This window comes from Perognathus longimembris, chromosome 16 (genome assembly GCF_023159225.1).
Source record: "Perognathus longimembris pacificus isolate PPM17 chromosome 16, ASM2315922v1, whole genome shotgun sequence".
NCBI lineage: Eukaryota > Metazoa > Chordata > Mammalia > Rodentia > Heteromyidae > Perognathus > Perognathus longimembris.
This window is the reverse complement of record NC_063176.1, coordinates 28,401,014-28,689,371: the sequence shown is the minus strand read 5'-3', so window position 1 is coordinate 28,689,371 and position 288,358 is coordinate 28,401,014. Positions and strand designations below refer to the sequence as shown.

The following is a 288,358-nucleotide window of genomic DNA, read 5'->3' as shown; positions in this document are numbered from 1 at the left end:
GTGTGTGTGCATGAGTGCATGTGTGTGTGTGCGCATGCTTGTGCATGTGCATGCGCAGATTGCAGAGTGAAAGAACATGCCACATTCTGAGGAAGTGCAGGGGACAGGAAGCTGGAAGTAGGCAGGAGATGAATGTTGTAGGCAAGCATCTTGGATTTTATCTGTGATGGGCTCAGCGCACATGCACAGGCCTCTGTGAGGACGGTGGCAGCCTGGAGTCAGGGCTTGAGCTCTCAGTCAGGTTCCCTGGGGGAGAGGCAGGTGCCTGCTCTCCCGGGTAATGTAGGAAGGAAGCGGTTCCTTATCTCTGTGGGGGTCATTATTCTCACTTTCTTCCCATGATATTCTTAACACTTTATTAACATGGAGACTGAGTCATGTAATAGACAAACTACTTGGAGGCGTCTTTTCAGGCAGAATAACAAACATAGAGGAAATAATTTTAAGATATCCCCACCTTATGTTTATATTAAAGGGCTGCTATGGTGTGTTCTGGAGTGTCCATGTGAAAGGCTTGGTCCTCAGCTTGGTATGGTTGGGACATAGTGCAAACTTATGAGGTGGAGCCTAGTAGGAATTTGCTTACTCACTAAAGAGCATGCCCTTGAAGGGGTGGTGGGGCTCAGCCCCTTCCTTCCCCCTTTCTCTCTTGTTCACATCTAAACCATGAAATAGGGAACTTTATCCTTCCACACATTCCCTGCCATGATGTTCTGCCTTGCTATAGGCCTCAAAACAATGGCATCAGCCAATCTCTGGAAGTCAAAATAATCCTTTCTTTTTCATAAGTTGATTGCCTCCATTTTTTTGTTGTGGTCACAGAAAACTGAGTAACACAAACTGCACAGTTTGCTTTGTGATAGCTGTGAACTACAATACACAATCTAATTACGTGTCTGATCTATTTCCATAGTGCTCTCTGGCCTCCAAAAGTTTTTATGAGTAGCTGCTCCTCAGAAGGATGGAAACCACTTGACATAACAATCTAAAGAAAGTCATCATGACTCATCAGCAGCCTGATTTTTCTCAAGAGGGAATGGATTTTTAAAAAATCTTCTTTCCTTTCTTGAGATTTTATTTATTTGAAAGGTTTAAAAATTTTATTTCTTGCATTCTTAAAATCTGTGAGGCACTATGTTAAGGCTGCAACAAACAAGATAGATATGTGTCTTGGTGCAGTATAATGCGTTTAGGGTTGGGTTTTGATTTACAGAGCTACTTTACAATTCACATAATCATGCAGTGCTGATTTCATGTGATATTAAGTGGATCATGCGCTCTTACATTTCTTTTTTGTAACAGGATAGGGATAGGGGTACTTAAGGGGGTTAGCTGTCTGGCTGCTATGCTGACTCACTGGGTGGTAGATTTCCTATTGTTCATGTCTGAATTTAGATGTACAGTTCTAGAAGTTTCTGTGCCAGTGCCTCATGGGATGCATTCTGAGGCAGAAAGGACAGGCTCACATTAACTTGTAAGAGAATGTTGTATAAATCCCATTATTGATTTATTAATTCTGATGGGGGCACCTCTTTCCAGTCACTAGAATATTAATTTTTATAATTTAATGAATCCTTCCAGTATCCAGGTACCTGAGAGACTGACTTAACAGTCAGAGAGCTGCTAAGTGAAGACAAGATTGAAGTGGAGTTATCTAAGTGGTTCAAGGGATCTTTTATCTTGGCCAGGGGGATGGCTGGTATATACACATGCCCTGTAGCTGAGAGCACCAATCACACCCCCATATTCTGTATCTGCTGATACTCATACTTATTGCTAACTCTGAATTCCTGTTATGGTTTCTTGTTCCTCTTGTGAGTGATGCAGGTTCTCGTCAGGCTTGCCAGTATCACCAAGATTAAATTATGGTGAGCTCATACTCCTTCTTTAAACTTACTATTTCCTATATAATACATATGATTACTGGCCAAACTCTTAGTTTTAGAGATTTCTTAATATGCTTGTTTGATTAAATGGTTTGAAGGGTCTGTATCTATCACTGAATGGAAAAAAAAAATAGTGCTAGGGGCCTGTGGTGTTGCTTAGTGGTAGAGCACTTGCTTAGCATCTGTGAGGCCCTGGGTTCAATCCCCAGCAGTGGCAAAAACAAAGCACAATATTAGCTCAAGCTTGTAATTCTAGCCACTCAGGTGGCTCAGATCTGAAGATTGTGGTCTGAAGTCAGCCCAGACAGGAAAGTTGGTGAGACTCTTACCTCTAACTAATCACCAAAAAGAAGCTGGAAGTGGAGGTGTGGCTCAAGTGATAGAACACACCTTGAGTGAAAAAGCTAAGGGACAGTGCCCAGACCCCAAGTTCAAGTCTCAGTTCAAGTTACATACATACATACACACATGTGCCACACACATGCACACACACACAAAGACACACATAAAATAAGAACTATATTTCCTTAGAACATAAATATGATTTACAGGTAATCCCTAAATTTTTCTTTAGTTAGACTTTGTAATTCTTTCACCCACTTAATCCATTTCTGGTATATTTGCCCACAGACTAAATTTCAGGCCAGTGCTTTAAAGTGCATTCAGCTGGGAATTTAGCTACAGGTAATCAGAGAAAGAAAACCTGGTTCTTAGTCATAACCTAGACATTAAAGATTTATTTTAAAATAAAATAATAGCAATCATCCCCTATGTTTTACTCTATCATTTTCTCAGGAGCCTTACTCTCTTTCTCGGCCCCGCCCTCACCCCCACCCCCACCCCCCAGCTGGGTTTATTTCTTGCTTCTGCATGCGGGTTCCTTCCTTTTCCTGTTTCCATTCCAGAGAGTGAAAATCTTGACTAGGTTGACTTGAGTTCTAACCATCTAGACTTGTTGGGCCCTTTTTGTAAGAGTCTTTGGAATGTGCTAAGCTAAGCAGTCATGGTGTTAAATATACTAAATCTGAACCTTTTACCAGGTTACTAGCTTTCATATTTTTAAAACAATACCTGAATATTGTAGGGGATGGCTATGCCTTTAAGACCTGGGGTGGCCCTAGCCACTCCCATCTCCTTCCAGTTTCTAAGGTTTCTAAACTGGAAGAGAAGCCAAACCAGCCCCCGCCTCTCAGTGGCGAGCATGTGTGTCGTCATGGCGGCGCCGGTCGAGCCAGAGGCGGAGCCAAGAGGTCTCTGCCTCTGCGGGAAGTTCCGTGACATCACCACGATGGACACGCTAGTTAGCCTATCGTTGGCACCTGGCCAGTCCCTCTCCTTTGTGCGTCACTGCTGGTATAAGTGTATTTGCCCTTCCCCTTATGAAACCAGAACACCCCTTGAGGGTTCTCCGAGAAGTCCACGTGCCCGTGTCTTCCTTGGGAAGTATGGGGAGGGGGAAGGACATTCTTGCGACCACACACTGACCAAGGCTATCCGTGGACCTCGCCCCTGCAGTCAATCCCTACTGGCTAGGGGATGCGTTGAGGGCAATAGGGGACCACACGGAAGAGGCAGAGAGGCCCAGGACCTCCACGCAGACGGAGGTAGAGCTAAGCCTGGAAGCATATCATTTTTGTATTATATCCTTGATGCCTCTTTTGTTACCTGCATCATTGCATTCAAGTGAATGTGTACTTTTTAAAAATTGATATCAAAGCCTGAACGCCTGGCCACTGTCCCTTAGATTGTAAGTTCAAGGCTGGTACTTTACCACTGGCGCCATAGCTCTTCTACTGGTTTATTGGTGGTTAGTTGAAGATAAGAGTCTCATGGACTTACTGTCTGGGCTGGCTTCAAACCACAATCCTCAGATCTAAGCCTTCTGAGTAGTTAGGATTATAGATAGGTGTGAGCCACAGGTACCTGACTGCTCATGGACTTCTAACTATGTCTTCAGGCATGGTTGCCATCCTTTGTTGCTAAACATAAGACCACAGGTTTTGTTCTCTAGAAAATTTTTATATATATATATCACTCTTGTCATCATTGGTTGATACTGATTATTTCAGGGAAATGAATGCTAGCAGCATTTTCACTTCCCATTTTAGAACTTTTGGGTGTGATATGTTTTTAAAAACTCTATCCAGTAAGTTAGTAATGGACAAGAAATGGGTGGTATATAAGCACTTGGAGCCTTGAAGAAAATTATGGTCTTGAGATTCAGAAGAACAGATAGTTTTATGCCTTGGAAAGGGAACAGATATGATAATGAATTTTTAAGTTAGTAATTTGTTCAGTCTCCAGAGGCTCTGGCAGTGTGCTAAGGTTATAGGGGGTAAAAAGTACCTGCAGAGAGGAATTTCTCAGTCAGAATCAACATTTAAAGTAGTGGTGTGTTAATGCTTAAAAAGAAATCCTGCATGCATTTTTTATAAGTTCTAGCTTTTGCAGATGGATCTAATGAATGATGCTCTAAGAGGTTGAGCCAGCTTGCCGTTTTCCAAGCTCCAGCTTCTATTATTTATGTCCCTTCCAATGGAGTTGATGGTACATTCCTAAATTAAAGACTTAGTTGAGCTAAAAGTACTGCCCAATACCTAGAGACAGGTGTCAAATATCTTCCATCTCTATTTAAAAAACAAACAAACATTATTCTTATTTAGGAATATTTGTCCATTTAACTTAACAATCAAGTACATTTCCAGTGATTCTTTGTTCATAGCTTGCTTTTTTGAAGTTGAATCCTTCAGTGAACAGTGTTTGATTAAATGCCCAAAGATGACAGTGGGTTTTTTCCTCTCTCAATTTCAAGTGCAGATGTGTCATATAAAATTCAATCAAGCCAGGCACCAGTGGCTCACTCCTGTAATCCTTGCTGCTGAGGAGGCTGAGATCTGAGGATTGTGGTTTCAAGTTGACTTAGGCAGTTAACCACTAAAAAGCCAGACGTGACCAAAGTGAACTTGGGAGGCATCAGTTGGTGTAGGCCAACAGTTTGGCAAGCTATAAAGTAGTTTGGACACAGTCATAGCATTCTGCTGCAAATGCAGTTTTACTTGAAAAACAGGAAACATAAGTCAGTTAGAGAAGCATACAAATTGGTGCAATCGTCAAATTTCTGCAAGCTCAAAGGGCAGATAGGATTCATGCAAGGAACAATAAGACCTTCTGGTTATGTCTTGAGATTATCTGCTCACCATGATAAATAAGAACCTTATTTATCACCATTTCTCTGCACTATAGTTGAATACTCCAAATGTCTAATATTTCAACCCTCCAGAAGTAACCCTCAAAAACATTATCATCCACCCCCTCCTCGTTCTCTCTGTTCTCCTTCTTATGTGTGTTTACATGGTTTTACCTTGCATAGGTATAGATAGATACATAGATATTTATACACACATACATACATACATACATACATACATACATACGTACGTACGTACGTACGTACATACCCCTACACCTCATTTTTAAGCAGTTACATAGATATGATGGTGTCAACTTTATGGACATTTGGATTATGAAATAACACATTTATAAACTAAGCTATATGACAAGATTATTTTGTAAATGCCTGCTCAACAGTGCTACCTTGTCATTTTTAGCAGTATCAGCTCCCAATACTTTCCTTTCTGAGGACTTTTAGCAAAGGTCATGATAGGAAAGAACCCTTAAAAAGGATCTTGTTTATATCTCTTCTATCTCTGTAGACAATTTGTATGTTTCAATTCTGTATTCATTCAAGTTATTAGTATTCAAATGTAGTTGATAAGCCTAAATTTATTTGAAAAGCATGCTTGGAATTCAATTTTGAAGCACCAGACCAATTCAAATATTTGCTAATGACTAAAACCATCAATGATTGTCTTTTTGAGATAGTAAATGATTGTGTTTATAGAAAAAGAACTGGGGGGCTGGGGATATAGCCTAGTGGCAAGAGTGCCTGCCTCGGATACACGAGGCCCTAGGTTTGATTCCCCAGCACCACATATACAGAAAACGGCCAGAAGCGGCGCTGTGGCTCAAGTGGCAGAGTGCTAGCTTTGAGCGGGAAGAAGCCAGGGACAGTGCTCAGGCCCTGAGTCCAAGGCCCAGGACTGGCCAAAAAAAAAAAAAAAAGAAGAAAAAAAAAAGAAAAAGAACTGGAAGGAGTTCTTCCTTTGTGTCTGCATTTCCAGATCCTCCTGTCTAAGGACAGATTAAAGAGGGCTTCACATCCGAGTTCCATTAAAAACTCTTGACTATTACAAGACTTCTAGTGGATCTGCCTGTTAACCAGCCCTGCTCTGCTAATTTAAGGGACTGGCTCACTTGGAAGCAGGTTGGTTGGAACTGTCCAAGCCATATGGACTGAACAACTTTTCTTTGAGTGGCAGATTCGCTTGGGGACATGCTTTTCTATGTGTCTCTCTTGGGATTGGCCACCAACAGGTACTAGAAGAGCACCAAAAGATGTACCTAAGCATTTGAGCAGCATTCTTATAAGCTGCTAGCATCCTGTTGACCAAGGAAAATTGCATAGCCAATGCAAAGTCCAGGGGTGGGAAAATATATTCTATCTCTAGTTAGACATTCTGTAATGTTACTTGTCCAGGGACACAGCTGTGGATGAGAGTTAGAAACAGTGGCAGGGACTTGGGGTTATGACTCAGTTTACCATATCATCCTCTGAAATCGCACAGACGTTACCTTCCTGTTTACCATTCTATAAGGAGCAGGGTCCTCCTCTCTCGATGACAGCAAACTCATGACTCTTAGGCTATTTGTACTATACAATGTAACATTGTGCTATCAATTTACTGGTTAGTTTTAGTACTGATGCGCTACTTCTAAAGGACTCCAGTGATATGACAGATATTCCTTTTCCTTCTTTATTTTATCAGCCTTTTTATTTTATTTTTAACAATCTATACCCTTAGAGCATTTGTTGACTTGAGAATAGATCTGAAAGCCTTTCAGATTGACCATCAAATCAATAAAACATGTTTATTTTCCCCTAATACTGTGAAACCTGCCAAAAGATGAAAAACAAATTAATTTGCTCTGCATTTGCTCAATAGGAATAATGGTCAGTAGGTAGGAAATGATGAGAAAGACACAAATCTTAGCAATACTTTGGAATCTGAGACTTGGATTTTGTATCTGAGTCTAATAGATGCAATTTTCTAAGTGTTTTAAAACTACATTTTCTTTATTCACTTTGCAACATATCTGGTGATCAATGGTGGGATGTGTCTTTCTGCACAGCTAAAAAGCCCATATTCAGGGTCACCATGATGAATGAGTATCATAACAGCAGCCGGCATGATGAGCGCTTTCTGTAGGTCAGACATGATGACTTCTTTACCAACTAAACTCATTTAACCCTTACAATAACCCTGCACAATGACTACTATGATTACTTTTTAAATCTTTTTTGTCAGTCATGGCGTTTGAACTCTGGGCCTGGTAACTGTCCCCGAGCTCTTCAGCTCAAGGCTAGTGCTCTACCACTTGAGCCACAGCATCACTTTCAGTTTTCTGGTGGTTAATTGGAGATAAGAGTCTCACAGACTTTCCTACTTGGACTGGCTTTGAACCTTGATCCTTAGATCTCAACCTCCTGGGTAGCTAGGATTACAGGTGTGAGCCACTGGCAGCCTGGCTATTTTTTTTTAATCAGTTAAGGAAGGAATAAAGCATTGTTGATGCATACTTACCTAGCCAGAGGGATACTCACGTCTGAGCTCTGGTCTGTCTAATGGTGGCACCAGTGGGATTAACCACCATGGGACATTGCCTAGAAGAGAGGGGTGAAGAGCCCAGGTGAGAGGCCTTGGGGCCCATAATAGCACTGTGGACCCCTCTGGCTACACCCCCAGGGAGTACAGTACAGCACTTGGAATTCCAGGAGGGTGACAGCAACCCAGGAAAGAGCAGTGGGACTCAGTCTGCAAACCACTACTGTCTGCAGTTTGGACATTTTGGGATGGACAGCAGCTGTGACTATGGTGATCAGAGGTTCATCTGCACTTTGGCTGATGCAGAGGGCTGGGTTGACTGCTGCATCAGGAGCAATGAGCCACCATGAACCTCTGTTGCAGACCAAAGGGCCTAATATCACTGAAAGCCCTGGCTGAGTTTTATCAACCTGGAAGCTCAGGGACATAATTATCTGTTACATCATGTTATTTGTTAGCATGTATTCATAACTCACCTAGAGCTTTCTTATTACCTACTTCTTGCATGATTCAAGGGGAACAGAGTCACCATAACCTAGCTTCTAAGCCTCAGACTAACAAACTTCAGTGGAAAGGGAGGGTCTGTATCTGTCTCACTACTGCCATGATCTGTCAATCATTTTCCCATGGCCACCCCACTTCATTTCTGGGAATGTGAGAGGGTTTGGGGATTATGTACACATAAAAGGTGAAAGCTAGCGTGGGCAGAACAGGTGGACATGACAGCAATTTGGGAATAGCTATGGTTTTCTTTCTAAAGTTGGCTTAGCTCTGTTGGACCCTTTGCTGTCACACTGGTTGGCTGACATGAAAGACCAAAAATAGTAGCAGGAGGGCTGCTGAAGGGCTAGTTTTTCTGCTCTGCAGTGCTTAGCTGCTGCTGCCCATCTCTGCCTTTGTGCACAAGGCACTGTGCTGGTTGTTATCAGCATTGAGTGAGATGATGCAAATAGGCCTCGTTGGTCAACTGCAGCCCTGTATGAAATAACTGGAGTTCATGGCAGATTCTATTATTTACAAACATTCAGTACCTCATCCCACAAAAGGTCCCTTTGTTCTCAGTTTGTTGATGTTGGGTAGGGACATATGACGTGGGGGTGCAGATGATGTGGTCACTACTGGACAGAGCCAGTTTGTGGTTCACCATGCGCTCTGTTCTCTGCCTCTGAGTGTGGCATGATGGACCCTCTGTCAACCTAGATTCCTCTGTGATTATGGATGGAGTTCAAGATGGCCTTGAACTCACTGTGTAGCCCAGGCTGGTCTGAAACTCAAGATTCACCTGCTTCAGCCTCTCACATGTGGGATTACAGGCATGACCCACCATATGTGGCTCTAGTTTTATTTTTGTTTTTACCTTTAGTGCACAAATTTGTCTTTGTGTTGCTGTTAAGAGATATGCTGAAGTTGACTATTGTTCTTTGAACAAAATCATTTATCACACATGTAAATTTCACTGTTGTTTTATGTAGTACTAACTTGTTGAAAAATACTTTTATGAGATAGAATAGCTTTTTTGAAGGGAACACTAATAAAATCATAAGTTATGTAAAATATAGCTTATGAGTTATACCTATGAGTTCATACAATTTAAAAAATTTAAAACAAAACAACTTAAAAATGTTAAATGGTCTCTTTTATTAAAAATCGATATTTTAAAAATTAAGACTAGCTGAAACTATTATGCATTTTGTTTGCTCTTAAGTGAAAGCTGGAATACTTTAAAAATGTTACTGTCATTAAAGTTTATTTCAAGCAATGTAAATTGAACTATTTTTCTAGCAAATCTTTATTTCAGGGGCAATATGGACATTTTTAAAAAGTCATGTGGCTGGACCAGGGAAAAACAGAGTGACTAACTTTACAGGGTCGATTTTTGTGCACATGTGTGTAAAAAGATATAATAATTGTGTTTTACTTCATTATTTAGGATTTTGATTGTATTCTTGCACAGAGAGTCTAGGAAGAATTTCAAGAAATATGCAGCTTTCTAAGATTCACAATTCTTGCAGATATCTTACAATCTTATAGGAAAGTCATTAGTGACTCATCTGATGGTTTTTATTTGAAATTTGGGCTAGTATGAGTATTGACTATAGTGAACAGTCTTGGACATCCATATACCTTAATCTACTTCTAGCAGTTCTTATTACTAGTTGTGTGAAGTAGATACTTCACTTCTTAGTAGATACCTATTGGTATTTGGTGAAGTAGATTCACCTCTTCTCAGCTCAATTTTCCCATCTATGAAATGGACATAATAGTATATTCCTTATTGGGGTGCTGTCAAATAAATAAGACAAGGCAAATTTTGATCTTAATTTATGATACTTACACACATGTTTTTCATAGAGACTAATAATTCATATCCAATAAACATTTGTTGAAAGAATAAATGATTGGATGACTGGTGCAGATAAAAATGACAAAAATGACACAAATCTGTGAGTTAGTTTGAGATCTTCCACTTTATCCTGTCATTGAGTCTACTCCTGGAGTCTACTACCAGATCAGGCAACACAGTCACCTCCAGAAGCCAGTAGCACTGAGTGTGCACATATGAGCCTGCTCAAAGGCTTCATGACACAAATGCATTTGATGCAGTCAGTACATATTCATGCATTTAATTTACATATGAGAATGTATCTGCCACGCTTATGTCATTCTCACCATATAGTATATTATCCAAGAAGAAATAGACTAGGGGATGAGAAGTAGGGACAATTTTAAAAGCAAAAAGTCTCTGAGTGCCAGTGGCTCAGGCCTGTAATCCTAGCTACTCAAGAGACTGAGATCTGAGGATTGTGGTTCAAAGCCAGTTTGTGCTGGAAAGTTTGTAAGGCTTATCTCCAATTCATCACAGAAAAAGCCAAAAGTAGTTCTGTAGCTCAAGTATGAGAGTGAGCCTTGAGCCAAGGGAGCTCAGGGACAGTGGCCCAGAGTTCAAGTCTCAGGACCAGAAACAAACAGACAAACAAAGCAAGAGAAATCACCAAGCAGCCAAGAGCTATCCAACTTTGGAACAGTTCAATTTATTTATTTTTGACAAGCCTCTGCTTTTCTTAAATCAGGCACAAATAAGCACTTTTGTTTTTGTTTTGAGCACTGAGAAATACCAACTGAGGACATGGATAAAACAGAAATAAAGCAGGAGAAAGGAAGTAACTGGGAAGAAATGAAAATGGAAAGAATGGGGGGGGGGAGAAAGAATGAGAGCTAAACATGCAAGAGAAGAAAGACATCCAATACTCATTGTTTAGATTGTTATCGATGGGTAACCCACCAGGTGGTGCTCTGAATTACCAAATAACCTTCAGTCCATTATTTAAAAATAATATGCTGTCTGAGCCTTCCAATGTCCACTGTTATCAAAGGTAAACCATATAGCTGATCACTGTATATTTAAAGACAGTTACATTAGATAAATGCTTTAAATACTTTTATTAGAAATATACCTAGAAGGAAAATTGGGGATGACATTTAAATTATGTAAACTCAGTTTTCTTTTGAAGTATGAATTAAAAAACACACAAAACCATTTGCTGGGCACCACCAGTGGCTTATTTCTGTAATCCTAGCTACTCAGGAAGCTGAGATAAGGAAGATAAAGGTTCACAGCCAGCTCACGCAAAAAAGTCCACAAGACTACAAGTCAAGCTAGAGATGTGGCTCAAAATGGTAAAATGCCAGATGAACAAGTATAATGTCCTGAGTTCAAACCCCAGTGTTGCCACAAAACCACATACAACAAAAGCAACAATGGAAGCATGGCTTAAAAAAAAAATCAAGAGAATCACAGAGGATATCTGTGCCCAAAGCAAGGACATGTGTCACAACCTCTTGCCAGATATCGAGGGCTAAAGCTGGTCCTGTCAGAGCCAGCTGCCCTGCTTTCTTAAATAGCTGCCATGCTCTAAAGCATGCTGTCTGTGTGCCCACCACTCCTCTTGCCCATTCCCATTCCTGGGTCAGACACCTTCCACCCCCTCCCCAGAGAATTGTCCTATTCTGAAGGCTTCTTCCACATATCCCTGCCTGATGCTTTAGAGAAGAGCTGTGCATGTGCACACCATAGAATCCCCTCCTTGCCACCTTTGTGTGTGTGCACAAAAGCTCCAAGTTTTAAGTCAGATCTGGGAGATAGTCTGTCTGGCCTGAGTGAGACAATGTCATCATCAAATGCAAACCCACAAGCTATACTAGCTAGTATAGCTAGTATTTGATGATGACATTGCATCATCCTGAATCCCAGATCCTTTGGAGGCAGTGCTGCCAGTTGTAACAGGAAGTCCAAAAGGTAAAATGGGGTGATTCACAGGAAACTGAGTGTAGAGTTCAACATTTATGTGTTCTGAATAGAAGAGGTGGGTCTGGTGTATGCCAAATAACCTTGCAGAGGAGCCTTGGCACTGGAAAGCTGCCAGTGTAAATGTCACTAAGAATGCCCCCTGCTAGTTACAGATATTCTAAGTTTCTGGCTTTTACACACACACACACACACACACACACGTGAAGTCACTCAAACCTGGCACTCAGTGGCTTGAAATCCTAGCTACTCAGGAGGCTGTCTAAGGGTCTAAGGACCACGGTTCAAAGCCAGCCTGGGAAGGAAAGTCCATGAGACTCTCATCTCCAATTTACAACCAAAAAAGCTGGAAATGGAGTTGTGGCTCAAATGGTAGAGCACTAGCCTTGAGAAAAGCAGCTCAGATACAATGTCCAAGGCCTAAGTTCAAATTTCAGGACCTGCACCCAGAACAAACAAACAACAACAATCAATGGAAGTAATTAAATAATTCAACATATGCTGAGATTATTATTTTAAATGTTAAGACACTGATTATTTGAGTACCTGTATGAAGCAGTGACTCTAAATACTTAGCAAGAAGAAGTTCACTATAATCTATTACAATATTCCTATAACAATTTTCTCCATAGTATTCCCTTTTTAGTGTTAGTTTCTTCTCTTCCTCCTATTGGTCAAGTTCTGCACACTCTTCTATGTGTATTTATAATATGTGAAAGCGCTCTGCTTTCGTCTTTTCTTTATTCTATTCCTTACACATTCCCCTTACAATCTCTCATTTCTAAGTCATAACTCTGGTTGCTGTTCCATGAGCATTTGTGTTTTTCTGGAGCAAGGATGGAGTATTGAAAAAAAGCCAGTGAGCAATGATAGGTAAAGAGAAGTTTCTTTAGAACTTGCTGAGGACAAAAGTCTCAGCACTTAAAGGTCAGAATTATTCCTTTGCAAGACAAGAAAATGTCTAGGTTAAAAAAACACACAGCATAACTGCAAATGATCCAAGACAGGTGTGAATTGATCCAACATCTGGAGATGCCTCACATGTACAAGTATTCTTCAAGTGGTACCTAAGAAGGAGATACTGGAATAAACAAGAAATAAAATTGTTACTATGTCTCCTATAGCACTGTAATGCTGTCTAGGGCTTGGGTTTGTGTTCTCCATGGAATAAAGAATTAAAGTGTAGGAAGGTGTTTAAAGTAATCAGAGCAGGTTTCTTTGACAGTGAAAAAAAAAACAACTCCCTGTGCAAACAAAAGGCCCAGTGTTGGATATCTATAGTGTGGCTCCTAAGCCTGCTCTATATAGGGTCACTTGCCTCCGCCCCTGAGAGCATACTATTGATCTGATTGGTTGAGGGGTAGACTTGTGCAGCAGGGAGTCTCATGATTGGTTCCCTCATCTTCACAGTGTTTTGTTTTGCTGAGTCATCCCCCTCCATGTTGAAGCTGGCCCTGGCCACCATATTCTACCTAGTTGGGGAGGCCAAAACTTCCACTCAGTTTGCTATGGTAAAATTTTACTATTCATAATTGCTCATGTTCTCATTTCAGTGCAAGACCTTCCAGTTCCAGAGAGGTAAAAGCTGTTTGGTGGGTTAGTAATTACCTGTCTAACAACCAGTCTCTGGTTGTTTCTTTATTCTTTACATGAAAGAAAAAAAAATGTGTTTTCTGTTCACTCTTCCAGAATGAGTCTGCATTTCTTGGTGATTCAAATAAACTTTGCAGAGTCTTGAACCACTGTCATCTTCTCAAAAGCCTTTGGCTGTTTTGAGGTAAAAGGAAGATCAGAGGCAGAACAGAAAAGACAGTTCCATGGAGTGTCTGTGTTTGAGGGAGAGAATGACTTCTTTTGTTAAATATGACATATAAGAAGTGAGTGAGTGGGCCCTGGGAGTTACTGATATATAATATACATTGAGTGTTATAGAGTAAGTGGTAATAGCAGGTAAATTATGAAAGTAACACTTATGAGACATTAATAATAAATATCTTTCTGCATCTGCATGTCTTCTCTGTCTTGCATTGGTTTTGGGTGGGGGGTGGGGGAAGTCCTGGTTCTAGTGAGCTTTGGAAAATGAATGTCAAAAAACAAAATCTATAGATGAAGGTTTGTATTGATTTAGGACTCTAAATAGGTTTATTACTCTTTTTCCAGTGTTTCTTCAGATAAGATATAACATAAGTGATCCTAAGTATTTAAAGTAGCCTGCAAGATGATCTGGTAGTGCTTGCAGTGGTATGTAGCTGCCATATTGCCTGTGTCACTGCTATGTCCCAGGAATGAATAGTGCCTATCAACCATTCTCCATGGCCTTTTTTAAAAAAAAATATATATATATGTGTGTATATATATACATATATATTTATTATCAAACTGAATTACAGAGAGGTTACAGTTTCATACATTAGGCATTGGATACATTTCTTGTACTGTTTGTTACCTTGTCCCTCATTCTCCCTCCCCCTTTCCCTCCACCCCCCCATGAGTTGTTCAGTTTATTTATACCAGTTTGGCTCTTCATGGCCTTTTGTGGAGCTCTATGACCTTAAAAAATGTTGAGAGAAGGACTTTTGTGAGTCAGACTAACCATGGTTAGATTCCTGACTATGTCATTTGGGAACATGGGTTGGGTTACTTCCTCTCCTAGAGTTTAGTTTCCTCCTATGTAAGGTGCTATTAAACTAAGATAGTATGCACAAAGCAAGGAGCTTAGCATTTAAGGATACCATGCCTGCTAATACATGACTATTCCTTCATCAATTCACATTCAGTCTTTTGCTGTTGGAAATTTGGACTTTTTCAAAGGCAACTGACTCAAAAGGAAACACTTCCATGGAGTTTATGATCTATTTAAAAGGAGGGTTTTTTGTTGTTGTTGTTTTGTTTTTTGGATAGAACCATGGGAAGTGGAATGAACTCTTCCCGGCCTTTGTCAGTGTTGCAAATGCTTAAGCAGCCAATCACTTACACAGAAGCTCTCTGCCAACACAAACACAAAAGTTGTCCTTATTCAGGTTTTTATTAGCCTTCACATTCATTATTCTCAGGCAAGTGAGTGTAGTAGTGTTTTTGTTTATTCTGTTTCATTTTCTGTGTGCCAAGTAGATTAAAATATAATGACCTAGGATATTTAAGATGACTTGGGAGGATAAAAAATAGAGATTCTTCTTCTTTTAAAAAATATTTTGTAGCTGATTTACTAAATTTCTCACATATGATTTATAAACATTCTAGTCTTTGGGACAGATTATGAGTTCTATCACTCATAATCCCTCATTTATTTTAGCTAATGTTGTAGTCACTTATTGATCGCTCATTTTGAATCTGCGTGTTGGAAATTGGAGGTCTTATCAGTTAAGTTCACAACCATAGGTGTGGTATTGAACCACCTTCAGTCCTCTGGAGGCAAACAGAAGATTTAGGCTTGTGGTGGTTCTGTTTTGTTGACTTTAGAAGCCATGAGCTAAGGCTATGTCCTTGTGAGCCAGAAGTACTGTCAAAGAGACACCAGAATTCACTGACAAGCAGTCAGTGAAGAGACCCTTGTTACTTGTTTGAGTCCAGATTTAAAATGATCAGAGTGTCCTTGAGGCTTTACCGTGTGTGTCCAGCAACTTAAGGTGGGGGTGGGCATGGGCTGGGATTCTCCAAGAAGAAGGGAAGTCTCAGACATACCAATTCTGGGAAGCCCATGGGACTCTTCCCACAACAATATCTTAGTCCCCTGCAACCCTGAGGATGTCTGGAGGTGGTTATAGCTCTTTCAATTTTGGTTTTGATCATAGAGTGAACAACAAAGCTGTGCACTGGTGGCTCATGCCTGTAATCCTAGCTACTCAGGAGGCTAATATCTGAGGATTGCAGTTTAAAGCCAGATGGGACAGGAAAGTCCATGAGACACTTATATCCAATTTAGCAGGAAACTGGAAGTGGCACTGTGGCTCACGTGGTAGAGTGCTAGCCTTGAGTGAAAGAGCTCAAGAATAGCACCCAGGCCCTGAATTCAAGTCACACAACCAATTAAAAAAAGAATGAACAACAAAGACACTTTTAAAGAATTCAGATGATAGCCCAACTAATCCTGCAAAAAGATTTCTCATTTTCAACAGGAATTTCTCATTATACTCTTCCTGCCAAAATAAAAGGTAGACTTTTTGGCTCATTGTTCTATATACCAATACTACAGGTTACATTGGTTCACTGGTATGTTGGTACATTGGCATACTTTATGCTTCTCCTAAAATCAATTATTAGTCAGATATAATTGTTGGGGACTGTTTTGGCCTTGGTGGAAGAAGGGCGCCAAGAGCGAGACGCTGCCCTTCCCCCAGCCCTGGGACAATGGGGGAGGGAGCCCCTCCCACCTTTCAGCCTCAACCAGAAAAGAAGCCCCCCCACCCCTTGGGAGGCAAACACATGCATGCCACCAAGATAGAGTTGCCCAGCCCACAAAGGAAGTTCCAGGATCACTTGAGTGGCAGCACAGTCAGTCACCCCAAGTCCTTCCCTTTCCGCCTGTGTCATCCATCGTAATAAATTTCTCTGGCCCGCCCTCGGGGGCTGAGACGCATCCCACCATCGAAGCATGTCCCTGATGCCTTCTTTCCGCCCCCGCTCCTGGTAACATGTGAGGGGACTGGGGGAAGGGGAGAGCAACCTTTCCTCAACTTAGCGCAAGTCCACGAGAGTACGCCTTGGCCTTCTGCCCTCAGAAGGCAAGGCCGAGTGCTCTTTCATAGATTTTAGGGTTCAGGCATTTTCCCCGGGAGATCGAGGAGAAAGGGATCGATCAGATCCCGACATATAATGATGTTCAAAATTATGATTACAAAAATGCAAAGGAAGACTACCATGAGACACCATGTGTAAGGAAGAAATAATACATTTAGAAGGCTAGATTGCAATTGTCAATTTAAAAAACAGACAATCAAATAAAGCAGAAAATAAGTTTTGAGAAGCAGAAATGGAGAAATTAGAGCACTCTTGAATTGCTGGTGAGAATGTAAAAAAATGATACAGTTGCTGTGGAAACCTGTACAATAGTCCTTATAAAATTAAACCTACATCTATCCAAAAGACCACAAACAAAATCACAGTAAAGCCACCACCACAACAATGTTCATCGCAGCGCAATTTGTCATAGCTAGAATCTGGAACCAACCCAGATGCCCTTCAGTAGACGAATGGATCAGGAAAATGTGGTACAAAAACACAATGGAATTTTATGCCTCTATCAGAAAGAATGACATTGCCCCATTTGTAAGGAAATGGAAGGACTTGGAAAAAATTATACTAAGTGAAATGAGCCAGACCCAAAGAAACAGGAATTCTATGGTCTCCCTTATTGGGAATAATTAGTACAGGTTTAGGCAAGTCATAGCAGAGGATCACAAGAGCCCAATAGCTATACCCTTATGAATACATAAGATGATGCTTAGTGAAATGAACACTGTGTTATGGAAACGATTGTTATATCACAGTTGTAACTACTTTCAACATCCCATGTGTATCTGTAGCTTCTATTATTGATGATGTTCTTGTATCACCTTCCTGTGGTTGCCTACACTATCTCTGTAATCTTATCTGAGTATATTGGAAACCGTGTATACTGGTATTAGAACTAGGAAATTGAAAGGGAATACCAAAATCAAGAGACACAGGGTAAAAAAAGACAAACAACTACAAAAGCAATACTTGCAAAACTGTTTGGTGTAATTGAACTGAACACCCCATGGGGGGAAAGGGAAAGGGGAAGGGGTATGAGGGACAAGGTAACAAACAGTACAAGAAATGTATCCAATGCCTAACGTATAAAACTGTAACCTCTCTGTACATAAGTTTGATAATAAAATTTTGAGAAAAAATAAAATTAAACCTACAATTTCACATTTTTACATCTGTCTGTCTGTCTATCTATCTATCTATCTATCTATCTATCTATCTATCTATCTCTACCATCTCCAAAAGAACTGGAAGCAGGAACTTGAACAGATTATTTTTCCTCTGTGTTTATAGTAAGCAGTATTATATTCTGTAGTTAAAAGATGGGAGCAAATGTAAAATCTATTAACAAACAAGTGGATAAATACAAATAAACAAACAAAAAAGATCTATTAAAGGAATTAGCAGATCTTTCTTGGCCTTTCAGCATCTTCTTTGCCAATACCTATGGCTGTAACTATGTGATTTCCCCTCACCTTGAAACCTCTCTGGCTTCCCTATCTGTCTGATTTCTTCAGCCCTCCAGCCCCATGGCACTTGTCTCCTGCAGGCTCCTCCCTCACTGTGGGATCCTTCCTTTACTATCCAGTTTACCTCTGTGTAGGAGAAATCAGGCAACAGTGTAATCTTGATTGTGCTAGTAATTTTCACTAAGGAAAAATTTCTAACCCCATATGAATATCACCATAGCTCCTTTCTTGAGGCCTTTTTCAAATTTCTTGGGCTTTCTATATCCACACTGAAAAGCCATTCACATAATTATTCAGAGGAGAAAGGAAAGCTTTCAATTGTGTGTTTTTTTCAAGAGTATTTACATTCTAGCTTTTGTGTTGTGTGCTTAATCACTAATACCTAGTTAAATGAGTCTCTGGTAGATTGTTTGTCTAGCTCCTTCTGTAAAAGAAACCTCATTTCTCTGTTGTTTACTGTACACTGGGCCACAGAAAGATAAGAAAATGAGCATCACTTTCCAAATATTATGAAAGTAAGCGATAGCAGTACTGATAGTCATTTATGGCTCCAAGGTAAACAGTGTGGAATATTATGACTGGGCACATAGGTGGAACTGGAAGTTCTTACCATGGCAACATAAAAAGCTACAGAGCTCCTCCATCAATTTGACAAAGAAAATTCTGGAGGAATGTCCCCTCTAGGTCTTTTTAAAGCAAAGCATTTCTATTAGGAAAGTTGGGGGAAAAAAACTTAAGTACCTTTACTGTAGCTTCAATTTTTACCTTTATGTGTAAAGCAAGGAAAAGGAAAACTTTAAATTGCAATATAATTTTCATCCAAATTAACATTCGAAAAGTGTTCTTTTATTATAACTATCATCTCAGGTAATAGCTAAAAATTAGAATTTTCTTACAAGACTTATTCAAAAATGCTGTTTTTGTTGCTCTATTTTCACAATTCAGATAACTTGCTAATTTAAGATTCAAATAACTTTCTAATTAAGTTCCTCTATGAATTAGAGTTTTAGTCTGAGGAAGCTAAAATATTAATTTCCTAGGTCTTTTTTATTATGTAATAAAATTGGTATCAAGAACTAAAAACTACATGGAAAGAGGATTTGGGATCCTGCTTCCAAAAGGAGACAGGCATATGCATTTTGACATAGTCCAATTGTGTGACTTTTCTGACAGAAGATGCCTTGCCCTAAAATTAAGGCATGGCTCAGGTGGTAGGACACCAGCCAGTTTGCGAACATCACATACTGAGTTGTAGTCCTGCTCTCGGACAAAAAAAAGAGTAAGGCCTTGAGTCCCAGTCACTAGTAATACACACACACACACACACACACACACACACACACACACACACACACACGAACAAAAACCCACCCAAGGAAATAAAATGGGAATCTGGGAATGCTAGAGTAACCCAAATAAATTTACAAAAGGTAACTTTCTTGCTTCAGGCAGATGTTTGGTAAATATCTGGCCATATTTCTCAAGCTTTTCTGACCACAACTCAGTAAGACATATGTTTTGTGGAGTGGTGTATCACACACCCCTAACTGGGTTAGGGTTTCAGAAAGATGCTTACCCTTTCTATGGCTGCGCATTCTGATGACTTCAGTCCTTTTAGGTTCAGTTCTATTTCATTTAAAGATGTTGGCTGGAAATTTACTAAATTGATCTTAACAATCAACTGATAGAAATCCATAACTAAAATATACTGTTCTGGAGCTTGTGGAGACTGGATGAAGACGAGTACCAAAAACCAAAGCACATAACAAAGGAGGACAGGGTTTCTGACTTTTAACGAGATGGAAAGCTCCACAGGGAACTAGAATATAAAGTGAAACAGCAAAGTAACACACTTAACATTAAATGCATCAAAGTAAGGAAATGAACAAGCTCTCAATATCTATTCAAGCTAATTGTGGAGGTGTTGGCTCACTTAGGGTCATGATTGGGATTTCCTGGAGTTATGGTATAAATCTAGGCACCTGGAGGAGTGACACTGACTGATGGAGGGCCAGAGTATTAAATGACCCAATTAGTGTCAGAACTGGCTTTGGCAGAGAACCCTAAAGTGGTTGGAGTGGAGAATATGTAAAATAGAGGGAAGAAGAAACTAACTTCTTAAAGAGGAGGTAGGTGGAAGCTCTGAGTCTTATAGAAGAAAACTGCTCTTATCTCTACAGGTGACATAGTCCAATTGTGTGACTTTTCTGAGAGAAAATGCCTTGTCCTAAGATTTGTTAGAGACAAAGAATATTTTCATAGAAGTGAAAATACAAGAAGAGAAGAATCTGGGAGATTCGTGCACACATTTTGCTCCAATAGAGCAGTTCCTGTGACCTCTTGTCTTGACTTAAACCTCCAAATCTGAGTGGGACTTGAGATGTGATCCAGGAGACTGACCTCCCACTGTCTCCTCACCCTGACAGGATGTTCCATCCTGACTTGGAATTTCACATACTCATCATTGATGACTTCTTAAATCACAAAGTTACAACTCATTTGAAAGTCTTTGTACCTGGTAAAAGGAGGACAGTGATCTTTTTTTTTTTTTTTTGGCCAGTCCTGGGCCTTGGACTCAGGGCCCGAGCACCGTCCCTGGCTTCTTCCCGCTCAAGGCTAGCCACTTGAGCCACAGCGCCGCTTCTGGCCATTTTCTGTATATGTGGTGCTGGGGAATCGAACCTAGGGCCTCGTGTATCCGAGGCAGGCACTCTTGCCACAAGGCTATATCCCCAGCCCGACAGTGATCTTTTACAACCTCTTTCCACCTTCTGCAAAGTTGTGTAGGAATTTCAGGGATGTGACAAGTCTTGTAAAAATTGGACACCCAAACAAGGAAATATGTAGAAATAGAGGTGGAACAACAAAGTCAAGTCTTTTCTATTAGCAGTCTTACCTCAAGTTAGTTTGCTTATACAACTGCACATTTGCTCAAGTGATATCTTGTAGATGTGTTCCGAGTTTTTTTTATAGTGTTTCAATATTTCTATTTACAGCACAAATGGTGCTGAGGACTCAAACCCAGGGCTTCATGCATGCTAGGCAAGCAATCTACCACTAAGCCACATTCTCAGCTCAGCATTATCTTTTTTTTTGTGCCAGTCCTGGGCCTTGAACTCAGGGCCTGAGCACTGTCCCTGGCTTCTTTTTGCTCAAGGCTAGCACTCTGCCACTTGAGCCACAGCGCCACTTCTGGCCATTTTCTGTATATGTGGTGCTGGGGAATCGAACCCAGGGCCTCATGTATACAAAGCAAGCACTCTTGCCACTAGGCCATATCCCCAGCCCCTCAGCATTATCTTTTAAATTAAAATTCTTATAAATTGACATGTTGAATTGAAACTCCTCTGTACAACTATTTAAAGATAATAAAAAATAAAATAGGCAACTATTGAAATAATATTCTGGTAGGGAGCTACAACCAATGATTATAATTGTTCTTTAATATTTATGGGAGTAGATTTCAGGATGCCAAATCTGCAGTTGCACAAGGGCCTTAAATTAAAATAATATAATATTGCATATACTCTATATTTATCCTTCCCTTCCCTACACTCTAAATCATTTCCAGTTCCAGTCATTTTCCTGAAAATGACTTGATTTAACTTTTCTTTTTGTGCCAGTACCAGGGCTTGAAGTCAGCTCTCATGCAGCTTGCAGACTCATCACTGGTGCTCTACCACTTGAGCCATACCTCTACTCCTGCATTTTTCTGGTTATTTGTTGATGGAGTTTTCCGCCTGATCTAGCTTCAAACTGAGAGCCTCCAAGACTCAACCTCCTGAGTAGCAGCATAACAGGCATTAGCCATCAGTGCCTGGCTTTATTTCATTATTCTCTATGGCCACATGGGACACATGCATCTTTATCCTCTCATCTCCTATTGGATGGATTCCACTTTGCTGTGAACAGGGCTGCAGTAAGGAACCTCCATATTGATTTCCACTGTGGTGGTATTAGTTTATATTTCTACCAACACTATATGAGGGCTTCTGCTCCATTCTCCCATCATTATCAGAGAAATCTATTCTTCCTGTGGTATAGAGTAGCTTACAAACTAGACAAGTAGCAGATGATGTAGGCTTTTCATTGACTATATTTAATATCACTTTTGATTTTACTTAATTTATACCACAATCATTTGTTGAGCAGCTATTCTTTCTTGGGATCTGAAGTAAAATCGCAAGTAAGACCCAATGTTTTAAGGAAGAGTTTTTAATCTCCATTGGCAAAGTGAATGGATATCTGTAAATATGTCCATAAATTGTTTCCAAGTAGTCTTTGTGTGACTCATAATCTTGTGTATTTCTGGAATGGTCTTGAGCTGACTCTTACATAGTATTATACTTCTGTCCTGAATCCCCTTTCTTGGGCTGATTCTACATTAGTATGTCCTTAGTCACCAATTACTGAAGAAAATGCCAGACAGAGAAGGTGTATTTGATAACTACATTGGCAATTGCCAGCTTGCTTCTTTTTCTCAATGTCTCACATAAACATTGGGCCTTCAAACAAAGATGTCACCCCTGAATCACCATCCACAGGTGGTGTTATATCCGCTGTGCTGAAGGCTCCCTTTATAGAGAGGGTCTTCTCTTCTCCAGACGCTATCACCAATTTCCTTCCATTGAACTCATTGATTGCCACTTATTCACAGAGCGCCTTCTCTGGGGTGCTACTCTTCTCTCCTCATGATATCACATGCTTTGGACCCAAGACATCTCCCCGCCTTTTTCAATGTTAAGTTTAACAATCATTTTAATATGTACTAGAAATTTTCCCTGGCATTTGTACTAACACTAAATTAAGGTAACTTAGGTTTAATTAGATTGATTGAACTAATGAAAATCACAAGCATTTGAAAATGTGAATTGCTTTAATAAGGATAGTCATTTCCTAAAATAATTAATGTATCATTTACTGTCATTAAGCCCTTGTTAATTAAATAAGATGTTAAAATTAAATTTTAAAAGACAGAGGATTTCCTAAAGGAGATGTAATTGTGATTTTTTTTAATATTTTACTTAATTTGCTTAATGGACAAGTACAGCATTGTGCAATTCATGACTTAGAACAGTAGGACAATGGAAGACTTTACAGGTAGGATGTTTTAGAGGGAGGAAAATGTGAGGATTGTTTTCTTCTAGAGAGTGATTAGTTCAATGGCTATTAACCTTTTCTTGGTCTAAACATTGACACTCAGATATGCTGAGTGTCTCTTATAGGCTAGTCCTTGTGCTGGAAACTGTGCATTTATCTGGAAAAAAATAAATCCCTTTGAGAGTTAGATGAAAGCTAATGACTCCTCCAAACCAGAGAAACACAAGTGTGTAGATTCCTGGAGTTAGTCCATAAGGCCCATATGCCTATGGACCTAGTTTATCAACTCTCTATTCTTTGAAGCTGTTGAAGCAAAGGATGGTGTGTGTGTGTCAGACTGGTCATTTAACCTTCCTAGATTTCTATGTCTTTGTTAAATGATAGCATAGCTGAAAGCCTTTTGTTCCCAAGAATCCTCTTCTCACTTCCCTCTCCCTCTCTTTCTTTCACCCTGGCTCATGAGCAGTAACAGGAGTACTTTTAGGCACTAACAGAGAATACCAAAGAAAAAACAAGAGAGAAAATCATTGTTTTAGAGAAAATCCTTATTTACTTCCTAGCATGATTCCAAAAGCATAAAATAAAAATATTGTCAGAGCAATTACAGTAAGGTTTTAACTATATAAAAATATTATTATAGTACATTATTGAAGAATATGCTTAGTGGGGCTGGGAATATGGCCTAGGGGCAAGAGTGTTTGCCTCATATACATGAAGCCCTGGGTTCGATTCCCCAGCACCACATATATAGAAAATGGCCAGAAGTGGTGCTGTGGCTCAAGTGGTAGAGTGCTAGCCTTGAGCAAAAAGAAGCCAGGGACAGTGCTCAGGCCCTAAGTCCCAAGTCCTAGGACTGGAAAAAAAAAAAAAAAGAATATGCTTAGCAATGTTGAAAGTATACTGACTATTCTGTTTTCTCTATAACTGTACATGGGTAACGAGCACAAATTTAGGATTCTGAGGAATTATAATTTGGGAAGCTCAATTAAATTAACTGACATTTGTAAGTTGATAATGATAATATATCTTGTTTGTATATCCTAAGTGTATAATACTACTTACATAAAATTCACATCTTCTCAGATTTAATTAAATAAAATTACTTATGCAAAGCACTGAAAACATTGCCTGGCAACAAAAAAACAGGTTAGTGTATTAGAACACCCCCTACTTATCTCCTAATTAAATTTAACTAAGCTGTTAGTTACCTACTATTGTGCCTGAAGTTATAAATTAAGTTAATTAAGAAAATTTCTTTTAATTTATTTGAGATAAAAATGTACCTCATGATTTTTAAGACTTACAGAGTGACATTTAACCCAACAAATACACATATAAATTTCAAGCTATGATAGGCAAGTATAATCATAATTTTTAAAAGATTATGACTTTCAGCCAGATACTGTTGGCTTACTGCTATAATCATAGCTACTCAGGATGCTGAGATCTGAGGATCATGGTCTGAAGCCAACCTAAGCAGGAAAAGTCTGGGAGACTCTCATTTCCAATAAAGTCAGAAGTGGACTCTGGCTCAACAGATAGAGTGCTAACCTTGAGCCAAAGAATTCATGGATAGGGCTCAGCTGGTATTCAAGCCCCAGTAATGGTACAAAAAAAAATATATGACTTTGTCTACACCCATGAGGGCTTCACACCTTTGCTGCCTCCATCTGAGAATGTAAATAAGCTTGTGCAAATAAGAATATATATAAACATATGTGAATATGCTCCATTGCCCTATATAAATAATAGGATAGTCATGCAATGTGAAGTGCCCATATATGAAGTGATGTGTGTGTGTGTGTGTGTGTGTGTGCATGTGCACATGCACACCTGTACTGGGGCTTGAACTCAGGGCCTGGGCACTGTCCCTTAGCTTTATGGCTCAAGATACACTATTACTCAATCCACAGCCCACTTATAGCATTTTTTTTTTTTTTTTTTTTTTTAGTGGCTAGTTGGAGATTAGAGTTTCACAGACTTTCCTTCCTGGGCTGGCTTCAAGTCATTATCTTCACATTCCATACTCCTGAGTGGCTAGGAATATAGATGTAAGCCCTTGGTGCCTGGCTATGAGTTGAAATCTTAATAGAAAAGATTTAAAGGCAATGAAGAAAGAAGGGAATCCATGAGGGGAGGATGTAAATGTTTTCCCATTCATATGGAAAAATGACTACATGATTTTGAAATTTAAAAAATCCGAGAGTTGAAAAATGATATTAAGTAGTTGCACAAAGAGTTTACTGTAGGGCTCTCTCCCTCGAGCATTCTCTCCCGACCCGTGGGGGAAAAGCTGGCACATGCCCTACTGTGAAAAGCGAGGACGTGTGTAAGTTGCGAGGCTGTATGTAAGTTGCGAAAAACGCCCACCCAGCCAGCCCCCTTATGTTTAAATAAGGACTCAGGTCTCCAGGCGCTACGGGGAAAACATCATGCGAAATCTGAGGTTTTATTTTCAGGGTGGGGTTTATATAGCAGTAATGGCGGCAGGAAGGGGAGGGATTTGGAATGGCTAGCTAGACACGGCAATAGGCTGATTATGAGCTGTCCATCACAGTGACTTCAGGGGACTTCCTCTATGGGCGGTAGTCACGTTCCATAGGACCGCCCCCTGGATTCCTCCCACCATCACCTTGGCATGCACGAGGTCTGAGGCAGGAGGTGGGGCTAGCAGCCACTCAGCCCCAGGCCAGGAGAAGAGGCGGGCCTACAAGTCTATAAGTCAAGCTATGAGTATAATGCATCCTGATTAATGTCACCCCTTCCATCTTTCTCCACCAGTTATACTGAATTTTAATTTAATCTTTTTTGGAATGATCTCTCAGGATCAGGATGCAAAATGGGTTTCCAAGATCTAATGCCAAAGGACAAGTCAGACTTGGGTCAGTAAAAAAGCTGGGCTAGATATTTGAAGATCTATACCAGTCTACTGGGGTTGTTTACTGGGGCTGGATAAAGCCCATGTTTAGGAATCTCTACTTTGGAAATCTTTTCCCCTTCATAGTTGCAGGCTTCTATTTTTAATTTGTTATATAGCTCACATACTCTTTATGATTTTACCATTTGATGTTCCCACTAGCATTGTAAATCTATTTCAATCTCTGCAAATCCTCATCAGCTTTTTTTCATTAATCGTTTTATATATTCATTTTAGAGGTCTTCACAAGCTACATGTTTTGTTGAAATAAGCATTCTGGAACAAGGTGGAATTTTTATGAGTTTCCTAAGTTGTTTATTATAACTTATTTCCGATTGAAGAAAAATATTTTATTTCATAGGTTTGTTTAATGCAGAAAGTAAAATTGAATCTCTCCTTTCTACATTATACATGGAATATAATACATAAAATCCAAGCAGTTGTAGAAATTCACAGCCAGTTGTCTCTGGCTCATGCCTCTAATCCTAGCTACTTAGGAGGCTGAGATCTGAGGATCATGGTTTGAAGACAGCCTGGGCAGGAAAGTCTGAGAGACTCATCTCCAATAAACTACTCAGAAAAGCTCGAAGTGGTGCTGTGGCTCAAGTGGTAGAGTGCTAGCCTTGAGCACAAAGAGGCTCAGGAACAGCATCCAGGCCTAGAGTTCAAGCCCCACAACAACAACAACAACAAAAATTCACCCAACAAAAGAGCATTTCCTAATGATTTCTTCCATTGGACTCAGGGGCAGTGGCCTGCAGCATAGGAGCCCTTGGTGTAACTCAGTTACCTCATCTACAAAATGAGAGTGATTACATCATCATAGCATTGCTGTGCTTATGAAGTCAGATATTAGATCTACCATTGTGTGGTGCATATTAACTATGCAAACATATCAGTTCTTTCCTTCCTTTTATGAATTCAGATCATTAAGAAAAATCAGCCCTTATATTTTCCAGAATGCAATTAGATTCCTCCAAAGGGAAATTCTTGTCTTCCCAAGCAAATTGGGGTTTCCTAGAGGCAAATATCACATCTCATTCATCTTTCCCATAGTCCCACACATCCTAAAACAATGTTTCTTAACTGCTAGGCATCTGCATGAAGCCTGCTCAGTGTGTGTGTATGTGTGTGTGTGTGTGTGTGTGTGTCTGTGTTTGTGTCTCTGTGTCTGTGTCTCTATGTGTGCACGTGTGCATGTGTATAACAGTCCTGAAGATTGAATTTAAGGCCTAGTGCTGTCCCTGACCTTTTTGTGCTAAAGGCTGCACTCTACCACTGAGCCCACGTGTCTATATTTTAACCACTTTTGGTTACTTAGAGATAAGAGTCTCAAGAACTTTTCCTGCCTGAGCTGACATCAAATCATGACCCTCAAATCTCGGTCTCCAGAGTAACTAGGATTATAGGTGTGAACCAGCCTGAATTTCTATAAAATATTTTTCAGTGGTGTTTGTGGGTTATCACTCACTATAAAGTTCCAGTGAAGAAATGCCTTTCCTACAAATGCAGGTAGTCACTAAGGAAGAAGATGACCCGTCATGACTTTGCAAGTCAAAACTCAGACAGAGGATTTGAAGTCAGATACATTGTCTGGCTCTATTTCTAATGATGTGTGCAGGAATGAGACCAGATTAGATTTCAATCTCCTCAAGGCCTGCGATTAGAATTCTAATGTAATCTGCATTTACTTTTTCAGCTTACATATATGTGACTAACACAACCATTTTAAGTGGATATTTATATATGTTCTCAGGGACTACAATGCTATTAATTTTGATGTAGGCAATGCCATTACCAAAGGAGTCTCTCTGCTGGCTTCCAGTGGTTCATGGCTATAGTCCTCAGGAGGCTAAGATATGAGGACTGAAGTTAGAAGCCAGCCCTATGAGCTTCCAGTAAAAAGCCTGAAGCAGAACTATTGCTCTAACAGTAGAGTGCTACCCTTGAACAAAAAAAGCTAAGGGACAGTGCCTCCTTCCCAAATTCAAGCCTGAGTACCAGAACCAATCATCATCATCATCATCATCATCATCATCATCATCATCATCATCATCTCCTACATGATAGCTGATAAAGGGAAGAAGGTGCTTGGGATTTTACCTATGATTTTTATTTGATCCACCACAAAGCCCATTAGTTAATTAATGTTCCCATTTTATGTATTGAAAAGCAATAACAAAAGTGGGTTCTATAAAAGTTAAGTAATTGGTCCAGTGTTTCTTACATTTTTAGTTGCAGGACCAGAATCTGCTTCCAGATTTTCCATTTGCATTAACAAGATTAAGATTTTCAATTATAATAATAATAATAATAATGATAAGAATAGAGAAACAACTAAACAGGACTAACTGATGTGCATATTAACACATGGGAAGTATGAAGCCTCATAACTATGAAGTATGAAGCCTCATAACATATAAGTATGAAGCCTCATAACATATACATGCACGTACCACCAGAGTTTCAAACTGTTTGAGGTGGGAGAGAAATATGACATATGTACTTTGAACACTTTCTCTTTTCCTTCAACAAGCATTTGGTTTAGAGACATGGGCAGACAGGTAGCTTCTGAGATCTGATCTTTATCACATGGGCATGCAGGTTTAGGATTCATGTAGGTGTTTTTTTCCTTTCTTGTATGAAAGTGAAAGCTCAATGTTAAACAGAAAGTTACCAACATCTGCCCAGTTCTTAGTTTTATAATGTAATAAAGATGGCAAAGATCTGTCTGTTAGCCAGGAGGCAGGGGGTTACAACTATAATCTTAGCACTTTAGGGGGCTGAGAGGATCATGGCAGCCAGCCTGTACTTTATCCTTGACATTTCATCTCTAAGATAGCAAAAAGTTTGGTGAGAGGCATGGTAAAATGAAAGAGCACTAGTAAAGCAAGTACCTAAGCAAGCTTGAGACTCGAGTTCAAATTTCTGTACTCAAAATTTTTTTTTCGCATAAGTTAAGGAATGTATTGGAGGCAAGTAAGACTTATGCTTGCTGGTCATTAAATAAATGGGGATTAATTTTTGCCATCTGCCCTCCAGAGCAAGAGCTTTCTGTCCTGCAAGTTCTAGCTCAAGCCCAACAACCCCCCAAAGTAATAATTCTTCATTTTTGCCATTAGGACAAATTTCTTTTTTTTCTTTTTTTATTGTCAAAATGATGTACAGAGAGGTTACAGTTTCATACGTTAGGCATTGGATACATTTCTTGTACTGTTTGTTACCTCCTCCCTCTTTCCCCTCCCCCCTCCCCTTTCCCTTCCCCCCATGAGTTGTTCAGTAGATTTATACTAAACAGTTTTGCAAGTATTGCTTTTGTAACCATTTGTCTTTTTTACCCTGTGTCTCTCAATTTTGGTAATCCCTTTCACTTTACTAGTTGTAATACCTGTATACATGGTTTCCAATGTACTCAGATAAGATACAGAGATAGTGCAGGTACAACCACAGAAAGAGGATACAAGAGGATCATCAACAATAGAAGCTACGGTTTCACATGGCATGTTGAAAGTAATTACAACAGTGATATAACAGTCATTTCCATAACATGGAGTTCATTTCACTTAGCATCATCTTTTGTGTTCATAAGGGTATAGCTATTGGGCTCTTGTGATCCTCTGCTGTGACTAGCCTAAACCTGTGCTAATTATTCCCTATGGGAGAGACCATAGAGTCCATGTTTCTTTGGGTCTGGCTCACTTCACTTAGTTTAATTTTTTCCAAGTCCTTCCATTTCCTTCCAAATGGGGCAATGTCATTCTTTCTGATAGAGGCATAAAATTCCATTGTGTATATGTACCACATTTTCCTGATCCATTCATCTACTGAGGGGCATCTGGGTTGGTTCCAAATTCTAGCTATGACAAATTGTGCTGCGATGAACATTGTTGTGCTGGTGGCTTTAGTGTGTTCTTGTTTGTGGTCTTTTGGGTAGATGCCCAAAAGCGGGGCTGCTGGATCATAGGGGAGCTCTATGTTTAGCCTTCTGAGGAATCTTCATACCGCTTTCCAGAGTGGCTGAACCAGTTTACATTCCCACCAACAATGAAGTAGGGTTCCTTTTTGGCCACATCCTCTCCAACATTTGTCATTGTTAGTTTTCTTGATATAGGACATTCTTACTGGGGTGAGATGGAATCTCAATATTGATTTGATTTGCATTTCTTTTTTTTTTTTGGCCAGTCCTGGGCCTTGGACTCAGGGCCTGAGCACTGTCCCTGGCTTCTTCCCACTCAAGGCTAGCACTCTGCCACTTGAGCCACAGCGCCGCTTCTGGCCATTTTTCTGTATATGTGGTGCTGGGGAATCGAACCTAGGGCCTTGTGTATCCGAGGCAGGCACTCTTGCCACTAGGCTATATCCCCAGCCCCTGATTTGCATTTCTTTTATGGCCAGTGATGTAGAGCACTTTTTCTTATGTCTCTTGGCCATTCTCATTTCCTCATCAGAGAAGTCTCTTTTTAAGTCTTTAGCCCACTTGATGAGGGGGCTATTGGTTCTTTGCAGTTTTGTTTTGGAAGAATGTAATTTTTTTTTTAGTTCTGCGTATATTTTAGATATGAGGCCTTTGTCCATTGTATGGCTGGTAAAGATCTTTTCCCAATCTGTGGGCTTTCTGTTTATCTTGCGAGCTATGTCCTTTGCCCTGCAGAAGCTCTGCAGTTTGATGCAGTCCCATTTGTCCATCCTATCTTTGATTTGTCGCATTTCTGGGTCTTTGTTAAGGAAGTTCCGTCCTGTGCCAAGGAGCTCAAGTGTTTCTCCTACTCCTTCCTTTAGTGTTTTCAGGCTATCTGTTTTAATTTCGACGTCTTTAATCCATTTGGAATTGATTTTGGTGCAGGGTGATATATAGGATCTAGTTTTAGTTTGTTGCATGTGTTGAACTAGTTTTGCCAGCACCATTTGTTAAAGAGGCTATCTTTCTTCCATCCTATTTTTTTAGCTTCTTTATCAAAGATTAAGTAGGCATAGTTCTCTGGGTTCATTTCCTGGTCTTCAATTCTGTTCCATTGGTTTTCAGGTCTGTTCCGGTGCCAATTCCAAGCTGTTTTTATTACTATAGCTTTATAATACAGCTTGAAGTTGGGTATTGTAATTCCTCCAGCACTGTTATTTCTGCTTAAGATTGTTTTTGCTATTCTGGGTCTTTTATTGTTCCATATAAATTTCTGGATTGCTTCCTCTATTTCATTAAAAATTTGTGTTGGGGGCTGGGGATATGGCCTAGTGGCAAGAGTGCCTGAGTCATATACATGAGGCCCTGGGTTCGATTCCCCAGCACCACATATACAGAAAATGGCCAGAAGTGGCGCTGTGGCTCAAGTGGCAGAGTGCTAGCCTTGAGCAAAAAGAAGCCAGGGACAGTGCTCAGGCCCTGAGTCCAAGCCCCAGGACTGACCAAAAAAAAAAATTTGTGTTGGGATATTAATGGGTATTGCATTGAATTTGTAGATAGCCTTTGGCAATATTGCCATTTTGATTATATTAATCCTCCCAATCCAGGAGCATGGGAGGTTTCTCCATGTCCTTAGTTCTGCCTTAATTTTGTTTTTTATGTTTTTAAAGTTCTCATCATAGAGGTCTTTCACTTCTTTGGTTTGTTATGCCAGGTTGCGAGACGACCTCCAAGAAGGACACCGAGACGCAGACATTCCAAAATGCAAAAGCCAGGCAAGGCTTTATTTAAGTGAGCTGCAACTCGGGCCTCGTCCTACCCACCGACACAGCAGAGGTTAGGAGGGAGCCTCGAGCTGTGATTTCACAAGGCTTATAAAGGCAAAAAACAAAGTTACAACAATCAGGTGTTCAAGCAAGTAAGATTAAGACACAGGTACAAATCTGATTGGCTCAGGGTTTGAGGAATTCTAAGGGTGGTCAGAGTTAAGCATTCCCAGCGGTTAGAGTTCTAGACCGACTGGGCCCTAATGGGCTTGTCCTGGGTCTGCTCACAGGGCCTGCTTATCTCAGGTTCACATGGTAAAGTGGGGTTCACGTGGTAAAGTGGGGTTCACGTGGTAAAGTGGGACCTGACTTCAAAGTCTGGCACTTCAGGGGCTGGGGATATGGCCTAGTGGCAAGAGTGCCTGCCTCATATACATGAGGCCCTGGGTTCGATTCCCCAGCACCACATATACAGAAAACGGCCAGAAGTGGCGCTGTGGCTCAAGTGGCAGAGTGCTAGCCTTGAGCAAAAAAGAAGCCAGGGACAGTGCTCAGGCCCTGAGTCCAAGCCCCAGGGCTGGCCAAAAAACAAAAAACAAACAAAGTCTGGCACTTCAGGTTAAGGTTATTCCTAGGTATTTAACGTTTTTTTGAGGCTATTGCAAAAGGAGTTGCTTTCCTGATTTCAGCCTCGGCGTTCGGGTCATTACCATATAGAAATGCCATTGATTTTTGAGGGTTAGTTTATATCCTGCAACTTTGCCAAAGTTTTGGATCAGCTCTAGTAGCTTGGGAGTAGAGTCAATGGGGTTCTCTAGGTATAAGATCATGTCATCTGCGAAGAGAGAAAGTTTAACTTCCTCTTTTCCTATTTGGATCCCCTTTATATTTTCTTCTTGCCTAATTGCTCTGGCTAGGAATTCTAGTACTATGTTGAAGAGAAGGGAGAGAGCGGACATCCCTGTCTTGCTCCTGATTTTAAAGGGAATGGCTTTAGTTTTTCACCATTTAGAGTTATGCTTGCTGTTGGTTTGTCATAGACTGCCTTTATTATATTCAGGAGTGTTCCCTGGAATCCCAGTTTTTCCAGGGCTTTTAGCATAAATGGGTGCTGGATTTTATTGAATGTCTTTTCCGCATCCAGAGATATAACCATGTGGTTCTTTACCTTGCTCCGGTTGATATGATGGATTACATTAATTGACTTGCGTATATTGAACCAACTTTGCATCCGTAGGATGAATCCATTTGATCATGGTGTATGATTTTTTTTTTGATGACCTGTTGAAGTTGATTGGCCAGAATTTTGTTGAGATTTTTTTGCATCAATGTTCATCAGGGAAATTGGTCTATAGTTCTGGGACAAATTTCTTAAAACTTAACAGAATGGGGGCTGGGGATATGGCCTAGTGGCAAGAGTGCCTGCCTCATATACATGAGGCCCTGGGTTCGATTCCCCAGCACCACATATACAGAAAATGGCCAGAAGTGGCGCTGTGGCTCAAGTGGCCTTGAGCAAAAAGAAGCCAGGGACAGTGCTCAGGCCCTGAGTCCAAGCCCCAGGACTGTCCAAAAAAGAACTTAACAGAATGGAGGCCTGTGAGGTGTTTTAGCTGGTGCTGAGACATATTTGCATCTTTGATTCCATATGTATTTCAGAGACCTATAACATAGTTTTGATTCCCATTTTATTTGATTGATTTGATTGATTGGTTTTATTTGATTGACTGATTTGATTGCTCATGTGATTGGGTTGAGTTGTAGAATCATTGCTACAGTGAAATCAGAAACTCACGTTTCTGATTTAATAAAAAAAGAAATTTTGTTGTTTATTAATGTGGTTTCTCTTTCAGGTCTTGGTGGAAATAATGGGCAAATAATGTGATCCTTATCTGTGTGTGGTAATAGCATGTCTTTTTTCCCATGGGGTTTCTGGATTATACTTAGAAAGGCCAAATGCTGTGTTGACTTGCTCAGCCAATGGGAGCAGAGAGAGTACCCAACACTCCCACAGTATGGAAATCCAAAGAGATTCATAGGTATCAAAACCTCAGCTGGGCACAGAGGCTCAAGGCTGTAACCATAGCTACTTGGGGGATTGAGATTGAGGAGTAGATGTTCAAAGCCAGCCTGGGCATAAGAGTTTACAAGACTCGATTTTAACCGATGGTTCGGCATGTTGGTACACTCCTGTCATCCCCAGAGACATGGGAAGCACAGTTAAAAGGAGCAAGGCACAGTAAAAGGATTGAATCCAAGGCTAGCCAGTGCATACAGTAGACACTTGCTAAAAAATTACTAGCACAGAAAGATGTGCTCTTGATAGAGGAGTGGTAGGATACCAGATAGATGGACAAGACCAAAAGAAAATGAAAACAGCCTCAAAGGAAAAAAATTGTTTTCATTGCCTGGAGCTCATTTAGATAAATGAGGGACTGCGCCGTTGTGTTCCTCCCCTAAGAGTGTTCATTCTTCTTTGTTCTCACTGTGTGTAAATGTTCAGAGTCCCGATTAATTTATCATGTCTCAGTGTATTTTCAATCCAACTTCTGCATATGAGAGAAAACATGCACTGTTTATCTCCCTGAGCTTGGCTTACCTCATTTAACATGATTTGTTCTGGGTCCATCCATTTCCCTGCAAATGACATAATATTATTTTTTCTAATGGCTATGTAAAATTCCATTGTGTATAAGTACCACATTGTTTGGATCCTCTCATCTTTATGTGGTCTTTTTTAAAGCAGCAAATACTTCTACACATGTGCTATTTTTTATGTCATGTGTAGTCAGGATTTATTCCATTAAACAGAAGACTGATGGCCTTTTCCCCACTAACTGTGATTATGGAAGTTTCTAAAGAATATAAAGTAAAAGTATTCATGAAGTTTTGAGATCATCCTGGCCTGTGGCAAGGATACTGGTATCCAGACTCTGTAGCCTGAAGAGCAACTCACTATACCCCGAGGCCAGTCTCTGCTCTGCAGAGTATGCTGTTTTTCACACATTGGCACAGAAGGGGAACTAGAAGAAAAGTCACTGTAGAAAGGCTGTTCATTATTAATGTTTACAGACAGCCCCCAATGAAGACTATATTCTTTTTCCCTTTCAGAATCTATGAGGATTTCAACCCACTTCCACACTGCCACATAAAGTTCTCAAGATTAAGGATCCTGACATTGCATACACTGGACCTGGACAGCAGCAACTAAGGAAATACCACAGAGGCAAAGCCAAAGAAAATGCCCCTGAGGCAACAGACATCTTGAAAAACTGCAGAGAATGAGGAGTACTATGGAGAAGTGCTGAGTTCCAGTTGTACCCCCCCCCCCCCAGCATATCTGGACCCATCTACAACATGTAAGAATTCAGTAGTGAGCAGAACCAGGGAAGCTGAGCCAAGAGGAGAGAAATAACTGGAACACACACTGTGTCCTACCGAAGGAGAATAACAGAACACAGGAGACGCCCCCCCCCCCGCCCCCAGCGCCCCCAACACTCCATGCTACCTGCAGTTCCATACAGAGCCACTTATACAGAAACTGAGCATGTATTGTCAGCTAGGGGATGCATATTTCTAAAGGAATCCTTTGACCAACCTTACGCAGGACCTGAAGGCATTGGTGAGGCAGGATGTCAGGACTAGAGGGACCCAAATGTCTCACAGGTGCCATGCTGGTGCCTGGGTTGGGTGGACCAGTCAGCAGCTCCTCTCCTGAGGACACATCCTCATGGGCTGATGGGGCTCTTGCTGGGTGGGGGCAGGGACACCATGAGAGCTCCAGCATTGACCCTGCACTGCATTTCTCCTGTGCATGAAATAACTCAGCCTCCCTGCATTTATCCTCTTTTTTAGAGTAAGTAAAGGAGCAGACAGCATTTTTATCCCCAAGAACTTGTCTCTAGCCCAGGCTGGCGCTGAGCTGGGGAGAAGAGCTTTAGCTCTCCCACAGAGGAGGCTGTACGGTAGCACTTGGCCACACAGCTCCAACTGGCGAGTGAATGCCTCCATCCAGCAAGCCGCTCCACCGCACCACTCATTTTCATCTTTCATAGAAGATCTTCAAAGACATTGAAACAAGCAGGCCAAAAGTCATTCCATATGTGCTTGGAACCCTCTGGAGAGGTCAGGGAGGAGCTTTTAGCTAGAGTTGAATAAGAAAACATGTCACCCTCTAATTTACTCATGTCACCTTGTAAATTTCTCACCCTGGAGAATGCAATTGAAGCCTTTTAAGTTGTGTTATTGTTTTCCAATGAATGATGTGTTCAAAATTTAGGTGTCAAAGTGGTCTTACTTTACATTAGAATTTTTTTTCAGTGTATTTGTTAGTAATAAAAGTGAACTGTAAAACTATACCATAGCTTCAATAATTATGTAACATAATATACATTTTATATAGTATATATGGTATATAATGTATGTGTTGTAATAGATAATGTATATTATTTATATGTAATGCATATATTATACTATACTATATATACATTTTTTGCAGACTACAGAATAACAGCACTCATCTGTGAATGGTGTATTTTTTTGGTTATTGTATTTTTGTTTTCTTTGGGTATTTCCGTATTTTCAAAAAATATTTTTGTAACAGATTACTCTTTTAATCAGAAAAATAAAGTTCAAAATAAACCCTAGTTCATCTTGGGTTCATGTTTCTGTGACATAGACTTTGTAGATTTTGAAAGACTAACAGTTAAAGGGAGAGGAAAATGGCCTAAAGAGAGTATCCTTCCCATTATATAAAATCTATGTCTTGTCTAACCAGTGATAAAGCCAGTGCTACCACTAAAAACTCCAGTGGATGCTCACATATGTATGCTCTTCCCCCACACACTCTCAGCCTACCTCTATCTTGGTTGTCAAGTAGCAACTCCCCTCCCATGCCACCCAGAACTCTCCAGTAGAAACCTTAGCCAAAGGGACAATGGGATATTGAAGATAAATATCTCATTTCTCTAATCTTTATTTTTCTTTTCTTTTTTTTGGCCAGTCCTGGGCCTTGGACTCAGGGCCTGAGCACTGTCCCTGGCTTCTTCCCGCTCAAGGCTAGCACTCTGCCACTTGAGCCACAGCGCCGCTTCTGGCCATTTTCTGTATATGTGGTGCTGGGGAATCGAACCTAGGGCCTCGTGTATCCGAGGCAGGCACTCTTGCCACTAGGCTATATCCCCAGCCCCTTTTTTTCTTTTTTTAATGGTACTAGAGTTTGAGCTCAGGCCTTTCACTTACTTGGCAGGCACTCTACTACCAGACACGTCTTTATCTCCTTAAGCCATAGTCGTGTGTGTGTGTGTGCGCATACACGCGTGTGCACATGTGTGCTCACCAAGCCTAGGCTTCAACTTAGAGCCTGGATGCTGTCCTTGGGCTTTTTTAAAAAAATAAATTAAGACTACCACTCTACCACTTGATCCACAGCTCCATTTCTAGCTTTTTGGTAGTTAATTGGAGATGAGAGTCTCATGGACTTTGTTGACTGGGCTGGTTTCAAACCTCAATCCTCAGATCTCAGCCTCCTGAGTAGTTAGGATTATGGACATGAGTCACCAGCGCCTAGCTTTAGACATGGTTTGACAGTGCAAAAAATACAAGAGAAGGTAGACTGGTGTTCAACATTTTCTTTGTTCTTATTGTTAGTGCCGGGTTTTGAATTTATTGGCCTCAAGCTTGCTGGACCTGCATTTGTTACCTGAGTCATACTTCCACCCTAATTTTGGCCAATTACTTCAGAGATAGAGACTTAAAGACTTTTCTTCCCAGGTTAGCTTTGAACTATGGTCCTCCAGATCTCTGCCTTTTGAGTTGGTAGGATTACAGGCACAAGTCACAGGCATCCATTTTGGTATTTAATATTTGACTTCACAAATAAATCTTAGAGAAAGCCAACCACAATTTGAACTCATGTGAGAGGATATTGATTTACATTTACCATGCTGCCTTCTGGAATCTACCAGCTCATTGTCATAATTTGGGTCAGATGAGATCTGGACTTGCATTATATCAACAAAGTGATAATACCAGGAACTGAAGATTGGCTGGGACTGACTTGAATGTAATGGTGACTCACATGACCTGTTGAGACTGGTTATTAAATCCAGGAAAGACTCGAGAGCCTGTCCAAGCAGGTTTATTCTTAGAATTAATTGGGGCAGGAACCACTTAGGACATTCTTTAGGTAACTAAACACTGCTATTGCTGGCCACTCTTAGGAACAGATAAGGCCAACATTTTGTTGGGATATTTGGAGTCTAGAGAATGCACATTCCACATTTGGCAACATTGCTAGCTCCCAACTAAGACAACTGGAGAGAAAGCCTTATCAGGGTAAAGTGAACAAAACCAAGTCATGTCTGAATTACAGTAAGTGAGAGTTCTGTCAAAGTTTAAGGCCAAGTAATATTCAGAAATGTTTGGAAAGTATCTGCCACTTATACTCATGCAGGCTGCACCTGAACAACTCTAATAAGGACACGAGTGTCACAAGAAAACGGCAGAGCTAAGAGCATGCCACCACCAGAGGAATATACTGAAGAAGCCACTGCATTCAGGAGCAAGTACCCACTTTCCCTCTAGCACCATCTTGGGAAATCCTCACCCATTGCCACAAGGTCTGTGAGCAGGCCTCCCTCAGCCAGCAAATGGTTGCTAGACTTATAGACAGTAATCTCAAGGAAAACAAACAATTCTGCATCCTTTTGGGGAAGCTACTGCATTAAGATCAGCAGACGAGAAGACTCCGATTGACTAATCTTTAAGAGAAGGGGTTCCAGGAGGAGGTCTTCAAGACATAGGGAGCATGCCCTTAAAGGGGAGAATGAGACTTAATTCCTTCCTCTCTTCTATTTCTTGCCTATGAGCTGAATGCTTCATTTTGTCACAAACTCACTATGATATATCACCAAGGATCCAGAGCCAGAGGGCCACATAATGATTAGCTGAAATCTCCAAAAACTATGAGCCAGAACGAGCATTTTCCCTTTATAAGTTGATCCTCTCGGGTGTTGACTGCAGTACTAGAAAGCTGGTTAGCACACCTGGCCTCATGGTCAGGTCCATGGGCAATGAGAAAGTCTGTGTGGGCTGAAGTCCTCTAAAAATAAATGTGGGAGTTTAAGAGTGATGCCCACCACTAAGTTCAGAAAGTAAGTAGAAGGCGCATCTTTTGGTGAGTTCCCTGAGTCCATGAAATGAATGGGGCTAGGGGACTTCAACCATACAGAGATGGGCTGAATTTACACATATTCTCCTCATACTCTCTGAAGGGATGCAGTGTTAATAACAATTTTCCTATCTGCCAGCAAGAGAAGCAGAGATTTCAGAGAGCTATTGGGGGAGATTTCCTGAGGGGAAGGCCCTGTTGTAATTGGCTAGTGGAGTTCACGGGTCCCATGGTGTCAGCCCCAACTGACAGGAAGAAATGCTGTGACTAGACTTTTCATAAGCATTGGTAGGCAATGGCAAAATTAACTAATTAATTAACTAATTAATTAATTAATCAATGCTTAGTCTGTGTCCACAAGAAATTATAGAATGTCTTGGATATGGAGGAATCCTCTGTGCACACACATTTGGTAGGCAGAAATGATGTGCCGAGTGTTGAGTGATAGTGTAAGGAGTTGCAGTTAACAACTTGTACTGATGGTTGAAAGGATTAAGTGAGCAAGTGAATGTAAGGATGTCAGCACAGAGCCTGATGCTCAGCCAAACTGTCAATAAACGTCAATATTTTATTCATCCATTCTTTAAACAAATATTTATTAAGACTTTTTTTGCAGCTGCTCTAATTATCTCTTTGATGACAAATAAGTCAAATCCTAGGCACTAAGAAGTGGTGATCATCATTCAAATTGTTATACACAGATACAAATTAAATGAAGTGCTTTGCTTCAGAATAATTTGCAATGGGAACAAATACAAGTAGAGCTGAAGGTATATTGCCACAGCAGGATGATGGGCGCAAGATGTTGTGCATTATTCTGTTATTCCTATTTGTCATTTTCTAGATTTGAGGGTTTTTTAGGTACAAAAGCACACATGCCAAATTTGTGTGTGTGTGTGTGTGTGTGTGTGTGTGTGTGTGTGTGTGTTGGGCCAGGGGCTTGAACTCATGGCCTGCGTTCTGTCTTTTCTTTTTCTTTTTTGTTCTCAAGTCTAGAGCTCTACCACTTGAGCCACAGCTCAAATTCTGGCTTTTTGGTGGTTAATTGGAGATAAGTGTTTTGGGGACTTTCCCTCTTGGGCTGGCTTCGAACCATGATCCTTAGATCTCAGCCTCTGGAGTAGCTAGGATTACAGTTGTGAGCCTCAGATATCCAGCTTAAACTAACCATTCCTTTTTTCTGAGTGTTAGGTTACTTAGACAGTTTGAAAAAATAGTAGAATAAGACAGCAAATCTTCATATTCTACAGGTCACAGTTCACTTCTTCTGCCTATAAGATTGGTGCTTAAATACACCAATCAAATCAGGTCAAATGGGAACTCAAATATTTTTAATGCATAGCACTCACCCTAGTTAAAGTTTTTTTTTTTTTCTGAACAACCATGGTCTGAGAGTTTAACAGCATAATTTCCTGAAATTACTTTTTACTATCTCACTTCAGTTAGAAGCAGCATATATACACACAATGGAGGAGTTGCAAAGTTGAGTTGTTTTCAAGTGAGAGAACCCTGAGCATCCTCTAGCAGCCTTCTGGAACTCATTCTCAGATGACTTTTCAGACGAATGGGGGAACTTGGCCCACCCTGCCTCCTCTAAAGTCTAGTTCCATCAATCTCCCCACTCCCATCTCCATGTACTTACTTTCCCCTGAGTTGTGACACTAATTTGCCAGCAAACTGCTTCTCATTGGCCATTTCTAGGCAGTGAGTTCCAAAGTACATGATGACAGATGAGTCTCCCAAGCAACTTTGAACGGGTCAGCAATAAAATACGAAATTATACAGACAAGCTAAATATTAGCATAGGATTCACTTTGTTCTCTTCAAGCCCAGAGTTAATGGTGGTCTGTTCTTTCCTGATTCTTCTGTTCCTTTGTGATCTCGTTTGCTTGTTCTATGAACAGAAATGAAAGGTATGAAATGAAAAACAATGGATTATAAAAACCTTTGACTATTGCCAATATCGTGGAAGAAGGGAACTATAATTCTTTGAATTATACATATTTCAACCCTGGAAGGGACCTAGTAGAAGCAATCTCATAAGGTTTTATAAAGTTGTGCACTTACTAGTTGCTAAAAAGTTATAGTCTGGGTCACAGGAATGATTCATAAGGCTATGAATTCCCATTTTCACTTGCTTTTATTTTTGTCTTGTGCTGCTAAACGGATTTGTTTTATTTAATCACCAATTCTTAGACTGAAAGGTACTTTGTATATCACTGCAAACTATAGCTCAGTTCTATAGCCACCTAGAATGCAAGGCATGCTGAATAGCTTTCTGCAGTTAGGTTTTCTAAGTAGCATAGGAATATTCCCACCATTTTACTCTAAGATAGTCCCTCTATCTTCTGCTTAAAGCCCTTTAGTTCCAGGATTTCACCTACTTTCCCCTTTCCTTCCTCTCCCCTTCCTTTTTTTCTGTCTTTGAGCAGCTCTATTTTGAATTTTTACTATGCTGGGCTCTGGAATATTGAGGTAAGAAGACATTGCTTCATTCTTGAAGCTACTTGTATACTAGTAGGAGAGAGAAACATTAATCAAGGAATCAAACAAAAAAAAAGGACCTAAAGCTGGGTGCTGGTGGCTCATGCCTGTAATACAAGCTACTCAGGAGGCTGAGATCTGAGTATCACAGTTTAAAGCCAGCCTGGGCAGGAAAGTCTGTGAGACTTAGCTTCAGTTACCCCACCAGAAAACTGGAAGCAGTGCTGTGGCTCAAGTGGTAGAGCACTAGCCTTGAGCTGAAGAGCTCAGGGACAGAGTTCAAGACTCATGACAGACCCTCCCCCCCCCCAACAAAAGGACCTGCAAATTGTCAAATTCACAGAAATAGTGTAAGTGGAGTAGTTGCCAGTGAGGCAGGGATGTGGCGGGAGGAGTTATGGTAAACGAGTGTGGAGGGTGACCACTCCATTCTGGAGATGGACAGTGGTGATGGTCATACAAGGCAGGAGGGACTGGTGCTCTGAGATGAGGTAGGAAGATAGTTACTCATTTTAAACAGGGACCACCATGATGAAATTTAGATATTCATGTGCCTTGACACTTGACACTTCACAGGACTTTCTGCCTTGCTCTCAGATCTCTGTGGGAACGAGTGTCCTCCCACTTCACTGAGGGCTTTCCAAACTCCTCTGCACTTACCCTATTACCTGTCATCCTAACAAATGTGGCTCCTGGAGTTGAATACATCATTTAGAAAGTTTTAGGGACCTGGGAAATGCTCTTTCTGTCATCTGTACACTAGACCCATGCCCATTATACCCATCACTGGTGTTTCATATTGTTGGTTGATTCCATCCCCATACTCGACTTTTTTCAGGTGCAACCCTAATAAATCAGGAGGCCTCTTTCATTTCTGTTCTTGATACACTGATTTTTTTACATAAATAAGTAAAAAGAATGGATGAATAAATAAATTGCACCAGATTCAACTCTATCACTGTCATTAACTTCCTAAACACTTGTCCCCTTTAGTAACATGTCAGCCTATGAATTCTCTTGCCTGTGCACTCTCTTTCTCTCTCTCTCTCTCTCTCTCTCGCTCTCTCTCTCTTTCTCTCTCTGACTATCCTCTCCCTCCCTCCCTCCTCTCTGTGCTTTATGTTTTGCTGGGAGGCCCAAAGGAGTCCAGTGGGGTTCTGTCTTCATCATCAGTTTTATCAGTAATAAAGTGATAGTTGTGTTCCTGTTTAGCTTACCTCATTCTTTCTTTTCTGGTTTTGGCAGTGCTTTCCAAGTAGATGCTTTACCACTTGAACTATGCCCTCAGCACTTTTTTACTTTATTTATTTTTGAGATAGGGTCTTACCTTTATGCCTGAGTGGGACTGGACCACGGTCTTATTTATCCTTCCCATACAGCTAGGATGAAGGGCATGAGCTACCACACCCAGTATTTATTGATTGAGGTGGAAGGTCAAGCAATTTTTGCCTGAGCTGGCTTCAAACTGTGATCTTCCCAATTTTCACCTCAAAAGTAGCTAGGATTGCAGGTATGAGCTACCAAACCAAACTTTATTTCATTACTTCTGAATAGGTCTAGTATACATGTGATACTCACTGACCCCTCTAAAATAATGAAAAGATGGTTAATATTCATATTCTAAAGTACATTGTTCCCAGGACAATGGCTTTACATTTGTCCCATCTAGTGGGATAAACCTAATAGGTTGGCTTCAGCTCATTTTCATCATAGCTCAGATCAGCATTAATGTGTTTGCAGGAACTAATTTGTATCCCTATAACCAATTAGCTAGTTCCAAAGAAATGATCCTGGAAAAGCAAATGCTGGGATGTTGCCATAACATAGCATTAATGATGTTACTACAATTATATGGAGGACTCTGTTGGTAGGATTCATTTCTTAGGCTCCCAGCAAGTTCTGCCGTGTGTTGAGCTCTAACATAACTAATCACCAGCAAGGGCATTGTGCTGTCTGTGTAATATATGCAGAATTAGTCATCCAAATTGGTAATAATGAAGAGCCATCATGTAAGTAAACAGCAATCTGTATTTACCAAGTTTATCATGTGAATCAAAGAATTTTCAGGGCCAATGTCTGACCTGGATTTTCTATCATCCCTGCATAGCAGGCAGGAAGAGACCTGTTTCCCCTATTCTGTTATTCTGAATGGTTATTCTTCAAACAAAGAAGCAAACCTGGAAGAGTTTAAGCCACCTAGAGTGTTTAGTAGTTAAGGAAGAACCAGACAGAGCACATTTCTGCAACTATTAAACTTACCTCTGAACCTGGGAGATTGTTGTGTATTGTGTTTCATGTTGAATGCACTCTTCTTTATGACTCTGATATGGATACAATTCTCACACGTGTTCATCCTGCTGATGAAGCTGGTGGATTTTCTCTGTCATACTCTCCTGCTCTGGTGTGTTTGTTATCCCTCCATAGTCCCAGAGGACAACTTGAACCTCCAAAACTATGGAGTAAAAGAATTCTTTTAAAAATAAGTTTATTATCTTGGACATTTTGTTATAACAATAGAAAACTGACAAACTTGCAATCATGCTGAAAAAAAATGTGCCTAAAAAAATAAAGTTGACAAGGGATTTTCATGTCCTTGGTTCCTTCCATCTCTGCCCATCTCTATTATATTATGATGAAATTAAACAAAATCACAGAAATGTGTTTCTTACTGAATTTTGAACAGAGAAAGCCATTGCTAGGTATAATTTTTCCATGCTATAACATAGTTCCCAACTGTTTAAAACAAAAAAAAAAACAAAGGAGACTGGAAGTTTTTTCTTAGCAAATAATTGAAAAGTTCTCTGATGAATACTGATGCTAGGTTTCAAGACATTGAATCCCTGCTCAGTGAAAGAGCAGCAACAGCAGCATTAGTTAAAGGAATATATCCCAGAGCATTTCAATCCTTTAGAGACATTCCCCTCCATGTCTAATGTTCTCTGTGAGATAAAAGATAATTCCTTTCAATAACTGATTTCTCAAGACATAGAATCTAAATTTGGAACATGTGGCTAAATTAATCATCTTTTACCTCCCAAATTACAAATGGTTTCCAGATTCTGTGGAAGTTCACAACTTTTTTTGGAAACTATAACTAGTGTTCCAGGTATGAAGAACAATCTAAAATTGAGGGAATTTTCTCCTATTTTAATCCTAAAAGTTTTATAGCTTAATAGCATCAAAACTTAGGTAGGTATCGTATTCATATCTGCAACCTCAGATACTTGGGAGGCAGAGGTAGAAAAATCATGCTTCAAAGCCAGTCTAGGTAAGAAAGTCAGTGAGATCTATCTTAAGGACAAGTCAGGTATGGTGTGTCATCCCAGGTAGATAGAAGGCTTAGGGAAGAGGACTGTAGTCTGAGGTTGACACAGGAACAATCAAAGCATGAAGGGCTGGAGGCATGACTCAAGTGAGTGAGCACTTGCCTAGCCATCACAAGGCCCTGAGTTCAATCCCCACTATTACAAAAAAAGTAAGATAAGTACCTCCCCTAAAAGATGAGAAATAAAAAATGTAATAACTAAATATAAAATAAAATAATTAGAAATTAAGTATTCAACTGCTTGTTTGATTAAAATAATACAGTTAATTTTAACTATGTCAGACATAAAATTGGATTCTCATGTTGCTCATAAATGTACTTGATATTTATTTTACTCAAAAGCAACAGAATTGTAATTTGATACACGGATCTACCATTATTGTAATTGCTTCAGTTTAATGGATAAAAAATTCATTTTTAACTTACCAAGAAGTACTTTTAAATGACTAGAAGAAAAGAAATTAGGCAAAAGACTTTGGAAACTTTTAGCAAATGGGTAAAAATTACTGAAAATTTCCAAACAGCAATCATAATTTCAAAGTACGCTCACTCTGATTCATCATTACACATGGCATATGTGTTTTAGAATATACCCCATAAATATATACAATACCATGTATTCACTTAAAATAAAACATTTACTTTATGAAAAGAGCCAAACCAATCAATAACCTCTTTAAAAAACTGTATACCAACTCTTTGGAACTTGGTTACATTTCCCTAAGTTAATGGTTTAGGAACTTAATTATGACAGCAGCACATTGAGATTTGTTCTCGCAAGACTCATGCACAATCGCACCCTTGGAAGCAATAAACCACATGCAAAATGAAGAGAGAAAAAAACATTGTTCTCTCTCTCTCTCTCTCTCTCTCTCTCTCATGTGAGGGATGAAATTAGCTGACACTGGCTTGTCTTTAGTCTCTCTCTGATGTCCCAATGAAAGCTCCCGTCTCATTGAAGGATCTGAGCCGAAATTTGCCACTCAACAATAATCTGAGAATGCCCAATCTGACTCTACCAACCTTTGCAGTATTTGAATTTTTTACAGGAATCTGTCAACTCCCAACCACTACTAGTTTGTAGAATTTCCAACTAGATGACACAGGAAATTGTAAAGGCAGTGAGGGAGTCAGGGTTGGGGAGTGTGCAAACTGGGTTTGGCAGCTCTGTCCTGTCTCTGAACCTGTCTGTGTACAGTGGCTCAAAACTGCTCTCTGAGCTGGGTACCAGTAGCTCACGCATGTAATCCTAGCTTCTCGGGTGGCTGAGATCTGAGGATCATGGTTCAAACCTTGCAGGGCAGGATAGTACATAAGACTCTTCATCTCCAACTAACCATGAAAAAAGAAAGCTGGAAGCAGAGCTGTGCCTCAAGTGATAACAGTGCTAGTCTTGAGCAAAAAAGCTCAGGGACAGCACCCAGACTCTGAATTCAAGCCCAGAACCAGCACATCCCTCTCCCCAACATGCTCTCTTCAGAAAAAAAATGAAAAAATATTCTTAGCAATTTTTCCTTCATATGTTGCACTTCATTTTCCTTCCCATTCTGCCACTATAATGTTTCTGAATCATGAGATCCATTGAACTCTGTCTCTCACAACCAGCTGTTCTTCTCCACCCCCATGGCCTGAATCAGCCCTGAATATGCACAACAGCTGATGTCTTCTGACCTACTCCTCTTCTATCCAGCTACCCACATTGCATTAGAGTGATCTTTCTAAAACACAGATTTTACCCTGACACCTGCCCACATGAAACGCTCACTGGCTTCTCATCACCCTTTCAAATAGAACCCATGCAGTTAGCACAGTGAACACAGCCCCTACAGTCTTGCATGGCTCCTCTCTGTAGAGGTGCCCTCAACCATTCTCCCCCCATCCCCAGCATATTGCTCACTGTTGCTTATCTGAACATCCTGTGCACATTCTGTTTCAATGCCTTCTCTGATGCCTTTTCCTCTGCCTGTAGCTCCTCTTTTTGAAATTGGCTCCTGTGAGATGCCCTCTCTACTAATTACTGCCTCTCTCCTCTTGTTTCTTATATACCACAAATATTGCAACCCATTAAAATCGTATAACATGATAGGAAGAACAACAATTGTATGGACACCAGGTCTGGGGGATGAAGAAGTACTGGAGGGTCACGCAGTTGGAAATAAAAGCCATGTTGTAGCATCATTTGTAACCTTATGGCTTGGAGGCAGGAAGAAACAAACCTGATTAGATCAGTTCAAGTGAAGTTCAGTGACAAAAGGGATAAATGGACTCTAGAGATCTCAAGAAAGGGAGAAGCCAGGATAACCATAACCAGGTATTTTCCATGAGAGCTACCTTGGGTACCTCATCGTCTAGGTTGAGAGGGTTAATGGATTGATTTATGAGTATTAATTTGAATCTATCCTCATCTATTAACTCCAGAGTCTTTCCCAAGCATGGCGCAGGATCCTCCTTGGATGGCAGTAGGCAGATGCAAGCCTTCCCCCTTGTCATTAGCTTGATTCTTCATTACATATCAGTACAAGTGTGATCTGGGCCAGGTAAAACATTGACTGTTTCAAGGGACAGGTTTTTATAGACCAGAGAAGAAGAGATGATTTCCCCAATTCTAGCCCTCCTGGAATGCTGAGGTCTATTAGGGGTGATTTGCGGTGAAGAGCTCCTGCTGGAATGCCGAGGTCTATTAGGAGTGATTTGAGGTGAAGAGCTGTCTGCTTTTAAGAGTGGCATGGTGTGTGTGTGGGGGGGGGTGTTGTAGCTTTAGAAATAGGTGGTGATGCAAAGCCTAGAGTGTAAGTTCCTGTCCAGTTGGAAGGTAGACAGGCATGGGCTTTAGCATTAGGTAAACATGCGTATGAACCCATTTTTTTTTACAATCTCTGGGATTCGCTTTTGTGATGGTCAGCATAGGTGACTCCATTGGTAATCCCTCTTGTCTGAACAGTATTTTTAAACTGCTGGTCTTTGATGCATCTCTTGTCACCTGAGTGAGCTTTGTCCAAATAGGTCTTTCCTCATTGCTGGAATGAGATATCCCAGAGGGTTGGATACCACATTGACAGGTCAAATGGGACTCAACAACAATAAAACTCTCTGAGGTCAAACTGAAGCAATGGGAAAATTTAGAAGAATTAGGTCCTAAGCAAGGATCACCAAGAATCCATCAAATGTAAACAGACAACACAGTTTAACAAATAAGTACTTGTAAGAGCCATTTTCTTATGGGCCAAATGGATCAAATCCATGATGACTAAAGGATAGAAAAGCTGTGGATAAAATTTTGAAATGGTTTAGTAATTGACAAAACAATTTACTTATTTTTATTATAGAGAGAGTTCTGGATGATAATTAAAGTAGAAATTATTAAGAGCATAATTAGGAACATTAAATTCTCCTTTACAATTAGGAACACAGAAACCCAAACCTATAATATAAATGTCTAACATCATTAACATTAATATACAGGTCACTTACTTGATAATGTCTCCGAAGCTTTATACTCTAGAAAGCTTATGTACTTGGGAAACAGAGATACACTAACCATACAAAGAAGTCAGCAACAATTAACATCATAGCTCAATATATTAAGTTACAGTTATAAGATACCCATTTAAAAGATTCTTGGTGGGGAAGGGGTACCAGTCCTGGGGCTTGAACTCAGGGCCTGGCTCTGTCCATAAGCTTCTTTTGCTCAATGCTAGCGACTCTACCACTTGAGCCACAGCTCTACTTTTGGCCTTTTTGGTAGTTCATTGGAGAAAAGGGTCTCATAGACTTTTTTGCCTGGGCTGGCTTCAAACCATGCTCCTCAGATCTCAGCCTCCTGAGTAGCTAGGATTACAGGTGTCAGTCACTGGCACTCAGCCCGTTTAAAAGATTTTTGACATAAAGAAACACTTAAATGTACTTTGACTCCATTAAGACTCGGTTCCCTAAATTGTCAAAGGCTTGACAAGATCAGCAGTTCAGAAGCAATAGTCTTGATAAAATAAAAATGTTTCCTTTAAGTTAATTTTTTATAAATGGAACTAAGAACAGTCAATATCCCTAAGGTATTTGTTCTATAGCAGTGTATTAAAGATAAGCAAAACTTTTTGAGAACTTTGATAGAACTTCTGAACTTAGATAGCATAGTTTATTTTCCAAATAAAATTAAATATCCATAGTCCTCAGGAAGAAGAGCAATCTTAAATGGTTTCTCTAATAATCTTAAAAGACACCTCTGTCAATAGACTCATATTAGAAAAGACATGATATATATGTATATGTATATATATATCCATACACACATACATCTTGACAGTATAGAGTCATATATTAGAAAAGACAAGTTATATATAGGCAGTTATCTATAGTCCATTTTTATATACTAACTTTATAGTATCATTTTCAGAGCTATCATAAAGATATTTATATAGAGAGATAGGAAGAGAGAGAGAAAGAGAGAAAGTAGGAATATTTTAAATTAGGTATGCCAAAACTGAACCATATCTTAAATAGTTTAAAAGTAAGAAACAGCTACACTAATCAGTCAGTTGTTTTGTGGGAATTGTAGGGTAAATGAAGTTTTTGTCTAATGTTTGATAGACTAATATACAAAACATTACCTATGAGCAAATCGATTCATTTGGAGTCCCCTTGGGTCTTTTAGTCATAGGTTAATTACAATTCTCTCTAATGGTAACAAGATGGCGAAGGCCTGGTAACTGCTGTCCTCGTGTTATTGTGATGCCTTAGCACCATAGCAGCAGAGATGACCTCTGTAGAATCTGGCAGCTGGGTTTTTCTAAATGACTTTCAGATGGAATATAAAGTATTGTTATACACAACATATAAGCACAGACCAAATACCAAGTACACAAACAAACGTGATCTAGTCACCTGTCAGTGATGAAGACCAAGCTTTCAATACATGAGCTGTTTGGGGAATACTTCATATATGAGTCTAGTTCATAGTCTTGGGACTAATGAACTTCACTTTATCATTCTACTAAAAAAAAAAAAGCCATTTCACTTAAGCCAATGACACTTGCTAAATCGTCACTTTAAAATAATCTGTGCTTTACATTGGTACTCCCTAGATACTATGTTGGAAATGAACTTCACAACTTGTGGTAGAGGGGAGTTGAGTGTGGGGGAAGTGGGAGAAAATGAGGGAGGGGGGAACACTGTTAAAAAAAGAAATGTACCTTATGTAACTGTAACCTCTCTGTACATCACCTTTACAATTTAAAACACGCAAAAAATAATTTAAAACTACAATAAAAATGCATTTAAAATGTCCTAAATTTGCTAGGGATATAACTCAACAATGGAGTAGTTGTATAAAAATAATAATAATCTGTGCTCTTTCTCTCAATGACAGACACAGTCATGTCTGCCCTCCAGAAAGCTCTTCATAGTTGCAAAATACCTTAAAGCCTATGTTGTAAATCAATACATTGTTCTGTGAGCACTGAGTCAGAGAGGTAAAAGGTCAGGATATCTCAGGAGGCTACGTGAGTCACTTCTCAGTGAGCCGGCTACACAAAGCTCTTCACAAATGCAGTGATTTGCTTTAGGCACAGGCTCTCCTCCTCTGAACAGGTTATCTGGATGGACGTTCCTGACTTTAGTTCCTCATTTCTCTATTTTCATATAGACCACCTCTCACATTGCAACCTTCTTTATGAAAAGATGTGAAGAGCTAGATGTGTAGCTCAGTGGTATAGCACTTGCCTAGAATCCATCAGCCCTGTTTCACCCCCAGCATCAAACAAAGAAAGAGATACTATAAACACTCATTTAAATTTTCACTTCTTGCTTTTAGGCTGGAACCCTGTGAGCCTTTTCCACTCCCTTTTTAAAAATAACTTTTGGGCTGGGAAAGTACTTGCCTTGTATACATGAAGCCCTGGGTTCGATTCCTCAGCACCACATATATAGAAAAAGCTAGAAGTGGCTCTGTAGCTCAAGTGGTAGAGTACTAGCCTTGAGCAAAAAGAAGCTAGGGACAGTGCTCAGGCCCTGAGTTCAAGCCCCAAGACTGGCAAGATCTATCTATCTATCTATCTATCTATCTATCTATCTATATCTATATCTATATCTATATCTATATATCTTTTACCACGTGACTTTTGCCTATGTGTTGCTTTTTTTTTGTCAGTCAAGTCAGTTCTTTGCCCTCCCAGCCCCCTCACCAATTACGCTGTGCTGGCACAGGTGTAGCTGGCTTTTTTCCCCTTAATTATTGTCAAAGTGATGTACAGAGAGGTTACAGTTTCATACGTTAGGCATTGGATACATTTCTTTCTTTTTTTTTTTTTTTTGGCCAGTCCTGGGGCTTGGACTCAGGGCCTGAGCACTGTCCCTGGCTTCTTTTTGCTCAAGGCTAGCACTCTGCCACTTGAGCCACAGCGCTACTTCTGGCCATTTTCTGTATATGTGGTGCTGGGGAATCGAACCCAGGGCCTCATGTATATGAGGCAGGCACTCTTGCCACTAGGCCATATCCCCAGCCCTGGATACATTTCTTGTACTGTTTGTTACCTCCTCCCTCATTCCCCCTCCTCCATCCCCCTTTCCCTCTCCCCCATTAGTTGTTCAGTTGGTTTACACCAAACAGTTTTGTAAGTATTGCTTTAGTAGTCATTTGTCTTTTTATCCTGTGTCTCTTGATTTTGGTATTCCCTTTCACTTTCCTAGTTCTAATACCAGTATATACAGTTTCCAGTGTACTCAGATAAGATACAGTGATAGTGCAGGCACAACCACAGGAAGGGGATACACGAGGATCATCAACAATAGAAGCTACGGTTTCACATGGCATGTTGAAAGTAATTACAACAGTGAAATAACAGTAATTTCCATAACATGGAGTTCATTTCACTTAGCATCATCTTATATGTTCATAAGGGCATAGCTATTGGGCTCTTGTGATCCTCTGCTGTGACTAGCCTAAACCTGTGCTAATTATTCCCTATGAGGGAGACCATAGAGTCCATGTTTCTTTGGTTCTGGCTCACTTCACTTAGTTTAATTTTTTCCAAGTCCTTCCATTTCCTTCCAAATGGGGCAATATCATTCTTTCTGAAATTTCTTTCTAAAATTCCATTGTGTTTCTGTACCACATTTTCCTGATCCATTTGTCTACTGAGGGGCATCTGGGTTGGTTCCAGATTCTCGCTATGACAAATTGTGCTGTGATGAACATTGTTGTGCTGGTGGCTTTAGTGTGTTCTTGTTTGTGGTCTTTTGGGTAGATGCCCCAAAGTGGGGCTGCTGGGTCATAGGGGAGCTCTATGTTTAGCCTTCTGAGGAATCTCCATACTGCTTTCCAGAGTGGCTGAACCAGTTTACATTCCCACCGATAATGAAGTAGGGTTCCCTTTTGGCCACATCCCCTCCAACATTTATTATTGTTAAGTTATCTTGATATAGGGCATTCTTACTAGGGTGAGATGAAATCTCAATGTTGTTTTGATTTGCATTTCTTTTATGGCCAGTGATGTAGAGCACTTTTTCTTATGTCTCTTGGCCATTCTCATTTCCTCATCAGAGAAGTCTCTTTGTAAGTCTTTAGCCCACTTGATGAGGGGGCTATTGGTTCTTTGCGGGTTTGTTTTGGATGAAGGTAATTTTTTTAGTTCTGCATATATTTTAGATATGAGGCCTTTGTCCATTGTATGACCAGTAAAGATTTTTTCCCAATCTGTGGGCTTTCTGTTTATCTTGCGAGCTATGTCCTTTGCCCTGCAGAAGCTCTGCAGTTTGATGCAGTCCCATTTGTCCATCCTTTTTTTGATTTGTTGTAGCTGGCTTTTGATCGGCTAAATAAGTCAGCTCCATGAGAGACATTATTTTGAAAACGTGTATCTTCCTTACTAAGATAGCTATAAAAACCCTTCAGGGGAAAATCAAAATAATAACATAGTACTTTGTTTTTGCCATGAGCTCTTGTGAGTCTCAGACATTTCTATTTTCCTCCATATTGGTTTGTTCCCATTTTCTTTGGGGTACACTCTTTTCAGATCCCATTGGCAGTGTCCCTTATTAACTGGAGCTGTAATGGTCTTCATGTTTCATTTGGCTTTTACTCATGAGTAATGTCCATGCTATTTGCAGTGTGTACTTGTTTTTGTTGTGACTGAAACTTCTTTTAAAAATCTTAATTTGTACTTGGTTTAAGCAACTTATAGGGAATATTTACCTATTCTTGGCAGTTTTAGCCTCAACTGTAAGGCAACAGAATACCAATATTAACTTATATTAGATTTTATTCACAATATCAATCTATATTAGGTTTTCTCCGTTGGTTCAGTCTCAAATGGCTTTGGGCTTCCAACAACCTTTGCTCTTTAAGCTCTAAAGATGGAGCTTGTATGTGTTCTAGGATTTAGACACTGCTATCAAGTGAAAATGATGGAAGCCTTCCAAAATTCTGACCTTTTTTTTTCCCTACCACATTCCTGGGGAGTTCAGAGTGGCACATAGCCGATACTGCCCACACTTGATCCAGATACTTCCTCCAGCCAATCCAGCACATGGCTGCAAATACCCACATCTAATTCCCTGAGGGCATTACTGGAGCTGTGTGCTGGGTCCAGACTCAAAGGTGCAGACTAGAAAGAAAGAAAGAATGCGGAAATTAACATCTCTGAGAGCCTTCCATCCAGGATAATGGTACTTGATAAATCAGTATCCAACAGCCATTTCTGTATGGTGGGTAAGTCTAAGAGTGTATTACACCATTATCCCAAATTCCAGCAGCACTGAGCTACGGTTGTCCATGTTCATTATTGCAACGATAAGACATCATTTACTGCTTCCTTGCCTGCATCCTCCTCCCACTCTGCCCCTGGTCAGTGCTTCCTGGACCTACCTCACTAAGAAACAACTTGTACTTTGAATCTTTATCTAGAGATCTGTTCTGGGCAACCCAAACTAAAGCGTGAGATCATGAAGAACCAATAGAGACAATAGAATATATATAGCCAGAATATATAGCTAGAATGAACAGAGTACCCAACACATAATAATAATTGTCTTCCAAATAACCATTACTTACTATCTTCCAGTAGGAAAGGTTGACATATAAACTATGAGACTTTCCTATTGTGTACTTAGTGCGGTAGGGAAGGCTCACAGACTGATGTTCCACAGAGGTTAGAGGAGATTCCATTGGGGCTGGAGGAGTGGTTTCAGAGAAAGCTTTATTGATGGGCTGGTATGAGGCAGAGCAGTTGGAAAGAACATTTCAAAAAGAAGACAAGCAGAGGGGCTGGGGATATAGCCTAGTGGCAAGAGTGCCTGCCTCGGATACACGAGGCCCTAGGTTCGATTCCCCAGCACCACATATACAGAAAACGGCCAGAAGCGGCCCTGTGGCTCAAGTGGCAGAGTGCTAGCCTTGAGCGGGAAGAAGCCAGGGACAGTGCTCAGGCCCTGAGTCCAAGGCCCAGGACTGGCCAAAAAAAAAAAAAAAAGAAGACAAGCAGAGAGAGAAAGACAGACAGACACAGACTAACAGATGGAAACACCCAGGAGGGGTGACATGGCAAAGAGAACGATAGGGCTGGAACATGGGTGACTAGGAAGCAATGGCTTGGGTGAGATGGTAAGTGGTCTCCAGTGCCATGTTAAGGAAAGTGGGTTTTATCTGTCTGGTGATAGACATACATCAAAGATTCTTAAGCAAAGAAGTAACATGATCACATCTTTGCATTACATTATCTTGCTTCAAGCTGTATCTGGAATAACCATTAAGTACTTATTTGAGCTGGGCTTAATGTTGCATGTCTGTATTACCAGATCTCAGAAGATAGAGACTTGAGGATTGTGAATTTATGGCGAGTCTGGGTTGTATAGCAAGACCCTCTCTTCAAGGGGAAAAACAACATTCTTTAACCCAGTTTAGGTAGGTGTGCAGTAGAAGGAAGTGTGAGCTGCCTTGATTTGAATCTCAACTTAATTGCTCATTGTGTGACAATAATATTTATTAATTCAGCTACACGTCCGACACTGAAGTGCTTTATATGTGCTAAATCATTAAATCCTTTGTCCTTAAGATTCTCCATCTCTACAATGAAAGTGGCACTATTTTATTAAAATGTTATTTTAATGAAATATTGCTATATAACAATATTTTATGTAGCTACCTTATAAAATACCTTGAAAGAATGAGCTAATCTATGTGAACTTTTTAGGACAATGCCTAGTCTAGAGTTCAGACTTTAGTGAATAGTATCTCTAGATAGCACCTGCGCACAAGGAGGCTTGCACATTTGACCTTGTTGCCTCCATGTTGTGATAAGAATTTGATATCCTTCCTTTCTCCCCAGCCATGGATCGTCTTGGCCACAGGCCAGCAGTTCGGTAATAAACTTTCTCTTCTGCCTGAATACCACCTGGCATTCTCCTTTACCGGCTACCTACTTTAAAAAAACCTAACCTAATATATATGGTGCCTTGTGTCTCGGGAAGGGCTTAAAAGTCAGGACAGGTAGAATTCCCCTCTATTTTTCTCCTTTTCCTCAGAGTATCCCCAGGCCTGACGGCCCTTTTTCCATGAAGCGAACTGCTGCGAGACGCCACACGGCACTTTTCACTAATACCATTGCTCGCCTCCATATCCACCTCCACCTCCACACCACTTGTCTACCCTGGTGAGTGAAACTGCTGCTGCTCTGGTTCTCTGCCGCTCTGTCGGCCGCTTCTGCCCGAATTCTGGCAAGTATCTGGTCAATTCTTGACAAGGTACAGCCCCTGCCTCATGAGACTTCCTCCAGGCTTTTCATTCAAGGACTGGCATCTACCACCAAGGGACCCTGCTGCTTGCCTTCTCCAGGAGGGGCCACATTTCTGCCTTTTACCCATAATGCCTAAGCCCCTTGCCAGCAGGAAGCAGCCAGAGAGAGAGAGTCTTCGTCCTTTTTCATAACTATTAAAAAGCTGGAATTGCAGCCCCTTCTCAGGAGTTAGTGAAGCAAATGCCAGCGGCACTACTGGTTCTGATGGAGCACCAGAGGCCCTACAGGGAGGTATGGAATCTTCTAGGCTTTCACAGACTCGATTCTGACTCTGCAGCCACATCTGGGACAGGACACCCACAGATAAGGAGAATCACATCTGTGGGTCACCTGCAGTCACAATCTCCCCCAGGTCACACATGTGGCCCTGGGCAGCTGCCACCATGCACAGAGCACCCAGAAGACTCACCTCCTAGACCTCACCTTGCCTTTCCAAGAGTTCTTGGTGTGTGTGGCAGGACTGTGAGCTCCCACGTGGTGAGATGGAAATTTTATCTTAGAATTGGAAGGCACATTTACATGCGAGTCCTGTCCTTAGAGGTACAGAGGCACTGAGCTTAGTCTCTCTCCCACAAGGCCTACTGGGACTCGCTTCTCCTCAACTCTCATAGGGTGCAATTCTGGCGTGGAGAAGCGTTTCACCCTCAAAGCACTGAATGGTTTATTTATTAGATTACAGTGCACCAATTTTAAAGCATCTGTATGTCTAAACAGATTCTTAAGAAAAAAATACTACAATGCATGATAATGTTCCCTTCATGTAATGTAAAAATAATAAGCATACTTTTTCTATTTTGAATAAAAAAAAGAATTTGATATCCTTATCTAGAGATGTGTTCTGGGGAACCTAAACTAAAGGCTATATTCTATCTAAACCAGGATCTGTAGAGAGCTGTCCTTTAGAGGAAGTGCTGAAGGAGCAAGCAAAGCACTAAGTAGTGTTCTAGATCTTTGAAGCCTGGGCCGGTGTCCTAGCTACTCAGGAGGCTGAGATCTGACGATCACAATTTGAAGCTAGCCTAGGTACTAAAGTGTGTCTTTTATCTCCAATTGACTAGAAAAAAGCTGGAAATGGTGGTGTATGGTGGTGTGACTCAAGTGATAGAGTACCAACCAGCCTTGAGCAAAAAAGCTAAGGGACAGCACCCAGGTTCTGAGTTCAAGTACTGGTGCTGGTGTGCACATGCGTGTGCATGTGCGTGAGCACACACACACATACATACACACACACACACACACACACACACTGAGGCAGAACACGTTTAAGGGGCTTCAAAGTCAGGTTTTAGGCTACAAATTTTGGCATGTCTGCCTCCAGAGAAGTTTGGCTCTACTAAGCTATGTGTGAGGCCTCCATTGAACAATTGAGAAGTGGTCCTGCCCAAGAGGAAGATCCATCTGGCTTTATCTGTAAAAGAGTACTCAAGGTTCTTTCTGGAAGGACTTTACTCATAAAGCTTCCAGTTCTGGTTTTGAGTGGTCTGAACCTCCAACATCTCAAGAGACAGCGGGGCCTTGTTCTTAGTGACTTGCTTACACTGAGAACAACAAATGCTGGATCATAAGATTGGAAGTAAATGACCATTAAAACGTTGAAATGGGAATATGGCTTAGTAGTAGAGTGCTTGCCTAGCATGCATGAAGCCCTGGGTTTGGTTCCTCAGCACCACATAAACAGAAAAAGCCAGAAGTGGTGCTGTGGCTCAAGTGGTAGAGTGCTAGCCTTGAACAAAAAGAAGTCAGGGACAGTGCTCTGAGTTCAGGCCCTGAGTTCAAACCCCAGGATGGGCAAAACCCCCCACAACAACCAACAGACAAACTGAAAAAATTGAAATGGGGAAATAGAAGTTGAACTCTTAATAAATCAGGGGAAAGATGCTAAAGTGAAGGTGACAGGTGCATGGTATTTTATTCTTCATGCTTTGCTAATCCTTTTTTCAAAACCTGAAGTTCAAAATCTTTTCAAAATAATATAAATATACCATTTTTGTTGTTTGCTTTCCCTATAACAGAGTGCAATGAGAGGAAATTCACTTGTGTGCCCACAGCTTGGAATTTGAATTGCTATTTTATGGTACCTGTTTGATTATATTTTTTATTGTGTTAGGTAAAAACTGAAGCATCAAGCAATTAAGTATCAACCAAGGAAATGTTAGCAACAGTTATCATCATGAGAGTTTTTTAAAGATGCTTTAGGATGAATCCTTGCTAAAAATACCAGTAATGCCAACATTGCAAGAAAAAAAATTAAATTCTCACCACCTAGCTTCAAAAATCACCTAACTCTCCATTTTACCCATCTGGGGAGTACTTCTAAGTTCTACAAACAATTATACAGGAGTGAAACCACACACCTCTAGGAATGAAATGCTCATAAAAAACAAACCTACTTAACAAGAGCTGAGCCCATGAGTTGATACATAAAAATATATTCATCCCGTGGCCTTGCTAGCCAGAGCATAGCTCCTGGGAGCTTTGGGGGGAAATGCAGCAGCTTGGGCACTCCTCTGAATCAAAATCTGTGTTATCAAAGTCATTTATGTGTGTTTGAAACTTGCATCTATCATTTATGTAACCTCTCTCCACCTTAAATTTCCCTTGTATAAGAGGGATAATAACTCAAACACTTGTGAGGATTAAATGCCTACATTCATTCATAGCTTGTAGAACAGTATTTAAGACATTATAAATGCTCAAAAAATGCATTAGCCTCATCATTAACAAGGAAGCTTCTCTTCTTTCCTTTTTTTTCAGTTCTGTTGTGTAAACAAGTGTAGACAAGTTGTGTAGACAAGTGCTTTTCCTCTTGAGCCATGCTCTCTCAGTCCTTTTTTATTTTAGTTTGTTTTTCAGATAAAGCCTTGTTCTTTTTACCTAGGCTCTTGGGACTGTGATCTTCCTACCTCTACCTCCTGCATAGCTTGGATTACAGATGTAAGCCTAGCTTGTTTGAGACAGGATGCTACTAACTCCCCAACCTCCAAACTGGCCTTCAACCATGATTCTTCTATCTTTACCTCCTGAATAGCTGGGATTACAGACTTACCTTACTCTAAGGATACTGGTGGACCAATGGTCTAAATACAAGGGTGGTGAGCTCAGAGAACTTTGCATGGACAGATTTCTCTCCAATTCCTCTAGTGAGGTCTAGGTCTGGCATAAATCTGCCACTTAGTGGCTTGATGCCCAAGTGAAATAATTATGGGATATTAACTACTAACTTCTCTATTCCTAGAAGACAGTTGGCTAATTCCTTGAAAACACATTATTTTTGTTTTTTTCTAAAAAAAAAAAAAAGGTTTATGCTAGAGGTATGGTTCAAATACTGTAAGGCCTGCCTAGCCTGCTTCAGACATTGAGTTCAATCCCCAATACTGTAAAAGAATCAAAAAGTTATTCCTTACCTAAGAGTGATGCTCAAGTGGCAAAGTACCAATCTGTTTAGCAACAGTGAGGCCCTGAGTTCAATCCCCAGTACCATCAAAGAAAAAATAATTGTTTTTATATGCATATAAGAAAAATCTACTCTTAAAAATCTAGTCAATACTGTATATATCCTACTTATATAAATGGGCATAATTGGTGGAATGAATTCTGGTACCTCTCTATCCTCCCCCCATCTTTATCCCCTAGAAGTAGCCAAAAGCAGTGAAAGCCTGGTGCATGCTCCCTCTACCACCTGCAAGACAGAAATGTTCCACCCAGGAATGCTGTCCTAATAGCTATGGGATTTGGTTTCTTAACCCTTGTTAAGAACCTTGTTGCCCCGCCACCGCTTTTGAAACAGATATTTACTTAGGGGAAACTTTATAAATATATGATCCTTTCTCTGAGTACTTTCTATTCTATTGAAGGTGACAAACCAAATTCATGCATCCATGAAAGGCTCTCCCATTAGGTATGGGCTTCTCAAATTTTGCACAGGTCAAAGAAAGCTCATCTTCATAGGATCTCTCCCTGGTTCCTAGAAAGTAAACTGAGTCCTGGTAGCACTACCTGAGGAGAATGATCTTGTATTCCCTGAAGGTCCTGGGCTACGTATCTCTATTTGACATGTGGTGGTTAAAGTCTGAAAAATTGAGTCATGCCTACATAACTGACTTGCATTCGATACAGCAGTAGGCATAGAGACTCAGATGAACTTCCCTGAATGGAGTACTTAACACTTGTCACTTAAAGAACTAAAATGCATTCTCACTCAACTATACACGGAGAGAATTTTTAGAAGCTTCTGCCTGATTGTTCCTCTGCTTTGTCCCATGTACCTTTTCTTTCAAGTCTACTGATTTGAATCTGTCTTCTCTTTGTAATAAAAATTGAGCTACAGTTGCGAGCATAACACCTCTTCTGAGTTCTGTGAGTTCTTGCAAATCACAAAATCTCAGGTTGGTCTTAGAGGCTTTCTACAAAGTATATAACCGGCAAGCTAATCTTGGGTCTCAAGATTAGGTAGCTTATGTAGGAGGTGACTCCAGAAGTAGAAGTGAGAACAGACATGTTATCTAGTTGATCAAGCAGAGGCTTGGTTTTTCTGGAATAGGTTGAAAAGTTATAAAGATTCAGCACTGGCTTCCTGAATGGGACATAGGACCATTTATCCATTGCCTTCTCCACTATCCTCTTTACCAAGGGTTCCCCCCCACCACACACAAAAGTACTTTCCTTTAAACGTAGAGCCTTTAGACTCTATGTGCTGAGGTGAGACACATGCTGCAGCAGAAAGCAGGAAGGGCTTGGCAAAGCCTGGGTGGATGTAGTCAGATTACACCTGTGCAAAGCTGGTTGCCATTGTCATGGCAGTAATAAAAATTGAATTGAGTAGTGTGAGACTGATCATAAAAATATTTGTTTCACGATTACAAAAGCAATACTTGCAAAACTGTCTAGTGTAAATCTACTGAAACTCATGGGGGGAGAGGGAAGGGGGGAGGGGGAGGGGGAGGGGGAATGAGGGAGGATGTAACAAACAGTACAAGAAATGTATCCATATCCTAATGTATGAAATGAAACTGTAACCGCTCTGTATATCAGTTTGACAATAAAAATTTTTTAAAAATATATTTGTTTCAATCAGCCTTTTGTCTCACAGGATGATGTATGGTCTATACTTAAGTCAAATCCAAAGACATCAAGATGGTGGCAGGCAAGCCAGTCTTTTTTTTTTTTTTTTTTTTTTTTTTTTTTTTGGCAAGTCCTAGGCCGTGTGGTGCTGAGGAATCAAACCCAGGGCCTCAGGTATACGAGGCAAGCACTCTTGCCACTAGGCCATATTCCCAGCCCCAGGCCACAGTCTTAATGAGTCTCCAGTGCCGCAAATGGTCCCAAAGCTGTCATTCTCGTTCATCTCTGCCTCCCCTCTCATCTATCCTAGATTTCCATCACCCTGGTACTGCACCAAGGCTGGCAAAGTGCAAGTCAGGACAGCAGGAAGTTGCTAGTACAGGAAGTGAGCATCCAGAACCTGTGATAAGAACTATTTGAAATGGGCTAGGTTTTTATTAAAAGTCAAGCTGATCCACTATCTCATTCTGTAGGACACAGGCATGGAAATGATGGCTGGTTGAATAAACAAGTGATTTGGTAAGTCACTATTACTGAAGGAAATCTATATACCCCATATGCTTCAAATCAGAAAAAACAAAGGTTTAGAACTGTATGCATAAATAGTAACTAGTAATATATTTTTGAATTTAAGTTTTTCTGAAGAGTAAATATCTTGATTAATTACATACAGCTGCTCACAAGCAATATTTTAGACAAAGGAATACTTTTTATGATTGTGCAAGAATTCTTTGTAATCGCGTAGACTCCTGTCATTTTATAGTTCCCTGAAACTCTTAATTTATTTCAGTGTCTAATCACTCAATTTAGATTTGAGAAAAATCTCAGAAAAAGAAACACATACATGCTAAATTAGTATATTAGTAAGAAAATTAAAACTCAATTTGAGGTCAGGTCTATATTTAATTTTCCCCCTCCTAAATAATCAGAACAAATCTATCCAGAGACCTTAGGAAAGGCTCACATTATGATGAGAAGATTTACTTAAAATATTTTGTTAAAAAATATAAAGATGAGATCAACTTGTATAAGGTTAACTAACATTGTTATTCTTTTTTAGGTCTAGTTTCTTATTTAACGCTCTTAGGTCATGGATGCTGCAAAGTTCAGAATTTTTAAAAATGTTACTATATAAATGACACCATACACTTAAAATGTACTACATTCCCCTTTGTTCAGAGGGAGGACCCTGCAAATGAACATGTTAAGAATTATGTAACAAAATATAATCACCCTATCTGAGATAAACAGGTTCAAGCCCTATGGCTGACAAAAAATAAGAAAGAGAACTTTAAATAATTAAATATGAAGAACATTCATCCATGAAGCCAACTTTATAGGCTGTGTAATTTCACTTTTTTTTTTTTTTTGGCCAGTCCTGGGCCTTGGACTCAGGGCCTGAGCACTGTCCCTGGCTTCTTCCCGCTCAAGGCTAGCACTCTGCCACTTGAGCCACAGCGCCGCTTCTGGCCATTTTCTGTATATGTGGTGCTGGGGAATCGAACCTAGGGCCTCGTGTATCCGAGGCAGGCACTCTTGCCACTAGGCTATATCCCCAGCCCATAATTTCACTTTTAAATTATGGGTATTCTTATGCAAAAAGGAAATTGAAAACTAGATGTTCTATGGTGTTATTTTTAATATAATTAATGAGAAGATGTTAAGAGCCCTTCATTTGGGGAGATTCCAGGCTCGGGGGTCATCTAGAGCTATTTACAGTTACCATAATCACTTATAATCCAGCTGAGTTTCAGTTAAGAGCAGTTCCTAAATCTAGAATTGGACACTAATGTAACTCAGATGTCTAGAGTGTATTCTTTGGTGGGGCGGGGGGGGGGGGGATGTAAGATTTAGAAGTGAGTCAAAAAATCTAACATTTTACAATTAATAATCAAAAAGTAACACTTCACTTCTATTTAAGAGTTAGGGAAGTAAAATGACTCTCATGAAATCATTTCCTCACAAAGCAGAAGACTACAGGATGAAATCATCAATCACACCATGGGAGGAAAGGGGATATTACCCACTTGACGTCTTTGTAAGTTTTAAATGAGTACTATGTGTGCTTGGAAATGAAAATCTGCAGGCAAAGTGATAGACAGGGAAAGCGAGTCTTAGACGTTCTTAGGGATGACATTTAGAATGAACAACACTTTATTCTGGACTGTCCTCCGACTCAATTATCTTGGCCTGAATAAGGTCCTCATTGTGGCTTTACCACATGGTAATGATCATCACATAAGGATGATAATATTTTCCAGGTAGCCTAGTTCTAATCTTAATATAAAAATAGTTCCAAGACAAGAATACTCAGTACATGAGAAGTTTATTTCCCAAGATTATATTCATACAGGTATGTTTTAGGGAAACGCACTGCATTTCCTAAAGAGGTTGAAAATAATGCTAATGAGTCAATAAGATTTTGTTACAATGGGTTGAAGAAATTGGCTGTAGTCCTGGGGTACCAAGGTGTTGGGGAGGGGAGGGGAGGTACTGGAACACTTGAATGGGGACATGGTCCCTGATGAACTTGGTGCATTCTGGCTAGTACAAGTACACAACAGCAAACAGTAACACTGGCACTCCACTGCAGTTAATTCTGAACTTGAAATTGTCCCAGCATGAAAGCATCGTTCTGATGACCTGTCCCTTTGAAAATTAGAGAAATGCTGCTGTCAAATCTCCTAGAACAAAGACTGTGTTGGGGGGGGCATGGTTAAAGGGTTCTTTTCCTCTTCATAGGAGTATACTGTGGCTTAGTGGTAGAGTGCTTGCCTAGCATGCATGAAGCCCTGGGATTAATTCCTCAGCACCACATAAACAGAAAAAGCCAGAAGTGGCAATGTGGCTCAAGTGGTAGAGTACTAGCCTTGAGCAAAAGAAGCTCAGGGACAGTGCCCAGTCCCTAAGTTCAAGCCCCAGGACTGGCCAAAAAAAAAAAAAAAAGGTAATGCTTCCATGACTTATGTACAGATAGAACAATTACAAGGGAGGACGAATTTAAATGATCAGAGATTATAATTGCTCCAGCCTAGAAGAAGAGCAGAGTGGGGAAATTGAAGGCACATTGGGAAAAAAATGTATTTATTTCTAAAAAAAAACAAAACTCACAAAGACTGTTATATGTTAGGTTCAAGATTAAATAAGAAAGAGCTAGTCTAAAAGCATATCAGATACTAAGAATGGAGTAATCAAAAGAGACTTGGCTATTTACAACTCTGAGGTTATTCTGATGATTGTTTTGGTTAAGGTTTCATTTATATTTTTTACAGACACCTCAATTTTTAATGTTTGTTTTTTACTGTTATTATGAAGGAGTTGTACAAAGGGTTACAATTCCGTGAGTCAGGTAATGAGTACAGTGCTTCTTGGACAGTATCATCCCTTCCTTGTTCTCCCACATTCCCCCCTCCCATCCTTGCATGAGTTGTTTAGAATAATAAACTTTTAAACAAGTATTTTATGATCAGAGGAACCTGGAACTTCTGCCCGGGATATGGGGAACACAGAAGTTGAGCTCCAGTGGAATAATCAGCAGCCAAATTCCTACCCAGACCCCTTTTAGCAGAGTCATGTGTACTCAGCTGTCTTTTAATGAATGGACTTACTTCACAGATCTGCTCTGGTTTTCCTGAGCCTTTAAAGGTTGAATTTCGGTACAGACTCATCTTCATACTACAGTATAGTTCTTCTGTGGTTGTAAGGATTGCTCCCATTTCTCCCTTTGATGCTTTAAAATTCTCAACTGTTCATTGAAGACAAAATTAAACTGGCTTACCCCATGCATAGACTTGTTGAAAACATTGTCCATTTAACACTCAGAGACCTGGATTTTTCTATAACCTCATTAATGTTCATGTAAATGCAAAATTTTATCGTGGAAGAAGAAACTCTGTTAAATGATGAGATTTGTTTTTCTTTTCCTGGTCTGCAAAAGGCCACAGCATTCTAAGCATGTGTTCTTTCAGAGGACTAGCCTTCCATCTCTGAGCTGTAATGAGATGCAAATGATCTGTCAGCAGAGGGGTTTTCTTGGGGATGTCCTTATGGTCACATCAAAGCAAAGTAAACAAGTGACTGGCCTAAATACTCTTCTAAAATGACTTATGAATAAAGAGTAGTTATCCTACTTTCTTAAAGACTTGAAAATAATGATGAAGGGATGAAAATACAATCCAAGAAAACTTGTTGTTAAAAGTTTGAGTCTTAGCCGGGCACGGTGGCTCACACCTGTAATCCTAGCTATTCAGGAGGCTGAGATCGGAAGATCACAGTTCAACGACAGTCTGGAAAGTCCATGGGACTCTTATTTCTAATTAACCACCAGAAAACCGGAAGTGGAGCTGTGGCTCAAGTGGTAGAGTGCTAGCCTTGAGCTGAAGAACTCAGAGACAGCACCCAGTCCCAGAGTTCAAGCCCCATGACCAACAACAACAAAAAAAGTTTGAGTCTTTAAAATGGTGCTTGAGCAAGTGAACATTCATGGAACAAAACAAGTTGACTTTCACCTACACCTCACACTCCATATAAAAATTCACTTAAAAGTGAATCCTAGACTTATATATAAAAAATAAAACTATAATTTTTAGGAAAGCCAAAGAAGGAGATATCTTCAGAACTTGAGCCTAAGTAAAAAGCTTTCAAACTGGACACCAAAAGTGTGATCCATAAAATAAAAAGCTTGACAAGACCTTATTTAAAAAAAATATGCTGATGAACTCAGGGCCTGGGTGCTGACCTTTAGCTTTTTCTCACAAAGATGATGTCCTGCTACTTGAGCCACAGTTCTGTTAGTTTTGGTAGTTAATTGGAAAGAAGAGTCACAGATGCTCCTGGCCAGGATGACTTTGGTCCCTGGATCGTATGAGCCTATGGTAGAAAGGGGAAATGTTGGATTTCCATAGGAAAGAATATTGTGCAGACAAAATAAAAGTATGAACCCACATTTATAAGGAACAAAAGCTGTAGTTTTCAGAGGTCATTAAATGGCCCAAGGTCTTCCAGTAAAGTCAGGCTGTCCTGATGAAGCTGGTGGAGTGCCCGAGACGTGGCTATACCTCCAAGGTTAGATAATTCCCAACAGCACTTCTACATGGTTTTCTTTCAATCATTCATGTGTGGACTCTTCTTGATCAATTCTTGGTTCCCAGATGACTAAAACAGCATAGGAAATAGAACCCAGGAAGATTCTGAGCAATGGTTTGTTTACAGAGTGAAACTTGAATGCTTTCCCCAAAATGGAACTGACTCATTTTATCGGAAGCGCTCTGTTAGATAGAACAACAATGGTATAACTGCTTAAGAGGTATAGGCAATGTCTTGACTTTTCTTTTTAGAAAGGAATGAAAGGACAGGAGGAATGAAGGGTGAGAACCAGGAAGTTCATGTTGATTTTAACTGGTCAACAATCCCTACAAATCAGCTGTCAATCATTGAGTGAAGACACCATCTCACTATGCAGCCCAGGCTGGCCTGGGCTCTGTTTCTTCTGCCTCGTCCTTTTCAGTGCTGGGATTACAGGGGTTTGCCACCATGCTCAAGTGTAGATTAATTTTTTGAGGAAACACAATTTGATTACAGATAAACAAAAACATTAGCTAATTTTCTTCTTGGAATATAAATATCTTAAAGTATTATTTACCAGTGTTTAACTTACAACAACCTGGTACATACACATGTACAACTTTTAGCATCTCCTATCTGTATGTTTATTTAAAAGATAGAATTAAGGAACTTAGATAAAATGACTACTGAGTACCCATTTTTATATTTTATCTTATTATCTTTAGTTGCACAGTAGGATTTCATCTCATCAATTTATGAGTACAGTAATCTTGATCACAGTCACCCCTTCCATCATCTCCTTCATCCCCACTGATCCCTTTAAGTTACCTGGCTCCATTTTCACTTGTGTGCATTGAATGTTATGACAATGTTCACCACCCTTCCTCTCGCCATCCATCTGCCTATCTTTATTTATGAAATCAACTAACATTTACTTTTTTATATTCAGGAATTCATTCTAGGTCTCTTGCTTATTTTAACTTTTTTTTTTCTTTCTCAAATTTTTATTATCAAACTGACGTACAGAGTGGTTACAGTATCATACGTTGGGCATTGGATACATTTCTTGTACTGTTTGTTGCCTTGTCCCTCATGCCCCCCTCCCTTCCCCCCTTTCACTCCCCCCCCAGGTGTTCAGTTCACTTACGCCAAAGAGTTTTGCAGTATTGCTTTTGTAGTTATTTCTCTTTTTTTACCCTGTGTCTCTCGAATATGGTATTCCCTTTGAATTTCCTACTTCCAATACCAGTAAACACGGTTTCCAATATACTCAGATAAGATTACAGAGATAGTGTAGGTACAAACATAGGAAGGTGATACAAAACATCATCAATAATAGAAACTACACATACACATAGGACGTTGAAAGTAGTTACAACTGTGATATATCACTTGTTTCCATAACATGGAGTTCATTTCACTTAGCATCATCTTATGTGTTTCTAAGGGTATAGCTATTGGGCCTTGTGATGCTCTGCTATGACTTGCCTAAACCTGTACTAATTATTCCCAATAAGGGAGGCCATAGAGTCCACGTTTCTTTGGGTCTGGCTCACTTCACTTAGTATAACTTTTTCCAAGTCCTTCCATTTCCTTACAAATGGAACAATGTCATTCTTTCTGATAGAGGCATAAAATTCCATTGTGTAAATGTACCACATTTTCCTGATCCATTCATCTATGGAGGGGCATCTGGGTTGGTTCCAGCTTCTCGCTATGACAAATTGTGCTGCGATGAACATTGTTGTGCTGGTGGCATTACTGTGATTTTGTTTGTGGGCTTTTGGATAGATACCCAACAGTGGGGCTGCTGGGTCATAGGGGAGTTCTATATTGAGCCTTCTGAGGAATCTCCATACTGCTTGCCAGAGTGGCTGAACCAGTTTACATTCCCACCAACAATGAAGTAGGGTTCCCTTTTGGCCACATCCCCTCCAACAATTGTTATTATTAGTTTTCTTGATATATGACATTCTTGCTGGGGTGAGATGGAATCTCAATGTTGTTTTGATTTGCATTTCCTTTATGGCCAGTGATGTAGAGCATTTTTTCATATGTCTATTGGCCATTCTCATTTCCTCATCAGAGAAGTTTCTTTGTAAGTCTTTAGCCCACTTGATGAGGGGGCTATTGGTTCTTTGCAGTTTTGTTTTGGAAGAAGGTAATTTTTTTAGTTCTGCATATATTTTAGAGATGAGGCCTTTGTCTGTTGAATGTCCGGTAAAGATCTTCTCCCAGTCTGTGGGCTTTCTGTTTATCTTGAGAGCTATGTCCTTTGCCGTGCAGAAGCTCTGGAGTTTGATGCAGTCCCATTTGTCCAACCTTTCTTTGATTTGTAGCCTTTCAGGGTCTTTGTTAAGGAAGTTCTGTCCTGTGCCAAGGAGCCCAAGTGTTTCTCCTACTCCTTCCTTTAGTGTCTTCAGGGTGCCTGTTTTGATTTCAAGGTCTTTAATCCATTTGGAATTGATTTTGGTGCAGGGTGATATATAAGGATCTAGTTTTAGTTTGTTGCATGTGTTGAGCCAGTTTTGCCAGCACCACTTGTTAAAGAGGCTATCTTTCTTCCATACTATTGTTTTAGCTCCTTTATCAAAGATTAAGTAGGCATAGTTCTGTGGGTTTAATTCTGGGTCTTCAATTCTGTTCCATTGGTCTTCAGGCCTGTTCCGGTGCCAATACCAAGCTGTTTTTATTACTATAGCTTTATAATACAGCTTGAAGTTGGGTATTGTAATTCCTCCAGCACTGTTCTTTCTGCTTAGGAGTGTTTTTGCTATTCTAGGTCTTTTATTGTTCCATATGAATTTCTGGATTGCTTCCTCTATTTCATTAAAGAATGGTGTTGGGATATTAATGGGTATTGCATTGAATTTGTAGATAGCCTTTGGCAATATTGCCATTTTGATTATATTAATCCTCCCAATCCAGGAGCATGGGGGGTTTTTCCATTTTCTTAGTTCTGACTTAATTTCATTTTTCAAGCTTTTAAAGTTCTCATCAAAGAGGTCTTTCACTTCTTTGGTTAAGGTTATTCCTAGGTATTTTATGTTTTGGGGGCTATTGCAAAAGGAGTTGCTTTCCTGATTTCAGCCTCGGTCTTCGGGTTGTTAGCATAGAGAAAGGCCGTTGATTTTTGAAGGTTTATTTTATATCCTGCAACTTTGCCAAAGTTTTGGATCAGCTCTAGTAGCTTGGGGGTAGAGTCTATGGTATTCTTTAGGTATAGGATCATGTCATCTGCGAAGAGAGAAAGTTTAACTTCATCTTTTCCTATTTGGATCCCCTTTATATTCTCTTCTTGCCTAATTGCTCTGGCTAGGAATTCTAGTACTATGTTGAAGAGCAGGGGAGAGAGTGGACATCCCTGCCTTGTTCCTGATTTTAAAGGGAATGGCTTTAGTTTTTCACCATTTAGAGTTATGCTTGCTGTTGGTTTGTCATAAACTGCCTTGATTATATTCAGGAATGTTCCCTGGAATCCCAGTTTTTCCAGGGCTTTTAGCATAAATGGGTGCTGGATTTTATCGAACGCTTTTTCCGCATCCAGCGATAAAACCATGTGGTTCTTTACCTTGCTCCGGTTGATGTGGTGGATTACATTAATTGACTTGCGTATATTAAACCAGCTTTGCATCCCTGGGATGAATCCAGTTTGATCGTGGTGTATGATTTTTTTGATGACCTGTTGAAGTCGATTGGCCAGAATTTTGTTGAGAATTTTTGCATCTATGTTCATCAGGGAGATTGGTCTGTAGTCCTCTTTCCGTGATGAGTCTCTGCCTGGTTTTGGGATGAGGGTTATACTGGCTTCATAAAATGAGTCTGGCAGTGAACGTTCTCTTTCAATTTCATTGAAGAGTTTGAGAAATATTGGAGTGAGTTTTGTTTTGAAGGCCTTGTAGAATTCTGCGGTGAATCCATCTGGACCTGGGCTTTTCTTGGATGGGAGATCATTTATTGCTGTTTCTATTTCAATACTGGATATGGGTCTGTTTAGAAGGTTTAAGTCTTCATAGTTGAGTTTGGGGGTATCAATTTTTTCTAGGAAATCATCCATTTCTTCCAAGTTCTCGAATTTGTTGGCATAAAGGTTTGCAAAATAGTCCCTTATTATTTTCTGAATTTCGGTTATTTCTGTGGTGATGCTACCTGTTTCATCTCTTATCTTGTTTATTTGAGTGTGCTGCCTTCGTTCTTTGGTCAGGTTTGCCAGGGGTCTGTCTATCTTGTTGATTTTTTTAAAGAACCAACTCTTTGTTTTGTTGATTCTTTCAATGGTTTTTTTCGTCTCTAATTGATTTAATTCTGATTTGATTTTAATTATTTGCTTCCGTCTATTGACTTGGGGTTTGGCTTGCTGTTCTCTCTCCAGAAAATTAAGGTGCTTCCTTAAATTACTGAGTTGCTGTTTCTCCAGTTTGTTGATGTATGTACTCAGAGATATAAATTTTCCTCTGAGTACTGCCTTTGCTGTGTCCCAAAGGAGCTGGTACTTTGTGCCCTCAACTTGGTTGAAGTCCATAAACATTTGAATTTCTGTTTTAATTTCTTCAATGATCCACTGATGGTTCAGCAGTGTGTTCTTTAGTCTCCATGAATTGTGGGATTTTCTGTGGTGGCTGAATGATTATTTTAACTTTTGTAACTATAAAATTAAACCCACTTCTCCTCTCTCTTTCCAATTACCTTTGACCAAACACAATAAAATTTTGATCTCAACATGCCTATATAAGGAATCACTCTATTTTTCATTAGTAACAGAGGCTTTTAGAAAACAGAATAATATTCTAGTTCATTAGAAATAGATTAAAAACCAGTCTTTTTTTTTTTTTGCTGGTCTTGGGACTTGAACTCAGGGCCTGAGCTCTCTCTCTCTCTGAGCTTCTTTTGCTCAAAGCTAGCATTCTACCACTTGAGCCACAGTACCACTTCTGGCATTTTCTAATTAGTTTATTGGAGACAAAAGTCTCATAGACTTTCCTGCCTGGGCTGGCTTTCAATCATGATCCTCAGGTCTCAGCCTCCTGAGTAGCTAGGATTACAGGCGTGAGCCACTAGCACCCAGCTTAGAAACCAGTCTTAACAATATCAAATGATGTAGAAAGAACAAAAATGATTCTCATCTGCTCATGTATTTTTATAGCTAACATTTAATTCTGGGTTCCATTTTCTAAAACCTCATAAATGTTGAAGTCTCTATTTTGCTACCAGCTTTGTTCGGATGTGATTCATAACTATGACAAGAAAAATCTAATAAATCTTTTATTAGATATGTATTAATATTTTAATTGTAATTTGTGGGACAAAGACAAGATCCTCCTTTGAACAAACTGGAAGTTTTTAAATGTCATCCTTCAAATTAGCTGCTCTTTGTATTGGCTTTGCTCTCAGTTCATCTATCATGTGAATATCTAGCCTTGTGGGCATCATTGTAAATGGAGAAAGCTACTAACTTCATTTTTAAGAAAAGTTTTCTTATTGCATTTCTTGAAAGGAATTTCTATGGCAGGGTTGTGTCTGAGGCAAACCCAGGCTGCTTTGAAACTGCATCTCTACCTTCCCTGGCCTGTGTTGATAGGATCCAGCAATGAAATCCCTGCACAGTACCTCCTGACCTCAAGACATGGAAGATAAAACCAGCTCCTCTGCAAAACACAATAGCCAGAATGGCACTCTCTCTCTCCATTCCCTCCCTCCCTTCCTTCTTTTCTTCCTTCCCTCCTTCCTTCCTTCCTTCCCTCCTTCCTTTTGTGTTCTGGTACTGAGTCTTGAACTCAGGGACTCATATTCTTGCTTAGCTTTTTTTTTTTTTTGCCCAAGGCTGATGTTCTACCACTTGAAATGAATCTCACCTTTCTTCTTGAGCTGGTTTTGAACCTCAATTCTCTGATCTCAGCCTCCTAAGTAGCTAGGATTAAAGGCATGAGCCACTGCTATCCAGCTCAGCTGGGCTCTTGGACTTTCTTAGAGATCTCTCACTTGCCATCAATTCATGTCACACTTTCTGCATGCACTGGATGAACCTACAATAACCTTTAGAGGAGGGAAGGACTTTGTATAACGTTGCTTAGCCTTTCTGTAGGATACTTCAAGTAATTAGCGAAAATAAGCAGAGCTTCTCTTTCTTGTGAACAGTGCTGTGTTTCTCACAGTAATATGACTGGTCTTGTGTTAACTCTCAGGACTAAGACACTTCTGCAACAGAAAATCTGAAGCAACATCGATGTTGCGTTATAGTTTTCTAAAGCTTTGTTTTTAATTTGCTATCATTTTTCTAAACTCATATGTAATTAATTTTGGGGGACAGGTGCTCATTATATAATCCATGGCTTTGAACTCACAATCTTCCTGCCTTAGCCTCTCAAATATACAGCTCTTTTATTGTCTATTGACAAATATTTCTGCCAGGGTCATTTCCAATATGGCATGTTTCATCAGAAAGTTCTTCCAAGCCAAAAATATGTCTTTTGGAAACAGGGAGGTTGATAACAACCTAGCTTTTGAGATTAATGGGTAAAAAGAATATAATATAGAGAAAAAATTGAATTTCTCATGCCAAAAATAGACAAATTTTGTTGTGCTAAATTGCAAAGAATACACCCATGTAATCCACCTGTCATTATCATTTGTGACCTGGAGCCATAATCCACATTGTATAGCATTCACCCTTCCAAGAAGCTCAATAGTGATTCCTCTACTCACAAGACCAGACAGCCAGCCATATTGCTGCCTAATTCCAGAAACTTCTATGCCCTCCAACGTTTATCCTCATGGCTGTTATTCTCTCCAGCTTCTATCAACCACTTGTCCATTTTCTGACCTGTAGAGGAGTCGTCGTCGTTCTCCTCCTCCTCCTCCTCCTCCTCCTCCTCCTCCTCCTCCTCCTCCTCCTCCTCCTCCTCCTCCTCCTCCTCCTCCTCCTTTCGGTTGGTCGTGGGGCATGAACTCTTGACCAGGGCACTGTTCCTGAGCTCTTTTGCTCAAGGCTAGTGCTCTACCACTTTCAGCCACAGTGCCACTTGCAGTTTTCTGGTGGTTTATTGGATACAAGAGTCTCACAGATGGTTCTCCCCGAGCTGGCCTTGACCCTCAATCCTCAGACCTCAACCTCCTGAGGAGCTAAGACTACAGATGTGAGCCACCGGCACCTGGCAGTTCTGCTTCTTTTACTCAGGATTGTGTTCTCAAGGCATGCCCGTGCTGTAATGTGCCTCATGGCTTCCTGTTTAGAGCTCTGGCATGGACCTCCACACTTTCCTCTCACTTAATCTCCTGTTCCTCCTGAGGTGCCCAAGTATCTGCTTTCTCAGAAGCCCAAATGGCATTTCCCAATGTAAACCAGATCGTTGTGCTTCTTAAAACTAGCCCTAGGCTTCATTTTACTTAGATATAAGTCAAATTCCTTATTATGACTTCCAAAAGCAATGTATGATCAGAACCTGAGCTGCTTTTCTGACCTTAACTCCCTCCCTGCATTCCAGTCACTCACCCACTCACTCACTCACCCACTCACTCACTCACTCACTCACTCTGTGCAAGTTGCACTGACTTCCTTCCCCTTGAATCTTTCTTGCTTGCTTGTTTCTACCTCAGGATCTTCGCACTTGACCAACCTTCTGTATGCAGCTTTTCTGCCCAGAGCTCTGTGCTTGATTAGTTCCTTCTTATCTTTCAGGCCTCCCACAGCATTCCTCAGAGAGATTACCTATAGTTCTGTCTTGAGAAGCTTTCTCTCAGCTCCAAGTTGCCTTCTTGTATGAACTCATTACTCTGAAAGAATGTCTTCATAGCATTAACACGTGGTTGGTATTTACCTGCTTATTATCTGATTCTCCTTGAAAATCATCCAACTCTATCAATGGAGAAGGTTTAACTGAACAGTTCACTTCTGTGTCCCAAGCTTGTAGAACAATCCAGTAGGTACTCAGCACATGACTGTCCCACCTAGAACTCCTACATCTTCTAAATCTTGTCGCTGCCCTCAATTCTAAATCTGTTTCTGTGCCTATTACTAGCTTCCTTATTGCCAACTACTACTGCCTCGCTGGATTTTGACCTATTACCAACTTCTCCATTTTCTTTACGCCCCTTTTTTGTGTCCTTCTTATACCTCCATGACACTCTTCAGGACAAACTAGGAGGTTTTGCTAACCTGCAGTCTCATATCCTACTTAGCCTTCTTTCTTACAGGTTATCCACAAAGCAACATTCTGTTTCCAACTTGTGGTCAAGAACACACGAGATGCTCCAGGAGAGGACTCAGCATGTTGCTAGGAGTCAGGCATTCATTCTGGAGCAGAGTACACAAAAACACTTGAGCCATGCTGGAGCTATGTTGGAGCTGATGCAGGTACGAACTCAGTTCAGATTGAGATGCATATACTTAAGTTACCCTAGACTAGCTTCCAGCTAGTCATTCATCCCAGCCTTTGTTCTAGGGAAATAAAGTGCCTACATGCCACACTCCCCAATCCCTCCATCTCTCAATATCCAAATCTTGAGGTCACTTACAAGCTTTGCACTTCATTTATTCATTCCTTAGGAATAGCAAATCAAAGTGTATCAATCTTGAATCAAATATGTTTTTACCCATCCATGGTCTTTTGTGTTGTTGTTTTACCTAATTTGTCACAAAGCCCTATCCCAATGTGCCTGGGGCTCCAGCTATTTGTGCATTTCGTACAGGAAAGTCCTGTAGTTACTAAATGTATCTTCCAAGGGGATGTCTTGCTTATGGTAGACTGCACATACTCTCTGAGCATGGAAACCCCTGGTTTTGTCACCAGGGTAGAATGGTATGATTCTCTTACATGTTCACATCCTTGAACAGACTGTATAATCTTTCTCTAAATGAAAATCATTTGACAGATACATGTGTGCATACGTGTCAGTACTAGGGCTTGCATTCAGGTCTTCAAGCTCTCTCTTGGCTTTTTCCTCTCAAGGCTACCACTCTACTACGTGAACCACAGCTCCACATCAGCTATTTGCTGCTTAATTGGAGATGAGTCTCATGGAGTTTCCTGCTTGGGCTGTCTTCCAACAAATGTCCTCAGATCCCAGCTTCCTGAGTAGCTAGGATTACAGGCACCAGCCACTGGCAACTGGCTCAAATGATACTTTTGCCACTCTTGAGCAAAAACGGGGATGGAGGAGGATGGAATTAAAGCAATCCATATCAACTCCCAGTTTTGGAAGGACTGTGGGGAGGGAGGCAAGAAGAAAGAGGCAAACCAGATTGTCCCCAAAGTCTGGAATCCCCGATTTTAAATTGACAATGATGATGCTTCATCTTTTACAATGTATTTCCCCAATACTTTTAAGGATCATTTTTCCCCACAATACTTTTACATCTCAGAAATGTCATAAATATTAATTGATATAGCATGCATATGACCTGTCAGGAAAATGCCCTTTAAGAATATTATTTTACTTCCTGCCTTTTCATTGGCGATTCTGGCCTTTCAAAGGAATGCAAATAAAAACCAGTTTTCCTTTTTCGTGTGGAAGGAAATTTAGAACTACATAAGTTGTCCTAGAGGAGGCTGCTTCCAGGCGTTTCCAAGGAAAGAATGCCAAGAGGCGAAGGATCAGGGAAGTGGGGTCCTTCTTGGAAAGGGGTCGCAGTCTAGGGAGAAGCGCCAGGTCAGGAGGCACGAGCCAGCACACCTGTACACCTGTTAGGAAGGGGCGTGGTCGAGCCCAGCAGCCCTCCCATCCCGATCCTTCCTTATTGGACAGCTGCTTTCCCCTAAGGAAATGCCTTTGCACTTGGCAGGAATTGGGGGCAGGAATTTCATGTCCCCAGGAAAGCAAAAGATTGAGATCAGTGATTTGGCCGTGGGTGGAGGCCCCCTGCGAGGAGGGCCCCGGGATGGGTGAACCTGGGACTGGCCTCCAGGGAGGGTGAAGAGTGAATTCCTTGGCAGAAGCTAGACGAGTGTCGCTGCGGCCAGTGTAAATACTGGGTCTCGATTTGGGAGACGTCCTCGTTTGCTCCCCTTTCCTTCTCCCACCCCAGTCCTTCCAAATCGGGGAGAGGACGAGTATTCACCCCCATCCCAGAGCGCGCGGGTCTCCCCACTAGGACTGGGACCCGCGGCCAGGGGGAGCAGGTCCTGCAGGGGCGGGGTGGGGCCCGCCGAGAGTCAGTCGGGGTGGCGCGGGGAAGCCGGGGGCGGTGGGCGGCGCACGGGGACCACGCCGTCCCAACCCACGTGTGCGCAGGACTTAAAAGTTGGTGGCGCTGGGGGCGGTCGGTTCGGTGGCCAGGGCACCGGGTGAAGCTCAGGGTCCCACGTCCGGATCCCCAAGATGCCCGCAGGCGCGGAGATGCCGGGACCCGGGAGCCGTCGTCGGGGGCCACCGGAAAGACAGGTGGCCGCCGCGCCCCGGTTCGTGCTCCGGCTGCTGCTGCTCGCCTGCTGCACGAGCACCTGCCGAGGTAAGAAATCCCGCCGCGGCCCGGCCCTGCTGCCCCTGCGCGGCTCCTCGGACCGATTCCCCGCGCTCACGCCGCAGCCTCCAGGTGGTCCCCGGGATTGCAGGACGCAGGTGGCCGCCTCAGGGCAGACAGCCACGGAGGTGCGAGAGGTCCATGCTGGCCCCAGTGGAGAACCCCAAGTGTGGGCCAGGCTGAGGGCTAAGGGGAGGTGCACACTCGGAGGCGCCCACCTGCCTAAGATTTTCAGCCATGGGGAATGGAAATTAAAGCCGAGAAAATGGAACCACCACCACCCCCTGTCCCCATTCATTGCAGTCAGTGGAGGGTGGACGACCGCAGCCAAGCCTTGACCTAAACCTATACTGAGATCATGTGTGATGAAGACTCGGAGACCAGGGAGGAGAAGCAACTTTGGGGCTTGATGAACACCACACGGTGTGCCCCCCCACCCTTATCAAGTGCCGTTTAGTTGTTCGGGGGCTGGTGCCTGTGTGTGTGTTTCAGAAGCCCCAGAGACGAATCAGGAGTAAAAAGTTGAAATTTTTCGTGCCAAATAAGATTGCCGGGGGAGGCTGTGGATGTCAGAGGGGGCGTCGGCACGCCTGCATTCATCAGACCTCAAAAACCAGGGTTGCGACCATTAACTTGGTTTCTCACTTTCTCTATTTATGTATGGGCATGATTAGAATACTCTCATATGATAACCTTTGCAATTCTGATAATATTGTGTGCATATATGCACATATACACAATGTGTGCATGTATGAATACACACATACTTTCTTCTGTATGTATATGTTATTGTGTACCTCATATTATGTGACAATAATATGTGTCCGTTAAAAAAAAAGAGCTAGCCGAGAAGTTTGTCCAAAAGGGAATCCTTATTTTCCTCCTTAAAATGGGAATTGCAAGCCTGAACTAGCTCCTTGCATGGACGTTTTCAGGAATCTCGGTGGCACACAAGAGTGGACTGGAGCTAGATTTTGTGACTGTCACCTGGCTTTCTCTAGTTAAATGGCTTTGACTTTATGCAACCCAGAACACATTTGTTCTCATTTCCTTCTTCTATTAGAAATAATCGATTTCAATTTCATGAAACTATCCTAAGGTCCCAGTGAGATTGTGTAGGAGCATTTAAAAACTCTTTGAGATAATTTCTCTATTATTATCTTCAACAGGCTTGAAAAATGCAAGGAAGTAAATGAGGGCAAAAAGGAAAACTAAGTTTTATATTTCATTCCCTGCAGTGGGGGTACACCTGGGGTGCACTCAGCCTCTGTGGGGCATAAGCTGACTGTCTGTTCTGACTATCCTGAGCAGTGAAAAACACCATTCCCGGGGAATATGAAGGAGACAGCACAGGTTCTTACAAGTTTTTATGCACCAGACTTGGAAAAGGAATAGAGACTTCCTCATTACATGCAGGTATTGGAGGAGCCAGTGTGCAAGCTGCACTCTGGTAACATGAGGGGTTTTTGAGAGTGGCTTAGAGGGAAGAAGTAGGAAAAGCAAGGTCTAGAAGTGCCATCTGACATTTTGAAGATGTGCACTTGTACAGAGCTAAGAGATCATAGCCCAGGTTCACAGTTAAGTTGGGGAGACTTTCATTTGACCCTGTGCTCTAGGGGCTGCCCCAGTGCCAACCACTCCCCTGCTGCCAGCATGAGTTCTTTAGGTTGAGTCTCTGTTTCCTGTGCTCTTCTGTACCACAGATCAATCTTTTTTTCTTCTTTCCTCAAAGTGGCATGGATTTAAAATCACAGAGGTTAGAGGGCAGCCTTCAATCAGAGATGGACAAATGGAGGCTATTACTCTTTTCCTAATCTATTTCTTTGTATTGCCCTCATTTCACTGTTCTGAGCTCTCCTTTCCTGGGGCACTGGGTACGTGGGGACCTGAGGGGAGCCTCCTTACTTGAAAAGCAAAGCTTTCGATCTGAGAAATCAGAAGCTAGCCAGCAACTTGTATGTGCGCAGCCACTAGGGATGCAAACATAAATATTCATTCTTTTTCTATTTTAAGTTGTTTTTACTGGAAATTTTAGGAATGACCATCTTTATCTGTCTTCTTAGGGAAGCAGGTAATTGGAGAGATAATTAGAAATTGTTTTGTTATGTAAAGCCACACTGCCTCTAGAGCAATTGCTTATTACAGATTTGCAATCATTTTGTAACTGAACAAAATAACTGTCTTAGGAGGGAGCTGTTTCCTTAAAAAAGACAAGTCTGGGCTGGGGATATAGCCTAGTGGCAAGAGTGCCTGCCTCATATACACGAGGCCCTAGGTTCGATTCCCCAGCACCACATATACAGAAAACGGCCAGAAGCGGCGCTGTGGCTCAAGTGGCAGAGTGCTAGCCTTGAGCGGGAAGAAGCCAGGGACAGTGCTCAGGCCCTGAGTCCAAGGCCCAGGACTGGCCAAAAAAAAAAAAGACAAGTCTTCGGATTTTTTTTTTCAAAAAAGAGTATATCTGCTGCCTACCAGTCACCTCAAAAGTCACCTTGGTGGTTTTCAAGCAGAGATGGCATGTCCTCTCACGGCCCAGGGAACCTTTGACTGCCTTTGTTCAGCTTCATTTTCCTTTCAAATCTGGGCCTTTGCTTTTGTTTCTGTGCAAGTATGGTGACTTGAACTCTGGGTCTCCGTCTAAGTAATCTAGTTTGCTCATGGCTGATGCTCTACTGCTTGAACCACACCTCCAGCCCAACCTATTGCTGGTTATTTTGGAGATGGAAAGTCATACACTATTTTTTTCCCCAGGCCTGCTTTGAATTGTGTTCCTCCACAGAGCTGCTCTTAATACTGAAAAACTAATTTTATATTTCTCAATCTATGGTGGGGAGGGAGAGTGTGACTCTATAGTGTGATCTGACTAAAGCTGGTGGTGGTAGAGGATGCATGACATCCATAAGCAAAGCTTGGAGATAATCTACCAAGATCAAGCATTTTGCATATGTAACTAGAGGTTTCTAACAACCTAAATGTCACAAAGCCAGTGGAAAATAAATGTCAATGAATGCAGCCTTCTGAGCAAAAACTGAATTAACAGAGCATGTAGTAGCAACAAGAAGGTAAAGGGCCAGCCACAGATTTGGTATAGGGAAACAGCTTATTCAGAAAATACTCAAAGAAGAACATTTATTCTTTTTTTTCTTTTTTTATTATTATTATCAAACTGAATTATAGAGAGGTTACAGTTTCATACATTAGGCATTGGATACATTTCTTGTACTGTTTGTTACCTTGTCCCTCATTCCCCCCTCCCCCCTCTCCCTTTCCCTCCCCCCACCCATGAGTTGTTCAGTTCATTTTCACCAAACAGTTTGTAAGTATTGCTTTTGTATTTGTTTGTCTTTTTTTACCCTGTGTCTCTCGATTTTGGTATTCCCTTCCAATTTCCTGGTTCTAATACCAGTATACCCAGTTTCCAATATACTCAGATAAGATACAGAGATAGTGCAGGTACAACCACAGGAAGGTGATACAGAAATATCATCAATAATAGAGGCTCCAGTTACATATGGCACGTTGAAAGTAGTTACAACTGTGATATAACAATAGTTTCCATAACATGGAGTTCGTTTCACTTAGCATTATCTTATGTTTTCATAAGGGTATAGCTATTGGGCTCCTGTGATCCTCTGCTGTGACTTGCCTAAACCTGTGCTAATTATTCCCTATGAGGGAGACCATAGAGTTCATGTTTCTTTGGGTCTGGCTCACTTCACTTAGTATAACTTTTTCCAAGTCTTCCATTTCCTTACAAATGGAGCAATGTCATTCTTTCTGATAGAGGCATAAAATTCCATTGTGTATATGTACCACATTTTCCTGATCCACTCATCTACTGAAGGGCATCTGGGTTGGTTCCAGATTCTAGCTATGACAAATTGTGCTGCGATGAACATTGTTGTGCTGGTGGCTTTAGTGTGATTTTGTTTGTGGTCTTTTGGATAGATACCCAAAAGTGGGGCTGCTGGGTCATAGGGCAGTTCTATGTTTAGCCTTCTGAGGAATCTCCATACCACTTTCCAGAGTGGCTGAACCAGTTTACATTCCCACCAACAATGAAGTAGAGTTCCCTTTTGGCCACATCCTCTCCAACAGTTGTTATTGTTAGTTTTCTTGATATAGGACATTCTTACTGGGGTGAGATGGAATCTCAATGTTGTTTTGATTTGCATTTCTTTTATAGTCAGTGATGTAGAGCACTTTTTCATATGTCTCTTGACCATTCTCATTTCCTCATCAGAGAAGTCTCTTTTTAAGTCTCTAGCCCACTTGATGAGGGGCCTATTGGTTCTTTGCAGTTTTGTTTTGGATGAAGGTAATTTTTTTAGTTCTGCATATATTTTAGATATGAGGCCTTTGTCCATTGTATGACCAGTAAAGATTTTTTTCCCAATCTGTGGGCTTTCTGTTTATCTTGCGAGCTATGTCCTTTGTCCTGCAGAAGCTCTGTAGTTTGATGTAGTCCCATTTGTCCAACCTTTCTTTGATTTGTAGCCTTTCTGGTTCTTTGTTAAGGAAGTTCCGTCCTGTGCCAAGGAGCTCAAGTGTTTCTCCTACTCCTTCCTTTAGTGTTTTCAGGGTGCCTGTTTTGATTTTGAGGTCTTTAATCCACTTGGAATTGATTTTGGTGCAGGGTGATATATAAGGATCTAGTTTTAGTTTGTTGCATGTGTTGAACTAGTTTTGCCAGCACCATTTGTTAAAGAGGCTATCTTTCTTCCAGACTATTGTTTTAGCTCTTTATCAAAGATTAAGTAGGCGTAGTTCTGTGGGTTCATTTCTGGGTCTTCAATTCTGTTCCATTGGTCTTCAGGCCTGTTCTGGTGCCAATACCAAGCTGTTTTTATTACTATAGCTTTAAAATACAGCTTGAAATTGGGTATTGTAATTCCTCCAGCACTGTTATTTCTGCTTAGGATTGTTTTTGCTATTGTAGGTCTTTTATTGAAGAACATTTATTCTAAGAAGAACACGGTTTGGATATTTGCAGCACACAATCATGTGGTTATGCCTCTGATAAGAAGTGATAAAATGTCCAAGACTAAATTAAAAAGTACTTAGGCCCCTATTTATTCTTCAGTCAGTTGTAATAGTTTTTCATTCTCTCCCTCTATGCTAAAATGCAAGTAAGGAAGAAAAGAAAATTGGTACCATGTTTAGAAAAATCAGATCTGTTTTACCATGTAGTACTGAAATCTATGTATCTCAGTGAAACTCATCAAGTACATGATGTAGAAGGCAACCGCCTTAGAAAATATGGAAATAGATCTAATTATTACTGCCAGTTATTACTGTATAAATCCCACATTTAATGTGATGGGATTTGAGTCTGCCCCTCAAAATTTTGTATTTGGAATCTTGGCCTCCACTGTAGCAATATGGAGAAATAATAGGTCATTTAGAAAGTTGACCTTAGAGGGGAGTTAGCAAGTTCCTAAAAAAATGAGTTGTTATGAAAAGAGCAGGAAATGGTTCCTTCCGGAGACAGCAAGCCTCTTCTCTCACAGAGGTAAATCTGATCCATCTAATCTTAGACTTTCAGCTTCCCAAACTTTGAGCTAAATAACTATCTTTTCTGTGCAAATTACTCAGCCTTCAGTATTTTGTTATAGCAATGGAAAATGGACTAATACTCCAGGGATCTTGGGAGGAAAACCACATAAGTTCTACTTAACAAGTAGACAACGAGTTCAGTAATAGGCTATTAGTGGGTTAAAAAAAAAAAAAAAACGGATTCAAAAAATTTAGACCCAAAGTACTCTGATTTGATTTGATGTAAGGAGAGCTAAGTTAAGCATAATGGCAATTTCTAAGTGAAGCTTGAGACCTGGAAGGAGGCGAATTGCCAATGGTCTTGTTGAAGCTGCCTAGCTGAATACAAACAATTGAGCTGGAAGCTTCCATGTGAATGATCAGAAGTACAAGAATTTAAGTTTACATTCTTCAAGCAGGAAAGTCATGTCAAGCACAACCATGCATTGTTACTTTATATGAAACGTGAGAAGCCCAGCATTGGCTCTTCCTCAAAATGGAATGAACTCAGAGTGCAATTCCCCAGGTCCACTGAAAGAAGTGAAAGGTTATTTACCTACTTTGACTGTGAACAGAATTTCAGTATGTTCTGAATTTAAACAACTTGGTGTGACCTCTGTTAGTTACTTCTAATACCCAGTACCACAGAAAAGGGGGAACTTTGGCTCAGTGGTTAGAGTCCCTGCCTAGTATGCACAATGCCCTGGGTTTGAGCCCCAGCACCACAAAATTAATTCAACACCACAGAAAATATAATTATTAATAGTAATACTATTATAACTTTAATAGTAAATAAAAATAAAAATGTGTTAGGACTCAAGGCAAGACAAGTACAAAGTGGTAGAATTAGGAGAAGTTTGTCAGGATTTGCATTTAGTTTAAAATCTCTTTCTGAACCTGGGTGCATGCTTACCATCCCAGCACTTGGGAGGCTAAGGCAGGGAGGATCTAAGTTTGAGGTCAGCCTATCTCAAGGGAAAAGAAGTCTTCCTCTATTATTTATCTACTTAAATAATATTACATTGTACAGAATAGTCAAGCCTTTTTTCCTTCAGTCTCCTTATCTTAAAGTATAATTTAATAATAATAAATAATTACATTGAATATTTGTCATTAGAATTAAAGACAATACAGTTGGAATGCTTATCATAGTGATTGATAGCCAACATTTGGAAAGTATTAAAAAATTAATTAATTAATTAAGTATAATTAACTCACTTTAAAGTTCTCTATTTTTCAAGTGTTTTTTTCATGCATTTTTATTGTTATTATAAAGATGATGTACAGAAGGATTACGTTACCTAAGTCAGATAGAGTCATTTCTTTTTGAATAATATCACTCCTTCTTTCACTTTCTCCCAATTTTCCCTCTTGTTGTAACCCACAAGTTGTAAAGTTCATTGTCAACATAGTGTCTAGTGAATACCACTGCTGCATTTTTTCACCCTTTTCCCCATCACTTCTGTGCCCCCCTATTACCCTCCCACAGGCAGATAAAAATCAAACAAGACAAAAAGAGCAGAAAACAAAAACAGTAATGAAGAACAGTCAGTATGTATTCATGGTACACAGCATAATACCTAACTAATCTTGCTTTTAAGCTTAATCTTTAAGTGATCCCTTGGAATATCCAGGACATCGGGAGATGAGAGCTTGCAGAAATGATAACAGGCCAAATGTAAGCTTTGTTTCCACTGAGTTTCTCTTTTATGATGTGAAGACTCAGCGCAGCTGCCTGCACTTTCCACACTGAGTACCCTTTGCTCTTGCTATGGGGGTCTCTGTTAGACTGAGAGGCACAGTCATATGGATTTTCCAAAAGAGTGATTTAGGAAGCTCTGCCTTCCACTAGAGATTGAAAGTAACCAATGTTCCTTGGTGAAATGGCTGTCCTTTCAACAAACAAACTGAAAGTACGAGCATTTCTCCCTTTTCCATCCTCCTTTCCCATTACTTTGATTAAATGTTCTGTTAATAAATGCAATCCAGTCTAAAGCATTTCACTTCTAGAAAAGTCTAAGAAACTTCTGATTATTGAACAGCCACAATATAATTGCCTATATGTAAAAGAGAAGAAAAAAAACCATGAAATGCTAAGATGAGCATTCAATCAATTCACATATTACTATGAAATCAATTATTTTAACAGTGTGAAATAAAGGATTAAATGACTCCATTTACAGGTAAATGACCAACTGGACACCAACAGCCCTTGGGAAAAAGTATCAGATATCTTTGTTTGTAGAGGAGGTCCATGCTGACCATTAAGACAAATAAATTAATTAATAAAGTATAATTAACTCACTTTAAAGTTCTCTATTTAAAGTTCTCTATTTTTCAAGCTTTTTTTTTTTTTGTCTGCCAATTCTGGGGCTTAGACTCAGGGCCTGAGCACTGTCCCTGGCTTCTTTTTGCTCAAGGCTAGCACTCTACCTCTTGAGCCACATCGCCACTTCCAGCTTTTTCTGTTTATGTGGTGCTGGGGAATCAATCCTAGGGCTTCGTGCATGCTAGGCAAGCATTCTACCGCTAAGCCACATTCCCAGCCCTTCAAAAGATTTTTAAACATGTTAAAATTAGGGTCTTTTACTACAGGATGTTTTTCTTTTGTAAAGATAACTGTATGCTTGAAATAAATACAAATTGATTTCAATATTTAAGTGCTTACTTAAATATCAATAAAATATACAAAATAAATAAATAAATATCAATTAAAATGCAAGATACTATTTATCATTTGTATAGTATGAATTAGAAAATTAAACCTGCGGAGAAAAATAGTATTTTAGAGAATAAAAACTAAGTAAATTCAGAGATTATAAACTAGGGTAAATCCCTCACATTTAACTCTTTTTAAACAGGTTTGCTGAGATATAACTTATGCACAATAAGATTCATCTGTTCTATGTATACAATTGATATTTTAGTCAGTTTTCAAAAGTTCTACATCTATCATAACAAAGTCATGTTAGAATTCCTACTCTTAGTTCCAGGCAGCTACTCATCTTATAATTATGGATTTTCCTTTTCTGGACAGTTAATATAATGAAATCATAGAATATTTCTTTTACCTTTCACTTGACTTTCACTTTCTTGACTTAGTATAATACTTCTGAGACTCATCCACCTCCATCATAGTGTGTATTACTAATTCATTCTTTATATGGCCAAGAAATACTGCATTATCCTAGTTAGGTATATTGTGTTTTGTTTATTTGTTCCCCATTGGAAGACACTTGGATTGTTTCTACTTTTAGGTCAGTATGAATAAGGCTACTATAAACATTCAAGCAGAATTTTTTACATAGACATGTAAGTAATGCATCTGTGAGAATAATATCTTCATGAAAATATTAAGATTTATTAGATAATTATACCCTCATATATTAAGTAACATGATGAAATTTTTAGTTAAATTAGGCAAATAGAGGTTTACAATGGAAAGTGATAACTAGAATTTGAAAATAAATTATATATGATTTTTTAAAGGAAATACTAAAAAATTAACATGTGGATATAATATTACTTTTAGGTGCTCCAATATTACCTCAAGGATCTCTGCCTGAACAAGAACTACAGTTGTGGAATAAGGTAAAGAATTATTCTTACCCATCATACTGAAATTATCATGGTAAGATGAAATAATGTAACTGAACTCTGAGACAATGGTTTTTCCACCATCCAGAGATCATATTACTCTGAACTATTATGTTCATTAAAGTAAAAGAGAGGGAAAGACAAAAAGAAAGAAAAAAATCAGTAAATGCTAATATAAAGCAGAAATAAAATTTAAATATACAGTAATTACAGTAAATATAAATGTGCTAAAATTGTACCACTTAAAAGACAAGGATTCTCCAGATTGGATTTGTGTTGTTGTTAAAGAACCAGAAATAGAAATACTTATGTATTGAGATGAGGTTGGAGATGTAATTACATGGTGGACTGCTTGTCTACAAGACACACACACACACACACACACACACACACACACACTTCAAACTGCAGTAATAAAAAATAGAAGAGATAAGATGACATATGAATTAAGAAATTCACTAATTGAGCAGAAACTGAAGGTTAGTACAACAGTCACCATCAGCACCCTGTCATGTACCTTTTACCTTCGCCACCCAGAGCACTTCAAACTGGTAATTTCTAATTGCAAGCCTCTGTGGCTCTGCTTGCAACCCAAAGTGATCCCACCAATGAGAGAAGCCCTCAGATGGTGACAGTGGAAATTGTTGGGTAACTACCTTAGCTACCTTGCTTCAAATGATGCTGAGACATATTCTACACTGCCTCCTGAAGTCCCACACGTTGACCCTTTTCCCCACAGTGCACATCTCCTGAATAGCCTACTATTTACTGGATTCCTTTTTTCTTCCCTGTTTTGCTTCTGCATTCTTCCACTGGGTTCTCAAGGCCCACTTCCTATTTGTTCTGCTTGCATTCACATCCTCATCTAAAGGTCTGTTTCTAAGGGAATCCTGACCCCAAACAGAAATGTACACACACTTAAGCTTAAGGGTCAGCAAAAGTAACAATACAACTCAGTAAAGAACAAATGGTTCAGTTTAATGAGGTTAAGAGATTCTCTTACTGCATGGAGAAAATTAAAACTAATACCCTGTTTAGAGATGACACTTGGACAAAGAAAATCACAGAGTTAAATAAGAGAGAATGTATCTTTGTGAGGTAGGGTCACAGAAAGACTTCTTAAATAAGGTTTCAAATATAAGTCATAAAGCCAAACCCAATGAATTGAAATAGACTAAGAGTAAAAGTTGCATCTAGGCACCAGTGGTTCATGCCTTTTCTGTTCATACCTTGCTACCTAGGAGGCTGAAGTTTCAAGTCAGTCTAGGGAGAAAAGTCTGTAAGACTCCATCGCCAAAATAACCAGCAAAAGAGCATGGCTGGGGGTGTGGCTTAAATGGTAGAACACCAATGGAGTGGAGCAAGTGGAGCAAGCAAAAGGCCCTGAGTATAAAGAAAAAAAGAAAAGAAAAAAGGTAAAGATTGCTTTCAATGAAAAACTCTGGGACAAGAGTCTTTGAAAAGATATATTGACAATATCTAAAATTGATAAGCAGTTGCTTTCCTAGGATATCTAAGAATCTCCATCAAATACAAGCAAGGCACTGGTAGCTCATACCTGTAATCCTAGCTACCCAGGAGGCTTAGATCTGAGGACAACAGTTCAAAGCCAGCCCTGGCAGCAAAGTCTATGAGATTCTTATTTCCAATTAACCTTCAAAAAAGAAAGGGGAAAAAAATCCAGAAGTGGAGCGGTAGCTCAAGTGGTAAATCACTAGCCTTGAAGAAAAACACTAAGGGACAGTGCCCAGGCCCTGAGTTCAATCCTCAGGACTAGCACCAAAAAAAAAAGTATAGGAATCCAAAATAAAAAGAATCAAACTATAAAAAAATTAAAAAGAGGAAATCTAAAAGCCCCACAATCTTTTAAAGTGACATTCTAATTCATTAGTAACAATCAAATGAAAATTGGAACAACAACTTTACTTTCCACCCATTAGACTGACAAAACCCAGAAATCTTGTGAATGGCCAATGGTAGCAGGAATATGTATTATGGGAACTCTTGCGTATTGCTAGTGAGTGTCAATCAGTAGAACCATCTGCAAAGCAACCTAAATATCCCATGTTCCAGTATTCTCTCTTCTGAATGTAAAATCCAAAGAGATTCTCTACATGTAGAGGACATAATGATTGTCCACAGAGGTGGATTATAGCTTTGTTTGTACTGCAAAGAGTTGGAGAAAACCCAATTAACACTATTACTGTATACATTCTAGAACACTCTGCAGCAGTTAAGAGACAACAACTCAGCACCATGGATAGATCTCAATATATAATGCTAAATTTAAAGAAAAATGCAGACAAAACAGATTTTATAAGAATATATACAAATGAAGGATATAAATCCAACAACACACTGGAAAAGTTGCCTATGGGAAGATGAAATGAAATGGAAATGAAAATACTAAACATAACAAATAAACAGTAAATCTAATGATGATAGTATGCTACAACTGGAGGGAGTATCCTCTTTTGTAGGCCACCTCCAACAAAATATGCAAGAGAAGCAACCACAAAGAAAGTGCTGGTACTAAACACTAAGTAGCACTAAGCACTTAGTAGCATAGAAATCTCTGGGTCATTAAAAGGGTCTCTGCCTTTGGAGAACATCAAAGGACTGGGGTGAAACAGAAAACAGGAAGGAGAAGAATTGAGTCAACAGACACTAATGTGTACTATTGAATCATTTATTTCATCTGGAAGTCATCTTTTTCTAAGGAAAGTCTTTGGAAAAGTACTTTAGATGATAACACTAAAAGGATTTTGAAAACATTATCAATTCTTTCATAGGATCCCCTCCCCCTACAATTTACCTAGACACCCATGTCTGTAATCCCAGTTGCTTGTGAAATTCAGAAAAGGAGAATTATGGTTGGGTATGGGAATGAAAATTCCCAATGCTCCTTCTCAGTCAACAGCTGGGCATGGTGGTGCACATCTGTCACTCTAGCTATGTTGGAAATCAAAATACAGGAGGACTGTGATCCAGGCATGTGCTCAGGCAGGAAGTGAGATCCTATCTCAAAACTAACCAGTACAAAGCAAGGTCTGGAGGTAAGGCTCAGCAGTAGAGTTCCTGCCTAGCAAGCCTGAGGCCCTGAGTTCAAACGAGAGAGAGAGAGAGAGAGAGAGAGAGAGAGAGAGAGAGAGAGACAGACAGACAGACAGACAGACAGAGAGAGAGACAGAGAGACAGAGAGACAGAGACAGAGAGACAGAGAGACAGAGACACAGAGACAGACAGAGACAGAGACAGACAGAGACAGACAGAGACAGAAACAGACACAGAGACAGAGAGACAGAGAACAAAACAAAGAGCAAAGCATAATTTTCTAATGATATACAGAAACCTCACCATTTTCAAATAAATTAACAGTTCCTAAAACACTTAGTGGCACGCAAAACCATTAGAACTATAAGTCAAATGAACAAATGCATTCCCAACAGGACAGGGGCATGCAGTGTTGCTGTACCTTCCAAAGAAATGAGAACAAAGATGGGGATTTTACAGTGACCTCCTATTATGATAAATTCATCTTTTATAAATTCCGACACTCTTATTCTAACACCCTGATGACTGAGCTGTCAGCACAGAGAGGTTCAAGAGTTGTCTGTTCTTGGGCTGGGGATATAGCCTAGTGGCAAGAATGCCTGCCTCGGATACACGAGGCCCTAGGTTCGATTCCCCAGCACCACATATACAGAAAACGGCCAGAGGCGGCGCTGTGGCTCAAGTGGCAGAGTGCTAGCCTTGAGCGGGAAGAAGCCAGGGACGGTGCTCGGGCCCTGAGTCCAAGGCCCAGGACTGGCCAAAAAAAAAAAAAAAAAAAAAAAAAAAAGAGTTGTCTGTTCTTGGCTACAGGCTATTCAAAGAGATGGGTGGCCTGACAGTAGGTGGGCAGCCCCCTTAGAACATTCGATGACTTCAGATAAACATTGCAGGAAATACTCCTTAGCTCACAAAAGCATCTAGTTGGAAGTGATGGACAAAGAATTGGATAAAAGGACATCTTTTGGCTTTCCCTCTCAACTGACTTCTCTTTATATAGATATTTTTCACAAATTTGAATCAATTTAAAGAACTTTCATTGAACACATACAACATAGTCTATTCATCAAGAAATGTGTATGTGTGGGGGGGGGTCCTGTATCCATGATTCTGGTTCATATGACAAAGAGGAGGGAGCAGGTGAGTAGGCAGGAAAGATGAGAATATATAAATATTTCCCAAACGTTTGTGATATGAAGAGATATGAAGGCGTTGAGTTCTATGAGGACAAAGAAGAAGGTGACTTAAGCTCTTGCTTTTCTTTAATGTATAGTATCTTTATTACTCTCAAAATTGAGTTATATATTTTAGAAGACTGTCAACATGGAAGTAGTAAGGAGATGGAGAAATTACTACTGAAAAGCATCATTAAATCTCTCCTTCAGTTTGATGTGAGACCATAAATTAAATTAAATGATTGATAAAGAATTCTGAGATGTTATAGAAGCGGCCTCTGCAATGGTAGGCCAAATAGGACTCAACCCAAATTATTCTAGAAACACAAGTGCCAGTGCCATTTTTTCCAACCCCATTGTAAAAGGCTGCCAAAGAAATAAATATTATAAACAGTTTCAAACATCACCTTAGTTCTTAACTTTTCAGCAGAGGTTTTGTTTTGTTTTGGTGAATTATATTTGTTTCTCTGTGTCTGTATCTCTCACTTTGTCTCTATGTCCATCTCTGTGTCTGCCTCTGTCTCTCTGTCTCTCTCTGTCTCTCTCTCTCTCTCCCCCTCCCTTTCTTCCTCCCTCTTTTTTTGTCTTTCTCATATTTCTGTGTAGCCTGGACTACACATAATCCTCCTTTCTTAGCCTCCCATATCTGGGATTACAAACATGAACCACCACACCTGGTTTATAAATCCCATATTAAATGTAAAGTCTCTCATTTTTTTCTTTAGGATAAAGTCTGAGAACAGGTAGTTGCAGATTACAGTTTAATAAACATTTGTTTTAAAATAGAACTCTTTCCTAATGCTAGTTTCATAGCAGTAATCTAATAGGTTACTAACATTGTTTTAGCAGTTTTTTTCCCGCTTATAATTATGTTACATTAGGTGACATTAAAGTCATGTCTAATAAGGAATTGCACAACAACCTACAGTTCCTTCATTTTGAGGCTATATATTTTTTTATAACTCCTCACATCTGAATAGTACTCAATGTTTGAGGTATTTTATGGTCTCTACTAATTTCTATCAACTATTTGGGGAGGTAAACCCCTATTGTTGGGAAAATTGTTAAGAAAATTCCAATTCCATGATTTCTTATAAATGTTTAGAAGCTCCTTTCTTCCAAATTTGGGACTCCTAAGCTGTCAGGGGATTTGTGACATCTAGTCTGTGTTTTCTGCTGTCTTTTGTCTGCTTCCAGGCTGTAACTGACCCTTTTGTTTCCTATAGGTGGACGAAGCTTGCTCATCATTTCTGTCCAGTGATTCTCGGCCTCAGGTAATTTTGCTTGAAGGAGTTTTGCAATCATGTGAGCACTTCCTAATGTTTCCAAGTCTCCATTTCTCCTCTTATGGATTCATTGAAATGTCCATACATTAGATAGTATTATATTATCACTTGCAATCAGATTGTGGCTTATGTTCTTTTTTAAGTACTAGGGCTTTTATCTGTAAATAAAAATACCTTCACAGATCATACACATGTATTTCAGAAACTATGGGATGTTGAATGAAAATACTAATTTCAAAGTCATATTCAGTGTTACACTAAAACACTATGTTCAGTGCTGTATCAAGAGGCTAGTGTCCTGTCCCACAAGTGAACTTAAAACCTTTTGACAAACTTATGAGTCAGGCCTATGGCACCCAAAGCATCCTCATAGTAGAATTATCCAATTGAAGGTGGCTCTGAACCTAGTGCCAAGTGTGTTAGCCCCCAGAACTAACCTGGCCTGAAAGCCTCACAAAGTGTGGCATAGGGCCTCCCACCAGAGCACAGCTGAGCAGCACTCTGGCTCCGTAAGACACAAGCCAAACTGCCAAACTTCACATGCTCAGTTTGGTCTCCCAAGTGACCCCTGACTCCCCTTCCCATGGGAGCAGCAGGGAGAGCTTCAGAGAAGCCCAGAGAGCTAGGCTGGCCCCTTCACACCAGGAATACAGGGCCTCAGCTGCAAATCTGAGAACAGGTAAGCAGAGCTAGTCTTATCTTCTTGGTAGTCTTAGTCAGTACCTCCAGGCTCCTGGACAAAGATGAGTGTGAACTTAGAACACACTCCCTACACAGAGTAGCCACGCCCGGACTCCTAATGCATAGTTCTTCCAGACCTTGGTTCTGGCTGAGGAAATGCAGCCTAGTGTGGGTATTTCACCAGCTTGCTTCCCTCACCCCTGCAGGAAGTGAGAGGCATTCATGGGCAGTGCAAGAACAGGATCCTTGTAGATGACATTTAGAGACACTATTTCAAATTATTTGAGAAGTTGACAGACAAATAACACAGGCTAGATATTAGCATGCAAGCTCTGTAGGCCATCTTTAAAATTCAAGCATATCTCTAGGGCTGGAATGTGACTTTGTGGTAGATTGCTTGCCTAGCATGCATGAAGCCCTGGGATTGATTCCTCAGCACCACATAAGCAGAAAAAGCCGGAAGTGGCGCTGTGGCTCAAGAGGTAAAGTGTTAGCCTTGAGCAAAAAGAAGCCAGGGACAGTGGTCAGGCCCTGAGTCCCAAGCCCCAGGACTGGCCAAAAAAAAAAAAAAAGAAAAGAAAAGAATATCTCCAGAATTATTTTCCCTATCTGTGGTACCAGCTAGACGGATTGTTAAACACTTGCTTAAACCCACCAAGTAAACTCACCTGTAATTGAACTTTTTTTTTTGGTCAATGTGAAGTACAGAGGAGTTACAGTTACATACTTAGGTAGTGAATACATTTCTTGTCCAACTTGTTACCCCCTCCCCCATTTTTCTCCCACCTTCCCTTCTCCTCAATTCCCCCCCACACACCCAGTTGTATAGTTTATAACATATTGTGTATTGCTGTTGGTTCACCTTTTACCCTTTATTTTTATTTATTTATGTTTGCCAGTCCTGGGGCTTGAGCTCAGAGCCTGAGCACTGTCCCTGGCTTCTTTTTGCTCAAGGCTAGCACTTTACCACTTCAGCCATAGTGCCACTTCCGGCCTTTTCTGTTTATGTGGTGCTGAGGATTCAAACTCAGGGCTTTATGCATGCTATGCAAGCACTCTTCCACTAGGCCACATTCCAAGCCCCACCTTTACCCTTTGTCTCTTCCCCTTCCCTTCCCTAATTCAGACAGACATATATAAAATACCCGAAGTACTAGAATCAAATGCAATGACAACAGGGGCTAAATCATAGGAATGATGAATATAAGAAAAGAGAAATAATTTCGCATAGTACGTTGAAAATAACAAATCAATGATAAACCACTTGCTTCCATATTTTGGAGATCATTTCTCTTAGCATCATCTTATGTGATCGTATGTACATAGGTATTATGCTATTGTGATCATCTGCTAGGACTATCCTAGACATGCACTATGTAATTGGACTTTTTAAGTCCTGTAATCTATACCTTTTAAGAAACACTTGCTGGGCTGGGGATATGGCCTAGTGGCAAGAGTGCCTGCCTCGAATACACGAGGCCCTAGGTTCGATTCCCCAGCACCACATATACAGAAAATGGCCAGAAGCGGTGCTGTGGCTCAAGTGGCAGAGTGCTAGCTAGCCTTGAGCGAGAAGAAGCCAGGGACAGTGCTCAGGCCCTGAGTCCAAGGCCCAGGACTGGCAAAAAAAAAAAAAAGAAACACTTGCTAAATTTACAACTCCAGTCTTTTACACTTATAATGCAAATTTAATACCCTTTGACACATAAAAACATGATTAATTTGTACATGCACTATTTATTATTATTATTTACTTTCTTGAATAGTGCTTCAAATCATTTTAGTAAGTGAAAAATAAAGGATATTTAAAGCACATAAATAAAATGTATAAAAATCCTTAACAAATTATTGCAAATGATTACAAGCATGCACCATTGTGCTCCAAAATTCAATCTTACTACCAAGTTTTATCCAGCCAAAATCCACCTTGATAAGGTGAAAAACCTTGTGAATATATCTATATCTATATCTATCTATCTAGATATATACACACATATATATTCCTCTTCAAGTCAAGATATTTCTTTGCCAATTGACATAACTAAATACTTCCATTTCTGTTTATATTTTGCAATATTTCTAAATGGGCCACAAAAGGAGCTTTCCTGATTTTATTCCTAGATTCTTATGAAGTGACCTAAAGGGCAACAAATGAGAAAGAATGGGGTTAGTGCTCACACTTCACTCTTTCTCTCATTTGGCTCCCAATACCATGGGCTAGGAGCTTAGCTCAGAAGTAAACCAGTGCATTTGTCTAGCAACGAAAAAGTCAACTCCCAACCATAGGCTTGACAGTCAACAGCAATGCAGCACAGAAGTCATCCACAAGACCTAGCTCCACCTTCCCAACTAGTAACCTGTATACTACAAACAAGAAAACTCTTAGGACCTCACTTCTTCTCTATGGGGGAATAACAGTCACTCATCCTCCATCCTCCTGTCTGAATGCCAGCACACTAATTATGCATGTGAACACATTTTGTAATGTATTAAACTACACACAATGTATACACAAACCATTTCCGGTTATTTATAAACCCCAACAATTTGCACAGCAGCCAAACAATTGAAGGAAGAGAATAAAAGCAGATGTGGAAGGGCAGAGACGCTGTACCATGACTCCAGTGGTGTTACCGACCACAGTGTGCCTTGGATGTGTGCACTGCTGTTCAGAGGACAAGAAGCTTGATGGTTCTGCACAATCTTTTGATATAGTTGACAAATTAAGAGTACTAAAAAAAAAGTGTCTGCCTCTGCAAACAAAACCTAAGAACTTTACCTCCTTTTTATCCTTCTAAACACTTCCTACAGTCATTGGTACCTGATTGCTGGCTGGAGAAACTGATGTTTAGAGAGATTAGGTAGCCAGCCCACAATAACACAGCTAATGAAGAATACAAATTATGTTACTTTACAGTTGCAGCTGCTGCCTGTGTCTGTGTCTGTGTGTGTGCGTGCGTGTGCATATGCTCGTGCACCAGTACTAGGGTTTGAACACAGAGCCTGAACACTATCTTTCAACTTTTTAGCTCAAGGCTGACACTCTACCACATGAGCCACACCTTTGCTTCTGGCATTTTGCTGGTTAATTGGAAATAAGAGTCTCACAGACCTTCCTGCCCAGAGTTGGCTTGGAACTGTGATCCTTAGACTTCAGCCTCCTGAGTAGCTAGGATTACAGGCATGAGCCACCATGACTGGCTTAGTTCACGATTTTAACAACTAAATTAGACTTCCCTTTAATACCCTAGCTCTTCATTACTTCCAGAATGCATTTATTAAGTCATCCAATGTTCATGGTAGTACTGTGCTAGAGCCTGTGCAATGTAGGTTTGCCTCTGCTTGTCCATTTGTGCTATTTTTTACCACACCCAGCTGGCTGCTAACCACAAGAAACCCTGCCCTACTTCTGTGCTCAAAGGCTTTGACAAACCTGATCCTGGGGTGTGCAGTCAGCAACCTAGAAGGGTGGTACTCAAGCATGGCTTCTGGTCTTCCAATTCCCATTGTTTCGGAGCAATTGTTGGATTTTCAAATTAGCCAATAATGAGTAATAATTAGCAAGGCTCATAGCTTTGGCATGCAGATGTACTTGGCTACAAGCTGGGAAGCCTAATCCCCAGTTGGCACTGCCCTGGTTACTCTTAGTCATAGGGCTTCGTGGTTTCCTAGCAAATCCTGTGAACTATGTAACTGGACCACAGTGGAATTCTTACCAGTGCATATATACAGTCTGTAGTTCCTTTCCCCTTACTTCTGGTTGAAAGGAAGTATTTGTTTAACAGCCAAATCTATGTTATGAGAGAACTCAAGAAGCTCCAACAGAGTGGACCACAGCCAGGCTTCTTTTCCGGGTTGCTGGAATATTCTTGCCCTCCTGACAGCCTAAGTTCTAAGCTCTGTGCAGACACCATGCAAGCTGAAACAAAGCCTTGTGTCTTCTTCCCATTAGGCATCCACTGCACTGAAGGAGTTTTGCTCTGTGGTGATGGGTATTCTACTAAAGCTTCAGGTAAGGTTGAAGTAATGCTTTGTTTGTAATTAAAAATAAACTTTAAAAATATGTCTAGCCAGCTACTGGTAGCTCACACTTATAATCCTAGCTACTCAGGAGGCTGGAGGATTGTGGTTCAAAGCCAGTCCTGGTAGGAAAGTCCATGAGACTTTGATCTCTGATGCACAACCAAAAAACCAGAAGTAGTGCTGTGGTTTGAGTGCCAGGCTTGAGCAAAAAAGTGAAACAGCAATGTCTAGGCCCTGTGTTCAAATGCCAATAACAGCACACACACATAAACATTCCCTAAAAATTTCTTTAAATTTATCATGGAAGAAAATCTGTCCAATTTAAGAAGCAAGGGAAGAGGAGCTACAAGAGCTTTGATACAACACATTTCAGTTTGCCTAATAGCGGATGACTTAAGGTCACATTAATAAAGTTTATAATCATCTGATTAGGAAATTATGCCTCCTTCACATGTGATGGGAGAGATTTGTGGTCATAATGGCTCTATTTTTCTCCCTGTTTCATACAACTGTATCTTTCTAAAGCTGTGAAATACAACTTGTAGCTTGGAGGTTAAGATTTGCACTTTGTTAGTGAGAAGGACACTAAGAATAGCTCAGTGGTAGAGCATCTTCCTAGCATATGAAGCCTGAATTTGATCCCTAGCACACATATGCACATGCATGAGCATACACACACACACATCCTAAAGCCGCCTACTGTATTGTCCGCATCAGCAGGCAAAGGATGGGAAAGAGGAATGGGATATGGGAGGATTTTTGGAAATGTAAGGTTTTTGTCTTAATGGATTGTCCCCAAATGGGAGAAGAATTAAGATATGTCTGAGGTTATTCAAGAAAGTAGCAGAGGGTGTATGTTCTGAGATTGCTTATGTACGGTTTAATCTCAAAGTCTTTTAATGGTTACTTTATAACTAAGTATAAGTATATAATTACCAAGCATATATACTGGATAAATCCCACCCTCTTCAAATTAGTCATCCATGAGCAGATTGTGAACCTGAGTTCAGCCTCTTTGAGCAGAGGGGTAGGGCCTGCTGTATGGGGAATAAAAAGGGAACATCCTGTGTACCGTGTGTGCTTGTTTGCCCAATTTTTTGGCTGGTGGCACACCCTTCGGCAGAAGTAAACTTTGCCTTGCCCTGTTCCTTTTAAGGTGGTTTCTTTATTCTTACATGACACCCCAACATCCCAAGCCATTTCTAAAATCATGCTTGTAATTCTAGCTACTCAGGAGCCTGAGATCAGAAGGACTGAAGTTTGAGCTTTCTCCCACAACAATAACAAATGAGAACAAGAAAGAATAACAAAAGAACAATATAACCTTTGAAAAATAGAGATTTTCAGAGGTAGAAAGGATATAGACAAGCTTATGGAAAAAAGCAAAAATAGCTTATAGTATTATTTAGTGATAATTACAAACATTTTGGTGTAAATTTACCATCATTTTCTGCTCTACCACTTTTGAATACTGAAATACTTCTTAGTGCTTACTCTTCTAAACAATGTTGTAACCAGGTTCATTGTTCACCTCTATTATTATGAGTATTCCATAATTTGTTTACCTATCCACTAAGAGGCAGTCAAATCTATCCCAGCTTTGGCCACAATATATATTGTAATATGTTAAAAGTTTTATGTGTAAGTTCTTTCCATGGTAAGCAATAACTATTAATTTAAATTTTTTACATTTTAGGATATGTCATGAGATTGCATCTGAAACTTGCTAAAAAATTTATCGATTTGTGTTATCTGTTTATAAATAATATTTAATTAATTTCCTGTTTATTTTTAGAGCAACAGATGTTAGTCCATATCAGTTTTATATTTTATATGTAGTATATATACTGCATGTTTTAAAAAATTATATAATGTTCTAATATGCTATCAATTTTATACCATGTGACATATTATATACCTATCTTTTCAATAGGAACAAGATGAAAAAGCTAATACTAAAAGGGTGAGCCAATTTTTATAATAATATTTAAAAATAAGAAAGCACACAACAAATATTTTCAAAATAACTGACTGCTTTTTTTTTTTAACAGTTTCTGTTTCATTATTCAAAGACACAAAAGTTGGGCAATTCAAATGTTGTGGTAAGTTATAGAACTATTTATTAGAAATCACTACTTTTTGTTAAAAAGAGAACTCCTGGGTTTTACTCAGTTTATCTAACATAACTAGATCAACATTCAGATGTTTTTACTTTAGAAGTTACATGTGAGACTAAAGATATAATTTAACAGTAGAGAATTTGCCTAGCATGCAACAGTTGCTAGATTCAACCCCCAGGACTACAAAGAAAAACAAATTTTACATGTTGATGAAAAATGAAAATCAATGTTTATTATACATTTAATTCATTTTATATGTCAGTAACTATATATTAAATTCATCCATCTATCAAGATATCTACCTAACTGGGTAGGTACTGTGTATCAAGTACTATCCTAAGTGTTTAGAAATATGGCAGTAAATAAAATAATTTAAAAGAAATCTTTGTTTTCATGCAGTTTACATTCTAAGGGAAAAATTAAAATTAAAAAAAAGAGGGAAAATATCCAGGAAATTAGCACTTTGCATGACAATTAGTACAAGGGAAAAATAGCATTATCCAATGGCTTATCAAGAATCTTTTTTTTTTTTTTTTTTTTTTTTGCCAATCCTGGAGCTTGAACTCATTGCCTGAGCACTGTCCCTGGCTTCTTTTTGCTCAAGGCTAGCACTCTACCTCTTGAGCCACAGCACCACTTCCAGCTTTTTCTATATTCATGGTGCTGAGGAATCAAACCCAGGGCTTCATGCATGCTAGGCAAGCACTGTACTGTTATAACACATTCCCAGCCCTCAAGAATCATTTTTAAAGATGATTATAAAAATGAAACTAAACAGAGCTAGAAATATTCTTTTCTATTTCTACGGTGCTTACTTCTTATCAGTAATTAGATGTGAGAATTAATGTGAAAATTTATTCTCTAAGGTTAGTGAGAAACCATTAACTTGAATATAGTTAAGTAAAATGCATGCGGCTTAGTGGTAACCTTATATGTATGGATTTAAAAAAAAATGCAAGTGGGGCAGAGTGCTTGTCTGTCATGGAAACAAGGCCCAGGGGTTGACTTCTCCAACCCAGAACTGCAAAAAAAAAAAAAAGAACGGAAGAAATGGAAACTTAACAGTAGTGTTTTAATCTAGAATATTTCATAAATAGTTAACTATCTGATGTTTATTCTAAGTTGGTAATTCACAACCAATTTAGGGGAATGTGAAACAGAACATACTTTAAACTTGTGTACCTGTAGAAAAGTAACTGTAAACTCCGTTTTAACTACTTCTCGTATGGACCATTCTTATATAGAGAAGTTGGAAATTCAGTTAGATCAGCTCTACACCCAACACAACTTGAATGTATGATCAGATAACCATTATCTAGGGCTGTAAGTAATCCACTTGGCAAGTGAATTTAATATTATTAAGAGGGTTCTGACCAATTTCAACCCTTGAAAAACTGTAGCTGTATCAAATGACACCTATGCCTCTCATGATCTTTCATTTTCTTCTGCATGGAATCTTTACATGGGGAGAAAATATTCCCATTTTCACGATCATCATTTTTATGTTCCCCCCTGCCTCGTTCATGTTTGTTTTAAATATGTAATTTAGGAAGAAAATGACTAAATGTACATAGGTCAAGTATAACCTTCCAGATAAACTTTGTCAGAAAGGAAAACTGATCTTGACAATCTGGTCACCTGGATCAGATTGTTTTCAGTAAGAGCAGAAGCAGGCAGATGGCTTTTTACCGCCCAAAGAGGCGGTGAAACGTTTTGCTTGCTGTCAGCTGATGCTGCCAAGCCCTGGGCAAAGCTTCAGATCATAACAACATTGTAATGTAGGGTACCACGCTCTCACCCAGCTCTTGGCTTATTCACCACAGGTCCTCTGAGGATCTCTCAAAGGGCTGGCTTAGATAACATCTTTAATTTCCTGGTTTGTTGGTTTGTTTTCTTGGTGGGGGAGAGTGGCAAGTAGAGTGGGTCAAAACCAAGCAAGAAGCAGTGTATCCACGGGATGCTGCGGAGCCCTGGCACTCACTGTGTGCTCATGTCCTTTCAGTCTTCGGTGGTGCATCCGCTGCTGCAGCTGGTGCCCCGACTGCATGAGAGAAGGATGAAAAGATTCAAAGTGGACGTATGTAACCAATCTGCACATTGGCCTTGCCACACAACCCTTCCCACCAATTCCCAGCTGGGGTCGTTGATAAAACACTCTTCGGGCTGAGCCTCATTCTGTTATCCATCCCTGAAACAAAATATTTGGTTTGTGATTTTAGAGGTTTCAACCCATGGTTACCTGGCCCCCTAGCTTTTGGACAGAATATGGGGTGGGGCTAAGCTGTTCACCTCACGCGCTGAGAGGCGAAGAGTGAGGGAAAGGAGAAGGTACTATCTACCTTTCACTGGGCCCCACCACCTCCCAGTGGTACCACAGGCTGCTGACCCATGGCCCTAAGCACATTGCCTTTGGGTGTCACTTCAAATCCAAATCAGAACACACTCAACCATTGTCAGAGCATCTATGTGCAGGTGTTTTTACCCTTGGAAAGACCAGCATCGTCTGATCTTTACCTACTCGATTTTCTGTCCTCTTTGCTCAAGCTCTACCAGTGAGGACTGCAGGGCTACCCCAGCCAGGAAACCTGTTCTTGGCGCTGCTGGCGGCCTTACTCTTTAGATAGGAATACTATAGAACATAATGGACAGGTTACTTTGTTTTCTATCCACATTGACAAAGAGTTAGGCATGTTTTAGTTGGCACATTTTAGTCCAACTGTTAAAAATGGTAAGCATAAAGATTATGACATAAACTAAACATATTTTGTTTTTTCCCAAAAGTTATCAAAAATATGTAGTACCTATGTGTAAGGTAAATAAACTGAGTGAACATGTTTTTTTAACTACAAACTGAATTCTTAATGATCATTCAAGAAGAACCCCAATACTTTCAGTGCTGGAAGAGTCTAGATAACATTTTAAAGCAGTACCGTACGTTTTTTGGAAGACATTACAATTTCACCCTTTCATTATCTTTTTTTTTTACTCTATTAATTACTCATATAAGTATTATTATCCAGAGCTTACAGAACAGAAAGCAACTCAAAATAGCACCCTGTTTCTTGTATATACATTTATCTGATTTGGAGAAGGGAAGGGGAATAACAAAATGGTGACACAAAGGACAAAGGGCGAACCAGTGCAACAGTGATACTCACAAGAAACTATGTTGGAGATGAACTTTACAACTTGGGGACTTGGGAGGGGGGGAGTCTCCCCCCACCCAAGTGGGAAAAAAAGTGGAAGAAAGTGGGAGAAAAATGAAGGAGAGGGTAACATTGTTCAACAAGAAATGTACTCATTTCCTTACTTTTGTAGCCGTACCCCCTCTATATATCTCCTTTACAATAAAATTAAATTTTTAAAAAACTTTACCAAGATCAGACTAGTAAGAGAATACAACAGCTCTCTACTTATTAGTCCATGCAAATGATTTTTCACTATAGAGTTTCCTTTATAATCTAATTTTAGTTGTTTTATTGCTATTGCTATATTAAAATTTGGATTTGAGTCAGGTTTTTTCCATTAATTTCAATGGTGTATCTTGCTCTTCTTAAAACAGTACCTAAATTGTTCAAATATTTTTTAAATGCATAGGTGAATACCTCAAAAATTTTGTGATCACTATTTCCTTCATAAATCCTTCACACTTTTCAATTAGGCTTCCCTCAGTGTCTGCTGCCACTGTTAAGGAGAAATCTAAGAGGCAATGTAGTAACCCCATAAACTGTTGCATTTTTGAAGTGAGAAGAAAAGTTATTACCAAACTTTCTAAACATAATATTCTTTTTTGAATTAACTTCCATGTTTGCCTAATTTATGAATAGCAATTTATGAATATGCAATTTAAATTTAAATAGCTCATTTTCTATAATACTTCAACCATTTTTAGTTTGACTACATTATTTCAGTCTCATTTGCACAATAAAGATAAAGTTTCAATGTGTCTAGTTTGGCATGTTAAATTTCTGTTATGAATGAAATCAAAACGCTCTCTAATTTAGTTTACATATTTTATCAGATAAAGGGTAAATCCTAAAAGTTTTAATAATAAGTCAAATTTCCTAGGAACCTATGTGAGAGAAACATGAAGAGCTAATTATACCAGAATATTAGTTATGCTAGCCTAAGTCAGCTAACTTTAAAATACTTTGAATTCTCAAAGGAAAGATTAATACATTCAAATATTTTTTCTTGAATTTTGTTTAAAACATATCTTCTACTCAGACCCTGCATCATTTTCTTCTTTCTCTCTCTCTCCCAATTCTTTTATATATTGCCCCCAAATAATTTAAAAAAACTAAAAGACTTACATGTTTTGGTGTTGTGGTTGAAACTTTTAAATAGTACATTTTAATTTGTACTTTGTTCTTTTATCCCTTTTTCCTTAAAAATCACTTAAACATACAGTTTCTATGTTTATATTTTTAAATGCTAATTTTTCAATCTTAAATAATTTGAGGGGTTATAATAAGGATGAGAACTACATCAAATACTGAGACTTTGAAATATATTCAAATCAAGTATATAAGAAATTAGATGTAGATTCATTTCTTTAAGAATGTGACCCGGCTGGGGATATGGCCTAGTGGCAAGAGTGCTTGCCTTGTATACATGAGGCCCTGGGTTCGATTCCCCAGCACCACATATACAGAAAACGGCCAGAAGTGGCACTGTGGCTCAAGTGGCAGAGTGCTAGCCTTGAGCAAGAAGAGGCCAGGCACAGTGCTCAGGCCCTGAGTCCAAGGCCCAGGACTGGCCAAAAAAAAAAAAAGAATGTGACTGAACTTATAGAATAACTGAGACATTATACATTATCATCATGATAGATAAGTATTAATGAAAACAGGAAGCTGTAAGTCAATGTTATAGAATCCATAAAATGTATAATATTATTTGTATGAAATTCAAAATGGCATATGTAAGTGAAGAAACACTACATATTGTTGCTGTTATGAATAATTTGTTTACTCCAATATATTTGGTATTTTTATTTCATTACCTTTCTGTGTATTTAATAATATTAGAACATCCTCTTCTAAGTCACTGATCAAGTATACATTGACAAAGCTGGACTTCAATTTCCATAGACATTCTTATAAAAATCTATGGAAATATTGTACCATATTTTTATTTTTATTTATTTTTAATTAAATTTTATTGACAAAGTGATGTACAGAGGGGGTACAGTTACATAATAAGTTAGTGGGTACATTTCTTGTCTTATTTGTTACGCCTTCCCTCATTTTTTTTCCCTTCTCTAGTTCAGATATTCAGATATATACAAAATCCAGTGTTCCAAAATCATATACAGTGACCACAGGGGGTATGCCAAAGGAAATTCACGTAGCACATTAAACATAACGACAACAATAAAATCCTCCTGTTTCTATCTTTTGGAGTTCATTTTGCCTCGCCTCATCTTATATAATCATATGTACAAAGAGGTTGAGCTATTGTGATCCTCTGATAGTTCTATCCTAGACCTTTTTATGTTTATTTAGTAATTGTTTGGTTTTAGAGACATACTGTAAAATCGCTGACCAAAACATATGGAAAGGAATATGGCCTAGTGGTAAAGTGCTCACCTCCTATACATGAAGCCCTGGGTTCGATTCCTCAGCACCACATATATAGAAAAGGCCCGAAATGACACTGTGGCTCAAGTGGTAGAGTGCTAGCGTTGAGCATAAAGAAGCCAGGAACAGTGCTCAGGCCCTGAGTCCAAGCCCCAGGAGTGGCAAAAACAAAAACAAAAAAATGTGTAAATACCATTTGAAAAGAAGTTAGTCATTTTATAGACATGATCGCTATTGTTTGTACCGTATGTTTAAATCTTCTTTTTGTTTTTAATTTTTGTGAGCTGGTCCTGGGGCTTGAACTCAGGGCTTTGGTACTGTTTCTGAGCTTTTTTTTTTTTTTTTTTGCTGAAGGCTAGCACTCTACCATTTTAGCCAAGCTCCACTTCCAGCTTCTGGTGGTTAATTGCAGATAAGAGTCTCACAGACTTTACTGCCTGGGCTGGTTTCAAACTGCTATTCTCAGATCTCAGCCTCCTGCATAGCTAGGATTACAGGAATGAGCCACCAGCACCTTGCTAATATCTTTATCTTTGATATAATTCTAGTTTATATTTTTCCTCAACTTGTGCAACCAAGAATGTGTTTTTAAAACATCCATATTTCTTTCCCCTACTGTAAAGAACTGATCAGTATCTCCAGTAAAGCAGCAATAAGTTATTAAATCTTTAAAAGAATTGCTTCATTCTAGCCAAATGTCGAAAGAAGATTTTTAAGTTAACAATAGTATGCCTACTACTTATCTTTTTTTACTGCAAAATACACATATACCTAAAAATTCCTGAAAAGATAAATTTATCATACTGATGAAGAAGTTATTTTTAAATATATTATTCTGATGATATTGCTACTTGTCAAAATGCCAGGTATGAGTACAGTCATCTCTTACTGATAACAGTTATTTACTCAATTTCTTTGTTTCATTATACTAGTTGAAAGTACTTTTGAGCTTTATGGTATGGTTAAGAAGAATTTGTACTCATTTTTAGTCTTATTTCATGTGTAATCTCTTCCTTTTCTCTTCCAGCAAGCACTCCAAAATGTTTTACCAAGTCCAAGGAGAGGATACTTTTTATTCAGGGTATGCACACAATGTATTTTCAATCACAATATCAAAATGAAAAATTATTTCACTGTATACTCAATTAATGTATAAGTTCAAATCAACTCCTGACATTTATATCTTGGTACTTAACATCAGCTGTTACACTAACGCAACAGTTGTAACAGCAACTCTGCTGCTACTGTATTCCTTTTAATACCCCAGAATCCCAATTTTGACATTCATATTTGTAAATGCCCTGAACAACACTCTTTTGTGCAGGAAATAAATGATTCCTTAATTTCCAATGAATTATTTACTATATTTTATAAGCCAGTAGATCTGAAGAATTTTTGGCTCATTTACAAATTCTTAGAGAAATCTACCACAATAAATGTTATGAGAAAAAATAACTTTATAATTCTGTTTCTGATTTTATATATGACCAGATTATGTATGAAATGTTGCCCGTTTTGCTCTTCTTCTTCCTCTCCCCATTTTTTTTCCAGTACTAGGCTTAAACTCAAGGACTAGGGTTTTCACTCCACTTTCTTACCCCTTCTTTTGCTATATCACTTCAGCCATGATGCCATCCCTCTTTTCTACTGATGAACTGGAGATTGTGGCTCAAAGTTTTTGTTTTGTTTTTCTGTTCAGGCTGGCTTCAGACCATGATCCTCTAAGTCTCTGCCTCTTGGTCACTAAGATTTACAGACATGAGCCACTGACATCTAGCTTTGAAATGTATTTTTCTAAACAGCCTTACTTTCTGAAATATTTGCATCCATAACACCAGAAACTTATTTTACTCATTATTTACTTATTGCACTTCTAATGGATGAAGGATAATGAACCAATGAATTGGAATAAAATTCAAGATTCAATTCCTAGGGGTGTATAGCTCAACAGATGAAATAGGTAAATGAGGAAATGCAAATTTCAGGCTTTCTTCAGTATCCATGACGATTGTTCTTCGGGTATCCTCAGGGATATAAAGACCTGAGGATGCTCAAGTCCCTTCCATCCAATTGTAAGGAATCACCTCTAGATTCCTTGCAATACCAATATAATGTAGATGCATATCAACATTTGTTATAACATATTGTTTAGGGAATATGACAACAAAACAAGTGTGTATATGTACAATGCAGACACATGCATTCTTCAAAATGTTCTGTATGCAGAACCTGTGAATACAGAGGGCTGACTGTATGTAATGTGTGACATGCATCTTCAGTTGGCAGTTGTGGATTTCAAAGGGGAAAACACTTAGTTTTGAAAATAGAGGATACAGGGATGCCATTGTGGACTGAGTTTTGAAGAATCAACAAGAATTGGTTAATAAAATACATAGCTGAGCCTGGGAATGTGGCTTAGTGGTAGAGTGCATGCCTAGCATACATGAGGCCCTGGGTTCAATTCCTTGGTACCACATAAAAAAAATAAAAAAAAAATAAAAATACGTAGCTGAAAATTTTCAACTTTTCATTAAAGGAGGGGGGAAGGTATAGGATAAGATTTGCATTCTGGAGAGGCATTCCAGCAGCAAATTAGAGAACTGGTTGGAGGAAGGAACTAGATTAATGGCAGGAAGAAGTAATACTAAACCATAGACTTCAGAAAGTTAATTCTGGTCATGTCAAATTAAATTTGAGAACATTTCTTTTAAAAATTTGGTACCAGCTGGACGCTGGTGGTTCATGCCTGTAATCCTTGCTACTCAGGAAGCTGAAGTCTAAGGATCACAGTTCAAAGCTAGCCCTGGCAAGAAAAAGCCTATTCAGAAAAAAGCCAGATGTGTCACTGTGGTAGAGTGCTAGTCTTTAGGAAAAAGAATCTCAGGGACAGTGTCCAGGCCCTGATTTCAAGCCCCAGGATTGGCATGCACGCACCCCTCCCCCCCCCACAACTGGTACTATATAAACAAAATCAAATATAGTATCTAACTTGTGGTCCTCAGTAGCTTAGCTATACTCAGAAACTTGTTGGGAATGTAAAATTCCAGGCTCCATTTCAGACTTAATCCAAATCCCCGATTATAGGATCTACCAGTCCATTTCTATTCTGTCAAAAGCTCACTAGGTAATTTCAAAGTATCTTAAACAGATACTCCTGCCTATCATAAAGCTGCTTTCTGTAAATATTGTTGTTTATCCTTAGTTACATTGTTTTATTTTTAACTTCTTTTTCAGCCCCGTAATGGATGAAGTTAGCAGATTTCATTCAAACAGTATGTTTTTTTAAAAAGATAAATAAATACATAAGTTAATATGAAATGGAATGTGTTTCACAAGTCATCCTGACTTGAAGTTTTCTGTTAGTTTGAAATAGTCAAAAATTATACTGACTATACTTGTAATAATTGTATGCATACACTATTATTGTATATAAATGTTACAATTACAGGGCAAGAAGGTGGAAAATACCAGCATTTTAAGGGCCTAAAATTTGCTTTTCCCCTAGTATTCCTGACTGTACCACAACAGCAGTCATCATAATTGGTTTTGGAGAGAATGATCTCATCATCATTTATTGTACAAGTAGGAATATGGCAGAGACTGCATTCCTATGGTGGCAGTCAGCATCTACTGTGGTCAGCCAGGGCTGACAGACTGAATGCACTTTTGTTTTCCAAATAGCTCATATGCAATGGCTGCGATTACACAGATTTTAGGAAATTAAGAAAATGTGGAAAGATGTGGCATGATTTCTATGTTAAGACTACTGAACTTTCTACCTCAATTCTGAACATATAGTAGACATCGAATAGCCAGTTAATATATGCAATAAACATGTAGTGCCAGTGACTATTGACAGGCCCCTCGTGTTCAATAGTACATTAATTTCAATATCTTATTAGACTATAAATTTTGAAATAAAACTGAAATGTAGTCTGATTTATAGCATAGAAACGTTTTTGACTAAAACTATGTAATACTAAATTCAGAATCTATCAGGAACTTATTTTCACAAATATTTCATTCATTTTACTTATCATAACCTATATATATATATATATATATATATATATATATATATATATATATATATATCTTAAGAATGTGAAATTTTCCGGGTGCTGGTGGCTCATGCCTGTGATCCTAGCTATTCAGAAGGCTGTGGTCTGAGGATCATGGTTCAAAGGCAGCCTGGGCAGAAAAGACTCATCTCCAATTAGTCACCAGAAAACGGGAAGTGGCACTGTGGCTCAAGGGCTAGCCTTGATCTGAAGAGCTCAGAGACAGAGCCCAGGCCAAGCTCCACAACAACAACAAAAAAGAATATGAATATTTAATCTTTTGTCAAAGATTCAAAACCAATACGCACCATTACAAGCCTGAGGAGCAATGCCAAAACCACATTCTATTTAGAACAGAAGAAAAGCACTCTAAATTTATCAACACATACTAATTGTAAAAATTTAATGGTTTACGTTGCAAATTTCCATACATGCATGTATTATGCATTATTCATGTTCACCCTCTCCTCTGCTCTTCACACCTCACTCATGATCATTCAGAGTCACCTTTCTGCATTCAGGTAGGTCATCTTTTGCTTTTGGTTAGGGTTGCTATTTGTAGTTTCCACATATGACAGAAAACATATAATGTGATACTCATCTTTCTGTGTCTGACTTGTTTTACTCAGTACGATATCTTGCAGTTCCATCTGTTGTCCTGAAAAATGACAAGATTTTATTTTTTTTTGTAGTGGCTAAATACTACTACAGTGAGTGTGTGTGTGTGTGTGTGTGTGTGTGTGTGTGTGTAGTGTATTTTCTTAATTTATAGACCTGCCATGGGAACAAAAATAGATTGATTCTCTATCTTGGTTGTTCTGTGAGTATGAAGATGTGTTTTTTATATGCTGACTTCACTTCCTTGCATGGCATATGCAAAAGAATGGTATAGCTGGATTAGCTGACAGTTTCTTTTTTAATTTTAGGAATTCCATTCTATTTCCCATAGGGAACATGCCAGTTTACATTCTCACCAACATCTTTACATCTTCATCAGCAATTTTTGTTTTCTTAATGACAAATATTTTTATTGGAGAAAGACAGAACCTTAATGTAGTTTTTTCCTAATTTATTTTTATCCTTAACTACTGTACAAAGGAGGTGCCATTTAAGGAAGGAGTTTTTGGATACAATTCATCTTGATCAGTGTAACTACCTTCAACATTCTCATTCCCCCATCCCCTGCTTTTAATTTTGTGGTACATAGAATGAATTTCTTGACTACACTGTCCCTCTTCATGGTCTACTCCTCTCCCACACTCCCCATTGCAAGTACCTATTTCTTGATGCTTCTTGACTGGACTTAAACCTAGTCTTTCTAATAGACTCTATCTCCATACAGTCTATTCTATTTCCGTTAATTTATTTGTAACCACTTGTGTACCATCCTCAGTGATCACTAACAGATTTATAGGCACATTCTATCTACCACAAATGAAGGAAAACATGTAAATTTGTTTCTTTGGGTCTGGCTTACTTCATTTAATATAATTTTATACAAGTCTTTCCATTTCCCTATGAATGGCAACTCAGATGCCCCTCAGTGGATGAATGGATCAATGTACAATGGAGTTTTACCCATCCATTAGAAAGAATGATATTGTGCCATTCAATGTAATTTTGATTTTCATTTCCTTTGTGGATGAAAACATTCAACGTTTTTTCATGTACTTATTAGCCATTTGTATTCCTTCTTTGAGTAAGTGTCTATTCGGGTCCTTTGCCTATTTTTTTTTTTTACTGAATTGGGTTTTTTATTTTGAATTCTTTATATATTCTGGATATTAATTTTCTGTCAAGTTCTAAAGATTTTTTCCCATCCAGTAGGCTCTGGGTGCAAGCCTCAATACTGGCACAAAAAATAAAAAAAAAACAAATAACCTTATTTTGTTCATGACATGAATGTAAACACTCCAAAATGTTTCACTATCAAGCCTCACACACCCTCACTCAGCTTATTGCTCATGGCTACCATTCTACCAATTGAGCCAGTCCTCCAGTCCAGCATTTTGCTGGTTAATTGGATATAGAGTCTTATGGATTTTTCTGCCAGGTTTGGTTTCAAACTTTGATCCTCCAGGTCTCAGTCTCTTGAGTAACTAGGATTACAGGTGTGAGCCACTGACACTTGGCTCATTTTATACTTAATATAGTTCTTAATAGATCAGCCAATTTAACTAAATGAGAAATAAAACATAGACATATTATTAAAATGAAGACAAAATTGTATGTGATGATCCTTGGTCATGATCAGGAAGCTGAATTTTCAAATTATACTTAGGTAACTCCTGTTTCAGAAGAGGCTTGATAAATTATATCCAGTTTTCCTTGGACACTTCTCTTAAATTCGCACTTTGCCTACTGTGGAGGTTGCTGCCTGATTAGAAAAGGGTGGCATCTTAAACACATGGGATTAAGCCTATGTATTAGTTAGAGAAGAGTAGATATTATACACAATATATTATGTTATATAATATTATATATAATAGGATACATATTTAAAAGATGATTCAATTGCAAATGTGCCAAGAAATAGTAATTGTGACACTTTTGAAATGTTCACAAAGTTTATGAGCATTGATATGGGTGACATTTAGGAAACTACTTGCATATGATAATACATTTTTAGAAAACACAGAAAAATTCCAATCATGAAATTTTTATAGACAAAATAACAAGCTAGGTACTATTTCAGATGTTCACATTATTACACTTTGACAAAGAATACATAGGAATGTTCATATGTAAATACAACATACAAATATTCACATATTGGTTTATATGAATCTAATTCACTTTTTCTTTCTTTTTTTAATAGGATAATGACAATTTTCCACAGAAACAACACCATGAAGTACAAAATATTTTGTTTTCATCTTAAAAATACTTCATAAATTTACTGTTTAAAATGCCTGTTATAATCATTATCATTTGAGATTGTAAAAGCTTAATGTATTGAAATAAAGAAGCATATAAAATACTTTTACTGTTATAATGATCAATAGTATTTAATAAAAGTGTAAATAATGATACCTTAGATGTCTGTAGCTTTTGAATGTTACTACACATGAGTTTTATTTTACTAAAAATATTAAACTCTCACAGAGAGTTGAGTGGATAATTCTTTTATATTATTACAGTAGCTCATTCAATCATTCATTGGAGGATTGCAATCTCAGGCATAAACATGAGACACTATCCCAAAATAATTAAAACCAAAATAAAAAAAAAGACTAGGGGGAAAATAAGGACTGAGACCATGACTCAAGTGGTAAAACATCTGGTGCAGGTTTGGGAACATGGCCTAGTGGTAGAGTGCTTGCCTCATATCTGGTGCAATGACCTGAGTGTCAGTATTGAAAAAAAAAAGTCCTCCTCCTGCAACATCTGAAAGGTAAGTCTTATGCTTTACTAGGAAGAATTAATCTTAATAGTACAGCTTCATAAACCTACCTAGAGAACTTTTTATATCAAATTCATGTTTAATGGGTGCAGAACCACCTTCAAATGGAAGATGAGTTTAACATTTCCCCCAACTTTCCCTGTGTTTTCTTGAATTCCCACTTCCTTTGCTGTGGAGTTTGCTGCCTGTTTAGAGAAAGGTGTCACCTTAAACATATGCGATTAAGTCTATGTAGGACTCAGAGAGGAGCTGATAACAAATCTTTGTCTTTCTAATGTTGACCTATGAATAAGTGAAATTATACACGTTACAAGAAAGTTTCTGAATTTTACTTCTTGTCAACTGAGTAAAGAACATAAGAAAGGAGCAGCAGCAAAGGACTAAAACTGCATTCTTTTTTATACAATTAATTGCCTTAGTAGGATACAGTCTTTGGAGCACAGACTGAGTTATAAACACAGTAATTCAACTTATCTAGACTTTTAATTTTTTTTTTGTCAAGATAAAGGTCGAATATTAAGCCAAAGTTCGTGGGACCTACCTTTTTTGAAATTTAGAAATACATAGGTTGCTTACTTACAGAGGAAAGAAATTGAACATGTGCTTACAAAAATTTTGTTTTTAAATACTTGCACTTAAAAATTATCATCTCATACATAAACACAAAAGAATGTTAGCCACTAGCAGCAAAGAATTTGTATTAAGGACTGATTGAGCACTGTAAATGAAGTTGGCACTGCTCGCCACGTTTAAAGTTGTGTAATTAAAAACATTTTGGTTTTCGCTTCCCAAATCCTGTGGAGTATATGCTTGGGATTATATAAAAGGCACCACGTGTTTTCCCCAAGTTCCAACAAATAGCTCCTTTCTGTTAAACAGCAAGGAGGACAACAGTTTATTTAGGTTTCCTAACCAAGATCCTACCTCTTAAGGCCAAGATGTAGTCTGAATATTCACATTTCATTTCAAAATCTGATGAAAGCTCTTCATATTTAACTACAGAAAAAAATCCACATAAAAGAAAAGTATATGTACAACGAAGGGTAGGTACTCCTTAAATCTCTCTAAAAACAGGCTACGAGTTTCTGATTAAGAATTCCTTTGAAAACTTCTCCACTACCCACTAAGACCGGACCAGCACCAGCCCTACCCAGCAAACAGGAAAGGAGGCGCTCCACCAAGATGGCCCAGCACCTACTGCTTCCGGAGCCAAAGACACGCCCCTGTGTTGCTTGGCAACGGAGTCCTCAGAGCACGTGGTGCAAAATCCCTATGCTCCTTGCCCCTCCCAGCTGGGCGTTGGAAACCGCTGGGCCTGGGGCTGGTTGTCCTCCAGTCCTGGGGGGCGGGGCTTCAGGTTTAGGTCCCCAGTCCCCAGTGAGGGGCTTGGTAGAACATCATGCAGGTGAGGGGCACACCTGGAGTGGGCGGCCTGCGGTGTTGCAGGAGCCAGGGGAGGGGGCTAACATTTGTTCATGGTAAGTACTGCGTGTGTTTCTGACTTGTTTGGGTTTCATTCCTAAGAGAATGTCATTTCTTCAACTTTCAAGACTCCCCGTTGGTCATTGGAGGAAACTTTCAGTATTTAGAATTGCCTTTCACATCTGAATTCTAGAAATCCTACAGCTGCACTATTTCCAGTTTAAGAAAGCATAATTTGATTTCATTGCCTTCTGAAGAGCCTCAGATACAATCCCCTAAGTCATGAAGTGTGTCTTCAAAGGACGGACTCTCCCTGCAGTTCCTTCTACCTTAGCACAAAACTCTGTTAGATTCCCCATTTATTCCACAGAAAGCTTCTCGTGGCTCTAAAGTGTCCCTATTGATCAGAACCTTAGTTTTACTTCACTGTTTTTCTCTCCTCCTCCTCTTTGTTTTAAGCAAAATAAAACTTTCACTTCGTAATTTACAGAAACAGCTTTTGCCCTCCTGCTCTTCCAAATCAAAAGAACTGGGATTTTTTTCACACTTAATTGATAGTTGTACATATATACAATTTAATAGAATAGTTTAACAATAAGTTATTTGTCACTATGATGGTAATCTTTTTAATAATAGATTCCTTGCAAGTACATTTTATAAAACTTTTATACATTGTATAAGAATATTGTATAAAACGCTACAGATTTGTTCTGGTTTGCATCTGCTCATGAGGAGTTCAGCAGAAATGTAATTGATAATGAAGTCAATGGCATACTAATGCTTCTTTCTGCCTTGGTGTATTAGTTTTTATTAGTTGGCTTACCCAGCAGCCAGTTATACAGTTCTTATGTTTTAGATATGATCCTGTTTAAAAAGAGTTTACAGAGAGGGAATATGATATACTGTTATGACACATAAAATACCGTGATAGTTTGAAAATTAGATTGTTAAATAAAATTCCATAGCTAACTTTGAAAAGCAAAGAACAGCAGAGTACAGAGTTTTGACTGTACAACTTGTTCCACTGCTCCCCATTTCTAGATCAGCTAAAGAAGACGGAGAAGCTTAAGTAAGTCCTTGAGGACATGACGTCATGAATATTGTGGAAAAAAAAAAGTGACCATAGATAGAATTCAGGGGAGGTTGTCTCACTGCTTTGTGGACAGGAATAAAACCTGACTTCAAAAACATTTGGCTCAAGACAGCTTTCATAAGATTGTTCAACCCGAAGACTTCCCATTGTTGGAAGGTCCAGCAAACCTTACACTGAATTTTATATAAATTATATTCTATAGTGCCCCAATACCTGGAAGAAATAAATAGAAATCCCTTGTGGAGGAAGATATTTTTATCTCAGCTCTTAAGGAATTGCTATCAAACAAGAACAATTCAATCAAAAGTAACTGGATATGTAAAGAAAACCAGCAGCATGACCATGAACCAGTAAAAACAGACACCAAAGATCACAGGTGTTAGGAAGATCAGAAAATAAAACACTCTACTCATTCTATTTTTAGAAATAGAAATACCTATAGAGAGTAGAGAGTAGACTAATCAGGGATCTTAATGTTTTTTATGAGGATATTTTTCTATTTAGGTACTGGAGTTTGAACTCAAGGCCTGGCTTACACTTGCTGCGCAGGTGCTATATGGCTGAACCGTGCCTCTAACCACCAAAAACATTTCTTTGCAGTAAAAGTGAGCAGTCTGGTAGGAAATTAAGAAAATGCAACATTTTTTTTCAGGGATAGAAAATCCCATCTTAAAATTTATATGTAATCTCAAGGACCTCCAGTAGTGTAGTAAAAATAGTTCTGAGAAAGAAGAGCAAAGTGAGAGGATCTTGTATAATAGTGTGGATGTGTTCATTGTCACTGAATCATGTATGTAAAAATGAGTAAAATGGTAAATGAAGCATTTGAAGACTAGGGAATGTGGCTCAATATAAAGTGCTCAAGGCCCTAGGTTCAATTCCTAGTTCCACAGAGGTAAAAAAAATAATGATAAAAGGGAAAAATAGTAAAATTTCTGAAAATTAAAAGATGCAACAAATGAAATTTAGACATATCAATGGATATACTTCTTTTCATCAGAAGACTAGATATAGCAAAAAAAATAGATTAAGCTGTGTGTGTGTGTGTGTGTGTGTGTGTGTGTGTGTGCGCTCGAGCACGCACACCAGTCCTGGGGCTTGATGAGCACTGTTCCTGAGCTTCTTTTTGCTCAAGGCTACCACTCTACCATTTGAGCCACTGCTGACTTTTTATGTTTATGTGGTTCTGAGGAGTTGAAACCAGAACTGCATGCATGCTAGGCAAGCACTCTACATCTAAGCCATGTTCTCAGCCCTGATTAAGGAATATTTAAACAGATAATTTCTGTGAATCTCTCAGAAGTGTTAAAAGATACTATTCTACAGCTTCAAAAAGCTCAGTAAACACATGCAGGACAAACAAAAAGAAATAGTTACAGTGATGCATCATGGCAAAACTGTACAAAACTATAGACAAAAAAAAGTGTGCAGCAAAGCTCTTAGACTGACAGTTGATTGCAATCAAAGTATCAAGCAGAGCTGTAGTCTCTATGGAGAGTACTGCAGTGGAAGTATTCAGATCCAAGTTGATTTATGTGGTAGATGTAGGGTTTAGTACTTTTTCAGCTGGTTGGTTGAGGACTTAAGTTCACAACATTTTCTCTCTCTCTCTCTCTCTCTCTCTCTCTCTCTTTTTTTTTTTTTTTTTTTTGCCAGTCCAGGGGCTTGAACTCACGGCCTGAGCACTGTTCTGGCTTCTTTTTGCTCAAGGCTAGCACTCTGCCACTTGAGCCACAGCGCCACTTCTGGCCGTTTTCTGTATATGTGGTGCTGGGGAATTGAACCCAGGGCTTCATGTATACTAGCAAGCACTTTTGGCCACTAGGCCATATTCCCAGCCCCAGTTCACAACATTTTCTTGGCTACATTTTCTGTTGTTTTTTTGTTTTTTGTTTTTTTTTTTGCATCCAGGCTGACCATGATCTTGCTGTGTAGTCTAGACTGACCTCAAACTCAAAACTTCCTTCCTAAGTTTACTAAGTGCTACTTGCAGCCAGATTTTTCTTCTTTCTTTTTCTTTTGTGCAGGTCTTGGGGTTTGAACTCAGGGCCTGGGCACTGTCCTCGGGCTTCTTTACTCAAGGCTAGCACTCTACCATTTGAGCCATACCTCTGCTTTTGGATTTTTGCTAGTTTAGTGGAGATACGAGTCTCAGGGACTTTTCTGCCTGGGCTAACTTTGAACCATAATCCTCAGATCTCAGCTTCCTGAGTAGCTACGACAATAGTCATGAACCACTGGTGCCCGGCTCCAGCCACAGTTTCTTTTTTTAAAAAAATTTAATTAAATTGTATTGACAAGGTATTGTGCAAAGGGGGTACAGTTACATAATAAGGTAGTGAGTACATTTCTTGTGAAATCTCTTATACCCTAGATCAGGTAGGCATATATACAATATTCACTGTACCAAAATCATATGCAGTAACCACGTAGGGTACGCCAAAGGAAATTCACCTAGAACTTTAAATGTAACGTCAACAATAGAATCCTTCTGTGTCCTTCTCTTGGAGTTGTTTTTGCTTATCCTCGTCTTATATAATCATGTATACATAGCTGTTGAGCTACTGTGATCCACTGATAGGTCTATTCTAGACCTTTTCATGTTTGTTTAATAGTTGTTTGGTTTTAGATACATAATGTAAAGTTGCTGACCCAAACATGTGGAAATACCATTTGAAAAGAAGTTTGTTATTTTGCAAACCTGGTCTCTACTGCTCCCGCCCCAACAGTCATATATCAAGGAGACCATGGGCCTTTGTTCTCTGTTCTAGGCTTGTCTTGCTCAACATTATTTGTTCAAGATCTGACCATTTCCCTGCAAATACCGATATTTTACCATTTCTAATCGCTATGTAGTATTCCATTGTGTACAGGTACCACAGTTTTTGGATCTATTCATCTGTAGTGGGGCATCTGGGTTGTTTCCATATTTTGGTACTGTGAATTGTGCAGCGATAAGCATGGATGTGCAGGTATCTTTACGGTATCCTGGACCTGTTGTTCAGGATAGATGCCTAGGAGTGGTATGGCTGAGTCATAGGGTATGTCTAGCCTGAGTTTTTTGAGGAATCTCCATACTGTTCTCCAGAGTGGATGTACTAGTTTTCACTCCCACCAACAGTGGAGAAGGGTTCCTCTTTCTCCACATTCCCTCCAGCATTTGTTGTTGCCTGAGTTCAGGGTATATGCCATTCTAACTGGAATGAGGTGGTATCTCAGGGTTGTTTTTATTTGCATTTCTTTTACTGCCAGGGATGTTGGACATTTCCTCATATGTTTCTTTGCCATTTTTATCTCTTCTCCTGTGAAGTCTCTCTTTAGCTCCTTTGCCCATTTAATAATTGGTTTACTGGGTTTGGAGGAGGTTAGTTTTTTGAGTTCTCTGTAGGTGACGGATATTAGGCCTTTGTCTATTCCAGCCACAGTTTCTTGATGTATGATTCTCTCCATAGGACAGTTTACAACCTACCTGGCCCCTTACTTCAGCAAAACCAACAAGAGAGTCTGTTGGCAAGACAGAAGCAGTCTTGCAGAATGTAACCACAGAAAATGGAATTGTTCACCTTTGTCATCTTTATTAGTTACAAGAAAACCACACTTTGCCTTCCTAATCAAGGAGAGGAAGGAGATCTTCCCAAGCTATCATAGACTTTGCCACAGAATTCTCTCTATAATTAAGTTCTACCTTTCCCTGAAAGCATCAGGGAATGTAGACAGCAGGCTAGAGAAACAGTAGCTAAAAGATGGTCAGAAACTGTAAATAAAAGGGAAACAAGGCTAACCTTTATAGAATCGAAGTTACAATTAAGAATAGCAGTTGGAGAGTCATAATACTACTAGGCTTTTCTAAGATTTAATCCAGAAGTAAGAGTCCTGTGAACCTACATAGCTAAACATTGACTCAAGACCATTAAACCATACTGTGCATGATGTGAATTTATTTTGCCCACTATAGATCAGTGAATTGCCCATGACTTATAAACTTACTGCTTGGTATCTGATAAATGTGGTCTAAATTTATTTTTTATTTAATTTCTCAGTGTGACATCAAGGGTAGATGATGTGTCTCATTTCTCAAAGCACAAAATCCAACGAGTGCTGAGAAGTGGGCCCTTGGCTTTATTCTTCAAGTATGGTTAATGAGCAACTGTATACTGAAGTGCAATTATACAAATGCACGTTTAAGTACACAGTCATGCCAATAGTTTGCTTTTCTCTTTGTGCAGGATCCAAATGAAGATACAGAATGGAATGAGATTCTAAGAGATTTTGGCATTCTTCCTCCAAAAGAAGAACCAAAAGATGAAATTGAAGAGATGGTTTTACGTTTACAAAAAGAAGCAATGGGTATATTTATGCATTCGTGGGGTGGATGAAGGGGCAATACTAAGGTAGCAATAACGTATTTTTTTGTGCATGTACTATGAAAGAGAAATTAAAAATTACTATAAACCTCACCTATACCTTCAAAATTAGCCTAAAGTGGCTAATTACATGTTGAAAAATATGTTGAAAATACTAATTAATAAAGGAGCTGAAATATTATGCTTGTAAGTTAGTAGAATTTCTTCTCCCATCATATCTCTTTACCTGTAATTGCCTTTTAAAAACATTCTATATAGTGTGTATGGTTGGTCAAGATTTCTAGGTATTAATGGGGTATGACTGATTTTTGTATTTCACTGTGACCTGTCAGGCTTATGAACTTTGAGAGAGTAATAAAACCTTAATGTTGTAGTTTCTACACTATGTAAATTATTGTGGTTGACTACTGCAGGTTAGTTTAAAAATGTTCTTGCTATCATTATCTCAGTATTTTTCTTTATACATTGGGGAGTAATAAATAGTTGTAAACAGTTTGACTACAATTTATGTTGTTTCAGTGAAACCATATGAAAAGATGACACTTGGAGAGTTGAAAGAAGCTGAAGATGAGTTTGATGAAGAAGATATGAGAGCTATTGAAATATATAGGTACAGTGCTGGGTTACTTATACATTGTTGAGTGAGAAATTAGGTGGTGATCTTATTAAGGATCTCTTACATGTAATGACTTGCTTCTCTTTTTGCATTTTCACCATTTTATGATATATACCACCATGTAGGTATTGTTAAATTTATCCTACTTGGATTTTTGATTCATGTCTTTAATTAAATGTGGGAAGTTTTCAGGCTATTAGTTCTGAAAATATTATTTCTTCCCCTTTCTCATTCTCTCTGCTGCTGTGGTTCCCACAAGTGAGTGTGTTTACCTGCTTACTAGTATCCCAGAGGTACTTTGAGCTCTGTTCACTTCTCTTCTCCTTTCTTTTTCTTTTTTCTTTTTTTGCCAGTCCTGGCCTTGGACTCAGGGCCTGAGCACTGTCCTGGCTTCTTTTTGCTCCAGGCTAGCACTCTGTCACTTGAGCCACAGCGCCACTTCTGGCCGTTCTTTATATATGTGGTGCTGAGGAATCGAACCAGGGTTTCATGTTTTTGAGGCAAGCATTCTTGCCACTAGGCCATTTTCCCAGCCCTTCCTTCCTTCCTTCCTTCTTTCCTTCCTTCCTTCCTTCCTTCCTTCCTTCCTTCCTTCCTTCCTTCCTTCCTTCCTTCCTTCCTTCCTTCCTTCCTCCCTTCTTCCCTCCCTCCCTCCCTCCCTTCCTCTCTCTCTCTCTCTCTCTCTCTCTCTCTCTCTCTCTCTCTCTCTCTCTCTCTCTCTCTCTCTCTCTCTCTCTTTCCTTTCTTTGTGTGTGTGCTGGTACTTTGGTACTTGGGCTTAAACTCAGGGCCTGGACATTGTCTCTTAGCTTTATTTGATGAAAGCTACCACTTGAGCCACCTATTCATGTGTAGGTTTTTAGTAGTTAATTGGAGATAAGAGTCCTTGGGCTTTCCTGCCTGGGCTGGATTTGAACCAAGATCCTATGATCTCAGCTCCACCAGAGCTCAGCTCTTAATTTCTTTTCTTCTGTTACCCTAGACTTAAATAATTGGAAGAATCCTATCTTCAAGTATTCTGAGTCTTTCTTTTGTTTGGTCACATCTGTGACACTCTTCAGAATATTTTCAAATCAGTTTTTTTTCAATTCCTGTAGTATATTTTACTCATACCATTTTTACATAAAATGTGTACTATTTTTTATTTTTATTTTTTCGGAATAATTATTTATTGTCAAAGTGATGTACAGAAGGGTTACAGTTTCATATGTAAGGCCGTGGGTACATTTCTTGTACAATTTTTTTACCTCTTCCCTCATTTCCTCCCTTCCCCCTTTCCCTCTTCTTCTCCCCCCATGAGTTGTTCAGTTGGTTTACACCAAATGGTTTTGTAAGTATTGCTTTTGGAGTTGTTTGTCTTTTTATCCTTTGTCTCTCAATTTTGATATTCCCTTTCACTTCCCTAGTTCTAATACCAGTATATACAGTATCCAGGGTACTCAGATGAGATATCCAGGGTACTCAGATACAGTGATAGTGCAGGGACAACCTCAGGAAGGGGATACAAGAGGATCATCAACAAACAAAGCTACTGTTTCACATGGCATGTTGAAAGTAAATACAACTGTGATGCAACACTTGTTTCTATAACATGGAGTTCATTTCACTTAGCATCATCTTATGTGTTCATAAGGGTATAGCTATTGGGCTCTTGTGATCCTCTGCTGTGACTAGCCTAAATCTGTACTAATTATTCCCTATGAGGGAAACCATAGAGTCCATGTTTCTTTGGGTCTGGCTCACTTCACTTAGTTTAATTTTTTCCAAGCCCTTCCATTTCCTTCCAAATGGGGCAATGTCATTCTTTCTGATAGAGGCATAAAATTCCTTTGTGTATATGTACCACAAAATATGTACTATTTTTATCTCACACCAACAAATTCTTCATTTTATATATACGAGCTTGCTATCCCGAAATTCAATTACATCCTGACATTAATAAACATATTTAGGGAAGATCCCACATTAAGAGATTACTTTGTACCCACTAGAGTAATAACAAAAAAACAGACAAAATAAATGTGTTTCTGAGAAGACAGAGAAATTAGAGCATTTGTAATAGCTAGTGAGATTGAAAAACTGTGCAGCTACTTGAACATTCTGGAAGATCCTCAAAAGGCAGAGTTATATGACCCAGAAATTCTATTCTTATGTACCCAAGAGGTTTGAAAACAGAAAGCCTGCATAGGAAGATTCATGGGAACATTATTTACAATAGTAAGAAAGTAGAAACCCTAACTGCCCATAAACTGATAAATAAATAACTAAAAAATTCCATAAATCTGTATTAGAATATTACTTGCCTATTAAATGACATGTAGTACTATGACTCTTTTCTACATCATGGTAAGGAAACATCAAGGTAAGGAAAAAAAATAGTCACCAAAGATGTAGAAACCAAAAGTAGATTCTTGGATACCAAATCCTGGGAAGGATAAATATCTTTTTCAACTTTTACAATTATGTTTTCTTTAAGTAATTTCTCAACTTTTGATCCACACCATACAGTTTTATTTTTCAAGCAATGGCTATGGCCTGAGCCCTTCTCATTAAGGACTTTATTATCTTAGAACCAGTTACCTCCAGTCATGTGAGTCTGGGATGTAGAAGATTACACAGGACTTTTCAGGAATGAGCCATCAGAAAAATGGATGCATCATTTTCATGCATCTCCCATTGCCTGCAATTTACTTCCATAACCCTCTACAAAGGAAATTGGCACATGTGTTCTTCTGTGAGCCTCAGTAGAAGAAGCTATAATGACTCTAGTCCAAGCTCAGGCCAAGCTCAGGACTAAAAAAACACAAAAAGTAATACTAAAGAAAACACAAAATGCAAATGTACCAAGCCAGTAGCTCTTATAGCTAAATGATGCAGAAAAATCAATGTAGCCATAAACATATTTACAGTCTACTTTTTGTGGTAATTATACTAAATGGACTTCGTTGACATGTGTTCCTCTTTCTCCTAGTGTGGTACAGTGCTGCTGAAGCTAAAAAGCTGGTCTTTGTGGGACTGTGGGTCAAGCAGTAGAGCACCAGCCTTGAGTGGAAATGCAGGACCTTCATGGCTCAGATTTTATTGAAACAAGGATAATGTTTCAGGTTCTGTTGAACACATTCACAGGATATTTGAATTTAGAACTGAGTTAAGTCGTGAAAGAAGCAACGACTCAGAGCATCCATTTAAGTGGTATTAGTCAAGAATTTGCTCTGTGGTTTTGGAGACATTGTTCTGGCAACAGTCTTTTATCCTTGGATTGTTGCTAGGGAGATAGGTTTCTAGAATCAACATTTGTTGCTGTGACTCTCTCAGTGTCCCAGTAATTTAATACTTGGGCTAACAAGTAGAAGAGCAATTCCAGATTCCCCAGTTTCTGCATTGCAGCAAATGAAGCCTGGGCCGACCAGTTTTGCAGTGGTGGTTGGGAAGTAATTCCTGGTTGCCCAGCCTAGAGCCGACTCCTGTCTGTCCTTTGAAACTGCAAAGCACTCATTTCCCATATTAAGCTCTTTTCTGCTTAAAATAGCCAGAAGCCTTTCTGTTTATGCCAGTGAATCTCAACTGATAATGATTGTTTGGTGAAAAATGCAGGCCTGTGAACACTGTGACTTCATGCTGGCAGAATGAACCCATATGTTTTTATCTGTCCCCTGCCCAATCCCAGTGAAATGACAAAGAGAAATGAGGAGAAGGAGGTGATGGGGAGGAGCAAGAGAAGTAGTTGATGGCTTCACTTCTAGCTGTTTTGGTTGTTTATTGGAGTAGCTGAAGTATAGAATCTGCCTCTATGTCAACTCATGAATGGATAAAAAATATGTATATGATATATATTATTTAGCTATAAAGAAGAATGATCTTGTCATTTTCAAGAAAATGGATGGAACTGGAGATCATTTTTACATTAAATGATATAAGTCAGACTGAGAAAGATAAATACCACATATTCTCTCATATGAGGAAACTCCACCTCTTTTTTTTTTTTTTTAAAAAGAATGACACCATGTATAAAATAGGGAGGAGTCTTTGGGAAGGGTACCACCAGGAGGGGGAGTGTGAAAGGGGAAGCAAGGGGGAAGGATGTCAGTATTATTAATATATGTTATACATGCATATAAAAGGTGAATAATGAAACCTCTTCAAATAGTTTAAAAGCAGGAAAGGAGGATATGCGAAGACTACTTGAGAGGGTGATTTAAATGAGTAAATTTGATCAAAGTACACTATGTGCTTATATGAGAATACCACAGTGAAACTCCTCTGTACGATCAATGTACACTAATTTAAAAATTAAAAACAAAATAGTGGTTAGTTATTATTACTACACATTCTCTCTCCTGAGGTTTTAACTGTTCATGAGACTTTGTTGGCTCAATGTCTAAATAACCTAGTCTTACATAACAAGTCAAAGCAAATTTCCTTTACTTTGCAATACCCATGATACCACAAAAATTACATTAAAAAAAGAAAAAGACTTTGTTATCTTCATTGATGATTATCTTCTCATTTAAGGTGTTCAATGTATAAGGACATACAGTCATTGCTCCAAACTTACTGTAACTTTTTTAATGTAACTTTTTTAAATTAGAGAAAAGCGTTTACAGGAATGGAATGCACTTAAGAAAAAACAAAAATTTGGGGAGTTAAGAGAAATTTCTGGAAATCAGTATGTGAACGAAGTCACAAATGCGGAAAAAGATTTATGGGTTATAATTCACCTATACCGATCAAGGTAATTACTACAGCATTTAAAAATATTAATGCACTAATGTTTTAAGCAATATTTCTAGCTTTTAGATTCTATACTACATATAACAAAGGGTACTTATTTAAGAAAGTATTATGCTATTATATTATTTATGTGTCCTACATACAAATAAGTCTAGGGTTTCACTTAGTTTTTGGCTTTAGATTAAATTAGGTATTTTAAAATATATTCATTTGTCATTTAAAGAGTTTATCACATTAAATTGGAAAAATAAGCACTTTTTGATAGTTGGGGAAAATTTTTATTAAGAAATATTTGAAATATATGGAATAGAAAGTCAAGCACCCTAAATATCCATCATACAGATTCAACAGTAAACATTTTGCACTATGTACATCATTGTTTCTGTGCATGGATGTGTTTGTGTGTTTTCAAACTAAGTAGTTCAGTCTACATTTAAAAAACAACATAGGGACAAAGAAACTCTTTTCTCCTCTACTTAGGTAAAGGTTTTCGCTACCTGTCTGACTAAGCAAAGTCAGATTGACATGAGAAAAAGAAACACAAGTCTATTAATGGGGAAGAACTTGGTGAGCTGTATTTGGAAGAGATGATGAAAACTTAGGCTTGTGTAGCATTTTAACATTTCTAGTCATCTGACATTTTTAGCTGCAACAAGAGAGTGAGCTTCTGGGGTTGGCTAATTGTGGGAAGGTAAATTTATAAGTAAATGAATGTGACATAAAGATTGCTTTAGGAAAGTCTCTCTTAGTCTCTTGGTCTCAGTCTCTCTCTCTCTTTCTCTCTCTCTTTCATACTGTCCTCCCCCCCCCCCACCCCTTGGTGGTTCTCTGGGCTAGAAATCGTTGAACGACTTAGAGCCATTCTGCCATTCCTGATATGGAGATGGAAGACAGAAAGGTCTTTTGTGTTTCTTCTTAGTTGCTTCCAGCTTAGTTGCTTCCAATAATCTGTCAGAGTAGCATACTTAGGGATTGGCATATTCCCCTTCAAGATATTCCTCTGCTTAACTGCAGTAGCAGTTCCTCATTTTACCAAGTTAATAATAATTCCTAATATTTCATACCTACTTCTTACTCATTTCCCCAAGTATTTCCAAATTACCTTTAATAAATACATATACTCTGTTTCTTGTTGGTAGTAGGGCTTAAACTCAGGGCCTGGGCTCTGGTCCCTTAACTTTTTCTGCTCAAGGCTGGCATTCTACCACTTGAATCACAGCTCCACTTTCAGCTTTTTGGTAGTAGATTATAGATAAGTTTCACAGACTTTCTGCCCACAGATCTCAGGCTCCTGAGTAGCTAGGATTACAGGTGTGAGCCACTAGCACCAGACAATAAAATATACATACTTTGAACAAATAGCCAATCAAGGATCAGGCAGTACATATAGATATTTCATGTATGTAGGCACCTTTAGTAGGAAATTCCCCTGTAGTTTCCCATTCCCCCCAACAGTTAAAATGCCCAGTTTACTATAGTCAACTGTTTCCAGGACTCAATGGTCTAGTACAGAAGTAACTGAGAAGTAAAGTAGGTTTTTCCTTCAAGTTTATTGAAATTGTCCCTCTGGCTTTGATCCTAGCCCCAATGCCTCAGAGCTGCTGACCATGGACAGAAAACATGATAGCAACCTTGTTGCCAGATGTCCCTGTCGAAATCTGTTTTCTCTCTTTTCAGGTTCTTTGAGAAATTCAGAGCAATTTGTACAAATTTTAGGACTGAGATTTACCAGTTCATCAGTTTCTCAGCAAAGTTTTGATAGAACAATATTCCCCCAAAGGAAAACATTACTTATATTTTAATTTAAACTCTTGGTAGATGAATTTCAAAGAGCTTTAAAGTCCTAAAACGAACTTCTCATTCCACCTATGTTATTTCTTTGGTAAAGCCGTTTTGTAATGATGCCAGTTCTTCTCAAAAGTAAGGATGAGAAACACTGGCATCTATAAAATCAAGATCTGTTTGCAGAAAATGTTGTATACCAAAGTAGTGGTTCACAGAATGACTCTTCTGATCCTTTATAATTAACATAATAATGTTCCCTCTGAATGAATGTTGATTTTTGTTGTTGTTGAACTTTGTGCTCAAGTCTAGCACTTTACCACTTGAGCCACAAAACCACTTCTGGTTTTTGAGTTGTTAACTGGAGATGTCTCAAGGGGACTTTTCTGCCAGGGCTGGCTTCAAACCACCATCCTCAGATCTCAGCGTTCTGGGTAGCTAGAATTACAGATGTGAGCCACCAGCACCTAAATGAATGTAGGGTAGCATACCATAATAATGGACTTATTTACTTCAATGTTATTTCTAGATAAATTACCAGTCTTGATGAAAATTTTCAAAATTCATAGAGGTAGAATGTGTTTAGTCTACTTCAAATATAATTTCATATTCTCAGAGAGTAAGGGTATTGTTTCTTTGTTTTGTCTTGCTTGTTGTGTTTTCGTTCTCTTTTTTTGTGACAAGGTTATTACTATATGGTCTTGAACTCTCTTCTTGCCTTATCCTCCTGCATGCTAGAAAAATTACAGGTATGTGCCACCATGCCCAACTCGGTATAATCCTATTTTACACTTTAGTATTTGTGACCTTCCAGAAAGTTTTTTGTATCAGTCGTTATATAAAATATCATGAAATATTAGTTTTCTCTTTCCTATATTTTTTTGTGTGCTGGTCCTGGGGCTTGAACTCAGGGCTTAGGTGCTGTCCCTGACCATTTTTACAAAAGGCTAGTGTGCTCTACCACTTAAGCCACAGCTCTACTTCTGGCTTTTTTGTTCATTAATTGGAGATAAGAATCTCACAGGCTTTCCTTCCTGGGCTGGATTTGAGCCATGACCCTCTGTTCTCAGCTTCCTGAGAAATAATTCTGTATGGAGACAAGGATGTGACATGGGGTAGGATCAAAATGAAGTTAGTTAGGGCCCAGGATGTCTGAACTAAGGAACTTGGTGTGTGAGAATATTATGTGAAGTTAATCCATGATGGTGATGAGTCAGGGCCTCTTTATCTCAACTAGATCAGTTGTTTTTGTATTCCCCTGCCCCTCCATGTCCTAGCAACCACTGAGTTGAGTGTAGTTTGCCTACCTTAGGTACCAGACTTTCACAGTAGTTACTTCCTTCCCAGGCTATAGTGGCACTTCCAATAAAAACCAAATGATTCTACACATAATTTTATCTTTGCTAAAATTAACAGTGGGGATAAGGCTATACTTTTATTAAAAACTAAAGATGTAGTTTTTGTCATGGAGATGTTTGATTAGACTGAGGTGAAGAGTATGTTTCATATATATATATTATGTGTACTGTTTGTTTGATTAGATTGAGGTGAAGAGTATGTTTCATATATATATATATATATATATATATATATATATATATATATATATATATATATATATATTATGTGTACTGTTTGTCTTTTCAGCATCCCAATGTGTTTGTTGGTTAACCATCAACTTAGTCTCCTAGCAAAAAAGTTTCCAGAAACCAAATTTGTTAAAGCAGTCGTGAATAGCTGTATTCCACACTACCATGACAACTGCTTACCAACAATTTTTGTTTATAAAAATGGTCAGATAGAAGGCAAATTCATTGGAATTACAGAATGTGGAGGAATAAATCTTAAGCTAGAAGGTAATGATGTTATTTTTGAAATTTATTTATAAAAATAGCAGGTGAAGGGGCTGGGGACATAGCCTAGTGGCAAGAGTGCCTGCCTCGGTATACCCGAGGCCCTAGGTTCGATTCCCCAGCACCACATATACAGAAAACGGCCAGAAGCGGTGCTGTGGCTCAAGTGGCAGAGTGCTAGCCTTGAGCGGGAAGAAGCCAGGGACAGTGCTCAGGCCCTGAGTCCAAGGCCCAGGACTGGCCAAAAAAAAAAAAAAATAGCAGGTGAAAACTTCCATAGGTCCACAGTATCAAGAAAGTTTATTTCCTTTGTCTCCAGATCAGTTTCCTGAAACAATACTCTTATCCTAACACCCTTTGCAGAAAACCTTTAATGGTTTCCTGCCTAAAATAAATTTAGACTCTCAGCCTACCTCTCCAGCTAGACTTTTCAGTGTGTTTTAATGTTTGCTGCCACCAGGCTGGTCTTCAGCCCTACTCCTAGACATACCTCACTCATCTGGGCCATCACACTTTGTTACTGGCTTTCCTTATACCTAAAATTCCCTAGACTTTGCTTTCCCTCTCCAAACCCAATTCCTATGGATCTCATTTCCATATCTCATTATGTAATCGTGACTTATTACTCATCTATTCTCTTCTCAGTGGAATGTCTATAGCATGTGTATAAATTTTCTACCACTTATTCCATTCTCTTTGAGACTGATGTCCCTAACAAGTGTATGCCTCCCATTTTATTTTTCAAACACAGCACAGGACTATTTTTTTTTCCTGTTTCCTCAGTATATCTTTCTACTTTCCTTAGGTTTGTTCTTTTCCTATCTTCTTGATTTGAGTGTGCAAGCCATTTATTTTCAGTAATTTTTGGCAGTAGTGGAGTTTGAATTCAGGGCCTTATGTAATTAGGCAAGTATTCTACCAATTGAGCCAGGCCTTCACCTACAATACATTAGTTAATGGGGTTTTAAATATATCCTTACACTTTTTTTTTTTTTGCCAGTCCTGGGGCTTGAACTCAGGGCCTGAGCACTGTCCCTGGCTTCTTTTTGCTCAAGGCTAGCACTCTGCCACTTGAGCCACAGTGCCTCTTTTGGCCTTTTCTATTTATGTGGTATTGAGGAATTGAACCCAGGTCTTCATGTATGCAAGGCAAGCACCCTTGCCACTAGGCCATATTCCCAGCCCTACACATTAATTTTTATATATTATTAGTTAACTGTAGATTTACAGTTATCATTATAGATGGGACTTTTACTTTTTTTCCCCCAAACTTTTTATCCAGTTTAACGATGGGCTGTTTATTTCAGAACTTGAGTGGAAGCTAGCCGAAGTTGGAGCAATAGAGACTGACTTAGAAGAAAATCCCAAGAAAGGCATTGCAGATATGATGGTGTCTTCAATTAGAAACACTTCTATTTATGGTGATGGTGACAGTTCAAACAGTGATAATGATACCAAATAGAAATATGTAATAAATTGTGTTAAGGTGCCTATATGTTGAATATTTTCTTTCATAATCAGAGATCAGGAAGTTTATATAGATCTTTTTTTCATTTTATGTTAGAGTTGTAGTTTTTACAGCATTGAAAAAAGTTCAAGTGTATCAGAAAATTCATATCCTCTTTGTCAAACTAAAACTTTGGTTAACTCCATAATACTTTTCTGTGATGTGGCCTTTTTCTCATGTTGGACAAAAACACAACTATAACAAGTCCCTGTGATGCATACTTACTTCCAAATAGACCTATGAAAGAAAATATTAAAAGAGAACCAAGAAATTTCATTAAGTTCCAGCAAGCACATTTTAAGTCTACTATTTATGGGTCTTCAGGCTAAAAGTTTTGTTTTTTGCCAGTCCTAGGGCTTGAACTCAGGGCCTGAGCAATGTCCCTGGCTTCTTGCTCAAGGCTAGCACTCTACCAATAGAGCCACAACACCACTTCTGGCTTTTTCTATATATGTGGTACTGAGGAATTGAACCCAGGGCTTCATGTATGCAAGGGAAGTACTCTACCACTAGGCCATATTTCCAGCCCAAGGTTAAAGCTCTTAAATTCATGACCATACACTTTTTCTTTGAAGTCTCTTACTCATTAAAAAAATTAACCACTTAACAATTACAACTTAATGATTCTGAAAACTGCTAAGGAAACATCCTCATTTATTATTGCTTTAATTAGCTATATTATTAAGTCACAAAATTACTAAGTAGTTAAACTATAGGAGAATTTGAATAGTATGATATGTAAATTTCTAAATCCTAAGGCAAGGTGATAAACTACATTGTGGGGCTAACCTTTAATATTCATCACAGAATTTATCATGAAGAAACCCAGTGGCAGGACACTTCTGACCTGTAGGATGTTGTCTCTTGGGAAAAATAATGAACACGACTTATAGAGGAAAGGTTGGTAAACCCAGCACATATAATTTAGAAACAGAGTTTATTCTCCTCCTTGGTTTTTATTGACAATACATAATACATAATTGTAATGAGTAATGCTTAATGCTATTTGTGAGAGCGTCTATACAAGCTCCAATGTTTATATTACAAAACGAAATGGGTGAAAATGGAAGCGATTTAACTAACATGGAGTAGAGAACAGGCCTTCCATTCCCACTGGCAAGAGTCTTCATAGATAACAGATATAGTAGTGGAAACAGAAGCACAATGTAATGTTAGTGTCTTCTAATACATTTAACTATCAACACTATTTCCCCCACCAGTTGAAACCAATTGTGAGACATCCTCCTACATATAATCTTTTTCTTTTAAAAAGTTATCACTTTCAAGGTAAATTAGTAGGCTAGCTTAAGTAAAGGTATTTCCCCTTTAACTCATCTATCGAGGGGCAATTAAGTTTTTATGACTTTAGTATTTGTAAAACATAAAATTACATCATGTTATAACTGACTGGTTGTAATTCCAGCTTCACTCTTTGGCAATGCATGCACATCCTTCTAGAAAGGACTCAAACTTACCAACACAAGTTACTACACTTCCATCCATATTCTCACTTAAGTAAAATTCCAACTTTATTGAATGAACTGTTGCTTTATAGTTAGAAACTTTGAGGTATTTTGTTGTTCTGAGAGGAGTCTCACTTATGTGGCCCAGGATGGCTTCAAACTTAAGATCCTTCTATATCAGCTCCCAGTGTGCTGGGATTAGCATGAACGACCATACCCAGCTATGAGTCATTAATTGCTAATATTCAATTCCAACCTGCAAAATATATATTTCCTACATTTCAATCTTTTGTTTTCAACCCCTTCAGGCCGTATGTGTTCTACTGAAACTCCTCTATTTTATAGGGTCTTATTTGTCAAAGTGTGGTCCTAGCACCAGTCCCATTCTCAGGGAACTTGTTAGAATCATAACTGGCCCTATCATAAAATGAGTTGGAATTTTCATTTTAACGAGATCCCCACATGATTGCTATGCACATTAAAATTAGAGGTGTACTAGGCAGCAAGCCTGGTTGTGTTCCCTCTTTCACTCTAGATTATTAAATCTATCTAGTATGAAACTCTAATCTCAGTTCCTCAACCTAGGTCTTCTAGGGATGAACTTGCAACTCCAAGAACTCTGAAAATCTGACAATAGAAGGTGTTTCCTTTGGGTTTGTTAGATTTGTGGGTGGGGGGGCAGCTAGGGTTTTGCAATGTGGCTCAGGCTACCTTTGAAGGTTTGTTTTCAACCAACACTTTTTCTTTCCTTTCCCAGTCCATCCCTCTGGCATTGCAGACTGAGAGCAAGAACAGTAACACATTTCTCTTAACTGTATAGAATCCATGCTTAATGATATACACAACCTCCTGCTGCACAGCTCCTTGCTCAGCACTAGAGATGATCAGTCTTCCCCCTACTTCTGCTTCTCTTAGCTCCTTAGCTCCTCTGCTGAGAAATATATTCAGCTGCCCATTTCTTTCTTTCTTTTCTTGAAAAGAATACAAGACAATAGCAGAAAGTGTATCAACAGGTCTTGGTAAATAATTAAACACATTATGTGTGAGAGGGAGGAGTCCGAGATGAACTCTGGTTGATCCTGGTGACTCAGAGGGTAGTGGAATCAATAAAAAGGGCAAAGGTATTTCTTAAGATATATGTTCTAGAGCCTAGGAATATGAGAATGGGTCACTTTCTTGAGCAAAAATCCATCCTAGGCAAAGTATTCAAACTCTTGGCAGGCTAGAACCTACTTTGTTAGTATTAGTAACCTTTCATATCATCTCTTGCTACTTTACCAATATCAGAACTCTTAGCTGCGGGTAACAGAATACTTCTCACTAATTTAGGCAATAAAACAAACACATCCAAGAACTTACTGATTAGTTTAACTGAATATTCCAGAGAAATCTTCACAACAGTTTGGGAGCATCAAAAAGTGTCTAAGCCAAATCTCCATCTTTGAATATGACTAGTTTTTCATGGTACCTTCTCATTATTCATGTACGCAAAGATGGCTTCCAGACTCAAATAATTTGGAAAAGACATAATACCCTTTTTGGTAACTGCATCTTAAGACAGAAGACATACTCAAATATGAATAGGAAGTCAAAACACATGAACATGTTCACTAAAATTCCCTCTGCTATATGATGGGGAAGTGAACATGTTTTCCAGCCCCATGGAAAAATCCTCGGGGATAGTAAGGATTCTGCCGACATCTCCCTCTTTGAGATGGTTGGGGGTACAGGGATGCAACCACCATGCCTAAGTGAGCCAGTTTTGATGTTCTTCTCTGAATATCTTTTTCTCTGAATACAGCAACACTTGGAAGTGTTTACTGAGGTTAAAGTTACCTTGGGGGAGAAGATTATCGAGGCAAATGAGTAAAATGTATTTTTTAAAAAGAAACTACAACGGGCTGGGAATATGGCCTAGTGGCAAGAGTGCTTGCCTCGTATACCTGAGGCCCTGGGTTCGATTCCTCAGCACCACATATACGGAAAATGGCCAGAAGTGGCGCTCAAGTGGCAGAGTGCTAGCCTTGAGCAAAAAAAGAAGGCAGGGACAGTGCTCAGGCCCTGAGTTCACAGCCTAGGACTGGCCAAAAAAGAAAATACAAGTTCAAATTACAATAGAAACCCCTAGGAATTAGGGCTGTAAACGACTTCTTTTCCAGGCGTTTAGACGTAATGGACCAAGGAATCAGTGCAAATTAATAGGTTCTGGTTCTTCTCTGCGGCGCCACCCCCGTCTTCCATCGCGGGGTCGCTTGGCTTTTAATCCAAGGCCATGGGGAAGCCCGCCAAGGAGCGAATGCACCCGCCTCTCTGCGTCCTCCCCGCCCCGGCCCCGGCCGGGTCCCGGTCCCCAGCCGAGAAGCGGCCGAGCTCCTCCCGAGTTGTCGCCGGCCGGCCCCGCAGCTCCGCAACCTCCACACGGGAGCCCACTTCGCCAAGTCCAACCAGACGGCGTCGGCCAAGTGTTTCGCTCTCCGCGGGAGAGAGGCGTCCTTTCCCGGCCTTGGGACCCTTCGCCCGGCAGGGAGCTCCCGGGATCCTGGGGTGAGAAGCCCAAGTCGCCGGGACCCACGGTCTTCACTCCGCGGCCCGGTCGCACCCTCGGTGTGCCCGGCCAGGCCGCTCCTCCTCGGCTTTCTCCCGGGCAGACAGGGGGCGAGGGGACGCGCCGTGAGACCCCGGTTCCCTCGGCGGCCCCAGAGCGCGAGGACAACGGCCCGCGGGCGCGGAGTTTCCCCGCGCGCGGATCCACGCCGCCTAACGGGGCAGGTCGCATGCGCACCGCGGCGCGCCCGAGAAGGCCGCGAGGGGAGGGGCGAACGCCGGGCTCGGCCGGCCGCGGAGCCCGGGGTCACTGACGACGCATGCGCCGGGAGGGAGCGCAATCACGGACTCGGCTCGCGGCGACCGATTCCTAAGTGGAAGCCGCGGCCCGCGAGCGCGCGTAGGAAAGCTGGCCGCCGCCGCCGCCGCCGCGCGCGCGCTCCCGGTGAGCGGCTTCCCGCCGGGTGGGCCTCGGCCTGACGTCCGCCGGCCGCTGGCCGGGGCGGCGCATGCGCGCTCCCGGCGCTGGTGGAGGAGGGGAAGGGCCGGGAGGGGGAGGAGGAGCGGGCGCCGCCGCGGAGAGTATTTTTGGGGGTGGGCGGGGGGCGTTTCTCGCCGCCCCGGGTGCAGCCGGCGCCCCAGCGCCGGCCCCGGGACGTGGCCGGCCGTGGCCACGAGTTGCCGCTGCCCGCGTCTCAGGGAGGGGAGCAGGAGGCTGGAGCGGCCGCCAGCCACACGGTGAGGGCGCGGGCGCGAGAGCGGGCGCGGGGGGCGGTGTGGGGGGCCGGGGGCGGCGGCCAGGGGAGCGGGGCGCCAGCCCAAGTTGGGCTCGGGCTCCGGCTCGGGCGGGGAGCTTCCCCAGGAGTTGGGCGGAGGCCCACGGGGCTCAGGGGCCCTGCGGGGCAGCTGAGGTTACCTGCGGGGCAGGGGCGGGATTGGGGTGCTTCGGCGTGGCCTCGCAGCCGAGGGGCGCCCAAGCGGCACCCGGCGCCAGCGGCGAGGCAGCCGGAAGAGCCGGACTCGGTTCCCAAGGGGGCTTTCGCCCGGGACCCGCTAGGCCTTGTGACCCACTTTATTCCTGTCACCGCCCGGGCACGTTTGGAGCGGCGCCCAATGGGGCGCTGGGGCGGCCAGCGCCTCCGGGGAGCCCCGCCCTCCCGGCGCTTGGCCCGCGCGCCGCGCCGCGCGCTCCGCCGTCCGAGCGGCCGCCGTCGCCGCCCGCGGGCTGGTTCCGTTAGTGGTCGGGGTTCCGTCCGCGCTCCGGCCTGGTGGCTTGGCCCGGGGCGTGGGGAGCCCTGGGCGCAGAGCCGCGGACGTGCATTCTGGAGGGTGTTTTTTTGGCTGTTGCAGAAGTCCTCCCGTGGAGGATACTCAGCCACAGCCCCGACCTCTGACCCGGCAGGTGACAGGTCATCTCAGGTTGTGCCTTCTCGGGGTTCTAAAGGTACCACGCTAGGGAACTTGAAGACTTTCTAGCTGCCGTTGTGAAAATACAGAATCGATGTCTTCCTTTCATAGGGAAAGAAAAGCACCAGAAGCCAGGAAACTTTCACAGTCTTCGTTGATTGGACTAGTACACATCGATCCCTGAAATCAACGTAAAGGTAATTTCATGCAAAGATTCTTCAGATTTGTGTGTGTGTGTGGCGTTAAGGGATTAGAGGAGAAACTGATCCGAGGTGGACTGTCCTGTTTGGGGCTGGAGGAGATAACTGGAAATAAAGCATTTTTAAGAGGAAGAAATTTAAGTAATGATCTACTTTCTCAAAAAATACCTTGGGACGCCTCAAAACTCCCCCCCTTCTAAATCTTGTGGGAAGGAAAGTAATCCATGTATGTGTTCAGTAGCTGACTGAATTAGAATGTCATTCAAGGTTAGCCTGAAGAAGGGACTGAAAATGTGGTAGAACTAATCACAATCAGCTTCCAAAAAAAGAATGAGGAAGCATTCTTGTGTATCTCCATGGAAAGACTTGAAAAATTTGCAATAAAGCAGAAAAAACAAAACCCAACAGGTGTAAGAGCATGTGAATAGTGTACATGTTTGTGTTATGGAGGTATAATAGCGTAGAAGTTGTGTTTTTTAACTAAGAAGACTTTGGTGAACTAATGAAGTAGTCTGAAGACGAAAGGGGGAAAGTACATACAAGATAAATATATTGTGTATATAAAAATTGTGTGACTTTTAGATTCATAAAACATGTTAAAGATCTGCTTAATATATCTGATAGTTGGTATTTGTGGTGATTTTTAATCATTTTCAGTATGATTTAAAAATCTAAGCTAAAGCTAGAATGTTGAGGACAAATTTAATGGCTACACTTTAATTTTTACAATGATTAAGTCACAGACAAATTCATTTTTTTTCCTCTTAAGATACTATATATCACCAGGTAATTTGAAGCTCAAATCCTGCCTCAGTCTCCCAAGTAGTGGGATTACAAACCTGTAACACCATGCCAGAAATTCGATTTTAAGGATAATTATTTGAGTTGTTGAAGTATTCAGTGATATTATTTACATTTGGCATAATGATGAGATTATGCTACTTTGCTAATATAGTTTGTGTCTTCCTTTATATTATCCTCCCTTCCCCCCCCACTAGCCCCACCAAGGTCTGTTACTGTGATGCTCCATTGCAATGATAATAAACTTGGTTGTCTAGTGTGCTTTGGGGGGTAGAAAGCTTTTTTTCTTTTCCTTAAGTAAATTAGATAGGAATTCAGTGAAATGTTAATCTGTGTGTGTGTGTGTGTGTGTGTGTGTGTGTGTAGTTTATTTCTTACAAAAAATAAAAAGGGCACCTGTGGCCCACTTGTGTAATTCTAGCTACTCAGGTGGTTGAGATTTTGAGGATTGCGTTTTTAAACTAGTCTGGGCAGAGAAGTCCTTAAGATTCTCTATCCACAATTAACCAGCAAAAAGCTAGAAGTAGAGCTGTGACTCAAGTGCTAAGAGTGCTAGCTCTACCAAGTGAGAGCATGAGGCACTGAGTACAAGCCCTACTACTGGTCCAAAAACAAAAGCAAAACAGGCTGCATGCCTGTGGTGGCTCACATCTATAATCTTAGCTACTAAGGAGCCTGAGTTTTGAGGGTCATGGTTCAAAGCCAGCTGGGGAAGGAAGCCCATGAGACTTATCTCCAGTTAAATACCAAAAAGCCACAAGTAGAGCTGTGGTTCAAGTGCTAAAAGCTAGCATTGAGCACAAAAGTTTAGAGACAGTGCTAGGCCCAGAGTTCAAGCCCCAGCACAGGTAATCCCCACCCCTAAAAAAAAAAAAAACTCAAAAAAAAGAGGTGTTTCCTTGGTTCAAAAAAATCTTAATATTTTTATGAACATGGTTGTGGTAAACAATGATTTTTTAGCTCTGCCAACCTAACTTTTTCATTGAGGTTAAGACTGAAAAGGGATATTCTTTAGGGCAAACTCCTTCTGGTGATTAATATAGTATAATGAGAGTAGCTAATAGTGGGTAACGGATGCTGTAGGCATTTTTATTAATGTTACCAGTACTTTTTATTGTATTTCTGTTTTATATGAGGTGTATAGTAACCACTCTCGTGCAGAATGGCACATAGTTTTTCTTTAAATTCCATGGATATAGATTTATATAATCTTTCTAACATGGGATCACACTTCAAAATGTTATTGTAAATTTTACTTTTTTACATTACTGAAATAGGGTGATACTCCTGAAAAGTTACAGCCATATAGTCTGTATACTAAGGAAAAACCTCTTTATATGAAAACCTTCTCTTTCAATCTCACATCTTTCCCCAGAGATAAATATTATTAACACTTGAGTATATTATTCTAGATCTTGGTACATTTACAAATAAGTATTTTTCAGTCTTGAAACGGAATTGTTCCTTTAGTTTGGAGACTGTGTGTCACCATGTAGCCCAGGCTGGCCTCCAGACCTTTCTTTCTCCCTCCGCTTAGATTATAGTTATGCACTACCACACCTTGCTTACTGTTGTGTTCTTCAATAATTGTCTTCCCTGCCAGTTTAGTCTCTCTATTTTATTTCTCACAGGGCAAGGGAATGATCTGGAGTGTGTCAGAAAGTTTAAGAAATGTTTAAAGTTAAGAAATGTACTCTTTTTAGTATTAGGAAGCCAGTTGGTGTGGAGTAATGTATAGTTGGTACAGAGGTTAAACTGATATGAAATACATCTGTTACATTTTGAATACTGTATAAAGAGTTGGATCTCACAATTTTTGTACAGGACTTTGAAGCCAATTTTAGGGTCTTGTTTGGTCAAGGGCCTTTGATTGAGTATATGTTGAGCTAACAATAGATAAATAGTGTATATCCATCTGATTTCTCCAGGACTCTAGTTTTTTTATACTTCCAGAGGATTTGTCATGTTTCTTTTTTTTCCCTCCAGATTAGTGCTGTACCACTTGAACCACAGCTACACTTCCTGCTTTTTGTTAGTTTATTGGAGATAAGAGACTCATAGAGGGGCTGGGAATATGGCCTAGTGTCAAGAGTACTTGCCTCGTGTACATGAAGCCCTGGGTTCAATTCCCCAGAACCACATATACAGAAAATGGCCAGGAGTGGTGCTGTGGCTCAAGTGGCAGAGTGCTAGCCTTGAGCAAAAAGAAGCTAGGGACAGTGCTCAGGCCCTGAGTCCAAGGCCCAGGACTGGCTAAAGAAAAAAAAAAGAGAGAGAGAGAGAGAGAGAGTCTCATAGACTGTCTGGCTTTGAACCATGATTTTCAGATCTCAGGATCCTGAGAGACTAGGATTACAGGTGTGAGCCACTGGCTCCCAGCAAGCAACAAAAAATTTCCAGTCTTAATTCCTTGTAGGTGATAGCGCTTGCAGAAAATTCTGAGACTGTTTACTGCCTGCAGAAAATTCCAAGACTGTTTACTGTAAGGTGAAGTGCATAAAAAGATACAGGCTGGGGATGTACCTCAGTGGAATATTGCTTACTTAGCATGCCTAAAGCCCAGTGTTCAATTGCATCCAACACTATACCCATAAAAGCCTGGCAACTTTTTACATAAATAATTATGCATATATATCTGTATGCAAATTCTACATCAATAAAAATTTTAAACGTAAAATGATTGCACAACAGTCCTTTTTAAAAAGATGCAGTACTATTGACTGCTGCACAATTGAGGTCATTAGGTTTGAACATGGTTGAAAATACATGTGTATTTACAATGATTACAAGATAGAAAATGAAAAAAAGAAGAAAAATAATGTAAAATTTAAGGGGTCAGACTATGCAACATTTCATTTTGTGTACTTGGTAGTTGTAGGGTTTTGAGGAACAGTATGTATCAAATTTTTAATAAAGGAAGTATAAAAATTGCATTTTAACTTGCGTGTGTGTTGTATGTGTGCACATGCATGTGCATGTATGCACATGTGTGTGCACCAGTCCTTGGGCTTAAACTCAGTGCTTGGACACTGTTTTTGAGCTTTTATGCCCAAGGCTAGCATTCTACCACTTGAGCCAGAGCTCCATTTTTGGTTTGTTAGTGTTTAATTGGAGATAAGAGTCTTAGAAACTTTCCTTCCCTGGGCCGCCTTCAAACTGCAGTCCTCAGTTCTCAGTCTCCTGAGTAGCCAGGATTACAGGTGGAGACATCCATGCCCAGCTAGGTACATCTTAGCTTTTGATGTTAAGGAGTTGTATCTTAACAGCAGGTATAATATATGAGATGGATATATATCTTTTCCACAGAACAGAGCCATTTGCTGCTTGATCATTATAGTCTATAACCTTTAGATTTCAGTATTGTTAGAAATATTAAATTAGAATGTTTGTTTGTTTTGGACGCTGCTTATGGACAGCATTTCACCACTTCAGCCATTCCTCACATCTGGCACTTTTGCTGATTCATTGGAGGTAGAGTCTCTCGGAGTTTTCTGCCTGGGCTGTCCTCAAACAAGATCTCTTATTTCCTTAGTAGCTAGGATTACAGGCATGAGACAAGTACACCTCTGCCACCATCAAGTTTAATTCTATCAGTCTATTGTCTAGTACCAAATATGACAACTATGACGTGTTAGTGTTAAAAGGAAATTGTTTCTTCCTCTCATTCTCAAAGTGACATATTTACCATCATCTTTCCATCACTTTTTACTTCTGTTGCTAAGTCAAATAAAACATGTACTCAGAAAATTTTAATAAAGCTTCTTTGTGGAGAGAAAATTACTCAGTTTAATACTGTAGTAAAACTTAGGTTTTTTTGTGTTTACTTCCTTGTAGTACTTTACTTTGTGCAGGTGCATAAAGTAAAATATTTTATGTATTTTTTTTTTGCAGACATTACAACAGTAGACATTACATTCTCTCCTTTTCTGAGTCTAAAAATCTTGGTTTTGTATACCACTTTTCATTGCTACAACTATTTAACTACTAATAGACTAATACTAATAAAGACCAATTAATAATAGACTAATGACATTTTTAGATTGGTTTATATTCATTTGCTAGTAGTGCTAGTATGTGAGGTTTCTATGAACTACGTGATAAATTCCTGTTTTTCTCCATGTTTTTTATTATGTAAATATTAAAGTACCAAAACTAATTCTCATAGTTTCAACTCTCCAGTTATTACCTCAGTTGGTCCCTGATCTTTTGCTCAAGGCTAGCACTCTGCCACTTGAGTGAAGGCGCCACTTCTGGCTTTTTGAATAGTTCATTGGAGATGAGTTTAATGGACTTCCCTGCCTAGGCTGGCTTTGAACTGCGATCCTTAGGTCTTAGCCTCCTGAGCAGCTAGGATTACAGGTGTGAGCCACCAGTGTGCAGCCCAGTTCTGGTCTTAAATTCTCATCCCTCCTGCTTCCCCTAGTGCTGGGATTACAAGCCCAGACCTTCAGCAACCTGGCTTTAAAGGTTTTGTTTTGTGTGTGGTTTTAAAGCATAAATAGGAGTTGTACCTGATGTTAGAACATTTGCCGAGCTAATAATTTATTCTTTATATTAAAATTATTTAATTTTGAGTAGTCAACTTTCTTAATTTCCTTTGGTTGTATAAAAAACTGGAAACACAAAAATGCACAGATGAAATATTTTAAATATTGGAAGCCCTTATCACCAAGAGAAAACCTTGTTAGTCTTTTAGAGTATCTTTCTCCTTCATTTTGTTTAGCCATTTGTAAGTATCTGCACACTTACAGCCATGTGTCATAGGGTTATGATCCATCCTCTTGGGAGACTCTTCTGTTTGCCCAACCGTGCATCATCAATGTATTTTTATGTTTTTCTTGTAATTGTTTTTAATAGTACTCAATATTCTCATCTGTTTTTGGAATTATTTACTTACCATTGTTTTTCACTTGCACACTGCTTTTCAGCTTATACATAGTTGTTTTGATTTTTGAAGTAACATGGAAGTGAAAATTAAAAAAAATACTGCCTCAAGATTTTATATTTATGAGCCGTTTATCTCTTATGAAGCAGAAAAAGAATTATAAAATAGGGTTTAGGAAAGGAGAACCAGCATGATGCTTTGACTTTGATTTTGGAGTAACTGGTCAGTAGCTGTGGAAATTGAGTATTTGATTGATATCCACTGTCTGAATTCATGTGCAGACTTCTGGATTAAGTTTACTATTTCACTGTCAGGTTATAAACTTTAATCCTCTGCTGTTAATATTTATCTTTTAACTTTCATAACTACCAACACAAACCAGTATCCATTAAATTAGAAAACAGGAATCAAATTAATGTTGCAGAGTCTTTTGTTAGTTGATACTTAAAATGGTGTATTTCTGATATAAGAGTGATGCAGTTGCTTACTATTGTAGGTGTTAACATTTTGTGAATTTAAATTATAATTGCTAATGAAAGAAAATAGCTGGGTTGGGAATGTGGTTTAGTGGTAGAGTGCTTGCTTAGCAAACATGAAGCCCTGGGTTCTATTCCTCAGTACCACATAAACAGAAAAAGCCAGAAGTGGTGCTTGTATGTGGTAGAGTATTAGCCTTGAGCAAGAGAAGCTCAGGGACAATGCCCAGGCCCTGAGTTCAAGTCTCAGGACTGGAATTAAAAAAAAATACCTGTGATTGGATGTGTCATTAAACTCATACCAGATAATTTGAATAAAAAAGCAGGTATCATAGAGGGATAATGTGAATTCTGGATTTGAAACAAACTTTATGTGTAGTATAGTATTAGGTAACTAATAGAATTGAGAATATTGCTGTGGCATTTTCTCTCCATTATTCTGCATGAGTTGGTCAGTTGATCCTTTCATCTCTCTATAGGGAGGCAGATTCTTTGTCCAGAACAGTTCTTTCTTGGGACAGTGCAAAAGCTCCCTGAAATTTCTCTATAGGGTATTTTCTCACAGCTTCTTTACGAGTGCAACAGAATACCTAGTATTGCAGTTAAGTGGTGAGGCTTTGAAATAGGTTCTGCCTTTTATTTCAATCTGCATGATTCAAGGCAAATTGCTTTACCTTTTACTTTTTTCCCTTGCTCATCTCATTCCCTTTTCACTCTGAGCAGCTGTCCTTGACTTCCTTAATTTCATACAATTGGGATGTTTTTTCCTCTGTCTAACCCTTTGAACATGCCATTTCCTTTGGGCAAAACTTGCTCTTTTCTTCTACTATCCTCTTGATTTATTTGGCTAGAGCACGTTCATGTTTACATCAAATCTTCCACCTTTAGTAGATCTTCCCTAACAAATGTCCTTGTTTGTATTTCTACCATGATGTCCCTTCACATTTTCGTAGTCTTTCAAAGCTTTACATCCTATTATAATTGCACTACAGGTCAAGTTCCCCTAGAGGTTGATGGGTATCTGATGTGTGCATTGCCACATTCCTAATTCTTGGCACATTCTTTTTTTTTTTTTTTTGCCACTCCTGGGGCTTGAACTCAGGGCCTGAGCACTGTCCCTGGCTTCTTTTTACTCAAGGCTAGCACTCTACCACTTGAGCCACAGCACTACTTCGGCTTTTTCTATATATGTGGTGCTGAGGAATTGAACCCAGGGCTTTCTGTGAGGCAAGCACTGTACCACTAGGCCATATTCCCGCCCCTCTTGGCACATTCTTTCTACACATGAATGAAGAAAAAAATACTGGAGACAGTGTTACTTAGAATTTGGCTAGCATTAGTTCAGCACCTAGCTTTGTTTACAGAGTTGTTATTTTACTTTTTTCTGTAAAGCTGTTGCAACATATAAGCTGATTCTGTCACTGTAAGATGCCATTGGAAAATCCTTCATTACTTCTGGATCAATTTTTAGAGCTTGGTGATTGTCACTAGATACCTTCAGTCTTCATTTTGAGCTCAGACATACTGCTGCTTCCCTCTTCCTCTTCCTCTTCTTCCTCCTTCTCATCTGCTTCATTATACTAAGGTAGGATTGTCAGTCTCCTGGTAGGATTATAGACCATGACGTATCTTAAAAGCTATCCCCCTCCCTTTTTTTTTTTTTTTTTTTGCCAGTCCTGGGGCTTGGACTCAGGGACTGAGCACTGTCCCTGGCTTCTTTTTGCTCAAGGGTAGCACCTGCCTCTTGAGCCACAACGCCACTTCTGGCCATTTTCTGTATATGTGGTGCTGGGGAATTGAACCCAGGGCTTCATGTATACAAGGCAAGCACTCTTGCTACTAGGCCATATTCCCAGCCCTATCCACTTTTCTTGATAGCATTTATTTTAAATTTTCAAAATTTTTATTGTGAAGAATGTATGTTAGTCACTTCGTATGGCTGTTTCAAGATTCCTAACAAGGGAAGATTTATTTTGGTTCATGGTTTCAGAAGTTTTTAGTCCATGGTCAACTGGCTTCATTTCTTCAGGCCTGTAGGGAGGCAGAACATCATGGTATATTAGGAGTGAGTGCTGAAGGCTTCTCTTCTCATGGCAGCCAGGAACCTAGAGACAGGCAAGGAAGGGTCAGGGACAAGGTACACCCTTTAAAGATATGTTCCCAGTGACCCATTTCTTCTTACCTGGCTATACCTCTAATAGTCCATTGACCTAGGAACTCATCAATGAGAATTCATTGATTAGATCATAGCCTTCAGGATCCAATCATTCCTCAACAGTACTACCAACTGAGGACCAAGCCTTGAACGTGTGGGCCTTTTGGGATAATTTAGATCCAAACCATAATAGCATAAAAAGTTACTAAATGGTAAAATAATAGAAATCCAAAATCAATTTCATAACATCAGTTTTTGAAATATCTGGTACTCCTTAAAAGTAAGTTATAACTTTTTTCTTTTTCTGAGATAAAGAAAGGTGATTTGCAAATGACTAAAAAGTAGAATCAGAGAGATTTGTTTTCTGTCAGATTTTTAGTTTAGAGATTAAACATCAAGTAACTGAGGTAAAGAGAGGCCAATCCTCCACTGCAGCTCTAATTTATAAGATAGTCTCCTGTCAGGGGGTCTATATACCACCAAATTCAACTTGCTGCCTATTTTTATATTATCCATGAGTTAAGAATAACATCTACATTGTGTGTATACTTACACGTTCCTGCACAGATATTTGGGCTTGAATTCCAGGCTTCTTCCTATTGCTCAGTGTTTTTGCTCACAGTGGCACTCTGAGAGTAAATTTAAGGTAGAAGTTGGTGCTGGTGCTGCTTTATTATAAAACTTGGATATATGTGTATGTGTACACACACTGAAATACCTACTTTTGGATAGGAAGGTTTATATGTTTTCATCTCAGTGTTCTGAGCTTTTCTTACTTCTTCCACTGAATCTCATTTTATAGTGAAACTTCCCTGTAGTTTCTTCAAAAAAAATCAACTTTTTAAAAGTGTTATCCAATAGGATTTTGTGTAAAGATAAGATGGTATAAAAGGTATTTACAAGCTGTGCCCTGGTGGCTCACACCTATAATCCTAGCTACTCAGGATAGTGGCTGGTAGCCAGCTGGGGGAAGGAAAGTGTGTGAGACTCTTAGCTCCAATTAACCACCAGGCAGCTGAAAGTGGTTCTGTGGCTCAAAGTGGAAGAGTGCTGGCTTTGAGGGCAAAAGCTTCAGGACAGTGCCTAGGCCCTGAGTTCAAGCTCTATAACTGACCAACAACAACAAAAAAAGATATTTTCTAGAGGAAGACTTGAGATTGTGAAAATAATGGGAAATATAAAGCGAAAAATTGTAACCATCTATTTATCTTTTTCTACAGAGAAGACTTTCTAGTGTTACAAATTGGAGGAGTTATAGCTACCAAGATATATTGGGAGAAAGACGTATCTTGTGATATACCATTGGGTCATTCCTAAGGAAATAATAAATCTAGATAATGACTAGTCAATAACTGTAAAGCTATTAGGTGAAAACTTGTTGGATAATGGGTAAAATATGGAAGATAGGCAAAATTCAGTAAATTTTTTTGATTTATTAAAACTCATACAAAAGTTAACTGAAGATGCTAAAAAAGCAAACAATAGGAGACACATTGAGAAGTCAGGACTTATGCGGTGGAGAGCTTACAGTTTTTTTTAACAGAATGAAGGGCTGAATTATAGCACTACATATTGAATAGAACCGTAAGAAGCTCTTATATCTAGCCAGAGGACAGAAAAGGGGCATCTTTTTCACTCCCTACTTGCCCTGAATCAGCTTCTAGTTGTAAAGTTTCATCACTATGGTGGCACAGACACTTAAGACCCTGAGAAGAAAATTGGGAAAGAGGACCCTGGAAGCTAGAACAGGATTTAGAAATCACAGAGAGAAGAGAGCCCTGATTATATCTGAGTGCACCAAAGGTTCCAATTCACTGGAGTTTCGCATACTTTGAAGAGACTTAAAGAAACATAATCCAAACTTAGAGAACTGAACTGCAATGTAAACCACTGTTCTTGAGTGATGTCTGGAGAGGATAAACCCAAAGGCACTGAAATTTGAAAACTGAACTTATATTTGAGCCATCATTCTAAGAAAGAAATACATGGTATAAACTTTTTATGAAAGCAAATTCTCCAGAGAATGTTAATAGAACCTACACTGCAGTCATATAACTTAATATTCAATATATCTAGAATATAATCTAAAATTGTTTGCCATACAAAGAAATAGGGAAACTGACCTTTTTCACCCTCTAGTCCTGGGACTTAAACTCAGGACCTTGGTACTGTCCCTGAGCTTTTGTGCTCAAGGTTAGCGCTCTACCACTTGAGCCATGGCTCTACTTTCATGGTTAACTGGAGATAAAAGTCCTGTAGACTTGCCTCGTACATGAGGCCCTGGGTTCGATTCCCCAGCACCACATATACAGAAAACGGCCAGAAGTGGCGCTGTGGCTCAAGTGGCAGAGTGCTAGCCTTGAGCAAAAAGAAGTCAGGGACAGTGCTCAGTCCCTGAGTCCAAGCCCCAGGACCGGCCAAAAAAAAAAAAGAAGAAGAAGTCCTGTAGACTTTCCTGCCCAGGCTGGCTTTGAACAATGATTCTCAGAGCTCAGTCTCCTGAGTAGCTACGATTACAGATTTGAGCCACCGGTGCCTAGCCGTGGCCATTTTTGAAGGGGGTGGGGGGAAACAACCAGATGCCAACTCTGAGATGATCCAGAGCATGGAATTTTCAAAAATGATCTTACAATGGCTCATACTCATAAGTAAAAGTAAATGCTTGAAGTGAGTGGAAAAATAGATGTGAGATTTGCTTCTAACAATCTAAAATTTTCTTACAAAAATAAAATAGGTTTTGGAACTAAAAAATACACAAAATATGAGTTTACTACATGAGCTCAGTAACAGAATGGAGATGGTAGAAAATAAGAATCATTTAACTAGTAGAGCAGTACATTCTCATCAAATCTTGTGTCTTCTATATCAAGAAGGACTATTTGTTTATTCTACAAAACTTGTTAAATCCATCCTTTACTCTGAAACATGGTACTAATGTACATTTCTGGCTGGTGAATTAGTGTGGTGAGCACACACATTTCCTATAGTGTGTGTGTGTGTGTGCGTGTGTGCGTGTGTGTGTGTCTCTCTTGTAGTCCTGGGGCTTGATCTCAGGACCTGGGTATTCAGGGCTTGATCTAAGGACCTGGGTATTCTCCCTGAGCTTTTATGGTCAAGGCTTCACCACTTTGAGCCACAGGTCTACTTCTAGCTCTTTGGGCAGGTAATTAGAGATAATAGTCTCACAGACTTTCCTGTGCAGGCTGGCTTCAAATTGCAATCCTCAGATCTCAGCCTTCTGAGTAGCTACCAGGACTATAGGCATGAGCCACCAGTGCTCAGCTTAATTTATTGTTTTAAATTTAATTAAAATAATTATCATCTAAGGGACTTAATATACCCATGTGTTTGTTTTTATTTGACAGCTTTGGATATAAATAGAACTAGAGAAATAAGCGGAAATGGTCAACCAGTAAATCAGACTGCAAAATCTTAGTACTTTAAAGGGGGGATAAATTTTATCTTAAATATAAACTTAGCTGTAATGATTATTTTAATAAAGAAGAAATGCTTTGTGGTGGTTATTTTCTGAATAATCTGTGGTTCAGGGTGCTTATTTGAACTAGTGTCAGATGGTTGTAAACTTGCTTGGCCCACTTGGCTGCACAAAAGCAACTTGGCAGTTTACCCAAGTTTTAATAGGTCAAAACAACTGTCTTTATAAATGAAGTGATTATGCTGTAGAAAGTTAGAGGAATGTTCATGGCCTTGAGAAGAAATCTGTTTTGAATGACACATTAAGTCTAGCTTCGTAGCATATGTTTATAAGTATCTCATATACAAGCTCTAAGCCTAGTGTCTTAGTTTTCCTTTTTAGAGACCCAGCTCAGAAATTCACACATTTAGCTTTTTGAGGCAATGGACTATAGGGCAAAGTCTGGGATTTAATTCATACACATTTAGCTTTTTAAGGCAATGGACTATAGGGCAAAGTCTGGGATTTAATTCATAGTGTTTATACATTTGGTTGACACAAGTTTTGCAATTTTTATATATGATATAGCAACCAAGTATTTTTTCCAGAAGGAAAATTATGTTCTTATTCATTTGAACATTTGTCTAATAAATTTTACATTTAGAAGATTCCCAACAGAGAGCCTATTATGCCATATAACAATAATAAGTTTTCAATTTCCTTGAAGAAACATGAAAGAACTAATACATAAATTACTGATATGGTGGTAGAGTGTTTTTAACCGATTATTCTTTGATGGTTTATCTTTTCCTTTAAATATTCAATTTTTTTTTACTAAAGAGAGACTTTTTGATTCTTGGTATGTGTTAGGCAGGATAAGGACCTTTTGAAGAATTTCTGACTATGAATCTAACTATGTTAGATTGCATGATGAAGAATTGAGGTTAACAGGAGTCTTTATGAGGGAAGAGGAAGGCAGAAGAGGCAGCCTGAGAAGGACTGGTTTGAAGACAGATAAGAGAGCCATAGTCTCCTGCATTTCTTTCTTCCTTTTTTTGTCAGTCCTGGGCCTTGAACTCAGGGTCTGAGCACTGTCCCTGGCTTCTTTTTGCTCAAGGCTAGCACTCTGCCACTTGAGCCACAGTGCCACTTCTGTCCGTTTTCTATATATGTGGTGCTGAGGAATCAAACCCAGGGCTTCATGTATAGGAGGCAAGCACTCTTGCCACTAGGCTATATTCCCAGCCTCAGTCTCCTGCATGTCTAAGAAGCTCCAAAAGGCAAGGATAGATTCTCTGCCAGAGGTTCCAAAAAGGAATGCAGCCTGTCAACACCTTAGTTTAGCCTAGGGACTATGGTCATAGAACTGTAAGATGATAAATTCATGTTGATTTAAGCTATTACCTTTTTGAAAACGTCATAGCAACCACAGAAAGCTAATAATACGTTTGTTTAGTTTTTCTAAGATTGTGGTTTTTATATAGTGGTTAATTGAATCCTGGTTTGAATAATGATTTTCTGTGAAGATCAATTCAAGCTTATTAGGAAGAGGTTGGGTGAGATATGGTAGTACATGCCTGTTTTCCCATCTACTCAGGTAGGAGGATCACAGTCTGAGACTGGCCTTGGCAAAAGCATGAGGCCGTGTCTGGAAAACAAACTGAAAGCAAAAGGACTAGGAGAGGAGGGTGAGGCCAGGCTTTCAATCCTCAACTACCTCCACAAAAAGCTTTGATATGTTCTTCATGTCTAGGACAACAATAAGTAGGTTTCTGTTTACTCAAGAGTCTTTGTATTCAACTTCATAAAAATGAGAAGTTTATTGTAGCTGGAAAATAGGGAGTTTAAGTTTAGGCCAGACGAAAGAGTAAGAATAGAGATGAAGTTGGAGTAATAGTCTAAAATTAGAAAGAGAAGTTACTGTCTTATAAGATGACAAAAAATATCCTCAGAAATCTTGATTTCCCTTCAACAAGGTCTTCATTTTGTATTGTAAGTGTACAATTGTATTGTAAGTATTAGTAAATGCTATAAATTGGAATTACTTGAAGTTTTTGTTATCAGCCCTATTCGAGCTATGTTAGAGTCACAACTATAGCTATCACATTTTGCCATAGAATAACCCCTGGAGTGGCTCATCTTTAGGATAAATGTGTGAGGACTGGGTGGCAAAACAATGAAGCAGTCCTCATAGATGAGGTTAAATGACCTAACCAATCAGAGACTCTCTTTATATTTGATTTTTCTGACTATGTCAAATATACTCACACTCTCCTTTGGTGCCTTTAGTAAAATAAGAAGTTCCCAGTGAAGATGAGAAAACTTAAGACCTTTTTTCTTTCTTTTAGGGCCTAGCAAAGATGAGGCGGCTGGGACCATTTATTTTCAAGTACAACATAAATAAGTAAATTAGAGCTATATTGCCAGTTTTTGTTGTTTCTTTAGGTTTTTTTTTTTTTTAGTTTCCATAGTGGTGTGTGAACTTAGGGACTAGTGGCAGAGTATGTACCCAGGAAGCACTAGTTTAATCTTTTTACCTCAAGTTTTCAAGTTAACTTTTTAATTAATAATTAATGTCATTAATTAGATGAAATTGAAAGGATTTTTTTTCTTGAAGTTAATGTTAAGGACACATAGGAAATTAATCTTGTGTTACTCATCTGGAATAAGTAATATATACTTAACCTTACTGCTTTTATATGCATTGGAAAGAGGGGGAGGGAGGGAGGGAGAGAAGGAGGAAGGAAAGAAGTAAGGAAGGGGAGGAAAAAGAGTTCTAATATTGAACAATTAAAAGTAAAAAGCCAACAGTTAAACTGTGGAAACAATACATGTTCATGGGAGAAATTTTAGAATGTGCTAAAGAAAAATTGAAGTCTGTAATTTGTTCTTTAATTAGTCTTTGAGGTTATAAAGTTAGGTTGTTTGAGGATTTTTTGTCAATTAAAAGTTTTAAATTTTATTTTAGTGTTAGATATTTGAACCCAGGGCTTTGATATCTTTTACCAGGGAGCCACATCTCCCACCTTTCTTAACTTTGTAATGTTACTTTATTTGTACATCTTAAAGTACTAATGATTAAAATAATAAAAAAGGAAACATTTTATGAGTAACAGTTATTCTAAAAGTTTCAGAAGTTTTTACTATAAGAGATTGGTAGTAAATTCACTTTTTATTATTAAGCACCACTATAATGTAATAAGATTAGAAATTTCAAAATGCTAGAATTATACCTACCTGCAGTAGATACTGGATAATAGGTAACAGTAATGTTCCTTATTGCTAATGCCGATTATTATTAATGAAAATCAATGCCAAATAAAATTCATTTCGAATAATATATAACATTCAAATACTAAATATTTCTCAGTTTCAATTATTCATGATAATTTTAAAGCACATAAAGCACTGAATTCCCTACCTAAAATTCTGATTTTTGCTTGAGTAATTTTCTAGATGTCAAAATATTTTATACTTTGTTATGACATTGGTTGTATTTTTGCAAGATCTTTCAAAAACGTTTCCAGCTTGGGAATTAGGATACATATTGGATTATATGAGCTCTTTTAAGCTTATTTTTAACTTTAGAAACATAAACACTGTATAAGTTAACAAGAAACAATGTTTAAATCAGGACAAATACTTTCATACCAAACACATTTCTTAATTTTTACTGTAGGCATTTATTGCTGTGACATTCCCTCCCTGCTTTATTATTTTTTTTTTGTAAGCCTGTAATTTTTGTTTTGTTTTGATTTGTGTTATGGGCTTGAACTCGAGTGCTGGTTCTGAGCTTTTGCTCAGGGCAAGTGCTCTGCCATTTTAAGACACAGCTCCACTTTTGGTTTTCTGGTGGTTAGAGTCTCATGTACTTCCCTACTGGGCTGGCTTTGAATCACAATCCTCAGATCTCAGACTTCACAGTAGCTAGTGTTACAGGCGTGAGTCACCAGTGCAGGGTTTTAGCTTATACATTTTTATCTGTTGTGTTTTCATTTGTCTCAAAATATTTCCTAGTTTCCCTTTTGATTTCTCCCTTGATATTTTAAAAGTATACTGTTTCGTTTTTACAAGTTTGCAAATGTCCCAGTTTTCCTGTGTTATTGACTTATATTCTCATTCGATTGTGGTCAGAAAAGGTACCTATAATTTCAGTCTTGAATTTGTTGTTTTTGGGTTTTTTTTTGTTTGGGGGCAAAGTCTCTCTGCATAATCCTCAATCTCAATCCTGGAAATTGCTGTTAACCCAGGCTGATCTTGATTGTTCTGTTTTACCCTCCCAAGTTTGAGATGACAGGCTTGTGCAACCTATGTCTGACATTAATTTGTTAAAACTTGTTTTGTGAACAGATGTGGTTTTCCTTAATCATATTCTCTGTATACTTGAAAAAATGTGAATTCCAATGCTTTGGGGTTAAATGTACTGTATGTCTGTTAGGTCTGTCTGTTCAGTTTATAATGTTATTTAAGTCTGCTCTTTGTTTTCTGTTGGATGACCTGTCCATTATTGAAAGGTTTTTATTTCTGGAAGCTCCTAATCAAGCGACCCTTGCTTCTTTTGTTCTTGCTTCTTCTTTTTTTTTTTTTTCTGTTAGGAAAATATATTGCGTTCAGGTATGTTGTGGGCAAGGGGTTGGCTGTATGTAATTTCCACACTTGAGGACGATTATATTTTGCCTTTTGAAATCAGATTTCAGTACAAGAAGGCAAGCCACGTTGCCCGTGCGGTAGTAGCAAATAATAGGCATTCATTAAATTCTCAATGAATGGAAGGAGGGGAATTGTGGTGCATGCCTGTAATGTCAGCTACTTGGGAGGTGGAGACAGGAGGATCATCATTAGAGCCCAGTCCAGACAACAGTTAGCAACCTTATCTCAAAAATAAGCTTAGTGTTTGGTGCTGGTGGCTCATTCCTGTAATCCTAGCTACTCAGGAGGCTGAGATCTGAGGATTACAGTTCAAAGCCAGCCAGCATGGGCAGGAAATGCCATAAGATTTATTTCCAATTAATCACCTAAAAACTGGGAGTAGAGCTATGACTCAAAGTAGTAGAGTGCTAGCCTTGAGTGAAAAAGCTTAGGGGCAACACCCAGGCTCTGAGTTTAAGCTCCATGACCGACAAAAACAAAAATAAAATAAGCTGAGTTCGTAGTACATGCCTGTGGAGGATCTCAGCCCAAGGCTGAAGGAGCAAAAGTGAAAGACTCCATCAAAAGTAAAAAGACTGAGATGGGAAGGAAGGCCTCTTCTGCAAGAATATTTCTTCCAAAAAAAAAAAAAAAAAGAATATTTCTTCCTGGCAGGTGCTGGGGGCGGGGAGGTGGGGGGAGAAGAGGCATAGAGACACGACTTTCTCTCTGTGTTGCTTCCAAGCTGTCTCCTTGCTTCTTAAAACACTTTCTGAAGAGTTTTATATTGTGCTTTCATTGTTTTCTCATTTTGTGTACCTTGTATAAATTCTTGGTAATTACAGAGTATCTTTTATGAGAAATCTTTATGCTAGCTAAAACTTTAGGCTGTACTGTTTCCCTACTTGGTTTTTGTCACAAATTACATCCACTTACTATTGTATATTTGTGAATATATTTTGTAATTTTGTGATTTATGCCTTTAAAATTTTTTCCCTTTTTAGAAATGATTTGTAGCATGTACATTTGTTAATAGGTTTTATGGCATGATTATAAATTTTGTTGGTCTAGAATTTTTTATTTAAAACATTTTTCATGGCTGAAAGTGGTAGAGCACCTTTCTAGCAAGTGTGAAGCCCTGAGTTCAACTCCCAAAAAGGAAGTAAAATATTTTTCATACAGAATTCTGAGTAAGTTGGGAAATGTTCTGTGTAAGTTGGATAAAACTTGACTTTTTTCTCTTGTTTAAACAGAATTCTGAGATTGATGAACAGTCATATGGAGAAGACCTTGAACCTGTAGTTTTTTTGAGAAATCTGTTTGAAAGTTTGGAAAAGTGCAAAAGGTAATGATGGGTGCCTTTTAAAATTGTAGCATGGTAATTGAGCATTTAAAAATCATTATCCATTATTATACAAGGGAGTTGCCATTTAACAAAGCAATTTATGAATACAATATATCTTGATCAGTGTCATACCTTTTTAAAAATTGTAGCAGAAATTTAAGAGATTTATTTATTCTGTAGCAAAAGCCTAAGAAAGTGGCAAACATGACTGAGAATAGCATTAATATAATGAAATTGGGGAGATTAAGAACCCAGTAAGAATTGTGACAGGTTTTTTTCTGTGAACCTAATTGCATGCATATTTTCCAAAGAAATATTCAGCTTACAATCTCTGCAGTAAAATGAATAGAAAATGACCTTATTACATAGTTTCCAGTGACCTTTTTATTGCCCCTCCCCCAAATGTGAACTTGTGGCCAGAGATTACTAGATACTTGAGAAAATCCTCTTATGTGAGAGACAAAGATCAAGCCAAAATATAGGATACCAAGTTAGGGAAAATAGGAGTAAGCTAGGAATGCAGAAAACACAGGCTGTCATTTAATGGTTTCAGAAATACAAGAGGAGGTGCTACATTGTGAAATATGAGAAACAGAAAGAACTGAAAAAGAATTAAAGAATAAAATTGCTTTAAGTATAAAACACAATGAAAAAGAGAAGGAAAATTAAAGAGAAAATATAAAAAAAGAGGAGAGCAACTGTCTAGGAACTCTTAACATTCAAATAAAATGGATTCCAAGAAGATAGAATTAAGAAAATAAGTGGAAAAACAAAGACAAAGAATGATTCAAGTGGACATGAGTCAGTCTTCCCAGGTGTGGTTGGCCCTTGTAATCCTAGTACATTGGAGGCTAAGGTGTTTGACATCAACCTGTCTACATAGTAAGTATCAAACAGGCTTGGACTACATAGCAAGACAGACTCAAACAAAACAAAGCAAAACCAAACCAAATAAGAATCTATTGTTTACTATAAAAAGGGTGAATCCAAAATATTTTCTCTCTCTGTCTACACACACACACACATACACACACGCGCACACACACACTCTCTCTATATATAGATATATCCATATAGTCTCTATATATGCTATATAGATATATCTATATAGATACAGATATAGTCTATATATGGGTATACTCTTACCATATTCATATTATATGTATATTGGTATATATATGTATTTACTGTATATACTATATTTGTGTATAGTTTGTTTGTTTTGTTGAGACAAGGTCTCCTTATGTGTCTCAGGCAAGCCTCAAACTTGGGATCCTTATATCTGAACCAGTTGACAACTGGGATTTCAGGCATGTACCACTATGCCTGTTTCTTGCCCCCTTTCTCCTTCCCCTCCTCTCCATCCCCTATCCCCCACCCCCTACCAGTTCTTAGTTTCTACCTTTGTTTTGCTTTGTTTTTGTCAGTAATGGGGCTTGAACTCAGGGCCTGGGCACTGTCCCTGAACTCAGCTAGTGCTCTACTACTTTCAGCCACAGCTCTACTTCCAGTTTGTTGTTTTGTTTTGTTTTGTTTTGTCAGTCCTGGGGCTTGAACTCCGGGCCTGAGCACTGTCTCTGGCTTCTTTTTGCTAAAGGCTAGCATTCTACCACTTGAGCCACAGCGCCACTTCTGGCCTTTTCTATATATGGTGCTGAGGAATCGAACCTAGGGCTTCATGTATGGGAAGCAAACACTCTTGCCACTAGGCCATATTCCTAGCCCTACTTCCAGTTTTTGAGTGGTTAATTGGAGATAAGAGTCTCATGGAGACTTTTCTGCCAGGGTTGAATTCAAACCTCAATCTTTAGATCTCAGCCTTCTGGGTAAACAGGATTTACAAGCATGAGCCACCAGTGCCCAGCTAGTTTCTACCTTTTAATAAACAAACATGCCCATTGCTTACTGGATGACAAATAAGATTTGCTCTTACCTTGTAACTATTAAAGCTGTTCTTTTTAAATTTACACCAAAGAGTTGTTTCAGTTGTTTCTAGTATCTCTGATTACCATAAATAACCACAGGGGTGTGATCTATAAAGTCTCTTCTAATTTTAACATTTTGTAATTAGACATTCTGTCTGCTAATGGTACTCTAGACACTTAAAATCACTATGTGTTGATCTTTTTTATCTTCTAACTCCTGTAGTCATTACCTTTTAAGAATTATTAACCCTTCACAATTCTACTTCTGCAGCCAGAACCACATAAGCAATCCAGCATTATTTATAAAGGGCTATTCTCCGTTCCTCTTGTGAAGGTACATTTGAAAACAGTGCAAAAACTTTTTAGACTCTCCTGTTTTATAATACCTTTAGTTTTCCCTGGTTAAAGTTATACATTAATTTACCTTTTCCCTAAATATTAAATAAAGATATAAAGTAGATCTCTCTCTCTCTCTCTCTCTCTCTCAGTGTGCTCATACTAGCGCTTGAACTTGGGACCACGGTGCTGTGACTTAGGTCCTTTACTCAAGGCTAGTACTGTGCCACTTGAGCCACAGCTCCATTTTTGGCCTTTTATAATTCATTGGAGAGAAGAATTTTTCCTGCCTGGGATGGCTTTGAAGCTTGATCCTCAGACTTCAGCTTCCTCTGCAGCTAGGCTTATAGGCCTGAGTCACTAGCACCTGGCTCGGCTGGCACTCTTATCACTTGAGCTATGCTTCCAGTCGTGGCCCTTTCTGCTGGTTAATTGGACATGAAAGTCTGTAAGAGTCCACTTGGGCTGGCTTCAAACCTGAATTCTCAGATCTCAGCCTAGGAGAGTAGATAAGACTCAGCTCAAAGTGAAACTTCTTATGCCTCAAAACTTTTAGGGTACTTATTAGAATCAAGGTAATTAATTCTGTATTTAACTCATAATTCTAGGACATCAGAATATTGTGTTGAAAAAAACTTCCCTTGCCAGGCACTGTTGTCTCATACCTATATATCTACATACTCAAGATGCTGGTATCTGAGGATTTTGCTTAAAAGCTAGCCTGGGCAGACATATCCTTGAGATTTGAATCTCCAAAAAGCCAGGAGTGGGTGTGTGGTTCAAGTGATAGAGTACTAGCCATGAGAAAAAAGGCTGAACACGAGTGTAAGGATGGGATAGGAGTTCAGGCTCCAGTGCCAGCACAACCCCCCCCCCCAAACAAAACAGAACTTAACCTTATACTTTTGAAAGTTTGTGTAGAATATAGAGACAATTTAAAGCTTGTGATTCAGCTTGAAAGTAAATTTTCATTAAACATAAATCACAGGACACGCTTTATAAATAGGCTATTCTTGTCTACTCTCCTACTCATATTCTCACTTTATATTCTAGTAATTAAAATTTTTCATTGTAACTTGCCCAATTTTTCTATGTGAAAATTGCTAAATCTCGTTTCTCTCACCTATGATATTCCTTCATCTGATAAAAGCCTATGTTATTGCATATTGCAATTTCTTGTCTGAGAGTCTTACTAGCTATGTGTCTTCCTGGCCTGCAATACATTGCTTCTTGAACTTTAATAATCTTATGGAGATATCACAAGGAGATCTCGTGAAAAATGTACACCCTGATTCAGTTGGGCTGGAATGCAGTGAGACTTTGCCTCTTTGCAAGTTCTTCGAAGATGTTGATGCTGTTGGCCTTTAACAAAAAATCTTAACTCCTGATGGATTCATTGTTGTAAAAATTACTTCCTCTGACTTCCCCCTATAATTCCCATTGTCACACTTAGTTGTTTCTTTCCCTAGTGATCCCATTAAACAGTAAATACCTTCATTATACCTCTTAATATAATTATTTTCATCTCATTGTACTTTTAATAAATTTGATTTATTTATTAATTTTGAGTGGCACTAGGAAGTACCACTAGTACTAGAATTTGAACTCAGCCTCATGCTTGACTTGCTTGCTTGGTTGACCAAACTCAGGTCTATAGCCCAGCTTTCTGTTGGTTATTTTGGAGATGGAGTCTCGTGGACTTTATTTTTGCCCTGGCTGGCTTTAAATTGCGATACTCCAGATCTCAGTCTCCTGAGTAGCTAGGAATACAGACAGAAGCCACAAGCATCAATCTGCCTGTACATTTTTTACCTAAAGAAGCTGTCTTGTATTCATATATGTAGAGAACCTGTTTTCTGTTGAATTGTTCAGCAGAAAATGGTTTAAACAAATATTTATCACCAGATAGGTTGCTTGTTTATAGTTATATAGCCAAATAATATAATGAGTAATAAAAGTGTTTTTAGTATTTTGTAATAGAAAGAAGTGATTTATGAGTCTGAATCCTTTTCCTTGTTCCTTTAGAAACAAAACTTAACATGTCTCAAAGATATTTGCTTGAAAGTAATATTTTAATAATAATAATGGTCCAGGCTTCAGTTCAAAATAAAACATTTTAAAACTGTGATAGCATAGGTATTCCTCAGGTTAACTTTGTAGAAATGTTTTTTAAAAAGCTAGTAACTATGTTTTTCTTTTCACTCAAGGAGAAGTACAAATGTCTACCACAAGACGAAAACGTAATATGTTATGTTGTTTACCGTAAGCTGTAGTAAAATGAGCTCAATCGTTGACAGGTATGTTTATAGAGACTTTTGTTTTAATTATATAAAACCACTTAAAATTAACTATTAAGGTGATGATTTATGTCAGACCGACAGGAGTTTTATGCTTAAACATAATTATTAATACATTCAGTTTCTGTATTGAACAAACATGATATAATACATATAATAGTAAGTAAAGTATATTAGCATATTTAGTACTGGTACTGGAACTTGAACTTAGGGCCTGGGGTCCTGTCCCTGAGTGTTTTCACTCTTATCACTTTAGGCATAGCTCCACTTCTGGCTTTTTTTTTGGTGGTTAATTGGAGATAAGAGTCTTAACAGACTTTCCTATCTTAGTCTTCAGATCTTGGTCTCCTAAATGACAAGGACTACATGCTTGAGCCACCATTCTGGCTACATTAGCTTTTTTTTTTTTTTTTTTTGTCATGGGGCTTGAACTCAGGATCTGAGTGCTGTCCCTGAGCTTTTGTGCTCAAGGCTGGCACTCTACCACCTTGAGCCACATTGCCACTTCCACTTTCTGGTGTTTAATTGGAGATAAGACTCTCACAGACTTTCCTGCTTGGACTGGCTTTGAACTGTGATCCTAAGAACTCAGCCTTTTTAGTGGCTAGGATTACAGGTGTGAGCCCTTGGCCCCCAACTGACATTAGCATTTTCAAGAGCTAAAGCAAACATCATATTTTTTGTATTGTCAGTGGATCCTTAATCTTAATATCAAGTGCTTTAGTCAAAATCTGTTCTGTAACAACTGCAGGTGTTTTTTTGGGATCTTCTAGAGTCTCCTGGTGCTTACTCCATACTTTCAAACCTCTTAGCATTTGTGACTGACAAAAGGTAAATATAATTAGGATGATTAGTTGAATTATAATTTTTTAAAAACTTCTGGGAATAGGATTAATCTCCTTATATGATTCTAAGATTCTTGAGGTTGTTTGCATTTTAACATCTCTTACATTTGATAGATCTCCAGCTCACTTTAGCATTTTTTAAATGGATATATAAAGGATGATCTTACAGTCAGTAATGTGTTAAATATGGTGAAATTATAGTAATACTTTTAGAGCACCTACTCTCTGATAGATAATAAATGGAATATTTTATTTTATTTTTTGCCAGTCTTGGGGCTTGGACTCAGGGCCTGAGCACTGTCCCTGGCTTCTTTTTGCTCAAGGCTAGCACTAACCACAGTACCACTTCTGACTTTTTCTGTTTATGTGGTACTGAGGGATCAAAACCAGGGCTTCATGCTAAGTCACATTCCCAGCTCCTGAATGGAATATTTTATGTGCTATTTAACTTCATAATTCTACACCCTTTTACAAATGTAGATTAGAGAGGATAAATAACATGTTTACAATCACATTTCTAGTAAGTGATGAACTAAGAATTTTAACCTGTGTTGATTGATTTGACTATTATACTGTACTCTGTGCTTCATCTATAGAGGATTCTTTGAGTTTTTCAGGTAGAAGTAGCTGTTGACATTTGAAAGCAGCCTAGCAGCCTTCCTCCTTTTCAATGATCTGAAGAGTAAAGATATTTACTATACAAAATATAAGACTTGAGAAACAAGAAATTCTCTTGAGAATTGAGTTTTGTGTTAGTTGCAGATGAACTCCGAGAGTGGACTTTTCAAAAGGGTATTTGTTTAGTGCCCTAGAGGGGTTGCATATGATTTTGGCATTATGCGTCTCAGTAAATGCCACTTTCCCTCATAGACTGTAACATTTAGGAATGACATCTGTGTTCAGACATAGAACCCCAATTTTGTTTGTTTTAAGCACTGGGGTTGAAGTGTGTGCTTGCCTAGTGCTCTAACACTTGAGCCATGCCTCTAGTCCTAAAGCAGTAATACTTAATGGGTTTTTTTATGCCTGTGAATATTACAAAAGCTTTTTTTCCAAAATTTATAAGCATATATAGAATCTTCAAAGTTTGTTCATAAAAGTCCATGGAATAAAATGTGCATCTGATCTCAATAGTGAGTTCAGAAAGTACATTATAGGCTCTAAGTCTTAACATGCCACGGGAAGATGTAAATAGGGATTGAATAGTAGATTTGTGTAGAAAGTCATAAACTACTGGAAATTTAACTGGCTAGCCACCAGTGGTCTTGTCAAATGGATCAGTAAATAAGTGAAAATACTTACGTTAATGAATTATTGTGATATTTATGAGCAATTTGTATTTTATTAAATACAAGTGAATGTCTCAGAAAAAAAGTTTAAATTATACTAATTTTATACTGGCTTCAGTTTTTTTAAAACCAGTTATTAGGTTGAAGCAATATATTTAAAATGATTATATTACATTCTTAGCATATTGTAGACATAGTACCGCTAAGTTAAAGACCATAAAATTCACATATTGAAAAACTTTCAATCATGGTTAAATATGGCTACTTTATTAGAAAACTAGGTAGTGGTTTTTGAACTTTAATTTATGCAGTCTCCTAACTTAACAAATCCTAGATGTAACCAAGTGGATCCACCTGTAACTGTGGCATTGCTGTTATTCAGTGAGTCTGTTCTTATTTCCTCTGTCTCCTTTCTTTTCCTTTTAGAGATGACAGTAGTATTTTTGATGGGTTGGTGGAAGAAGATGACAAGGACAAAGCAAAAAGGTAGCTTGATGTGAGATGTAAAATAGTAATATGTAAATGTACTAGTAAATAATATGTAAATGGATAATAAGTAACGCATACTTGTAAATAAAAATTAATATTTTGCTAAAGCTCTCTGCTTGGAGAATTTACATTAGGAAGTAGAAGAATTTAGATGGTATATTTATAGTTTATTAATCAAATAAAATTGTCCTCTGATCTTCTGAAAAAGTATGCTTTGCTTTAACAAAACTTGAATTAGAAAATCCAATTTCATAGTGCACTGGAATTTGAACTTTGTGCCTCTCATTTACAAGGCAGGTGTTCAACTCCTTGAGCTCTCAAGAGCTCTCAAGAGCTTTTTGTTTACTGGTTACTGCTTTACATAGAATAGCAGTAATTATTCATTTAACACATATGTTTTGAATGCTTACTCTTTGTTAGGTATAATGAATGAGTACTTACATGGAACATTTGGGCATACACCCTATTAGAAAGAAGAAGCAAAAACTAAGTATAGTTCCATGTTAGAGCCTGGGATCTAAATAATAAAGAAGAGATGACATTAGATGGATAACTTTCTCTTATCAGTATTTTTTAATAATGCATACTTATACACATATATTTTCACAAATTGTTTCCTCAATATTTACAATCATATAAGTTTACAGCCTTTGGTGAATACCAAATAAAACTTGCAGTGTGAATGCAGTTTGTCTTACTGGCATTTTTTGTAAAAACATGTAAGTTAAATGCCTGCTATGCAAAATTTTCTGTAGTGATAAACTGAGATGAAAAACTTTTGCCCAAACTAATGTTCTATCATTGATAAACTAGAAATAAATTTATTACTATGTGTCTGTACATAATGAAGTATATGCTTAATGAAGTATATATCATGTTCAAATTGACATTGTATTAAATTTTGGGGGTAATTGAATGGATTGTTTAAAATTGCTTTCTCCTTTCATCAGAGTATCTAGAAACAAATCTGAAAAGAAACGTAGAGATCAGTTTAATGTTCTTATTAAAGAACTGGGTTCCATGCTTCCTGGTAATGCTAGAAAGATGGACAAATCTACTGTTCTGCAGAAAAGCATTGATTTTTTACGAAAACATAAAGGTAAATTTTAACTTTTGTAAGATAGTTGGTTTTATGGTTTTTAAAAAAATAAGAGCCTAGTCCTTAAAGTATAATGAGTTATTCTAGCTACAGATATAAGACTGGATCCTTCTTCAGCTTTTTAAGAGAGATAATTTTTTAAAATTTAATTTTATTGTAAAGGTGATGTGCAGAGGGGTTACAGTTACATAAGTAAGGTAATAAATACATTTCTTGTGGAGCATTGTTACCCCTCCCTCAGTTTCTCTCACTTTCCCTCCCCACATTCCATTCTCCCCTAAGTTATAAAGTTCATTTCTAATATAGTGTCTTGTGAGTATTGCTGTTGCATTGGTTCAAGTGTCTTGTGAGTATCGCTGTAGCATTGGCTCAGCCTTTGTCCTTTGTTTCACCATTTTGTGACTTCCCCTTCACTTCCCCAAATCAGATAAACACACACATATATGTGTGTGTGTGTATATATGTGTATATATATATGAATGACGGTACCAAAATCAAAAACAGTGGCAACAGGAGATTAACCAAAGGGGGAAAAATGAAAGAAAAAAGAAATAACTTTGCACAGTACATTAAAAAAAAATCATGTTTCCATATCTTGGAGTTTATTTCATTAGCATCATTTTTTTTTTTTTTTGGCCAGTCCTGGGCCTTGGACTCAGGGCCTAAGCACTGTCCCTGGCTTCTTCCCGCTCAAGGCTAGCACTCTGCCACTTGAGCCACAGTGCCGCTTCTGGCCGTTTTCTGTATATGTGGTGCTGGGGAATCGAACCTAGGGCCTCGGGTATCCGAGGCAGGCACTCTTGCCACCAGGCTATATCCCCAGCCCCTCATTAGCATCATTTTATATGGTCATATCTACATAGCTATTAAGCTATTGTGATCCTCTGCTAGGATGGAAACCATAGAGCCTGTGTTTCTTTGGGTTTTTCTTACTTCGCTTAATGTGATCTTTTCCAAGTCTTTCCATTTCCTTGAGAATGAGGTGATGCTATTCTTTCTGATGGAAGCATGAATTCCATTGTATATGTATACCACATTTTCTTGATCTGTTCATCTATTGAGGGGCATCTGGGTTGGTTCCATATCTTAGCTATGGTAAATAATGCTGCAGTGGACATAGTTGTGCTGGTAGCTTTAGTGTGGTCTTGTTTGTGATCATTTGGGTAAATGCCAATGTTTGTTATATCCTCCCCACCCCCCCATGCTCGGACTTGAACTCAGGATCTTGAGCTCTCACTTGGCTTTTTCATTCACAGCTAGTGCTCTACCACTTGAGCCATGCCTCCACTTCTAGCTTTTTACTACTTACTTGGGCATAAGGATCTTGAGTATGTCTGCCTTGGTTGGCTTCAAACCTTGATCTGTAAATGTGTTAGAATTGCTTATCATGGGGCTGGGAATATGGCCTAGTGGCAAGAGTGCTTGCCTCATATACATAAGGCCCTGGGTTTGATTCCTCAGCACCACATATACAGAAAATGGCCAGAAGTGGCGCTGTGGCTCAAGTGGCAGAGTGCTAGCCTTGAGCAAAAAAGAAGCCAGGGACAGTGCTCAGGCCCTGAGTTCACGGCCTAGGACTGGCCCCCCCCCCCCAAAAAAAAGAATTGCTTATCATATTTTCTCTTACCACCATCATTACATACTCTATAAATAGTATTCTCACTAACTTCAGTGTCCTTTTTAGAAGGCACACTCATTGAGATTAGTCCCTTAGACACTATAAGCTCAATAATCGATTGTTGAATGAAATGCATATTTTTCCCTGAAAATATCTGGTTTTGGCATGCACTAACTAGATCAGGGTTTTATCTCCCCGCACCCAGTGGGTATATAATTCTCACAGAAATAAAATGTATGCTAAAAGGGAATTCTTAAATATTTATTCTTCTAAGTATGCCTGTGTTTAGCAAAACTGACAGGATTTTCTTGTGGATTTTAACTCTTTACCTCTAAATGCATATAATTAATATGAAATTTAAAAAGTACAATTACATGTTGCAGAATTACTTTACTCTTCATATTCTAATATAGGCATTTTTTACATGCCAAATTTGGTGTGACAATATGCTGTATTTATGTATTGATAATAAATAAATGTAATTCATAACCTGTCACTATAAAACAAAGTATATTTTGTAGCCTATGACATAGATTTTTGTTTGGTTTGGTTGTCATATGTCTGTATTTAAGAAGTGGAAAAGACTTTGTTGCCTAAATAGTTGAGATTTTACAAACTAGATGCCCTTCAGTGGAAGAATGGATCAAAAAAATGTGGCATATGTACACAATGGAATTATGTGCTTCCAACAGAAAGAATGATGTTGTACCATTTGTAAGGAAATGGAAAGACTTGAAAAAAATTGTATTAAGTGAAGTAATTAAGTAATGGTTGAGTAATTTTAATTAATAAGTGAAATAAGCCTGATCCAAAGAAACATGTTGTATGTAGTCCCTCCTTCATTGTAACTAGAATGTGTCTATATCTACAGGTAAACACCACTGGATAGTAAAAGACAAAAAATACACTTGGACATGATAAATTATACAGGACTCTAGACCAGAGGAGGATATTCTTAGGAGAGGATCACAGAGGCTCAATAGCATGTGTATATGATCATATAAAATTATGTTTATGGAAATGAACCTCAAGAAATGGAAAACAGAATTTTTTTTTTGTTATTTTGCTTTTTGTTTTTCTCCTTTGTCACTGTTTTTGTTTTCTGCATTTTTTGTCTTGTATGTAAGTTTATCTGTTTAGAGGAGGGGAGGGTAAGGGGGAGCACAAATATGGTGTTACTAGACACTATGTTGAAAATGAACTATACAACCTTTGGTGTAGCAGGAATCCAGAGGGAAAAACTAAGAGAAAATGAGGGAAGAAGTGACACTGTTCAAGAAATGTACTCATTAGCTGACTTAAGTAACTGTAATCTCTCTGTTCATCACCTTTACAATAACAATTAAAAAATAAAAACAATACAAATAGTTTCGATTATATTGTTATGAATAACTTTCTCATAACTATTTCTATTGGAAGTATATAGCAAAATAAAATAGCAATAGTTATGAAAAAATATTTGCCTCCTGCCAGGAATTTTTTACAAACTCTTAGCCATTTAGAACATGTACAGAGGGGCTGGGAATATGGCCTAGTGGCAAGAGTGCTTGCCTCCAACACATGAAACTCTCGGTTCGATTCCCCAGCACCACATATATGGAAAACGGCCAGAAGGGGCGCTGTGGCTCAGGTGGCAGAGTGCTAGCCTTGAGCTGGAAGAAGCCAGGGACAGTGCTCAGGCCCTGAGTCCAAGGCCCAGGACTGGCCAAAAAAAAAAAAAAAAAAAGAACATGTACAGAGAGGATACTGAGCAAAGACACTTGGAATGTCTCATCAATTATAAAAAAGTATTTAAGATTGGAAGGAATCTTTTTGCCTAGAAATAAGCAGGCCTAAGGTCATGTTTGTTAAAAAAATCTGGCTACCTCATTGGCTCCTTTCTTCTAGGCTCATTTCTTATCTTTGGTTTAGATAGTACCAATGAACGATGAGGAAAAAAGAATTCCTTCAAACTGATTTGATCTACTTGTTCTTATTCTTGTTTGGAAATTGTGTCAAGCAGAAAGTAGTCTCAGGCCAGTCGGCCTTAAAGCTTATTGAAGCTCCCTAGGAAAAAGCAAAAGAGAGACTGGCATTACTAAGTAATGAGACCAAATCCAAGGAGATAATTTCCCACCTTAACACAAATATTTCATCCTTATAAAACTTGGCTTCCTATTACATATACTAGCAAATGTTATTGCCTATTATTTTCATCTAGAATGAAGAGAAAAGGCAACTTGTGGATTTTTGTACTGTCCCATGAGTTGTATTATACCACTAATAGGTTGATTTTTATTTTATTTTTTTACAGAAATAACTGCACAGTCAGATGCTAGTGAAATTCGACAGGACTGGAAACCTACATTCCTTAGTAATGAAGAGTTTACACAGTTAATGTTAGAGGTATGTCCTGATTTTATTTTTGAAAGTTTTGTTTTCCTCAAAGAAATCACAATAGTGCTTACTTTTAGTTTAGTTTTTAGCAGTATTATTAATGTTGAGAAGCCTTAAATTCAGTGTAAATGTAAACATGTATATGTATAATTACAATTAGTCAATGTTAAGTGTTACTACCCTGTTGTTGAAAGGAACAAATTTTTATATTTTCAATACTTATCAACTTTTGAGATGCTATATAAAAGTCAAAACCTTGAGTGTTCCACACAAAACTATGACATTCATTATTACAAGTAGTAGGATATATTACTGCATGTTAAATATTTCTTTGAGATATGCCTGTTTTAGTCCAGTTGAGCTGCTATGCCAAACGATTACAAATTGGGTAGCTTATGAACAATAGAAATTTATTTCTCACAGTTCTGGAGGCTATGAAGTTCAAGATCAAGGCACCAGTGGACTTGATGTTTGGTGAGAGCGCTTGATTCTTAGTTCATAGGTGATCATTTTCTTACTATGACCTAACATGACAGAAGGGGCAGAAGAGCTCTCAGGAGCCTTTTTAAAAATAAGAACATAAATACCATTTATGGAGAATACTACCTTTTTCACCTAATCACCTCCAAAAGCCCCCCCCCCAACTTTCAAATATAATCACATTGGGAATTAGATTTCTGTTATGAACTTTGCAAAGCATCTAGCCTATAGCAGTTTCTACTGGGCAGTAGACTTTTTAAAAATAAATTAAAATCTGCCTTAAAACAACACAAAATAAAGGTGTATTTTGAAAATAAAAAAGCAAAATATATACTGAAAGATGACTAGTCTTTAGGTAGAACCTTTTCATTGGAAATGAGCAGGTGTTCTCTGGCAGAATTACAATGTCTGGAGCATTTTTGCTTATAATTGCAGAACTTAATATGTTATGCAACTATTTTGAGTTTTTGACTTTGTAATAGTCTTTTCCTATGTAGAATAATGTAAGTGTTGTCTGTACATACAAAGTATGCAGAGTTCAGTATCAAATTTCTCTGAAAATTTACAATAGGAAACAAGCGGTTTGCTTTGGAAGCAACAGTTAATGACAAGAAAAGTAGGTTCCATGAGGGAAGAGATGACACTGTATGAATGGAAATGTACTTATTATCTGACATATGTAAATGTATATCATCCCTATAATAACAATAAAGTAATTTTTTTAAGTGAAAGAAGTAGAGTGCTTGCTCAACTTGAATGGAGGCCTGGGTTCAATCCTCAAGATAGCCTTCCCACTAAAAAAGAAAAAAACAGGTTCTAGTTACTCTGGAGTTTGAGGCAGAAGGATAAGGAGTTGGTGGCTAGCCTGAACAACATGGAAACAAAAGAATTAAAAACCCAATCTCGAAGAAATTAGACATAGAAAAAATACAAGAAAGCAATTGAGATAACGAAGTAAAGTTTTTAAAAAAATGTATTAGAGGCTAATTTGTTTATTCTTGTTGTTTTAGACCTTAAGCTTTTGTATGTATCTCTTCTCTTGCTCTTGCTCTCGCTCTCTCGCTTGCGCTCTCTCATACACAGAGGCTGTGTCTCACATGTCTTCAATATTTCTTCTGAAATCTGAAGCAAATAGATTATTTTTAAAATAGTGATTCTTATTTTAGTTGCTAGATTAAGTAATTGTGTGTTTAGTAGAAATGTTACTATATGAAAACTTGTAGTATAAATATAAACATGTACTTAAAAAATGAAAATAAGTGAGTGTATTAACTCACCAACTCCTCAATGAGTAGACATTAGTATCTTTGTGTCACAGTAACTAGTATTATGAACTAGACTGAATCTGTTTTTTTTACTTAAGGGAATCTAGTGACCAAGGCATTCTAAAATGTACCCAAAGTCCTAGTAAGCGGCTAGGATTCGCGGTCCACAGCCTGTCTTCTGATGCCATGTCTCAGCCACTGTGCACAGTGCTTCTTACCAGACTTCTTTAGTAAAAGCTGCTATGGCAGGAGACTTCTAGCTCTGGAACTATCAATTAGTTCTTGAAATGAGTATACATAACCTACAAACCAAATAGTAGTTCCTTATTAAGTTTTCCTCTAAAAATAGTTTGACATTATCCAAAAAGTATCTACTTAGAGTTAGATGTAATAATGTTCATGAAAGAGCATATATAGATAATGTTTACAAGAGAAAGGAAATGATTTTTACTTTTTATTTTATGCTAAAAACTGTTAGTGTAGTTAAGACCTGTTCATAGTAAATTACTTTTTTGGTTTAATGGTATGAAAAATTTACTATAAACTTAAAAAGTATAATTATTCTCAGTTATGAATAATATTAATGTAAATAAATATTCATCTTATTAGTAACTAAACAAAGAAGTGTTATCTTCACATTTTTCATAATGTAAATATTTCATTAATTGCTAAGGCATATGTTGTATATACATAGGTAAGTACCAAAGGAAAAAATAAGTCAAATGTTCTAGACATGCTGACATCATTTATAAGACAAAATTATACTAAAATACTGAAAACATAAAATAATCCTCATGATGGTTCTCTTGAATTTTAAGTTTACATTCATGAAAAGTACTTAATATGTATTTTTTAATTTTAATACATACAACAATTAAATATATTTTAACATGAATATGCCATGTGGCATATATTATACCTTGAATCTGGAGGTTTGTTCATCTTTTACAAATCTTTATAAATCTTTCCAAATTTTCTGATTGAATATGAAACATTTTGATCCATAACTTACAACTGGTTTCTTCATAAAATAAAGCTAGTTGTGTTTTGTTGAAGTTTATTTGGCTAGAATATAATTGACTTGTACTGGTGTTGGTTGGGTGTGTTGATCAGACTACACATAAACAAGTTCTTTACCATTTTAGCAGGATTTCAGATCTAGGCTGTAGCTGCTACAGTAAGATCTTGATTGGATCATTTAACTCAACTTTATTTTATAGAGATGCCGAGGTAATTTCAGCCTGCCCATGGTCAGATAGTTATGGAAAAACTATAATTTATGGAAAAAATCAGAATTAAGGTCTTCAATTTCACATCTAAATTTGTGTTGACTATCTGTAGTCTTCCATAAGCTGTCATTCTCCCCTTTTTTTCCCTCCTTTTCTCTGAGGAATAGTTCTTACTACCCTTTGAATAATTGGAGTCACTCAGGACAGCTGAGCCTGATCAGATCTCTGCAGTCATCTCTGTGAAATCCCCCTGCCAGCTGACATCTCTTTCCCATACTCTTCAAGGAACCAGCTAGTGCTTTGTGTTTCAGCTAAAGATCCACAAAGAACTTACGTTGCTTTTCTAGAATTTTCACTGATTTCCCTAAACTAATCTCAGTTGTGTGGGTTGAGTAGATACTTAAGGAGAGACAAGAGTTTTTAATTAATGAAACTTTTTCATTATTCAAGGGAGGCAGAGTAGTATCATAGTTTAGCAGTAGAATAAAGATGTCCTCTGTCTCAGTCCATACCCTATTATCATCCTCTTCAGTAGTCCTTTAGTTCTGGTATATATACTACCTACCTTCATGGGAAATTATGTCCCTCAAAAGATGTCTGGGTCCTGATTTCTTGAGTGTCAAGACTTTGGCAAAATGCTGTTGGAGTCTACTCTCTGCTTGCTTTGAAAGATGAAATATCACGTATTAGATCTAGATGTAGGATTCAATAATTAACAGTTCTTATTTCAGTTCATTGTCTTCACAGAAGAGAGCTACACTGAAGTTCCTAGCAAATGTCCTAATAGCAAATACATATCATAGTTGGGTATTAATTTAATTTTGAAAGTGTCAGTGTAGTTTTACTATTCAAGATAGTAATAAGAAAATTACTGATGGAATAATAATATTAACACTTTGCATTGTTATACTAATGAAATCTTTACTATGAATTGGTTTAAATTACAAAATTTCTGCCCTCATCTTCCATGATCTAAAAGCATGTTTGTTTGAGCTGTTCTAGAAGATAGGCATCTTCTCGATGTAAATTCTCTCTCTCTAATACCTACATCTCTCCTCCAATGGAAGAGAAAGTGCCTTTTTTATGTAAGTTACTTAGAATTGGTGAGAGATGCTTTCATCCCATTTATATACTACAAATGCTTCTCACTTGTGCGACACATACAGTAGATGCTTCAGGCACAAGATGACTACCGAAGTATCCTTTAAAAAAGCTCTTTAAGAAATTATCTTCAGTTTACCCACTGGGTCTTCTTTCTTTTAGCTTGCCAGTATACTTACTGGTCTTTTTATTTTGTCTTGTTTTTAATGTATCCCCTTGGTATTTGGTCCCTTTAAAACTGTTGTCCTTTCTTTTCAAGTTTATAAATGATTGGGTTATAGTTTCTGGTCATCTGCTCCCTCTAAACTTGTTGTCTCTTGCCTCCCCACAGACCTCACTGTTTTTTAAAAATCACCAAAATTCACTTCTCATTTTCTTATTCCTTGTCCTACAGTGAAGTCATTATGCATTGTACCACCCCATCTTTTTCCTCACTGACCTTACTCTGTGCCATTGACTGCTGATATGTTCTGTCTTATTTCTCTAGATTTTTTTTTCTTCTGCTCATACCTGTAGGTAATTTTTCCAAGGATTTGTTTTTGGTATGCTTCTTCCTTCTGAAGGTCTTATTTCTTCAGGTATCATTTCTGTGCCTAGGATTCTCAAATAAAAATGCTCTGAAAAATATAAAGTTTAGGATTATTTTACTATTAAGTCAGTGTCCACTCCCTGGTCTAATATTACTGCTGAGAAAGTTAATATTGCTCAATGCTTGGCTAATCCTCTTCTCTTTTTCCATTGCTACTAATTTTGTTCAGATTCTCATCAATTTTCCTAATTATGACAAAAATCATATTTCACTCACTGATTTTTCTGTTCTAAGTCCATTTTAGTAGTTCCGATAGTCAGACTACTCATACTGAAGCATACATGCCCACTTAATTCTAAAATCTTCTGTTGGTTTAATGTATATAAAGTCTTTATATCCTAACCTGGAATTCAAGGCCTTTCATAGTTTGGCCTTGCTTACCTGCTTACTTTCCCGATACTCTGTTTACTCTGTTTCTCGTGTATCTCCCTACACAGCAGACCTGTACTTTTCTGTTGAAATTTTCAAAATGATGATAATGTTCTCTCCTATGTCTAAGGCATGTTACTGGTTGTACAGTGGAGACAAGACCATATTCAAAAAGTCATGACTATATGTAAAAGCAGAACATTAAATATCTTTAGAAACAAGCTGTTGAGTACATTGTCAAGGAGTGATTTTTCCTCCCTCAGAAGCATTTAAAGATGCATAAAAACAGGACTGGGAATATGGCCTAGTGGCAAGAGTGCTTACCTCATATACATGAAGCCCTAGGTTTGATTCCTCAGCACCACATATATAGAAAACGGCCAGAAGTGGCACTGTGGCTCAAGTGGCAGAGTGCTGGCCTTTAGCAAAAAGAAGCCAGGGACAGTGTTCAGGCCCTGAGTCCAAGCCCTAGGACTGGCAAAAAAAAAAAAGCATAAAAACATATACTAAAGTAATATACAGAAGAAAGCATTGTATTTTGACAGTACTCTGGGTGTTTTCATGTTAATTCCTTGACATTTTTCTTATTTCTGTCCTGGGAAACACTTTTTCACTTAACTGACCATTATGTTTAATTTCAGGCTCTTGATGGTTTTTTTTTAGCAATCATGACAGATGGAAGTATAATATATGTATCTGAGAGTGTAACTTCATTACTTGAACAATTGCCAGTAAGTATAAAAATCTAACAATCTCCTATTACTTAAGGCTTACTCTAAATATTTCTTAAAGCACTGGGGAGATGGATCTTGCAAGCAATGTTGAATAGTTACTGAGGGGTAGAGTTCCAAGCAGATCTTTGTTTTTTCATTGCCGTGTTTTCTTAGATTAGTCATAACTCTAGAAAACATTTTAACTTAAGTTCTTCTTCCTTTGTCTATTCTGATGCTAACTTTTCAGTGTTTTCTTTTTATCAGGTGGAGAAAGGTTTTAAACACTGACAGTATCCCTTAAATAAGCAATTTTTCCTGAGATACTTATTGCTAAGGAAACGCAGAAATAATTTTCTCAAAAGAATGACTTGTAAAAACACTAAAAATTAGTAGGCATGTGACTTTTCTTCAGTGTTGCTTGAATTGATGATAAAATATTAGCTATATCCAATTCACTGTGAACACAAGCATACAAGAATTAGAAGTATACTGTATAATTTTTGAGTTGATGAATTTTATGTTTTTTACTGGCTATATAGTACATCCACTTTGTACTGAACACTGTGCTATGTGCTCTGTTGCAATTAATCATTTTTATTTTTATTTATTTTTTGTGCTAGTCCTGGAGATTGAATCAGGGCCTGTAGGTGTCCCTGAGCTTTTCTACTCAAGGCTAGCACTCTATGGCTTGCACCACAGCTCCACTTCCAGCTTTTTTTTTTTTTGGTGGGTTGTGGGGCTTGAATCCTATCCCTGAATTCTTTTGCTCAAGGCTAGTAGCTCTACTACTTTGAGGCACAGATCCCCTTCTTGTTTTCTGGTAGTTAAAGATGAGTCTCACAGACTTTCCTGCCCAGGCTGGTTTTGAGCCATGATCCTCAGATCTCAGCCTCCTGAATAGCTTGGGTTTCAGGCATAAGTTAATTCTGTCCAGCTTGATTATTTTTTAAATTCATGTGTAAATTTACTTAATACATTATGTAAGATGATACTTTGGTATAAATAACAGTTTTTATTAAAAATGCTTGTTGTCTTTGTTTCAGAAAGTACAAGATAAACTGTTTTGCTAATGCCTCTTAAAATACTGAAAAGAAAGCCTACACGGGTGGCTCATACTTGTAATCTTAGCTATTTAGGAAATTGAGATCTTAGGATTGTTGGTGGTGGTCATGGGGCTTGAACTCAGGGCCTATGCACTGTCCCTGAGTATTTGCATTCAAGCCAGAGTGCTGCTTCTGGTTTTCTGGTGGTTAATTAGAAATAAGAGTCTCACAGACTTTCCTGCCCAGGCAGGCTTAGAACTGCAATCCTCAGATCTCAGCCTCCTGAGTAGCTAGGATTACAGGTATGAGCCAATGGTGCTGGCTATTTTTTTTTTTCTTTTTCATCTGTTTTGTGTTTTGGTACCAGTCCTGTATCTCGAACTTAGGGTCTGGATGCTGTCCCTGAGCTTTTTATGCACAAGGATAGCTCTCCATACTTGAGCCACAGTTTTACTTCTGACTTTTTTGATAGTTAATTGGAGGTAAGCGTCTCGGGGACTTTTCAGCCTGGGCTATAGCTCTCAACCTCGATCCTCCTGAGTAGCTAGGATTGTGGGTGTGAGCCACCAGTTTTTAAAAAGCGAAGATGGATGGAACTGGTTTAGTTGAATGCAGTTTACCTTCATAGCTTCTTTCCACTTTCTTTGTGTTTTTCCACCCCTGCTTCCACTGCCTTTGAGATTTTAGGATCCCACAGAGCAATTTGGAAGTGCAGAGAAATCCAGTAGAATAGACTGGATTGCATAGAGTTGTGATTTGCCAGGATTTTATTGTCATTGTTACTTAAGGATAGGAACTGTCATATTCATGTTTAACTTGTTAGTGGCTCTTTTGAGGAAAAGTTTTTTGGACAATGAGGTATAGTTTAAATACCTGGGAAAGTTGAATAAAAACAAGAAGACACAATGGACAATTGAAATGACATCCAAGTCAAATCACCTCATTTAGCTTGTAGGTGATTCTTATAGTCATTTATAGGATGATTATGTAACCATGGTAGGACTATGCCTTGTAGAAAAGATTTTTTAAATTAACTAAACCCTTTTATATTTTAAAATGTTCAGATTTATTGTAACTATATCAGGGTTGTGGGGGGAATTCAGGGCCTTGTGTATACTTAGTGTATAGGACTCTCCTGTTTGTGGCTGGGGGTGTGGCTCAATCTTGTTTTGTTAAGATGTAGTTTGTAACTTTCCATTTGTTGATTTTCAAAGATAATCATGTTCTTTTAGTAATGATTATATACTTTGAAAGTAAATGCCTCTTGAGTAATGAATTACTATTTTTTTCTAGTCTGATCTTGTGGATCAGAGTATCTTTAATTTTATCCCTGAGGGGGAGCATTCAGAGGTATATAAAATACTCTCTACCCATCTGCTGGAAAGTGATTCATTAACCCCTGAATACTTAAAATGTAAGTAGTAACTGTTAAGCAAAAATTCAAATGTTATATTTTGTATCATTATCCCTTTTGCAAGTTTATGGAAAACATAGACATGTTTAAGATACAGTATTGTTTTATGCACACTATTAACTTTTCATAAAAACAGAACTCTGCAATACATTTTTAATTTTTAAATAAAATCTCAACTGTATTTAATGAGAGAAAATTTGGTGTTCTTATTTTTCTTGTTAACAAAACTGTGGCAATGAACTCTGTTCTTCAAAAATTATTATTATTGTTACTATTATTATTATTTTGATGCCAGTCCTAATGCTTGAACTTAGGACCTAGGTGCTGTCCCTAATCTTTTTGCTCAAGACTAGTGCCTTACCACTTGAGTCACAGCTCCACTTCCAGCTTTTTTGGTAACTTATTGGAGATAAGAGTCTTAGAATTTTCCTGCCCAGGCTGGCTTTGAAACACGATTCTCAGAGCTTAGCTGAGCTCTGAGAATCCTGGGTAGCTAAAACCATAGGTGTGAGCCACTGGCACCTGGCTTAAAATTATTTTTAAAGGAAAAGAAATTAACTTTATAATATATTCTTTGATTGGATATATATTTAATATGCTATATCATAAAAAGTGCTAAGAAGAGTAAAAACTAATCCTTGCCCATCAAGAAACCCAAAATAATGTAGTATGTTTAGACATTGCTTTGGATTCATAATACAATTCACCTTGGAAGTTTGTTTTTATCTCCAAATTCTATATATACTAAGAATTGAGAAATGACCTTATACATATAAGCACATTATACATATACATTGATATATACATATAAACACATATGTTTGTATGTATGTCTTTGATAAGACTATATATAGCCTTTCAGAGTGAGCTGGGGAAAAAAAGAGAGGCCAGGAAAATCAGGTTAGTATAACATTGATCAATAGGCCACTCAAATCTGATACTTAGAAGGAAGATTTGGGTTATGGTTTGACAGATAATAGGAAAGATTGTTCAAGGTAGAGATGGAAACATCAGCTTGACAATAAGAAGCAAAATGTGTATTTGAAATTAGAGTGAAGAATGAGAAAAGGGTCTACAGAGAAATGGAGAAACTGGAAAATGCTTATACTAAGTGAGGTAATCTAGGTTTCTAATTTTATAGACTAAGTAAATGTCATGTAAGATAACTGATGGAAAAAATATTTGTGAGCTTATCCAACTTTTATCACTTATTTCAGCAAAAAATCAGTTAGAATTCTGTTGTCATATGCTTCGAGGAACAATAGACCCAAAGGAACCATCTACCTATGAATACGTGAGATTTATAGGAAACTTCAAATCTTTAAATAGTGGTGAGTTAAAATGCTTCTTGTATTTTAACATTGTATTTTTCTAAGCTCTTAGACATATATATTTGAATATTTATGATAAATAGATTTTTACTGGATTAACTGATACTTATTATTCTTGTTTTAGTATCCACGTCAGCACATAATGGTTTTGAAGGAACTATACAGCGCACACATAGGCCTTCTTATGAAGATAGGATTTGTTTTGTAGCTACTGTCAGGTTAGCTACACCTCAGTTCATCAAGGTATGCTTCTCATTTTAATTACTCAAGGAAGATTTCAGTACATAGTGTGATCATTGTCTTCATGTGATTTTTATTGTCTCCAAAATGATCGAAAGTTCCTGAAAACACTGAAGAAGCACTGGCTCCAAGTCATTATACATTCATGACTATGATATTTTTTGAAACAGTGAATTATGAAAGTACTGACTAACATGTCTAACTCGAGCTCTTAGTTTTTGCAGTTAACCAGTGAAAATGGTTAATATCACCAATGCTCTATTTTTATGCAAACTTCTGAGACTCATTTGTGTGAATAGTTCAGTATCTATGTTAAAAGTAAAGGTCAGCTAGATACTAATGGCTCACACCTGTAATCCTAACTACTTGAGAGGATGAAATCTGAAGATCATTGCTCAAAGCCAACTCCAGGGAGCCAAATCCATGAGACTCTTATCTCCAATTAACCACCAGAAAAGCAGAAGTGGAGCTGTGGCTTAAAAGTGGTAGAGCATTGGCCTTAAGTGAAAAAGCTCAGGAACAGTACTCAGGCCCTGAGCTCAAGCCCCACAACCGACAACAACAACAAAAAAATAAAGGTTCAGGTAGTTTTCAATAGATTATTTTGGAAATGTACAAATGGCTCTTGGCTGCATTTATCTTTTAAATCATTTCCATTTCCTGGTCTCGACAAGTAGATGGTTAGTAGGAAAAATAGAAAAGTCCAATAGTTAAACCTATAGAAGTGACAATAAGCCAGGTTAAGGTTTAAAGTTTGTGGTGGTAACATCTGGGTGCTGGTGGCTCACACCTATAATCCTAGCTACTCAGAAGGCTGAGATCTGAGGATTGTGGTGCAAAGTCTGCCCGGGCAGGAAAGTCTGTGAGACTCTTGAATTAAACACCAGAAAAGCTGGAAGTGGAACTGTGGCTCAAGTGATAGAATGCTAGCCTTGGGCACAAAAGCTCAGTGACAGTGCCCAGACCCTGAATTTAAGCCCCAGAACTGGCGCACCCATGCGTGTGCACACACACACGAGATACCATGGAATAAAACAAAATACAGTATTAGCTATTATGAGTTTTCCAGTCTTGCTCTACTTTCTTTGAATTAGGAAATAATGGCAGTGGCTAACACATGAGTGCTTATTGCTTGCTATATACTTCATCATTCTGTATACAAGGAAACTGAGACTTAGGGAAGTTATTTGTCAAAAGTCTGATCTCTTAACTAAGAACTGGGACTTGATTTTAAATCTTTTTCTTCTGAAGCCCCAGCTCTTAATTATTACATTGTTTGGCAGAAGGACATTTTAGGACAGACAGAGTGGTGTATTAAATTGAATATAATATAGCACTTAATGTGATCAGAGTCTAGGGTTCATGTATGGGGAAAAGGAAGGGGAAAATGAGATAGCTAGAAATGAAATTTATTTTCCTCCCTACTGAAGCAATTTTAGAATGAGGAAAGTGAAGTTACATAATTAAATTCGAGCCTTAGTAATGTAATTAAGAGTCCTTAATAAAAAACAAACTGAAGAACAGAGAGACTAGTAGGTAAAATGCTGTCCAATGAGATGAATCAGTGATAGGGTCTAATTTAGGCAATTGAAGATGAATGTGCTAGAATAGATTTTTTTTTTTTAAATACCAAGAAGGGTCCAGGTGCCAGTGGCTCACGCTCGTAATCCTTGCTGCTCAGGAGGCTGAGATCTGAGGATTGCAGTTCAAAGCCAGACCAGGCAAGAAAGTCTGTGAGACTCTTATCTCCAATAAATCACTCAAAAAAAAAAGCTGGAAGTGGCGCTGTGGCTCAAGCGGTAGAGTGCAGGCACAGAGAGGCCCAAGGATAGAGCCCAGGACCTGAGTTCAAACCCCAGGACCAAAAACAAAACCAAACCACTGGAAGGTAAAGTTGAAAGGATTTTGTATTGGCCACTGTGATGATGAAGGGTAAAATTGAAGGAGTATGTTGGGACTACTAGATTTCTGAGTTCGGCCACTACACAAGAATGTGACCATTGATAAGACAGGAAATTGTGTAATTAGGTTTGATGCAATTAGTTCAATTTAGGATATATTCAGTTTGAGATGCATGCAAATAGAAATAGGAAAAGGTCTGATTTCAAGGTCCGATTGAAGAAAAACTTGTGATTAAATGGGAAATGTGAATAAAATAAGAAGTACTTGTCCTAAAATTTGCATCTTGTTTATTATTTGTTGCTACATTTTAAAATTTTATTTTTAGTTTTTCAAAAATGTGTGAGAGCAAATGTCACAGGACTTCTTATATGCTAGGCTAACCAACCCTTTACTGCCGAGTTGTATCCCTAGCCTGCTATATTTTTAGTACTAGAAAATTGAAAAGTGTTGAAAACTCATTTGGGTAAAGTTACTTAATAACTTTATGTCTTAACAGTATTTAGGATTTTTCTAATGATATGAGAATATTTTTAAATTTTAATTGTTACTTTACTTGTAGGAAATGTGTACTGTTGAAGAACCCAATGAAGAGTTTACATCTAGACATAGTTTAGAATGGAAATTCCTTTTTCTAGACCACAGGTAACTTCATTATTAAATTTCATAAAAAGGGCTGAGGATATAGCCTAGTGGCAAGAGTGCCTGCCTCGGATACACGAGGCCCTAGGTTCGATTCCCCAGCACCACATATACAGAAAACGGCCAGAAGCGGCACTGTGGCTCAAGTGGCAGAGTGCTAGCCTTGAGCGGGAAGAAGCCAGGGACAGTGCTCAGGCCCTGAGTCCAAGGCCCAGGACTGGCAAAAAAAAAAAAAAAAAAAAAAAAAAAAAATTCATAAAGATAGTAGCCATATGATTTTTGACACTGATTTTAAAGACAAACATTTTTCAAAAAAGGATCTAACCCATCTTAAAAAAATTAAAGTCCCTCCCCCTAATTGATTTCGAATTGGAGATTTTTCATGGAAAAGTAATAATGCTGTTTTATTAGGGCACCACCAATAATAGGATATTTGCCATTTGAAGTTTTGGGGACATCGGGCTATGATTACTATCATGTGGATGACCTAGAAAACTTGGCCAAATGTCATGAGCACTGTAAGTAGTATTTCTGGTGGTAATAACTATTTGAAATAATATCAACTGAAATCTTGTTCTATTAATGAAAGGCTGTTATTAAAAAAAACAGATTTGTAATTATTTTTTGAATGTGTGAAGTAGGAATAAGTTTCACCTAAACTTTATCTCTGAGTCCTAGTAGATTGGGTAACTGTACATGTGAAGCAACATCTTTTAGTGCATTTCAGAAATATAAAAACTTTCCCAAAGTACCACAGATTACAGCTTTTGCCTAATAATTTGATAAAAGTTGTCAGAACCTAAAATCTACAGAATATGTTTTGGGAAATACTGTATTTAACAGTTCAAAGAGGTAAATTATTTTGATTTTGGGTTTGGGTTTAAAGTGAAATTCCTCAGTGACAACTATACTGTGGCAGAAATACCCAAGCTTGGTTATTTATTATTACTACCCTCACTATATCTAGGCAGGAGGATGTCAACAGTTTGAATCCTTGAGTATTTGGAACATAATGGTGTATAGAAAGTATATAAATCAGCACTAATGAAGTAGAAAGTTGGACTAGAAAGACCTCCTAATTGCTTGAGGTCTTATTAAAGAATAACAGTTTTTTTTGGTCAGGTGTGATGTTTCATGCCTGTAAATCTCAGTACTCTGGAGGCTTGAGGAAGTAGGATTAGAAATCAAGGCCCAATCAGGCTACCTAGTGAGTTCAATTCAAACCCGGTCTATATAGTTACGTCCTGTCTCAAAACCAAAACAAATTCTTTTAAAAGACAGTGCTTTTTTTTTTTCATAGTTGATATTGCACATGTTTTTTGGAAAGCTAGAAAAATAATTGTATATAATTTGAATATTAAGGATCACTTTTGGTTAAAAATACACATTTATATTACATTTTTTTTCTTCTTAGTAATGCAATATGGGAAAGGAAAATCGTGTTATTATAGGTTTCTGACCAAAGGGCAACAGTGGATTTGGCTTCAAACTCATTACTATATCACTTACCATCAGTGGAATTCAAGACCAGAATTTATTGTTTGTACTCACACCGTAGTAAGGTAATAATTCTTTTAGAAAATTTCTGAATCTCTGTGACATCTAATAATGTAGTTTTTATACATGACTTATTAACTGACAAAGTGATCTTTTTCCAATTTTAAATATATCCATTAAATACTTTCTTAAATTTACTTACAGGCATTGTGTAGAGATGTATATAGATAGTAGGTGGATATATAGTGTTCTGCATGAGTTTTAGCTTTACAATAGAAATTATTCTGTCATTATGTACCAAAATCAGTTTTGCAAAGGGAAAGCTGGAATAGTGCCTCCTCTTTTATGCACTTTATAGTTTTAGAACATTTATACAAAAACACATGAAAATGCCAATTGATTTAAGACAGTACACATACTATATATGTGTGTATATATATTATATTAGCTTTGTGTATATATATTAGCTTTGTGTAGCACATAGAAAATAAGTCCAGAATTAGTGATGAATAAGTGAGACCCACAACAAACACTGAATGGTTGCATTTCTGCAGTATTTTTTTTTAATTTCATTTTTTTGTTGGTTGTAGAGCTTGACCTCAGGGCCTGGCCAAACACTAAAGTCTAATTCTTTCCATTTGTAGTTATGCAGAAGTTAGGGCTGAAAGACGACGAGAGCTTGGCATTGAAGAGTCTCTTCCTGAGACAGCTGCTGACAAAGTATGTTTCCTGCAGTCTTTCAAAATATATTCAGCTCTTTACTTTCTTCCTAATGAAGCACAAACTCATAAGAAAGTTATGTTTCAAATAGTTCATTTCCTCAGTTGCGACAGGGAAATGATTAAACTTTACTTTCTATTTTAATATTTTTAAATTTCATTTGCTTCTAAAAGAATTGAAGATCTTGCAATTTAGCAATAATTAGGTAAGAGACACAGTGGATCTCATTAAAACTGTCATTATCAATTGACCATGAAGTATTAGTCCTTGGTTAGATACTTTATATGAATTATGAAATGTGATTTACTCTGTATGCTTATATTATGTTTTCACGTCAGTGTTACTTTGTATCTTTTCTCCTCTTCTTTCAGTTTAAATGTATGGTAAATGATTGTAACTAGGCATATATTTTCAACTTCTTAGAACCTGTCACCCTATCACATTTCTTGGCATTATCTCAGTGCTGGTTACCTCAGCCAACAGTTAGGCAGATATGGTGGAGGGAGCTTGCAGCAGTATTCTCAGTGAAATGAACAGCTGGTATTGGGATGGGAGAGAAGTTTTTGGAGGATTGAGAAAACAGGCAAAAAGTATTAAATGGTTGCGTAAGAGAATATTTATAAAGACAGTAAGACAGGCTAAAAAATTATAAGGTAATGTATCATCCTTATGTACAGTACACAAAATCAAAATAAATTGAAAGAATGAAACTATTGTAATATTCTGTTCCTATCAGGTTACATTAGTAATAAAAATAAATTTATTGATTGAAAAATAAATGTTCTGAGCAATCAAGTTTAAGAGCCCACTTGAGTGTCATTACTTTGAATGGGGAACAGTCACTGTGTTGTATTTCTTCAGTCCTATTTAGCTGTGCAGAACAGGTAGAGAATTGGTTTAACTGGCATGAAGAAAATATGGGAAATAAGGGTCAGAAAATAGGATATTTGAAATTGGTAGTATGGAGAGGTTTTTTCAAATCTTTCGGAAAAAGTACCAAGGAAGAGAGAGTTCCTAGTATTGAAATGTGCTATAGGTAATTTTTGGAAAATATTGAGCCAGGAGCCAAAATTTATTTCAATATATGACTGCTCTATAGTGTAGTATGTGAGTTTCAGGACTGAGTTTAGGGAAGGAACACAGGGAAGCAGCAGTAGCACAGCTCTTCTACCTGTAGAGCTGTGGTTGAGAGTTTGTAGTTTGAGAGAAAAGCGTGATCTCTGAAGAGACAAGAAAAGTTATACTCTCCAGTGAAATATAGGCTTTTGTTAGAGCAGGCTAGTGAAGCAATATTCAGAGCTGAGGTGGAAAAAATGGAGTAATTTGTTATTTATGGACACTGAAGGCTGTGGGAACAGTGGGCAGTAGAGGCAAATTAGAAAAGATGAAGAACACAAGGAAATTAGGACAGAGAAGACCACTCAATACCACATGAGCACCCCTTTTCCCCTGTACCTTGAGTAACTCTGAAATCATATTGTTCGTGTGTATGTGTATATATGTAAGCATTTATTGTTCCTTTTATGTAGCATCTCTGAAGTAAGAATAGTCACTTGTTTCTTGTTCAGTGCTATACATGGAGAGCCCTTTAACAGAATACATGATTCTCTTCATGTGGAAGAAAAGGAAAGTAGGTATATACTATTACATTATACCTGCAGTATTAGCAGATAGGATGAAAATAAGTGAGGCCAAAACTTCTACCTAATTCAAGGCAGTCACTTGAGAGAGGAAAACAGGTTTAAGAATAGTGCAAAGGTGTGGAATACTTGTGAAGAATAGAAAAGTGAGCTTTCCACAAATACTTAACAATATTATTGCCTAGAACAGAATGTCCATTTGGAATTGGTCATCACTTTTAAGTTAACTGCGATTATTCTGCAGAGACTGAGCGAGTGAGGTAGAAGAATAGAGAAGTATGGTTGCAGTGGCATTTCAGTTGATACTCATAGAGGTGCTGCAGTGTTTGTTGATGACAAAGCAGAGGTTGAATGACTGAGGTAAGCTTAGGGGAAAGATTATTGATAATGAAATCTTAGGAAGCTGACATACTAGGATAGGATACTGGATGTTTCATCCACTTACTGAAATTCTAGAGAAAGGTCAGAATTGGAGTAGAGATTTTCAGCCATAAAATGTTAAGCTCCAAAGATGCTTAAGGTACTTTGTATATAAGCTAACATGCCATCTGTATTCTGTCTTCCTTTTTTCTTTAAAGATAACTGTTTTACCAATTCTAAGGGTACACTTCAGCATCACTAAGTACATTCTCTATTGTACAGCTACTACCACCATCTATGCCTAGAGCATTTTCATCTTTCCAAACAATTTCCTACTCCATTAAACAACTCCACATTTCCCTTTCCCCTCACCTCTTGGCAACCACCATTTTACTTTTTTTTTTATAAGTAGAAAAATATTTTGTCTTTTTATCACTGGTGTATTTCTGTTTTATCAGGGATTATCATACTGTAGCATATATCAGAAGTCCCATGCTTTTTAAGGCCTCTGCAATTTTTTAATATTTCATTTGTGTGTGTGTGCGTGCATGTGCACTATGTTTTGCCTGATCATCAGTCAGTGGATACTTATGTTACTTGTCTGTCATTTTGAGTAATGCCTCTATAAATAGAAGTGTCTGTATGACTCCCTATTTTTTTTTGAGCATATACCAAAAAACAGAATCCTGATTTTATACAAGTTCTGTGTTTGGGGAAGAACTATCATACTGTCTTCCATAGGGGTACACTATTATGACATTTCCATCATGAAGCAATAAGAGTTCTAATTTCTCCACATCCTTACCAACAACTGGTTATTTTCTCATTCTAATAAGCATGATATAGTATCTTATTGGGGTTTTAATTTGCATTTCCCAAGATAGTGAGGTTGGATACCTTTCCATGTGTTTACTGGCCATTTATATGTGTTCAAGAGTTTTACAGTTTTAGCTCTTAAGAGTTAGGTATGATCCATTTTTTATTATTGTATGTGATGTAAGATAGTCCATCTTTTCTATAAATGAAGCCAAAACTTTTATTTTTGCACTATACAAAATAACCTGCATAGATATGTACCTTTCTTTAGGTAAAAATTGAATTTTTAGTCTCACTGATAGCAAACAGTCTTGTAAATTTGAGATCTATGAAGTGAACCATAAAGAAAACCATTATTTTTCTCTCTCCTTTTAGAGCCAAGATTCTGGGTCTGATAATCGCATAAACACAGTGAGTCTCAAGGAAGCATTGGAAAGGTTTGATCACAGCCCAACCCCTTCTGCCTCTTCCCGGAGTTCAAGAAAATCATCTCATACAGCAGTGTCAGACCCTTCCTGTGAGTAATGTAGCTTGAAAGTAGACCTCATTAATGAGGGGCATCTAAATTGCTTGTGTTAAAGATATCAGCATTTTTTATCAAATATTTCTTTTTAGTGTTTTACATTTTGAAGGACATATTAATCTTTCCAGTGAGTAAAAGGCAAATTGCTATGGCAAAGAATTCAGATAATCAAGTGGTCTAAAAATATGTAGGTAATAATGTCATTTGTTAACATTTTACTCATCACTCAAAAAGAACGCAAAACAATTTACACTCTTTTTTTACTATAAAGCCAATAAGTATTATGCTTTGGGAGTTTAGTATCTTTATGAAGACTTGCATAATTATCTTTAAATTACAATTGTTCCTTCATAGCTATAGTTTTATATCTATGAATTCAATCAACAGTTGATAGAAAATGTTCCAAAGGTTAAAGAAATTATATCTATACTGACCAAGTACAGACTTTTTTCTTGTCAGTATTCCCTTATGGTCTCCCTCATAGGGAATAATTAGCACAGGTTTAGGCAAGTCACAGCAGAGGATCACAAGAGCCCAGTAGCTATACCCTTATGAACCCATAAGATGATGCTAAGTGAAATGAACTCCATGTTACGGAAACGATTGTTATATCACTGTTGTAACTACTTTCAATGTGCTATGTGTAACTGTAGCTTCTATTATTGATGATCTTCTTGTATCCCCTTCCTGTGGTGTACCTGCACTATCTCTGTATCTTACCTGAGTAAATTGGAAACCGTGTATACTGGTATTAGAACTAGGAAACTGAAAGGGAATACCAAAATCAAGAGACACAGGGTAAAAAGACAAACGACTACAAAAGCAATACTTGCAAAACTGTTTGGTGTAAATGAACAGAACAACTCATGGGGCGGGGGGAGGAAAGGGGGGAGGGGGAAGGGAGGAGGAGGTAACAGAACAAGAAATGTATCCAATGCCTAACATATGAAACTGTAACCTCTCTGTGCATCAGTTTGACAATAAAAATTTAAAAAACAAAAGTAGTTATGTAACTATTTGCGTAGTGTTTACACTATATTAAGTAGTATTAAAAAGTCTAGACATAGCTTATTAAGGAATATGGCAAGATGTGCTTAGGATATATGCAAATATTGTGCCATTTTATATAAAAGACTTTAGCATCCATGGGTTTTGGTGACTATAAGGATCCATGGGTTTGGGTGACTATAAGGAGTACTACTAGAACAAGTTTTGTGGATATTGAGGAAATGACTGTAGTAGCTTTTTATATTCAAAGTTCCCTGTTTCAAATATTTTCTTTGCCTTAAGAAAAGCCAGGTATCAGTGGCTAACACCAGTAATTCTAGTAACTCAAAAAGGCTTAGTCCTGAAGGCTCAAGGTGCAAAAGCTAGCCAAACAGAAAGTCTACAAGCCTTCATCTCCAACTAATGAACCAGAGGCCAGGCTTGAGGCGTGCCTCAAATGATAGAGCACCAGCTAGGAACAAAAATGCTGAACAAGTGTAAGGACCTGAGTTCAAGCCTCCAAATGAGCAGAAAAGAAATAGTTAAAATGAGTCTTATAGGCTTCATTTTATTGAATGATTTGGAAATGAAAACGTATTTATTCACTGAAGTATATTGTAAGATTACTCTTTGGAAACTGTATTTGTAAGTACTAATGCTGTTCTGGTTTGTTGACTAACTTCAGCAACACCAACAAAGATCCCAACAGATACTAGCACTCCTCCCAGACAGCATTTACCAGCTCATGAAAAGATGGCACAACGGAGGTCATCATTTAGCAGTCAGGTAAGCTCTTTAGTATTCTTTGGAATAAAAATTATTTTTTAAAGAAAAAAGCTAGATTCTTTATTAGTATATTCTGTAAAAAACTATTATTACTTAAGAAATAATAAATAATTTACAGTTTCAGGAATCTTCTGGCCTTGTTAAATTCAAAGACTGATTATTTTGACATTAGATTTCTGCCACAGAAGTATATAAAACATCTTCCATCATAGTGCCATTTTAGGTCAATATTAGGCAATAGTGAGAAACCAGAAGTATTTTGTAAATCTGTTTTGAACCAGAAGGCATATTGTATAGCTAGTAAAGGCACATGGATTAGAGCTTAAGTAGTCTACAAATTGTGTGTGTGTGTGTGTGTGTGTGTGTGTGTGTGTGTGTGTGTGTGTGTGTACTGGGGCTTGAACACAAGGATTGTACTTTTGCTTTAACCTCACATTCTTTTTTTTTGAACTTCACATTCTTGTTTGGCTTTTTCACTCACAGATAGTGCTCTGCCACTTGCATCCTAACAAGCCACCACTTCTAGCTTTCTCCTGATTAAGTCTTAAGGATTTTTCTGCTTTGAATGGCTTTTTGGTTGGTATTGGTACTTGAACTCAAAGCCTGTGTACTCTCCCTGAGTTTTTGCACTCAAGGCTAGTGCTCTACCACCTGAGCCACAGCTCAAGCTTTTTATTTATTCATTTATTTATGTGTTTACTTATTATTTTTGGTGATTCCTTGGAGATAAGAGTCTTACGACCTTTCCTGACCCAGCTGGCTTTGATGTGATCCTCAGATCTCAGCCTCCCTAGAAGCTATGATTACTTACTTGTATGAAGCCACCAGCACCCTGCATGCCCTGAATAAAAATTATTAAAATGGAAAAATTACCTAAATTTTCAGAAATTTATTGATATATTTTCCCTTTCTATAAATATTTTTCTGTTTGGGGCTCATACATAGAAGTAATTTATATTTTTTAAAGTAAAATACCAGCCCTTTTTCAGTTATGAAAAGCTCATCATTAAGAGCCATCCTATATCATATCTTCAAATGCCAATTCATCCATCCAGTATCAGTGTAGTCCAGCCAACTTTTATTGAACACACATGTAAGGTATCTGCTGAGTGCTGTGGAAGATAAAAGATAGGAGAGGAGCTGAGATATAGCCCATGATAGAGTGTTTGCCTAGCATTCACTATTCCCTGGGTTTCATCGTCAGTATTGCAAGATAGATAGATGGATGGATGGATGGATGGATGGATGGATGGAAAGAAAGAAAGAAAGTGAGTCATACTTTGATATAACTAACAAAAATATAAATCAAATTAAATTCAGTGATAAATATACTGTGATGATATTTCTGATAAAAGTATTCATATATGGGAATGAGTATCACTTAACTATTTTGTTTTATTTTACTTCTAGTCCATAAATTCTCAGTCTGTTGGTCCATCAGTGACACAGCCAGTGATGTCTCAACCTGCAAATTTACCAATTCCACAAGGCATGTCCCAGGTATTTTTGTTTTAGATAAGCATGTTTACAAGTGATAAGTTGCTTTCAAGCTAATACAAATGTGTGTTTTTATTGACACAATAAATCTTAATAGGAGGTCTCTAGGTACATTTTTATTTGTTATAAGGATTATGGGGTACCGTTAGCCCTAATGGACAGAACCATAGGTTCCAGTCTTTTAGGAGTCATGATAGTCTTAAATATTATCCTCCTTATTAATATGCCATAAACTCACCTCTGTTATTGTAAAGCACAAGTTATGAAGATACAAACCATTTATTTTGTTCTTCCAGTGGTATTTGGGAGAATGAAGTAAATTTATAATCTAATTCATATATATTATAAACAAAATATTATAATAAAGATTTGACAAAATTTTATGTAAGTATACAGAAATACTTTCCCCATAATTTTTTAATCTCAGGTACTAAGCATTTCTTAACATTTTAAATAATACATACTGTCATATATAGTGAGCATTCAGATCTCACATTTCAGTCACTAATAAAGCCAAAAACTATGCCTCTTTGTTCTGTGATTTTATTTTCTCTTATCCTGTGTTCTGTGTTTCTACTTTCCTTTTTTGCATTTAGTAGAAATTCTTTCTTTTTTTTCAATTATGGGGCTTGAACTTGGGGCCTTGGTGCTGTCCTTCAGCTTTTTCTCTTAAAGCTAGAGCTCTGCCACTTTGAGCCACAGTGCACTTCCAGTTTCCTGGTGGTTAATTGGAGATAAGAGTCTCATAGACTTTCTTGCTTGGGCTGACTTTGAACCATGATCCTCAGATCTCATCCTCCTGAGTAGCTCAGAGCTACCTCTTGAGTAGGTAGTGAGCCACCAGTGCCTGGCTTAGAAATTCCTTAAATGATGACAATAAAATGTTTATCTGTAGTTATAAATGACCTTAGTTAAAATAAATTATATTTGTATGACATTTATAAATATATTTTAACTAATATTCTAAAAAAATCATGGGAATATTGAGGTACTAGATTTATAATTTTTCTCAAACCTAGTAGGACTCATTTAATGTGTGATATGATATAGTTGTTGTCAACTACAAAAGTGAAAATTGTATTATTGTAAAACAGTATTTTGTTTCTGTGATACAAACCTTTAAAAAAGAACTATTATGAATATGAATTTAGTATAACTTTTTTGAATATGAATATGAATTTAGTATAACTTTTTTGGAGATAATTTGAAAAGTGTTGGGGAAACATTTCCAACTTTAAGGCGCAGTTCACTGGACTGTTTTAAGATAGGTTTCTAATAAAATAGAACTCTTCGAGCTCTTATACTGTTATATGTACTGAATATTCGTGAAAATTATTAAATGGGCCTGTGTATACTTAACAGATGAGTCATCAAATGTAACTAAACTATAAGCAGAAGAATTAACTCCAGGCACAGGCTGGGTAGAATAGAAATGATGCTTAACAATAAAGTAACTTAAGCTGCCACCTGTTGGCTTACACTTGTAATTCTAACTACTCAGGAGGCTGAGATCTGGAAGATTGAAGTTCGAAACTAGACTGGATAGAAAAGTTCAGGAGACACCTCCAGTTAACCAGCAAAAAGCCAAAATAGAGGCATAGTTCAAGTAGTAGAGCTCCAGCGAGCCAGGCCTTGAGTTCAAATCCTAGTACTACCCCACCAATAAATAAAAATTAACTGTTTTAGTAAATGGTCAGCCACAGTATAACTAGGTTTTCTAACTGTAGGATGTACTTATAATCAGTCAAGATCTAGTTAGAGATCTAGTATGAGAAATTTGTATAGGGATAATATTAAAAGTTGCTAACTGCTAACTAAAAGAAATCAAGAGACTCTAAAGACTATAAGAATAGAAGAGCTGGGCACTAGTAGCCCATGCCTCTAATCCTAGCTACTCAGGAGGCTGAGCTCTGAGTATCACAGTTTGAAGACAGGAGGCAGAAGATGAAGGCAGAAAAGTATGTGAGACTCTTATCTCCAATAAACCACTCAGAAAAGGCCAGAGGTGGTGCTTGTGGCTCATGTAGTAGAGTGCTAGCCTTGAGCACAAAGAGGCTTAGGAACAGCGCTGAAGCCCTAACTACCCCTACCTCTAAGCCACCTGGGATTCATATGTCATTGTGGACAGGTAATGGCTAGCACCACTGGGCAATGGATTATCACTAAAGTGCCACAGAGGATGACGAGGGAAGGAAGCTACCTGCTAGGGACCTGGCAGACTGGCACACTTTTCTGGGAAAGGATTTCACTGGGACTTGCTGACAAGCTGCCTGCTAAGTATGTAGGAACCTCACTGGGAGGCCACTCACTGGTACCTGTGATATAGAAGAAGTTCCAGAACCAGGAATATAAGTGTTTCTTCTGTAACACCTTCCAGTACCAGCTGCTGACAGGTCTGACTATGCTTGGCAAAGGACAAGTATTTTTAAAGTCCAGCTTCAATGTCTCAGAGCAGACAAGGGCAGTTTAGGAGCAGAGGTGCCATGCATTGATAAGTGGCATGACATTCTTAATTCATATTGCTTACCTTTCACATGACACAATTAATGAAGAGTAATTGATTCTCAAATAATTTATACTTTTTCCACATATGGTACTTCAGTTTCAGTTTTCAGCTCAATTAGGAGCCATGCAACATCTGAAAGACCAGTTGGAGCAACGAACCAGGATGATAGAGGCAAATATTCATCGGCAGCAAGAAGAACTAAGGAAAATTCAAGAGCAACTTCAAATGGTCCATGGCCAAGGGCTACAGGTAAGTTGTTACATGTGAATACAAAGCATCTTGTTCACATTTTGCATTCCTAAGAAAAGCACTTTTCTTAATGAAAAGTGAGATGCAATAAACACATTCTACTAGTTCTGTTCAGTTACTCCCCATTGGTTACCCACTCAGTGTGATACAATATACTGAGTCTCCAGAGATGCTCATTCCTAAGATAGCAGCTTCCTTGTTTATCCATGTTAATGAACTCCAGATTTTAGGAAGTTTAAATTCATCATATTGAAGTTATTTTATAGTAGCTTTGAATCTGTATACTAGGGAAATTATGAGTAAGAGTTTTAACAGAATGTTCATGTTCATCTTACTTTACCAATTTAGAGGGACTAAGAGATAAGGATTTGGGTGAAGGGAAACAGTATAAGTGAAAAATACTTCTAAATAATGTCTGAAATTACAAATACAGATGACACAAAGCTGTCAGTCTATAGCCCTTTGAGTAGCACCATATTCCCCATTTTCTAACAGTTGAGAAAACATGGTAAGATTAGGATGAATGGAAGCTTCATGTTTTATTAAGTAATTATTGCTAGTTGTTCACTCAAAATGACTACTGTCTGTTACTTGCATTTTAATGCTTATTTAGGAATACAAATGTTGCCCAGGGTAGAGTGCTTGCCTAACATGCCCAAGGCCCTGGGATCATCCCTAATGTTGAACAAGAAAGAAAGAAGGGATTAAAAAAAAGAACCCTCATTTAAATGTAATCTTTATTTTTAAAGATGTTTTTGCAACAATCAAACCCTGGATTAAATTTTGGTTCTGTTCAACTTTCTTCTGGAAATTCATCTAATGTCCAGCAACTTGCACCTATAAATATGCAAAGCCAGGTTGTTCCTACTAACCAGATTCAAAGTGGAATGAATGCTGGACATATTGGCACAAGTCAGCACATGATTCAACAGACTTTACAAAGTACATCAACTCAGGTAATGTAGTCAAGTACAATGAGCTATGGAATATTCAGTGATTAACATAGCTCTGTATCTCTTAAAGTCTGATAATAATTAGGACATAAAATATTGAGTAATCATTAAAGTATTAGTTGAAAATTTTTAACATTAGTGTTAAATATTTTGACATCTAAAAATTATATAATCTGTTTAAGTGTAATAGTGATACCAGGTTCTGGTAACTTAGAAATTACTTGTGTATGCTAAAAAGCTTTGATTTGCAGCCCAACACCAATGGTTCACACCTGTAATCTTAGCTACTCAAGAGGCTCAGATCTGAGGATCATGGTTCAAAGTCAGCCTGGGCAGGAAACTCTGTAAGACTCTTATCTGCAGTTAAGCACCAAATAAACCAGAAGTGTAGCTATGGCTCAAGTGGCAGAGCACTGGCCTTGAGCACAAAAGCTTAAGGACAGCACCCAGGTCCAGAGTGCAAGCCCCAGAACCATCATACACATAAAAAAAAGTAAAAGATTTGATTTGTAAAGGAGTCTGACCAGGAATTGTGTTACCACATATAGAATAAAGTGTGAGTAGAATAGTGATTGTTTAATCAGCATCCCACAAAATCCTAATAATTAGGGTACATCTATAACTTTATATAGAAAATACAAAAATAGCCTAATCATAAGTCAATCACTTTATGTATCTAACAGAAATTCTTTGTGCATATTTTCTATCATCCCTGTTAAGATCATGTTTCTTTTAAAGTCCTAGCTTGCCTTCCAGCTGGGAATTCAAGGCTGTCATTCCCATTTACTACAAGTCATTTCTTTGTGATTATATTTCTCTTAGAATAAATTATCCTATTTCTCTTTTAATATCCGCTGTTGTTAAAATGGTGAATGGCAGGTGCATTGTTTCCAAATAACTGTTCAGTTAATTTCTTTGTAAAATCTCTCTTATAGCAAAGTCAACAAAATGTACTGAGTGGTCACAGTCAGCAAACATCTCTTCCAAGTCAGACACAAAGCACTCTTACAGCTCCGCTGTATAATACTATGGTGATTTCTCAGCCTGCTGCTGGAAGCATGGTCCAGATTCCATCCAGTATGTCACAGAACAGTACCCAGAGTGCCACAGTAACTACATTCACTCAGGACAGACAGATAAGGTATTTGTCCTACTACCTTTGTCATTTTCAGAGTTGTAATTTGATTAAAAGTAATAATATGAAAGCTGGGAAGTTTTCCTGTAATCCTTGCTCCTCAAGAGGCTGAGATCTGAGGTTTGTGGTTAGAAGCCAGCCCAAGCAGAAATGCCTGAGAGTCTTACCTCCTATGAACTTCCAAAAAGTTGGAAGTGGAGCTGTGGTATGATAAAGCACTAATCTTGAGCAAAAAAGCTCAGAGACAGCGCCCAGACTCTTGAGTTGAAGTCCTAGGACCTGCACACATGCATATATACACAAACACGCACATACACACATACAAAACAGTAATATGGAAAATGTAGGAGCAGCTGGTAGAATGCTAGTCTTGAGCTAAAGAGCCAAGCAAGAGTCCAAAGCCCTGAGTTCAAGCCCTAGGATGGAGGGGGGGCCCATGCGTGCATATAAACATACACATAAAACAATAATAAGGCTAGGGATATAGTTTAGTGGTAGAATGCTTGCTTAATATGCTTACCACACTTAGAACAGTTCCTAACACTGCATTAAGATATAAAACATGATTTTTAAAAAATATTTTATGATTTTATTTTGTTGCTTCTAGCAGCTATTTGAAATAAAATTGTATCTGTTGTTTCAAGACATGAAAATTAGAGTAATAAATTCTATTTTCTGGGATGCAAGCAAATAGGAACCACATCCTATAGTGTTCATAGTATGTTGTACAAGGATTCATTTCACTGTGCAGTCCCATCTTGTTAGTGCAAGTGCTAGAGTGTTTGTGTAGCAACTATAGTGGTGTAGCTTACCTTTCTTGAATTTGTTAAGTGTTCAAAATACATGATTTTGTTTTTCCCCTTTTTGGGGGATGGCGTGGTACTGGGGCATAAACTAAAGGCCTTCAGCTCTCACTTGGCTTTTCTGTTCAAGACTGTCAGTCACTCTTATCATTTCAACTACACCTCTACTTTCTCAAAACACATGGATTCACTCTTATTTTTTCTAAAGTGTTTACAAGGATCTTTTTTTTCCTTATGTCTCATATAAGAAAAACACAGGATTTTAATAATTTCTCATGGTCCTATATAGTTAGATTAGAGAAGTAGCCACTCTGAACTCAGACCCAGATGTCTGATTTCAAAGTTTACTTCAGTAAGAATTCAAAGTAGTTGGCTTAACAAATCTTTTGAAGAAGTGCCATTTCTATACTAAAAAGCTGCCTTCTAACAACTATAGGATCTCTATAATAAGAAATCTCTAATTTTAAATGATTTTTATTTTTACTTTACTCCCAGTACATACTTTTTTTGTCAGGGATGGGGCTTAAACTCTGGGCTGAGACGCTGTCCCTGAGCTCTTCAGCTCAAGGCTAGTGCTCTACCACTTGATCCACAGCCCTACTTCTGCTTGGCTAATTCTGGTGGCTAATTGGAGATAAGAATCTCACACATTTTCCTGCCCAGTCTGGTTTTGAACCTCAATCCTCAGATATCAGCCTTCTGAGTAGCTAGAATTACAAGCAACAGCTACCAACACCCAGCAATACTTCTTTTTTTTTTGAAGTTTTACTTTTATTTGTTTTTTATTTAAGTAGTTGTACAAAGAGGTTTCAATCCAACATGACAGTTTATGAGTACAATGCATCTTAATCATTACTCTTGCCCATTGTGCCCAATCCCATCCATAACCTCCTAATGTTGTTTTATTACTTCTTGTATATACGGTTTGGCTGCTGTATTGAGTGGCATATTGTACTGTGTTAATAATTTTCAGAGTAAAGAAGCTGCAGGATTACATAGGGACTGAAAGCAAGAAGCTTTTCTTTGTAGCTCCGTTATCTTACAAAGTCTGACTTACGAATGTTTAGATGGAAATCTTATAAATGCTCTCCATTAAAATGCAGAGGACTGGTTTTTGTTAGTTTTTGTTGCTGACGATTGGACCAGTATGTCCTATGCACATACTCTACCATTGATCCGCACTCCCAGACAAAAGACTTTTATTTTAAAGCTTTGGAGGAAAGTCATTAAACTGGAATACTGACATGCATTTTGGAAGGTGCAATTTAGTGATGATTTGTAAATGCAGTTCTGAGAGGACAAATCCCTTTTCAGAAAGCAAATGTTTGAAGCCTACATTGATGTTATTATAAGTCAGATCTTTCCTCTGGGAAAAGACTTGTAAAAATCAAAGAAAGGTAAATAAGTCAGAATTATTGTAAGCTTATAGAAAAACAGAAGTGAGCAATTTTATGGGTTGAGGTAAGCAGGTGAAGAGAGCAGTGTGGTTAGTCAGGATAGTTTGGCCTGCAGTGAGCGTGGTTTTGAATTTGTGGTGAGGCCTCTATAAAGGGGCATTCTCAGCAAAGGAGACCAGCATATACACAGCTGCTGAAGTGTGAGCTACAGCTGCTGAAGTGTGAGCTAGCTAGGCAATGGAGATGATTATGAAGAATGTGTTTTGCTGCCAGTGATGAGTAAAGTATTTTCTGGATAAAGCACATATCAGTGAGTCAATAGGCAATTCAGCTATTAATTTTAAGATTATAGAAGAAATAACATTTAGCACTTGAGTAACTAAGCACACTATAAATTAAATGTTACTTTTTTTGAGGTTTCTTTAAGAATGTTTAAAATTTTGAACTCAAGCATTTGGTCCTAAAGTGTATACAGTATGTTTTTCATTTTATTGTTAAAGTGATTAACAGAGGGGTTATAGTTTCATACCTAAGGCAATGAGTACATTTCTTGTTACTTCCTCCCTTATTCCCCCCTCCCCCTGGGCTCCCCCTTCCCTCTATCCCTCCCCTTGACTTGTACAGTTGGTTTATACCATGTAGTTTTGTTAAGTATTGCTATTGCATTGGTTTGTCTTTTTATTTATTTGTTTTGTTTTTGTTGCCAGTCCTGGGGCTTGGGACTCAGGGCCTGAGCACTGTCCCTGGCTTCTTTTTGCTCAAGGCTAGCACTGTACCTCTTGAGCCATAGCACCACTTCTGGCTTTTTTCTATATATGTGGTGCTGAGGAATTGAACCCAGGGCTTCATGTATCTGAGGCGAGCACTTTACCATTTGGCCATATTCCCAGTCCCTGGTTTGTCTTTTTATCCTTTGTCTCTCCATTTTGGTATTACCTTTCCTTTCCCTAGTTCCAGTACACTTATATACAATATCCAGGGTATTAAAATCAGCTACAGTGGGCTGGGGATATAGCCTAGTGGCAAGAGTGCTTGCCTTGTATACATGAAGCCCTGGGTTCGATTCCCCAGCACCACATATACAGAAAATGGCCAGAAGTGGCGCTGTGACTCAAGTGGCAGAGTGCTAGCCTTGAGCAAAAAGAAGCCAGGGACAGTGCTCAGGCCCTGAGTCCAAGGCCCAGGACTGGCCAAAAAAAAAAGAAATGTACTCACTACCTTATGTATGAAACTGTACATTACTTTGACAATAAATAAGTAAATAAATAAATAAAAATTAAAATCAGCTACAGTGATACCGGGTAAAACCACAAGAAAGAAAGACAAAAGAAAAAGGGTATAATTTCACATGGTATGCTGAAAATAACAACAATGATAAACCACTTGTTTCCATAACTTGGAGTTCATTTCAATTATCTTATGTGTTCATCTGGACATAGCTATTGACTATTGTAATCTTCTGCTAGGACTATCCTAGACATGTACTAATTATTCCCAATGAGGGAAACCATAGAGCCTATGTTTCTTTGGGTGTGGCTCACTTCACTTATGTTTTATTTCCAAGTCCTTTCCTTCCCTTTACGAATGAGGCAATGCCATTCTTTCTGATAGAGGCATAGAATTCCATTGTGTAAAATACAGTATTTTATTTTCAACATGTGACATGGATTCGGAATAAATTAATTTAAGGGTATAGCTTGCCTAGCATGTACAAATTCCACAGTATAATCCCCATCATTGCGAAAATGAATCAGTATAAATTTATTTTTTCTATGGAATATATAAAATACGTGTACGAGTTTCTTTTTTATATTTTTGGTGGTACTGGGGTTTGAACTCAGGGCTTCACACTTGCTAAGCAGGTGCTCAACTGCTTGAACCACTACTTCATCCTTACATTAATACTATTAAGTCCTTTAACAGATTGTAATACAGTCTTCATGCTACCTGTACAGTAGGGTCAGATCTGTTTCCCTGCTGTGATGGCCAGTGTTTGAAATTAACCTCATGCCATAGAAAAGGCAAATGGAAATGATACTCTTCCCAGAAGAGATAGGGAAGGGAGGAAAATATAATAGTAAACACTATGCTATATTGATAAGCTTGTAAGTTAAGTTTTGGTTTTTAGGTTTTTTTTTGGGGGGGGGGCAGTTCTGAGGCTTGGACTCAGGGCCCACACACTGTCCTTTAGCTTTTTCACTCAAGGCTAGTGCTCTACCACTTGACGTAGCTTTTTAGAGGTTAATTGGAGATAAGTCTCACAGACTTTCCTGCCTGGGCTGGCTCTGTTTTTGTCCAATATTAGAATATCACTTGTTTTTATTTATGTTTGTAGTATACATTTGATGGTTTTTTTTTCCTATAAATGTAGTTTTTAAATTATCTTATGGTAGCTTTAAGGTTTTCTGTGAATTGTGTGCCACATATATCTCACTTAGTCATTGTATGAAATGAAAAAAGTTTTTACATGATTAAAATTGTCTATGATGGTAGCTCCTGCCTTCAATCCTAGCAACTCAGAAAGCCTAGATCTGAGGATCTCGCTTCAAAGCTAGCCCAGGCAGGGAAATCTTTGAGACTCTTACCTCCAATTAACCCAAAAACCAGAAGTGGACCTGTGGCTCAAGGTGGTAGAGCACTACCCTTGAGCAGAAAAGCTCAGGGACAACCGCCTAGGCCCCTGAGTTCAAGCCACATGACTAACAAAAATTCTCTATGATATAATATTCATAAAATTAAGTGTATTGAACTTTGTCAAATATACTGTGCTCTGCCTGTCCATTCTACCTGTCATTCAACTCTCTGGATGCTGTCACCTGTCACTCACTGTGAATAAATGCTGCTATGAATGAAAATGTGCAAGTGTCTGAGTTGCTGCTTTCATTTCTTTTTTTTTTTTTTTTTTTTGCCAGTCCTGGGCCTTGGACTCAGGGCCTGAGCACTGTCCCTGGTTTCTTTTTGCTCAAGGCTAGCACTCTGCCATTTGCGCCACAGCGCCACTTCTGGCTGCTCTTGCCACTAGGCCATATTCCCAGCCCTGCTTTCATTTCTTTTGCATTATATACCCAGAAGTGGAATCGTTTCATGTGGTTGGTATCCTGTTTAATATTTTGAGGAATTGCCATATAGTTTTCCATGGTGGCCACAGTATTTTGCATTCCCATCAGTGGTTCACAAATGTTCCTACTTATCCACATTGCTGTCAACACTGATGATTGCCTATTGCTTTGTCTATAATAGTTATCCTGATGGGTACAGAAAGTGGCTTCTCATGTTGGTTGGTTTGATTAGCATTTCCCTAATGGCTAGTGATACTGAATACCTTTGTGTACATTTATTGGCCATTTCTATATCTTTGGAGAACTATCTAATGTTTAGGTGTGACCTTTATTTATTGAGTTTAGTTTTAAGAAATATTTACATGTTCTAGTTATTATAATCAAATATATCACACACATAATTCACAAACATACTTTTCATTAGTGGGTTGTCTGTTCAGTACACATTTTTTATTTTATGTATTAGTTAACTGTTTTTTTTTTTTGCCAGTTCTGGGGCTTCGACTCAGGGTCTGAGCACTGTCCCTGGCTTCTTTTTGCTCAAGGCTAGCACTCTGCCACCTGAGCCACAGCGCCACTTCTGGCCGTTTTCTGTATATGTGGTGCTGGGGAATTGAACCCAGGGCCTCGTGTATATGAGGCAAGCACTCTTGCCACTAGGCCATATCCCCAGCCCCTAGTTAACTGTTTTTAAAGAAGAAAAAATGTTATCACCTTTAGTTTTGATGGTGTCATTGGAATAAATTTCTAAAGTTGTGTCATGAGGCTTTTCTGTTTTGATTCTTAAATCTTGTTTATGGTTTGTAATATGAGTGATCATATACTTTTCTATATACATTTTTTGTTTTACCGGTATCTCCAAAAAGAATCTTTAAAAACAAACAAAATATAAACTTGTGCTTTTACAAAATGAAATTGGCAATATCATTGGATATTAAATGATCACTGCCTTTTATGATGTATTTGCTGTTCTTCTCCTCTTTTCTTTCTTTTCAGATTTTCTCAAGGTCAGCAACTTGTGACCAAATTAGTGACTGCTCCTGTAGCTTGTGGGGCAGTCATGGTACCTAGTACTATGCTTATGGGTCAGGTAGTGACTGCCTATCCTACTTTCGCCACACAACAGCAGCAGGCACAGGCATTGTCAGTAACACAGCAACAGCAACAGCAGCAGCAACAGCAGCAGCAACAGAGTTCTCAGGAGCAGCAACTTCCCTCAGTTCAGCAACCATCTCAGGCTCAGCTGACCCAACCACCACAGCAGTTTTTACAGGTAAATTTCCCTATGGGGAAGTCATCTCAGTCCATTTATTTATTTATTATAATGGAATTTGGCAAATGACTTAGAAAACTTGTCCTGATTAGCCTTTTTTTTTAAACTTCTTTGTTCAGTATTTGAAAGACTTGGTCCTACCACAATCATTCGCAGTTTTATCTGAACTATTAGAGCAAGTGGCCTGCTTTTTGCCCTTCAGGTCTAGTTAGAGCAAAAATGAAAATATAAAGATTTTGTCCCTATGGAAAGTGGATAACTTGAATAAATCTTATGTGGACAGTATTAAGGAGTAAAGCAGTGTTGTATATTAATCCATTTGTATTTTTTAGACTTCTAGGTTGCTCCATGGGAATCCTTCAACTCAGCTCATCCTCTCTGCTGCATTTCCACTACAACAGAGCTCCTTCCCCCAGTCACATCACCAGCAGCAGCAGCAACAGCAGCAACTTAGTCGGCATAGGACTGACAGCTTGACCGATCCTTCCAAGGTTCAACCACAGTAGCACACACACTTCCTTCTTCTCTGGCATCGAGGGAAGAAGGAGATGGCCCATAAAGAGTTACTCAGATAATTCGAGAATAGGAGGAAAACTTCCAGCTGTTCCATAAGATGTAGTATTGAGTGTTCTCATTCCTGGAATTTAGTTGGTAAGAAAAATGCTGCCTAGTGCTACAGATGTACATTACATACCAGCCAGCAGGAGATAATCCTAGAGACATAGCCAATTCTGACAGTGTTTCAGTCACCAGATTTTTTTTTTGATGGAAAAAAAAAGAGTATATTGCCAAATGGATGAAGTTCAGCTATGAGACTGACCGTTAGTGAATCTGAAAGGCACGGATAATGTTTGTACTTTTAGTGGTTCTGTGCCTGGTGTTGAGTGTTACAGAGGACTGCACCACTGCCACGTCAGGGGGTTCACTTACAGTGATGCCATGAAGATAGTCCAGTAAGTAGGGCCCCCATTTCTCTCCCTCTTCAAATAATGGTAGAGCAGTAATTACTTTGAGAATGTTGTGTAGGTTCAAATTCTTTATGTATAGATGCTGTAAAAATATGTATATGTCTGGATGAAGGAGAGAAGCACACATTCTGTATGCTGCATGAAAGCATTATCTCTTCTTTATAGGTATGAGTACATTTCATTAGATTTTTACACCTGATACAGCCTCCACTTTTCCTTTTGTTTACAGCATAATAGTGTTCTATTCATTTTTCCAGGGCATGTCTTTGTGTTCATACTTTGGCTGTGATGTCAGAGTTTGTTTAGTGAGGTATGAAGTGCTGCTGGGAATGGATTTTTTTTTTCAGGTTAAATTATTGATACAATAGGATTTTCAGTTACTCAAAAATATCCCTCATTTCATTATTTTTCAATTATGTTTGAAAATAGGATTTGCACTGCTGTATTTTAGGTGGTTGGGAGTTTGATCACATAGTTCTGTGTATTTCATAGTGAGAAATACATATGTATAAGGTTTTTAACAAGCCTGAAAGTAATTTCAAGAATGTTTCAGTTATAGGAGTAAATTTTGCACACAAAACATTTTAGGCACTTTTTAACATTCTCATTGGTGGGAATTTTAACTTTTAGGATTTATTGGAATCTTTTTATTATCCTTCATAATTTCAATGCTTCTTTTAGTCAGAAATGATTCAGGGTTATTGGGAGGGGGGGTTCCATAGTGCCTTGATTTGATTCAGGTGATAGCTCACCATCTTGAACTCATTGTCTGGTTTCAATAGCAGTTTTGAAACCTTAGTCCATTTTTAACAGCATGTGATGATCAGTGTCATTATTCTCCTTGATTCTTATAGTGATGGGAGTTTCATTAAGTGGGATACAAAAAGTTTAAAGAAAAGAGAATCACCTAACACTATCACAGTAATATGCTCCCAAACTTGTTTTCTAAATTAATATCTTCCTTTAAAGCTAGTCATTACCAGTAAATATTCTTATATGAAGAGGTAGAAATGAAATGATGGCTCTGCCATCATTACAACATGGATACTGTAACTCACATGCTTTTAAGTATGAACTGAGATTTCATCTGCTAATATCATATTCTAAAGGTAATAAAGTACAACACAAGTTACATACATTTTAAAAAGCATTGTTTAGATTTTTATGGTACTAATAATAAAATTTTTAATTATAGAGCATTAAGAATTAAGATTAGTGGAAAAATCTTATAAGTGACTGGAAAGGGGGAAAACAAACACAAATGACCTTAAGGGAAAATGTGTAACAGAGGTGAAGTTGCTAAAAAAAAAGATTTTGAACAATGATGATAATCTAATAGACAGATTCTAGATAAAAGGCTCAGGGGAATATGCTAAGTCAGTTCTTGATCTTTGGCTTTACTGTCATCCTTAAGAGATATCTTGTTTTGCTGTAAAACAAAAGTATACTTGGGCACAATTAAGTTAGAAAGTTAATGTTGAAAAATAACCAAAGAAAATTGGTACCTATCCTTCTACAAAGAGGTATGCCAAGATGCCACTCAATAATTAACATATCATAGAATTCTTCTAATTAAATGGTGATTTAGAAGAGATTCCTGACATTCCTGTGAACAAGTAGCTGTCAGAAAGCACGTATGTGTGTACATGATCATACACATGGCAGAACTGATGTTGTGATTGTCTCCAAATTGCCTTTCTCAACCTTCTGCTATTCCCTATGTATCTGAGTTGTGCCTCTTTGTTGGCAATACAGAGTGATAAGGATTTAGCTAACAAAACATGAACTATTAAGGCTTAACCTCTAAGTACCATAATAGAAAATTGTGACTACTCTGTACTTAATAGAATTAAAACATAGATAGGCCACAAGGCAAATCAATAAGCTGTTTTGTTTACTCACATTCTTCTACCTATCCCAAGTATTTTCTACATTCACAAATGTGTTTAGGAAAGAAAACTAAAATTTTTTTTCATTATAATTCCATTTATTCAGGAATAAGGTGACCTTTTCCTGCTTGAGATTGACAATTGCTAAATTTAAAGAGGCAATTAGCTGGTAATCTCTGCTGTCAGTATGGAAGGAGGTGTTGGAAAAGCTAGTCAGTATCTTTTTACCCTTGGTTCCCTCCTGGTTCTCTTGAACTTGGGTTTTGCAAAACTACCCCAACCTCTTCCCCATGAGACTTAAGCATTCAGATGAAGATCCAACAGTTTCTCATTTTTCCTTCAATTCTATAGCCAAAGTTCTTAAAATCCCACATATAAATCATGAAGTGATACAAAATGCGAACACCTTTCAGGTTCTTAAAAAAAAATCTTCCCTTCCCTCTGCTTTACCCTCACAGGGATTCAGTTCCTAAAAGCATTTCATGCTGGTGGTGCTTACTAGTAAGGAACTGCTAAGGAATAGGGCAGGTGCTGGCAGTTCTGCAGTGTTGCCTTGCTCAGGCTTCTGTGCTGTCAGTGTTGCTTAATAAGTACAAGTGGCAAATACAAGGACTAGCTGTTGCTGCTGAAAGTGGTATCAAGCCTGAAACCAGACCTACCAGTACTCCAGGGTTTGGGGGGGGGGGGGTGGAAAATATGGGAGGAAAAGCAAATTGTAGTGGGTTGGTAGCATGTAAGTAAATTCTACAGTTCAGCCTCCTAATTCCATCCTGAGTTCAGGTGGGAAGTTGAAGAGTGCTGTGTGCTCTGCCTTGTCAAGTAGATGTGGCTTAGGAATGTACTAGCGATAAAAGAATGCCAGTGATTATGAAGTTTGTTACAAAACTCAGTGCAAAATAGTGAGCATGTTGTTTGAGTTCTTTACATGTGTATAGTTGTTGGTCATTGCCTTAATGCTGTCTCTTGGTTAGGGGTACTGAAGCAGTCCAGCTCTACAAAGAGCATTGGGTTGAAGAGAGATGATTGAAGTAGCCTTAAGAAAGGGACCCTCTTAAAATAGTAAGTCTACCTGGATATTAATTCTTTTCACCTGGATATTACTGTTTTGAAAATATTTCCACTACATTGAGGCAAACTTTTAGTGGGATGCAGACAGCATGTTACCTTAGTAATCTTTTTTTTTTCCTATTTCTTTGGTGATTGAAGGGTTGTTGAACATTGTATAAAACTCATTGAAGCTGACAACTTTTCCAATGTCTGTGGCTCTATTCTTAGTGCCACAGGAGTCCATGTTGGAAGGTATAAACACTGGATATTAATGTTGCTAAGTGCGTCTAGCCAGGAGTAAGCTGATTGGAACTTTCAATGATGAAGAAACAGCACAAAAGCACTTGCCATTTTACTAGTGATTGGAGAGACCGTCTTTGTTTGTCTGGATTGAGTGAGCATTCTTCTAAAAGGAGTGTCCTGAAGTAATTGCAAAGGAAGAGTTGACTATTTTTATAGCATATTTAATATATTTGTATATAACAATGAGTATAGTAGGAACCCTCCACATGCCTCCCACTTTTCTAATTTCCTTCCCCTTTTGCCATAGCCCTAGTGTAGCCTCATCCGCATGGGTAATGTGCCTATTGTCAGCCTACCAAAAGATAGTGCTGCTGCTTTTTCAGACAGGTGAGATCAGACTCTCATGCCCGGGGATCCTTTATGGGAGGAACAGCACACACTTCAAACAACATACCACAGTCTAAAAGCATCATTTTGAAATGTAATAAGCACTTTATTGCAATTATCCATTTTGATAAAAGTTTATTAGCTTAGGCATTAACTGTTTCTAAAGGATCCCCAAATCATCACTTAGGTGAAATTATGACACATTTCTGAGAAATGTTTAGATCCAGTGAACCATAGGTTTATGGGAGTGATTTCAAGGTAGCCAAATGAACTCTTATTTTGAATGTGGAGTCAAGAGGTTGTAGATGCCTAGTTCCATTTAAACACTATTGTAAACCTAATCTTGCCTATTGTGTGGACACCAAAAGAGACCAATGAGCCTGTTTATTATCAGAGGTCTAGAAAATTGCATCTGTGTGAGTAGATATACAGAATTAATTTAAAAGTGATTGATAGTAATATTTTAGAACACAGTAATTGAGTGTTTTAAATGTGCCCTGAAATGTTGGCATGTCATTTCAGCGTTTCCATTTGAATTGCTCTTGTAATATTTTTGCACAAAAAGGATTGAAAGACTGCTTTGGGTAAAGAAAAAAAGTTTAATTTGGTCTTATTTTTAATGTCTCCTGTGAAAACACAGGATCAATTTTGTTCCTATAGTTATTAATTCAGGATATTTCAAACAGTGTTGAACAACTCATAAGAATTAAGCAAACTTGGATATTTAAAATTAAAATACTTTATTTCCATGTGACTCTTTTGTATAGTTTTTTCCCCCATTGTCATTACACTACATTCCTTGTTTTTCTTAAGTAATACTTTGCAGGTTTTGTTTTCGATATTTAACATGTAAGCTGCCTGGGTTTTCCCAGGGGAGGTCTTAGTGAAATGATAGTTTCTGAAGAGACTATTAAGTGAAATCCCATCACCACTACCAGCAAACATTGAGGTGCTGCGTTAGATGACAATCAAAATAGTAAGTATTTATTAAGAAAGAATCTAGAAAGTGGTTTAAACAGTTGCTTTGAAAGCAGTTCTCTGGGTTTCTTGAATGAAAATCACTAAGTATATTTATTTATATTTTAAAATATCATTGCATCATTTTCTCATCAGTAATTTCAATGTTATATATTTAATTTGTGACTTGTTTTGTTTTGCATCGTTGTCTTGTACTTGGAGAACTGGATATTGTCTGAGACAGTTGCTAGCCCTCTCAATGACTCTCCAAGGACAACCGGAATCTGTTCAGAGCAGGAGGGCAGTGGAGGGCCCATTCCATTTGCCCTGCACTTCCTCTTGCTTTAACTAAGATTTTCCCTGTGCTTCACATAGTTCCAACCTTTTTCTAGTTTCACTCGCTGCCTTCTCTATTTTCTGGGGACTTTTTTATATAACTTTCCCAGCACAGCCAAAGGCCAGTATTACAGAACCAATGGCACACATTGCCTGTTTTGTTCATTTGGGGAAATATTAAATTATCAGCATATTCTAATGGCTATCATATCCACATTAAAGTTCTTAAATATAGATGGAATAGATACACACTGAAAACCTCTACATAAGTTTGCTCTTTATATAGTTGTAGTGTTGTTTGCTCTTTTTTTTTTTTTTAAACAAAACTTCCATACACAGCACTGTCCAACATAACAGTGCTTGAACATTTGAAGCCTAGATACTCAAGAATCCTTCCGGCTCATTCATTGGAACTTAATCCTCCACTTCAGGGCTCCTGAGCTGCTTGAAGCTCTACCTCTCACAGGTGAGGCAAAGCTCATGCAGGGATCCCTTAAAGAATGGTAATTAAAACATTGCCACCTACAGGTTGGATTTTACTTTGCAAAAATAATGTAGTAACAGGTTTAAAGATACACTATTTTCACCTGTATGCTTTTAAATCTCTGAGGAAATGAACTGTGACATGCTTTGGGAAATGACATTCAATTGTTTTATGTGTCTGTTGAGTTGACTTGTACTGGTGCAGGTTCACTACTGGTAATGGTTGAGCCATTACCAAGAAGTCAAAATGGAGGAAAAGATACGTTACCTTCAAATTAATGTATTGTACAACTAGACAGTCATCGTCAAGCAAAAAAATTCCAACTGTCCAGGAAATGTCCTGTTTATAAAATGCATGTCAGCAGGAATTGCTGTAATTTAAACCATTCCTAGATTTTGAAATCTATTTTCCTGTGGTTGTGTAGGGCCTCAGATGCCAATTTCATAGTCACTCTTCTGTAAAGATCAAAGCCCAAAGACAAGTTAAATCAGTGTGTATTGAAACCAGTTAGTACAAAAAAAAAGTTTTATCTTTGTAAATTTTTGTTAACATCAGTTGGTAGTTGTAAAAACACACCAAATGCTAATAATGTTCTGTGTAGTTCTTAGTGTGCTATTCCTAGCATTGCTGTCTTTTACTGCTTGGTTCTGGGGTTAATACAAAGTAGATATGTCCCCCATTTTTAACTTCCAAATGGATGGAGCTACAAGTGGCTACTGATCTTCTTTCCTTAATGTGAATGTTTAAATGAAATTCAAAGTAACTTACAAACATGAGAATAGGCATTTTTCACATATTTGTCTTCTGCCAAAACTCTAAATTGCATTCTAAGGATGAGGAATAATCATGATTCATCGGTGCTATATTAGGTTCCCTGATTCATGAGCTATGTTTGGAAATACAATACTGTATAAAACATATAGTTTTTAACCAGCTTTGATAATTGGTCACAGCTTGTTTTTAAGTTATACTTTGAGAAGAAAGTAAAAGTGTGTTACTAGCCTACCTCCACTCAGGCTTCTTCATGTGTCATCACTTTTCCAAGTTATGATGTAGTTCTTAAAATCTACATGTTCTATTATAATGTTCTTTCCTATATAGTCTATTGTAATGTGTTCAAAACCTAAAATTACAGAAAAGCCAAGCAGTAGCATTGTGGAATTTTGGGTTGGGGGGTTTGTGGATTTTTTTTGTGTGGCTTTTTTTTTTAATGTAAAATAGATCCAGACTTTGTTTTCTTCACTTTAAAAAAATAAAAAAATACCTCAGTGCTAGTGCTGTTTTTCAGTATTATCTGCATCTCTCCAGAATACCTGCTTTATGTGGCACAGAATTGTAAGAATCACATTTTGAATTTGTAGAAAGACTTATTAAATATTTTTAAATCTCTTAACATTTTCCTTTTTTATTCAGTAGTGGGGCCTAACTGCATTAATATTTCTTGCCTTGTAACTTAGGTCTGAATTGCCAGATTGTGTAAGTAGTTAGGTTCTCTGCAAAGACTGCTAATGGTGCCTGAAAAAAGCTCTTTAAACCAGTGCTTAAAGTAGGCTGGCTACCTGACCAAGGTCATCAAGCTGCCATACTATTAACTACTTCCCACAAGGAATCCTATTAGTGATCATCTTTTTTTAAAGTGTCTAATCTTAAAAGGCAATGTGCTTGAACCCGTTTGGTTTCTGGCAGTTCTAAAGCTTGAACTCAGGGCTTCTCACTTGCTCGGTTGGCACTCCACTACGTTAGCCATGCCTCCAGCCTTTTTCATTGTTACTTTTGGAGATATAATCTCAGGACTTTTTGCCCAAGCTATTTCAAGCCACAATACTCTGGATCTCAGCTTTCTCAGCTAGGATGACAGGCATGAGCTGTTGTTGCCTGACTTTTGTCTTCATTCATGGGTATATTTCAACCCTGTAATATACTTTTTATGACAGAACCTAGTTTCAAAAAAATTATTTTTTCTTAGTCTGTACTACCCTAACTGAACATTTAAAAAGAAACTCTTCTATAGTAGTTAGCTGTCCTTCCCAAAATTACTGTGCAGGACGACACTTGGTGATTAGCTGGGTTCTTTCAGAGTCACCTCAGGTTACCAATTTCAATGTGAACCTCTGTAGGAGTTCAGTAAACAGAATTGTTCTTGCTCTATTATATTCCACACAGGAACATCTGGATATCTCTGTGGACTTCAGATGTAAACACTATATTGCCACATGGTGGAGAGTAAAGTTACAATTAACTGTAGATGGCAGTGATCACAGAAATTACCATGGTAAAACAAGGCAGCCTTAGCACACTGCACAACTCAACTGTAAGCTCTGAAACTGAACTGCTTGTTCTGACTCCCTGTTGTAGTACCAGTCACCTTAGAATAAGATCTTCCCCCCACCTTGCATTGCTATCTAATTGCTCACAGAATTATCAAAGCAAAGATGAGTTTTAGAATAGTCAGACTTGTAGCTACGCCATCAGTGTCTTTATCTATACTTTGGAAATTGGTCCACAATTACTAATAAGGAAGTTTGTAATTAGTATAACACACAAAGAAAACCAAGTATTGGTCACACCATTTTTATTTACATTGTTTCTATGTTACATTGTTCAATATAGAAAAAATATGAATACATTGATAGTATTCTCTTTTAATTTGGTAATTCCACATTGTCAAATATTGACTGTTTCTATATTGGGTGTCCTACCCAATTTTTAAAAAAGGAAAAATGGACCTAGTGAATAATTCTTATTGCATCATGTTATTGATAATAGAATCAACACAATTATTTCTCTAAACTTTAAAAAAGATTTATGATTAAACTGCTTACTGGCTCAGGGAGATGCTTTAAAAAACAGAAATTAATTCAGTCTTTGAAAATTTTAAGGTAAGCATCTTAAAACACCTAGGTGACCAAGGAGAAAATTTATGTTCCTTACAAAGAGGTCAGCCTGAAAGAAAATCAAGTAGTGGACCCCACAATGGTTCTGGATATACCAAAATACAAATGGGGACCTAACGGTTAACATAATTATACTTCAGGAGAATCCACACTTCGAAGTTAAGTTTCTTTTAAAACTCCATTTTACAAATAGAATCAATGATTATCTCTTTTGGACATAATACTTTCATTAAATGGGTCAAACTCACAAATCAGTGATACAAAATACAGTACTTTCCATTACTTTTAGTTTAAGTACACTATGTACAGAAAGACAAGAGTTACCTATCTCAAGCTAAATCCAGACGAACAAATAGCTTGTTAAAAACCAGCATCAGGACTTATAAATAGTGCAGAAAATGCAAATGCCAAAAACACGATGCCTCCTATGATTGTCACTGGAAGAGAAAAGAAAAAGCGTTTCAGGCAAAATGTACAAACAAAAGTATGAGGAAGTCAGATTGTTCTCCCCATCTAATAAGGTAACTTTGGAAATAATGGCAGTACTTAACATTCTTGACTCATTAATAGGAGTCAGTTCTCTAGCACTGTCTATGGGATGGTGTTGATGAGCAACTGCAGTGAACTATACAGCACCTCACTGTAAAACCCAAGTATGAAAGAGGAGCATGTCAGCAATACTGACAAACTGTTTCATCTTTAAACTTCATTTAATGCTGCACAGGAAATTCCCAGCAGAATCATAAGTGGGCTTCACTTCTGATTCCCAGGTTTTATAGTATTGGGGTTTAAACTTGCTAGGCAGGAGGAGCTCTACCATTGGAGCCATACTCCACTTTCCATCTGTGCTTCCTCCCTTTCTGTTCAGATAAGGTCTCGTGAATATTTTGGCCTATTCGGGAAAGAACAAACTTCCCAATCTCTTCTGTTGCCCAACTGGCCGTAACCATCACATCCAGTTGATTCCCAGTCCTGACACTTCTAAGGATTCCTCATATTTCCAGTGGCAATTGTTTTACTGGCTTAAAAATAAATGGCACCTAGGCCTCACAATTGTAATCCTTTGTATCTCAGGAAGTTGAGATACAAAGGATTTTGGTTCAGGGTCAGCGTAGGCAGTTCAAGTCCACAAGATTCCCCAAAATAGCCAGCAAAAACCTGGGCATGGCTTGAGTAATAGAAAGCCAGCTGAGCAAGCATAAAGTCCTGAATTCAACCATCACACACACACACACACACACACACACACACACACACACACACACACACACACACACACAGTTAAAAACAGCTACGAGTTCAATAATGTTTAAGATGAATTTATATTTCTCATGTGACGTGGGAAACGCAGTCTGCAGTAATGGGTAATGATTAGGACCTTAAGTGGTAATTCCAAAGACTAGACAGTATACTTTAAAAGAATTTAAACTAACATCCTACTTCTAATCTCCCAATGACTTTAGATAGAACAAAAGATTGCCTTACCAGTTCGGACAGAGATTTTTTGTGCTATCATTCTTCCTCCAATGACTGCCAATCCTGTGCACAAGCAGTGTCCTACTGTTCCCCCAACTGCTACACCATAGGGGTCCTGGAGCAAAGGTAAGTAGCACAGTTTGAAATCAAAGAGGAAACTGTAATCAAAGGAAACCACAAATGAAGGTCTAGCACAAAAAAGTCTAAGTAATTCTCAAAATGCTGGAGTATTTTAACTTTACAGAAAAGGTATATTCCTGAAGGAATCTATGGCAGTGATACACTGTAAGACTAAACCTCCAGCTAGAAAAAAAGTAAACCTTTATGGTATACGATGGCCAATTCCCTGAGAACAGAAATCCTGCCCCTTAAATGCTTTGCTACCAGTGCAAATAGGAGGTAGTTAAATTGGGGGGATCTGTGAACATTTTACAGAAAAGGTAGCCCAGAAGAGGCGGAGGTTATTTGTGTAGGGTATGGAACATTTGAAGGAGAAAGCAAAAGACCAGCAGTAAGAAACAACCAACTACGGAACAATAGCATTTCTAGAGAACCAGTGAGGCATAGAGGCAGCTATCAAGGTAGGAGTGAGGGGTGGAAGGTGGTTAGAGGAATACAGACCCAAAACACTTGCCTATGATAGTACCTTCATTCTATCCCAGCGAGCCAGGTCATGACGAAAGAAACTATAAACGTGGGAGTTCAGCTTTGTCTTGAGACACTTGGTTGCTTTTTTACCTGGTAGAAGACATTTATGCTCTAAATGTCCAGTGGAATAAGGAGTAAGACAGGCAGAGTGGCAGCCATGGTTAAAAGAAGAACAAAATGCTAGCCTAGATTGGAGTAACAGACTGCAGGCAGAGAAAAGCAGATGAATATGAGACACATGGTGACAAATGAAGAAAATCAGGCACGAAACCCAAGTTTCTCGTTTAATTCTTTGCATGGGCTATGGTAAGATGGATATGATCCAAATACAAGGAGGGTTATAAGTACTGACAGAAGTGAAAGTAAAGCCTAGGTGTCAGCAACCAGAACATGGGGAGAACAAAAAAAGATACAACCCAGGAGGAAAGCAACATTCAAGGGATGACAGGAAGAATCATCTTTCAAGGGAGACAGAGAGGTGGCCAGGCTGTTGGCCTCATGCAAGAACCACAGCAAATTTCGTTCCTGGCTACAGTAAGTTCAAGTGAAGGACCACCCAACATGTCTGGTGAAGTATTCTGAGCTTAATCCTCCTCCCCTCAGCCTAGCCTTGAGACTGGGAAGCAGAAAAGAGTCGTACTAGAGAGAAGAGGAACTAAGGGAAGCTCTCTCACACCACTGTGAAAATGGCGATGGGGAGAGTGGAGCTGTGGCTCAGGTGACAGAACGCTAGACTTCAACACCTAGTCCAAGTACAAGCCCCAAGACCAGAAAAAAAAAAAGAAGAAAGAGAAAAATGGAGATGGGTGCATACTAACAGTGCTTACAAACTTGGGCTGGGAGAAGGCAAAGCTCTCAGGTGCAGGGCATGAGGCAGGGATCTGGGATACAGCAGGGAAGGAAGGTGGCCTCGTGCTGCTCTGAGTCAGCAGGCTGTGTGGTAAAGGCAGTGTGTGTGCAGATAGGAAGCATCTACTGGGAAGACTGGGAAGTGTACAATTACCCTGCCCCAATTCTATTGTGTGTTAGAAAGTCAAACTGCTACTCCACGAAGTGGAATCATTCTATTTGAAAATGATACTTGAAATATATTAACTTGAATTAAATAGTTCCTTTAGTATAGTATTTTTCAGTGTCTTTATTTGTATTTTGTTTTTTTTTTAAGGTTGTATTATTTGGGTGTTTTCTTGTACCCAGACACTAGGATTCAGAGAAATCCAGCCTGGGAGCATTGTACTAGAAGCAGAGAGAGCTGAACCAGGCAGGTAGCACTGCATGGCTCATACAGAGAGAAAGCCTGACAGATATTAGTGGATCAAAATGGGATGCTAGTTGGGCTCTGTGAGAGCTCTTTAAACCACCATGTACCCAGTAGAGGGAAAGGACGCAGAGTGCTATCTCAGGGGCGGCTGGAGTCCAAGAATAGGTCATCTCAACTTTCACATGAGAAAATGCAGGGGGCATAGCAGTGTGAAGGCTTCCCCAGGTGCTGCCACAGAAGAGAATGGGCGCCATGCTGGGTGCCTCAGTTCACCCAGCTGGAAGCACTCTCCACCTCTGGGCCACTTCCGATTCTGACAATGTGAGAAGCAATAGAAGCCGGGCAGGTCACAGCCATTAGAAGACATTAAAAGACCATTCCAAATGATCTGAATCCTGGCCTCAAAACACCTTAACTGCAGTCTATGGTAGTACTTTGTTCTTGTATGGTAGCAATTTCCATGTAAATACTATTTTTAATCTAAAATAATACCACCTGATATAAAACCAGATAAGATTATTACTAGTAAAGATGAACTGCTTGAGTTTGAATCCTCTCAGTACATCTTGATAAGCCTGTGTCAACAGTAACAGACAACTTACAAAAGCAATTAAAGTTTAAAAATACATGTCCTTTTGTAGGCAACAGAGACTGAATTCAGAGTCATGTGCCTACTAGCAAGTGCTCTACCACTTGAGCCATGCCCCCATCCTTGTTTGCATCTTGTTTTGTTTTAGCTATTTTCATGTAGACTCACAATTCCTCCTATGCCTCCCATATAATTGGAACTGCTTTCCTGAAGTCTTATGTGTTCTTTATATATTTTAAAAGTAAACAACCTTTAAAATTTTTTCCATGTCATTAATATGATCCTGAAGAATTAGCATTCAAAGAGCTATATGGTAGTTTATAAATGCTGAACCAACTCTGATGGACAAGTAAGTCTAAATTTCTACTCAACTACAATAAACTTTTTATAATCAACCTATGCAACTCAATTATCTATAATATAGGAATAAACACTTTTTAAAGGCCTTGGATAACTGAAGTGTCAAGCCGTCCTTTAATAGTATACCAATACATTCTCTTTGTTTTTGTTTTGAGACAGGGATCCCAAACTGACCTCAAACTCACCCATCCTCATATCTTAGCTTCCAGAGTGCTAAGATTACAGGCAAGCAACACCACCGCACCACCACCACACCACCACCTTTCCCCCAGCTAACAATTTAGATCCTTAACAAGCATAGAATGTGAAGAAGGAAAAACCAAAACAGCAGCCACAAAGAAAACTGCCACAGCTTTATTTTGGCAAAACCCAGAGAAGGGAACTTGGGGGGAGGGGGCGCACCAGTGGCTCATCCCTTTAATCTTACTTACTTAGGAGGGGAGGCTAAAGTTTGAGAATAAACTTGTGAAGCCAACCCAGGCAGGAAAATCCATGAGATTTTTTTTTTTCTTTTGGTACTGGGGATCCAACCCAGGATGATGTGCTTGCTAGGCAAGCACTTTGCCACTGAGCTACATCCCAGCCCCCATGAGATGCTACTGTTCTCTAATTAAACACCAAAAAGTCATTAAGTCAGAAGTGGAACTATGGCTGAAGAAGCAGAGTACCCAAGTGAGAAAGCCTAAGGGCCAGTATCCAGGTCCTGAGTTCAAATGTACTGAGAAAGCAAAACACAGGCCAAGTAAATCTGGACACAGATTTAATTTAAGAGGTTGGAAAGATGAGTCATGGCCATCTGAGCAAAGTAACAGTGTTTGATTTTAATACAGAAGCAGTCTTCTCTCAGAAACTCACCTCTCTAGCTGCCAAAACAATTGTAGTGAGTTGAGAGCGATCTCCCCATTCTGCTAGAAACGTTAATGTAAGAGCTTGAACAAAAATGGGTGAAATGAAATGTAACCACTTTTTCTGAGGTATCGTTGTGCTTGTACCCGTTTCAACATCTCCTGGTCCATTCAAAAGTTTAGTTCGTTGAAACTGAAATGAAAAATGACATTAATGCTAGCAAGAAAATCAAAGCACTTATTTTTCAGTGTTTAAATTCCTTGGAATATGCTCCAAAGAAATTAATGTGATCCCCCCAAGTTTCTTCATTCCAAACAAAACTACATTTAGTGATTTATTTACTACTCTACATGCTATGGGAGCAACTTGTCAATGTTAACACAGCTCCTGCTGAATTTTCAGGAGCTCATAATCAACACAAGGAAGCGAACTGCCACACCAGTGACCTCTGCTTCCTCTCTTTACCACATTCACACTGACCCAAAAGTCTATCACAACCAGATTACAAGAACACACTGTGCTGGGCAATGGTTGCTCATGCCCGTAATCCCAGCTACTTAGGAGTGGAGCTGTGGCTCAAGTGGTAGAGCACTAGCCTTGAATGAAAAAGGCTAATAAGTCAAAGAGCAAGGCCCTGAAGTTCAAGCAAATGTATGCATGCATACACACAAAATTAAGCTCCTCTTGTGTAGCTACACATACCATATGATGTAGCCACTGAAAAACCCCTAGATAAACTATTTCTCATGTCTACTTTGGGCCCAGATAATCAAGAGACTTACTTCTTCATCTTTCTTCTTTAACTCTGCTTGAACTTCTTCCAGTTCCTCTTGACCCTCATCTGGACTCATTTTTAAGCCTTCCCGTAGCATTCGAATGCCAAAAATGGCAAATAACGCAGTTGAAACATAGTATGTATACACCCGGGGGATGACTGTGGTAGCATAGCCAAACAAAACTGCAAAAAGAGGCCATAGTGTATCTGGTTAATTGGTGTGTTTCATAGCAGACCCAAGAAATGGCTTACTTCAAGAAATTCTAATTCACTGTCAAAGAAATCTGGTTCACATTAGAATCTATGTAATAACTGGAAAGAATTGTCCACTAAGAAGTGGACGTGCCTTGTCAAAGATGACACACCTTCCACAGGAATTTTTCTAAGCTTTTTATTAGCAATGCATGAGTTGTACCAGGAAAGGTTCACTGTGCCATTTCCATATGTGTATACAATGTACTCCAAACACATTCCCTTCACCCTCCCTCCTGGTTAAAACCACCTGAATAGGTTTCTGTTTTATCTTCACATATGTATATGAAGTACTTCACTACTCACTCTCTTACCTGCTGCTGGTATCACCCCCAGCACAGACTTTTTTTACTCTCCTGCTCTTTAAAGTAGATATTAATTGTACCAAGAGATTTCACAATGGTCTTTTACACTGGCATATATTTTAGTCAGAACACTCCCTCTTATTGCTCTATGTCTCCCTCCCCCTGCTGTTCAACAGTGAGGTTTCTTATGTTATTCCATACAGATGCCGTGTGTTTACCCTCTATCGCTCTTTCCCTCTTCCTTTCCCCACCTTGTCCCCTTCTCAAACAGTCCTCCCTCCAGTTAGAATCAAGTTCTGTTAAAGATATATATGCAGTGTGTATGTGTTTTCCAAGTCTAGATGCTGCACATAAGCCCAAACCATGCATATCTGGCATCACTCAACATGATCCCAATTTTCCACATACTTTCCTGCAAGTGACCATTTCCTTTTTCTTTATGGATGAATATTCCACTGTACCACAATAACGTACCGTTATTTTCCTTATCCACTTGTTAGTTTCTGGGCACCCAGCTGATGCCATCGTTTGGCTGCTGTGAACAAAGCAGTAGTAAACACGACATGCAGGCCTCTAGTTTGTGTACTGACTGGGCATATGCCCAAGAGTGGCACAACAGCTTTTTGAGGAGCCTTCATCCTAATTTCCGCAGTGTTTATACTCATAAGCGCCTTTCCTAAGATTCTGAACTTCTCGCCAGACACTCTCAGCCACCCCCTGGCTCACCATTTGTGTTGTGCTGGACACAGCCGAGGAGTAAAGGTCGGCTCTGATGGCCTCCAAAGATCTCAAGATTTTATAACACAGAAGCAACAGTACGTTTGTACACTGGTGACATTTCTGGTGACATTTCTTATCACAAATCCTTTCAATATAAACTTCTACAGTGAAGAATCATGACAAGATTCTCATGTCACATGATTCAAACTCTGTTCTTTTAAACTAAAGTATCTTATAAAACTAGAAAAAGAAGATATATACACACACACTCACTACAGGCATACATTTTCTAGCTTCAACCACTACAAGGTCAAGAAATAAAGACCCAGATTGTGGGTTCTAATATCACAGTCCACTGCACAGTTCCATGAAAATGACCAATCCCACAACGCGGCACATAAAGGAAAGAGAAAAAGCAGATGATAGGAGCATGCTACAAGGACAGGAGGCAGCCTGGAGAGGCTCCCACTGGCTTAGTCTACAAAGCAGCTTACCAACTCTCAACTGTTGAAGAAGGAATTAGTCTATATTGATAGTAAATGGGCAAGAAATCAAGAGGGGACATGCTCTTGTACACACAAAAGTGCCAGAGCTCATCCCTGCATACAGACACGATTTAGGAAGTCATTTTGCAATCAGCAAGAAAAGGTTTTCTTTTTTTTCAATGGTAATTTTGTTTTTTTCTGAACTTCAAGTTTGTACAAGGGATTACAATTGAATGTGATGGATCTCCATGGTGTAAACCTTTAGAACAGTTTAACTAAATGAATATTAGGAAACTGAGCCAAGATTGTAAGGCCGGGGGGGGGGGGGGGGGGGGGGGGAGGAGGGGAAGTGGGAAGGAGGTTGATGAATGAAAAAGGGAACAGGAGACAAATACAGCAAGAATTATTCAAGGAACCTATGCGATAAAGGAAGCGGGAAATGTGAAATAAGTCTAGGGACAGGAAACAGGCAGGATGTGGGAGAAAGATGGGTTGACAGCGCAGGAAGCCCTGGATGCTTAGAAGGAAGGTTCTGATCATGAAAAACTTATTCTACATTTATGGGGAAGTTTTGCTAATAGTATATTTGAGCCAATTACAGATTACAGGTGGCCCATGCCTGTAATCCTACTTAGGAGGCTGAGATCTGAGGATCTAAGTCCATGAGACTCTATCTCCAATTGACCAGCAAAAGGCGACAAAGTGAAAGTAGGCTCAAGTGGTGGAAAACCAGCCTTCAGTAAAAAGCCAAGCAAGGGTGCCAAGTCCTGAGTTCAAATCCTCTCCCCAAGAAAAGGTATTTATTGTCATAAAGTATTTCCTAAAGGCTGAATAATTAAATTATGTGCAAAGGAAGACAAGAGAGAAGTGATTTTCAAATGAAGTCATTTGCACCTGCCCCAGTTGCCAGTGGCTCATGCCTGTAATCCTAGCTAATCAGGAGGCCAACATCAGAGATCTCAGTATTAGTTTGAAGCTGGGGGGGGGGGGAGAGGGAGAGAGCACAGGAAAGTTCCTTACCGGATCTCCAATGAAAAAAATGCTGTGGAGCTGTGGCTCACGTGGTAGAGTGCTAGCCTCGAGCAAAAGGAGCTTAGGGGACAAGGGCCCAGGCCAGAGTTCAATTCAAGTCCCAATACCAGTTTGAGCACACGCATGCACGCGCGCGCGCGCGCGCGCACACACACACACACACACACACACACACAGAGTAAAGCTGAGGAGTTGGGGGAAAAATGCTCATAAGCATTGTTACCTGATGTGCCTGATAACCATATCTGTCCACCTTCTAACTGAACAGAAACTTAGATCCTTGCCTTCCTTTCAACTACTGTTTCTATAGCTCCAGGGGAACAAATGTTCCTCCTCTTTGCTGGCCTTTACATTGTTAATGTTTTACCAAGTTTGCTTCCTCTGGTCTCCAAGCTATAAAACTAAAATTGACACAATTTAAGGGTTAATTCAAAGGTTTTTTTTTTTTTAAAAAAAGGCAAATACTTCAAAACAGGATGGTTCTTGATATCCTAACTACCACACCTGTCAAGACTAACTTCTGTGCTCATGTTCCAGACATAATTCAGCCAGTATAGTCTAGATTCACATGGATTCAAGCCAATGTGTTTTTGGTACGGTTGCCTGATTATGATCATCTGTGGAGGGAAAGGAACTCTGTTGTTCTACATACCTCCCAGCTGTCCGTATCAACAGAGAACAAAGGCAAGGAACTCCAGATCTAGGCCTATGCTCCACACCAGGAAGAAGTAGCCAAAGACTAGCTGGCTACAACTTACCAACTATTAGAACACTTTTGATCCTCCAGAGTGTGTAGAAACTTGAGTGCGTGTGTGGGGAATGCTAGGTAGCAGCTAGCTATGAGCAATGTGGAAATGTAAAAGGAACTTCAAATGGAAGATGGGAAGGTCTCCCAGAGAAAATGTGTGTAAATTAAACTTTTCAACCAAGCAAGGTGGCACTAAGCTTATGGGATGCACAAAATCAATTTCTTGAGTACTTTATCCACATAAGTTAATGGCAGACTTCATCTCAGCCTAAGGCAGGTCAACAAATAGATGTGAGACAAGAGATTTTTCCCCCCCCAGTCCTGGGGCTTCGACTCAGGGCCTGAGCACTGTCCCTGGCTTCTTTTTACTCAAGGCTAGCACTCTACCTCTTGAATCACAGCACCACTTCTGGCCTTTTCTATGTGGTGCTGAGGAATTGAACCCAGGGGCCTCGTATTTGCTAGCCAACACCCTACCACAAAGCCACATTCCGAGCCCCAACAACAGATTTTGAACTTACTTAGGTAGGCCAGTGAGCCATGTCACAGAAGTCAAATGTAATAACTAAGTTACCCCATGTTTAGAAAGTGACTCCACCCAGAGGTTTCCGGAGAGGGACTTAACACACTTCAATAAAAACCATGTAGTAGTGGTAAAAAGCATTGCTATTTTTCACCTAGAGATGACCTGTTTCCTGTCTATTGAAAGTATATTCCTTTCCTAATAAACTTCCTCACCATACTAAAAGAAGTTATTTCAAAAGGCACATTGGAAAGAAGAGACAGGAATCAGCAAGGAATAAAGATACAGGAAGAAAGTTTCTAAAGAAGAAAGTTAACAGAAAGAAGAATTGCTTTTGGGTGAAAAAGTATTTTACAAAGTATACTTTATCTTAAAGGATTATTCCAGAATGGAAAAACAGAATAGGACAAAAAAACAGAAGGCCCAGAAAAAGTTGTGAATGTTATGAGTAGATATAAGCAGTCTATGAATTATGGAGCTTATGAAATATTTAATGTTTGAGAATATGGTTTAGTAGTAGAATGCTTGCCTAGCATGCATGAAGCCCTGGGTTCAATTCCTCAGAACCATAGAAACAGAAACAGAAGTTGGAAGTGGTGCTGTGGCTCAAGTGGTAGAGTGCTAACCTTGAGCAATAGAGCTGAGGGACAGAGGCCAGGCCCTGAGTTCAAGCCCCATGACGGACAAAAAAAAAAAAGCTATCCAACCCAATCACCATTGGCTCACACCTGTAATTCTTGCTCCTCAGGAGGCTGAGATCTGAGGATCGTGGTTTGACCTTATCCCTAGCAGAAAAAGACTTTTATTTCCAATTAACCACCAAAAAGGTGGACATAGAGTTGTAATTCAAGTGGTAGAGCAATATCCTTGAGCAAAAAAGCTCAGGGATAGCATGTAAGACCTGAGTTCAAGCCCCAGGACTGGCACAAAACAAAAAAACCCTCCCAAGTGATGGCTGTCATAGCCTCACAGCTAGAGGGAGACAGGTGCGGGCGAGGGGGTTAGAGACACCATACCTGAGCAGAGAAGGTGTTGAGAACTGATGAGCCAGCCAGGCTGCAGAGCAGAGCAAAGGCACACTACGTACACACACACGCACACACACACACACACACACACACACACACACTTTTCCATTTATCCTCAAGCCAGAATTTCAGCAATACCTTCTCCAACACATTACAAACTCATTCCAAACAAGTGATATGGCTTTGTGCAGTTCCCCCTACTTCTGTAACGTTTTCTTCTGAAGAGAAAATTGTTTTTAAGGTGAGGTGGTATTAACATTGCCTACACCAATTGTCAGAATGTGAAAGGCATTCCATTAACTTTTTCTTTTTTAACAGATGCCACTCATTTATGCTTAGTAAGACACGAAATTGAATAAGTATCCAGACACCAAACAGAGGTAAATGACAAAGCACTCTAAATAAGATATCTCAATAATATAGACCACAACCCAAGAGGTAGGTATAGATATCTCCATTTCAGAGATGGGGAAACTGAAGCTCAAGAGAGTCAAGAATTTATCACATGATAAGTGAGACTCAGTGCTAAGTCTGATTCAAACAGAAAAACCTCAATTTTCCACCAAATCATGCATATTGAGTTTGCTTCTGAACAAAGACTAAACCTTGTTCAGTTATTTAGCATTGTTTTTTTTTTTTTTAACACTGGGCCAGAATGCTGTCCCTTAGTTTCTTCACACACATGGCACTCTACCACTTGAGCCACAGTTCCACCTCAGAGTCTCATACTTTCTGGCCGGGGCTGGCTTCAAACTTTAATTCACAGATCTTAGCCTCCTGAGTAGCTGGGATTACAAATGTAAGCCACTGCTGCCCAGCTTATATTTCTAAATTTTTTATTAACTTTCAACTGCTCTTCAAAAGGAAAATATTCAATTTTCTTAGGTTTCTTGAATTCTATTTCTGAAAATTCAAACAAAAAAATCTTACCTGGGATGAAAAAGTTAAAAAAAAAAAGCTGCAACAATGAAAGGATTAAAACACTACTATGTAAATAAAAATTCCATTTAAAAAGTGAAATACAAGCTGGGCAGCAGTAGCTCATGCCTATAATCCAACCTACTCAGGAGGCTGAGATGTGAGGATCTTGGCGGGAAGCTACTAGCTCAGGCAGAAAATTACCTCCAACTAACCAGAAGAAAACCAGAAGTAGAGCTGTAGCTCAAAGTGGCAGAGCAGTCACCTTGAGCAAAAGAGATGAGGGCAGAGCCTAGGTCCCAAGTTCAGGTTTCACAACTGACAACAAAAAAGATACAACTGTAAGAATTTACATTCTGGGTCTGGGAATGTGGCTTAGTGTTAAGAGTGCTTGCCTAACATGCATGAAGCCTTGGGTTCAATTCCTCAATACCATATAAACAGAAAAAGCCAGAAGGGGCACTGTGGCTCAAGTGGTAGAGAGCTAGCCTTGAGCAAAAGGGGCTCAGGAACAGTGCAGTGCCCAGGCCCTGAGTTCAAGTCCCAGGACTAGCAAAAAAAAAAAAAATTATGTTCTGAAGCCATTTGCTGGAACATAAATCAAATTCCATAGTAACTAGTCAAGATTCAACAACTCAAATGCTCAGCACCAGGCTTTCGTGATAACTGAGCAGAATCACAGAAGGCAAAGCATACTTACCCGAAAGGCAGGTCATCAGGGCCAAGGCGAGCATGGCTCCAGCCATAACAGTCAGGCGGTTATAGCGCATAGCCATGATGGCAGCGATGAAGAATGTCTTGTCACCCAGCTCAGACACAATGATGACTGATATGGCAGCGACAAATGCGTGGATAAAGCCCAGGTTCGTTTGGGCAGATGGATCTTCTTTATTTGTATGAACTGGAGCTGCTGGTGTAAATCCTTTCTGAAATTAAAAAAAAACAACCAAAAAACTACTTTTTAAAAAAATCGTAATTTAAAATCATTGTATTCTAGATGTGAATGGTTCATTTCTTTCCCCATTAAGGCCTTTATATTTATTTTCTATCTTGTTTTAAAAGCCAGTAGTAATGATAGTCTCACCTTTGAAAACAGGTGCTAAAATTCAGATCTAAACAATTCTTCAAAACAATTGAGAATATAGATTAGCTATGTTCATATACTAAAATCATCTTATTTTCTAAGTATGTCTCATCTAAGATGTAGTTGTGTCTCAAACTTTTCCTAGTGTTCTGTGTGGAAGATCCATGTGTGTTTATCAAATAAACAAGTGATATGAAAGTGAGAGAAATTTCACTGACATTGTAAAGGGCAAAGTAAGATCCAGAAAGCTCTCACAGGCTACAACAAGAGTTACCTTTAGCTAGAGAAAGTTTAACACAGCTAGATGTATAGATGGCCCTACAATGAAGGCTAAAAATATTTCTAGAAAGTAATGTGGCCTAATTTAAAAAAAAGACAAAGCTGAGTCTTGGTTGGCACAATGGACATGTGACCCAACTCTAGCCATCATGAAGCACTGTGGTGTGTGCTGCTCAGCCTTCCCCAAAGCTCCATGCAGCTCAGCTTCTGCAGATCACCCGCCACAGAAAGGGGTTCTAAGACCCAAGCTTGGCAAATGATCCGTGAGGCCAAACCCAGTTTGTCTGAGCTGAGAATGTTTACGTTCTTTCAGATTGGAAAAAAGGAGAGAGGGGTTGAGGATTTAGCTCAGCAAAAAAGCACTTGCCTGGCAAGTCCAATGACCTGAGTTCGGTCCTCAGCTCTGGTGGGGGAAAAAGGATAGAGGAATGAGAGGGAGGAAATCAGATGAGGAAGATTATACAACAGAGATCCTACCCATGCTGCAGAGGTATGCCTGCGAAATCTAGTTGTGTGGGCTCATTACTAAAAATGTTGGCTAGCTTGGGCTCTAAGGCAATCATGAAAGACCAGTCAGAAGAAGGGAGAGAATTGCCATGTTCCAATAAACTGAGAAAGTATGTATCTCAATCTGTCCAATTTCTATGGCCCTAAGAGAGAGCTAAAAAGGTGTTGACAAGCTTTAGTTTACTTAATATGGAAAAAAGATTACTATTTGGAGTCACCTGAAGCATAAATGGGCTGTGAAAGGTTAGCTCACTGCTCAACAACTTGGTTCCAAAGAAAGAAACCAGCACTTAATGAGTCTAGACTGTACACTATTCTTGAATACGGTGCCTGTGTCTCAAAGGGAGTACTTGGTGACATTGGGCAACATTTTTGATTGCCACATTGAAGGAGAACTGACATCTAGTGGGTGGAGACCAAGATGCTACTAAGCATCCTCCTCCAGTGCACAAGACAGTCCACGCCACAAAGATTTATCATATCCGCACAAGAAGAAACTCTAGGCAAGCTCAGTCACTTCCCGAGCCTAATAAAGTATCCTTAATTACGTTTATTTGTCTATAAGTAGTTGTACAGGTTTCAACCTGTAAGTTTGTAGATACAACACTTCTTGATTAATGTCACCTCTTTCTCTTTAATTTTCAAAACTTATCTTTGGAAATCTAAGAGACAAAAAAGAAATCCTGAGAACATGCTTTGTACAACATAAAAACCTAAGTTACACAAATTACTGGACTTCAAAATAACCAGTGTACAGAACAAAACATTTAAGCATTAGACTTGTAAGCTAATAAGAGGCTTGAACTCAGTCCTGTCCTGAACATTTTCACTCATAGCTAGTGCTCTACCACTTTGAGCCACAGCACCACTTCCAGTTTTCTGGTGGTTAATTAGAGATAAGAGTCTCATGGACTTTCCTGTCCAGCCTGGCTTTGAACCTTGATCCTCAGATCTCAGCCTTCAGAGTAGCTAGGATTACAGGCCTGAGTCAGGCTTAGAATATCTTAATTAAGCATTCAGGGCTTGAGCCACAGCTCTAGTACAGGTCTGTTGCTGACTAATTGGAGGTAGACTCTCAAGGACTTTTTGACCTCAACTAGCTCCAAAGCTAGATCCTCAGATCTCTCCTTTTGAGTAGCAAGGGTTAAGTAAGGCAGATGTTTTTAACATCCAATTAACAGGGTCACTGGGCACAGATCATTTCCTTTGCCTAATCCCCGCCTCAGTGATGTCATGTTGGGGTTAATTTCACAGAGTCTAAAATCATTGTCTGGGTTCATATCACACCATTACCAATGACTGTAAGACCTTGGGCCTGTAAGGTAAGAAAATGTTCTATGACTCAAAGTTCATCTGTAAAATACCATGCCTCACATGACTGTGAGGGCTGAATGAATAAAGTCCTCAGGATGTGACATCTAGTACATAGGACCTTACAGCACCTCACAAGGCGTACTTATTAATCTCCCTGAAACTAATTACATAATATCACTTCACTGTTTAAGAAGTGGTATCTTTTTATACCTAAACATAAAATTCAAACACTTAAATCCTGGTAACTATCCAGCGCTTCCAAAGAAGCACACATCAGCTCCATAAACGAACCTACTACTTCCTCCTAGGTAAGCTAGAGCAGCACTGCTTCATAGAAAATGCAAAAGACAACTTCAAAGGTGTTGGCAGTTACCATTTTAAGAAGCAAAAGTAGGTTAAAATTGGGTTAAAATTTTTAACCCAATACACTACTGGTCAAATCATAATATTTTGAACATAGCTAATCAATTTGGGGATTCTTACTCCCCAACCCTCCCTTCTAACATGTCTTGTTCTGTAGTCCAGACTGGCCTCAAACTTGAGATCCTCCTGCCAGCCTCCTGAGTTGTGGTAGCATGTACTACCACACACCTGCCTCTAATGAAGTATGTCAATGTGCCTCGTCTCCATACTGTTGTCAAACTTGCTCTATCTTCTCATGACACATTGCTCAAGTCTGTAGCTCTGGGCTTTCTTCTCTTCCTACCTCATTTTCCCCTGGTACATCTAGACTCCTCAAGATTCACCTTATGGAGAACCTCTTAAACAAGGCTCATCCTAGTAAGTCTACCCCTTTAATGATCCTGTCCCCGCCAAATACAACTGTATGCATATTATGGGCAAAGAGTCATGGCAGAAATAAAATCCAAGAAGCACTCTGGAGTTGCATTTTGAATATGAAACATATATAAATGTAATGCTATCATTTGTAGTAAAATAGAACAACATGGAATTGGTAAATCCATTACCATTTAAATTGTAGGGTTAAAAGACTACAAGTACCCTAGATACACTAATATGAAAAATCACTACAATATTGGAGCTTTATGTTTTATGTATGCAGTCTATCTATCTATACAGAATATATATGTATGCAATCTTAAACAGACCATAGAATATATATGTATTCTATATCTATGAGTAAGGGGGACAGAAAAGCATAGTGTAGCAGTATGTACATGATTATAAATGCTCATCAAATCTCAACTAAGAAAAAAAAATCGAAGTTTCCAGGGAAGAAACCAGAATGACCAGAATTGGTGTCAAAAAACTTCAAAAATAAAAAAATAGTGCCAGGCACTGGTGGCTAGCACTTCTAATCCTAGCTACTCAAGAGGCTGAGATCTGAGGACCACAGTCTGAAGCCAATTGTGGCAGAAAAGTCCCCAGAGACTGTCATCTCCAACTGGACACTCCAACACTGATAGTGGAGCTGTCACTCAAAGTGGTACAATGCTAATCTTGAACAAAAGTGCTCAGAGACAGTGCCCAGGCCCTGAGTGCAAGCACCAGGACCAGCACACAAAAAAATAGCATTTAATGGCGTCATAAACCAGTGTCTATAGTAATTATCCAACTCTACCTAAAACTTCAGAGAAATTATAGATAATACTTAAATGAGTATGGCTCAGTTACAGTTAAACATTCTGAAAACAGAACAAGGAAACCAGTTAAAATGTTCTAAGGGCCAGATGCCAGTGGTTCACACCTGTAATCCTAACTAGGATTCAAAGATCCTAATGGTTCAAAGCCAGCCTGGGCAGGAAAGCCTGTGAGACTCTTAGCTACAATTAACCACCAGAAGTGGAAGTGGTGCTGTGGCTTACGTGGCAGAGTGCTATCCTTGAGCTGAAGAACTCAGGGGCAGCACCCAGGCCCACCAACGTTCAAACCCCACAACTGACTAAAAAAACAAAAAACAAAAAAAAGTTCTAAGGAGGATGCAGGGAATGAGGGGAGAGATACTGGGGGAAAGCTGACCAGGACACACTGTAAACGTGTGGATATGTCATAATAAAACCACCTTCATAAAACCAATGTATGCTATATTAAAAAAAAAAAGTGGGAGCAGGAATAGTCGGTCAGGGTTAAATGAATCGCTTTTCCCCTTTCCATGAACAGGAGAAATCTGTGAACATGTGTAAGCAGATGGGAAGGCAACTCTAAAAAGGAGACAGTTCCAGTTCCTAGAGGAACGGGAACATGGAGACAGAAGATATGGAAGGATGGCAGCTTTGTTGAAAACAAGAAGGCAGAAAGTATGAGCATAGCAGCAAATATTGAGACTCATAAAGGAGAAAGATTAGGTGCAGAATGCAATTCCAATAGTTTCTCCAGTATTACATCACAGGAAGTAACAAAATACTAGGGGCTCTCCTGGTACAAACACCACTGTCTCAGGTTAATGCCTGAAACATGAACTGCATCTTGAAAACAGGACCAGCAACTTGTTACTTTAATTTTTTTAAAAAGCTAGAAACGCTACTGAAAATTAGTTTTAACTTCCAAGTAGAAAACTGTACATATAAAGTATTCTCATTTAAAAAGCATGCTTTTGTGTATTCATGATCCTCAAGAGAAAAGCAATTCTTCTCAAGTTCAGTGAGCAGAGATGACTACATGGACAGAGAAACCTATAGGCAATCTCCATCTACATATGCTGAAACTACAGATGATTGCTTTGAAACAAAATCTACAGTTTGCTACCAAGTCTCATGTCCCTGCAAAAAAGCAAAAGCAAAGTTGCTCCAAGAAAGCTGTCCAATTAGAAGTAGTATTTCAAGATAAATGAATCAGGAAAATGCTTAGGGCTAGCTCAGAACTAGCTTCTCTCCCACATTACTGTTAAGAAGTCAGAAATCACAAAAAGTATACATAAAAAATATGCATGTAACTTTAAACAATGACTATGGATAAAAGAGCAGATTCAAGATGGGCCTACCATCTTAGCTACTCCTGAGATTGAGAGCTGAAACACTGTGGTTCAAAGTCAGTCCAGGGAGAAAAAAATTCAAGACTGGACTCCAAACTAATCAGCAAAAGGCAGGGCTGGAGGAGGCGGCTCAAGTGGTAGAGGGTCAAGCGAGTAAGCAAGCCGGGCAAGCCTGAGGCCCCAATGCTACAACAAAGGAAAGTGCTTTCAATATTGCCTGAGAAGTAACTAGATGTGGTCCTGTGGCTCAAAGCTCTAGCCTTGAGCAAAAAGGCTATGGGACAGCATCCAGGCCCTGAGTTCAAGCCCCTTGATGGACAAAAAAAAAAAAAGAAACGAGATAAATCTTGCTAAAAATTTGTTATGTGTTTGTAGATGATTATCTTGTTAATTCTCATTACATCTTTGTAAAATAATTTTATTTTAATGAACATTTAGCAACTGTTTTTACAAGTGTTATTTATGACTTGCAATGTATTTATGTATTTATAAATTTAGACATTTGAAATACACTAAACATATTTTGTTTCACTGACTTTATTTTTGTGGTTCTGCGATTTAACTGGCTGCACCTGCTCTTTTCTACACTGGTAATTTTTGAGACACGGTCTTGCTTCCAGAGCAGGGGCAAGTTCAGACCACAATCACCTATCAAGATTCCTGTTTTAGGGCTGGGGATATAGCCTAGTGGCAAGAGTGCCTGCCTCGGATACACGAGGCCCTAGGTTCGATTCCCCAGCACCACATATGCAGAAAACGGCCAGAAGCGGCGCTGTGGCTCAAGTGGCAGAGTGCTAGCCTTGAGCGGGAAGAAGCCAGGGACAGTGCTCAGGCCCTGAGTCCAAGGCCCAGGACTGGCCAAAAAAAAAAAAAAGATTCCTGTTTTAGCTGGAATGATAAGCAAGTCATCACATCCAGTTTCTTCCTCTGAGATGGAGTTGGGGCTGGCCTGGAGCTTCTATCCTCCCCATATGTCTTCCAAAGCTAAGATTATACACTTAAACCACTGGCACCTGGCTTCACTTTTAATTTTTACTGATTTATTTGTGATAAAATACCACCAAACAAATTGAGTACCGGAACTATAATTTCATTCAGAAAAGTTCATTAGGAGATCTCAATATCAGCTATAAAGAGGCTAAAATCAGGAAGTAAAAGAAATGCCAAGAAACTGCTCAAAAATAGGAAAACAAGAACCTGTGTTGGGTGAGGTAATAGGATTTTGTGGCTTTAGCAACAGTGCTATTCAACCAGAATTCTTCTTTGGAGTTTCAGAATATGAAATATACTGTAAATTGCTTTTATTAAATCTAGCTGGTCTTCCCCAACTAAAGGAATTTATGTTTTCTAAATACACATATGTCCAGAGAAGGAAGAAGGAGGGAGAAATAAACCTACAAAAACTAAATTAATGTCATAGAAGAGATCCATGTGATCAATGGAACTTTTCTCATAAGTTTGGAAATGCAGGTTTATTCATGACTGTCAGTTCACTGTTAACTTAAAACTTCTTTTTAACCTAACTAAAAAGAGGGAAAGAATGTAAATGTACATATAATATCCTGTTTGGTATTCAGCCAATTCAGCTGGGCTTTAAAGAGCCCAGCAAGATACAGATATATGTTTATAATCTTCCATTCAAATTCCTGCACCAAGAATAAATTTTTCCCTCTGTTTTTAGAAATCTACTCCAGGAGCACCAAAAGGTTAAATGTAAATTTTCTAAATATCCTATAACAAGGTGTTATATATAGGGCTGAAGGCCTGGCTCAAGTGGTAACTCCCAAGAACAACAACAAAAACCAAGCAGGCACTGGTGGCTGACATTTGTAATCCTAGCTGCTCAGGAGGCTAGATTAGAGGATTGTGGTTTGAAGCAGGCCTAGGTAGGAAGTCTGTGAGACTCTTATCTCCAATTAAACATCAAGAAGATAGAAATGAAGTAGTGGCTCAAGTGGTAGAGCTCCAGATTTGAGTAAAAAAGATACCCAGGCCCTGAGTTCAAGTCTTAGTACCAGCACACACACAAAAAAAATACTGAACTAAGGGAAAGAGGAGATAAGAGATACTGATCAAGGCAGTGAGGTTGATGGGTACATTGTTTGCATTTATGGAAATGTCACAATGAGACTCCCCTTTTACAATGACTGTATGGGATAAAAATCTTTTTTACAGGGCTGGAAATACCGCCTAGTGGTAGAGTGCTTGCCTTGCATGCATGAAGCCCTGGGTTCGATTCCTCAGCACCATATATATAGAAAAAGCCAGAAGCGACTCTGTGGTTCAAGTAGTAGAGTGCTAGCTTTGAGCAAAGAGAAGCCAGGGACAGTGCTCGAGCCCCAGGACTGGCAAAAAAAAACCAACAAAAAACAACTTAAAAAAAACTCTGCATGTTGCTGCAAAGCATACTAGGTAAGAAACTCAAGATACTCAACAATGCTGAGCCCTTGTATAGATAGCTATCAAACAGTACAGTTTGATCATCTTAAGTAACTGCATATAAGAAAATGACATACTACGTAGTTTGAAAAATGTGAAGAAAAATCCTTCAACACCCGAAATTAAAGTTTAAGAAAAATGAGCCATATAGTTAAGACTAAAATGTAACTAAAACCAGGTTATTCTGTTTTGCACCTCTAGTTTTAAAGACATGGATCTTTAGCTCCATATAAATGTGATCACTGGACACTTTCTACCATGACCTTTATTTTACATGGCTAGATTTTTCCCCCAGCTTCCTAGGAACATAGTAGCCATCAGCACTATTAATAGTTCTAACTACCACTACTTCTGTCTTAAAAACTCACACTAAGACTAAAACTTCACTGAAACACTTAGGCAGCTACACATTCATAAGCTTTATTATTACAGTTACCTAACCCCAAACAGAGCTTTAAAATAACCTGGACGCTGAGTTAAATGGCAGCAGGCTAAATGATAAACACTAAGAATAAAGTTCATGAGTCAGCATTTCAGTTCAATTTCTTAAGTGGATGTGTGAATCAAGGAAAGAACAGGTAGGAAGTGCCAAACATGGCCACCTGAATAGAAGCATCACTCCCGACCTGGGGCTGTGGGAGGCTCAGTGAGTGGAGGTAAAGGACAAGGAGGATCACCCCCCAGCTCCCCCATACCAGGAGCCTGGAGCCTTGGCTTCTCCCCCAGCACATGACACCACCAATCTTATAAACCTCTGACTTCTGGTACCGAAGGACATTGGTAAACGCTAGTTTAAATGCCTCCCCTGGGGTGGGAATGTGACTTAACAGTAGAGTGCTTGCCTACCATGTACGAAGGCCTGGGTTAGATTCCTCAGTACCACTTACACAGAAAAGGGGGGAGGGGGAGTTGGCTCAAGAGGTGGTGTGCTAGCCTTGAGGAAAAAAAAAAAGCCAGGGACAGAGCTCAGGCCCCAAGTCCAAGCTCCAGGACTGACAAAAAATAAAAAAAGTAAACTTGGCAATTAAATGGCTCCCACCCCTTTTTCTTCCCACTAAACAAGAGTGAACTTTACAACAGCAATATAATAGATTCAGATGAAAATTCCTAAACATTTTACCCATTAGTGGGTAGAATCACATTTCAGGCAGATGATAAAAGTCTAGGTTTTCCTAACTTAATCTAGTGGATCTTTTAGCAACAGAAATTAAGCAAGCAAACATGAAAAGAAGGCAGGAGGGAGGGAGAGAAGAAAAAAGAAAAGGAGACTGATAGTTTTGCAGAAAAACTATTGTAATAGTTACTGCTCTGCTTGAGTTCATTTCACAGCCAATCTTTCCCAAAAGAAATTTAATCAACAATAGAAACTTGAGGTACTTTATTTCATTCATAGAAATTTGATAAATACCAAGGACAGGCAAGGTTTTAAAGGAAAAAGGCTGAAAAAGATCTACCTGTGATGTCAAGACACTAAAAATGCTAACAAGGGAAGACAAAAGATGTGCACAAATCCTAAGAACCCAAAATAGCAGGCCTAAATGTAACCAGAGACAGAAAGAATTATGTCCCTAAGAAGGGCAAGAGAAAAGCAAGGCATAAGATGGAAGCTAAACCTTTAAAATCCACCAATAAGTTATTCACAGTTATAAGTTCTGGTATGATATAATGATTACTAAGAAGCATAATAACTCAGGAATCAGGATTCTAAGCATCACTTTGCAGAGGAAGAGTTCTTTCATGAACAGGAAATAGTACCTGCTCTACCTGCTTAACTGCTGAGGATGAAATCAGCTCCCAGAATCCTAGCTTCACAATAATTAAGTCTCCTCACAGGAGGCAGTTAGTCTACTTCTTCCTGTGTACTTCCAGTAAGAAGAACTTCATTATTTCTCACTATCCATTAATACATTCTGGACAGGTCTGCTTCTTAAAAAGTTCTCCCTGTGTGAAACCAGTATCAGTTTCTTGAACTCTCCATCTTCTTGTACTACAGGTAAAAAGCAAAACATGAAGAAACTGGAGAGCCAAAGTAACCATTTGCAATGGTCTGAATAAAGGAAAGGACATTTTAGTCAGAAAAAGAAGTCCCTTTTAACAAAGAAATTTTAAGAAAGGCTCCCAGGGAACAGGCATATACTGGATCTTGAAGGTGAGAAGGGTTCTGACTTGTGGGGCTCAAGTCTTCTGTTTGGGAGACAGACAAGAGAGCACATGAACTGTGTCCCTCACCCCTTTTTTAAAAGTTTGGTGTATGAACAAAATGGTAGCTTCCTAAAGGCCCCAGGGGACAGCTGGAGCCAGATCATAAAGACACCTGACTATTCACCCCACTAGAAGGATGGACTGGAATAGATATATATAAGGAGGGGAAGCTCACTGAGAATTTCGAAGAGGATGGTATAATTGTCTAATGTTTAGATGGATTTCTTATATAAGCACAGACTGCATGGATACTAGAGTAGAAGGGGTGGTTGGATGTCCCTCTGGTCCCAAAAAGAGAGGAAAGAAGCTCAGAATCAGAGTCAGAATGGGAAATAGAGAGAACCCAAGATGGGGTTCCCCACCCCCCATCTTGAGAATTTCAAAACTCTGCTAAGTGAGTAAGAAATAAGTGTTCTTATTAACAACGATTAAGAAATGTTTGAACTTTCCAAGTGAAGGGCAAACGAAATACAGGACTCAGGTATACTTATAGATGCAGTTTTGGCATTGGCACTGCCATACTGATTATCCCTCTGCGTTCTAAGGGCCACTTTGTGCAAGCCAAAGCACGTTTTCCAGAAAAATGAGAATCGTGAACAATCCATATGTATTGTATTTGGCAAAAACCACAGGGTGTGCCGAGCTGAGTCTGGATAAGCATTTGGGGGGAGGGAAGCATGCTGTTTCAACGATGCAATGGCCGATGTGATCATTCTCAGTGAATACAAAAGAAGTCTCCAAGCTGCTCTGCTCTTAAAAAAAGAAAAGGAAAAAACTTTCTACTTGGGATGAGTATGTCCAGTAGGGCACATCTGGTCTCTGGGACGCTGACTCTGGGGCAGCATCTCGATCCCCTGGGCTCCTGGCGGGGGTCTGGATCTCCCTTCCCCCACAAGGAGCTGGGCGAGGCCAGGCCTCACCGGGCAAGGGCGCAGACGGTCGCCTGCCACCGGCGAGCCGGGGCCGCCTCCCCTCCCCCTCCTCTCGTCGCCCCTCCCCCCTGCCGGCGCCCGAACCGAGGGCGACGCCCGGAGTCTGGTACAGAGGCCTCACCCGCCCAATCCCCATCCCCATCCCCATTCCTGCCGGCCTGGCCAGGAGGCTCACCTCAGCTCGGGCGGGATCCGGGCCCTGCCCGGCCACGGGCTGGGGCTGCAGCTGCTGGGCGGGCGCCGGGGGCTCCTTGTTCCGGTGGCTGAGGTCTTCATCCGGGCCCGCCCGGACCCCGATCGGGGCCCATAGCAGCGGAAGCAGCAGGAGCAGAAGCAGCTGAGGCACCGTGGCTCGGCCGCTCCCCCGGGCCGCGGCCGCCATCCCGCCCGCCGAGCCCGCCGCGCACCGGGGCTGCAGGAGGAAGTGCGGGCGACTGGTAGCCTCGACCTCCGAGACACCCAGCCCGTCACGCCTCGCTGGCTCTCAGCTAGCAGCCCACACCATGCGGGAGACCGGAGAGTGAGGCGCGAGGCCGGGGCAGGCCCTCGTCGGCAGCCAGCCTCAAGGCGGGCACTCCCCTCCGCGGCGGCCACACGACTCCTCCAACTGCCTCGGTGCTGCCCGGCCCCAACTCCACCAGGCCCCGCCCCCTGTCCATCCCCTTCGCCCATTGGCTGTGCGTCGGACTCGGCGTCGTGACGTATGCGAGCAGGTTGAGGTGCGGCTCGCGCGCTCCTCCCATTGGACCCAGCGGGTACCTCCTATTGGACTCCGCGCGCGGGGTAGGTCCCGGGCCCGGTCCTCTCCCGCATCCTTCCAGATCCCGGCCCGCGACCCACTTTCTTCTTTGGGTCTCCCCGTCCCAAGAGTGCACGGCTGTTACGCAAGCTGCTTCCTCAGCCTTGGCGGTAGGATACAGACTCGCCTTTCTCCACTTTTAGCCTTTATCAGGAGTCAGATGAGTCCCGCACCCCGACTTACGTGGCAGTTGCTTGCAGGCATCGCCACACCCATCTGGATTCCGACGGCCCGGGGGATTCTCTGCTCCGACCAGCTGCAGAGAATGTTTTAGGCGTCGACTGCTACTAATTTCTTTAAGCGCTGAAGTATGATTCTCGGAAACAACGGAAATAATTCAAACTAAGTTGTTGTAAGATACTGTTTTGCCCATAGTACGCCCCCCCCCGGTCGCAAAGCATCTAACGTTTGTCCGGTATGCCCTTAGTTTTGGTTGGCCTGGCTTTTGTGCAGTACCTTGAACCGACCTCTTCTGTTGTTGGCTTTTGAAATTGAGTATTTAGGACTTTTGAAAAATGAAGGTTAGGGTGTGCAAGACCAAGAAAAGGAAAGCGGAGTTACAGTACATTTTGGTTTGGGGTTTGTTGTTTGGGGTTTGCTGTTGTCGGCTGTCCCTGAGCCTCTTTGTGCCCAAGGCTAGCGCTCCACCACTTGATCCACAGCACCACTTCCGGTTCTTGAGTGGTTAATTATAGGTAAGAATCTGCCCGGGCTGGCTAACAACTGTGCTCCTCAGACCTCAGCCTACTGAGTGCCTAAAATTATAGGTGTGAGCCACCGGCACTCAGCTGTTTATGCTAGATTTTATAAACAGAAAACCTGAGTGACTTAGCCACTAGGAGCTTGGCTAAGAGACCCAATGGGGAGAGGGGGAGAGAAGGGAGGGGGAAGAAAGGAAAAGGGGGGGGGGGGAGAGAACAGTGCTAAGCATGTGCCAGGCAGTATTCTAATCACTTTGCACATGTTTGCATATATTAAATATATACTCTGAAGCCGGGCGTTGCCTGGTGCCAGACTCCTACCTCCAAAACCTGTTCAGGAAGACCCTCCCAAGTTTTCTCCAACACCTCCCCTTACAGAACTCAAATTTCTTCCTTCTTGCCATCACTTATACATGTTTCAGGCATGGTCAGCAAAGAAGGCTGGAGGGCCAATGGGAGGGACTGAGGGGCATGGCTCAATCTAAAAAACAGGAAGGACTCCCGTGGCACATGGCCCTGATTCCTGGAAGTCGCTCAGCTTGTTTCCTGGGCTCTCTTACAGGAAGGGCTCCTGGTTGAATTGCAGTCACTTTACCTAGATGAGACAGAGACCCATGGGCTATACTGTAAAAGGCCTGTCTGTGAACATGAGGCAACAAAGATGTTTAGAAGAAAGGCACAGTAAGTGGAGATACAAAGTATAAGGCATTGTCCTCAGAGGCCAAATGGCACAGTGGGGCCAGCGTAGTGTCACAGTCTAGGTGACAGTAGGATTTCTCCAACCTGCTCAGTGTCACCTCGACCTCAGGGCTCTGAGCCTCAGCAGAGTAGGCTCCGGGTGTCAGATTCCAGCATGAATCATCTACCTCCTGGGTCCATGCTCAGTGCTAAGTCAAAGCTGAATCCAGCATTCATGGCCAGGAGAATTTAGTCATTAGCCTTCTGTTCATCACTGGTAACCAATTCTCTTTAAAAAAAAAAAACAAACAAATAAACAAACACAAAACATTTTTTTTTTCAGTGCTGGAGAGCAAGCCAAGGGCTTTACACATGCTAGGCAAGTGCTCTAACACTGAGCGATATCCCTAGTCTGGTAAATATCTTTCTTGAGGAATAAAAGCAGCTACCTTCTTAACTCCTACTTAATGAGATTTTGGAAGGTGCCACAGTTCAAAGATGAATTTTTTGGAACTAGTTTAGTCATTAATATATAATCACTAACAGGCCTCCTTATGACAAGAAACCCTACTCTACTACCTGTTCATTGCATTGCTCTGGTATGTGTGTGCTAAACCAAGTACTTTGCACATACAAGCTAAGCATAGGTGCTACCACTGACCTATAGTGCTGTAGCCTATTTAAATGAACACCATCTCTACATTATGGTAGCTTTTGTTACTGTAACAAATAAAAGAGACAATCAAGTTATAAAAGTGTGTGGACTGAGGATATGGCCTAGTGGCTAGAGTGCTTGCCTCGTATACATGAGGCCCTAGGTTCTATTCCCCAGCACCACATATACAGAAAATGGCCAGAAGTGGCGCTGTGGCTCAAGTGGCAGAGTGCTAGCCTTGAGCAAGAAGAAGCCAGGGACAGTGCTCAGGCCCTGAGTCCAAGCCCCAGGACTGGCCAAAAAAAAAAAAAAAAAAAGTTATAAAAGTGAAAAGGTTATTTGAGTTCCAGTCTGGCAGTTTCAGGTCATGATCCATTAGTCCTGTTGCTTTTGAGCCTGTGGCCAGGCAGCATATCCTGGTGAGAACATGTGGTGTAGTAGGCTGAGCTCAAGGCTGGAAAGTGGAAAAGGAAAGCACTGGTATTCCACTGTCCCCTTTGAGGACATCCCCCCACCCCCAACACCCAAAGACCAACCTGAGATGACAACCAAGTCTTTACCACATGGATCTTTAGGAACACTTAAGGCCCAAAATATAGCCTAGTTCCTTACTGGCCCCTCCTTACTTCAAGATTGTGGAATTGTGGCTTTTTACCTTTATATTCCCAGCATCTAGCAGATCATCTGGCATGAGGAGAACAATTGTTATCATTGCAGCAGTGGTAAAATTTTTTTATCTAATTGCTTATTTGGGACCCAAGCAGAGCAGTAGCTATGTTACATGAATTCTTTCATGAGGTAGGAACTAGTTTCCTTTTTACAAATGAGAAACGTAAGTCAAGGAAATTTTCCCTGTCAGCTGGTGAATAGCAGAATTGTGTTTGATATCTTCTTGTGGAATTTAATGGTACCATACTGACTGAAAATCCAAACATAGGACCAGTCAATTAATTCATGGTGAACTGTGAACATATATTCCTATTACCTGTTAGAGAATGTCCTTTCTCAACTCTAGGTCTCTGAAAAAAATTATTTCTTGGCCTCTCTTAACCACTCCACCACTATGATGGAGAAACAAGTTTGGACAGAATAACTGGACATATTAGACTTAGTTGGCACATTTTTTTTTTCTCTAGGGAAATGTAGACCACAGGGGAAAACATTATCTGCTTATGTCTCTGGGGTCTGTGTCAAGTCCAGTGCTACCTAAAGTTGAGTGAGAACAGCTTATGAACCTGGACCTCACTATTAACCCAGCCCAATATTAACCCCTGGCTTAAAAGATTTTGTTTTGGGGTTTGAACTTAAGGTTCCATGTGTGGCAGACAGGTATTCTACTACTTGTACCATACATTCAACATTTTTTACTTTAGTTTTTCAGATAGGGTCCGCAGGCCAGCCTAGGATGATAATCTTCCTATCTGCTCCTCCTTTGAACCACTATGCCTAGTTTGTTAGTTGAGATGAGGGCTCACTAATTTATTATCTAGATGATCTCAAACCAAAATTCTCCTGATTTCTGCCACTTGGGTAGCTAGGATTAGAGGTATGCACCATCATGCCAATTCTTTTTTTTTTTTTTTTTTTTGGCCAGTCCTGGGCCTTGGACTCAGGGCCTGAGCACCGTCCCTGGCTTCTTCCTGCTCAAGGCTAGCACATTGCCACCTGAGCCACAGCGCCCCTTCTGGCCGTTTGCCATATATGTGGTGCTGGGGAATTGAACCGAGAGCTTCATGTGTAGGAGGCAAGCACTCTTGCCACTAGGCCATATTCCCAGCCCCAATCATGCCAATTCTTACTCTTTGTTTTTATTTTTAAATTTTCAGGGATAGAGAAGAAACTTCCTATTTCCTCAACTCTCTAAGAGACTGCCCCCAGCTCTCTAGAATCATTTACAAGGGTAAATTAAAAGGTTTGTTTTTGCTTTTTTTGGATTTTCAATCCACAGAGTAAAAGCTGGTTAGTGAAGACACTAGGCAGGGAAAAATGAGGAAGAGTGGAAGCAGAAACTGGAAACTACACTGAGCCAGCTGAAGATTAAAATAAAAACTAGCTGAAATGTGACAAGCTGAAACATAGGTGAATGACCAATAGCAATGTGCAACTTACTAGAACTTCTCAGCTCCCTGAAAAGCACATCAAGAATACAAACTGAAGCATGGCACTGTTTTTACCCATGGGCATGCTGAGCTTCTTTTAATGATGGGGACCTAGACTCTTCAAAAGAAGCTCAGCTGGTAGAAGGAAATTTCCAAACATCTAGCAGAAAGGAATGGTTCCTTCATTACAATGATGCTACTCCAGAATGTTTTCTTTCCAGAAGCTAATTTAGAAGATGATTCAGGTACCACAACAGTAACCAAACTTTGTTGTAGCTTGGGGTTTTGTTATTTTGTTCTTTTTCTTCCCTTCCCTTTCCTTCCCTTCCCTCCCTCCTTCCTTCTTTTTCTTTCTCTTTCTCTCTGCCCCTCCTTCCTTCCCTCATTCCATCCCTCTCTTCCTCTTTCCTTCTGTCCTTCCTTTCCTTCTGTTTTTCCTTTCTTCCTTCCTTTCCTCATTACTCTTTTAATGAGGGAGTTTCTGCATTAAAGACTATATAGAACTTCATCATAAGAATCCCTAGGTTTCTACCTAGAAGAGCACATCGAAAACAGAATGCTAAGCAGTGCTTCAGTCTTACTTGTCCAGCTATGTTATTGTCATCTCTATCTGGTTGTTTCAAAGGAACTTTAAACAAAGCTTGGGGAAAATAGTTCTCTGAGTTCCCTTCAAACACTTGTTCTTTCTTCAGGCTTCTGGTCTCAGCAAATGGGGCCAGCATCTGTCCTGGACTCCTGCCATTTCTCAGACTTCATATCTAGTCATCCAGCCAGTTTTGTTATCTTTGCCTCTGCATAGATCCTGAGTCAGTTTCTCTGCCTCTGCTGTTTCCAGTTATGAAATGAGGAGACATTGATACCTTGTAAAATGAACAGGTCTCATTTCTCACCTAGACCAATTTATTTGGTCTCCATGCTTCTGCTGCAACCCATCTATAATCTTTCCAGATGCCCAGTATGGGCTTCCCAAATTAAAATATGTAAAAATTTCTACTGACTAAATGCCTTATAATAAAGTCCTAAGTCCCTTTTGCTGAGTGGAATATCTAATCCCCACTTTGCTGTGTGACCTCATCTCTTGGCTTTCTCTATCTCTTGTGCTGTGTGCAACCAAGCTTGTTTCTCTCTCAGGACCTTTGAACTTCCTCTATTCCATTCATAGGTCATGCCTTGGCCTTCTCCTCCCTGACTTAAGTAAGGGAATACACTTGGTGAGTTGCATCCATTATCCTATACTGGCCAGTTGTGATAATAGAGAATATGACTGCGTGTTTATCACATATTTCAAGTGTTAAGGGGAGAAGCCAGAGATCTGAATTTTTATGTAAAATGCCCTGAGTTCTTTAAAGTTAGAGATTGCACCAAACTAGGATTATATCCGCCAAAAATAGTACCAAATCCCAATAACTTCAGCATAAATTAGAAATGTACCCTTTATTAAAGGTGGTTTAGAACCAGTACAGCAGCTCTGTAGAGATCTGGAACCCAGGTTCCTTCTAGCTTGGTGCTCTGCATTCTTAGGGTATGGCAGTTGTCTTCTTGATCCAGTATTCTTGGAGAACTCTAGCCATCTAAATTCCAGGCACCAGGATGAAGGAACAGCTGGAAGGTGGAGGGAAACCAATATCATAAGCCTTGGCTACATTAGAGTCACATATGACCGCAAAGGCAGTTGGGTAATGTAGCCTTTATGTCAAGGGCTTTTACAGTGAAAACACAGGAGGCGAGGCTATTGGCACCAGTTCATACAAATCCCAATCATGGTACTTCAGAGAAACAGATCCAGCAGGATACACACAATTCTCAACTCCTTTAGTCAGGCAGCAGGATGGAACAGCTAGATTTTTTTTTTTTAATAAAAATCACGATCTGGAGGCAGAATTCCTGCTAGTGGGTGGGGGCTTTTAGAATCTTGCTTTCAAGGCACTGATTTAACTTTTTCCATGAAACCTTCCCACATTGTGGAGGATAGTCTCTTCATTTGAAATCAGTTAGTTATAGATGACAATACAGCCATAAAAGACTCTCAGAATAGCCTCTAGATTAAAGTTGAAACAAAAAGGCTGACATACAAAATTTAGCATTACAATGATTTAAATTAACAACAAAAAAATGGCAAAAAAAAAAAGTACTTGTAACTTGTAACCTACCAGTTTGCAATCTTTCTCTGCAGAGCAAGGTGCTGAGCCCCTTTAATGCATAAAATGTGGAAACAACCCAACCGACTCCCCATCATAGTCATGGGGTCACAGCAACATGAAGTCCTATCCTTTCTGGGAGTATATATAAATAATAGTCCAGACTTGTTTTTGTTTATTTGTTTGCTTAAACACAGATGGATGTTATCTGATGAACAAAACACTTTTCTCCTTGACCCCTTTCTAATCTCATTAAATAATTTTTAAAGCCCAAACTTCTGTTGTTAGGTAGTGATTTAGAGTGTCTTAGGAGGGAGGGGTGAGAAGTGGAGGGAATGAATGGAGCCATCCAAAGCCCATGGCTTTTCTAGCCCATAATTACCAGCCATTTCATTTACCAGGTCCCACCCCAACAAAGTGTGATTTCCACACTCACCACACACAGTGCTTTGTAACTTGTTTCTCTTTTTTTAAATTAATTTATTTATTAAACAAAATTTTTTTGACAAGGTGTTGTGCAAAAGGGGTACAGTTACATAGTAGGGCAGTATGTGCATTTCTTGTGCTATCTTACACCGTGTTTTTCTTTCCCTTTCCTAGGTCAGGTAGACATATATATACAATGCACAATGTACCAAGAACATATACAGTAGCCACGTGGCCTATGCCAAAGAAAATTTGCCTAGGTCTTTAAATGTAATGTCTACAATAGACAGTATGTCGACAATAGTCTTATTTGAACGTACATACATAGCTTTTGAGCTATTGTGATCCACTGAGAGGTCAACTTTTGACCTTTATATGTTGAGTAGTTGTTTGGTTTTAGTTACATAATGTAGGGTCGCTGACCCAAACCTGTGGGAAATACCATTTGACAAGAGGTTTTTGGTTTCACAGACCTGGTCTCTACTGTCTCCCTGTCACCCCATCTTAACAGTCATATATCAGGGAGATCATGCCCCTTTGTTTTCTGTGTTCTAAGCTTGTCTTGCTCAACATTATTTGTTCAAGTTCTGACTATTTCCCTGCAAATAACAATATTTCATCATTCCTAATCGCTATGTAGTATTCCATTGTGTATAGGTACCATATTTTTTGGATCCATTCATCTGTGGAGGGGCATCTGGGTTGTTTCCATATTTTGACTATTGTGAATTGTGCAGCGATAAACATGGAAGTGCGAATGTCTTTTTGATATCTTGGGACCTGCTGTTCAGGATAGATGCCTAGAAGTGGAATGGCTGGGTCATAGGGTAAGTCTATATTGAGCTTTTTGAGAAACCTCCATACTGTTCTCCAAAGTGGTTATACTAATTTGCACTCCCACCAACAATGGAGAAGGGTGCCTCTTTCCGCGCACCCCTCCAGCATTTGTTGTTGCCTGAGTTCAGAGTATAGGCCATTCTAACTGGGGTGAGGTGGTATCTCAGGGTTGTTTTTATTTGCATTTCCTTTACTACCAGGGATGTTGAACATTTCCTCATATGTTTCTTTGCCATTTTTATCTCTTCTCTTGTGAAGTCTCTCTTTAGCTCCTTTGCCCATTTCCTAATTGATTTACTGGGCTTGGAGGGGCTTAGTTTTTTGAGTTCTCTGTAGATGACAGATATTAGGCCTTTGTCTGTTGCTGTGCTGGTAAAGATCCTTTCCCATATGTTTGGCTGTCTTTCTATTTTGGTGGCTATGTCCTTAGCTGTGTAGAAACTTTTTATTTTGTAGTAGTCCCATTTGTCGAGTCTTTCCCCTATTTGTTGCACCCCTGGTACTCTATTCAGGAAGTTCCTTCCTGTGCCTAGAAGTTCTAGCATCTTTCCTACTCTGTCCTTCAGTAGTTTCAAGGATTCAGGTCTGATATTGAGGTCCGTGATCCATTTTGAGTTGATCTTGGTGCATGGTGATAGGCTTGGGTCTACTTTGAGTTTTCTGCATATGGCTGCCCAGTTTCCCAGCACCAATAGTTGAAGAGGCTATGTTTATTCCATTGTAAGTCTTTAGCTCCTTTGTCGAATATCAGCTGCCTGTAAGAGTGCGGTTTTATTTCTGGATCTTCAATTCTAATCCATTGGTCTTCTGATCTGTTTTTATACCAATACCAGGCAGTTTTTGTTATGATGGCTCTATAGTAGAGCTTGAAGTCTGGTATTGTGATACCTCCTGCACTGCTTTTTTTTTGCCTAGAATTGCTTTGGCTATTCTAGGTCTTTTGCTGTTCCATATGAATTTATGGATTGCTTTCTCTATTTCAGTGAAGAATGTAACTGGGATTTTGATAGGGATTGCATTGAATTTGTATAACAATTTGGGCAATATGGCCATTTTCACTATATTGATTCTGCCTACCCCTGAGCATGGGAGGTCTTTCCATCTCCTTGTGTCTTCTTTGATTTCCCTTATTAGATTTTTATAGTTCTCATTAAATAGGTCTGTCACGTCCTTGGTTAGGTTGATCCCTAGGTACTTTATTTATTTATTTTGGCTACTGTAAATGGAATTGTTTCCATAATTTCCTTTTCTGCTTGTACATTGCTGGTGTACAGAAAAGCTGCTGACTTTTGTGGATTGATTTTGTATCCTGCTACTTTGCCAAATTGGTTTATTAGGTGTAGGAGTTTGGGGAATGAGTTTTTTGGGTCCTTCAGATATAAGATCATGTCGTCTGTGAATAGGGATAACTTGATTTCTTCCTTGTCGATGTGGATCCCTTTGATGTCCTCCTCTTGCCTTATTGCTATGGCTAGGGATTCCAGCACTATGTTGAAAAGAAGTGGGGAGAGTGGGCATCCTTGTCTTGTTCCTGAGTTTAGGGGGAATGATTTAAGTTTCTCTCCATTTAATATGATGTTAGCAGTTGGTCTGTTGAATATGGCTTTTATTGTTTTGAGGAATGTTCCATCTATTCCTATTCTCTCCAGAACTTTTAGTAAGTATGGATGTTGTATTTTGTCAAAGGCTTTTTGGGCATCAACTGAGATAACAATGTGATTCTTGATTTTAGTTCTGTTTATGTGGTGAATTACATTGATTGATTTACGGATGTTGAACCATCCTTGTGACTGTGGGATGAAGCCTACTTGGTCATGATGTATAATTTCCTTGATCAGTTTCTGGATCCTGTTAGCTAATATTTTATTGAGGAGCTTTGCATCTATGTTCATTAGTGATATTGGTCTGTAGTTCTCTTTTTTTGTTGGGTCTTTGCCTGGTTTGGGAATGAGTATGATATTAGCTTCATAGAATGAGTTTGGGATTTCTCCCTCTGTTTCTATTTCGCGGAAGAGTTTGAGGAGTATTGGTATTAGCTCCTCACTAAAGGTTTTATAGAATTCGTTGGTGAATCCATCTGGGCCTGGGCTTTCTTTGTTGGGAGGTTCTTGATTACCCCCTGTATCTCGCTGTAAGTTATTGGTTTATTTAGTTGATTTATTTCAGTTTGGGCAGTTTATACTGCTCTAAGAATTGATCCATTTCTGTAAAATTATTGTTTTTTAGTGAGTAGAGGTTCTGGAAATAGTTTCTTATGATTGTTTGAATATCGTGTGTACTTGTTATTTTTCCGGTGGAGTGCCTGATTTTACAGATATGAGTCTCTTCTCTTATTTTTTTTTTGTAAGTCTTGCAAGGGGTCTGTCAATTTTATTTATTTTCTCAAAGAACCAGCTTTTAGTCTTATTTATTTGTTGAATGGTCTTTCTATTTTCAATCAGATTTATCTCTTCTTTAATCTTTGTGATCTCTCTCCTCCTAGTCATTTTAGATTCGATCATTTCTTGTTTCTCCAGTTGTTTTAGTTTCATCGTAAGGTTATTCACCTGCTCTGTTCCCATTCTTTTAATGTGAGTGCTGAGGGCGATGATCTTGCCCCTCAGTACTGCCATAGCTGTATCCCATTGGTTTCTTTGTGATGTATTTTCTTTGTCATTGTGGCTTATGAATTCGTTGATTTCATCTTTAATTTGGTCTGTGGCCCATGTGTTGGATAACAGTGTGGGGTTTAGCCTCCAAGAATGTGTATAGCTTCTGTGGTAACCATTGTTATTGAGGGTTACCTTTAATCCACTGTGGTCAGATATAATACATGGGATGACATCAATACTTTTGTATTTGCTGAGGTCCTTTGTGTGGGCTATGACATGATCTATTTTGGAGTATGATCCATGGGCTGCTGAGAAGAAGGTGTATTGGGTCTCTGTAGGGTGGAAGATTCTGTATAGATCTGTCAGATCCATTTGGGATATGGTGTTACTTAGGTCCTCAACTCCCCTGCTAATCCTCTGGGTGTTGGATCTGTCTTTTGGAGAGAGTGGGGTATTAAAGTCACCCACTATGATTGTGTTTGGGTCTATTTTGTTCTGTAGTTCTGTGAGAATTTGCTTGACATATGTAGGGCCTCTTTTGTTCGGTGAGTATACATTTATCACCGTGATGTCTTGATTCTGGATTTTTCCTTGTATTAAAATGTAGTGACCTTCTTTGTCTTTTTGAGTTGATTTTAATGAGAAGTCCAGCTTGTCTGAGATCAGGATGGCTACTCCTGCCGTTTTGGTAGGTGTGTTTGCTTGGAAGATCTTGCTCCATCCTTTCATTCGGAGCCTCTTTTTATCCCTTGCTGCAAGGTGGGTCTCTTGTAGACAACAGATGGCAACTTTTGTTTGCGGAGATCCATTCTGCCAGTCTGCTCCTCTTTATCGGAGAGTTTATACCGTTTATATTCAAAGAGATCAAGGATAAGAGTGTTTTTTCTCCTTCCATTTTCTTGTTGGGCTGTTTTTCCTCTTTTTTTTTTCTTATCTTTAGTGAGCTGCTCTTACTGTGGGGCTCTGGCTATTGTAGTTTCTTTCTGTTTCTGTCTGTGTGTCCTGTACGGTTTCTGTTGGGTGGGAGTCCCCTCTTAGAATTCGCTGTAGGGCTGGTTTTTTATTCACATAATCCTTTAGAGCCTCTTTGCTATGGAAAGATCTGGTTTTCCCCTCAAATATGAACTCCAGCTTCACTGGATATTTTATTTTAGGTTGGCAATTGTTGGCTTGTAGGACTTGGATGGTGTTCTTCCATTCTCTTCGCGTGTGGTAGGTTTGTGTGGAGAGGTCTGCTCTTATTCGAATCCTCTTCCCATTGTAATAAATTTCTTTCTTTGCTTTGGCTGAATTCAAAATTTGCTCTTTATTCTTGAGATCTGAAGTCTTGAATATTATGTGCCTTGGTGTGGCTTTTCTAGGATCTGGTCTGCCAGGTGTTCTATAGGCTTCAATTACCTGGATGGGGTCCCTTGTGAGATTGGGGAAGTTTTCTGCAATCACTTTATTGAGAATATTTTGAAGCCCTCTGCTCTGGTATTCGGCTCCTTCTTCTATTCCAATTATGCGCAGATTATATCTCTTGTCTTTGTCCACTAGCTCCTGGATTAGTCTGCCCTGGAGCTTTACCGTTTTTTGGAGTGTGGTAATTTTCTGGTTCTTATCGGCTGCATCATCGTCCAAGAGAGATTCTGGCTTCCATATGGTCAATTCTTTGTGCTGTGGATTCAAGTGCGGAGTTTATGGATATCAGAGAGCTATTTATGTTTGCCATGTCAGCTCTGATCTTGGAAATTCCTTCCTTTAAAGAGTTGTATTTTAAATCTATTTTTTCATGCATTTCACTTCTCAGGATGTTAAGGTCTTCTTTGACGGAGGTTTGCATTGTATCCATTTTTGCTTCCATTTCTTTCTTGGCTTCCTGGATGTCCTTCGAGGCTTCCACTCTGAACTCCTGGAATTGTTTTCTGATTTCATTTCTGAGGCTTTCCATCATTTCTGCTAACATAGCCTCAGTTGGTTTTTTTATTCTCCATCTCCTCTTCAGTCGTGCTGCTTTTTGGAGCTGGCAAGTTGGCTTGCCCTTTGATGAAATTTGTTATATTTCTTTGTGATTTGCGCATCTGAAGATCTGAGGGTGGCTTCCCTGGTTTGGCTTTGTGCTGGTTCCCGCTGGTCCGTCAGTGGGAGACTTGTTTGTGTCTTGGCTCTGGGTTTGAGTTTGGCTGTTGAACCTTACTGCCCAGTGGGTGAGCGTGCCTGTCTTGGTTGTTGCCGAGGTGGTCACCCTCACTGCAATTGGGGGTGGGTAGGTTCTGTGTCTTTCTCTGCGGGATAGTGTCCTGCCGCTGTGTTTTGCTGACCCTAGCGTGCCCCGGGTGGGCTGGTCGCTAATTCAGCTAATTCAGGCTTTTCTCTTCTTCGGTTCTTTTTTTCACTGGGTACCTTGATCAGAGGAGCTCACCTCTCAGATTGAGAATTGCCGCTGAGAGGCGGCTTTGCCCCCCTGTGCAGAGTGCGCCTACCTCGGGCGCTGCCGCTGGGGGGGCCCTGCCCGTCTGTGTGGTGCGCGCCTATCAGAGCAGGCGCTGCCGTTGCGGGGCCCTGCCCACCTGTGTGGCGGGTGTTGCAGCTTGCCTGCTTGTGCGCTCCCGCAGGGGGTTGGGCAGACGATCCTCCTGCTGGAGGACTAGCACGCTGGCCCACGCTGGCCCTCCGGGGGGCACGTGCGTATGCACTCTAGTGCTTCCTTTGGGGGCGTGTTGACCCGAGTTGTTGGAGAGTGCTTGTGCCCTCTTGCGAGTTTTCTGTGGGGGGCGGTATGGGTGGGCCCCAGTAGGATCAAGTGTCCGGGCGCAGGTTGGTGCCCACAGACTCTGTGCCTCCACTGTGAAGGGGACATGTGATCGGACCCAGATGTCTCTGCTGGGCTGGTATTGTACACCTGAGAGTCTGTGGTTGTTGTTCAAAAAGACCGTGAGGACCAGGAGCCTCAGGTGGGGCTTCCAATGCCTACCAGACCCCGGGCCCCTGCTGGGGAGGGGGCAGGGCCAGTGTGGCCAGGTTCTGGGTCCTCTGCTGGGGTTTTGGGGGGGATGCCTTGGCGCAGCTCCTTTGTTCCCTCAGGGTAGGGAGGGGGAGGGAGGGAGCTCTAGATTCCTTGTAGGTTTTGGGTCTCTGCTAGGGCTGGTCTCCCGTTGGGGGGGGGAGGGGGGAGGGGGGTCAATGGGGAACTTACTGGTCCTGGATTGTGTGTGTGTGTCCTGCGTTGCTGTGGGCTTTTCGGGGCTGGGTGCTGGGGTGTGGCGATCGGTCGTTTGGTGGTGGTGGTCCCAGCACTCCCCGTCTGTGCCGCCCGGTTCCCGGCTGCTCGGTCTCGCGCCGCCGTCTGTCTTGGTCAGTCTGAGCTCCGTCTGGGGTCTGTGGAACTCCTGGCGTGACTTTTCGGCTGTTGCTTCTCTGGTGGCTGAAGGTCTGTGGCCCCGCTTGCCAGCGCTGGGTCCCCTTTCCCAGCCTGGCCCTGTTTGGGCCAGGGTTGGCAGGTGGGGGGAGGCTACTCCGGAGATTTCCTGGCTCCGTGTAGGTTATAGGCTTCCTTTTTTGTTTTTGTTTTTTTTTGTTTGTTTGTTTCCTGTGTTTCTCTGTTGCTTCTGGTTGTTGGGTTTGCTGGGTTCTTGATGGGGTGTTGGGTGCTGGAGTTCCCAGCTCGCTATTCAGTTGGAGCGAGTTGGGGTACCTCCTTACTGTGGCGGCGCCATCTTTGAATCCCTCTCTCTTTTAAACTTTAAAAGGGAAGTCAACCTAGAAAAGGCAGGCATGCTGCATCTGTATTATTCACTTGCAAATAGGTTTTATAGATTATGCATATTTTGGTTTTTTAAATAAGTATTATAATTGTTTTTCTTAATTTAAAATATGTGTGAGATTTTTTTCATTCTAATACTGGACATGCTTGCAACTTTTCTGACCTATTTGAAAAATATTAGTACCAGAAATGGGATTGAAGTGACCCATAAACATTATTGCATACATCATATCCCTTAAGAAATTAAAATTTCTATCAAAGTAGAGGAAACAGAATAAAATCTCTTTTGGATAAATGTTCATTTTCTTTATGTTTCCCTTCCCTCTTCTCTTTCCTCCCCTCCCTTTCCTTTCTTTTCCTTCCCTTCCCATTCCTTATCTTTATGTGCCTTGTATTTTTTTTCTTAGTAGAAAACAACAGTAGTCACTTTTGACAGATGTGAGCTTACAAATCAATTCTGACAACTTTCCTTTTAAAAAATATTATTATCTTGAAACATAATCAGTTATAATGTAGCCCAGACTGGCAAGGAACTTGGGTCACTCTTGCCTCAATCTTCTGAATGCTGGGATTACAGATGTGTGCTACCACACCTGCTTAGGATTTAGGCTTTCCAGAGGAGTTACTGAGAGATAATGAAATACTGGTGGGTTTCCTCCATGATTTTAAAGTAATGGGTTATTGGTAAACCTGTATTATCTTCCTACTCAGCTGCATGTTAAAAGTAAGACTCTTCTCTTATGTAACCAAGAGGGCCTACCTGTGTTACGTATTAGAGATGCTAAGTAAATTTGGTGGCAAACATCCTGTTTTGATTTCATTGCACCATTGTAGATCTAGAAACAGGCATTGCTTTTTAAAATTACACTGAACTGATCAACGTTGATGCAAAACTTTGCCTGCGCCAAGAGAGGAACTTCATCAGTAAGGGTTTCCTGGACCCACTCCCTAAACAGCCCTTGTGTAAACTTCCTGAAGCGGCCAGCGATGCACTGTGGCTTTGCCTGCCCTTGCAGAGAGTGCATGGTGGGGGAGATGCTGAAGGCAGACAATAAGCATGACCATTTCATGTATACGTTTTTCTTAAACACTGTCCCTGGGTAGGCCAGTCAGGGAGCTGCTGACCCAAGCAGTAATGGCCTTGCGGTGAGTTGGCATCATGAACATTAAAGGTAGATCCCTGTTACCAGGAATGCTCCATGTGTAGACAGGTGGGCCTTACAGGAACCTCTGCCAACCAGTTCCAAGGTCTGTCCATATCTCCAAATGCCTTTTGATCCTGATGACAAGTCAGCACTCAAGGAATAAGGAAAACTAATTAGTATGCAAGGCACATTCAGATATTCCATCCTCCTGAGACCAGGCCCCTCTGCCTCTAAATTACTACATCCTGGTAACGACTCTCTAGGGTATGCAATCCACCAAATGCAAATGAAGCTAATGTGAGTTAAATTCCTTTGGAATAAGACAGCAACAAAACTTAGCCACGTGACAATCTGAAAAGTGGTGCTAAGAAGGAAAAATATTAAAATCTGCTAAAGTATAACTGTGGTTGGAGAAATTCTCATGTCTTGTTCAATTTACTCTGGAATTCTAAGACAAAGAAAACTTAAGAAGAATTTTTTTTAAAGCAAAGTGGCATAATAAACCTAGAGGATATAAGATTGTCAAAGATGATGTTACTATGTGAAATGAGAGGCTCAAAATAGATTTGGGTAAACATAAATAATACATTATACTAAATCGTTTATTGTTTTTGAAAGGAACTTAGCAAAGTTTACTTCTGCAGAAGGGTGGGCCATCAACCAAAATATACTAAATCATTTAGAAAAATGAGGATTTTTGATGTTCCTTCCATGTGTAAGCTTTTGAGCCTAATTTCATAGAAATAGAGCTTAACTTGATAGAAAATTGACTGCTATGTTTAAAAGCAAAATCACAAAAAGAAACCCTATATAAAATTTTAGATGAAAAAGTACAATTAGAAGTACAATCTGACCATACCAATTAAGGAGGGAAGTGTAGAATACTGATTAATTCCAAGAAAATAAGGTTCATCCTTTATAATACAACTATGTGTCACATTTTTCACTGAAAGTTACTTTCATTTGCAAAGGACATACTCAAATATTGAGTATTATAGAGGCATAAGCTAAGTTCTCTCTAATTTACAAAACTACATGGTTTCCTTAGCATGAATCTTTTAAAAACCTCAAACATTCTACATAACATAAACATCAAAAGTCATGATCCGGTCTTAGTAGTAGGTGACAAAGTAATAGATAAGAGGTCAGGAAGCAAGAAATCTCAGTGCTGAGAGGTTTTTTTTAGAGTAACAAATATTAAAGATATGGTCTTTGAGATAATTACAATCCCTCTTCTGACCTTAATGTTAATTTATCCCAGTTTCCCGCAAATGTTGCTTTTCTCTTATATAACCTGATGAAAAGATGTGAGTGAGAAGGTAACAGTTAATTGACTCCTAAAACATTTCTTTTGTGGCAGGACACACACCTAAAATGGTAAGAATGCCGTCTTAGCAAGTGCAAGGTCCTGAGTCAAACCTCAGTACTCTCAGAAACAGAAACAAAAATCCCCAACTCTATTTCATTTGACTACTGCATTCTATTTCCCACTTCTCAGGATGGTTGCCAGATTCTTAGTAGTCTGAGCATCCAATTGGATGAATGCTTTTTACATGACAATATGACACATATAACTGTGATATGTAAGTAAGCTTTCTACTCATAAACTGTCATGTTGCATTGAAACCCTTTGGCACAATCATGTACACACATATGTTTATATATTATATAATATATAATAAAATAAAGAATACATTTAGGAAGAAAAAATTAAATTAAAAATCAAAAAAAAGAAAGACACTGAGTAAATGATAGTCAAATTTCTATTTGATCTATTACTAAGTCTGTATACCTGCTTTTGTTTTTTAAATCAATTTTCAAGTGATACCTTTTGACAAGAGTTACATATGTTAATAAATGGGATGTGTTCTTTGCATACATCTGTTAGATAAAGACAATATTAACTACCAGTGTGGGTATAGTTTTCAAGTGTGTACAATTGAAATTATGCAGAAAAAAGAAATATGTAACATGTAATTCGAAATTATATCATTTTCCTTTTGAATTCTGTTTAATGTTAATGTGTTTAATTTACCTCTATTATCTCAGTGCAGAGTATTTTCCTTTTCCTTTGAAATGTCATTTTAAATATAAGATAAAAAAAAGTAAGCTGCTTTCAGTCTTTATAAGGAAAATATATTGCAATTCTGCCACAATGTAAAAAGGAAGGCAAGGAATTAGTAATTACTGTCACTGCAGGCAGCAGTGACAGTAAATTCACTCATTTAATAAACATTGTGCATCTTCTATGAATCAGACACTATTCTTGTGCTGGAGATGCATCTGTCACCAAAACAATTAAAAAAAAATCCTCCCCTCATGTAGCTTCCAATCACCGAAGGACACAGACAATAAGTGACAAGTGTAAGAGATAGGGTACATTGTGGAGTTTGTTTTTAGAAGATAGTGCAGTAGTTAGCTATTGATACAGACGAGGTCACCTCAGAGCTAGAGGCTCAAAGCAAGCATTTACTTTGGTCACTAAAGGGAAATAGAATATGTGTGTGTGTGTGTGTGTGTGTGAGAGAGAGAGAGAGAGAGAGAGACAAAGACAGACAAAGAGAGGCAGAGAGAGAAAGAAGGAGAGAGGAGAGGAGAGAAGGAGAAAGGAAGGGAGAGGAGGAGGCTAGAACAAAAGCTCAGGAGGTTGGGTTGCAATTTGGATTTTGAAATGGAGGAGGTCAACTTACTGAGGAAGTGGATGTGTCTGGAAGCCTTGGATGGCCTCTAAGAATCCACATCTCTGAGTATTGTGTAATCCTCTTCTTTGAGAGTAGGTTTGTCTAACAAATAGAATATGGCTAAGATAACAGATGCTATTTCCAAGATTACAAGGAGACTGGGTCTTCCTGCTCAGACACTTGTGCTTGCTCATTTTAGCCCTGCTGTGAAGAGCTCCAAGGAGAGGCCTATGTGACAAGAAGTTGGGGAGACCTCCAGTCAATGAGAAACCAAAGCCTTGAGTTCAGTAACCATCAGGAAGAAAATTCTATTAACCAGGTGAGTGAATGTGCACGCAGGTCCTCCCTCAGTTGAGCTTTCAGATAAGATGGCAGCCGTAGGGAAACCTTGACTGCAGAGAATGCTTAAGGCACACATATCGGGTTCAGTAGCTTTTGTAATCTTGATCCCAGAAACTATGAAGTCATAGATGCTTGTTGTTTGCAGCTGCTAAAATCTGGAGCATTTTGTTCATGGCAGTGGATAAAGCTTTGAGGAAACAAGGGAGTGGGCCACATTGCTCGGTGGGACATTCAACATAGAGTATTCCAGTGGGGCATTTTCCAGGCAGAGTGAACAGCCAGTGTGAGGTGCTGAGGTAGGGGCATGACGACACGCAAAGGAACAGAAGAGAGGCCAGTGTGGAGGGCCCAAATAAAGGTGAGACAGTAGTGATGGACTGGATTGGAAGCTATTACAACATCTGGAAGCATCATCTCCTTTATGTTTTTGAGAGATCCCTTTGACTTGTGTTGAGAGTGAGCTGGGGGGCAAAGAAGAAAATAGGAGTTCATTCTGGGGTCTGCTGGAGAAAACTAGGCAAGGAATGATGGCAGAACATATGGTGGTGAAATGGGTAGATCCTGGACATATTTCGAGGATAGAGTCCTTGAATAGTTGTCAGAGAAAGAGAAGCGCTAAAGAAGATGCCATGGTTTTTTGGTTTTTTTTAATGTGAAAATTTAGAAAACTAGGGAGCTGAGGTAAGGGAAGGCAGAGAATGGGAGATTTACCAATAGTCATGCCAGCTCTGAAATATCTGTAATACATACAGGATGTTAAGTAGGCCAGCAGATAGATAGATCTATCATTTAGGAGTAATGTCCAGGCTGATTATTAACTTTTGGAATTATCAGCATGAAAATGGTATTGAAATATGTTTTTTAAATAGTAAAGCAGCAAGTTTATTGTAAGTGAAAGTGAAGTACAGATTCTCCATTAAAAGATTTCCCAGGGGTGAGAAGCCAGTGAAGTCCCTCAGGGAAATGCTCTCTATGCTTTAATAATTATGGAAGTCTTAAGATCTGAGATCACCAGAGAGAAAAGGACCCAGAAGGTAAGATGGGCTCTCCAACATTTGGCGATCAGAGAATGGATAGGCAGAGAAACCTGGGACTGGACTGCCAGAGAGGTAGGAGGAAATCTTGAGAAAGCCCAATGTCTTCAAATTACCTAAATTGTATAAAGCTAGGTGTAGTGTTTCAAGGCTGTAACACCAGCTAGTCAGGAGAAGGAGACCAGCCTAGGCTAAATAGCAAGACCTTGTCTTAACAAAAAGAAACAAAACCAAACAGAAAACCCCAAAGCAAAACAAAGTCCCCCTCCCCAAGAAAACAACAAAATGAAACAAAACAAAAACCAATCAACAATCAAAAACCAATCAACACTCAAGAAGTGACTGCTGGGTTCAGGAATGAGGTTGTTTTTTGCCTTTTTGAAGGGAGTTTCTTGGAGCCCCAGGCACTAAAGAAATGACTGGTGTGGCTTTAGCAATTGGATGCAAAGAGGAAGAATAGTTTTTTCCAGGAGTTTTGCTACCCAGGAACCAGAGTTCTCAGGTATTGAAGGAGAGAATGAAGAGTTAAAAGTAAACCCCATTTTCAGGCAGCCCCTGTTTTGTTGTCTGAGCAAACCCAGGGCTGTTGTGCCTGAAGTGCCAAGACTTTGAAGTCAGGCCCCATTTTACCACGTGAACCCCATTTTACCACGTGAACCCCATTTTAGAATTGAACCCTGAGCCAATCAGATTTGTACCTGTGTCCTAATCTTGCTTGCTTGAACACCTGATTGTTGTAACCTTGTTCTTTGCCTTTATAAGCCCTGTGTAATCACAGCTCGGGGCTCCCTCCTAACCTCCGCTGTGTCGGTGGGTAGGACGAGGCCCAAGTTGCAGCTCGCTTAAATAAAGCCTTGTCCTGGGTTTGCTCACAGGGCCTGCTTATTTTCAGGTTCACGTGGTAAAGTGGGGTTCGTGTGGTAAAGTGGGGCCTGACTTCAAAGTCTGGCACTTCAGGGCAAGCTTATTAGGGCCCAGCCTGTCAAGAACTCTAACTGCCTGGGAATGTTTAACTCCAACCGCCCCTAGAATGCCTCGAACCCTGAGCCAATCAGATTTGTACCCGTAATCTTGCTTGCTTGAACACCTGATTGCTGTAACTTTGTTTTTTGGCCTTTATAAACTGTGTGTAATCGCAGCTGGGGGCTGCCTCCTAACCTCCGCTGTGTCAGTGGGTAGGACAAGGCCCGGGCCGCGGCCCTACTTGAATAAAGTCTTGCCTTGCAATTGCATTTCAGAATGTCTGAGTCTCGGTGGTCTTCTTGGTGGTGGTTTCATGACTTGGCATAACATTTGGGGTTTCGTCTGGGATAGCCCCAGAGACCCCCGAGACCCCAGACTCTGAAGGTAAGAAAACAGCCCTGTTCATTTGTCTTGTTGCCAGGCTTGGGTCCCCTCCCCTGGCACGGGGGGGTCAGGCTCTACTCTAATCGCTTCCTTTCTCACCCTCTCCCCTGGTCACCCAACCCGCAGGTAAGGCTAGAGTGGAGTGGGGGGCTCAGGAAAGACCTCAAGTGCACGCGGCCGTACGAGATCGCTTTGCCTCCCTCCTTACCCGTGAAGAAAGCCAGGCGTACGCGGATCTCGGAGACGCTTCACGAGCAAATCTGATTTAATAAGGGAGGGGCTAGCAGCTGATATAGTAGGGGGCAACGAGAGAAGGGGTGATCGACCAAAGAGCTGGCGATAGGCTGGCGAGCTTGTCATAGGACCCCCTTATGAGCTAACGTCACTTGCTTAGCACCACCCCAGGGGCGAAAAGCCCGTGAGAATGGGGAGCACATGGGCTGGTGAGAAAGTTGGGGGGCTGTTTGCAAATCCAGTTCTTCTGGTTCCGGACCCAGAGAATTGTGGCCTGCTTCCACATTCCCCCAGGGCTGGGGGAAGAGTGGCGTCTCGGGAGCGGTCTCCATTGCCCTTCCCCATCAAGGCCAAAGCTGAACCCCAACATCTTGTAATGTGTCTGTTTGTCTGTTTTGCTTTTGCTTATTTCTTGAAGGGGTTGTCAAAGCGGACGTGCTTACTCGGCAATCCTGGGGAGACGGACATGCCCCAGACTCTCTATCCTTGAAGGGGGACTCCTGGAGCTCCGCCTTCAACATCTCCAACTCGTAGCTTTTCTTGTTCTTGCCTGTGTGTTTTCCTCCTTTTTTTTTTTTTTTTTGGCCAGTCCTGGGGCTTGGACTCAGAGCCTGAGCACTGTCCCTGGCTTCTTTTTGCTCAAGGCTAGCACTCTGCCACTTGAGCCACAGCGCCACTTCTGGCCGTTTTCTGTATATGTGGTGCTGGGGAATTGAACCCAGGGCCTCATGTACATGAGGCAAGCACTCTTGCCACTAGGCTATATCCCCTGCCCTCCTCCTTTTGTATTGTTCTAATTGTTTTGTTTTTTGTAGCCTTTTGGATTGAACATCTGATCAGAGCTATGGGTAACGTTCTATCATGGGAACCTCCATTTAGCCCCCTAGATTTGAGTATGATGCAAAATTAAGTTTAAGTTTAAATTCAAATGGTCATCAAGTTTGGACATTACCAAATGTTTTAAAAGAACAGGAACTATAGTTTAAAAAATTGTTTAATTCAAAAAAAAAATCACAGCTAAGTGTCAGAAATTTGGATGTAAAGGTTTATCACTGTTAAAAAAAAATGCTTGGGTTTCTCAGTTCAAAGACCAATAGGAAAGGACAGGAAAAGCCTGGGATGGGCCTGTGTGCCTATCCACAGGAGTGAGGGGTGATCTGGCAAAGGTGCAGCTTAGCCAGTCCACGTGGTGGCACAGGCCCTGGAGGGAATCCACGTGGTGGGACAGCCATAAGGGGGCATCCATTCATGGTGGAAGAGGACAAGCCGGCACCAAGACAGTTCATCAAGCTCTGAGGAGTAGGATGGAGATAGGCTGTTCAGTAGGACAGGCCAATGGAGGCCTCTCTTTTGTCTCTTTTGTTTTCAGGTGAACTTTGGAAACCATGTGGTAAAAATGAATGATTTGACTGGAATTTCTAAGACTGCCCCTTGAGAGGTACTAAGAATTGGAAAAGCTTTTTAAATGGTTAGAAAGTTTATTTGATGTGATTCGATTCCTGTGCTATTTTTGTAATTTGGAAACTAATGAGGATAGGAGTAAACTCTCATTAACTATGTATGTAGGAAGAAATGGGCCAATGTTTCTCACTAACTTATTGGAAAGCTGAATGGATAAGTATTTCTAATTCTGTAATTGTAATTCTTGCATTAAGGAAAAATTGTCATTTGAGTTCAAAGGTCTTCCTGTCATGCGGTAACTGGGACTGAAGAAAAGAAAAAAAAAGAGGCTCTTTTGAAACAAGCAGCCCGCACCTGGTTTCAGAATGCCTGAAAGCTTCAGAGTTTTTCCAATGCAGATAAAAGCTAAAGTGTTGTGTTAGTGTTAAAGCAGAGGTTAGTAAAAAGACTATGGAAATCAAGAATACATTTCTAGATAAGAAATTTGGAAGTAAAATTGTCCTAAATGATTATTGCAAAGTGAGAAAAGGAGAATTATGGCTACTAAAATGTTTAATTGCCATTCCAGTTTCTTTGTAGATTTTTTGTAACAGTTTCCAGCAGGCCTACAGAGAAGCACAGGTGATTCCTACAAGTTTGTCAAGATCTAATACTGGCCCTTAATAAGTTCCAGGTAAGAGCATGCTTAAAAACTACTTCTGTGTGGACCACCTTGTTGCTTTTAATTGGAGTAAAGTGGCCTCTTGTAAGACTCATTGATCTGAAATCTGTGGTTCGAAGCCAGCCCGGGGAAGAGAAAGGTCCCTGTGAGAGACTTGTCTCTAATCAGACGGCAGAGTGCTGGGAACAGAGTGGTGTGGAGCTCAAAAGTGGTAGGGTGCTAGTCTTGAGCTGGAGAGCTGAGGGACAGCACTCAGGCCCTGAGTCCAAGTCCAGTGAAAAGTCACTCCTCCTGGGACGAAAGTGGTGGAGCATCCAGAGGCAGTAAGCCACTGCTTGGATGGCAGAGATGGTGTCAGATCCTAGAGTCACTCCTGTTTGGCCTTTCAAAAGTTAATCAAAGCCGGGAAGTACTAGAAGAATAGTTCGTAAGCATGCCTTTCTAATGCCCATGTCTGTCTACTGGGCAGGAACTTGCCAGTCATCTGTGATAGTGGGTAGTAAGGGTAAGTAAGTGTCAAATGAGGACAGTTTAAAATCCCAACTCCCGCATCTACTCAAAGCCCTGACTGGCAGTGGGAATTTTAAGCTGATACATCTGTTCAGGAAAGAAAGCTTGTAGACATGAGATTGTGTCCTTACTGAGATCTGTTAAAGGCCTGCAAAAGTAATGTAGGCATTTTTTAGGTCATCAGAGATCAGTTCCCTAGCCAGTCAGGAAAAAGCTTTTATAAACTAGAATGTTAAAAGGCTACACTGCGATAGCCCAAAAAGAAGTCTGTATAGTTGAAAGTTAAAATGTTGAATGTAATTTCCAGTTTGGAGTAAAGCTCCTAATGGACATCTGATCCTGCTGCCCCTTGGTAAAGTAGACTAAAGTTATAGGTTCCTGGCTAGGTAAGGTCAACGTCCCTGAGTCAGCCTGAAGAAGTTATAGAAGATGGATGATCTTCACCCATCAGCCTCCCCTTTTAGGACCAAGGGACCAGAGTTGTTTTGGGGAAGATGAGGCAAGATAAACTAGAGACATGGAAAACAGAGGTAACACTATACAGAGACTGCACTTGTGAGAAATGGTTACAGGCCAAGCCTTCCATGTTGGCTTAAAAAAAATCCTAGGCTTAATATCGAATTCAAACTTATTTCCCTGGCAAAATGACCCAAGGGCCATTGATTGCCTAAAGCTGTCTTGACTTTCAGTAATGTGCCAGCCTGCAAAAGCTAGTGTGCTTTAGAAGGAATCAGGAAAATACTAGGAAATTTGACTAAAGTTAGGCTTTAGGTTAACTTAGGTTAAGCTTCTCTAACCAGTCTATGGAGAAAGTTGCAGGTAACCCAGAAGGTGTGACATTCTACTGGAACCACTGGGAGCCACTGCTGCCTGACACCAGGGCCCCTGCCCATTGCATTTGAGTGAGGACAAGAAGAGTCTAACAGTCATCTGGAAGAATCTACATCTTCAGATGGGACTCTTATCACACACAGCTGATTTCTGATTTCTGCTGGAAAGTGCTTTGCATCTGCTACAACAAATTTTTGGGGGGACATTCTTGAGTTGACTGGAGTTAACTAGCTCTATTAAGAAAGTTGGATATCGTAAGAAATTTTCAAGCAGACTGGCCTGCTGCTAAATTCAAAGCATGTATGACAGGCTGGAGAGTCACTTCCAGGCAATGCCTGGAGTGGGAGGTATGTCCAAGAGTATTAAAATGTGTCCAGATGGATTAGGGTGTGACCTCAGAAGAGAGGGAGGTAACTGCCATCAGGTGTGTGCCAGGTACCAAGGTAACTGGACAGATTTACACTGCTGGGGGCATCTTCATGGAGCCCTCCTGGGGGTGAATCTTGCAGATGCCACTGGCCAACCTTAGGCACTTGGAGGAACTGGAAACTGGAGAAATCCACTCTAGAATAGTTGGCTCATGATATAGAATATAGATATAGAATATAGAATAGTTGGCTTATGATAGTTGGCTCTGGTCTGGCTTCTTAGGAGCAGCAGTCCCATTGGACTGACCGTCGCCCCCTCTTTGTCTTCCCCAACAGCCCGTGCGTGGAGTCACAGTAAATTGCCTTGATGTAGTTGAGATAAACCAGAAAATGTAGACAGTTTAAAACTCTAGCAGCAAAGAAGCCCCAGGAAATGTAAAGAGGAAGGTTAGTATAGAAAGCTTTAGAGAAAGGGATAGAGAAATGGTTTCCTCTGGATAAGAAAGGGATTTAAAAAGTAAATTGTCACAGAATGTTCCAGTAAGTCACTGATGGTGTGAGGAAGTAGAAGATGGTGTGAGTGGGGATATGTTAAATTTTATAAGACACAGATTATAAAACTGTATAAGAAAAGACTTTAGAGAGAGAAAACAAAAATGTTTCCTTTAGATTAATATAAATAGGGTCAGAATTGGGGCTTTGGTTTAAAATTATGTTTATCTGTACCTGTATCTGCAGGGCTAAGGGACTTGTGTGATGTCATCTAAATGTTATTCCTAACTTGTAACCACATTTGTTATGAGCTTTTATCGCCCCCTCAGAGCCCTATATCAGGTCCACCAAGAGATCTGGCTCAAGCTAAGGGCCCTTTATGAGACTGGACCTCCTCCTGAGCCACACCCGCTACCAACTGAGTAAAGTACCACTGACAACTTATGGTATTGCGGGCACAATACCAATCTGTCCCTACCGATTCTCAGTCAGAATCAAACTAATAAGCAAGGAGAACCATGATTGGTTCTCGAGTTACCGATCAGAAGGGGGGAGTGAAGGGGGAATGAAGAGTTAAAAGTAAACCCCATTTTCAGGCAGCCCCCCATTTTGTTGTCTGAGCAAAGCCAGGGCAAGCTTATTAGGGCCCAGCCTGTCAAGAACTCTAACCGCCTGGGAATGTTTAACTCCAACCGCCCCTAGAATGCCTCGAACCCTGAGCCAATCAGATTTGTACCCGTAATCTTGCTTGCTTGAACACCTGATTGCTGTAACTTTGTTTTTTGGCCTTTATAAACTGTGTGTAATCGCAGCTGGGGGCTGCCTCCTAACCTCCGCTGTGTCAGTGGGTAGGACAAGGCCCGGGCCACGGCCCCGCTTGAATAAAGTCTTGCCTTGCAATTGCATTTCAGAATGTCTGAGTCTCGGTGGTCTTCTTGGTGGTGTTCTTGTGACTTGGCACAACAGTATATCTAGAGAGGGAAGCTGCCTGAGAAAGAGAATTGTCTTCTGATAATGATGGGAGAAGAGGGAAATACTGATGAGCTGCAGAGAAAAGTGGTTGAGCCTGGCCCTTAGATTGGCAAAAAGGAATCCAATCTAGTGTTCAAGTCAAGGATTCTGCTTCAAGAACTAACCTCATTTATCATTTCAAGAAAAAAAAACAACTGTGACTTTGAAACTCATGACTGTTGTCTAGTATAGTCTTCAAGTTATCTTCAGCCTTGTCTTTGAGCTATTTTATAACTGTAAGTTGCAGACAATGGCTGGGAATGTAACTGATTTTCCCACAGCTACACAATGGTGTCCCGAGAAAGGAAGGAAGCTGATTTCCTTCACCCATTATCCAAGGCACTTCTGCATGAATTAAGCAAATTCATTTTTGCGTGCTTGACTGCCCACATATGCTTTTAAGATTCTTCTTTGTACTGCTTGTAACATCTTCCTCACTCCTTGATTTATGATAAATGAAATAAAATCCTTGACACATGTTCCTTTCAAACGTGAGACTCCTGAGCTTACATTTTTTTCAAAGTATTTTTCAGCAATCTTAACAAGACGCAGGGCTCAGGCAGGCGGAGGGGCGGCCAGAGAGGGAACCTGTGAATGTTTGCTTCTGGAGAATCCACTTTGCCGAGGGCAGGGGTGGAAAATAGTGGGGAAAGTGGTAGAATGAAATTTTCTATGACCTTTTCTACCGCCTTAAAGTTTGCTGAGATTAGTGGTCAGGAATTTAACACAAACTAATAACAGATGAAACTTTTTAGGAAGTTAAGCTGCACAGATTTCCACACAGAAAGAGAAGGGAATTCAACCAGGTTGTAGGTGGGCTACATGGGCGGACAAAAGCAATGGAAGATGCAAGGGGCAGGATTGTCTCAAGGTCTGATTTTGATATACTTAGAATTTAAGCTGGCAGAGGTGAGAATTGTAAGTCGTGAAAGAAAGACAATGGAAATGTGATTACTTCCACTGCTGGAGGTGCTGGGAGGCACAGTACTAGAACAATGAAGTGAAAAGACTGGAGTTGGGAGTCTGAGAGGCAGCAGGACATTATCTTGAGAAGGCTGAGCCATGTCGGCATTCCATTGTTTGGGGTCACATACCTGCTATCATGAACTCCTTTCTGGGTGGGTAGGGCAGGGGTTTGCAATGGAGAGTTCTCGTTTGTCATCTACTTTATCTGAGCAGTTTATTTTGGTGAGATGGCTGGTTGAAATCGTCTTTGTGTCTAGAGTGAATAGAATCTGTAGACAGGCAGTTAGCATGAGCAGAGTCTTGGTGGAGGATAGTGTGAATTGGACACAGCACGAAGGACAGCAGGCCAAGGGAGCAAGACCCATCCAGCCTGGGCTCAGAGTGGCAGCACTGCCTGACTGTATTCAAAGTTCACAAAGTGCAGGCCCGTTCTCTCTATTCTAGAATGGTGCCTTTCCTAATCCACAGCGAGATGCTGAGATGCTGTGTAGTCAATGGAGAGGTTATGCCTGGAGGGCTGGCCTTGAGGGAGATCTGTTGAGAAATCCCTGTGGATTGGTATCCTCCTAGTACTTTAAGTGCTCAGTCTGTTTGAAGAAGAGACTATATTATATTTACTTTCTCATTTACACACAGAGTAGCTCTTTATACTAGGTTTTTTTTTTGGGGGGGGGGGAGGCCTGAGCATGTCCCTGAGCTTCTTTTGTTCAAGGCTAGCACTCTAGATTTTTTTTTTTTTTTTTTGGCCAGTCCTGGGGCTTGGACTCAGGGCCTGAGCACTGTCCCTGGCTTCTTTTTGCTCAAGGCTAGCACTCTGCCACTTGAATCACAGCGCCACTTCTGGCCATTTTCTATTTATGTGGTACTGGGGAATCGAGCCCAGGGCTTCAAGTATACGAGGCAAGCGCTCTTGCCACTAGGCCATATCCCCAGCCCAAGGCTAGCACTCTACCACTTGAGTCACAGCACCATTTCCAGATTTTTCTGTGTATGTGGACTGAGGAATCGAACCCAGGGCTTCATGTGTGCAAGGCAAGCACTCTACCCCTAAGCCACATTCCAAGCCCAATATACTAGTTTTTATATGGCTAAACTTTGCTTCCCTCCAGACCAACACATGGCTTCCTAGATTTGTTTTTTTCTTCTTTTTTTTTTTTTGCCAGTCCTGGGCCTTGGACCCATGGCCTGAGCACTGTCCCTGTCTTCTTTTTGCTCAAGGCTAGCACTCTGCCACTTGAGCCACAGCGCCACTTCTGGCCGTTTTCTGTATATGTGGTGCTGGGGAATGGAACCCGGGGCTTCATGTATACGAGGCAAGCATTCTTGCCACTAGGCCATATTCCCAGCCCCGGCTTCCTAGATTTCTATTAAGGTATAATGATCAACTATGTCACTTCTATCACTTAAGAATCATTGTCATTTCAACGTTTCTTGTCAATTTAGCAGAATCTTAGGTTAGACTAACATTTACAAAAAAGCTGAACAATTTTTCCTAATAAAACACAAAGGACAGAAACTGTGTAGGAAGTTTAAGAGTCCAATGATCATATTTGCTTTAGAAAACAATGTTAAGGTTTTCTTTATTGTATCAGTTCATTTTGGGGATACACTACCCATTAATGCTTCTGGACCCTTCAGGTGCCCTTAGTTAAGCAAATATTTATAGTCTTCTTAAACTGAGCATCCTTTAAAGTTCATTTAAAAACAGACACAAAAGCTTTTTTGTTGTTGTTGGTATGACAGTCACCTTTCATCACAGTGACAAAACACCTGAGAAGAGCAGTTTAAATTGGGAAAGATTTATTTTGACTCCTGGTTTCAGAGGTTTTAGTCCATGGTGGGCTGGCTCTGTCGCTTTTAGGCTGTAGCAAAGCAGAACCATCATGGCGGAAGGGCATGGCAGAGAACAGCTGCTTGCCTGGAGGCAGCCAGGAAGCAGAGAAAGGAACAGGTTCAGAGGCAAGACATGCCCTTCAAAGTACATCTGAATGACCTTCTGCCAACCAGATCCCACCATCTAGCAGTCCAATGGACTCAATCATTGATGAAGTTAAGACCACTCATGATCCTATCACTTCTCAAAAAGCCCACTGGCTGGCAACTAAACCTTTAACACATGAGCCCTTGGGAACATTTTTAGATTCTTAACATTAACAGTAGAAGAGTCTAGCAATAATCACTCATTGAATGAAAGATACTTCAGAGCACAACTTTGTGGTGACACAAAGTAAATGCTACGACAGTAAGCAAATACTACTACACAGACTGAATTATAAGTTGGAGACTTACCAAGAACAGGGCTCCTTGGAGCATGTTCTCTGTGGCCAGTAGTTAATCCAGGGAATACTGTTCTATGGTAGCTCAGTACCAGTTCCCTTAACTTAATTGTAGCTGGCATTGAAAAGTTAAGGATATTACACTTTACCAAAAGGAAAGCCAAGAGTTTCCACCTCCAGGCTATGTCTGGGACACCCTTATAGAGATAATGCTATCTGCCCAGCCCACTCCCTCTAGGCACTTGGAGCTTCCACTGGCAAAAATCACAGCATGGATTCTTCCCTTGCAGTTCTACTCCATCCCACCCCACCCCCACCCCCATGCCATGCTACCCACTGTGTTCTAAATCCTCTATACTTCCGCTTCTATGGCCACCTAGACATGACGTGTTGGAGCAGGACAGGAAACTGGGAAGACATGGCTCTTGTGCAAGGGACAGCACAGGCGTGGATGCGCAACTGGAGCCTTTCCACAGGCCTTGACCGGGTCCCTTTCTGGAGGACGTTTGTTATTTTATTTCACAGCACAAGATCCATAGCGTCAGCCAAATCCCAAGTTGAACCTAGACTTAAATTGCAACCTAAAGCAAAGTACAAATTTTCTCTAAATAAATTTATTTAAAGGTATGCATGTTAAGCAAGGATGTTGGTGCAAGCCTACAATCCCAGCACTGGGTTCAAGCCCTAGATGCTAGGGATGCAAGTCTGATCCTCATGCATGCTCCTCAAGTGCTCTACCACTGAGCTCCCACCTCAGCCCCAGAAAACTCGAAGCTTTATGAATGTGGAGTTTGGACAATTGCTCAGTTTAGTTTATGTTGTTCAAGTTTTGGCCCCAAACTGCAATCCCACATTCTCAGCCTCCTGAGTGGGTAGGATTATAGCCATGAACTGCCAGCACCTGGTTTATAAAAAGTATTTTATTTTCTGATGGTATCACTAGGATTATAGCCATGAACTGCCAGCACCTGGTTTATAAAAAGTATTTTATTTTCTGATGGTATCACTAGGAATGTCAAAAGAGAATTTATTTATTTATTTATTTGCCAGTCCTGGGCCTTGAACTCAGGGCCTGAGCACTGTCCCTGGCTTCCTTTTGCTCAAGGCTAGCACTCTGCCACTTGAGCCACAGTGCCACTTCTGGCTGTTTTCTATATATGTGGTGCTGGGGAATCGAACCCAGGGCTTCATGTATAGGAGGCAAGCTCTCTTGCCACTAGGCCATATTCCCAGCCCCTCAAAAGAGAATTTAGCAGAAGAGTCTTTGAAACTTCGTATTTGGCTACCTTGCATGGAAACAGCTGCTGGTGGTTACATAGCTGGAGATCTTTATGGAAATGCATAAAGGTATAGACAAACTCAGGCACACTTGTTTATCTCTGAAACCACTGGTGCAAAATTGTCTACTCATATTATTCTCAAAGGCATTTCTTTTATTGACATATAACAAATGTTTATTGAGCACCTACTAGATCCTTTATCAAGCAGGGCAGCTCATTGTTTCTTAAGCAGCCACCCCATGTGCAGGTGTTCTCATCTTCCCTGGTGTAAGAATGAAGGTATGTGACGATGTCCCAACTATTGGTCAGGTGTTGGTGAAGCTGCCTGGAGAAGTCGCAGCTACTTTTTATCCAGGGTTGGCTTTATAAAGCATAGTAGCAAGCAGTCATGGCACCCACGTGTGCCAGAAGTGGCTGAAGCCACTCCCAAGACTCTTGGGGGGTTACTGCTTTGTTTACTCTGTGAGAAGTTCTTCGTGTAAAAGCAGAATAGAGAATGTCAAACAGTCCTGCAGGCTTCTGACTTTAGGTCTCTAGGAACCTGAACTTGTCACCTGGCTTACACTATTCATGACTGAGGTGAGCTTAAAACAAAAATGGCAGGAAAGCTCTCCTGTGCTTTGGGTAGGAGACAAATTGGCTCGTGTAGAATTTGTGGCTAAGGAACGCAGACAGGGCCTGGCTGAAGAAGACGTATGTCACCACCAGCCACCAAGTTGTGTTGTGGAAGCCAAAGGTGACAGCCATGGAAATGTAGATCATGAGCTCTGCTAGGTAGTTCGGGGAAGAAACATACTCAAACCAGTCTCCAAAAGGGATCCTGTGGTTGCAATGAATGACTACACCTGAAACAGTAAAAGACAACTTTGTGAGCAGTGGGAGCTGTGGACAAGAAATCTCCCAAATTCACTCATCAGTGGCTGACAGGAACTTGTACTGAGAAGAATATACACCTCCATCCTGCCTTACTCCACTAGCCACCTGCTATTAACAAAACGTCACATGCTCAAATCTCACCGCCAGTGTTCACAGGCACGAAGGAAACTACTAGTCATCAACAGCTGACTCCAGAGTCAGGCTGCATGAGTTCAATTCCTGGCTCTTCCTCTACTAGCTGTGAAACTTCAGATAAGTCGTTTCATTTCATTGTGCCCAAGTGTCCTTAGTTGTAAAATGACAAGATTGTGGAAAGATTAGATTATATTCCTCTTATGTATGTACTACGGCACTACATATAAAGCTCTTAGAATAGGACCGGGCACAAAGTAAGCATTGCATACATACTAAATCATATGATTGCTTCTTTAGTACTGGAGATAGTCTAGTAGAAACTGTACCTGTGGTAAATTAATACAAACTAACTAGGAAGTCAGGCTCTGGCTGGGATGATCCTAACTAGATGGTCACCAGCTGTCCCATGCGGAGCACATCTGTCTGTGCAGGGCCGCCCCATGCAGGTACAGCTCAGAGGCAGAGACTAGATGTCCGGCTACCTGGGGAGAAGGCACCATCAGAGGAAGGCCTTCCCATATACACAGAAAGAACAAAACTCAGAGAGGCATCTCATCAAAGTAGGGACTGGGTCTCGAGGAGGTAGGAAGGGAATGAAGGGACCCAGAGAGCTAACTCCCAAGGGCCACCCTGGCAGCCCCAAAGCTGCTTGGCTCACCTGCTTTGTTTCTCCTGAGGTTGCCGAGGATGACGTGGCACTTGTACTGGTGCGCCGATGACCAGACGAACATCACCAGCCCCAGGATGTGGAACCAGCGCGCTTGCATCAGGACGTGCTTCCCTATCACATAGACTGTTGGAATAAGGATTAGCCAACTCTGCCAAATGTGAGGGAATCACAAAATGATGATCCTAAGCGGGGCTCTGGTGGCTCACACCTATAATCCTAGCTACGCAGGAGGCTGAGATCCGAGAACCATGATTTGAAGCCAGACTGGTAGGAAAGTGTGTAAGACTCTTATCTCCAATCATGCACTAGAAAAGCTGGAAGTGGAGCCATGGCTCAAGGGGTAGAGTGATAGAATTGGGCAAAAAGGCTCTGGAACAGCACCCTAGTCAAGCCCCAGTACTGACATGTGCACACCCCCTCCCCCATATCATCCTGGTGTCATTTCTCTGGACTAGCCCCTCAGTCCTGGGCAGCTCCGGTGGCCTGGGGCAGAAGCCCATATTAACCCATTCTCTCAAACTTGCTTCAAATGCTTCAGGTGGGAAGCTTAGCTCTGCCTCCTATCTGCTCTACTCTGTGTGGTGAGAGGACTTTGTCTTCTTGCTCATGTCTCCTGTCAGAAAAACATTTTCTAAAGAAACCTTTCCATGAACTGCCCTTCAGAGCCCCTGCCACCAGCAGCATCTGGAATGTAACAGGCTGGGTTGTTTGGCTCTGGCCAGTGAAGAAAATTAGTGGAGGATTTCTTCCAGATAGGAGATACCTGAACTGTAAGATGAACAACAAAAGAATCCCTTTCTAAACTAGAGGATCTGGTTTGAGAGATGGTTCCAAGAGTAGAAACACTGAAGTACTGTCTCTTTCTTTCTTCTCTGACTACAAGGAAGAAGGAAGGTTGCTGAAGGACATGAGCAAGCCGCTGGGCCCTGGAAAAGTCAATGAAGGCCTTCCTCTCATCGGCAGAACACAGTGGCCTCGTCAGTCTCTATGGAAGAGGCCAGAGTAGCTCACTGATCATCAGCAAAAGGCTGGGACTCTGGAGCTAGGAGGGAGCCCTAAGGGTTGATTCAAGTAAGAGGACCAAGAATCATGGCATTCTAAGTGGGAACCTCAAGTGGGAATGAGTTGAGAATAGCTAAAAACCAATGAAAACCTAATAAAGTGTGTATTTTTGTTACCAAAAAAAACCCCAAACAACTTGTTCTAGATAACCAGTCTACTATGTTGTACTCATCACTTGCCATTTACCAAAAGGATTTTTATATGTTAATAATATGAAAAATACAGGGTTGAATCAGATAGCCTTCAAGGGCATGTCACTACAGGACTACAAGTTAAATGGAGACCTTGGAGGTAAAATCTCTACGGAGTCCCCTACTCTGAGGTCAGAGAGGGACTCCCTGTGAGGTGAGAGAGTAAGGACAGAGTTATATCACAGGGAAGGGGAGGCAGGCAGAAGGATCCTATTCACCAAGAGTCTAATCTGGGCATGGTTAAATTATTGATTTACTCATCAGTTATTTATTGGGTGTCTGTGAAGCTAAGCAAGGCATGATTCCACTCCTTATGGTGCTTATGTTCTGGTCTACAGTATCAGAAATTCTGAAAACAATCTGTTCTCTAATCTCTAGTAGTGGCTGAGAGATTCAGCAAAGCAGGCAAAGGTCCAGCAGATTCCCAGACCTATCGTATTCGTGTGTGTGTGTGTGTGTGTGTGTGTGTGTGTGTGTGTGTGTGTGTGTGTGTGTTGTACTAGAGCTTGAACGCAGGGTCTGGGCACTGTCCCTTAGCTCAAGCCTAGTGATCTACCACTTGAACCCCACCTCTACTACTGGCTTTTCTTTGGCTAACTAGAGATAAGAGTATCAAGATTTGTCTGCCAGGCTAGCTCAAAACTCGATCCTTAGATCTCTATCTCTGAGTAGCTAGGACTATAGGCATGAAACTGGTACCAGTGCCTGCTCCATGTTACTTTTAACATACCCTGTGGCCAGAAGATGCCACAACATGTTCTCTCCCAACAGTTCAGGAAATCACCTCTCCCCAGGAGTCCTCTTGAAAGACCAATGGATGGAACAGGAAGGAGTATCCAGAAAGCTATTTTTGTTAGTGCTTCTGCTGCCTTTCCTTAACTATTTACATGGGAGTAAAGTAGAAGCTATGCTCAGGCTTAGTGAAAGCTCCAGAAGAGATGACTATTGTTCACAGAAAAACTCTGGAAAGTTCCTCAGGTGAAGAACCAGGAATGATACCTCACACTACAGTACTGGATGAACTGTATGCCACAGCTGAAAGACCAGGGAGAAAAACTGTTGATTAAGCCCACAGGAATTAGATGGAAATGTGCTGGCTGACTGGCTCGAGACCATAAATAATTCAAGATTGAGAAAGACTGTTTCTAAGCTGTGCTTTAAAATCATCCTTGCTGAATGCCGATAGCTTACACCTATGATCCTAGCTACTCAGGAGGCTGAGATCTGAGGATCGCAGCTCAGAGCCAGCCCAGGCTGGCTCTTATCTTGAGACTCTTTTCTCCAATTAACTACCAGAAAACTGGAAGTGGTGCTGTGGCTCAAAGTGGTAGAATACTAGCCCTAAGCAAAAGAGCTTAATGCCCAGGGCCTGAGTTCAAGCCCATGACTGGCAAAAAAAAAGGGGGGGGGGGTAAGGGTGCAGGTGGACACTGCACTCAGATGGAAGAAGAAGGCCTACTTAGAATGTGGAAATATCTATACCCTAATCTTGATTTATGAGGCTAGACAGGTCACCTAGAAAGCATGGAACCTAGGACTTACAGAAAATGGTCATGAAACACAAAGTGTCTGGTTATAAGGATCCCATGGCATTAAAAACTCACTTCAGGGTGGGGACAGGAGGGAAAAACTAGGAGAGAGCAAGGGGAGGAGAGATATGGTTCAAACAATGTGCTCTTTACCTGACTTATCTGTCACCCATCTGTACATCACTTTCTTTTGGTTTGGTTTTGTCTTTTGCTTGTCCTGGGCTTGAACTCTGGGCCTGAGCACTGTTCCTGAGCTTCTTTTGCTCAAGGCTAGCACTCTACCACTGGAGTCACAGTGCCACTTCCAGCTTTTTCTGTTTATGTGGTATTGATTAATCAAACCCAGGGCTTCATGTATGCTAGGCAAGCACTCTACCACTAAGCCACATTCCCAGTCCTGTACATTATGTTGATAATAATAAAAAATAAATGAGCCTTAATGCTTCAAAAAAAAAAAAGAAATTACTCTTTACCTAACTTATGTAACTGTAACCCCTCTGTACATCACCTTTATAATAACAATTTAAAAATTATTAAATAAGAAATTCATTTCAGGAGCTGAAGTGTGCCTCAAGCAGTAGAGTGCAAGCCATGATCTTGAAAAAGCTGAGTGAGAGTGTGAGGCCCTGAGTTCAAGCCCCAGTACAGACACAACAACAAAACAAAACAATCTCCAACAAAACCCATTCATTTCAATCACTCAGGAAGTAATAGGTGTGGTGTGTATGCCAGTAATCTTGCTGCCTAGGAGGTGGCAGCACGAGGACCATGAGTTCTAGGCCAGTGTGGCAAACATAGCAAGAGAATCTGTCTCAAAAACAAAATATGAACAAAAGGGCTAGGGGCTTTGCTCAAATGTTGCAGCACTTGCCTAGCCCTGGGTTCAATCCCTAGCACTTAGAAATCAATCTGGAATTATCATGTGCCCAAATTGTTTCTACAGAAGTGACAGTCACAAGTTTTAGAGAGCCTTTAGCCCCTAAAACCAAACCCATTTTGTTTACTCCTTGTAAATACATGTTTTACTTTCCACTTGCTGGCTGGCGAGCTTGGGAACAGAAGGCAATCTCTGTTTACCAGCTCTGCTGTCCTCTCCCTTTTGTTATGAGGGAACCATCATAAGATCTAACGACAAACAAAACAAAACACAACCATCCTGAAATCAGGATGATTCAGCACGGAGGTCTGGGTCTGTCCCTCCTCGAGTTATCTGTGATTCAACCCTGTACCTCAGCCCACCCCTAGCCCCTAGGGATGGGGGGGGGGGGAGGGAGGGGGGGAATTAGTGAGGTGACTTCTTTGGCTGCCCCTTTCCCCGGCTGGTGTGGAGGGGTATTCCCCTGCTTCTGGTTTGATCCTTGGCCACACTCCACAGGCTAACTTTGCAGGGTTCACACACTTTAGTCCATTTTACTATTTGTAAACTGAGCTGTGTGAATGGTTGGTCTTTGTTATCTTCCCTGACTGCAGGATAGCTGGCGTTTGTGGGTTCAGGTTTGGAAGTTATTGTCAATATATGCCCGTGGGTGTGTTGTCCTATAAAACCTACTAGAGCCTAAATTCCCAGAATGCATAGTGGCTGGGTACTTCCATTTTTCAACCGCCTTGAGGACATAGGTGAGCACTTACCTGAAGAATACCCCTCTCGAGGCCTGTGACATGGTAGGGACCACTCACCATTCCTGCCATCCATTGGTACTTGGCTCAGCACAGTTAGGCCGACCAAGACATAGTAGACAAGCCCAAAACAGTATTGCACTACATTAATCACGGCATTGGAGAAGACGCTGACATAGAGACACTCAAAGAGTCTCCGTGCGCTGTGCAGCCACAGGAACAACAGCACCAAGAACGCCGACAGTGCCAGCTCGCCCCCTGCAATTCAGAAGGCCACATGTTCAGACCTCTCTTCCAGGATTAAACCAAAGGGTGTTTTCCTAGTGTGAAAATAAATATTACATAGGGTTGGAGCCAGAAAAGGGCTGTAGATATCACTACATCCAATACGTTCTTCCTTTTAGGACATGGACAAATGTGGTCAGGGACTTTGCCACAAGGCTTACACTGTAAATTAGTGACAGAGAGGGACCACATCCATCACCTAATCATGCTTCATTACAGAGAACTCCAGATGGCCTGCTGGGTCCCTGGGGTCCTTGAGGCACCAGAGGCCCAGATGGAGGCAGGGCAGCTCATTTCTTCCCATGTTAGATAACATAAAAAAGAATGACTCGAGGTGTACCTGAAGAGAAGAGCCCATACCTAGTATGCAAGGGCCTGGGTTCAACCCAGCACCACACACACAAAACAAAACAAAGAAAAAAGAAAAGAAAATTATACTTTCAGGGCAACAGTGAGACTGGAGAAAACTGCCTGCTTCTCATCCCCCCTCCCCAAAGAGGTCCCAGGAAAGACTGTGTGTGTGTGTGTGTGTGTGTGTGGGGTGTGTGTGTGTGTGTGTGTGTGTGTGTGTTGGTACTGGGGCTCTTGTGACTTTTTTTTTTGCTATGCCTCCAGCTTTGCCTTTTTTTTTTTTTTTTTTTTTTTTTTGCTAGTTAACTGGAGAAAAGTCTCTGGGATTTCTCTTCATGGGCTGGCTTTGAACTTGTCCTTAGCTCTCAGCCACCTGAGTAGCTAGGATTAGTGTGAACCATCCACGCCCAGCCAAAATAGCTATTTAAAAAAATAACATAAATCCTAGATTTTCCTTCTTCAAATGAGTCACATATACCATCTCACCTACATAACTAGCACCCAGATCAAGAAAAAAAAACCTGACAGTGGTACTCACTAGACACTATGTTGAAAATGAACTATATAACTTGTAGATGGGGAGGGGAGGGAAAAACTGGGAGAGAGTGAGGGAAGGGGTGACTGTCTAAAAAGTAATGTACTCTTTACCTGGCTTCCGTAACTGCTAAAAAAAATAAAAAGGAAAAAAACCTGACCAGGACCTTTCTAAGCACTCTTCCGCTACTCCCCTCCCTGAGGGAAAGGCCTCAGACCTGACTTCTACCAGCATAGATCAGCTTTGCTTCTTTGGTACTTTAAGTAAATTAAAGCCTGGTTTTAACTCTTTAGGAATGAGTTAAAACCAAGTGAAACTCTCCAAATCAACACTCTGAACACAAACACATCAGCAAAGCCCACTGCCTGCAAATGAAGTGATGACTTTTTATTGAGGGAAGCTTGACTTGCAGAGGTCTTCCTGACTGTCCCCTCCCCTCCAAGCAGGACGACACCGCTTTTCTCTTCTGAGTGTCCTCTTGGCCACAAGCTCCTTTGCTTATACAGAAAAGATTGTTCCAGAAGTTTGGCAGAGATGAGGACAGAGAACAATTTGTTTCAAGTTCTGCCTCTCACTCTCTGCCGGACATTAACTGAGACTACTTCATGGCATTTACCTTCAGTTCTGTACTGTGTTGCTCAAGTCCGTCTTGGACTCTTGGGTTCGTACAACCTTCCGACCTCAGCCTCCTGAGTAATTGTAGGCACATGCTACCTCATCCAGGTCTTTTTTTTTAAATTTTCATTTAAAAATTTATTGTAAAAGTGATGTTCAGAGGCAGTATAGTTACATAAATCATGTAATGAGTATATTTCTCATTCCAGGTCTAATTCTTTATTGTTAAAATTGTTCCATATCCTCTAAATACTACTGATGTGGCATATTTAAAGTCCATTTTGTAATCTGGAAAATAAGTATTTACAAGATTTTTTTTTTGTTGGTCCTGGGTTTGAACTCCAGGCCTGGACTCTATTGCTGAAGGCTAGCACATTACCCCCTTTAAGCCACAGCTGCACTTCCAGTTTTCTGGTGGTTAATTGGAAGTAAGAGTCTCATGGACTTTCTTTCCCCAGTCTGGCTTTGAACTGTGGTCTTCAGATCTCAGCCTCCTGAATTTAGCTAGAATTACAGGTGTGAGCCACCAGTGCCCAGCATACAAAACATTTTATTCTGTAACCAAAGCCTCATAGTATAAGCCTTTTTACACATTTTTCCAAAATTTTTAATGAAATAAATACATTGAGTCTTGTGACATGCTTTTGGCTGGGACTTGTATAAATGGTTAACTGTTTCAACTTGAGAGATCCTGAAGACTTCCCCTCATGTGTATCATCAGTACTAAAAATACCAGAGGGAGAAGGGCCTGCCCTATGCCCAGTACAGCATTCTGCAATGTGAGGTGTTGAGTATTAACTTGGCTCTGTCATGATTAGTGATGACTTGGGGGACATCCCCTTGGCCATCTAGTGATGAACCATGCAAACCTCTTGAGGCTCTGGCCCTCCACTTCCTAGACCCTGGGAGGAGGCACCTCAAAGGCAAGAGACAGATGCACACAGCTATCCTACAGAGGACAGAGCAGGGAACAGGAAATGGTGCTGTAAGGGGGCAGAGATCCAGCTTACCTTGGAACTGTGCTGCTCCAAGAATTCTGAGCAAAGTGTGAAGCCAGTTTGGAAAAGGCACTCCCAGGAACAGAGATTGCGTGAGGAACCAAAGCAGGAAGCCATTCCACAGCACAGCGATGACATAGAAGTGAGAAAAATATCTGCAGGAGAAGAAGTAGTTAGACAAATACCAGGGTAATAAGCAGGATGGTTCTTTTCAGTTCCCTTCTTCACCCTTTCCAGAGAGAGAGAGAGAGAATTTATTTTTTGGCCACTCCTGGGGCTTGGGCCCAGGGCCTGAGTACTGTCCCTGGCTTCTTTTTGCTGAAGGCTAGCACTCTACCACTTGAGCCTCGGAGCTACTTCCAGGCTTTTCTAATTATGGGGTGCTGAGGAATCAAACCCAGGGCTTCATGCATGCTAGGCAAGCACCCTACTGCTAAGCCACGCACCCTACTGCTAAGCCACATCCCCAGCCCCTACTTTCCCTTCTTGAAACAATTTTAACAGGCCTTATTTTTATACAGAAAACAAGCTGTTTCCGCAATATTCACCTTCATTCACTGTTAGCCCTTCCCCTCCCCCATACTCCCTCTGCTGCATCAAGCCTGTTTTACTTTCCTATCATCTGTTTTAGTATGTATTAACTGCACCAAGAAGTTTCGCTATGGTGTTTGTGACATGCACACATTATGTTTTGTTCAGAATATCCCTCTCTATTGCTTTATCTCTCCTTTAGCGTCTTTAACCCTTACTAGTCAACAGCTTTCACTGAGGTTCCTCATGTCATCTTCATACACAATTGCACTATATTTCACAATTATTCACCCTCCAGCTTTCTTTTTCTTATTCTTCTCCTCATCCTCCTACATAGTCCCATTCGTGGCTTTTGAGGGCCTCCTTCCCTATACACAACCTGCAGGTGCCCTTCTCTGCAATGCTTGGAATCAACTGCTTCAGACTTTGGATTTGGGGTGAAGAGGTGTTGGAATATTTTCATATGCATTAATAGATGTCTGGGGGGATAAGACCAGAATCTAAACACAGAACTCACGCATATGCCATATAAACCTTATACGTATACACTGAAGATAATTTTATGTAGTACCATTTAGCGATCCTGTGTTTGACTAAGACCCCCCTACATGAGGTTAGGTGTGAATTTTTTCCATGAGGTATATATTAGATCAACTTGAATCTCGAGTTATGAGGCATTCAATTAGTACTTTTTTTTCCCTCTCAACTAATTCAGAAACTTTCTGACTGTACTGGATGATGAACGATTACCGGGCCTTCCTGTATTAATATTAAGCCCCTCCTTTTTCTTTCAACTGTATCAGTTAAAAAGGAGTTGGGCCAAAAGAGGGTAAATGCAAGCAAAGGCACTCCAGATGAACCAGAATGTACTTGTAAGAGAACTCACAGCCCCTTGGCCATGCCCAGTGTGACAAACTCAGATGTACTCCTATCATGCCATAGTAACTTGCTCTGTTCTCTTACTGACTGCTTGCTAGTCAACCTTGTCTCTGCCCTGCTGGACCACACAAACAAGATGTGCTAACTCCACACAGCAGCTCTGAATCTATTTGAAGAGCGCTGCTCTCTTTGCCAGGCCCATGAGCTTCATTTTCTACAGTTCATGCATCAGGGTCAGCTGTCAGCCCTCGCTCTTGTCTTCAGTTGTACTTCAGGTTGTTCCTAAGCTGCATAGCTCAGACCTAAGCACACAGGGCAGAGCTGGACAGAATTTCCCTGCTCTTCAGGCCCCCATGGAAGTGGGGAGGTGGCTGGATTTCAAAAAGCAACTTCAGGCCACCAGCTTTACTTACTCCATTTTCTGGAAAATATTTATAGTACACTGGGTGATGTTCTAGGAGCTGGGACCTAAGCAGGGAGCAAACAGACCAGGTTGCTGCCTTAATGGAATTTACCTTCCACAGGAATCAGGTGGTCAACACCTCGTATAAGGGTCAGAGAGGGTGCAGAGGGGCTACTGTGGCTAGTGGTGAAGGGTGATTTCTGGGAGTCAAGTGTGGCTGGAGTGAGTAATCCTCACTGACTTCTGAGGGAAGCACTTCCTAGGTTGTAACTGTAAAGGCGCTGAGGTGAGCGCATGCTAGGTGTGTTCAGGAGATCTAAGGGACATGTATGCTGTGTGGCCTGACCAAGGGCAAGAGGGGCAGAGGCTAGACGGTGCACATGTTTACATATGTATATGTATATATGGTGTATATGTTTGCACTGCTAGGTTTATAATGGAGAGCCACTTAGGCAGCAGAGTAACATGATGTCCTAACTAATGTTTTGAAGCACCTTCTGGCTGATGGAAAAGCTTTGGACAGTGGTGGTGGCCTAACAACACCAATGGGTCAACATGGTAATTGAAATTTAATTATTATTAATAGTTCTTGTTTGTAGCACAGGCTGGCCTTGAACTTGCAATCTTCCTGCCTCAGCCTCCTGAACACTGAGTTCTAAGTATGTCCCACCAGGCCTGGCTAACATGGTAAATTTTATGTCATGTATATCTTATCACAATAAAAAGTAAACAAAACATTTTTAAAAGAGCATTGCTTATTAACTTTATTCTTAATTGTAAATAATCAGTCCATTAGTGACATAGAGAATAATCTAGTTGTCACACAGGGGTTGCAGAGTGATGCCTGGGAGACGAATTAAGATTATAACTATAAAATTTGTTATTGTTGTGTGGCAGATGAGAAGACAAAGGCTCAGAGAGGTTAGGCTACTTATTGATGATCACACTACAGGGGCAGCACTTGGCTCCAGACTGAGCCCAGATGACTCGAGTTCAGCCACTCTGATGATCTCTGTTCACAAAGCCCAGCTTGCCTCAACCTGTTTTCTGACCTCCATTACACAACCAAGTGAAATCAAGCTTCAATCAATTAAATGGCACTCAAATGTCTTTTGTATGAGTTGTGAAGCCACACCTTATTCTTGCTGTGCCTGAATTGTGCCAGGATGGCTTTGACTTGAGGACACATTGGCTGTTTTCCTATTCTTGCATTTTGTTTTTCTTTCTCTATGACACATTTTATTCTTAGAAGTTGTTCTTGGTGTGTGTGTACAATACTGGTAATAAGGCTTGAACTCTGAGTCTCTCCACCACTTAACATCTCCAGTTCCGGCTTTTCTGCTGGCTCTAAGAAGATAGGAATCTTCTATTTGTCTGCCCAGGCTGGCTATGAATCCACACTCTAAGATCTCAGCCTCCTGACTAACTAGGAATAGTGCAAGTCAGTGGCCCAATTCATTTTCTATTCTTGCTTGTTTTTAAAGATCCAACTTAATGATGGGTGCCAGTAGCTCAGGACTGCAATTCTAGCTAGTTGTGAGGCTGAAATCTTGAGGATCTTAGTTGGAGGCCGGCATGGGCAGAAAAGATAGAGAAAATCCACCTCCAAAACAAATAATGTCAGGCTGAAGATGTGGCGCAAGTTTTAGAGACTTCAGCCCAGCTTCTGCTTTCTGTTTGAGACATGATCCCTTTTCCTCTTCTGACACTTGGCTTCCATGTTGCACTGTTTCCCAAGCCTTTGGGAGGAGGGACAAGCTAATCCTTATGGTGGCAAAGGGCTTTACATAGACATTCCTTGGTTAACAAGCACTTTTGTGGTTATTATAAGACTTCTTTGGGGCCTGGAGATATGGGAGCAAGTGACAGATAACCATGCCCACCGTGGTAACTCTCTCTTTCTTCTCCAACCCCCCCCAACATACACACACACACATACACACACACACACACACACACACACACACACACACACACACGGGGATCTGCAATAGGCAGAGAATTGCTACTGGGAAAAAAAGCAGGGGAGAGGAAGGATGCTGGGGATTATGATTTTAAACAATAAAAAAGAAGATCCCACTGAGGAGGTAATATATGAGTGGTGACAGAACGTGAGGGCAGAAGCCATTTAGCCAAGCAGATGGAAACCTTTTCAGGTAGTCAGAACAGGTAGTGCACAGACTCTGAGGCTGGACAAAGGACTAATGGAGAAGTCCCTAAACTGACATAGAGCTAGAGTGGGCAAACTACAGGAGTCAGAGCTAGTCAGGTGGTAGAGATGGGACTGTATAGGGCCTGGGACTTTGTGAGTGGCTGGAACTTCTTTGTGAGTTGGAGCCCAGGAAACAGGATCCCTCCCTTCCTTCCTTCCTTCCTTCCTTCCTTCCTTCCTTCCTTCCTTCCTTCCTTCCTTCCTTCCTTCCTTCCTTCCTTCCTTCCTTCCTTCCTCTCTTCCTCTTTCTTTTTTCTTTCCCTCCCTCCCTCCTCCCCCTCCCCCTCCCTCCCTCCCTCCCTCCCTCTCTTCCTTCCTTTCTATCTGCTGAATGCTGAAACTGATCCTAGGCCCTAATTAGGGAACTTACAGGGTTAACTAATGAAGAGAACTAATGTTTGTTGAGTTCTGCTCAGGTGCCTGACCCTGTGCTAAATAACTACTGGATTCTATTACATTACGGCTCTAATCCACACTAGTACCACCGTCTCTTCTAGACTACCCAGCAGCTTCTTGTCCAGTCCTTGCTATGCAAGAGCCATCATCCCAGTGAAATGTTAGATGATCTGGTGCTTCCCTCCACCACAACCCTTCAGTAGCTCTTCACCTATTCAGAACAAGGAGCAACCTCCATCCATGCCTGTAAAGGTCTGCTGTAGGCTTTCTCCTCATCAGTGAATGAAGGAGAGAGGAGGTAGATCATTCAGATTGGATTCTCAGAATAGGACAGAAGTTAATACACAATCTCTTCCTTATCATTCAAAACTTCATGGGAGGGCCTGATTATTCTCAGGCCTGGAGCTCTTATTCCAGATATAGATGCAAATTCAGTCTAACAAAGGCTATACACCCTCTCAAAATAAGTGTAAATCCAAAGGAAAAAAACCCTGACAAACAGGTAATACCATTAAAAAATCAAACATGTAATCTATGAGTATATGTATTTCTTTTGTATCAAATAACCAGATTTAGCGGTGCCACCTACAATGTTCTCAATGTGATGAGAAACTGTTTTGTAGTATCTTCCAGTAATTGCAATAAAAACATCATAGCCAGGAGTTGGTGGCTCACACCTGTAACCCTACCTACTCAGGAGGCTCAGATCTCAGGTTCGTGGTTCAAAGCCAGCTTGGGCAGGAAAGTACATGAGACTCTTATCTCCAATTAACTACTGAAAAGCTGGAAATGGTCCTATGGCTCAAAGTGGTAGAGCAGGAGCCTTGAGCAGTGCCCAGCCTCTGAGTCCAAGCCCCAGGACCTGTACCTGTGTGTGCGCTCTCTCTCAGTTTGCTCTACATCCTGTCTGTAGACCCCCAAATCCACTCAATACACGATGGACTCCAGGGGATAAAGCCTGGGCAGCCCTGTCTCTACAGCTCAACTCACACTATTCCTTTCTAGAGCCATTTGGAAGTTTAAGAAACAGTAGTGTTTCCAGTACTATGGGAGTCCAGAGCATTGCCAATCTAGTTCACTGCAGCCATTTGTTCAGACCATTTGGGAAATCCAAACTCTAGGAATCAAAAGAAAAGCAACTGTCATCTTAGAATAAAAAGATCTACTGGACAGGTAGAGGTAATGGAAACTAACATTCCAGGAACTCACTTAAGGCTTTATTCTTGCCTCTGTACATGCAGAAATATGATCAACAACTAGCTACCTATTTGTGAGTGTAGAAATCATAGGCTTATTTTCAAAAGTCAGGGATGCTATGGAAAACTATTTCAAGAGAAGCATGTAGGTTAAGATTACTCAACAGTTCCAAGTTTAGATGAACTAAGGGCCACCACTGGGGCATGTGTCTGGTCTCATTTGATCTGTCATAAGCCTCAGCTTTGTGTGCCAGATGCACACCAGGGGTCCAGAGTTTGGGATTTTACCAGCTGTGCTACCTTATTGGCACCTGCACCACAAGGTAAGAGACTTCTAGGTGAGAGTGCAAACCTGTGAATGGTTATGTCCAGGAGGTAGCTTAGATGCTTTGGCTGGGGCTATCAACTAATTAAAAACCTGACAGACAGAACTCATCGATAAACATCTTGAGACAAAAAACAAACAGCCCCTTTAGGCAAACAGTGCCTTCTACTTATCCTTTTGAAAAGAATAGCTTAGAGCTCCAGAGATACCACCCTCCAGGCTTGCTTGTTTCTGCTCCCCTCAAGAGGGAAAGTAATAACTCAGAGACAAGGACTGAACTAATGGCCAACCAAGTCACACTGGTGACCTGTGACTGTTATAACTGTGCCTACCTTTCTTGCCCTGCTCCCAATTCTCCCTATTTACCCTGAGTATGGCTCCCTGGGGTATTCTGAAATGCTATTTTTCCTATGGTTGTCACATAATAAACCTCCTTTCTTTGTCCTGCACCTTCCTGTATTTGGGTATGGGGGTGAGTGGCTAGACTTCATATGGGACGCCTGGAGTTTGGGCCTGTGTTCTCAAAACCTCAATGACAATGACTGTGAGGATTAAATGAGGAAAAGCACATTCTCCAAGTAATAGTGTGGTCAGGATATACAAGAAGCACCCAAATGGCAGTGGATACTCATAGGAGATTCTAATAGTACTGAGAAACTGCTTTTTGTTAAAAAGTGCCGACTCTCCTTAGGCCCATGAAAATAGGATAAAAGCTTGTCACCCCTTTCTCCCCATTGCCTTGGTGTGTCCTGCAGTCACCTGGTTCCTGGAAGGATGGGACTGATAGACACCTTTATTAGGGATGGAAACTACCCCTATGCAGGACAAATTACTCCCACATGAGAGAGGCCTTTCTTACTCTAACCAGATTGCTTCCTTCAAGTGACTGATAGCTGTCAATTTCTCTAAAACCCCTGATAAGGATCAACAAGACCCCACTTTGCCTGTTTAATTATGCAGACCTCTCCCCCACCCACTTATTTATTTATTTAGGTCAGTCATGGGGCTTGATCTTGAGGTTTGGGCACTGTCCCTGAGCTCTTTGGCTCAAGGCTAGCATTTTACTACTTTGAGATACAGCACCATTTTTGGGTTTTTGTTTCTTTTAACCACTTTCTGGTTGATTAATGGGAGATAAGAATCTTATGGACTTCCCTGCCCCGGCTGGCTGGCTTTGAGCGGTGATCCACAAGTCCCAGCCTCCTGAGTAGCTAGGATTACAGGCATAGGCCGGCACCTGGCTCAATCCTTCCTCTTTTTAAACCTAAAGCACAAGCCTGTACCTGGAAGATGGGCTAAAGTGCTTTGCTCCCTTTTACCATGTGTCCAAGTCATGTTATAAACCCGCTTTCTCTGAGATTTGGATTCTGGGTCTCTACAACTTAAGCAATACCTCCAGTTCCAGTGTTCTGCTGGTTATAAAGACGATAGGACTCTCCAGATTTGTCTGCCCAGGCTGGCTACCAATCAGGACTCTCAGATCTTGGCCTCCTGAGCAGCTAGGATAATAGGCATAAGTCAATGGCCCAATTCATTTCCTATTTTTGCTTGTTTTCAAAGATCCAACTCAATGCTGGGTGTCAGTGGTTCATAACTGTAATTCTAGCTATTTAGGAGGCTGAAATCTGGAGGATCTCAGTTTGAGGCCAGCGGGCAACAAAGTTAGAAACTCTACCTTCAAAATAAATAATGCCCTTTACAACTAATCCTCTCATTTTCATTTGGTATGTTGGGGCAAAAGCAAAGGCCTGATCTGACTACAACTCCTGGAGTTAGGCCTCTGGCCTAGAACGCCCACTTAAAAAAGCGGTAAAATCTCTCCAGTGCTCCTTGACCACCAACCCATCATTTTCTTCTGATTATAGAAGGGAGGCGTTGTCACAGTTTGTCAGTGTCATGAAAAAATGAAAATTGTAGAGAAGTAGAAGGAAGCTACAAAATCTCACCTCTACCCAATTCAATTATTTTTGACTTTTTTTTAAATGCGGGGGGGGGGGGGGAGAATTTAAAGGGTGAGTAGTATTTTTTGAGACCTTTTTTTGTCCCAGTAAAAATGCCTTTCATTATTGGCCTGAATTTGTTGTACCTTCTCCAGTACTGAAAGAAATGCTTCAATTTGGGTGTGTGTGTGTGGGGGGGGGGGGAGCAATGAGAACAACTCCCATACCACTTAACCCCACAGGAGGTTCTCTAGAACTGTGAGGGAAGAAAAAGGCAGAAGTTATTTCATAATATAGGTGAAATGACAAGAAGTCCAGCCAGTTCAATTGTTAAGGCAATGAATAAGGGAAAAGCTCCAAGTGTCCTTACCTCTTACGAAATGACAGATTTGAGCACTAATAGCTGGGGTGCCCATCTAGAGAAATAGGTAAATGCAGGGGAGGCTTTGAATCCAGAGGCGCTGTTCTCTTTTTCAAAAGTGAGGAAATAAATCGCTATTAGGCAAAAAAGGCTATATTGAAACCAAACCAGATGAAAACAGAATGACAGTTTTGTTTTTGTTTTTTTTTTGGTTTGGTTGTTTTTTTTTGTCTCTAAGACACAGAAGGTTTGGCCGAAAACTTGTGCATTTCTTCCCCGGTGTAGCCTCAGAATGACTTAGCTTGCCCATCTTAGAGTTATCAGGTGGTACAGTCAGCAGTTTGGCATCACCTATGTTTCAGAAGCCTGAGATACGTAGGCCTGTCACCTGTGGACTTGGCATGGCCGATGGCTGTCTTAGATAACCCAGATATTTAATCCATCAGAAACCCTATCCCATCATTCAGAGCCAGTCCTACATGCTACCTTAAGATGCATCCCAAACACAGAGAGAAGCCAAGGCTTTTCTTCCCTCTCCAATAGTGGTTGGCTGACCACTGAATCCAAAGCGGAGAATAAGAAAAAATCAGAAGGACATTTTATGGCTTCTATTTAAGCCTCGACGATTGATTCCTTCATTCAACTTCATTATAAACTCTGCTTAAAAGTCGGGCGCTGCCAGCGGCGGCATCTCGGGCCGCCTTGTCTGCGGGCACCGGCGCAGCTGCAGACCCCGGGGAGCTGGCACCGGGGCCACCTTGGCGTCGCTGTTCCCCGGCCAGGAGTCGGGGAGGGAAGTGGAGGCAGCAGGGGGGCGGGGCTGCCTTCACTTCCCCCAGTTCCCAGGGCTCGAGCTGGCCTGTGGGCCCCGGGGCGCCCAGGGGACCGGGAAGAGACCCCGGGACAAAGGCTGCCAGCTCGCCGCCCGGTGAGCAGGCCCAACTGGATGAGCGGCCATTTCCCCGGGAGGCCCCCTCGGCGCCAGCGAGTTCACGGCCCCGCACCGGACAGTGCGCCGGCGGGAACCCGGCCCGACGTCCCCGGGGCGCCCGCAGCGGACGCCGGAGGCAGCCGAGGCCTGGCCCGGAGGTACCAGCGGCGCCAGGGGCCGCCGGGAACCGCCGCGGACCGCGGGGGGCCGCGCAGCACGGGCCCGTCTCTGCCGCCCCCTGCCGGCTGCCCGCGAGCACGACGCCCCGGCAACCGCGGTTACCTCTTGGGGACGTCAAAGGCGCGGCAGGCGGCCGGGCGCGGCACTCCCCCCAGCTTGGTTTTCCCATAGCGGATCAGATCCTGGAAGAACGCGTAGCCCGGGAACAAGTCGGGCGGCACGAGCTGCAACAGCAGGGCCAGCAGGAAGGCGGCAGCCAGCGCTAGCCACAGCGCGCGCAGCGGACTCAGGATCGGGAGCTCGGCCCCTGTCCAGGGAGCCATGGCCTGCTTCCGCAAACCCACGCGGCCTAACCCGCGGCTCTCCGAGACGGCCCGGGCCGCGCGGGCCGGAGGAGGGCGGGGCGAGGTGACGTCACGTGCGAGGCCACGCCCCGGCCGCCTCCCCTGTCCAGTCGCTCGCGGTCCTTGCCTGGACCCAGAGGTTGCCTGGTGGAATCCAGGTTGCAACTTCCCCACTCGCGAGCAAGACCGCGTGCTGCCAAGTGCCCTCCTCGGCTTCGTTTCCAACGGCAAATGGTACCATCCCTATCAGTTCCATGTTGGTGGACTGGGCATTGTGGTGCACTGACATGTTAGAATGCCACGCGGCCACAAACTACGTAGTAAGTGAAAGAAAGGCGAGTTATAAAATACATCAGGCTGCAAACTGTCTAGATGAGGGCATTCATTCATATGGCTTAAGAAGGCAGACCATGCACAAGAATGAACAATGTCTCAGGATGTTCAGAACGTGTGTCATGTAAACGTGTAAAGCATACATTGCACACAAAATAGCTGTATCTTAAAAAGTAGCATTTCTCCCATCCCACTAAAGCTCCGATCTCTAGAAGTTGAATTTTTCCAACAGCTGTTTTTTGCACGTTTGCCTCCCTGTCATGATAATAGTATTTCTTGACTCATCACTTTTCAACAATACTGAGTTTTCTGCTATAGAAAAAAAAAAAAGGTCGCTCAAGTTTTTTGGAAAAAAAACTTTAAAAATGTTAGCTTCCTCAATATTATTGTAGGTTTATCATGTAGTCGGCACTGTTGTGGACCCTCAGGACAGAGGGTCCAAGATTAGTGTTAGATATGTGGAGCTCACATTCTCTCAGTGTGTGTGTGTGTGTGTGTGTGTGTGTGTGTGTGTGTGTACAGGTAGTCTGTTTTGAATTAATATCTGGTAACTGTGTGGGCAGGTTAGTGAGACAGTACACTAAGACCTTTTGGACTTAAGTTTGAAATTTTTGTGTCTTTACAGACACTTAAAAAGCTTTACATAGATGCAAAGCAGTGCTCAAAATAGGCCTTCCAGCTAGGACAATATGATCTTTTGGTCTGACTCAACATCTCTTCTGCAGTAACTCTTCAAGAGCTTGCTCTGCCTCAATATGGAGAATGCACGAGGACCGTGTAGATTAGGGTAGGCAAGAAGATAAGGCAGGAAAACAGAGGAAAGCTCCTGTTCCAGGAAAGTAATGCCCCTAAAGTAATGCCCCTATGGCTGGGAGAATGAGATGTTGAAATATGGCACCATCTAACTGGCACCATCCTGGCATCTTGGTGGATGAGGAACTTTCCCAAAACTCTTGGAGGTAGAGTCCCACCCCCACCCCTGAGGGATGGACTCACCTGAATTCCTAGGTAAGACCAGGGACTTGAGCAATAGGTTACTAGCCCTGCCAGACTTGTACCATGACCCTATTAGGCCCCAGTACTTTAGTCATCTTTGCACCCTGCCTCATGTCTCCTGACTGTCCTCATGTCACCATGGTGTCCCTCTTTAATGCTCTATTAGACTTGATATGATTTGTTGAGATTTCTTTTTCTTTCTCTTTCTTTACTACCCTGGTGGCTCAATTTCTTCAAAATATTAAGTGTATTTGAGGCTGCAAGTTTTGGGGGAACAAGTATCCATTTACAGTTGCCGGCTTTCTAATAAAAACTCCCAGTTCTACCTCTCAAAATGTGACTTCGCTGTATCTTGTAATTGATTTCCCATATAATAATATGCGTGCTTTTCTTATGTGCATGTATTGTGTGTGCATGCACATGCACTACGGTTGGACTCAAGCCTTCATACTCTCATTTGTTTTTTTCTCACAAGGCTGATGTTCTATCACTGAAGCCACAGCTCCATTTTTGGCTTTATGGTGGTTAATTGAAGATAAGAGTCTCATGAACTCTTCAGTTTTGAACTTCCAAACCTCTGATCTTAGCCTCCCAAGTAGCTAGGATTACAGTTAGAAGCCAATAGTGCAGGGCAAGATGATGCTTTTGAGAAGCTTTGTTGTTTCTTTCCCCCAGCCAATAACATTTCTCAATTTTCTACCCCCACACACCAATCATGATCTCGAGCAGCAGTCTCGGAGCTAGAGATAACACCAAAGCCTCTACTTAGACCTCCCCCTGGAAAACTATTCTACTCAATTTAAAAAATCAATTTTTAATAAAACTTATTTCTGAAAGCAATCTCTGATTCTTTTCTTCCATTCACCCAAATCTACTCATGTTTTTCTGTAGAAACTGGTATTACCATTTTTCAAATTGTTTACAATGTTTGAAGTTTTTCTCTTATCTTCAACATATACATCAGATCACCTCCAAATTCTGTTGGTTTTATCTTCAAAATATGTTTAGAATTTGATATCATTTTATCATCTCCTGAACCATCATCCTTGTCTAATCTATCACTACTACCTGATAGGATGATTACAACAATCTTTGATTTGTTTTCCTTCCTGCCTTGGTGCCTAAGGTCTATTTTCAAAACAGCAGCTAAGTAATTCCTTCTAATGGTGAAGATTTAGCAGATGAGTCTCCTGATTGCCTATTGCTCAACCTCTAAGCTTGTGCTTGCCTTGAGGCCTTTCTACTTCTCCCAGTGGACCACGCTGCTCTTTCTCATATGTCTACCTGATTCCCTCCCTTGCTTCTTTTGCGTCTCTGCTCAAAATGTACTTCAAAAGAAAAGATTCTAAAGATCTTTCAAGATGGAAGTGAAAAGCAATTTCTATGATGCCAAAGCTCAGGGAATTATAGGAAGAATTGACAAATAGGATTGCACCAGATTAAAAAGTATCTGCACAGAAAAAGGGAACACTTACCAGTGTGGAGAGGCAGCCTACTGAATGGGAGAAACCCTTGGTAGTGGCTGGGATTAATATCCAGAATATATGAAGACTAAAAAAATTAAACACTAAAAGAACAAACAATATAGTCAGTAAAAGGGCAATTGAACTGAGCAGATACTTCTCAAAAGAAAGTACAGAAAGAAATGTTCAACATTAGGGAAGCACAAATTATTAGGACACTAAGATTATTCTAGTTAGAATGGCCTTCATCACGAAAACAAACAAAAGCAAATTCTGGCATTCGAGAAAATCTTTCACATTGTTGGTGGGAATGCAAATTAGGCCAGCCAGAATGGAAGTATGGCAGTCCCCTCCCAAACTAAAAATAAACCACCATATATGACCCAGAACTACTACTCCTGGAATCAAAGTCAATATACAATAGTGTTATTTGCACACTCATATTTATTGAAGCACTACTCACAATAGCAAGCTATGGAATCAGCTTAGATGCCCGTTAATGGATAAGTGGATAAAGAAGATGTGGTATATTTACACAATGGAGTACTATTTAGCTATAAAAAATGAAATCATATAATTTTTAAGAAAATGGATTGCATTAGAGATCAATATGTTAGTAAAAGACCCAGAAAGACAAACATTCCTGGTTGTATCTCATATGCAGAATCTAGATTTTTTTTTAAAAAAAGACAAGAAAGTAGCAGGGGGCTATTTGGGAAGGGGAAGGAAATCAACAAGAGCAGGTAGGATAGAGAAGGGATGGAAACAGAGTAATCAGGAATGTACACGGATAGAAATGTTATAATAAACCATTTCTTTGTGCAATAAATATCTGCTAATAACAAAGCAAAAAGGAATTATAAAACCAGATCCTGTATTCTTTGCATCTCTCCTTCTCCATATCTTTTCCTATAGTCTGAACCATGCACCATGTGTTCCGTATTTATGTGTTTATTATTTGTCTTTTCTTGCTAGACTAGATGCTCCAGGAAAATAGGCTGGGCTGTTTTGTTCCCTGGTATATTTCTAGGGCCTGACATATAGTTCTCCATAAACATTAATGAATGACTCATTCCACAGAAATTCCAGCCATCAATAGAGGAATCATTGTAAGGCAGTCAATGTTCATTCCAAATTATTGACATACAAATGAGCATTTTGGTCTGTTGTTTTTGTGATTTCCATTGCAATAATTGTAAGTGATTGATAGTAGTTTATTATTATACACAACAAGCAGTATTGAAGTCCCATTATTTCATTAAGGTCAATGGTAAATCATGGCATGCGTAATGGATAAAACATGAGGAAATGGGACAATTAAAAGGAATAGTGTGGGAGTTAAGCTTTCCTTCCTATATGACTTACATCATTTGAAGAAGTCATTTCATTAATATGCTTCCTGTTCTCCATATTGCTTTCAACCATAGAACACAGACATTCATTTCCTAAGTTACATCTACATTTTCCATTTGACATGGAGAGGGGAATTGTTTTTTGGAGAAAAAATAAGGGGTTATATGTACACATACCCTGGAAATTGATGAGACTTAATTAGTGTCTTAGAAAAATATTGACAAAAGAGGAATGAAAATATTTTCAGTCATTTTTGTTCTTTGGAATAATCTGGCAGTATTATGTTGTGTTGAATGAAACTTATTGTTTTATGCCATCGATTCTGTTTTCATAACCAAGGCTAGATAATCTGTGTTGCTTGAATTTTTCCTTGACAATGAGTTTAGTTACAAGAGGATTTTGGCATAAAAGCACTACTAATTTTAGCTATAGTATTTTCCTGAATTCTTTACATTGTTACCAGACAACACAAAGGTATAGAACTTAATCAGCAGAAAGAATCTTTTCATCCAACAAATATGTCTTCCAGGTCTAACCCATCCTGAGGATCTGGATATTCGAAGGATGTGTAGATGTTCCATAAGGAGATCTGCAACAAAACTGCAGTTCATTTTCTTTCAAATATTTTACTGACTCAGTCACTGGGGGAAGGGGGACATTACTGAAGCCAAACACTGGGCTTGTTCTTTGTAGTTCAGCTTAGGCATCTCAGGCTCATTCCAAGAGCAGTGACTAACGTGCTCAAATGCTAAAGAATTCCTCAGTTACTAACCTACCTTAGGTCATCCTATATATTCACATATTTCCATAATGTCTGTCTGTCTTTGTCCTTCATTCATTCCTTTGTTCCTTCCTTCTTCCCCTTTTTTCCATCTTTTTCTTTTCCTTTTTCTATTTCTCTCTCTTCTTTCCTGTCCTCTCTTTGTGTGTGTGTGTGTGTGCTGTTACTAGGGCCTCCATAGCTTTTCCCACTCAAGGTTGGCACTCTACAACTTGAGCCACAGTTCTATGTCTGGCTTTTTGCTAGTTGATTAGAGATAAGAGTCTCACAAACTTTTAATGCCCAGATCTCAGCCTCCCAAGTTGCTGGGATCATAGGTATAAGTCACTGGTGCCCAGCTTTTTAATTTTTTTTTCTTTCCAGGGAAGTAGCAATCCTATTTTATTTTTTCTCCAAGGGCAAATGCATCTTGGGGACGAGGGAGTAAGGAAGTGCAGTTTTTCTCATTTTCATGATCATCATGGAATCAGTCTTTGGACAACCAGCTGCATAACCAGAGAAAAGAAGTTTAGATTACATTAGCAAGTCTCAAACTTAGGATAATTGAAAATATGTTTACATGTCATCAATATAAACACCACGAATGAGATATTTTGCACTCTTCTCTCCATTTTTAATCTTCTAAATCGAATGTGTATTTATCCTCATAGCACATCTCAGTTTGGAGCAGCCTCATGTCAAGTACTTGACAGCCCTGTGTGTACTACCCTTCAGTACCATGGGCCATCTCTGCTATCATAGGTGAGAGGTGAGGTTCTCCAGATTCCTACGTACATTATGGCTTGAATAGACTTATGCCTCCAGGTGGCGCCAATGCTCTGTGATTTTTTTTTTTTTGCCACTACCTTTTGGCTAGGTGAGTCTACTTTTATTTATATATTTATTCATTCATTTCATAATTTTGTTTTCATGATCTCTTAATGGTAGGTATATTTTATTCCATGTAACATTATTCAATAACTAAAACCTAATAACATTACTATTAGTTACGCTAAAATAAATGATAGGAGGAATACTTAAGTCATTTTATCTGCTAATACTGAAGTCCATGTAAGACTCATTTTCAATTATGTAATATTTTTAGACAGAGTTTCATGACCAGCTATTTAAAGAGCAACAGAGGAAATAGGAAATTTTCTGATGAGCATATGTTGGTTTTCAACAACTTTGTGGCACTGTTTATGAGGAAATGGAAAATATTTTGTGACTTTTTATTTTATTTATTTATAAATATATACATAAATTTATAAATAAATATGTGCTGGGAATGAAGCTTGAACTTAGGATTTCATGCTCTAACTTGGATTTTTTTTTTTTTTTTTTTTTTGGCCAGTCCTGGGCCTTGGACTCAGGGCCTGAGCACTGTCCCTGGCTTCTTCCCGCTCAAGGCTAGCACTCTGCCACTTGAGCCACAGCGCCGCTTCTGGCCGTTTTCTGTATATGTGGTGCTGGGGAATCGAACCTAGGGCCTCATGTATCCGAGGCAGGCACTCTTGCCACTAGGCTATATCCCCAGCCCAACTCTAACTTGGATTTTTAAATTTAAGTATAAGTACTCTACAACATGCTATATCTCTACTTCTGGCTTTTAACTGGTTAATTGGAGATAAGAGTCTCGCAGACTTTTCTGCCTGAGCTGACTTTGAACCATAATCTTCAGATCTTAGCCTCTGAGTAACTAGGATTACTGGCACAAGACTCAGATGCCCAACTGACTTTTAAATCTAATACAAAATGAATGGGTCTTTGTATTGGTGATTTACATGTTGAGTTTTCTGAAAGCGAGGAACATAAAAATTAACCTCAACTTCAGCTCTGTAATTTTATGTATGTTCCAGCCATATAATGCCCAAGAGATTACATTTTTTTCTGGAAGAATAATTTTTAATACTGAGACTGAGTTTTAAGAAGTTAATGTCTATTGCTCAAATTTTCAAAAGCCTGATCTGATTTGTTTGTTTGAGTAGGCCTCTAGCAATAACTAAAATGTGTTAGGAGTGTTGTGAGCAGTAGTTTACATGAGCTAACTCACCCCCACAGTAAAGCAATGAGGTAGGTATTTTTATTATCTCCACATTTAAGCAGAGAAAATGGCTGCTCTAGAGATCAACTCACTTCTCCTGAACATGTCCATTAGGAGGGAGAGTGTGAATTTACACCCAGCTATTTGACCTAAAAGTTCATTCTCTTATCTTTTGCATACACTGAGGTAGCACTCTGTCGTTTAAGTTAAGTTTGGCAGTCTGCAAAACAGTGAACAAAAACTAGAGTCTGTAATGTCCACATCTATAATGTATGGCAGGAGGGACTGCTGTCTTTCATGGTGATAGCCACAACTCACTTCCCAGGGCCCAGGGGCCAGCCACTTATGCCCTGCCAGTCAGTTCTTATTTGATTAATGACTGTCTACATCAAGGCACATAAGCTCTATCTCCATCTATAAAACAAAAGGAGCAGGAAATCTCTTTCATGCTTGTATAGGTTGACTTCATAACCAGGTTTCATGACAACTCACTTTACAAATATAAATTCTTTACATCTTCAAGTATGCTTTCCTGTCCATAACCCGCATAAAGTTTTCACTATATATTAGCATGCATGGATGTCTCACCTGATTTACATGCTCCTTTTTTTTTGGATGCCTATTAGGTAGATGCGTATTAGGCACAAGTGTGTGTGTGTGTGTGTGTGTGTGTGTGTGTGTGTGTGTGTGTGGTTTATGAGAGAGATAGAGAGAGGAGAACTGAGCTCAACTCCTCCAATCTTTCCTTTCCCACTCATGGGCTCTGTTACCTTGGGCACCACATGGGATCTTCCTTGAAAGATCAGGTTTTCCAAGTGAAAATCAAGTTTGGTGTATATTTATTTCCCCTAAAGCTATGTCAAGAAGATTGATTGAGATGAGAGATACAAAGTCTCTAGGACGTTTGTACTCTGCACATAGTTTGTACTTTGTAAATGTTAACTCTAGAAGATCGTCATAACAAACACCATCAAGCTATGTCCATACCCACTTTAGTTATCAGAGGATCCTAATTATCTAGGGACATACATAGCTGTAAAGCTGATGTTCCTTCCCAGACAATGAGAGCGAGCCCCATTAGCACTGTCATTTTGAGTTTTTGGATGGATTTGGGCCAAATGCATGTCAATTCTGCACCAAACCACTTTACTGCTTTGGGAGTGCAAGCCGGCTTTATTAGTAATTTCCTTGGAAAGGGGCTTATAACAACTTTCAGTGTTTGAATCCTTAGTTTATCCAAGTTGCCTGGCTAAAGAAATCTGCCTTCCTTTCTATCGTTCATACAAAGGATTTCTAATGACTTCAGCATATTATTGGGCTGAGAGACTGTGGCAATGTGACTCTGGGAATGCAATTTTTATGGGTCATGATTTGGATGCATTGCTTAAGGTTCACAGGTGGTAAAATAGGTTGTTTAAAAAACGTCAACATTTCCTGATAAAAAATGATTTTCTTCCTTTTTTCCTTTCTTCTCCTCTCTTTCCTTAGTTGTGTGATAGCAACTGATAACATACAAGTTTTGAAAAAAATTTTAACAAGGTTCTTGAAAACAAGTCCAAGTGATTTTTCTGTATCAAATCTTATTTGCTCTTGGCCAGAGATGAAACCACAGAGACCAAGAGATCACAACCTTCACACAAAGGAAGAAGGAAATCTATTGTGATAGATTCGCAGGTAGAACCTCATCTCAGAGTATTCTTACAAAATCCACAGGAGCTTAGATCTGGAGTGTAACAGTTTCTCAGTGTTGAGTTTGGAGAAGTAGAAAGTTGGAGAAGGATAACTTCATTAGGGAGAAAGACCACCCCTCTACTGTCCTCTATTTTAAATCCCTCTCCTTCCCTCCCTTCCCTTCTTCTCCTTGTTCCAATACTGGGTCTTGAACTCAGGGCCTGAGTGCTGTCCCTTAGCTTTTCTTTTTTGGTAGATCTTGGAGCTTGAACTCAGGACCTGGGCCTTGTCCTTGAGCCTCTGTGCTCAAGGCTAGTGCTCTATCACTTAAGCCACAGTGTTTTTTGAGTGGCTAATTGGAGCTATGAGTCTCGGGAACTTTTATGCCTGGGCTGGCTTTGAACTTCGATCCTCAGACCTCAGTCTCCTGAGTATCTAGGATTGTAGGCGTGAGCTACCGGTGTCCAGCTCCCTTAGCTTTTTTGCTCAAGGCTAGAGCTGTATCACACGAGACACAGCTTTACATCTGGGTTTTTGGTGGTTCATTGGAAAAAGGTGTCTTACAGAAACTTTGAACTGTGATTCTCAGATCTCAGCCTCCTGAGTAGCTAGGATTACAGATATAAACCATTGGTACCCAGTTTTCAGACATAAATATCTTAACTCAGCTGCTAGGGTGATTTAGTCATGATGGTTTTACATTGTGCACAAAGTTGAGCTGAGAGAGGCCTCTGTCTTGCTGTCTTTCTTATGGAGCAGGCACACAGCAGTTTGTGACCTGTGTAAAACTGGCAGTGAGACTAGGGAATCAGGACCTTTATCTTCCTGTCCCCTACCCACACCGCTTGCTCAGGTCTTTGAATGACCAGGGGTGGGGAAAAGCCCAGGGGGGCGTGGAAGTAGAGTAGGCTTTGTAACCTTATTGCAGGAAACTGATTTGA

At 39.7% G+C, this 288,358-nt stretch overlaps 5 protein-coding genes across 15 annotated transcripts; 3 read left to right on the top strand and 2 right to left on the bottom strand.

The window, feature by feature from the left end:
* The first annotated feature begins 112,022 nt into the window (after positions 1–112,022).
* Positions 112,023–127,999, top strand: Pdcl2 (phosducin like 2). Of its 2 annotated transcripts, XM_048364750.1 has the most exons (6): positions 112,023–112,054; positions 117,391–117,511; positions 118,048–118,138; positions 122,733–122,876; positions 126,305–126,513; positions 127,818–127,999. In XM_048364750.1, the coding sequence occupies exons 1-6, from the start codon at positions 112,049–112,051 to the stop codon at positions 127,970–127,972; spliced, it is 726 nt and encodes a 241-aa protein (XP_048220707.1). In that variant the 5' UTR covers positions 112,023–112,048; the 3' UTR covers positions 127,973–127,999. The 2 variants fall into 2 exon arrangements, with proteins under 2 accessions (XP_048220707.1, XP_048220708.1); XM_048364751.1 differs by lacking the exon at positions 117,391–117,511.
* A 3,127-nt stretch (positions 128,000–131,126) lies between these two features.
* LOC125364512 (translation initiation factor IF-2-like) lies at positions 131,127–132,338 on the top strand. The gene is made up of 2 exons (XM_048364116.1): positions 131,127–131,162; positions 131,640–132,338. The coding sequence occupies exons 1-2, from the start codon at positions 131,127–131,129 to the stop codon at positions 132,336–132,338; spliced, it is 735 nt and encodes a 244-aa protein (XP_048220073.1).
* Positions 132,330–198,358, top strand: Clock (clock circadian regulator). 9 transcript variants are annotated; one of them, XM_048364743.1, is made up of 24 exons: positions 132,330–132,469; positions 133,543–133,628; positions 141,186–141,378; positions 151,246–151,337; positions 155,806–155,895; positions 158,456–158,515; positions 159,469–159,617; positions 163,529–163,620; positions 169,286–169,375; positions 171,694–171,814; positions 173,032–173,145; positions 173,270–173,388; positions 175,847–175,929; positions 176,338–176,444; positions 177,341–177,488; positions 178,068–178,143; positions 181,335–181,476; positions 183,155–183,255; positions 184,666–184,755; positions 187,355–187,507; positions 188,257–188,463; positions 189,396–189,601; positions 195,851–196,127; positions 196,460–198,358. In XM_048364743.1, the coding sequence occupies exons 5-24, from the start codon at positions 155,849–155,851 to the stop codon at positions 196,631–196,633; spliced, it is 2,556 nt and encodes an 851-aa protein (XP_048220700.1). In that variant the 5' UTR covers positions 132,330–132,469; positions 133,543–133,628; positions 141,186–141,378; positions 151,246–151,337; positions 155,806–155,848; the 3' UTR covers positions 196,634–198,358. The 9 variants fall into 9 exon arrangements, with proteins under 9 accessions (XP_048220700.1, XP_048220697.1, XP_048220699.1 ...); XM_048364742.1 differs by lacking the exon at positions 132,330–132,469 and adding an exon at positions 132,610–132,762; XM_048364744.1 differs by lacking the exon at positions 132,330–132,469 and adding an exon at positions 133,322–133,339.
* Positions 198,359–204,993: 6,635 nt separating this feature from the next.
* Positions 204,994–229,605, bottom strand: Tmem165 (transmembrane protein 165). Its single transcript, XM_048364749.1, has 6 exons — positions 229,163–229,605; positions 217,999–218,224; positions 211,295–211,470; positions 210,522–210,704; positions 206,818–206,923; positions 204,994–205,769 (listed from the first exon to the last, which is right to left on the bottom strand). The coding sequence occupies exons 1-6, from the start codon at positions 229,367–229,369 to the stop codon at positions 205,693–205,695; spliced, it is 975 nt and encodes a 324-aa protein (XP_048220706.1). The 5' UTR covers positions 229,370–229,605; the 3' UTR covers positions 204,994–205,692.
* Positions 229,606–260,367: 30,762 nt separating this feature from the next.
* Positions 260,368–278,823, bottom strand: Srd5a3 (steroid 5 alpha-reductase 3). Of its 2 annotated transcripts, none has more exons than XM_048364357.1 (5): positions 278,556–278,823; positions 269,112–269,254; positions 266,328–266,573; positions 261,905–262,039; positions 260,368–261,080 (listed from the first exon to the last, which is right to left on the bottom strand). In XM_048364357.1, the coding sequence occupies exons 1-5, from the start codon at positions 278,774–278,776 to the stop codon at positions 260,821–260,823; spliced, it is 1,005 nt and encodes a 334-aa protein (XP_048220314.1). In that variant the 5' UTR covers positions 278,777–278,823; the 3' UTR covers positions 260,368–260,820. The 2 variants fall into 2 exon arrangements, with proteins under 2 accessions (XP_048220314.1, XP_048220316.1); XM_048364359.1 differs by having other exon boundaries at positions 266,376–266,573.
* Positions 278,824–288,358: the final 9,535 nt, after the last annotated feature.

Coding starts and splice junctions, on each gene's coding strand:
- LOC125364512 (XM_048364116.1), top strand. CDS start 131,127: ATGTTTTCCAGCCCCATGGAAAAATCCTCGGGGATA. Junction 131,163..131,639: donor TGGAAAAATCCTCGGGGATA/GTAAGGATTCTG, acceptor CTTCTTTTCCAG/GCGTTTAGACGTAATGGACC.
- Clock (XM_048364740.1), top strand. CDS start 155,849: ATGTTGTTTACCGTAAGCTGTAGTAAAATGAGCTCAATCGTTGACAG. Junction 173,146..173,269: donor CTTCAAATCTTTAAATAGTG/GTGAGTTAAAAT, acceptor TTCTTGTTTTAG/TATCCACGTCAGCACATAAT. Junction 189,602..195,850: donor ACTCAGGACAGACAGATAAG/GTATTTGTCCTA, acceptor CTTTCTTTTCAG/ATTTTCTCAAGGTCAGCAAC.
- Pdcl2 (XM_048364750.1), top strand. Junction 122,877..126,304: donor ATTCACCTATACCGATCAAG/GTAATTACTACA, acceptor TTGTCTTTTCAG/CATCCCAATGTGTTTGTTGG. Junction 126,514..127,817: donor AATAAATCTTAAGCTAGAAG/GTAATGATGTTA, acceptor TGTTTATTTCAG/AACTTGAGTGGAAGCTAGCC.
- Tmem165 (XM_048364749.1), bottom strand. CDS start 229,369: ATGGCGGCCGCGGCCCGGGGGAGCGGCCGAGCCACGGTGCCTCAGCTG. Junction 211,471..217,998: donor CCTGATGACCTGCCTTTCGG/GTAAGTATGCTT, acceptor CTCTTTTTGCAG/TTTTGTTTGGCTATGCTACC. Junction 210,705..211,294: donor TAAAGAAGAAAGATGAAGAA/GTAAGTCTCTTG, acceptor TTTTCATTTCAG/TTTCAACGAACTAAACTTTT.
- Srd5a3 (XM_048364357.1), bottom strand. CDS start 278,776: ATGGCTCCCTGGACAGGGGCCGAGCTCCCGATCCTGAGTCCGCTGCGC. Junction 262,040..266,327: donor TCGAGAGGGGTATTCTTCAG/GTAAGTGCTCAC, acceptor TTATTCCAACAG/TCTATGTGATAGGGAAGCAC. Junction 261,081..261,904: donor CCTCAGGAGAAACAAAGCAG/GTGAGCCAAGCA, acceptor TTACTGTTTCAG/GTGTAGTCATTCATTGCAAC.